Source organism: Petromyzon marinus, chromosome 10, assembly GCF_048934315.1.
Source record: "Petromyzon marinus isolate PM22_M1 ecotype Great Lakes invasive population chromosome 10, UKy_Petmar_22M1.pri1.0, whole genome shotgun sequence".
Lineage (NCBI taxonomy): Eukaryota > Metazoa > Chordata > Hyperoartia > Petromyzontiformes > Petromyzontidae > Petromyzon > Petromyzon marinus.
Genome location: NC_133676.1, coordinates 7,444,006 through 7,687,798, shown reverse-complemented (window position 1 = coordinate 7,687,798; position 243,793 = coordinate 7,444,006). Strand labels below are relative to the sequence as shown.

The 243,793-nt window shown below is 44.3% G+C and overlaps 10 protein-coding genes and 2 long non-coding RNA genes across 44 annotated transcripts; 6 read left to right on the top strand and 6 right to left on the bottom strand.

Annotated features, from left to right (window-relative positions):
* Window positions 1-1,889: 1,889 nt before the first annotated feature.
* Window positions 1,890-9,817, top strand: PDSS1 (decaprenyl diphosphate synthase subunit 1). Of its 2 annotated transcripts, none has more exons than XM_032951528.2 (11): window positions 1,890-2,099; window positions 3,282-3,337; window positions 3,907-4,027; window positions 4,432-4,562; window positions 5,522-5,663; window positions 6,097-6,208; window positions 6,345-6,454; window positions 6,560-6,640; window positions 7,918-8,031; window positions 8,179-8,259; window positions 8,363-9,817. In XM_032951528.2, the coding sequence occupies exons 1-11, from the start codon at window positions 1,911-1,913 to the stop codon at window positions 8,501-8,503; spliced, it is 1,278 nt and encodes a 425-aa protein (XP_032807419.1). In that variant the 5' UTR covers window positions 1,890-1,910; the 3' UTR covers window positions 8,504-9,817. The 2 variants fall into 2 exon arrangements, with proteins under 2 accessions (XP_032807419.1, XP_032807418.1); XM_032951527.2 differs by having other exon boundaries at window positions 3,904-4,027.
* On the bottom strand, window positions 9,051-26,859 carry ABI1 (abl interactor 1). 13 transcript variants are annotated; one of them, XM_032951513.2, is made up of 14 exons: window positions 26,684-26,859; window positions 24,363-24,530; window positions 20,299-20,475; window positions 19,055-19,072; window positions 18,122-18,225; window positions 16,968-16,985; window positions 15,579-15,740; window positions 14,739-14,851; window positions 14,215-14,283; window positions 13,320-13,370; window positions 12,399-12,551; window positions 12,159-12,245; window positions 11,229-11,423; window positions 9,051-10,900 (listed from the first exon to the last, which is right to left on the bottom strand). In XM_032951513.2, the coding sequence occupies exons 1-14, from the start codon at window positions 26,798-26,800 to the stop codon at window positions 10,725-10,727; spliced, it is 1,608 nt and encodes a 535-aa protein (XP_032807404.1). In that variant the 5' UTR covers window positions 26,801-26,859; the 3' UTR covers window positions 9,051-10,724. The 13 variants fall into 13 exon arrangements, with proteins under 13 accessions (XP_032807404.1, XP_032807403.1, XP_032807413.1 ...); XM_032951512.2 differs by having other exon boundaries at window positions 18,122-18,228; window positions 26,684-26,840; XM_032951522.2 differs by lacking the exon at window positions 26,684-26,859 and adding an exon at window positions 26,353-26,658 and having other exon boundaries at window positions 18,122-18,228.
* Window positions 26,860-30,197: 3,338 nt separating this feature from the next.
* Window positions 30,198-45,934, top strand: LOC116940999 (acyl-CoA-binding domain-containing protein 5-like). Of its 8 annotated transcripts, none has more exons than XM_076066104.1 (11): window positions 30,198-31,824; window positions 33,511-33,642; window positions 38,953-39,073; window positions 39,988-40,060; window positions 40,503-40,656; window positions 41,976-42,110; window positions 42,254-43,039; window positions 43,957-44,159; window positions 44,712-44,765; window positions 44,847-44,953; window positions 45,122-45,934. In XM_076066104.1, exons 2-11 carry the CDS (start codon window positions 33,567-33,569, stop codon window positions 45,132-45,134), a joined length of 1,722 nt encoding a protein of 573 aa, XP_075922219.1. In that variant the 5' UTR covers window positions 30,198-31,824; window positions 33,511-33,566; the 3' UTR covers window positions 45,135-45,934. The 8 variants fall into 8 exon arrangements, with proteins under 8 accessions (XP_075922219.1, XP_075922218.1, XP_075922222.1 ...); XM_076066103.1 differs by lacking the exon at window positions 30,198-31,824 and adding an exon at window positions 31,844-32,061; XM_076066107.1 differs by lacking the exon at window positions 30,198-31,824 and adding an exon at window positions 31,844-32,143.
* Window positions 45,935-51,537: 5,603 nt separating this feature from the next.
* YME1L1 (YME1 like 1 ATPase) lies at window positions 51,538-64,942 on the top strand. Its single transcript, XM_032951531.2, has 19 exons — window positions 51,538-51,775; window positions 54,500-54,643; window positions 56,075-56,246; window positions 57,059-57,160; window positions 57,502-57,611; window positions 57,763-57,910; window positions 58,233-58,316; window positions 58,646-58,734; window positions 58,845-58,935; window positions 59,924-60,076; window positions 60,343-60,475; window positions 60,662-60,724; window positions 60,959-61,071; window positions 61,195-61,350; window positions 61,837-61,988; window positions 62,361-62,487; window positions 62,714-62,787; window positions 62,936-63,022; window positions 63,426-64,942. The coding sequence occupies exons 1-19, from the start codon at window positions 51,746-51,748 to the stop codon at window positions 63,603-63,605; spliced, it is 2,208 nt and encodes a 735-aa protein (XP_032807422.1). The 5' UTR covers window positions 51,538-51,745; the 3' UTR covers window positions 63,606-64,942.
* On the bottom strand, window positions 64,788-78,055 carry TUT1 (terminal uridylyl transferase 1, U6 snRNA-specific). The gene is made up of 10 exons (XM_032951530.2): window positions 77,844-78,055; window positions 74,558-74,748; window positions 72,220-72,429; window positions 71,838-71,952; window positions 71,420-71,544; window positions 70,705-70,994; window positions 70,487-70,596; window positions 69,674-69,796; window positions 69,484-69,576; window positions 64,788-66,986 (listed from the first exon to the last, which is right to left on the bottom strand). Exons 1-10 carry the CDS (start codon window positions 77,917-77,919, stop codon window positions 65,842-65,844), a joined length of 2,478 nt encoding a protein of 825 aa, XP_032807421.2. The 5' UTR covers window positions 77,920-78,055; the 3' UTR covers window positions 64,788-65,841.
* A 9,517-nt stretch (window positions 78,056-87,572) lies between these two features.
* LOC116941002 (uncharacterized) lies at window positions 87,573-105,283 on the bottom strand. Of its 2 annotated transcripts, XM_032951532.2 has the most exons (11): window positions 104,971-105,283; window positions 103,924-104,067; window positions 102,537-102,652; window positions 100,929-101,154; window positions 100,153-100,305; window positions 98,850-98,960; window positions 98,227-98,394; window positions 97,292-97,361; window positions 94,324-94,520; window positions 92,814-93,040; window positions 87,573-92,252 (listed from the first exon to the last, which is right to left on the bottom strand). In XM_032951532.2, the coding sequence occupies exons 2-11, from the start codon at window positions 103,988-103,990 to the stop codon at window positions 88,098-88,100; spliced, it is 5,490 nt and encodes a 1,829-aa protein (XP_032807423.2). In that variant the 5' UTR covers window positions 103,991-104,067; window positions 104,971-105,283; the 3' UTR covers window positions 87,573-88,097. The 2 variants fall into 2 exon arrangements, with proteins under 2 accessions (XP_032807423.2, XP_075922212.1); XM_076066097.1 differs by lacking the exon at window positions 104,971-105,283 and having other exon boundaries at window positions 103,924-104,957.
* Window positions 105,284-109,436: 4,153 nt separating this feature from the next.
* Window positions 109,437-125,473, top strand: LOC116941005 (uncharacterized). 3 transcript variants are annotated; one of them, XR_004402627.2, is made up of 6 exons: window positions 109,437-110,844; window positions 111,129-111,150; window positions 112,341-112,374; window positions 118,760-118,826; window positions 120,008-120,146; window positions 124,194-125,473. It is a non-coding gene; the product is annotated as an uncharacterized LOC116941005 (long non-coding RNA). The 3 variants fall into 3 exon arrangements; XR_012941399.1 differs by having other exon boundaries at window positions 118,750-118,826; XR_004402628.2 differs by lacking the exon at window positions 120,008-120,146.
* Window positions 113,504-127,943, bottom strand: LOC116941003 (transmembrane protein 237A). Of its 2 annotated transcripts, XM_032951533.2 has the most exons (13): window positions 127,858-127,943; window positions 127,667-127,689; window positions 127,423-127,442; window positions 126,970-127,035; window positions 126,215-126,328; window positions 125,473-125,530; window positions 124,309-124,547; window positions 121,962-122,082; window positions 121,460-121,642; window positions 120,709-120,782; window positions 120,217-120,337; window positions 118,730-118,851; window positions 113,504-116,731 (listed from the first exon to the last, which is right to left on the bottom strand). In XM_032951533.2, exons 1-13 carry the CDS (start codon window positions 127,873-127,875, stop codon window positions 116,670-116,672), a joined length of 1,221 nt encoding a protein of 406 aa, XP_032807424.2. In that variant the 5' UTR covers window positions 127,876-127,943; the 3' UTR covers window positions 113,504-116,669. The 2 variants fall into 2 exon arrangements, with proteins under 2 accessions (XP_032807424.2, XP_032807426.2); XM_032951535.2 differs by lacking the exon at window positions 127,423-127,442 and having other exon boundaries at window positions 127,858-127,912.
* Window positions 127,944-130,749: 2,806 nt separating this feature from the next.
* On the top strand, window positions 130,750-153,867 carry LOC116941006 (N-acetylneuraminate (7)9-O-acetyltransferase-like). 3 transcript variants are annotated; one of them, XM_076066099.1, is made up of 18 exons: window positions 130,750-131,111; window positions 132,284-132,380; window positions 133,102-133,219; window positions 133,655-133,699; window positions 136,924-136,968; window positions 137,465-137,600; window positions 138,927-139,123; window positions 139,879-140,124; window positions 141,098-141,307; window positions 141,796-141,885; window positions 142,474-142,593; window positions 143,253-143,409; window positions 145,042-145,121; window positions 145,480-145,581; window positions 145,825-145,965; window positions 146,970-147,047; window positions 149,219-149,311; window positions 149,986-153,867. In XM_076066099.1, the coding sequence occupies exons 1-18, from the start codon at window positions 130,820-130,822 to the stop codon at window positions 150,253-150,255; spliced, it is 2,517 nt and encodes an 838-aa protein (XP_075922214.1). In that variant the 5' UTR covers window positions 130,750-130,819; the 3' UTR covers window positions 150,256-153,867. The 3 variants fall into 3 exon arrangements, with proteins under 3 accessions (XP_075922214.1, XP_075922215.1, XP_075922216.1); XM_076066100.1 differs by lacking the exon at window positions 130,750-131,111 and adding an exon at window positions 131,120-131,227; XM_076066101.1 differs by lacking the exons at window positions 130,750-131,111; window positions 132,284-132,380; window positions 133,102-133,219; window positions 133,655-133,699 and adding an exon at window positions 133,707-134,224.
* LOC116941007 (epsilon-sarcoglycan-like) lies at window positions 152,372-170,348 on the bottom strand. 2 transcript variants are annotated; one of them, XM_032951540.2, is made up of 11 exons: window positions 169,395-170,323; window positions 167,807-167,944; window positions 167,081-167,223; window positions 164,591-164,663; window positions 162,250-162,454; window positions 159,426-159,588; window positions 157,730-157,995; window positions 156,372-156,398; window positions 154,627-154,857; window positions 153,984-154,058; window positions 152,372-153,867 (listed from the first exon to the last, which is right to left on the bottom strand). In XM_032951540.2, the coding sequence occupies exons 1-11, from the start codon at window positions 169,417-169,419 to the stop codon at window positions 153,744-153,746; spliced, it is 1,470 nt and encodes a 489-aa protein (XP_032807431.2). In that variant the 5' UTR covers window positions 169,420-170,323; the 3' UTR covers window positions 152,372-153,743. The 2 variants fall into 2 exon arrangements, with proteins under 2 accessions (XP_032807431.2, XP_075922225.1); XM_076066110.1 differs by lacking the exon at window positions 167,081-167,223 and having other exon boundaries at window positions 169,395-170,348.
* A 3,213-nt stretch (window positions 170,349-173,561) lies between these two features.
* On the top strand, window positions 173,562-215,060 carry LOC116941008 (neurabin-2). Of its 3 annotated transcripts, none has more exons than XM_032951541.2 (12): window positions 173,562-173,759; window positions 176,465-178,308; window positions 198,102-198,234; window positions 200,519-200,639; window positions 201,138-201,242; window positions 204,969-205,122; window positions 207,221-207,301; window positions 208,169-208,312; window positions 209,237-209,290; window positions 209,868-210,097; window positions 210,575-210,671; window positions 211,448-215,060. In XM_032951541.2, the coding sequence occupies exons 2-12, from the start codon at window positions 176,473-176,475 to the stop codon at window positions 211,613-211,615; spliced, it is 3,123 nt and encodes a 1,040-aa protein (XP_032807432.2). In that variant the 5' UTR covers window positions 173,562-173,759; window positions 176,465-176,472; the 3' UTR covers window positions 211,616-215,060. The 3 variants fall into 3 exon arrangements, with proteins under 3 accessions (XP_032807432.2, XP_032807434.2, XP_032807433.2); XM_032951542.2 differs by lacking the exon at window positions 173,562-173,759 and adding an exon at window positions 174,303-174,975; XM_032951543.2 differs by lacking the exon at window positions 207,221-207,301 and having other exon boundaries at window positions 173,564-173,759.
* Window positions 215,061-233,107: 18,047 nt separating this feature from the next.
* On the bottom strand, window positions 233,108-239,201 carry LOC116941009 (uncharacterized). 4 transcript variants are annotated; one of them, XR_012941398.1, is made up of 5 exons: window positions 237,011-239,201; window positions 236,548-236,610; window positions 235,886-236,089; window positions 235,742-235,777; window positions 233,108-235,341 (listed from the first exon to the last, which is right to left on the bottom strand). It is a non-coding gene; the product is annotated as an uncharacterized LOC116941009 (long non-coding RNA). The 4 variants fall into 4 exon arrangements; XR_012941396.1 differs by having other exon boundaries at window positions 233,108-234,684; window positions 234,803-236,089; XR_012941397.1 differs by having other exon boundaries at window positions 235,742-236,089.
* Between the last annotated feature and the right edge of the window lie 4,592 nt (window positions 239,202-243,793).

The window sequence follows — 243,793 nt, the reverse complement described above, 5'->3', positions numbered from 1 at the left end:
TACATATTGTACGCGCCCCCCTACACACATGATTTAGAGAACACACACAGATCAAATACTTCATAGACGCAGTCACACACAGGAGATCGAGTTTTATTCCCCACTTCGGTATCTGCATCTTCCGTGGTTTGTGTGGATCCGGATAAGCGCTGCCCATTGTTTTAGTGCATGGTAGCCGGGCAGTGTGGTAGTGGTGGTGGGCTCACTGATGAGCTGCGTGTTGTGGAAGCCGAGAAGTGTGGTAGTGGTGGTGGTGGGCGGTTCACTGATGAGCTGCGTGTGTTGTGGAAGCCGGGCAGTGTGGTAGTGGTGGTGGTGGGCTCACTGATGAGCTGCGTGTGTTGTGGAAGCCGAGAAGTGTGGTAGTGGTGGTGGGCTCACTGATGAGCTGCGTGTGTTGTGGAAGCCGGGCAGTGTGGTAGTGGTGGTAGTGGGCTCGCCGATGAGCTGCGTCTTGTGGAAGCCGAGAAGTGTGGTAGTGGTGGTAGTGGGCTCACTGATGAGCTGCGTGTTGTGGAAGCCGAGAAGTGTGGTAGTGGTGGTAGTGGGCTCGCTGATGAGCTGCGTGTTGTGGAAGCCGAGAAGTGTGGTAGTGATGGTAGTGGGCTCACTGATGAGCTGCGTGTTGTGGAAGCCGGGCAGTGTGAGTGGTTACGGGCTCCGCTGAACAAGGTGTTTGTTGGGCAAGTTGCTTGAATCCCACGAATCAGTCCGCGCCGTTCCGATGCTAAAATTCACCTTGTGCAAAAAGTGTTCTCAAAACGGCTTTCTGACGGCCGAACGTCGTCCGCGGTGGGTTGATCATAAAAGTTCGGTAAAAAAAACCCTCTATATTTTAAGAGGCGCAATGCTGCAACGTGATTACGAGACGCTGGTCCATAATAAATAACGTTCTAGACTTAAAGCTTTCGTGACTGCAAGGATCCATACTCTTTGGTTCTATTGGGTAAAGTCACGTAGGTAAAAAATAAAAAAACAAAAATCACGACGTTTCGGCCACAACACAAGCCGCCTTCATCAGGTCTCGTCCCTTCACCTGATGAAGGCCGCTTGTGTTGTGGCCGAAACGTCGTGATTTTTGTTATTTTATTTTTTACCTACGTGACTTTACCCAATAGAACCAAAGAGCAATAAATAACGTCACGAAGCAGTCCTTAAAGAGCCGCACGTTGCTGACCCCTGATCATGTCTGACGGTGACCTCCCAACTCAGCAAAGACAAAGATCCCCTGTGTAGCCTGTAACAGGCTGTAGGGGCAAGTGCTGTTAGCGAGCACCTATGAAGGCCCACACGGCACACGAGGGTATAAGTGGCCAGCACCACGCCCGGCCGCCTTTGTCTCCCCAGTGGCGATGTTTACAAAAGGCACCAGGTTCTCATTTGAGGCTGAGTCGATCTAGGGGATTCCCGGGACCGGTTTAAGATAATCGTGGCTGGTGTTGGTGTTGGCCGTGAGCGGGAATCCAACTCGGGGCCGTCAAGGTTCGCAGCGCAACGCGCTAACCGCTGCACCGCCGCTCCCACATTCAAATGTATAGCTTTATTTTGGTGATTTCGAAAACAGAGTTAGACTGATAACTTTAATATGAATTGTCTTACGGTTGCTATTGTTTGACTTGCATCCCACTGGGATTTTTGCACACGTCATTGATGTTCGGTGCTTTTTCTGGAAGGCTTTGCTGTTTTTTTCCTGCATTTTTCTGTTTGCGCGTAGTCACTTTAAGATGTTTTGGTGTCACAGGGCGACACCAAATAAATGAAACTGAATGAAACTGAAAAATACTCACATTGGCCTCCCCCCCCCCCTGTAGTGATGGGCCACTTGGTTTATCCCCCACACCCGCGGTTTAACTCCCTGGTCTCCCCCCCCCCCTCCCGGTCGCGCCACTTGGTCTCTCCCGCCTCCCGGCATGCTGCCCACCATCAACATGGCGGCCCCCTTGCGGCGCGGGTTGCGTGCGGGACGCGTTCTGCGTGCGGGACTCCGAACTCACCTCGTCGCTCCCGCTGACGGTCCCCTCGCTGCCCCTGCAGGCGTTTCACCTCTTCCCCGAGCGGGACCCGCGGCACTTGCGGCCGTGCGCGCCCGGAGGTGCACGGTAAGCAAGAGAGGGGCCTGTGTGTGGCCGGGCAGCGCGACCTTGTGGGTGGCAGGGCGGAAGGGGATTCGTGACTTTAGACGCTGTTGCTCAAACTTAGCAGAGTGCACTGTAGGTCAGACGGGTTCAGCGACGGTGGTGCTAAGCTTCTTGATTACAGAGTGGTGGACATTCTGCGTTACTGTGGCGAGGTTGAGTGCGTTCCAAGATTGGGCAAGCATTGGCGCTCGTGTTATCGACAAGCGACGGATGGAACGACGGGTTATTGTGTTCAGCACTTCTCTGGACTTTGCGCTGTGTTGTTAATTCACTCGGACAAACCAAAACGGGATTGGTACAGAACGCAAACTGAAACAAACATGACACCTTCTTTGGTTCTTTCGGTAAAGTCACGTAGAATGACACCGCCCCACCTTCACCAACCAGTACACACGTATTATACAAGGGCAACTAACAGAAGTACGCTTTGCCCTCCACAGATACTGCACTCAAAGTCACGAGGAATAGTAAAGTACTGAGCTGTGGTGGTGGTAGTGACTGTGGGTATCTACTAGCCCACTCAGGTCTCCCATGGAAAGAGGTCGTGAATCTATGAACTTGATTGAAGGGTGGTGAAATGCCGTTAAGTTACTATTAAACGAAAGCTAGAGTACAATAGAGGTATTTTCCAGGCTCACGTGTTAGCGGAGAGGAAGCTATTTTAAATTAGAGAAGTAACAGCTTCCTCTGCCCAACTACAGTAATGCATTTTCATTGTAAAACTCTATCTCCTTTAAGTAGGTGAGTGGTCAATCCGTTTATTCTAAAAAAAGGAAGACGTGATATATTGTCTCTTGCAAACGTTCAAGTTGTCTGCAGTTTCATTTTACGGCCGAAGTCCAATGTAAGGCGAGCTGTTGGCGAGAGCGTTTTAGTTTTCCTTATATCACACTTTGTAATGTGTCTTTTAAACAGTTAAGGTTGTATGCTTCATTATTTTACATTGAGTACTTTTATTATGTAATGTTTTACTTGTATACAAAAACATATACCAAACAGCAAAAAATACTAAATATAGATTTTTTTGTTGTTGCTTTGTGCCAATGCAAAACTTTGAACAGGGTAGCCTCAGTTGTAATGTACACGAGACTTGTGTGTGTGTATATATACACAGTACTGTACTGTACTTTTTTCTCCACACAGCCCTGCTTAAGGCCGCTGTCCTTCACAAGGGAGACCAACTGTACTTTAATCTCAAGGTGAAATGCTCAAACTGAACATATTAAAGCAATTGTGTTATTGTGGAGCATTATGGGTAATTAAAAGATCACAATATTGTCTCCACATGAATATCATGTTATTGTTCATCACCCAATGAGCTGTTCGGACCAAAATGATCAAGCAGCATTTGTTTAAACAAGCAAACTAGACAATTTTCTACCTTCAGTCTTATCAGCAGTTAGGCTTGTTAAACATACGGCTAATATAACAAATTGTTATATACTTGATCACACTAATTTACAAAACCGCAACACTGATTTAACATGTACAGTATTCCAAACACCAAATAAAGCACCTTTTTTGCTGTCGGCTTTTGTAACTTACAATGAATTCGAGATTCATATTTTGCTAATTGTTATAGTTGACTACCATTTGACAAATTATTGTGTGTAATGCGTGATCAATTACAGACTTAAAAGGTGACAATAATAAGCACAAGCCCTTGGTCTTTTTCTCATTCTTTGTGTTTTTATACATAACGAATATACAACGTTTACGTGACAAACAATGCTGTCTGTTTTTAAATTTTATTTATCAACTACAGCAGGTTTTTGCACACTACGTGCAGTGCCTATCGCTGCACGCAAGCACCCATGAAAGAGCGGCACCAGAACCCATACAAACTGGTGCAGGATGACATGAGCAACCTTTGCGATGACATTAAAAAGGTATGGTGTACTTGTAGCGCTTATTTATTATACCTTACTATTGAGTAATGAGCACTTAACTGATGTTCAGTGTTTATGGACATAACTGTCAATGAATGGCTACTCCTAACACTCTTTTAAGCTACGAGGCTTGCTTGCAAGTTACATATTATTTGTAATACTGCAATGGAACATAATGGTAAGCAAATGCTGTAAGAGAGGATGCAAACAATGTTAGATGCAGTGCAAGTCTTGTTGGATGCTGTGCAAGTTGCCATCATTGACATTCCATGGAAGATGGGGAATGTTACTAGGCATAAGGGTAGCTTCTGATAGCTGCCTTTTGTACATGTGGTTTTAATGTGATTATGAAGAAAAACATTGGTCGACACCTAAAATAACACGTTCCATATATGAAACCTCAGGAGCTGGTGACAGGAATCGCAGACCTCAGGGATATGACTCATTACTACTTTGATGGGAAGGGAAAGTCATTCCGGCCGATGGTGGTGTTGCTGATGGCACGGGCATGTAATTTCCACCAGCACAATACCAGGTATGTTGAACTTGTTTCATACCGTACATAGCCAACCGTGCTAATCGGAGGTGCAGGTCTAAGCTGCTCATAGAAAACGTCTCAATAACTTAGGACAACTTATTTGGTTCTTTCGGTAAAGTCACGTAGAATGAGAATAAAATAATAAATTGATAAAATAAAATAACACAATAATATTCTCACGACGTTTCGGCCACAACACAAGCAGCCTTCATCAGTTGAAGGGACGAGACTGTCTGGAGGACAGCGCTGGAGTGAAAAAAGCCAAGCTAATCACTCAGCCATTTCAATGCTAAATTCTATGCTAATTCCTTTGTCAAGGCGCTTTGTTTCTTCTCACACAGCTTAAAGGTCGCGATCTGAGCGTGGCTTTTTTCACTCCAGCGCTTTCCTCCAGACAGTCTCGTCCCTTCACCTGATGAAGGCCGCTTGTGTTGTGGCCGAAACGTCGTGAGAATATTGTGTTATTTTATCAATTTATTATTTTATTCTCATTCTACGTGACTTTACCGAAAGAACCAAAGAAGATGAATCCTTGCCGTCACGAAAGCTTTAAATCGAAACTTAGGACAGGTAGCTTAAACAGTACAATAGTCCCTCAGTTAACAGTAACATCAGTTAACGGTTTTTCGGTTAACGTTTTGCCTCCCATAGGACCCCATCGTTTCGACGAACGTTAAAATTTTGATTAACAATGTGTACGTTATGCAAGCGAGCACTAATTATGGCCAATCCAAGTTCTCGTAGGTGGGTTGAGCGTGTCTCAATCGGCAACGCCCATTTATGAGCGTTTAGACCTCGACTGGCTTTGTTTGCATTATGTTTTCTGTTTTGGCAGAAATGTAATTCCTAATTCGATTAACATTTATTTAGGTTATAAGTTTTCGTCGAATGGATTAAAAACATTAACCGAGGGACGACTGTACTCTACTTGACAATTGGTGAATTGATATTTCCAGTGAGGTGAGCGACAGCCAACGACGGATAGCCATGGTCGCTGAAATGATCCACACAGCCAGCCTCGTGCACGACGATGTAATTGACAAAGCCAACACACGGCGTGGGAAACCTGCGGTGAATTTCAAATGGGGTGAGAAGAAGGTAAGGCATTGATGGCTGTAACTGCGTGTTGGCCCCTGTTGAAGCAAATTAATCTCAAGTCACAGCACCAGTTGATTGTCTAAAACCACATTAATTTATTGCAACACATTAACAACTCATAAAATATAAAAAAGAAAGCCGTCCCTTGGTGTGGACCAATCAGTTTCAAGGACAATGCATATATTATCATAGTATGTTTTTTGTTTGCATTTTGACTGCAGGTATTGTGGTTTTGTTGCCAGAAAAAAAGGGGAAAAACCCTATTACATTTTGGTACTGGCAAAGGAGATCTAATTATGTAGAAACTCATACAAACCCTTACACATGGTGATGAAAATCTACCAGATTTTTGAAATGTCATCAACAGTTTTGTTTATGGGAACGTGCAGCATGCTGGGGTTTTTTAGTGGCGTGTGTGGACGATGTATTGCAGGCGATCCTAGCAGGGGATTTCATTCTCTCTGCAGCCTCAGTAGCCCTAGCCCGTCTCGGGAATGGAGATGTTGTGTCACTCCTGTCGCAGGTCATTGATGACCTCGTCAATGGTGAGTCTCAAGCCCGTCATCTAATGTCTGTGTGGTTCATTCTATTGCATTATTTTCAAACCATTACAATGCATATACCAAGTGTGAAGTAAATCATTACGTTTCTGTATGCTCCATTTGTTTTGCCTGTGTTCAGGGGAGTTTATGCAATTAGGCTCGAAAGAGAATGAGAATGAAAGGTTTGCGCACTATCTGAAAAAAAACTTCAAGAAAACTGCGAGCCTTATTGCACACAGCGCTAAAGCGGTAAGTAAGTTGACACGTTTGTCATGGTCAAAGCTAAATTGAACCATTTTTTTTTATTTACGGTCTCATTTAAACTGTTTATCATGTTCTTCTGGGTCTTTTTAGGTTGCTGTTCTTGGTGAAGTAGATACCGATGTCCAGGAAATCGCCTTCATGTATGGCAAACACTTGGGGATTGCATTTCAGGTATTATCACTTACAGATATTACATTAAGAGGTTTCCAGTATCCCAGTGTGACTGTATATGCATTTTATATTGCTTCGTCTTATTCTCTCTAGTCTAGACACTCTGTACTCTTCTTAGCCAGCTTATTGCTAGTTATTGTTTTCATTTAATTTTCTCATTCTGCAGTATTCTCCTTACATCAGTATTGGCACAACTATAGCATGGTACACCTTGTGGTTATTTTTTGTAAATACAGTAAAACCTTGGATTGCGAGCATAATTCGTTCTGGAAACGTGTTTGTAATCCAAAGCACTCGTATATAAGTTGTGATCACGTGACTATTGGCAGACAAAGCGTATACCTACTACTCGTATTGCAAGACCTCGCTCGTTTATCAAATTAATATTTATTTAAAATTTTTGCTCGTCTTGCAAAACACTCGCAGACCAAGTTACTCGCAATCCAAGGTTTTACTGTATGTCCAGTTTAAATTGCGAGGTTAAAATTATAACCTTAAGTAATGTCACTTTCCAGTAAAAATCATAGGAAACTAAAACGTTTCTCATAGAACTACGTGAATAAAACACGTGTGCTTTTAAGTTCGCTTAGAAATAACTAAAGATATTTAATGTTACAGAAAAAAATGGTTTAGTACTATTTTATCAAAAGCTAATCATTGTTGAGACTTCAGTATTTCAAAGAATAACCATGAAAGAAAAGCCAGGTTGAAATGAGTACAAGTATAATTAACTCCTGTTTGCTTTAGGGAAAACATAATCTTTTTTCTGTCAATGTTTTGCAAGAGGTGTCCTCGATGAAACATACAAATATGGTCCAGCCAATATTACAGACATTAAGCACCCAATGCTTTTCCATATAAAGAAGGGTGTTCACCTATGTGTTCTGAACAAAAGCCCACAACAGCTGAAAACAAATCTGGACTCTGGACTAACAATATCTAATAACAAGCATATCCGATAACAAAAAATTATAAACTTTTAAGCCACAATGAAACATTTTTTACGGCACACCTTTACCAGCTCTCACTGACCAGCATGGTGAAGTATGGTCATATAACCCCCACGACTTGCAATCTGGAGAGGCTTTAATAAATGGATTGACAAAGGACTGGACATGTACTCATCTACTCGACAGCTTGCAGAAATGATCAGTAACATGTTTGATTTCTAAATGTATGACTCAACTAGGATTTAAGCTTGGGTTATTTTTTTACTCTTGGTATAGTCACATTTATTAATCTACTTTACCCCCCCCTCCCCATTTCTTTGTGGTCAGCTGATTGATGACGTTTTGGATTTCACTGCATGTGGAAATCAGTTGGGCAAGCCAGCTGCAGCTGATCTCAAGCTAGGGCTGGCCACGGCACCTGTGCTATTTGCTTGTGACAAGGTGAGGCCTAAGTCTGTAGTGTCACAAATTATTCCATAGCTCATAATGGATGTGTATTTCGTACAATACTCAAGCTGAATTTTTTTACATGCTCCTTAAGTTAATAATTTGTTTCATTGCTTGCATTTGTTCTGTTTGGACTGTCAGCACCCGGAACTGCACAGTATGATAATGAGACGTTTTAGCCTCACTGGAGATGTTGAGAAAGCTTGGGAGCATGTCTTGGAGGTGAGGATCTTTCTGCATGTTTTTTTATTTCTATACATGAACATCACTGCTTCTAATTTGGCAGTCCGTTTAAAACCAAATGTGTTTTTTTTCCTCTCTCAAGAGTGATGGCGTACAGCAGACACGAGACCTAGCACAGCGCTATTGCAGCGAAGCTGTCAAGCTCATCAGCACCCTGCGGCCATCACCTGAACGTGATGCACTCATAGGGATAACGGAGATGGTGCTTACACGAGATAAATGACCTAGCGTTAACACCTCAAGCCGCTATTAAATGCCAGTGCTGTTAATGCTTCCTGATGTAAAGGTCCGCATTGGCCTGAATTTATTGTTTGGTGGTGGGAATGACATGGACTGAGTAGATTAGTGGAAGGAATAACTGTGCCCAGATTCAGTATGCGCTGTGCACAAATTATGATTTGTACAAGATAAATGCGAAACATTTTCGCAGAGTGCGACATTTAAGGGTGCTGATGAAAACTTCTAAAGGCGTTCAGAGTATTGCTACGTTTGAACGGTTATCACTTGAATAGTTTTTTTTTATTTTATACACTTGTGTATAATTTCGCATGAAGTTGCAAAATGTCTTGTCACCAAAAAGTGTTTGTAATCAAGCTTTTTTAAAACGCAAACATGTTTACATAGTTTTCAAATTGAGGCCAGTAACATTCATTGCCATAATGGCTTTTTTACATCTGACTGGCAGCTGTATATTTTAAGGCCTTATTGCAACTCGGGATGTCTGAAGACATGAGTTTTATCTTGTATAAAAAAAAAACTTTCAATCACAATTGCGTAGGTTTTTATTTTATTTTTTTGAAAATGTTTGTACATAATATATACACAATGTCAGAAATATGCAAACAGCATGCAGACCTTAAAGTAGCAACAAGCAAGGAATTATTGAAGGTTGAGCTTGGTTACCTCCTACATATATATTATAAAGCTGCATTAAGATGCATTGTTTCACATACAGCTTATCCAACTGTTAAGTAGTACATGTGTGGCCAACCGCAGTCTTGAAAAACCAACTGAGGATTAGATGCTGCTGTAGCAATTGGCCCCACCTGGTCACATTTCAAAATCAAGCAGTGACTTAACATTAAACAATTACAAAAGTCAGAACAATCACTATTACATATAAGTTTACAAAGATGTACAAAAACCACTCTGCCACAGTTTTTTTTTGAGCCTTAGATTACCAATACACTCTGGAAGCTCAAATACAAAATGCAACAGGTACATAGCTATAGTAATTATGTTTTTTCACAACCTCGGCTGCTCTTAGTCATTGACCTATAATAAAGTGAGTCCTTCCAGTCGTTGGAGAAATTCGGAATATAAACATTTGTTCACAAAAGCATTCCACACCTAGGATAAATGCAGACATCCCATAGCAAGGTGTGCACACAGTTGGGGTAGCTGCTTCTAACACCTTTTAAACATGCCATGCTTAAAGTAGCTCAAGGTAAACTAAATTTTGTAAGCATGCATTATGCAAGTTACTTTGGCTATGTGGCTTGTGGAAAGTCTGGGGTAAATTTGTACACATGGTGTTCTTAAAAATGTATCGCATGCAAATAAGCCAATGAGAAGTTTGGATATTGCTTCTCTAAGGCAATGGTTTTCAATTGTTGTGGAAACAGACCATTAAATGTACTGAAATTTAGAATCTCCACATGCCTTGGCAACAATTGATTCCTTCCAACTTCACCAAGCTACACCAATCTGCACAAGTGAGGAAAGCTTAAAATGACACCATAATACTGCACTGCACAACTTGATGAAATTAAAATGGCCCGTACATTGTGGACTGACAAATACTTGCCACAATAGAATGTTATTTACAGACCAATTTTAAGGATAGCTTATACAAACTATTTTGTAGATACTCAAACATGTGAAAATGATCCAATCCAGTAACCATAAATTAAAGCTTTTGCAAGATGTTATTAAAGTGTAGCTCTTATTTTAACAATTACTAGAGCTTTCCATAAATCTCTGCTAAGCAGTAGTTGCATTTTTTCTCACCACACAACCCACATCACAGCTGTGGCACTCAAAAAATAACCAGATTACACTAAGTCCATCAAGCAAAACATTCAGCATTAAAACACCATTGTTTCGTTTTGTAACATGAAAATTAACTTAATTTTAAATTACACTTCTACAACCACAATAACCAGTATATTAAAAAAAAAATCTTGATTTTTGACAAGCTTAAGAGATGTATCCAAGTATCTCATACACAAGTACTGCTGCAAAAAGTTTGTGGCAAGATTTATCTGCACAGGACAAGATATCTATACAGTACTGTTCATCCACCAACAGAGTAGTTGTTGAAATGCTGCAGCAGTTAAAAGTCCAAAGCTGCAAGGACTGCAAGAAGTCTGTCCCATGGATTGGTATTTGGCAAGAGTGACGCATCGGAGGGGCACGGAACGCTGAGACCAGAGAGCGTAAATCTAGCTGGCGTAGTGTAGGATGGGTTCAACATAGTTTCCAGGGAAAAGCCCCGTTTGGCCGTTCATGGTGCCCTCGTACCAGCCGTCATCATTCTTCTTTATGACATAGATTATTGAGCCCTCCTGGAAGCTCAACTCGTCCTCTTTGTCCTTGTTGTAGTCATACACGGCTACCACTGTGGGGACAGAATGGACAACACCACAGCAGAATATTGTGTAGGTAACAAGTGTGTTGTTTCTGTGCGCACAGACACTTGCAGTGACACTGGTTAAGGTACCCAATGTGTTCTAAGCTCCCTAGTATAACGAGTAAAAGGTAAGGTGCAGCCCAGCAATTGCATAGTCACATTACTGCTGGTGGATCTCCACTAGCGGAAGCTTTAGAGAGCCCTTCTACAAAGTATTTAGGCTGCTCTTCCAGGAATAAAGCAAATACTTAAAATGTTTTAGTTATTTCTTGTCTGAGGTTCTGCATGCGTGTGCAATGCAGAACCTTACCATTACCTTTTTCCAGGTAGCTTTTGGGTGCCCATGGAGGGTCAGCCTCAGCATAGGGATCACAGTACTGCACAACAGCAGCTTCCTCTTCCTCGTAGTCACCGGGTGGAGGTGGTGGCATCAGCGGCTCCACAGGCCCTGCTCCAAACCCAGCCAGCTCTTCAGGCGGCGGTGGCAATGGCTGTGACGGGCCCTCCGTGACTTGGAGCAGAATGGAACATCATGAGCCATGATAAATCAACTGCTGGATGATGGGCTCTACAAGCCACCAATTCTCTCATGGTTCTGAGATGTAACAATCTACCTTGCACACGACCTTATTTCAATGAGTATCACAAAAGACTGACAGAATTGGTACCTAGGTACCATATAGTTTTAAAAGACAATACATGTAACAAAGTCTGCAGCTCATTTTTGCTGACATGGAAAAAATAATTAATGTCTTGCTGTACAACATATGTACAGCCCTTTGTCAATCCACTGCTGGATACAGGCCTCCCCACGCAGTGCAGGTCATGGTGGATCTTTAACTATACACTGGTCATTGCGAGTTGGTGAAGATGGAGAAGGTAGATGTAGTGGTCACATAAAAGCATAGAAAAACAATTTTGCTGCACTGCCCTCTGCTGCCCACCATACAGCTGTGGAGTATCTCCATATAAATCTAGTACCTTTACAGTGCTCTTTAGTCAAGGTAAAACAAGTTTCCAAGTTGAGCAGATCAAATCCGTTATCAGGCGCAAATCAGTAGTAGTCATTCCAGATTCCTATGGTAAGGGGAATTTTCTATACAGAATTACCACCAGTGACTTTATGACAATAGGAACAGGGTAAAGGCCAAGTTGACCAACAACAGAAATTTGCACTCCTAACCTTGTGAAATGGGCACTTACCACAGAGGCCATAATGAAAAATGTAGAAATTACAGGTACTCACTGTTCTCCTGCATGCGTGCCACGAGGCCTGTGAGAGGGATCTGTGGGGTGAGCTGAGGCATCGGTGGAGGTGGTGGTGCTTGCATCACTAGAGCACGCACACAGCAGCTCCAGTTCAATCAAGCGGAAAAATTATCATGGGAAAAAAATAGTACGATGCAGTCACCAGTGATGAAAATATTCGGAGAGACAAACTGCCCCTGTGTTGTTAGACCAAGTGCACATGCATCCTTGCACGCACTCGGGTTGTGACTGTAGAAGGGACCTCCGTTGAGCTGCGAGCACTGTGAAGCAACCGAGGGTGGGCGGCGGGGAACCCCTGAGCTGATGGATGTGGCCGAGTTGTGTCGTGACATCTGCCTGGGCATTGAGTTGTATTGGGGTGCAGGACCAGCTATACGGGACATACCATTCACAATACACAACACACCAGCCATTAATCACCACCACTCGCCAAGATTTGTTGCCAAATTATGTTCATTGACCTCAGTCTAGTTAAAGTACGATATTAAACCAATACCATAAAGTTTATATTGTGTACCTTAAATTTGTTCCAATATGGAACTCAATTGGGATGATTCAACATGAACATGCTTTTCTCATGTATAAGACAGCCTTACTTAAAAACTGTATTCATACTCACGGAAATAAATGTATACTTAACCTTAAGCTGTAAACATTGCACCACATACACAAATAGCTCAAAACATAAATTATCCACATGAATAACACCAATTAGTTCAAGCAAATCTATCGCAGATCCATCTCCATAACTTTTTTGCCCGACAAAAATAATTTGCCTCCAATCAAAAATAAACAATGCCATGTCCAATGACAAATAAAGAATGCTGCCCAAGCCTCATCAGAATTGTATTAGGGAATTAATTCAGCAAATGCTACCATTAGGTGAGCCATGCAACAATTAAGACAGGAGCATTGCCAAGAATATTACGCTTATTTCCCCAAGGGGAGTCTTCAGGGGCTCGTGTTATATGAAAGGGGCCACTTCTTGTTGGCTCGACTGCTACTCGAGAATTCAGATGTGCAAAAGCTCCCCAGCGTTACTGTCACAGCAAGGACTTGGATCCTTCTTATGACAGCCTGGCGACACCCCCGCAAAACAGACTAAGCTACTGTGTACACAGCAGACATTTTGTCTTACCACCGAACACAGGAGGGGGGGGAGGAGGAGGTGGCACACCCATCATGGGTGCTGGTATCCAGGGAAAACACATACAGCAATTACATATTCAACTATTATTTGTCTACTAAAGTGATGGTTAATGTCATCGTGATTCTGTGTTGGTGGCATGTGTTGGTGGCATGTGTTGCAACATGAGCCAAGGTGAAAAAATTACAGCAAGATAAGAGCACAACTTATTTAATTAATTAACACATCATATACAGGCTAAGAGCCAATTTAACTTGGCCCAGACTGCAAGTCAAATAATGAAAATCTAATTATATTTCTAATTACATTTTTGCAAAGTAGCATACAAGAAAATGACAGATATTTAGCACTGCCTAATTGACATGCGTGACATCACACAGCATGTTAAGCAACGCCCTTGAGTACACAGATGATGACATTGATTTGGCAGAGACATTCAGCTAAGCCGAAGGTTTTCACCTGACTTGAGGTCATGTATCGATCAAGCACATTGAACCAATGTACATAATACATTTTAAAATATTAAAATGGTAATAATAAAACTAAACGGGCAATCCTGCAGATATATCAGATTGTAAAATGGCTAACCGCACAAACATTTTCACGATTTCTTGTGTAAATTAAATGGCCATGCATCACTGTAAAAAAAATATGATAACACAACTTTAAAAATTCAATAAAAACCATTATCTCATAATCAATTAGACAGCAAAAAAAGTTATTTTACCAATGATATCAATTATGGATGATAAACAAGTGTCTAGTTAAATATATAAGTATGGCTGATATGGACAGAGACAGGTGGATAAACTATGAGATGGGCCATGGCCAACAGTGTGGGCCAGAACGGTGGCGCAACAAACTCTGAGCCATAGTGGGGACTGACCTGCGATTGGTGCAGGAGGCAGGGGCAGTGGAGAAGTGAGGCCATCAGGTGGCAAAGGGGACGGGGCAGCTGGGTAATTTGAGTGCAGGTGAAAAAGCCAAGGCACACAGGTTAACACATGCAATTACACGTGCAGGAAGGTCACTGAGACTTGTAAATGCAAGGTTATACGTGCACATTTAAAGCATAAGTAACTCACTTCCACATAATCGTGCCAGATAAAACACGGTCAGATATTTGTAAACACATTGCATACTGCTTTTGGAAGCAATTTGCACAGTAGCCAACTTTTAAATAAGCTTTTTTAAGACTTCCACAGTATGTATGAGAAAATTATGTTTTTTTATTATTATTATTATTGTAAGAGAAGGAATCTATGGTCGGAACTGGTATAAAGGTTCACACAAGTGGTTAATTTATAAAGGTTGTTTATTTATACAGGAGTACTGCACTCCATGCATTACAGTTGTATATTTCGAGGCATGGGTTGGTGATTTGGCTACAAGGATGCATGTGATACTGACCTGGCCCATAAGCATTAGGAATGAATGGAGTGGGGACCGGTATCGGAACGCCCACACTGCCACTGCCGCTGTTCTCCCGGCTGCCACCACTACGGCTGCCACCACTGCTGCCACTGCAACCACAAACAAAAAGTCAGGGATCAGATGGATGTAATAAAATTAACCAAAATGCATAAAAGCTATATTATACGCTACATTAAACACATAACTTATTTGCGATCAACAAATACGTTCCAACCACCACTGCTGCCACTGTAACCACAAACAAAGAGTCAGGGATCAGATGGATGTAATAAAATTAACCAAAATGCATAAAAGCTATATTATACGCTACATTAAACACTTATTTGCGGTCAACAAATACGTTCCAAGCTTGAAATCAAATGATTTCAGTTTGTCAAAGAATTAATCAATTTGCCCTCCAACCATTTGTTCTGCATTAAACTTACAGCAGAAATAAAACATCCAGTATTCTCAGTTTTTGGTTCTTTGATAATATTGTATATAGCTGTTAATCTAGTTCTGGAATATTGTTGAGCAATATATGCACTGTTAAAGCATTATTGTGTAAACAAACATTTATAGATTAAGCAAGTGCATAAGACTGCCAGACCTTACAAAATGGTGGCCTGTAGGTGATTATTGGGATAGTTCCACCAATAATGCAACCTCAGTCAACTTTTGAGTATCATAATACATGGCATCATGATGAAGGCGTATGCCAAAGTAAAAATTCACTTCATGATTATACTGATTACCGACATGACTCAAGTGTCTGACAAGCACATCTAAAATCGTGTAATTGCTTGCTGTCATAAACCACGAGGCAATTAATGGCACCTGTATGTGCGTGCCCTCTGGTTGAGTGAGGCGGTACGTGAAGGACTCTGTGCCTCCTGCTGAGGCGGGTACGTAGGAGTGGCACGGCCGGGGCTTGATGAGTAGTCGTTGGGCAAAGCAGGCGGCCTCACAGGTTCCAGGGTGCGGTAGGGAGAGCTCCTCCTGCCAGCCCCGGCAGGACAGCACAGACACACACGTACATGTACGCGCACGCATGGCGGCAGAGTACATTACAAGGGGACATGGTGCACAACAACAGAGGCCTAACGATGAACAGTTAATGCGGCAGACAAGGGTAATAATTCTGATAAGAGTGTTGTTACAACATGCAAAGCTTGTGTGCTATTTGGGAACCCAACTTGGCCCATCTATATATAAAAAAGTAAAAAATTGTGTGTGTTTGTGGCGGGGTTTGTGTGTGTTCGCGCACTTGGCTCTCCAACGGTGGGGTTTACGCAAAATAAAAATAGCCAGGTACCACGCCGTAAGCCCCGCCGTGAGCAAGCGCTATTCCTTTTCACATCCGTCAACTTTTAATCAGTTTAATTAGCGATTGTGATATGTTTTCGCGCTTCCATTTTATTTATTTATTTATGACGCGTGCGCGGCCATACCAACTCACGCGCCTTTGGTGGGGGGGGGGCGGCCTATGCCAAGTCGCACGCCTTCGGTGGGAGTGAGGAGGACATTTTCTTTCGCGTTAAGAATCCTATAAAAATACACTAAACGCTCAGGTAAATTCTTCACTGTGTGATTTCCCCCCCACCCCGATGCGTGTAGTTATTACTACTATACAGTCGCTACATGCTACCACTAGAGGCCATAGATATTGCTGCAGAGCGGCCGGGGAGATCGTGGCTGGGGGGGGGGGGCGGCCAGGGGTAGCAGCCCAGCCCGCCAAGGTGCCATCTCGGCCGTCTGGACAATCTAGGCGAGACCGGAGGCTCTGCACGGGACTAGGCCTCACCATGCCACTCTGTCAGGTGAGTACTTTGTGCTATACAGTCGATAAATACTGCTATAGAGTCAGCATGTACTACTGTCGTGATAGCAGGTACCACCAAAGTCAGTATGCACTGCTGTTACATTTTTAAGAGTAGGTTTGAAATATTTTTTTGACCCGGGCAACACCGGGTACTTCCCACTAGTTGAAAATAAAAGCCGCATCAAACTTCAATCCTCTGCCACAAAAGATGCAACCCAAGTATTACCTCACTGGGAAACCGGCTTTGCCAATTCAATACTGCTGCATCAGATTAAAAAAGCTATAAAACAATGCAAATGTAAAAACTGCCACAGCATTATTTTTTTTTCCAAAGCCAAACAGGCCCTGTGTAAAAAGACTACAAATAGGCTGAAGGAGGAGAGCTGAAAGCAAAGAAGACGTACCCCTTTCTTCCCAGTGTGCTGCGGGATCGGACGGCGATCGCGTCACCGGAGTTGTGGCAAGCAGGCGAGTAAAGAAGGGAGCTGTGGTTAACTTGGCTTTGTGAACAGTGTTCAAAGAATAGGAGTAAACCTTCTATGGTTCACGCATGCCAAGGCACAGCATTGAAAGCTCATATTTTGTCCCTTGGGAAAAGCCACAGCAATGTGCAGCCCAGGAAGGACTTTGCACTGAAATTACACCCTGAACATTTTTTTCAAGGCATTAAAGATCTATCAGCAGCTTGCTGGGAAAAAATTAGTATGCCACAAAATTGATTTAAAGAGACCGCCGAGTTAATTTTAATTCAAGTGGCAAGTCTCTACTGAACCAGGGTAAACAGCAACTTTACAAGCAGCAGCCGACTTCCACAGAAAGCACTACAGTGTTTATGCTTGGTCATTTTAAGTTGTCATATTCTAAGTGCAGTGCATATATTTAATAAGCCCAACGGCTCCTTAAATTGTATTTCATTTATACTTTAGCCTATCAGATCAAAACGATTTAGTCACACCAAGACGAACTTTAATGATCATCTATAGTATGAAGCATGAAGACCTTTTAATTTTTTTTAAACTGTACCCTGCACACTACAGCGCAGTAAGAAGCCGGAAAACCTGAAACAAATGAATGACACTGAGCTCCGTAGCCTTTCAGGTAGCTGGGGAGACTGAACTTGTGCAAGGCTTGCATTGAAACCAAAACTGATTGAGTCCTAGGAAGTGTATTATTCTCCCTTGTCTGTTGAGCTAGAAAACCCTTATGAATGGGGAAAATGCACGCAAGGACGATGCCACATTATTGCCTTTGCACCAAGGTACTTAAAACCCTTTGCACGCCCTAGTCTAGGCATATGAAATTTCACAGCACAAGTTTTATTACATCAGCCTTCCCCGAGCTGTGCGAGAACTTGTAGTTCACTCAACCCTAGGGAAGATGGAAATACAGCTACACTTACATAATGATTATCAGAAGAGTGCAGCGTTGTGCGGAGAGGACTTTTATTGGAAAACATGCAAAAACTTCGGTTGTACGAAAAGGAATGCAAAGTATGTTTGCAATGTGAGGGACCGCAATGCAAGCAGAGTTAAAGAAGACAGACACGTGAGGGGCATACCCCATGGTGCCACGGCCACCCGCTGGTGGGCTGGGGGGCCTCTGAGTGGGCGGTGTGCTTCGTGGAACGCTCACGCTACTTGTTCTCCCATTGGGGTTTCCTCCCTGCTGCAATGAATGCAACAAACCAACAGCATGCAATCTTTAACACTATATTATTATAAAGCACTTGGCGCTCTGATGTTAATGCAACATACATAATACTAATAACATGACTAAATACATAATCCTAAATAATCAGGATTCATTGGCTCAAGTAAACATCGTGATAAACTCCCACTAGGGAATGTAATGGCATCTATCACTATACACATGGCCATCATTGCACATTTCTGTCATGTACATACATATTGGTATTTAAAAAGTAGATATTTATTTTTACAAAAATGTATAATCACTTTGAATATTTTAATTCAGCCATGCCCAAATTATGTACTGAACCAGATTAATGAAATCCCGAGTGTGCAGTCATTCACTGCAACACATTAAACATGATTTAAAGCTTTCGTGACTGCAGGGATTCATATTCTTAGTTCTCTCGGTAAAGTCATGTAGAAGGGAAACAATAAAATAATAAAAATATAAAACAATAAAATTATCACGACGTTTCGACTACAACACAAGCAATCATCATCAGGTGTGAAAACCACAGCAAATTTTCTTGCTGTGGTTTGCAGTCGAAACGTCGTGAGAATTTTATTGTTTTATATTTTTATTATTTTGTTTCTCTTCTACGTGACTTTACCGAAAGAACCAAGAATATACATTAAACATGCTTCTTTCTTTACATCTACCTATGCAGGGTACATATGTTCCACTTATAAAGCAAATAATGCATAGTAATAAAAAAAAAATTATAATAAGCAATCCATCCTTCAAATACTAAGATATGTTTTACTCTGGGTTTTCAAGAAACCAAGAATACACTTCTTACCTTGACTTTCAAAAGCCACTTTGTGAAATGCAGAGGAGCAACACAAAATATGTCTTGAGTTAAAGACAAACAAATGAAGGCTGTTTTTATTAACTTTTACGCTTTTAATAAAATACAACTTTTTATTACGGCATTAAAAACCCACATATCCAAGTTAAATGGGGCATTGTTGTATATGTGGGTTCAGACATACAACAGCATGCATACATAAAGTGGTGTGTACGTATATACACACACACATACTATGTAACTTTAATTATACATAATTGCACTAAACAGACCAAAAAGTTATGCTATCTACACAAGGCCCTTGGTAGCCACTATCTGCACAAACATCTGCTACTTGTCTCATCCTTGTAACTTTCCCCCCCTACATTCTATTAAATACATCCAAAAGTGTGGAGGTTTTTTTCAATAACCTCGACACATGATTCTTAAAAATAAACATTTTGGTTGCGACAAATGTATACTATTAATAGATCGTACGGTAATCTGTATACACGCAGACATAACATTAAATTGTGTCTACATTTTAAAAAGTTATCTTTTGACCATACAATTTTACTAGAATGTCACATTAATAAGATTAAGAGCTGTTGCACTGTCAATTTAAAAATGTGTACATCATAACGGATGTTTTCATTCATGTAGCATTAAGATTGAAAAACCTTAAGGTTCATAAACATTTGACCATCTGGAAAAAAGGTGCTGTAATCAACCGAAACAACATGCAGGGCAATACGACTTCCTGTGTGGCCAATGTGTATACACGAAGGAACTCCCTGGAGAGGCAGGCTTGGCTGTAAGGGTAAAAGGCTAACTTTTTTTTACTTTAATAAACATTTTGCACATTGTCAACTGCATTGTAACCAAATACATATACTTTACAATATAGGTCAAATTCACAATTCTAAGGTGAAAAGCAGACTTATTTAGTTTGAACAGTAGTCATGAGGCTTATTAATTATTACGAAACTGCGTAAGTGTCAAAGCACATTTATGACGGTATCGTCGGAAAAGTATTTTCAAGGAACATTCTGAACATTTTATACATGATGTACATATATTTTTAGGAATGAAAAATCACCACCTAGTGGAATATCTTTTTGGTTTTTAATAGCAAACATTGAAAAAATATCATATACAGCAATTAGATGCACAAGCTTGAAATCCAATTTAAGGTGTAACAGGCCTTGACAGAGAACAAAAACTTGTAAATTGGCCATGTGTAGTGTGGCGCCTACCTTCACACCATGCCCCACGTCGTCCAGTGCACTATAGTCCACCGGCTTGCGCACGTAGCGCACAGGCCTCTCAGGGTTGACTGGCGCCAGGATCTTGTGAGTGCGAGATGTGTTTTTGTTGGTGGTCAGGATTCCAATCTCACGCCGTGCCACCTTCTCCTTGTGGATGTCCACTGTCTGAAATAAGATCAGCCATCATAATCCATGATTAATCCACTGCTGTATGAAGGCCTCACCAAGCCCTCACGGTGCAGAAATTTAACAATCCATCTAGTACCAGTACCCAGGATGATTTCATCGCTCCATCTGCACGGTGGCAAGTTACCTCCCTTGGATGACACTCCTGTCATTAGTCTCAATGCCAAACCAGCCCTTCAAGTGACATGCCCTGTTCATGTTTAATTCATGATTCATGTTTAATGTATAGGACACAAAACTGAAACAATTAAATGATTGTACAATGGGCTGAGTGTAGTGTATTATATTTATGCCATAGAACAGCTTTCAATTGGAATTTCTAATACATTATCAGGTAAAAAAAACTATCACTTAATATTACACTTAAGTATATTGTATTTAACAACAAATAAAATAATGCAGCTTCCATCAGGTTAATACAAATTGTGTAGTCCAATCAGAAAAAAGTCTGCAATTTAAGCTGAGAGAAAGCATTTTTCAGATCACATTATTAAATACAGGGACAGATTTTAATTATGTGAATCTAATTAAAACATCTACATAGTATGTCTAAGATTACTATATACATTGCACAATTTGAAATGTCTTGAACACTTCATTTTTTAAAGCCTAAATGTGATAATGAACTACCACTGACTGCAAATCAATGCAACAAGCAAGCATCAGGGATCAATTAATTTGATCTCTCTGCATCAAAACAATTACAACAGCAAAAACTGCCACACTGTAGATCTGCCATTTACTATTTAAAAAACTCCCGTGACATTTCCATGTAAATTGAACTAACACAAGGATGCCAATATGCTTCAGCTTGGCACATGTTATGCACGATAGACATTTTCCGCTTGATATAAGCAGAGCTTGCATAAACATTGTTGGGATTGAAAATTATCGGACCAAATGCTGCACAGGTCAAAACCACCAATCTTCACAGTGCACGTATGATGTTGTCAGTGCTTTCACTTTTACAAAACAGTCAATAGAGTTGCTTTCATTGGTTTAGATTTTTCACTGAAAAACAAAGATTAAAAAGGCTCCGAAAGTAAATTTTTACCACAATTGCACCCTAACCATCTTCTGTACTATGGTCGGTGATTATCAGGTATCAATATGCACTTATGGCATGCAATAAGCCACTGAATAGGTCATTTGTGGGAAATAATTAATTAATTTGCCATTTCTTCCGTAAAAAACAAACCTGGTGATAAATTGAAAATATTAAATATTCAAGCAACCTGTGCATGCCAACATTTAGTATTTATACATAGCACTTTAATTACCACAAAATCACTGCAAATCGAAATCAATGCTTACACTTTAAACAACTCAAACTATCACAAATGGAAAAATACCACTGCACGCATGCATTGACAATGATGTATTATATTCACATATGCTATAATAGCAAAAAAATCATTAAAGCACACACTTCATTCATCAAGCCTCGACAAACATTTCATGCACTGGTTGCAAGCTGACCACACTGCAAATCAGTTTAGAGGGTTGTTTTGACAGCAGACAAAGATCACCTTTTCCAAATGTTTATTAACAGCACTCGACACTGCTTCACACTTAGATCTTTGGCTGCATTCAGTGCAGCCTACTAGCAAAATTAAGGTTGTTTTCATCACGTTAACTTTATTTAGAAATAAACCTAACTTTTCGAATTGATAGTCGAACATAACCAGTGTATTATTAAATCAGCTTGTTCTTAAGATTTTTCTGAAGATAGTTTCTGCAGTTTAACAGTTAATGCATTTTCCAGAGTTTCCAAACAGCTGGTTTGCAGATATTACCTTTCAAGCTGGCTTCCATTTTGCCACAATTTATGAAGGAATGATATTCATAGTCTGAAATAATAAGTTTACAAAATGATATCCTCATTAAATTTAACATGTTTTCATGAAGCACTACATTTTTCTGAGTTACACTTGCCCATACGTTTATCCCCAGTCTATAATATATTGCCGTATTACATGTTTCAAGTTGGACTACTAGCACTATGTACCATAAACCTAGAATTGTCAAGGGAATGTAACATATTATACATATACAGATGGTCCCCGAGTTACGACGGTCCAAGTTATGATATTTCTATCTTACGATGGCGATAGCGATACGGCAAAATTGTAAAATATTTATAGCAGATAGGATTGTTTCCTGAAAAAAACTTTCTATTAAATTGCAGTTCATATAGCTAGTCTAAGATTTTACCTTGTTTTTTTACTTTACTTTACATTTTACTGTGCAATACAGTATTGTAATTAATAAATACATACAGTATATAGTTTATACAGTACGGTACTGTCAATTGCTCTGTTCTGCTAAATTATCACCATTCTTTAAGACTCCTGGGTAGGCTAGGCCATATTCGACTCACGATATTCTTGGTTTACGATGGGGTCGTCGTAACGCATCTCCATCGTAAGTAGAGGACTACCTGTACTGTATAATGATAATGTACAGCCCTTTGTCAACCCAATTCTGGAAGAAGTCCTCTCCATGCTGTGTGACGAATGAGGGTTATTTAACCATACCTGGGCAGATATGACTTAGCAGTTAAATGGCCTCACAATAAAAAGGTTTTAGTGCAAAGATTCACAGCTCAAATCCAGCGGCCATCCTGATTATTACTGCAGGTGTAATAAACATAATAACATGCACAGCCTGCTTCAGTGGTTGTTAAAGATCCCCCGACGTAATTTGCAATAGTAGGCAATTGTGTTTTGGCATCAGAATCCACATTTTCCAACTTAGAATATTATCCAAAAATGATTAAATGAGGAATATACGTAGCAATCATTGCCACCTACTGACAGACTAATGCCCCAAATCACCCTTGCATGCGACAATCCTAATTTCTTGAGTTCTCTCCTGATTTAACAAAAAAAATGAAAAATTATTCCTCAACATACAAGTCAGCAGAGATTGGCGAAGGGAAACCCATGTTAAGGTATAACTCGCCTATGGTTTTAGCTATGGCCAGGAATCGAACTTCTGTTGCTAAACTTATAGCCAAGTGTGAATATCACAGTGCCACTCCTCCACACCACATATCACATGCACCGGTGTGCAGAAGCAGCTCTAGATGATCTCAATTTGCCAAGGAAGCTTCACTCGTCACTTTCAATTATTTCACAAATGTCAACAAGATTTGTATTATTATTTTGCAATCATATAAAACCAAAGCTGCCTGGCAGCTTCAGTAGTTTAAAACTGCTGTAATAAAACAATCCCAGTTATAGTATTCGCTATATTCTCTATATGTAAATAATGCAGTTCATATAACACATTCCTGCCAAAATTACTTTTTGTAAGAAACGTCGGATGGATGTTGGGCAGAAACACTTTCCTCTTTAACTTCAGTTACTTTTAAATAACAGTGCAAATGGTTTTCATTTTGTAAAATAACCATTGAAGCAGCAAATCCAAATGTGTACTTCCTCACAGACATCAAACAGCCACTTAAATAGTTTGTAAATTCGTAACCATTTATTTTAATTAAACGAAAATCCGGCAATATATTTTTTTTACAAATTAGACTAATGTATATGTTCTAGTTTTAATTCGAAATACCAAAAACTATTATAATATAACATTTCTCCTCCGTCGACGTAAAATAATGCTTAACAAAAGCGGTAAGATTTTTCTATTAAATTTAGTCAAATGTTTATTTTATGAAAAGATCAACAATAACCATATGTTAACATGTCACCAACTGTTCATGTGGTTTGTCAGTGGACTGTATACGTAGCACATATGCTAGCCAAAAACCTCATCTTTGACAAGAGTATTGAATACGTCTGACCTCAGCAAAAAATAACTAAACATCCTATGAAAATCGGTCATTGTACGCGCTATTTGACCTGAGATATGTGGTTGATGGAGGACTCCATCTTGCGAAGCTGAGAGGCCTGGATATCCAACATTTGCAGGACATTGTTGGCGAGAGTGTTTATCTGGTAGGCGACGCTTGCCAAGGACTGCGTTGTGTATGCCTTGGTCTCCTCGAGGGCCCGCCACTTGTCCTGTGCCTGTCAGGGTGCACAGCAAACAATCCAGCTGTTTTAACATTGCGCGTGTTGCACTGCAGGCTGCTTATTACTGCAGCAGCATTCCCACAGTAATAGGTGGTGGCTGAAAACAGGGCACACACACACTCATCAGCCCACCAGACAGTACTGTAATACGAATAGCAATCAAATATACAGCCGGCGCCTGCTGCAAAAAAAAACAAATATTTTGCGCTGCACTGCCGCTTTTCCCCACAAATTGCACATTCACGTACGACCCGGAATTTCTATCAACGTGGAGATTGTAGTATTGTTTTAAAATACTGTAAATGTCATTGTTTAAACGCCGGCTCTCTTGCACAAACAAAAGATTCCAATGCAGAGAATGCGTACGTATTGTATGCACTACAGTTTGCCTACACGCTGAATATTAAAGGGGGTGGGGGGGGGACGTTCCATTCCTTGTACAATTTTACATCTGCAATTGAACGATTTTCGTGTGGAGCATGTGACTGCATTTCTGCTTCAGCGGTGGCGTTATACATTATACACGTGTAGAGTAGCACACGCGAGAAAATCCGTGCAATTTTAGAAGTGCCCTTTTTGTATGCGATTTAAAAAGCAAAAGCGTATGGAGGTTGCAGCTTCTGAAGCCACGGGCAACAGCATCACCTCCACCATGCTTCTTCCATTTACTACGACCAAATCAAGTCTCATCACTTCACTGCCCTCGTCATCAGAAACTATAATTCTTCATAACCACCACCTCTTGCATTTATTTCCATCAGTATTTCTTACAACTACCGTTCCATCATCATCTCTCTCTCTCCCATCGCTCACTACCATTACCTCTCATTTACCACTATCCCCATCATGCCTCATCACGTTATAGCCTATATCAAGCTATAATTTTAATAATTACCACTACATATACAGTATATTGGTATCGTCAGCATGTCTTATAACACCGCCATCACATCTCTCATCATCACCAACCACCATCATAATTTCTGTCATTCATCATTCACTGGGACTACCGTCCAATCAGCTCCAGCAACTGGGTGCCACTAATTGTCTTGCCTTAATTAACACCCCAGCCAGTGTGTCATCAGGCAATGTATTAAAGCGTACTGCGTTTGAACAAAACACAATACGGCATGTAACATACAGTATTTTGCCAACATATCTTCCTCCAATCATTCAAAAATCAAAAATATATTCAACAAACACGCCGCTACCCGAGCATCCGGTCATTCGTTGGGAAGCCAAATGATAAAAAAAGTACTTTTGATGATCACAATAAAAAACTAAGGATATGTATCTGTTTTTTCTCATCTTAAGACCGCGACGCGCACCATATTGACGGGCCATCCCTGCCCACGGTGATGATGGAAGTGATGATGTTGATAATGGGCGATGATGAATAATAATTGTGGCGAGGATGGAAGTGCCGACAGTGGTCACGGGTAGCGAGGATTGTGCTATAGTCGTCTCCCTGGTACCGTAATATTCATATCGCTGCTACTGACATCGACTATGGTCATGATGATCAGTGGTGAGGATGTCGATTCTGACCTTACAATCGACGATGATTAGTGGTTAAACAGATATTGCACTTGCTGATGATAGGAGTGTCAATGCTGCCGAGTGATGATATGACGGTACAGTACAGTATTGACGATGAGTGACCACGAGCAAAATACTTTTTGACGTTGCTCCTCGTGCTGACAGCGGCGAGATTGCTCCCCACGATGCCAATGCTATTGTTCTTGTTGCTTATATGACACTGTCGCTGTTACCGATTGAGCATAACGCCTATGGCACGGCAAGTGGTGAACGTTACCATAACGAGTGTCCATGATCACGCCGCCGTTATTATCATTGCCTCTGCTGCCGCTGCTGCCGCTGCTGCGGGCGAACGATTCCGTGGGATCTCCCCGCCGCCGCTGCTATTGTCGTCGTTGTCGCTGCTGCTGATACCGACGAGACCGTCGCTGCCGGCGGGCGACAATGACCGCGGCTCACGATGCCGTTATTGTCATTGCCTCCCCACGACTGCTCATGATGATGCGGACGGGGACGATGACGCCGGGCGAGGATGGCAATGCCGCTAACGCCGACGAGTGTCGACGGCGAGCGAACACACACGACGGTGATGGGATGGGGGGACGTGCCTGTATGTAGTTGTTCTCGCAGTAGTCGGCCACTCGTTCCAGGTTGCGGTGGCTCTCGATGAGCGCGTGTCGCGCCACGGGGATCTCCTCCTCTAGCAGCATCTGCAGCTCCGCCATCTTGTGGCGCGTCTCATGGCGCGCGCCGCGGAACCGGGAGCTGCGGGCGGGTGGGGGGGGGGAAGAGGAGGGGGGGTGGGGGAGGGGCGGGGAGATAGGGGGGGGGGCTATGGTTGGGGGGGGTGAGGGGCGGAGGAGAGGGCGGGGTGAAACGGAGGGGGAGGGGGCTATGGTTGAGGGAGCTGAGGCTGAGGGGGGGTGATACAAAGGGGGGCTAATGGTTGAGTGAGCTGAGGCTGAGGGGGGTGATACAAAGGGGGGCTAATGGTTGAGTGAGCTGAGGCTGAGGGGGGTGATACAAAGGGGGGGGGCTATGGTTAAGTGAGCTGAGGCTAAGGGGGGTGATACAAAGGGGGGGCTATGGTTGAGTGAGCTGAGGGGGGGTGATGGTTGAGTGAGCTGAGGCTGAGGGGGGTGTGATACAAATGGGGGGGCTATGGTTGAGGGAGCTGAGACTGAGTTGGGGGGGCTATGGTTGAGATAGCCGAGGCAGTGATGAGGGGGGGTAGAGAGGGCGGGGCGATCTCTGCGGGGAGAGTTAACGGAACCGCGGCAACGTGAGCCGCGGTGTGTAGGCGAGGGCGGGGCTATACAGGTGGGCGGGGCTATACAGGTGGGCGGGGCTATACAGGTGGGCGGGGCTATACAGGTGGGCGGGGCTATACGGGGGGGGGGGGCGAAGCGTGTGCGGGGAGAGTTAACGGGGATCGCGGGGGTGGTGGATGGGGAGGTTAAGGGGCGGAGAAAGTTAAAGGGGGCGCGGTTTTGGGTGTGGGCGAGGTTAACGGGCCGGGCTCGAGTGAGGGGGGAAACCGTCAGAAAATAGCGCGTGAGGGGAGCGAGAGAAAGCGAGAGGAGGGCGTGCGGGGAGAACAAACGTGAGGGGAAAACAAGATAAGGAAAAAAATGGAGTAAGTGTGACGGCACAGCGAAACGAAAGAGCAAAGGGGAGAGGGGAAGAGCGAGAGGAGAGCGCTAACGCGAGGGGGGAAGCGAGGGGGGAAGCGAGAGGAGAGAGCGGAATGAGCCTGTGCTCACAGCTCCCACGCACGCACAGAGACGACGACGAGCGCGCGACGTTAGATGATTGCGGGGGGAGCGGGGCAGTGTGTGAGTGGGCGGGACTAGAAGGGCGATACCAAGTTGGGTTTGGATTGGGGGGAGAGGGGGTTGTGAGGAGATCGTCCGTTTTGGATGAATCCAACTCAATCGGGTAGAAGGGGGGGGTGTAGCAACGACCCGGGGCAATTCCCAACCTGCGACTTGATTTCACAGTGAGGCCTCACCACTTTGAGATGGCCAGTCAACGATATTTATCCATCACGACTAAGCATCTTAGCCGCACTTTCTACTGCCGCGGCATATTTTATTTAATCTTGGGAACAATACGTTATTTCTCAGTCAATTCTGTCGCTGCCAGGATGTCTTTCAGCGACTGAGGCGTGTATTCACGTGGCTAATACCAAAAATATTAGACAATTCCATTCGACCATCGGAGTAATTGTTCCCTACCCTTCAATAAGTGGTGGCGAAATCTCCTTCGCCTTGTACACAGGACGCCTGCTGTATATTTGGAGTTTGCGGTGTCACTCACGTGGATTTTTTACCGGGTCCTCCGGTTTTTCCCTCCACATTTAGAAACCTCCATTTAGAGTATTTGGCTGCTAGAAATGTCCACGTGATAAGCCACTTCGTTACGCTATCATTTGTGGCCAGGCCTCTTCTGAAAAAGAGCTGTATGGCTCATTGGGCCTTACCTGGTAAAAAAAAAATCGTTTAGTGTATCACTGCCGCCTGTCAGACGGTAATAATTGCTCGCATTTATTTTGATAGTGACCTAAAACAAAGGGACCACAATGTATTAATGTGGCTGCTGATGCATTTACTTGCACGTTTTCGTGTGTTGTTTTGAGACTGATGCTCCTGCTGTTGTGGAGTGACTCATGCAGCCAGCTATGGCTACAGGGTTTGGTGTTACATGTTGTTTATGTCGTTTATTGTGAATATTCGATCACAGTTCCTATGATCACTGTTACATTGCTTTTATGGCTTTATTTTGGTGATTTCGAAAACGTGTTTTTGGTTTGGCCATGTTTGTTGTAGTACGGAGTTTGACTGATGGCATTAATCTAAGTTGTCTTGTTGTTGTTGTTTGACTTGCATCCCACTGGGATTTTTGCACACAGCGTTGGTGTATGGTGCTTTTTCAGGAATATTTTGCTGTTTTTTCCTGTATTTTCTGTTTGCACAGTCACGTCACTTTAAGATGTTTTCTTGTTCATGTTTTTGTTTGTTGCGGTTGCACCCGATTCAAGAGACGAATGGCTCACAGGGCTATACCAAATAAATGAAACTGAAAGCTGAGACTTAGAAACCCCCTCCCTGCACTTTGCGCCGCCCCTTTAACTCGACAAACCGCACGGGTCCTTTATTTCGCACGCGTTCGCCGATTTCCATCCATCTCCCCTTTTTATTGCCTTTCTCTGGAAAATCAGACATTACCCGTCTGCCCGGTACGGCAGCTGAATACAATACAGTGCCGCTTGCATTATATCCCGGCTTACAGGGTAGGGCGACGGCGTTAATAACAAGGGGGTGCATATTCTTGGTTCTTTCGGTAAAGTCACGTAGAAGGGAAACAATAAAATTATAAAAATATAAAACAATAAAATTCTCACGACGTTTCGACTGCAACACAAGCAATCATCATCAGGTGACGATTGCTTGTGTTGCAGTCGAAACGTCGTGAGAATTGTAAAGAACCAAGAATATGAATCCCTGCAGTCACGAAAGCTTTAAATCAACAAGGGGGTGGTTCGTGATTTTGTAGCCAGGATTTGAAATCCATGCGAGCGAGGTCGGCATAGAACAGCCCCGTCATTGAAATTCCACCGAGTTTAAATATTAATCCGTCCAAACAACCAAACGCGTCGCTTCACAGTGTTTTGTGAAGCCAAACAGAAAAAAATCTGCAATCAGTGTTAAAATTATCATCGTAAAACAAAAAAGTAACCGTGGCTTGTGTCTGCTGATGAGACTCAGTGGAAATCGGTAAAATCGTTTCCCGATTTGAACAAATGCTGCGGGTAAACATTGGTCTTAATGCCAATAGTCATTCCAAACATTTATGGATATCTTGTCTAAATTCACTTTGTAGTGGTGAAATAATTACCTAAGTGTATCCATATACTTTGGACGTGACGGTTATTTGCCTCTTCTTTGGTTCTTTCGGTAAAGTCACGTAGAATGAGAATAAAATAATAAAATAAGACAATAAAATTCTCACAAAGTGTCTTATTTTATTTTATTATTTTATTCTCATTCTACGTGACTTTACCGAAAGAACCAAAGAAGATGAATCCTTGCAGTCACGAAAGCTTTAAATCGGTTATTTGCCTTTTAGCGATTTGGTTAATTGAAAATTTTCGGGTTCATGATCTTAATTCGTTTATGCTGCCTTGTTTGGGTTGTCTTCTATGTGCTAACATGCTCGTTTAACTAACATAAAGATTACATTTTCACGGACAATATGTGCTACATATTATTCCATTTGTTTATCCAGGATGGCCTGAGCTTCGTGACTTTTTCAAGAGGGTTCTGCCAAGGTTTCGCAGTAGGGGGCGATGAACATCGCTACGTACAGTATACAATAAATTGTCGATATTTCAAATTTAGTGATACTTGAACCCTTTCGATCGTGTGGTAATTGATATAACTACCATAGAGTAGATTAGTAATTGCAATAGATTGATAATTATATAATCCACGCACACATAAAATGCCCGACAAATGAATGATCTCTTCCCTCTCAATGCCACAATTATTCCACCGAATCTATCATATTTTTGTGAAAGTACTGTATACGTTTTCTTGGCAACGATAACCTACCGCCAAACTCAAGTCCCTATTCCATCCCTTATGGGATCGCCCTGTCACCATCCGAGAATCTCGCATAGTTCCAGAAGAATACTTGCGAACAGAGTGGAACAACGCAGACGTCCAGAATTAACGTCTCATTCAAGAACCAAACATAATCGCAACTCCTGTATTTGACATTCCTCCTGAAAGACACCGGTGGGACCATCAACAGCACCAGAACATTAACAGGCCGATGCACGCATCTCGCCACGGTAGTGAGATGTTAACTATCGCACATGTACTGACCCCGACACCTATATATTTGGAGTTTGCGTGTTCTCCCTGTGGTCGCGTGGATTTTTCTCCGGGTCCTCCGGTTTTCCTCTCCACACTTAGAAACATGTGTGTATAGTATTTGGCTGCTATACATTTCCACGTGATAAGTCACTCAGCAGAGCTATCATTTGTGGCCAGGTCGATTCTGAAAAAAGAGCTATATAGATAGCTCAGTGGGCCTTACCTGGTAAAATGTAGAAAAACTAGTTTAGAATTGAAAGTTAAAGACAAGCCACGGTGAGATTGTCACCATGCAACCCAAACGATGGACCATATAGTAAACCACTGTAGTATGCGGCTCTTTCAAAGGAAGAGGCACTTTCTCGTGGCTAGCAGACCTCCAACACTGGCATTCATCTGCGGCATATATTCCAATACGCAAGAACGCAATAGTCGCTCATCAGTGGCCATACGAAATTCAGTGGTGGAAATGGGCCGGAATGCTCCGGAAGACCGTGGTGGGAATGACAATTTGAACTCGACTGCGTTCAGAAAGGAATCGAGGATTCATTTGTTTTACTTACAGATAAGACTCCTAGATCCACGGACAAGCACATAGACTCGCATGGACACGCGCAGGCGGAGCAAAGCTCCTCCTCAGATCTAGTTGGGATTAGTTGGAATCATTTATGAGTTCCCTCCACCACCCCCCCCAAACAATATGTTCCCACTTAAATCCCGGGACCAAACCATCAGCTCTTTCCACTGCAAAGCCACCAGAACCTCGGCAGCCAACCGGGGTCAGGGGTGGTGGAACAGTGGATGAAGAAGCGCTGTCGTCTTCTCCAACCCCAAACGATGGAGGGCAGCACTGAGCAAGTCTGCCAAAGGTGAAGGCGGGGACTTTAGTGACAGAGAAAGAGAGAGAGAGTCTCTCTGGGTTGGTTACGGGGTTGGGGAGTGTGTGTGTGTGAGACGAGAGGGGAAGACGAGTGTTGTTTGAAGCAGAGCTTGAAGGGCTGTCGGTGACATCTCAACGCCGCAGCAAAGTGCGGGCGCGCAGTGGCAGTCTGCGACTGCTGTGGCGACGGCGACATCAGCATCATCAGCGTCCTCGTCAAGAGCCGGTACTGTACTGGTGCCACAAATAATAGCGAGCGACAAATAATAGCGATCGACAAGCGGGGGGGCCGTGGGCCAGACGCATTGGTGAGAGTGCCAGACGTGCAAGGTGCGATGCCCGTGACAAGGTTACTACTACTGCTGCTGCTGCCGTGCAAGTGAATGGTGTTTGTGGTGTTGTTAAACCTACACGGTTTATACACCCCGTGTTCTTCTTGTACAGGGAAATTGAGTCTTTCAGGTCCGTACGGCGTACAGCCGATTCGATACGGGGCAACAGGATCATGTGTTTTTTAGAGTGTCTGTCTGTCTTTTCGCGTTTTCTCCCTTGTTGATGGGACTTTGCAGGATGAACGATACGGTCTGAATTGTTCCGTAATAATGTAGGCACTGATAAGGGGGTTGACAGGCATGCGGTCTTTATCCACTGCTGAATGAATGCGTCTCCATTATCGATTGTTCATTCACTTCTGGAGCAAGGCTCCCCCCCTGTTGTTATAATAGCCTTAGCCTAATCCATTGCCTGGCCGTCGTGTTTATTGCAAATCCACTTTGATGAATGCTATATCCAGTATCGTGAATCCACAGTTATCAACGAATGGATGAATGCATCCCCATAATCACCTCCGATTAGCACGGTTGGCTAGGTACGGTGCGAACGAAGTTCATCATACAGTAGATAACAAAGGCCTCTTCGTCCTGTTATTGGACGCATTGTCTAAGCACTGTTGTATGAATGCCCTCATCCTCTTTGACATCATCATCATCAGAGCTACTTGTTCCCCTTTAAAGTTACCGATGTTAAGCGTACGGATAACTGCGTTTGAATGCCATCAAATGGATGATGCAGTCAACTTGATCTTTGTGATACCACCGTACAGTATCACAATTGTGTCCAATTCAGATCCTCTACGGTTGTACAACGACTAATGATTATCATGCAATCGGTGATTATGATGATGCTCATCCATATAATGCTCGCTTCCCTCCCTTCACTAACCCCTTCTTTGCCTCTCGATTCGGCCAAAACACGGGAGTTTATTTGCACCTGTACCTAACTTTCTTGGGCTCCTACATTATGTGTCCTCTTCTTTGGTTCTAAACATTGTGTCCTGTTGTTTTTCGATCGGCGTGTGTGCGTGTGCCACTGTTTGACTACAATATGGACACATTGCGCTTACTTGCCACCTGTACCTAACTCTTCTTGGGCGCCTTTTGCTCTCGTCGCGTTTGCTTAGATCGTTAAACACCTCGTTTTGTTCGTTGTGCGATATTTCTTAAGGACCCTGCGTTTGTTCTCTAAAATATTTACGGCTATTTGTTGCTGCGGCTATGCCCGCACTCCACGGGATCTCCCTTGCGGAACAGCCAGGAAACTGGTTAAACGAGACCGTCAGTGTCTCAAATCAATATAAAACCAACTCGTTCCTCTCTCTCTCTCCATCTATGGACAGGTGTGTGCAGGTGTGCCCAAGTCAGGTGTAAATCAGAAGGCGAGGCAGGGTTCCCAATGGCAGACGGCGGATCTCTCCATCAAAAGCAGTTTGAGGCGGCTGTTAAGCTTATTCAGAGCCTGCCCAACAACGGTGAGTTTCCTCTTCTTGTGTCATGGGTCTCGGTGTATCAGCATCGCCAGCATTATGGCTGCGGAATTGCAGAGTTGTGTCACCTGGCCTGCTTTCCTCAGTGTTGGCCTCTTTTGGAGGTACACAAACCGATTGCGTTTTGCATTCAATAGGGGTTTACATGCAGTCCTCGACTTACGAACTGGTTACGTTCTTGAGACCCGTTCGTTGTTTGTATCTCGGAACTCGATCTTTAATTGTACATACGGTATATTGTATATTGAATAAAACATAAAATAAGGTGACGTGAAAATTTTAAAAAAATCAGTTTTTATCGAGTCAAACGGTTCACCGTCGTGCATCACACGGGATGCTGGGACTGATTACATCCCGCGGAGGATCGCTCCACCGAACAAAATTGTTCTGCGGTTCGGTTCGTAAGAACAGTAAGGTCTCAGAGTACGCGGGCTCAGAGTACGCGGACGCACTGATACGCGACCGACCCCGATTCATACTTACACTTGTGACTCGTACTTTCGCTACACAAACGGGTGGAAGACCTGTGGTCAATTTACTGCAGGGGTAGGGAATCTTATCTTTACTATAAGGGCCAAAAGGAAATGTTGGCAGGTAACCACACATTAATGCACACCTGAGGGTTATTCAATAATAGAGCAAACATATTTGGGCTCACCTTTACAGGTGATTAAACATGATAAAATTAGAAACATGGTGGTGTCAGGTTGGACATATACCCCTCTAGTACCCGTTTTTAATGTGGCCAACATCCTTGCAGCACATAAGGAATTGGGATACGTGTCTTATTTGGCCTGTGGGCTGTAGGTTCCTACTTTACCGTTTTGTGCAAGGTGTCGAAATGTCATTAACTCTAATATTGGTCAGCAGTATAAACTACTCTCACAAGGTTAAGTTGACTTGTGCAGTTGTCCAAGGTGACCTTGGGCATGTCCGTATCTAAGGTTACTTATCGAAAGTGCTAATGCAACCTAATCCTACTGGCACGAAATGAACCTGTGTAAATGTACTTATACACATGCCGATGATTTGTATAGAAAAGATTTACTGAGCATTAAGCATCTGTTTTTGGAGGGACCTGCATTGGGTTTGGTTAGCACTATTATTGAGTGTTTTGGCATGTAGGAGGAAATCAGAGAACTTGGATGAAACCCACATGTCCTAGGGGTTAATATGTACTGTCCTATGGCCGCATCACAATCCCATGACTGCAATACTTTGTAATCTTTGTTGCTCAACCATAAAAGTGCAAACCAGGCCCAAGTCTGCTTAGCTTCCAATATTTAACAAAATCAGGTGCATTTAAAGTGATTATCTTTGGCACCAAGCTGCTGTCACAGCTTCTACAATGTTTGTTAACACTGCCCCTAGGGGCTCTTGTTACAGAATATCCTTATGCTACACTACTCCATGCATTTCTGTCCATCAATCTTATATTCTAGGCTGAGAACCACAAGGCTAAGGTTGAGATCGAGGCCAGGAGTTTTTAGGTCGAGACTAATGTCAAGGCCAGTCAAAGCTGGATCCTCTATGCTGAGGCCAGTGTCAAGGTGGGGTGCCTCTATGCCATGTTTTCAGACTGAGGCCATACCGCCGAGGCCAAGGTGAAGAACTTGAGACTTGAGAAAATTTCCTCAAAACTGGCATCAATATCAAGGATTGGTCTCGGAGACCCACGACTGCTGTGTATACACAGGTTGGCAGTAGAGTAAACTGTCGCAATGCACGAGATCAGAATTCGCGAATTTCGCATATTTGCGAGCTACTAGCTGGAGACTAATTTCCTATTTGTGACCCGTTGGACTCCAGTATTCGTGAATGTACGTGCCAGACCACCGACACCAGAGAAGTGCGCGCAGAATATTGCATTTGAAACTGTCTGTGAAGATTGGGCACACCCCCTCGGCTGCAACACTTAGTCCTCAGTCTCGCAGCAATCCCCTTCTGAACTCTCTATTGTGCGTAAAAACATATTGTTCTTTACAATATGACATTCATATATTATAGTCATTGTTATTAAACATTTACCTTTTCCCCCCTATGTTCACTCGTACCAGGAACGTAACCCCATTTTTACCATTGAAACAATGATTCTGCATTTGCTAATTCTGTATTCGCAAGCATTTTCAAGAAAGTAAGCCTTGCGGATAGAGAGGGTTTCCTGTACTTGCAATGATTTTTGCTGTGGCGGATATAGCTCTTGACTTTAAGGCACCAATCAGGTGCCCACTTTACAACCATAATTTGTGGATTCTATTTTAGTAACCTAGCAATACAATGCAAGCACCTCCGTGGCCACCACCACTTGCCATGCTGGTACAAGGGATAGGCATATTTCGGTTACATTTTCCATCCATATCCATGACCTTTCCCCGCAGAATAAACTGTACATGATTATTTTGTAATAGCATGCATTCATGCAGCCTTGTTTATGAAAGACATAAAAAGCATGGAATCGAATGCTTGTATCTCATCCAGTTGACTGCAAGTGAATTTATTAAAGAGCCAGCTCGTAAACAGTCTGCTCATCATCACAAGAAGTAGTTCATAAAAGTGACTGGTCATCATCACCAGAATAAGTTGTATGCACATTCAGTTTAATATTGGATGGCAGTCTGTTTCTCGAGCTGCCATTTTTAAAAAAACTTTGCAGAGCCCGTATCAATCAAAAAAACTTATATTTGTTAATCATGTTCATTCATGTCACCTAAAATTTCTGTCTACAGCAGTTTGCCCTTGAAGCAAGGATTTACTTTAGACCCCAATTTTGATGGTATGAAGCATTTAAATACCACGCATCTGATCTGTCGAATAACGTGACTTATATACATCTATGCTTCCTGCTTTCAACCAACCCACACTGACAAGTGTGGTGAAGTATGGCGAATTTACCCCAGAGCCCACATGGCATGAGGAGGCCATTATCCTTCAGTATACAGTATTGTCAAAGGGTCTATACTTGTACTTTTGACGGACACCTTGCAGGTACCTCTGTTAGTCACATGCAGTGTAGTGAATTCCAGTGTGTAATAATAGATCACTGTGCTTGTAAATGAGTGTCAGCCATGCCTGGCACATTACTATGATAATAGCAACGTGAAGCTCACTTAAATCTTTACCAGCATTTTTGGCAATCGTGTTTATGAAGAATTAACGGGAAGCCTAATAAAAAGGAAGGTGGCATATACAGAACATACCCTCGGTTGGTTAACTGCAGAAATGACATAGATGATTCTGCAGGGGAAAATGGTAGGGAAGAGGAAGGAAGAATGTGAATACTTGGACAGAATCCTCTACGAGAGATGCTGAAGATAGTGAAATATTGAAAGCATCTGTCTTGGACATCAACCCTCCATTATGAAGATGACACGAGATGGATAAATGACAAAGAGCTGTTTCTAATGGTGTGGAAAAACTTTTTGTAACCTATTCACTTCCAATGCCTGCCTAGGTGACACACTTAAGCTTTTCCCCTATACAGTCATGTGTCTTGCAGAATGGTGCTTTAGTACAACCTATGTGTGGTCTTCTCAACGAAGCGTCATTCTATGTGGAATAGAGAACCATTGGGAAAATAACGAAAAACCTATGCACAGGTGGCATTTGTGTGTAACATGTGCATGACAAATCCCCAGGGACATATTTAATAACCAAACCAGCACTCTTCAATTGGCACATATGGTCCGAATTAATATGGATCATCACGGGACTTCCATAATTGGTTGTCAATTACATTAGCAGGTGTTTTGTACATGCAAAATTGTCTAAATGTCTGACATTTCACTCTACAGTAGAACCTCGGAGATCGAACGCACCAGAACTCGAACAAATCGGTGTTCGAACGATATTTCCGAACATTTTTTGCCCCGGAAACCGAACGAAATTCGGAGGTCGAACGGCAATCGCGACTTGAAATAACCTGTACGGCTGAGACGCGTATGGCCAGCGTGCATGACGTTTGCCCAGACAAAGGTTTTATCATATGACAGAGAAGTTTTTAGTCAGAAATTGACTCACAGTGGCAGAAGACAGGCACAAAAGAGAAAGAACCCCAGAAGGGCAGTTACCCGACGTTATTATGGAAGGGGACGCCCCTTCCAAACAATAACATCACCACCTCGCCACCTTCCACTCAAGCCATCAACTCTCCTTACTACAGCTAAAGTGAAGTTCAATGTTCATTTATTTCATTTATTCCATATATTTATTCATTTTATTTATTTCTTGTGTTTCTTGTTTTTTTGTATTATTTTATGCATGTAATTACTGTAAACTTCGTGTAAAAATGCTTTATAACGAGATATTTCTTGTGTCTGGAACCAATTAATGTCATTTACATTAATTCTTATGGGGAAAATTAATTCGGTGTTCGAACAAATCGGTGTTTGAATGGCCTTCTGGAACGAATTAAGTTCGATCTCCGGGGTACCACTGTATTTGGCATTCAATTTCTGGAAACTTAGAATGACAGCCAATGTCTGAGAATAGGTTTTCCCCTTTTTTCTGGCAACAAAACAGGTGTTAAGATGTTTAAACACCAAACTGAAACTTTTTACAAGGAATCATGTCTGCATTAACCACAATACTTGTGGTCAGAATGCAAACAAAAACATACTCTGATAATGTGCGCATTGTCTTTGAAACTGATTGGCCCTCACCAGAGACAGATTTCTTTCGAGCCTCTGGTCTTTCGTCCTCTGGTCTAACACCATTTGAGACTAGGCTTCAAAGGCTTCAAAGACAATGCATATATTATCAGTGTTTTTTGTTTGCATTTTGACCACAAGTATTGTGGTTAATGCAGACATGATTCCTTGTAAAAGGTTTCAGTTTGGTGTTTTAACATCTTAACACCTACTCTTTGGTTTTTTGTTGCCAGAAAAAAGGGGAAAACCTATTCTCATATTTTGGTACTGGCAAAGGAGGTCCCATGATGTCAGCCAATGTCATGAACTAAAAACAAATACAAGTGCTTTTCTGATTGATTATTCAGGCTTCTTTAAAAATAGCGGAATCCCCCGCAGCCTGCCTCCCACAGCCAGTGTGCGGCAGTTGATAAAGCCAATGAAATCGTTAAGTCCCGCCACCGCCTCACGTTCAGCGGCGGCAAACATGGAGAGGTGAGACTTTCTTTTGTGAAATATTTTCGTGTTCCCCGATTAGGTTGTGTAGGTGAACCCGAAAAGCGATAAAATGGTTACTTAAATAATTGGATTAGCCCAGCTCAAAGATAACACCGTCACGAACTTCAGCATGGAAATAAAAATTTCCTTTTTTTTTCACGTGCTGTTTTAGGCTCAGTCCAGCCGTCCAATGAGGTCATGCTGAGACTGTACGGATTCTTTAAGCAAGCCACACGGGGGCCATGCAACATCTCACGGCCTTCTTTCTGGGACCAACTTGGACGCCAGAAGTGGTAGAGGATGCAAATGAACGCATGATGTTGACACAGATATTTTCACGCGTTACAAATCAATATGATTTTGGCTTCAAAAGACGTGTTTGCTTCCATATTGTATAATTTTATTGTGTACTGTAAACTCGGTTAAATCGAGTATATGGCCAAATTGACTGGAATGTTCCTGATCCTGTCTTGGAAGCCGAGAAGGGATGACCCTGGATAGTGCTTGGATGGGTGACCAGCATGCACAAACAGGTTGTCATTATGTGGGGCTACGTGGTGGGCAGCAGATGGCAGTTCAGCTAAATCCATTGTTTTTATATGCCCTCACCTCTACGCTCCTTTCACCAATCCACACTGGTCAGTCAGCAATATGAAGTATCATGAAATAACCTCTGTGAGCTATACTGTGTGGGGAGGCCCTCATCCAGCATTCGATTTATAAAACAGTCTTATGTCTACTCTAAATTGAAATGTGGAATGAAATTAACATGCATTCCAAAGTGGCTTAAAATGAATTTTTTTTTACCAACATTCTTAGCATTGACATGCAAACATACTTGCGTTATTTTACATGTCACTTTAGTTTCCTTTTTTATAGTGGAGGTTATTTTGGAGAGTTGCATCTATTTTTTTGAAATATAAAATATTGCCTCATAAATGAGATATCAAAATGAGCACTTGTTTTTTCCAGTAACTGTATAATGTCTAGCTGTTGCTTTGTGTTAACCTACATTAAGCAACCTGCTAATATAGTTTTTTTTATATTAACTAACCTAATTTGGCCTGATATTCATTTTTCCCTTTGGCCCTTTTGAAGTGCAACTTCCATTGCACCAGTCTATAATAAAATGCTTTGTTAATTTGTCGATAATGATGTTGAACATATATAGCTGAGTACAGTGGGTTTTTTTGCATGAATCTTCCAGGGATGCCTGGAATGCACTGAGTCAGATGTCAAAGGAAGAGGCCATGGTTGAGTACGTGAATGAAATAAAGCAGGTATGTATGTCTACGTAAGCAGAAAGGTACCGGTCTTGTAGTTTTGCACAGAAAGAAGTCAACACAAGCTATAATATGGTAATGAATGTAATAAGGGATAAGTATTAATTTACAGACCTTATTCATTACACTGTTGGATGAAGGCTTCCTGATGCCATGTTGGTTATGGGTGTTGTTTGACTATACTTCACCAAGCTGATCAGTGAGACCGGGTGAAGGTGAGTAGGTCAGGACCGGTTCAGCTATCACTCGCCACTGATGTGAGTCATGACCGGGAATCAAATTCAGGTCGCCAGGTTCATAGCGCAGTGCGAAAACCAATGCACCGCTGCCCCCCCCCCCACCTCCTCAAAATGTAATATTCTTATAAATTGCAGAAAACATGAAAGCATAATAAGTGAATGTTTTATATTAACAATGGTTATTTACTTTATCATTACAGATATTGGAAATGTTGCCCATTACAGACAGAGTGGAAGAATTTCTTCTTGCGCTTGGTCCTTTTTACGAGATTGTAGACAATAGCCTGAACATATCTACAAAACAAAACTTGAACCTACCAAACATATCGGACTACCCCAAATACCTGAGCTTGGGTAAGCATTTTTAAGTATGCATTTCAAACTTGATTTGACGCTTTCGTGACTGCAGGAATTATTCTATGGTTCTTTCGGTAAAGTCACGTAGAAATAGAAAATAATAAATTACATAATATCATACGACGTTTCGATTGCAAAGCAAGCAATCATCATCGGGTACTAATGAAAGAGAAACAAACCTAGTGAACTTAGAAATATAATGCAACACAGCGCAGAAAGTCGGCTGACACAGCAGTCAACACCCCACCTGGTTGATTACGTCCAAGAGACACAGAACCGGAGACACATACACAGACACACAAGCGGAAAGAGTTAACACAGAGAGAGAGACACACACGCATGGGCACACAGAGAAGCAACGTCTCTGTGTCGAGGCCTTAAATAGCTATGATATTATGTAATTTATTATTTTCTATTTCTACGTGACTTTACCGAAAGAACCAAAGAATAATTCCTGAAGTCACGAAAGCGTCAAATCAAGTTTGAATTCACCTCTACGGGGAGGTTTTAAGTTTGTTTTTTCCTCTCTCTCTGTGTCTCGTTGTCTCTCTCTGCTTGTGTGTCTGTCTTTGTGTCTCCATGTCTGTGCCTTGTCTCTCTCCCAAATTTCACACTTAACTTCTAATTGAGCAATCTTTGGAGTGGCGTAATCGACCAGGCCATGTGTTGATTGTGTGTTGACCGAATCTGTGTCGCATTACATTACATTTCCAAATTTTACTAAGTTAGTTTGATTTAGTGTTGCCTCCGTCTCTGTCTCCCCTCAGCGTTGGCGGTGGAGCTCTCATTGTGGGATCTCCCATTGACATGCTAATTCTTCTACCCCCCCCCTCTCTGTATCCCCTCTCTAGCTATTTAAGGCCTCGACACAGAGACGTTGTTTCTCTGTGTGCCCATGCGTGTGTCTCTCTCTCTGTCTCTGTGTTAACTCTTTCCGCTTGTGTGTCTGTGTATGTGTCTCCGGTTCTGTGTCTCTTGGACGTAATCAACCAGGTAGGGTGTTGACTGCTGTGTCAGCCGACTCTCTGCGCTGTGTTGCATTATATTTCTAAGTTCATTAGGTTTGTTTCTCTTTCATTTGTACCTGATGATGATTGCTTGCTTTGCAATCGAAACGTATGATATTATGTAATTTATTATTTTCTATTTCTACGTGACTTTACCGAAAGAACCAAAGAAGAATGTATCCATTTGTCTAACCTGCACATATAATAAATGTCCATTTGAAATACGGACCGAATTACATGAGACCTGTATGAAACCTCAAAACAGGGTGAGTTGTGGAAAATATCGGTGTGCGTGTGCCTGTATTGCAGAACCAAATGACTGGCATAAGTCTTCTCCCATGCAGAATGGCAAAGACCCACAGCAGAGCCTTGATTCAAAATGTCATGACATAAATTTAAATGGAAAATATGACACTGAAGATTATCTTGATGATGAAAGAAACAGTAAACATTTGTTGACTGCAATAAATGGCACTCTTTCATTGCGACGTTTTCACATTTGCATATGCTTTAACTGGTATTTTAAACGTACAATACAAGTCTTAAAAGTATTATGACATTGTTTTTTACGTGTTTATTTTTCTCAGAAAAAAAGCGAATGAACGAACATGCAGCTGACGAGCCTGTTTCAGGTGAACATAATGGATTCCCCTTAACTGCTACGACGGGCACTGCTTTAAAATCCCTCCAAAAAGATGAAACCAATAAACCAAAGATCAACTGTTTGCACCAGGATGAACATTTACAGCATGAGAAGTCCTTTTCCCCTGAGAGGAGTTTGCTCAATCTTCCAACCTCTGGATGCACCCAACTCCAAGGTGTCAACTTTGTGGCAGATACAGCAGCCAAAGGCAGCAACCCAGATGAAAGCAAGATAAACTCCTTTACAGTGGAACGGGAGCCTTTGCTTATGCTGAGACACGTTGAAGGCGAAGAAGGCAGTGCATCGGATGAAATCACAATCTCTCTGAGTGGCAGACTAAAACGGTCTGCAATAAATGGAGGTGTAATTTTGCCACATTTAACAGGCGATTCGGACAGCGACCATTACTGTGACTCCATGGAACACCTCAATGTTGAAGAAGCCACAAAGGGGATGGAACATAGCAGGGCCCAACTTAACTGCCCTATCACTGACGAAACTAAATTCAAGACAATTCGTGGCCAGCAGATGCTTCTCAATGGCTCGTTTAGGCCACCTCATTTTGAAATAAAAAATAAAATGATCCATAGTGGAGAAGGAATGTCACAAGAAAAGAATGGTATCCATTACAGTGAAGGGACAATTTGTGCCTCACAATGTACTATTCAACTTCATGGTAAGGAAAGCCTAAATGAAGACACTGAAAAATTCGAGAATCAAGCAGAAAAAGGTGATTTAACATGATTTGTTTGCATGTTTTGCTACAAGTAAGTGTGGTTAATGCAGACTTGATTCCTTGCAAAAGGTATATATTTTGTGTTTTAAAAAATTAACGCCTATTTTGCCAGAAAGGGTAAAACCTATTCTTATTTTTCATAGTTTGATACTAGCAAAAAGGTCCAATAGAAATATTGATTTAAGCAACAATATGAGTTATGAAACTATTGTAAATATTAAATATTTGCATAAAAAATGAGGTTCTATGTTGTAAATATAAAAGTGTCGTTAACCCATCGCCACCCGACAGCCAATTAGTAAGGGATTTATCACGTGAACAAAACGTGCCAATTAGTTACTACTTTAGCACAGACTAAACCCACAACATTTACAATTTGAGGACGTTTTGCTGGTTATTACAAACAGCTTCAGGAAATTTTCCAGAATTGTGAAAATGTCTTCCTGTTTCGATCTTAAATGGAGTCAAGGTAATGTCATCACTGTAAGCCTGTCAGGTGTGAAGACCAGAAGGGAGTTAATGTAATAAAAAAATACAATGGATTATGTTAATCTGAGAATATGCAGTACCTATTATCGGTTGGGTTATAAATCCCAAATATGACATATTTGGCATTGATAATGACATGTTGGAGCAATATGCTTTGCTTTGTTAGAGTTTGAATGTCTGCATACATTTCCACTGAATCAAATGCCTTTGCAAAGGACAAAAAAGCTAGACAATTATGTTTGGTATTCATATGCCTTTTCCAGAATCTATGATATGTTATTACTGATATATTATTGCATGTGGTGTGGCGCATAGTAGAAAAACACATGAATCCTACTCATTAAGGTAGTCGGCTGTATGTGGCATTATAAAAAAGCGAGCAGAGTTATAATGCTTCACCACCAATCCAAATCCATCACCAGGCCAAGGACTCGCCATGCTGGTCGATGGAAGCATGGAGGAGCCCAGAGCTGGCACTAGCGGCAGCAACAATGTATTTGACCAGTCGAGACGACGGACGTTCAATACTAGCAAACAAATCACTATCACCCTCCAGCGGCTGCAGGAGGACATGGAGAGGGTTCTGCACCAGCTTGGAAGTTTGGAGGCACTTGTCTCCTCTCAGGTCAGCATGACAAATTTGGCTAGGGTGACATAAACCTGTTTTTTGAGAACTGAATGCTACCAAAATGTTAATTTTAACCCGAACATTTTCAGCAGCCCACAAGAATCAAATCTGCATTTGTTGACCTAAGTTCCGCTAATCTTTGCTTAATGTCAACTTTGTTTAAATCTATGGCTTGATTTTACACCAATGCTTTATCCAAATGATGAATTTTATCTTTGGAAAGTATGTTAGAGGTTGTTGTGCACTGACCACGCTTGTTTACAATCCACTGATGGATGACGGCCTCCTTGCACTGCAGGTTATTTAACCGTACTTCACCATACTTGTCAGTGCAGTTTGGTGAAAGTGGGGAGAGGCTGCTGCACCACCCTGACATAGCCCTGCAGCAGCCTACAACACCTGTTTTGTGCATGGTGGTCACCCATCTAAGGCAAACCCTGCTTAGTATCTGTGATCTGACGAGATCAGTAGCAATTCACGTGATTTTGTCACAGGCATCGTGTATTGTGTATTTAACTGTAAAAGTTGAAAATTTGATTTTTTTTCCAGGCTATGTCGGCTCTATCTCCAACGAGGGTTGAAGGACATGTGCCGTTAAGATTGGTGAGTGTAAACAAAGTCGCTTACAGCAGATTTCGAGGGTCGGTCCTTGTTGCAAATAGTGATCACATGTTGTTCTGACAGCGTGCTGCAGGAAAACGCACCGGTCTGTCACGCCTAATGCTGCTATTTCTTCTGGCGTGGCCATTCTTCGCCCAGTGGATTGTCCGTATCATTCTCAAAAGGCGTAGGTAAGTAATTGCCATACAAGCATGTGATTGCTTGATTAATGAAGACGTTTAAGACACTGCATAAAAAAAAACATTCGACGGCTTAAGGACACGCGTTTGTTTCTTATTTAGAAAATGGCGATAATGTTTATGTTGACTCAAATTTGTTTGTTTTTTTCCACTTTTCAGAAAAACTGCTTAGCAAAGGTTGCTTAATATTTTCACAATCAATGATTCGTCCAGGAATGATGAAATTGTAGTTTTGGAAAACTGATGAATGTAAAAACTACTTATACAATCAAAATAAGTAATCCCGTTTAGCATGCCGATTGTATGACTTATATGCAAGCTGTTAAACATGCCTTATGCTCTTTTGGGATTGCCAGCTCCGTTCTACCTTTCTTTGTATCGCATTAAACAGTTTAATTGCATGGTTGCACTAGCACCAATACAGGAACCTTTCGAGATAAGTACCATTGTATTAGGTTCCACACCTTAGTTTTAATGAAGTTGTCGATCAGTGGCTTTAAGAATGTATCATTCATAGATATGTCCACCGTTGGTATCAGGAAATATTGGCTCCTCGCTGAAAATAATTCATGTTTACAGATATAAGCCCCGTAATTCTTGAAAATCGTTAGAGTATAAATTATGTTCATGCAGTAGATGACAGATACATATTAAAGGTAAATAACTACTGCTTGAGTTTTATTTTAGAATGTGATGGTTAATGTAAAAAGTATGACGTACTGATTGCAGTAAATACTAAATGGTACGATAGATGTTCAACTTTGCACTAATTTTTAAATATCATCGTGATGCTAATGCATGACTTAAATCAGTTAAAGTATTAAGCAACAGACAAATGTTGTGACAACACATGAATGTGGAGATGAATAATTTATATTTTTAGTCATGAGCACTTTCAGTTAAAATTTTGTAAAACAATGTAATGTATATCAAAATCTCAATTTTGTTGAATAAAATATTGAATGCGCATGACATATTCAATGTGTTGTCATTTATTGCGGCAGACACTGTACCCACGTGTCTTTTACTTGTATATTCCTTTACCTTGCAAACTGCTTTTACGGTATTTCACTCCATTTAGTCGATTGGCAGGTTGTGTGTGGTGGGGTAGAGTGTGGGTATTCCCACCTATTCCAATACCTTTATTTCCCGCACCTTCGATTAGCACGATTTCTTAAATATGATGCAAAATAAGTTCATACATACTGTACATATATCCCAATGTGGTAGATTAGGACAACATTATAGTGGGAGGCCCGTCTGCCAGCAGTGGCAGAAGTGAGTAGGGTAATTGCAGTACTACACATTAACTCACCTAGACCTAGTTTGAAAATGAGAAAATGACTTCCATTAGAAATTGTCCATTTAGACCATTTTACGAACGAAAAAATATCATTCAATATATAGGACCTGTAAATACATTTCAAGGTCTTTAGTAATGTTTAGTTTGTAAAAGTTTAGTGTTTTAATGCCCATTAATTTGTAGTGACATAAATGGGGTCACTATAGTGTTTAGCGCCAGCTTCTGTCACAAGAGTGGAGCTGTGTGTCTTGGATCTCTCTCTGGCACCAGAGTGGGTATGCCATGGAAGTGGGCCCTAGGGGGCATAATCCTGGTAACAGTGAGAGAGAAGTCGAGTGAGGACATGACAGTCTGGGTGACCCCGAGAGGGCACGTGACTGGACGAGGTGGCAAGGGGGGCCCAAAAGGGGGAGAGAGGGACACGTGATGTAGGGGCCAGAGCCTTCGGGAAGGATCTGGAAGGGGGTGTGGCCAAGGGCGGAGCCCGGCCACGCTGTGGCCGTTAAAGGCCGAGTCCCGAGCCCCGATCGCGGCTGTTCTGGAATCAACCCTCGGTGCTACGTCTCTCCGATCTTTAGTCTTCGCTCGGCATCGTGGGTCAGTCAGAATGTTAGTGACTGACTCGGTTATGTAGTTGCCCCGTTGTGGCTTAGTTAATACTCAAAGTGACTATCACCTATGTCGTTATCCCGTACGTTTATGTAGTTACCCTATTGGGGTGTTGAAATAAACGTGTTGCCTCCAAGTCAAGTATGTGCCTCCGTGTAGAACACTACACATTGTAAATCTCGTGAATGATGCTGTGGTTTAAAGGCACAAATGTGCATCACGTGAATGAGAATCATTCATTGTATAAGTAGATCTTCTTTGGTTCTTTCGGTAAAGTCACGTAGAATGAGAATAAAATAATAAAATAAAATAAGACTAAAATTCTCACGACGTTTCGGCCACCACACAAGTAGCCTTCTTCAGGTGAAGGAACAAAAATGTCGGGACGACAGAGCTTCAATGGACGCTGCTAAGATTCGTAGCGTCTTTTAAGCTGGTTGAGAGAAGTGAGGCACCTTGACAAAGGGGTTTACATATCAAACAGGAGAATTTAGCATTGGATTAGCTTGTGACTGGTCACAGAAATAGATGTTAAAGTCAAAGCCTACACATCCACAGAGGCACCTAGTACATGGACGCCAAAGGGGCTGCAACAACTCAACTATCATACAGTAAACCTATGTGAAAAAACTTAAGTCTAAATTGCATCAATATAATGAATGTACTCAATATATTATTCAATAAGCTGCGCTATTAACATCAACTGGGTATACACTACACTATGTAATGAATACCATATAGTAAACAAATAAAACTAAAATATAAACTACCTCAATGTTATCAATAAACTCTATATGTTCTCCAATCAGCTGAGATACCAACAATAAGTCGTTATATATCACAATGCTATCTGGCGAAAAAATGGGTGGATTCTTACCCTCAACGTCAGCACCACGAGTAGAGTCATTTCTGTTATAATTGGAAACTGAAAATAACTGCTTTGATTGGCTGTATTTATCAAATGATTGCAGAGTAAAGGGTTTATGAACTATAGCACACATTAATATACAAAATAATTTTACTTAAGACACTTGAACTAATAACATATATAAGTGCATTTAGGATGCAGTGAAGGATAAATATTCATATAAGTGGAGTAATTGCCATTCATCCATTAAAATTAGCATTTTTGCAAATTCATATCCATCTGGAGTAATTACTATGTAACAATTCATCCATTAAAATCAGTTCTTACACTCACAAGGGTACAGACTTATGCATGCAGAAAGTAAGAGCATTTATACATTTAGAAGCAAAAGGGTATTGAATACATTTGCAATATTTCTTGACAATTGTTTGCGATGCTGCGTTGGCAGTGGTGCGTATGTCCAAATAAATTAAAAACGTCCGTCAAAAGAAAACTAAAAAAGGCCAAATTTCGGGCAACGGCCCTTCATAGCACGTAGAGCCACTTGCAATCTTAAGTCATCGATTCGTGACAGGGGTAAATGATTACTTGCCTTTGGAGTATGTAATATCTCGAACTTCTAACTGGAAACACAATGTCAAACTCGAGTAAAAAAAAAACATGCACATCAAGTGAATAAATGTATGTTATCCATTTCAGTTATTTTATTAAACACAACCATTTATCAATCATATTAAATATATAATTGCCATAACTATATATGTTGAATTGGTCGTGCTAAACAAATAATTTTATTTAATTTTGTTGTGCATATGAAGCAAAAGTCGACGTTATTTTCTGCACTAATGAGCATCTGAGATGGCGCTCATACGTTTACAGCCCTAAGTGTTGTAATTGCCCAAAACCTATGGGCAGGGGAGAGTTTATCCATAGGAAGACCATTGTTGATTTCTCCACAAAGTGGTACAAATTTTATCAGCCCTGGATGGATGAATAATTATTGATGATGGGCTGAGTGAAAACCGCTACCTACAGCTGAGCCATCTGCCTGTTGCACATCAGTACTGCAAACTAATTGCATTTATCGGAAGGAGACATGTTTTTTTTATCTTAGGGGCCGTCCATAAATGACGTCACGATTTTTGACGATTTTTGACCCCCCCCCCCCCTCGTTACACGGCGTCACAAAAAAACAGACCACCCTCAAATATGACGTCAGAAAGCTCTGCCCCCCCCCCCCCCCAAAAAAAAAACATGCTTCAAATCGATTCTAGATTTGAAGCTTTCGTGACTGCAATGATCCATACTCTTCGGTTCTATTCGGTAAAGTCACGTAGGTAAAAAAATAAAACAAAAATCACGACGTTTCGGCCACAACACAAGCGGCCTTCATCAGGTGAAGGGACCAGCCTGTCTCGAAGACTGCGCTGGAGTGAAACACAGCTTAAAGGTGCACTGCCGCGTGCTACACCTTTCATCATGCTAAGTCCGCCAATCAAATGCTAATTTTTCTATGCTAATTCCTTTGTCGAGGCACCTTAATCCCTCTCACACAGCTTAAAGGTCGTAGTCTGAGCTTGGCTGTGTTTCACTCCAGCGCAGTCTTCGAGACAGGCTGGTCCCTTCACCTGATGAAGGCCGCTTGTGTTGTGGCTGAAACGTCGTGATTTTTGTTGTTTTATTTTTTTACCTACGTGACTTTACCGAATACAACCAAAGAGTATGCTTCAAATCGCTTTAACTATTGTCATTGCAGTGCGTATTTAATGTGGCACTGCACTCTGATGTTGTAGTAGAGAACATTTATTAAAAAGTCTATTTAATTAAGTAGAATGTGTTGTCTATATTTATTTAAAGTTGCGTATTTTGATGTGACGTCACATTTCTCAAACCCCCCCCCCCCACTCGTCACACATCGTCACAAATGTCTGACCCCCCCCCTCCCTAGGTCCGTGACGTCATTTATGGGAAGAAAATCAATCGTTTTTTCAAATGTATGTTTTGCACACTATCTCTGTCCGTTTGTGAAAGGGCGGTGAAAACTCTCGTAAAATTGATCCGAAATTATATAAACGTTTCTATAAATGCGTTTTTGTTATTGGGGAAGAACCCTACAAAAAAAACAGAAAAAAAACGGATCGCAGGTTTGTGCAAAACCTTCCAAAAAAAACACAAGCATCCACTGCTAAATAAGAAAATCTTTTTCGGCCAAAGTGATGACATCGCACGCCATGCGCGTGCCTCGAGATGCTGCCCCGGGTATGCGTGACGGCATGGAGCCGTGGGGTGATTTCATCTCAAGCTGCTCGGAAGATTGCGGTAAGCATCATCGGCCAATAGTCAAACTACTGCTTTGATGAAGGCCTTCCACAAGCCGTCTTGCGATGGAACAATTCGCCCAAGCAGCACCGTGCACGGGAACTTTATACGAACTAAAAACGAAAATTTGTATTTTTATTTTCCCAGTTAAGGTCTACTGACATGTGTAGCTCTATTATTGGTCCTTTCGGTAAAGTCACCTAGAAGGGAAATAATAAAATAATACAAATAAAATTCTCACGACGTTTCGATTGCAATACAAGCAATCATCATCATCAGGTGTGAAAACCACAGCAATATATATTTTTTAAAGTCTCATGGAGCTGTGGTGTGACTTCATCTAAAAAATGTTTTTTATTGCTGTGGGTTTCACACCTGATGATGATTGCTTGTGTTGCGATCGAAACGTCGTGAGAATTTTATTGTTTTATATTTTTATTATTTTATTGTTTCCTTTCTACGTGACTTTACCGAAAGAACCAAGAATATGAATCCCTGCGGTCACGAAAGCTTTAAAACGAAAAAAATGTAGCTCTTTTTCAGAAGCGACCTGACTGCCTCAAATCATAGCCGCAACGAAGTGGCTTATCGTGTGGAAATGTATAGCAGCCAAATATATGTGGAGGGGAATACCCCGAGACAATTCCATGCGACTACGGAGAGACACCGCAAATTCCAAGTATACAGCAGGGGTCAGGGTTGGGGTCAAACCAATGGGGCAAGTTCCTTCAGCCCACGTCTCTGCCTCTTGGGCAAGTATACACGAGTATTGTACACGAGTATTGTACACGAGTATTGTACACGAGTATTGTACACGAGTATTGTACACGAGTATTGTACACGAGTATTGTACACGAGTATTGTACACGAGTATTGTACACGAGTATTATACCCACCACAGTACAGCAAGTCTAGGCACGTCAAGAGTTGACACAATGCCCCAAATTGCTCTTTGTAATAGGCCCTTCCGATAATAATATAATATACGTAAACGATCATAGTAGCGTCAACAATTACAGAGCACGCTACTAAAGTGCTCGAAATGCACGTGTCGTTACGTGTTTTTACTACGAATGTGCCACTCGATCACGTAGAGAACCGTTCGAAACGTGATGCGTCCATCTCAAGCGGGAATTTCCGTTTGGGGAAAAAAAGAAAAAAAAACCCACATTTGACTTAACAGGTATAATGATTTATAATAACAAAAACCCCCCAAAATTGTACGGTGTTTCAAAAAAATGTTAACACTTAGGAGAATTTGCAACAAAACCGCCCGGAGAAGATTCCAGCCATGCATGTGTCGACAACGGTGGCGAACAAGTGGAGACTGACTTTTGGAAGCTATTAACATACATTTATTATCACGTTACGGTGTATTATCCCTTCTTTGTAATTAAAAACATTGTTTTTTAAGCGCCCTGTAAAACGAATCGCGTTCGTCCTCCGTGCCTCTGCGCGACCCGTACGGAATGCGGTGACGTCACGCGTGTGACGCGCTGGATGCCCAGTGGCGAGAACGAAGCGACTGTTAAGGGCACGACAGAAGCCGCGTCGGTTACCACTAAGACGGAAGATTAATAATAATAACAACAGCGACGACAACAACAGTAAACAACAACGCTACAGGAGAGTGGTCTCAACGTCGACAAGCAGCCGCTTGCAAGAGAGCAGTCCGCAGCAAACCATGTTCTCGCTCGCCACGCTACCGTCGCAGGTAAAAAGTCCCTCCGGGTCGCCGCGGCCTGGGGTTAGCAACTTCACTCGGCACCACCACCCCCCCAAATCTCCCCGAGGTTACCACCGTCGATCTCGCTACGGTTGATTCAATAGTTTTTGTTTGTCGGCCGTCGCTGCACGTCTCGGTCGACGCTTCGCTGTCTCCTAGTCCACGTGAGCGCGGCCCTCCCCGTTGTGAGTGACGCATTGTGGAGTCGATTTGCGGCGAGAACGTCGGGCGCAGCCAGGGAGATGCCTTCCCACGGCCCCCTCAAACTCGGCATAACCCTGTCAACACGCACGGGGTTAGCCCGTAATTATTATTGTACGGGGAAATTGAGTTTTCAGGTCCGTATGGTCGTAAAAAATGCGTCTTTGTTTGTCTCTCTTTCCTTGTGATGGGACTTTGTAGGATGGACGTTGAGGTTTGTAAGGCGCATGGGGTGACTAATAAGGCCTGAATTGGTCTAATAATGTAGACACTGATAAGGGCTTGACAGTTATGCTATACACTGCTATACATTACACTACTATACACCACTGCTATACACCCCACTAAACTTTTTACTGCTTAACACTACATACTATACACTACAATACTATACCATACCTGTCAACACATACGGTTTACCCCGTATTCTTGTACAGGGAAATAGAGTTTTCAGGGTCATACGACGTAGAGCCGTTTCAATGCGGGCAACAACAACAACAAAAAAATGTGTTTCTCCCTTGTGATGGAACTTTGTAGGATGGACGTTGAGATTCATAAGGGGCACGGGGTGACCAATACAGTCTGAATTGGTCTGTGATAAGGTAGGCACTGATAAGGGGTTGATCACGGGAGATCGGAATATTCTCGGGAGTGGGCTCGGTCAAGCGATTGCGTCCCCCTTCAAAGAAGAGGTGGCTTAGGGAGATCGTACCCATTCAAGAAACGTTACATGCAATCTGTGCCCTCTGGGCTAAGGCACCCATTTTAGAGTTGGCTCAAGAGGGTTAATGCAATTCCATTTTACAGTACTGTGCAGTGTTGGTTATATAGGGTTCAGATGCCACCGCATCTCAAGACGCCGTACAGAACGTTGGAACATGGGCACCCCAGGGATAAAGGAGTCATTATTTCATACGCAGAAGCAGAGGGTGGCGCAGGAGTGGTAGGAGGGAGGTATTGTGCCCGGACCTGTGCAGAGTCGACAGCACAGATGGTTGGGGGAAAGGAGTTTCAGGTCGTGTTAGGGAGGCCGACAGATCAGGGGGGCCAACCCGCATGGGCTTCACCTTCAGGTGTGCGGGATCATACCCACTTAATTATTGACCATGTGGCTCGGAGATAATTCCATTTCAGAGTCATTGAGTCGGCACTCCCAAAATCCAGGTTGCGTTTCGCATTTTTAGTCGCCCATGATGAAACTGGATCCTTAAGTGTACGAATTGATCGTGTGAAGGTGGTGTACTGCTTTTCCCCAGCATTATAAATGGAAATGTCATGATTGACAATGCTAATGGCGCAATTGTAATATAAGTGGAAGATAAACAGGACCACTCGTGAGTTCTGCTTTTATCTACAGCTTAGTCGAATGTAAGTTTTACATGTTAGTAGGCATGTGGGCTGGTGTGACGCTAGTTTATTTTAGCAGAGTTCCCTATTTTTTTGCAGCTGTTCCTGAAATTTTCTTTAATGTCCACATTGTACCAGACACGCTTTGGTAATATATTGTTGGATTTAGTCAAACGTATTTGGAACTCAAACCCCACTCCGTACTTCCTGGTGATGCAGCTGTTATGAAACCAGTTGCATGTGTTCTAAATGCTTCCTCTGGGGACTGTTTTATTATTAAGGGGTGAAGGATGATTGGGTGGATGCTATGGGGGGGGGTCACCTTCACCCTTAGCTTCCAACAAAAAAACAATCTAAGTGTTCTCTTTATTAATTTAAGCATGTGTGTTGTGGTATTCCATGGTATTTTTAAGGGGTTGTTTGCTTTTAAACTTTGAGCAAACACACCTGTGACTTAACATTCACCATGAGGAAATATATTATTTAAATGACACTTGGTTGTGTAATGACATGAGAAGGCTGTTAGTACCCATGTTGCATGTACGTTGCATCACTGCTTAAAAGTCAACACTTGGCCGATAGCATCGTTCTATACTGCCTATAGATACGAATGGTGGCCAGAAATCTTTTAAATTATCTCACCAGGTTCATATTGCAGTATGCTAACCACTGCAATATCGCTCATCCCCATTTTACTGATTTAAAAAAATTAAGTACGTGTACTTCAACACGTGTTCCACCTATCGTATGTTAACGTAATTGGGCCAAATAAAGAAATACATGTGTTCGACACTGAGTTACGGAACAGACCAGATTCGCACCTATAAAAATTGGTAATTGAGAGAATCTGCAAATTTTTGTCAACCATTAGGTACAATGCACATTTTCCAGGACATGGATTGGCTCTGTGTTTGAGATTAGAGCTTACACATAGACTTGACACGATTTTCTGTGTTTAGTCAACAGTACCAATTGTACTGGAATGGTTGACCAAAACTTGGGCACAGCTATGTGAGCTTGGTACAGAACCCACCACAACTCAAGCACAACTCGATGCATATGGTTTGTGACCCACCTCAACTCCTGAATAACTATAGAGCAAGGTACACAATTGAGAGCATGGCACCCAACTGGCATGTGAAACTGCTGCTGTGTGTCGAGCAGGTGACAGTTCCACTGTCTCAACTTCTGAGTGCCTTGCACGCACTCAAGAGCGCCGCTAGCTCCGTGGGATCGGCGTCCGTGCAACGGCGGCATCAGGAGGCAACGGCCGACTTGGAACGCATTTCATCTGGATCTGATGACACGGTGCGTTCAACTGCATTGCTCCACATGCCAAAATTAGTGGCATTTCCAACTCCATGCCACGAGCAGACATGGCCGCTGCAAAGACAGGGTTTTGAGACAGAACAGCATTGCTGTGCCAAGTGCCAACCTTATTGGCTAGTAAGCCTTCGTTACCAGCGAGTCATCGATCTCAGGGATAACATCTGTCAATGAGCCTATAGTTGTCTTGTGTTTGTATGTGATTTCGTTTAGATATGTTAACGTATATTTACACAGCAGTGACATGCTATTTACTGTACAAGGTCATCATCAGTCATTATCTAGCCACATGTTAAAGGCCTTCCCACACTGACACTATCCATCATGGTTTTGCAATCCCATAATCCATGTGGCCCCTGCACATGAACACATTATCGCTCAATCTCTGAGGCATATTCTCTCCTTTGCCTGCCATTCTCTTAGTTGTCTGATCCCTGTTAGCAAAGTGTCCTGCCTAAGTTCACCAAATTCTCAAATTTGCGTTTGTTCTGTGATCCACATGTTTAATCTTTTGTTTTTAATTCCCAACATGCATCTCTGCATGTTTCGGTATTTTCTTTTCAGATTTTGTTACATTTTGAGTGTAATATGCTCCAATTGAAACTCTCTTTTTTAAGCACATTGGAAGGTTGATTTTCATTATAAAATCTAAGTTTACCAAACCTGATCCCAGTCTGCCTTAAATAAAGAAACAACAACTATTCCTAGTTTTTTTTACAAGAAATCACTGAAGAACTGCAAAATTTAATATTTGTATGAGAAAAACACAATTCCTATACAAGTTTTCTAAACAAAACATAATTATTGAGATACTAATGGTAAACACACTGGAAATGCATAACTATGGAATTAAAGACTGCATCTATGTGTATATTTGTTACACTTGGGAGAGGCAAACCAATCAAATCTGATCATTATTTCATTAGGATATTTTAAAAATCTGTTAAGACAACACGTAAACTTTGTCTGATTCGCAAGGGTGATGTGGATTATATCATACTCGCTTTACTACCCGGCTTCGCCCGATACTTGGATTTTTGTCTTGGATTAATACACGGCCTACGCGGAGGGTGGGGGGGGATGCGTGACGTCAGCAGGCACACGGTGTGACGCTGCCGCATGCGGGTGACATCACAGATGTCACGTCACCACTCACTTGCCGCGCAAAATAAATCCATTATTGCGCCCCCCCCCCCCCCCCCCCAAAATACAAAAGTATATTGTAATACTTTTGCATTGTGCACAGTCTGGAAGCTACCCACATGCCAAATTTCAAGTTTGTTGCATGTTGGGAAGTATGCTAAACATTTCGAACAGACACATTCACAAATGTCCCTTTTATGTATATAGAAGAAGAAAGATAAGTAGTACAAGGTGGTCTTGAGGAGGGTGTCGTGTTGTGGTATGGTGCAGGCGGCGCTGGTCTTCAGAGAGCTGGGGCTGCCGGAGCTGACTGTCGGCCATGCAGAGGAACTCCTCGGTCGGCTTCTGCCTCCTCCACAGCCTCCGTACGCGCTCCCCTCGCTCAGCGCGCACTGGAAATCTTCCCACACCTCCTCGCAGACCTTCTTCCAAAACAAGCATGGTTAGTGAGACCTGTGTCCGTGAATTAATCTTGGCACAAAGTGTACTTCAAAGCATGCACTTTTTAGTTTTTTGGCTTTTATTCTATTTTAGTTGTCAGTGTCCATGTTTCTGATTGATAAAAATAAAAACATGAAATAGTGAAAATACGAAAGTTAAAGATCACTTACTGTCTGTTAAGAAAAGTAAGCGGGCCTGGGCAGAACACGTCCTTAAAAGAGATGATGGCTGGTGGTTGAGATATAATACGAGTGGCAGCCAGAGTATCGTGTGGATGAAAACAAACTTTGACAATGTCATCATGACATGTAAATGAGTAACAAATGTGTACTATGAACAACTGACCACTCTGGGGTAGCTATCTCTGTGTGTCAACATCTGTGCTCTCACAAAAATTTAAGCAAAGTTGAACGATATTCTGGAATTTACAATAATGTTTAAATGATGCATTTGGAGTGTTGATGCAGTGGCGAGCACATTGTGCTTTGAACCCAGTGACCTGAGTATCCCAGCCTCAACTATTATCAGTGGCGAGTGATATTTGAATTGGTCCAAAGTGCACCCCCTTCACAATCTCACTAACCAACGTGGTATATATAGTATGGTCAACAACTCATGTAACTGAAGGTCGTGGGTAGGCCTCAATCTGGCAGTGGGGGTACGTACATTTTTAAAAATTGTCTTTTTGCAATTACCCATAAACGTTGCAGCCTTAAACAAAACTGTATTGCTCGGAGTGTTTGTCTTAAGATGAAGCTAATTACACTGATGTGTGTCTGAATGTCTTTTATTATGCATCGCATACGTGTGAAGGATTTCCTGCCAATCTACTGAGACGCAACTCGTCCTACATGTCCTCCTACCTGCAGCCCTGCTCTGTGCCCACCGTTAGCTACACCCTGCAGTTGCTGCATGGTAAGCACTGAAAACGCTTCTATTCTGCCATAATGTAAAACTCCACATTCCTGTGTTCCTGCGGATTACACAGTGGGTGGAGTGGTGGGGCAGTGGTTAGTGCACTGCTGTAAGCACAGCGACACAAGTTAATCTTTTGACTATGGTTAACATCACTGCCGAGTGTTATTTGAACATGACCTTAAGCTGCATTAACCAGTGTGTCGAAGTATGATGAAACTTCCCCCACAAACGACATGGTGGAGGGATGCCTTCATCCAGCAGTATATTTAATAAGGGACTCAAATACTTAACAGGTGCATAGCGTATTGTGAAGGCTGAATGTCACCGTGATGCTGCAGGGATGGATCAGCGGCGTGGGTTCAAGACCCTGCGCTTGCACGGGATCCGTCGCAACACACTCCAGGATCGCGAAGAGAGAGGAGAGAACAGTGGACAAAATTTCGTCAAGGTATTTCTGATTTTCCATCACAGGCTTGAAAGCCCCTTCACGACCTGAAAAGTATACAGCTGTAATTTGTGGTTGCTTTTAAAGCAGTGTGTATGTGTGAGAGGCTGTCGGTATTTACGAAACAAGTCAAAATATAACTCTGGATTTTTAGGGACTGCTAAGGGACAAGGTCGGAGAGGGAGAAGACCTGGATAAGATACTTAAACGGAAGCATATCCCTGAGGGTCACAAGGACGCCTTCAAGACTGGCTTTGCCGAGGGCTTCATGGCAGTGCAGACGTTCACACAGCGGGCCCAAGGCAAGTGTTTCCTGCGCGACACTTTTTCTCCCGGTTGGTTTACCACCTGTCCTGTTTTTTTTTCACAATTGTCCTCTATTTGAGGTAGCAGTTCTGGAAAACCTGTTAGTCTTCTTGGAACACATTTTTTTTTGTAAATTACGAGTAGTTATCCCTTCTACTTCCCATCATGTGTCTCGGTTTTTTGCACCTCAGGTGGAAACTATAGCTACAGCTCATTGTGTGTGTATATGTACTTGTACAAGTTATTTATGGCACTAATCATCTCTTGCCAACGGTCATGTGAGTTTGCATTGCAATGTTGTGTTTGGCTGCCGTACAGAATACCAGCGGAAAAGCAGGTTGTATCTGCTGGCGTTGATACTGATCGGCATCTACCTCCTATACAAAAACCCATTCCTCTCTGGTAAATATGCATGCTTTTTTATGTTACAACATTGTATTTTTTTCAGTTTTTAGAATCATCTAGACATCCTGCACTCATATTCTTCATCATGTATTGACAAACTTATTGACTGAAATGTAATTAGCTAGGTTATTTTGCGTCTTAATGCGTGTGCATGGAGCATGTATGTATCTTTAAAGGTGTTTTTTTATAGTGATTTTGCCTGATTCTGCATTTCGATTTAAAGCTTTTGTGACTGCAAAGAAGATGATTCTGCATTATTAGATTTGTTTTCATCGGTGATCATGCTGTGTCTATAAATACCGTCTTGTTGTTTTGTCCTTTAACAGCGGCAGTGCGATTCCGCACATCGACAGGATTTGATGCCTCGGTGGACCCCATCACGATGAAGAACGTGACATTTGAGCAAGTCAAGGGGGTATTTCTGATCTTCCTCTTTGAAAAGCATGCACCGCTGGTGGCAGCCTTTGTTAATTTGCTCGCCTGTGTTGCCCTGGCAACCCTAACTTTGCGCTGTTGCCCGTTCAGGCTGACGAAGCGAAGGAAGAGCTGCAGGACGTGGTCCAGTTTCTGAAGAACCCACAGAAGTTCACTGTGCTTGGTGGCAAGCTGCCAAAAGGTAAGCGCCTTGTCATATTAATCATTCTAATTCTGCCGAATGTTCCACATTCTGCATGACAACACAATATTGTAGCCAGGTCACCTATTTAATGATAGGGCACAGATTTGTAAGAAATGTGTGTACTCAAATACCAAAGCTAAAGGACACACAACTCTTGTAGATATGCACTTAGGTAAGAAATTGCAGCATGAGTTGAAGCTTCGTACATGACAAAAAAATAGACTTTAAAGTTATTAACATCATGATGGTACTGTGTAGTGGCTGTCACGGTAACAACGTCATCTTAGTAATATGGAATATGTCAACGCAGTGACATCACTTCAGTGCTATAACGTGTGTGTCGACTCGTGTAGGAAATTGTGTATGAATGTACTTACAAGATAAGATCTGTTTTTCTATATATAATGGAAATTTGTGAATGTGTGTCTGTTCGAAATGTTTAGCATACTTTCCACATGCAAGAAACTTGAAATTTGGCATGTGGGTAGCTTCTAGACTGTACACAATGCAAAAAGTATAAAAATAGACTTTTGTATTTTGGGGGGGACGCAATAATGGATATATTTTGCACGGCAAGTGAGCGGTGACGTCACATCTGTGATGTCACCCGCATGCGGCAGCGTCACACATTGTGCCTGCTGACGTCACGTATCCCCCCCCAACCTCCGCGTAGGCCGTGTATTAATCCAAGACAAGAATCCAAGTTTCGGGCGAAGCCGGGTAGTAAAGCTAGTCTTTACTACCCGGAGTGACCATTTAAATTAGTGTGGTCTGCTGGATTCTCAGAATACCCCAGAGTGCATACCAAGTTCAATGCACATATACCCGGGAAACTTTTCTTAGTCTGTGACAACGAGCAAATGTAAACAAATCCTGGAAAGATGAAAGAGCACTGCCACAAAACGGGCCTTTGCTGTGGCTGCTCTGTGCCTTGTCGGCAAATTTGATGTTACGTTTCTCTCTTGTTATTGCTGTGTGTGTCCAGGCATCTTGTTGGTGGGCCCGCCTGGCACAGGCAAGACCCTGATGGCACGTGCCGTGGCTGGGGAAGCTGATGTGCCCTTCTATTACGCCTCGGGCTCTGAGTTTGACGAGATGTTCGTGGGCGTGGGGGCCAGCCGCATTCGAAACCTATTTCGTAAGTGACCGTGATAAACAATTGATACTGGCCACTTTGACAGCAAGGTGTACATTGGGATACACTACAACCTAAAACTGTGGGCTCTGCTTGAGGCATTAATCTGTTGCACTGTATGTAATGTTGTCGAATTCAAGTTTGTGGATGTCAAAGTATAAATGACAATTTCTTCGTCATTTATTTGGCCTGTGCCAAGGTCGGTTAACGATCTTCTCATTCGTTTGTGATGTGAGGAGTTTAATTGTAAATGGCTGTTTGTGATGCAGGTGAAGCAAAGGCAAACGCTCCGTGTGTCATCTTCATTGATGAACTGGACTCTGTTGGTGGCAAGAGAATTGAGTCTCCCATGCATCCGTACTCGCGACAGACCATCAACCAGCTTTTGGCAGAGATGGATGGGTGAGTCATACTGTTTGCAAGCACCAAAACACTGTAGCTATTACCAGACTACAGCTGATTTAATCTTACTTCTGTCTAATTAAGTATTCCGTTTAATAAGTAATGCTTGCACAGTGCCTGTTCAATTACATTTGCATTTGGACACTATATGCTGTGCATGCTTTAATTGATATATATTTTTTTTAGGTTCAAGCCCAATGAAGGAGTGATTGTGATTGGAGCAACTAATTTCCCTGAAGCTTTGGATAAGTATGCTAACTTTGAGGTTTTTCAAGTATAAGAGTGGCAATAGTTTTTTTAAGCTGTCCAGTGTATATTTTTTATCATTACTGACATACAATCATAATAACTATTTAAAAATCTAATTCAAGTGAATGACAGTGTGTTGATACATTGTTGTGAAATGCTGTCATTGTCAGTCAGTACTTGTGGTCATGACTGCAATGTGCAACTTGTAGACTAGACGTGTGCGTGTGTGTGCAGTGCCTTAGTGCGGCCGGGCCGCTTTGACATGCAGGTGACGGTTCCGCGTCCCGACGTCAAGGGACGCACAGAGATCCTCAAGCTCTACCTCAGCAAGGTCAAGATGGAAAGTGGTAATTCGCACCTCTGCCTTTCACCAGCACACAATCTCCACCTCACACGACACAAACCGCTTGCCACAGCTTCACGAATTGTTTGGCAATGGTGGTAAAGTCGTTGTGCGGGCACCCTCGCAGGTGTGGATCCGATGACAATCGCGCGCGGCACAGTGGGCTTTACGGGCGCCGAGCTGGAGAATCTGGTGAATCAGGCGGCGCTCAAAGCGGCCATGGATGGCAAGGAGGTCGTGAGCATGGTGGAGCTGGAGTATGCCAAGGACAAGATCCTCATGGGTGGGTGTGGATGGAGGACATCATATATTATTTATATAGCGTCTCACACATGCACGGCAGGTCTGGAAACACTGAAATAGCATTGACGATGAGTAACAGAAAAATCCCAAAACATATGATCACAACAAGCATAAATTACATGGAATACGTAACCTAAAGACATTTTATTCAAGGCAATGGTGCACCATAGGTTTAGCGATGGAAGTTTAACTTGTAGGCTTTCAAATTGTTTTTTAATTTACACCTTTAATTGGGCACTGAATTCCATAGTTTAGCAAACATCTGAAAATCTCTAATTGTGATTCTTCAATGAGGTAAGCCGTCTTTGTTGATCAAAGTATCTGTCCTGCCTTATGTATCAGCAACCTGCAGAGTGCAGTCATTAATGCAGCAAACGGTTACAGCTGGTACTGTATTGAGATGTGTGTGACAATGCAGCCCGGCAGAGTTACAATACAAGTCTCACACTGCTTCTGGCTGCTCCAGGTACGGAGCGTCGCAGCGCGGAGATTGACTTAAAGAACAAGACCATCACGGCGTACCACGAAGGCGGCCATGCGCTCGTGGCCTTCTACACCAAAGATGCCATGCCCATCAACAAGGCCACCATCATGCCCCGCGGGCCCACACTGGGACACGTGAGTACCGCCCTGCTGAATGGAATTACTTTCTCAAGGGAATGGTGTATAGTCAAGTAAGGGACATGGAAACATTAGTCTGCTTGTGGCATGTGCAGCTATTAAGTTTGTTTGATTTCTATATCTAGTCATACTGGGAAGTACCATTGAAATGGATGTGGCTTATTTGTGCTCTTTATGGAAAAAATACTCGTGTTATTGATGCTTTACGGTTATTTTTGCATTTTTAAGTCTGACTTTTTTATATTAGCTCGGTAACAGAGCAGCACACCTTCATCGACATCCCTGCACAAGTTTTTTCTGGTGGCATTGTGGGAGCGTGATGGCAGAAGACTTGCAAACGTTTACCTTTGCCCGTCTACTCGGGTGCAGGTCTCCTTGCTGCCAGAGGATGACCGGTGGAGCGAAACCAAGGCCCAGCTGCTGGCCCAGATGGACGTGAGCATGGGTGGCCGTGTGGCGGAGGAGATCATCTTTGGGCTCGACAACATTACCACGGGTAAAACATGCATTGCCTGCCATTGCAGCACATGATTGACATGGATGTAGGTTATTAACAGTAATATTGTCAACCAGCTCTGTGAAGATTTCAGATTATGTATCATTGTAATTGTGTATCACAATTGCTCATAGGTTATTGCTGTGGTTTAATATTTATGTGAGGGGTTGATACATTTGTGTGGTTGTGGAATGTCAGATTAATAAATTACTTGTTTTTTTTTCAGGTGCATCAAGTGATTTTGAAACTGCCACCAAAATAGCAAGTCTGATGGTGACCAGATTTGGCATGAGTGAAAAGGTAAATGAAGGTTCCATAAAATGTATGAAAAGTGTGCTTTAACAGCATAGCTAAGCTTATGATTGCCATGCACATTATTGTGAACTATACGTTTAACTTCAAGGACTAAGTTGCTGTTTTTTGTGCTGTACTTTGTTGTGTGATGCAGCTTGGAGTGATGATTTACAAAGATCAGGAGAAGCTCAGCCCAGAAACCCAGTCTGCTATTGAGACTGAAGTCCGGGCCCTGCTCCGGGTAAATACTCCAGCTAAAATTGATGCCAATTTCCTTGTGTGTATGGCTGTATGAATGAATAGTTTAACATTTGGTGATATTAATATTTAAAAAATTAGACTATGCGGAATTTAATGGTGGTTTGCTTTCAATAATATATCAAGTCATTATCTTAAGGCCACCTATTGGCGACCTAGTGAATTTTGGAATTTCACGTTTTGTCTGACTTAATCAATGTATGGGAATACCTAATTTAACAAATTAAATGTAGTTTTTCCATTGTAGCAATTTTGCAAATCTTTTGCACACCTTTGGGCCTCTTCCATTTCGGGACATGTGAGTTGATACTCCCACCCTTCCTGGCATTGATCAGTTGTGCGGCCGGTGTTCCTCCTACAATCGCACCGTTTGCGCATGACCACAGGACTCGTACGAGCGTGCACGGAACATCCTGAAGGCGCACTCACGGGAGCACAAGCTGCTAGCCGAGGCGCTGCTCAAGTACGAGACACTGGACGCACGGGAGATCCGCTCGGTGTTGGAGGGCAAATGCCTGGAGGAGAGACAAGTAGCTCTGGCAAAGCCCATCAGCCAGGCGCTGTAACGCCAGTGTGACATTGAACGTGCACTGTTTTCGTACACTTTGCTGTGAACTTGAATGGAGAAAATATTGGGTTGTTTGGGAACGTGGTGAGAATCTGTCCTGTCTTTCAGTCGCCTGAAAGACCCAGCTACTGAAAATAACTTGTCAATACAGGCCCATGTTATCCATGTTTCAAGTACAGCTGATGAGAAAGTGTAATGAGCAACAGCTAAATTTTAGTGACTTAAAGTAAACTTTTTGCTGATCAGAAGCCTGATTATTTTGGCATTTGGAAATGTTAAACTTTTTTTTATTGTAAAGGAGCCAGTATGAACCCAAGTACAATGAGTGCGAGAGACCTTAGTCAAACCCGCCAGACCATGTAGCATGTGATGGCAGTGTAGTCTGATTGTGCTATGGGTAAAGGTCCTGTTATTTGTTTCAATCACAATATATGCTGCTGAACATTGTTTTAAATATAGTTAAATGGGTCAGCTCTCTTGTTATGCTATACTTGGAGTGCATAATCAGATGCATCCCTACTAGGCTTTTATGTTTCACTCCTACCTTTAGCCCGTTGCTTCGAGTCTTGATTGCAGGTTACAATAACTTGCAGTTTCTTGACCAGGATGAACCATGTCTTTTAGGGAGGCACGATAATTGGAGCCATTTCGGTCAAAGCCAGTAACAGCAATAAATGAGCAGCAAGTGGTATGATAAACAGGTCCCTGCAGGGTGGGCTGGTAGGACAAGTCTCTGCGCTGTCTAATGCTTATTTTACACCCAACAGCACGAGATTTCACTAAGTTAAAGTATTGAAAGGGGACGGACGGACAATCTATTGCAGGCTGGTACACTCAGTTTACAACTTCGTTCCTACCAGTACCAGTCGTCCATAGGAGAGTACAGGGCCCTGAGCAATTCATACTGTGTTGCCCCCCCCCCCAACCATTTACTTCAAACTAAACTGAGTATTACATCTGACACCAAACCACTGGGCTCTCCAAAAAACGGGGCCCGGGGTGGTCGCCCAGATTTGCTGTACCTTAGGGACATCTCTGATAACTTGCATTCAGCATTTAAACAATGCACATTTTCTTTAAAAAGGTAAGTTTAGTCCCTCAGTTTAGGACATAAAATTCAGATTGTTTAAACATGTTTCAATTTGTATGTGTGTGCTGAAATGCAGTCGAGACAACCAAAGCCCACGTCTTTATTTATTGAAATTGTTTCCCCGAAATACAGTGTCCAATATACTGTACAACAAACATTGCTTGCAAAATAACGGCGCTTCGGACCATTATCTGCTTCTTGTACTTATAAAACTGTAAATAGTAAAATAAAAGATTCAACAAAAATGTCACGAGCCGATAAACTTTCAGGAATCCTTGTGCGGTTAATACCATTTGCGCAGCTTAAATGGTATTTTGAGACTGGCGAAATGTAGTCGCATGCCACTTTCACCACAACTGACATCACCTCAGGTATAGTCTTCAATGGCCTTGAAAAGTCAATGTGTAAACCACACTCGCGTAACATGTAAACCGCATGGGTGCCACATTTGCACAATATTTTGTAATCTTGCTCACAAACGTCCCACTTCAGTAGATGAAAATTTGACGTTGGCAAATTAAATAAGGGATTACAAAAAGTAGTCGCTTAAAAAATGTAATCATTGGTTTACACCATTTACAGGTTTTGCTCACTATGCAATTTCACGTACATTTGGCTAACCTATTTCTACTTTGCTATATGCCGTTTGAATTCACTCGTGCGGCTGTGGTTGGGCGTGGGACAACATTATTTCCTTTATGTACTAGACAGCTATTTCCTGTGATTTCACTTAATGCACCCTTTTTTTGGAATGCCTCTACCGCATAAAGCAAGGGAAATCTGTAATTCGAACATAAATATTCCAAGACTTACAAACGTCTGGAAACTACAACTAGAACCTGTGCGGTCATAGATACTAAGACTATAACACGTTGCTTTTGTTAATGACATAACCAAGATATGTTTAAACAGTACCCTGTTAGTCCAAGAAGTACACTGAGCTAAAGTCAAACTTGCCAGTATTACTTTAGCAGCACCTTTTAAACATTGCAATAGTAATATCAAATACTGTCCTTTCGTATTAGGCCATTAGGTTGGTAGAAGGCTGCAGGTATTTGGTAAAGGAAAAAAATGCCAATTAAATAAATGACAAATGCATTGAATATAAAGCTTGCTTTTAATGAACTGTGCAGCAAAAAACACTTCAGCTGTCATGTTCCAGGCACTTTTCCACCTGCTTGGGCAGGAAGTAATCGAGAAAGTGAAAGCAGTCTTGGAAGGAGTTCTTTTCATCCTTGATGGGAGTGACTGTGAGCAAAGCCTTCGTGTCCTGAGTGCCGCCAGCCAGCGCGGCCGACAGCGTAAAGCTCAGAAGGGGACCTTTATTTTCATCACCTGCACCGGTGCCCGAGCTTTGCTTTAGGATCGCCTCTGTAATCCTGGCCTCTTCTTGCACAATGGTTGGCAGGGTGGACTCCACGCATGGCTCCTTTAAACTAGCAGGCTCCTTTGCAGATTTCTGCATTTCAAGCTTAACCTGCCGCTTGACTTTCCGTCGTCCCACCCAAATGACGGCGGATATGCTGCAAGACCACCTGACAGACCCTGTGACACAACTCTCTATTTTGGCCTTCTTACTGCTGCTGCAATGGCCACCGTCATCATCTGGGTGTGTTCTCTTGGAGCAGGCAGACAAAGTTTGTTGGACATCAATTTCTTGAGGCATTTTCTCAAGGTGTCCCACTTTTGTTGCTTCAGATTCCTTCGGTTCGCTCGCCAAAACATCATGTCTGCGAACATCAAACTTGAGCACCTCCATCAGGATGCGTTGAGTTAACTGGCAAACTTTGTTAAACCAAACGCCCCTAAAATTGGTCGCCTCTTTCATTTTGTTCTTCAGCGTTTCTGACATGGACGGCACTTTGAATGCAATTTCTATCGTGGTCTTCGTGGCTGCTGCATTGGATGAGGTTGGGTCAGGAGACCCCATAGGCGAGATATCCTCCCCTCCTGTCAGGTGGAAGAGCTTAACCAGTCCCCATACCTTCCCCTTGGTGGATTTGTGCTGGTACTGTAGGCTGCGACAATACTTACTCGCTACATCGCACTCCTTTTTAAAGCGCCGCGCCATCCGTTCCGACACATTCCCAGCCACATTGTGGTTCAGCTCAAAAGGATCCTGCACATTGATCGGCCCCAGCTTTAATTTCGGCTTGGCATTCGCTTCCTCGGTCTGGGAAACTCCAAAAAATTCCGCCACGGGAAAAACTACACCTTCTCGTAATGATATTACTGAGCCAGAGAAGTCAAATGAAGCATAAAATTTGAAGAATTCTGGCAGCAGTGAATCTGTAAGGGAACCAACACTGTTATTACAGTAAGAAACTTGGCATTATGCAACAACAAAAACCATTCACAAATTTTCAAACAAGATGGCTGTTAAATTTTGATTTAAAGCTTTCGTGACTGCAGTAATTCATATTCTTAGTTTTTTTCGGTAAAGTCACGTTGAAGAGAAACAACAAAATAAAATATATATAAAACAATAAAAAATTCTCACGACGTTTCGACCATAACTCAAACGGTCATCATCAGGTGTGTCGGTTTGCATAAATTTATTTTGAAAACGGCATATTTATTTATATATATAAATAACGTTTGCGTCACGCGCAACGATTGGCTGTTTGCCAGGACTAGTCCATCTATTTTTTGAAAAGAGGAGGGGGGAGACGAAATTTGTTTTTATGTATGCTGTTTGAAAGCCACTGTAAGCGTGAACAATCAATCAAGAACTGAAATTATTTATCAAATCTTTCCAATGATTGCTAAGATAGAATCCATCTTCTCGGTTGAAATTGTCTCTGTGTTTGTATATGTGGATAGCCTCATGAACGAATCTCTCATGGAAGCCAGATGGCTTACAAAGAACCTCCGTCTTGGAAAAGTCAATGGCATGTGAGCCTACTGAATTAGAACAATGATCTGCTACGGCCGAGGTGTTGGTCCTACCGTGTTTAAGGTCTGCTTTATGTTCACGAATGCGGTCCGAGATATGGCGTTTGGTTTCTCCAATGTAACTACTACCACAGAGGCAACTTAGTTTGTAGACACCAGGGTATTGTATGTCCGGAATCACATCTTTTACAGACGGAACCAGATCACGGATTTTATGTAATGTGTTGAAACGGACCTGGATCTTGTGTTTATTCAAGATTTTGGAGATCTTTTTTGTGATCCCAGCAATGTAGGGTAAAGTGATGGTTTTGAAAGGCTCCTCAAGAGGGTTCTTCTTCATGGTTTGAGTGATAGCTTTGCGGATTGTATAGTCGGAGTAACCATTAGCCCTAAGAGCTTGGTGTACGTGCTTGAGTTCACTGCTTATGTGTTCCTGGTCGGATATGCATTGGGCTCTATGATACAGAGTCTTGATGAGAGAATTCTTCTGTGATGGATGGTGGTGGGAATCCGGTTTCAGATAAGCATCCGTATGGGTAGCTTTCCTGTAGACAGAGTGGCTCATTGAACCATCAGGTCTCTTTTTAATTAGGACATCCAAAAAAGGTATCTTGCCATCTATTTCGACTTCCATGGTACGTGGATGACACTTTTGTCATCTGGCCACATGGCCGGCCTGCTCTAGACCAATTCTTCGACCACATCAATTCCATACACCCAGCCATCAGATTTACCATGGAAGTCGAAATAGATGGCAAGATACCTTTTTTGGATGTCCTAATTAAAAAGAGACCTGATGGTTCAATGAGCCACTCTGTCTACAGGAAAGCTACCCATACGGATGCTTATCTGAAACCGGATTCCCACCACCATCCATCACAGAAGAATTCTCTCATCAAGACTCTGTATCATAGAGCCCAATGCATATCCGACCAGGAACACATAAGCAGTGAACTCAAGCACGTACACCAAGCTCTTAGGGCTAATGGTTACTCCGACTATACAATCCGCAAAGCTATCACTCAAACCATGAAGAAGAACCCTCTTGAGGAGCCTTTCAAAACCATCACTTTACCCTACATTGCTGGGATCACAAAAAAGATCTCCAAAATCTTGAATAAACACAAGATCCAGGTCCGTTTCAACACATTACATAAAATCCGTGATCTGGTTCCGTCTGTAAAAGATGTGATTCCGGACATACAATACCCTGGTGTCTACAAACTAAGTTGCCTCTGTGGTAGTAGTTACATTGGAGAAACCAAACGCCATATCTCGGACCGCATTCGTGAACATAAAGCAGATCTTAAACACGGTAGGACCAACACCTCGGCCGTAGCAGATCATTGTTCTAATTCAGTAGGCTCACATGCCATTGACTTTTCCAAGACGGAGGTTCTTTGTAAGCCATCTGGCTTCCATGAGAGATTCGTTCATGAGGCTATCCACATATACAAACACAGAGACAATTTCAACCGAGAAGATGGATTCTATCTTAGCAATCATTGGAAAGATTTGATAAATCATTTCAGTTCTTGATTGATTGTTCACGCTTACAGTGGCTTTCAGACAGCATACATAAAAACAAATTTCGTCTCCCCCCTCCTCTTTTCAAAAAATAGATGGACTAGTCCTGGCAAACAGCCAATCGTTGCACGTGACGCAAACGTTATTTATATATATAAATAAATAAATATGCCGTTTTCAAAATAAATTTATGCAAACCGACACACCTGATGATGACCGTTTGAGTTATGGTCGAAACGTCGTGAGAATTTTTTATTGTTTTATATATATTTTGTTATTTTGTTGTTTCTCTTCAACGTGACTTTACCGAAAAAACTAAGAATATAATATAAGATGGCTGTTAATTTGAGGAGCTGAAACTTACTCGGGGTGTCCGTGTTATCGGTATCACATTCGTCGGTCCATTCGCTCAGAAAGGAGCAATCCCAGCCATCCACCACATGGGTCTCCACCTCACCTGGTGGATTATTGACAATCGTTGAGCAATTCCAAACACAACTTAGCACGGACTACTTAATTGGACGTGAATGTACACTCCCCAGTGCCACACTCACCTGCGAGCTCCTTGAGTCGACTGACGGTGGGCAGGATGGGCGGCTGACGTGTCTGCAGGAAGTAAACCACCAGCAGGGTGAGGGCATAGTTGTTCAGGTGTGGGCCTCCTCCAGACGTGTTGCCTGAAACGTGTCCATGCAGCAACATTGTAAATTAACAACCTTTGCCATATCGTGAAATTCGTATTTTTCAATTAGCAAGCAGTGTGAAACATCACAGAAAGCACAAAGGTAAAATGTTTTACTTGTGAACACAAGTTTACAATAACATTGATTCGCGTAGCATCTAAATGTGACCGCACTGCAAGAAGCAGTAAAGAAACTGTATATTTGTGGATAGATGCCTTCACATGCAAAGGAAAATATTTAAAAATACTTTTTAAAAAACACGCTTTAATGAAATGTACCGTACTCGTAATGGCAGAACTCCACGACTCCTGGAAGTGGCCGCAAAGCTTGCCACAACGTAAGGGGCCGTGGTGATTTACAGCCAACGTTAGTTGAGCGTGGACAATTAGACCCAAGTCGAAACATAACATAAAAAAGAATGTTTAAAAATAAAAAAATTGATAGAATATAGTATTGTCATCAGCATGACATACACATATCAAGTTTGCAGTCGATACCACATTGGGAAGTGGGTTAAAATTGAGTTACAAGATTTGAGGATACGACAACAACAGACAGTGAGTTAAATAAAAGCGTGTAAAAATACAGATCTTGTACTTGAATTTGAAGAGGGGCAGGGAGTCAAGAGCACAGATTGCTGAGGAAGGTAGATTGGGGTGAGCAGAGGAGACTTAGTATATTTACCGGCCAGCTGCTTCTGTTTGGCCCAATAACGGACGGTGTAAACCAAAGGCTTCACACGACTGTCTGCCGCCGCATACAACTGCAACAGCTTCGTGTTTTGAACAGGTAGCCTGTAATAAGTCGAAGCATTTACATGGCAGATTACAATTATTATTCAATGGTCCTATTTCCAAACTTAAAACAACATTGTTGAGACACTGATTGCCAGAAAGATCTACCTGTTGTTGATCGTGATGTCACACTGGAGACCTGACTCGCGGTGTATGAACTTGACGACTGGCAGGCGGGCTGTCGGGACGGCCTGCACCTTGTGCACGCCCGGCACGCACTTGCGCAGCACCAAGGCCACCATTTCCAGCACCTCGGCCGGCAAAGCGCCCTCCAGGTCCACCTCGGAATGCATGGATTCCTCAGAATGCACAGATTCATCCGACGACTCATCTCCCCACGAAGTGTGCCCTTTATCTTCCTCCATGGGTTCGGTGGTTTTCTTTGCTTCCTCTTCCTTCTGCAATTAAATGATCTTCAATTAGAGGTGTAAAGATGCGTCGGCTCATCAATTAAAATAGATTTTGAAATCTAATATGCATTGAATGGCATGCACGAAAACCAATATTTTTTTCCAATCGTATACATTGTAATGTGTTCACGACTTCACGTAACTCAAGCAAGCCGTGAGCGGCTACTACATTCCCTATGATGTAAAAAAATAATTCTTGCAACTCTGTAGGGTGATAATTCATGGAATCGCAAAATTAATACTAATTACATATATTTTAGAGGTTATCACAATTACTCTAACCATGCTAGTGATGTTTATTCACGAATGTTACTTAAACCATTACGGTGAATGCTGTTTATCCACTAATTTTAGTATAATAGTCGTAACTAGTATGAAAAAACACACGTGATTTATTACGGTAACATACAAACCTCGGTTAATTTTTGGGATTTGGCTTGGAAGGTTTTTGCATTTTCCAAGTCGAGGAAAAGGTCCATGTCAGAACCGCGCAAGCCAAAGCCATTCACGGTGGAGCCAAATGGGTGAATAATGCACCCTGAGGAAACAAAAACACAGGCGCAACAATGAAACAAGAAAAGTTATTGTTACAATGTAACCCCGCAAGAAAAAAATCTATCCGTGGTTTCGGGTTGTATCGTATTGTTCGTCACGAGGTCCAACATTTCACTCCACGCTCTGGGAGCTTCCTCACGAATTGAATGTTCAGTTCCAGCACGTGGACGGAGCGTTGGACATCATGCCAAACATCACAAAAACACAACGGAGAGCTGTGTGGCACAACCGTGAAAACCTAAGGTGGTGTGATAAATGCGAGGTTAAATTCTAAACCTGGAAAAAACTCGGTGAAGACCTCCTGCAGGAGGTTGACAAGCAGGTTTCGAAGCCGCACTGCACTCTCCGACAGCTGAAATACTCGCACCAGCTGAAGCATCTGCTCGTCCACCTGCACACCAGTCACAATGCTCGAGTGAACTGACAATCATTCCAACACCCAGCTTTGTGTAAAAAAAAAAAATCCCTAGCCCTCACTGATGGGATGCACTCTATAATTTGCATATTTAAAATATGAAGTTATACATTTTTGAAAAAAAAAACACGTGATTTTTTTTTTTATGGGCCCTTTTGAAGTTTTAGGCCCTGGACAAATGTCCCGCTTGGTTTTTGATGACAGCGTTACTCAAAACCTGGCCCTGGGTATAAAATGTTTTACGGTCTCCTGTTGGCAGAGCAAAGTGGAGAGCTGCTCCAGGCCCATGAGCTGGCCCTTGCCGCCAGCCCCCTTCTTGCGCACGACGACGTGGAATCCCTTCTTCTCGCGGGGCTTCACGCGAAGGCACTGCCCATTCATGACGTGGTTGTTCTGGGAAAGTATCACCTCCACCGCGTCCGCGCTTTCAAACTCCACAATGGCGTACAAACCCTACAAACACACGTGTATATTAACAGACGTAAAGATAAACAAGTGAACACAACTGCAAACGTACTTTAAGACCACAAATGGCTAATGGGCGGTGATACATCATGAATGATTGGCTTTATATATATGTAAATCACCTATGTAACAAGTTCACAGATTCTTTAAATAAGTGTAATCTGCTTTACGTATGAACTGTAATATTTCTGATGTACTTCATTGAGTATGTCTTTTGAAAAGCAACAGACTGAGTTTATTACTGTATGAGTTTGGAATGCCAAGATGTATTCCATTTGTATCTCCTGCAAAAAAATGTGTTGAGCAACAATCAGTTATGAGCGATGAATCATACTTCACCAGTCACATTTAAGCATAGCTGCACCTCCCATACGAGATGCACCGTCATCGCGTACACCCCGTGGGCTGGTGTAGTACCAGCCCACGGGGTGCTTGGTGAGCCCTGGGATAGCGCGAGCACCACGCATAGCGTGCGGTGCGGGCCCCCACAGGGAGAGTGAGAGAGTGTCAGCCCAGGGGCAGGGTTGCCCCGGGCCATGGCACTCTGGTTGACCCCGCAGACACGTGATCTGGAGTGTCCACAGAGAGGCCCCCAGGTGGGGGGACCAGGGGGTGATCACGTGTCTGGGGAGATCTCTCGAGAGAGAGATCGAGAGGGAGCTGGAAGGCTCCAGAAGGGGGCGGGGCCAAGGGCAGAGCAGCCCCGACCCGTGGGGGGATATAAGGCGGGTCCCTGAGAGGGATCGGGGTCGCTGCATTCTACAAGCTGGAAGCTCTACGTCTCAAGCTGGAAGCTCTACGTCCTACGAGGCAAACACGTGGTAGTGGACACGAGTGAGAGGGTCCGACCCTTCGTAGCTGTAACTCTGTATAGTGTAGTTAGCTGGGTGGTCACCACCCTAGGCTGTATCTGGTAAAGGGGCAGTTACCCCTTTGTGTTACGTGTTACGAATAAATGTGTTGCCTCTAAAAGGAACAACGTCTGCGACTCAGTTGGACCGACTACACTTCTGTGCCCAATGTCCAAATGAGTAAAGAAGATGAGTTAATATTCACAAATGTGGTCAGCTATCCGTTTTGTCAAATTAAGTAGCTGAACAAAGATGGTTAATTGATTTGTGCCAGCGTGAGGGTCTGCACCAACCATAGCTCTCACTACGTTTGGTTTCTAATTGGGGTAAATAAGCTGATTAACACATTCCTGCGGAGGGAGCTGGTAGGAACGTTGGGTTGCTCGGTCAATGGCCAGGGTCAACGGCGGCGTGCTGTATTCCGGAAATATGCCCGACTGTGAGGGCGGGCACAAGCCGGAGTGAGTAGGTTAAACGTTGAGTTTTATAAGGGCACCACGGGGTGACCAGCCCCTCCCCACCCAGCCCCACCCCTTCCACCCCCCATCCAGCCCCACCCCTCCCATTTTTGGATGCACGACGGACAGACACAATAATCCCCTGTGGGCTGGTGTAACCAGGAGGCTCCTACCAGTATTATTCCTCATATTTACTACGTTTCTACGATCACTGGGAACTAGACTCTGCTGGCCAAGGAACAACCCACGAATGGCACAAGGCCCTGAGCCATTGCTCTCCAGGCCCCATGAGACATGAGGCTTTGTGGGCTCCCCTCCATTCCGTTTCCCTGCCCTCGTGTTTTCTCTTATCCTCCATCAAACAAAGGTTAGTGTTTAAGAGAGTTTCATGTAGTTCATGGTTAAATTTAACTAACTTGAAAACATATTCTTAGTTCTTTCGGTAAAGTCTAAGAATATGAATTACTGCAGTCACGAAAGTTTTAAATCAAAATTTAACTTGAAAACATTTATATTTTTAACTGGACATTTTTAACACAAAAACGAGTCATGCCATGGCCTGCACACCTCACTTCTATTTTGACCCAGTAACATCTGGATGGTTTAGGGGTCAGCCTGACTTTAAGCATGCAGCATGGGTCAAGAAGTAAGTCCCAGGAGCCAAGAACTGCAGGGCTGCAATGGGAAGACGACTCTTTGGTTCCAAAAGTGACCCTGTATGGTTCACGATGGCCAAGCAAACACGGAATCAAATTTCTGCCTCATTCCCTGACCGCTCGCTCCAACAACCGCAGCCAAACAAACCACCTTGTCTTTGTCCATGATGATGCTGGAGACGCTGCCGAACGCCATGCAGTAGTCTGTGATCTCCAGCTGCGAAGTTCCCTTTGCAAAGCCACTCACGAACACGCTACGCTCCTCCTGTGCCTTCCGTAACGCCCGGAGACCCACGAGTCGTCGGTGCTTCTTTCCACCGAGGTGGGCGTCCAAGCTGGGCTCTGCGAACAGCGTGCGGAGTGGACGCACCCAACAAGCACTTTCATCAAGAGGATACACTCACTATCCCTTACCCCATATGGCACAGTATAACACGCCCTGCTAATGACCACCACCACCAGCACCAGAAACTGGCTGGTTCCACAAATTGTGGTAACCTTGCAGTCAAAATTTAAAACTCCAACATACATATGGGGTGTCATTTTCCAGGTTTTAGAAATATGGATAATTTACTACACAAGTCAACAGTTTCACACGCAGCTAAAACGGAATGCACCATTAGAATTCCAGCATAAACGCAAAAGTCATATTGTGATGTCTCATTAACAATTATTCCTCATCAAAACAGGCGGACAAATTATTTCCACCTGATTTGCAGTCCTAATTGCCTGACACGCTTTGCCCAAAAAAAACCCCTGCTTCTTGATTATGTTATTCACAGGTTGAAAATGTCTCAATCATTTAAATCAACTTATGTTGCCTTTTCACATTCTGCCAACCTGCTTGCCTTGGTCATGTTCAGGAGGAATAAACTATAGTTAGGCAGTTCTATTTGCAGCAGTTGGAAAATGATTGTGACACCAGTGGTACACACAAGAGATTACCATTCCACATATCCAGGTCCTTTAACATCCACTTGACAGCAACGTGTGTACAATACTGTATTTATAGAATAAAATGCGAGGTGACCATGTGAGGGCGGTATTGTCACCCATTGCATTTTATCCCGCTAGCCACTTATTAATGCCCATGGCCACATAATCCAAATGCAGAGCCTACTCGCCAAAGGGTCTTCGGGTTCGATAATGCTTCATTGGATACCTGAATTATATAGGTTAGATAATGCAATTAATCAACTACGCTCCTCACAAAAAAATGAAATTCATTCATGAGTATCTACAGAGAGGCCCACATTGTAAGATTTCTTGTAAAATGGTCCAATGCGCAGTCGGAGCGAGCAACGATTTTGAAGGTCTAATTGATCTTGGAGCTTTGAACCCCATGTCAAAACCCCAAAGGGGGGTCCCCCCCCCCCCCCCCATTGAAGGCTGTGGATGAGAAAGGCAACACACACAAACCTTAGCCTCCGTCCAAAGGTTATGGGGAAACTGCCGCCCCTCCTATCTTACAGCCTAATATACACGGTTCTGTACTGTATACCTGCAAATAGAAGTCTCTCGTCACAGGCGCATGTATAATACCTACACGCAAAGTGTGTTGTAGACACGTGCATGGATACTTATGTACTGTGTATGTATGTGTGTGGCGTGTGTGGCATGCGTGGGTTGGTAAGTGTATATCCGTGGTACATGTATGTCTATGCATAGATAAGTGGTACACGTGTTTCTCCATATGAAAATGATACATGCATCTCTATGTGTACGTGTTAAGCGGTACACGTGTTAAGTGGTACGTGTGTGTACGTGTTAAGTGGTACACGTATCCGTACGTGTTAAGTGGTACACGTGTCTGTACGTGTTAAGTGGTACACGTGTCCGTACGTCTTAAGTGGTACACGTGTCCGTACGTCTTAAGTGGTACACGTGCCCGTAGGTGTTAAGTGGTACACGTGTCTGTACGTGTTAAGTGGTACACGTGTCTGTACGTGTACGTGTTAAGTGGTACACGTGTCTGTACGTGTTAAGTGGTACACGTGTTTGTACGTGTACGTGTTAAGTGGTACACGTGTGTGTACGTGTACGTGTTAAGTGGTACACGTGTGTGTACGTGTTAAGTGGTACAGGTGTTTGTACGTGTACGTCTTAAGTGTTAAGTGGTACACGTGTGTGTACGTGTTAAGTGGTACACGTGTCTGTACGTGTTAAGTGGTACACGTGTGTGTACGTGTACGTCTTAAGTGTTAAGTGGTACACGTGTGTGTACGTGTTAAGTGGTACACGTGTACGTGTTAAGTGGTACACGTGTCTGTACGTGTACGTGTTAAGTGGTACACGTGTGTGTACGTGTTAAGTGGTACACGTGTGTGTACGTGTTAAGTGGTACACGTGTTTGTACGTGTACGTCTTAAGTGGTACACGTGTGTGTACGTGTTAAGTGATACACGTGTGTACGTGTTAAGTGATACACGTGTGTACGTGTTAAGTGGTACACGTGTGTGAACGTGTTAAGTGGTACACGTGTGTGTACGTGTTAAGTGGTACACGTGTGTGTACGTGTACGTCTTAAGTGTTAAGTGGTACACGTGTGTGTACGTGTTAAGTGGTACACGTGTGTGTACGTGTTAAGTGGTACACGTGTGTGTACGTGTTAAGTGGTACACGTGTGTGTACGTCTTAAGTGTTAAGTGGTACACGTGTGTGTACGTGTTAAGTGGTACACGTGTGTGTGTACGTGTTAAGTGGTACACGTGTGTACGTGTTAAGTGGTACACGTGTGTACATCTTAAGTGTTAAGTGGTACACGTGTGTGTACGTGTACGTCTTAAGTGTTAAGTGGTACACGTGTGTGTACGTGTTAAGTGGTACACGTGTGTGTGTACGTGTTAAGTGGTACACGTGTGTACGTGTTAAGTGGTACACGTGTGTACGTGTTAAGTGGTACACGTGTGTACGTGTTAAGTGGTACACGTGTGTACGTCTTAAGTGGTACACGTGTGTGTACGTGTACGTCTTAAGTGTTAAGTGGTACACGTGTGTGTACGTGTTAAGTGGTACACGTGTGTGTACGTGTTAAGTGGTACACGTGTGTGTGTACGTGTTAAGTGGTACACGTGTGTGTGTACGTGTTAAGTGGTACACGTGTGTACGTCTTAAGAGTTAAGTGGTACACGTGTGTGTACGTGTACGTCTTAAGTGTTAAGTGGTACACGTGTGTGTACGTGTTAAGTGGTACACGTGTGTGTACGTGTTAAGTGGTACACGTGTTAAGTGGTACACGTGTGTACGTGTTAAGTGGTACACGTGTTAAGTGATACACGTGTGTACGTGTTAAGTGGTACACGTGTGTGTACGTGTTAAGTGGTACACGTGTGTGTGTGTACGTGTTAAGTGGTACACGTGTTAAGTGGTACACGTGCGCGTGGAGGGTGGGGGGTGTCTGTGGAATAGCACTCGGCCCGCATCCCGCGCGCTCTCACGGTTGGGAATCTTCACGTCGCACAGCACGCAGAAAAACCCGCCCGCCGGCAGCGTCTGCACGTCTGAATCCTCCATACTTCACCGCTAATTGTGCTTTAATCGATCGACGGACGCGGATTGTAGATCATCGATTAGCAATCAGCGACAGCACCGAACGCACTCCACCATGCGGCATTTGAAACCAGGCGCGAATATGCAGCCCGGCAGATTCGTCGCCCGTCGAAGCCGCGCACTTGCGTCAACATTATTTTCTTTTTACACGCGCGGCGCGTGAACGCAAACACGCCGTATATGATGAACTGTTCACAAGTTATTCGTGCTCAGTGTATTTTTATTTTTGGAGCCGGGGGGGGGTGGAGCGCGGTTGTCGATAGAAAGCTGACGAATCGGCGGCACCGAACAACGCGATCGGTCCGTGCTCTGACGGGGGAGAGAGGGGGACATGGTTATCGATCACAGATCAATTCGCGACGCGGTCACGTAAACTATCAGTTACAAATCTAGATCTGAAGTTTCCGTGACTGCAGGGATCCATACTCTTTGGTTCTTTCGGTAAAGTCACGTAGAGTATAAAATAAAACTAATTAAATCACGACGTTTCGGAAAGCAACACAATCGTCCCCGTCGACAGGTGGGACAACCACAGCAGGACACAAATTGCTGTAGTGGGCAAAAGAGCTGCTTGAGACAAGAGGTTATACAAGGCCAGAGAGGGGGGGGGGGGGCAGGGAGATAGAGAGGGTGGGGGTGTGGGGTAGGGGGGGCTGGGGCTCTGAAACTTGTGCCGCACATTCTCCTGCGGAGGGAGCTGGTAGGAACGTCGGGTTGCTCGGTCAATGGCCAGGGTCAACAACGGCGGCACCACGTGGTGTATTACGCAAATATGCCCGACTGTGAGGGCGGGCACAAGCCGGCGTGAGTAGGTTAAACGTTGAGTTTTATAAGGGTACCACGGGGTGATCAGCCACTCCCCACCCAGCCCCTCCCCTCCCCACCCAGCCCCACCCCTCCCATTCTGGATGCGCGACGGACGGACAGACACAATAATCCCCTGTGGGCTGGTGGTGTAGTAACCAGGAGGTTCCCACCAGTAAAAAGTTAAAGCTGAGACAGTCTTCTCATTCTTCTTCTTTATTTCGCGTGGCTCACATAGATGCAGAGCAACAAATGCAATGTCACATTCAAGCCAGACAAATGCCCGCGCGAGGAGCCGGCGAGAGTGTGTACATCGCTGTGATGTGTCCGTGTGTCTTGTGGTATTTACATGGGGCCCTGGTTATTTCGATGTTACGGTCTCTGTTCTGGATGGCCCACAGTCGCACAACTGCTTACACACCGGAGAAGTTTTAATTCTCCATTTGTGCATCAGGTCTATTGCCACGGTTCGTGCAGTGGATGCGATTAATGGTGGGACCGTGAGCTTCGTGAAAGATCAAACCCAGGGGTCTTCTTCGTTGGGTCTTTCACGGAAGATCCCGACAAATAAAACATCAATCTTGATTTGAAGTGTAAAATTTAAACATCCCAGCCATTCTCTGTCCGCTGCTGAACGGAGGCCTCCGCAAGCCACGTCGGTCGTGGTGGGTTGTTTGGCCATACTTCACCACGCTGGTCAATGCGAGTTGCTGGTGAAGGGTGGGAGGCTCCGATGTCAATCGCCACTGATGAAAGCAATCACGCGTGTATGAACGCAGTTTATTGTTCACCCATTGGTGTCTTTCTGAACTATAAACTTAATTTGTTTTGTTTGTCTTGTCTATCTGGTGGACGCACACTTGCGAAGGATTTGGCTCGCAAACCGCGGGGTTTATGTTTAAATAAATAAATAGATAAATAGCCAGATACCACGCCATAAAGCCCCGTGGTGATCCAGCGCTATTCACTGTTCCCATCCGTCAACTCTAAAGTAGTTAGATTAACAAGTTTGTGCTATTTGTTTGTATTCTTTATGTATTGCCTTACGCCGCTCAGCGCGCGACGCAGCACGCATGTGCGCATGCGCGAAGCGCTGGCCGGGGGTTGCCCCTAGCAACGCACACGATCGGGGGAAGAAAAAAATATCAATCTAATTCGCGTTCAAAATGCAATAAAAATACACAAAACGCGGAGGTAAATTCTTCACAGTGTGATGCCCCCCCCTCCACCCCAATGTGTGCAGTTACAACTATAGAGTCGGTAGATGTTACAACTATTACTGCAGAGCGGGCGGGGTGATGGTGGGTGAGGGGGGGGAGCAGCCCCAGCCTGCCAAGGTGCCACTTCGGCAGATGTGAGTCGATGTGTGCACGTAAGTCCAGATTGTGTGTAAGTCGATGTGTGCACGTAAGTCCAGATTGTGTGTGAGTCGATGTGTGCACGTAAGTCCAGATGTGTGTAAGTCGATGTGTGCACGTAAGTCCAGGTGTGTGTGAGTCGATGTGTGCACGTAAGTCCAGATTGTGTGTAAGTCGATGTGTGCATGTAAGTCCAGATTGTGTGTAAGTCGATGTGTGCATGTAAGTCCAGATTGTGTGTAAGTCGATGTGTGCACGTAAGTCCAGATTGTGTGTAAGTCGATGTGTGCACGTAAGTCCAGATTGTGTGTAAGTCGATGTGTGCACGTAAGTCCAGATGTGTGTAAGTCGATGTGTGCACGTAAGTCCAGATTGTGTGTAAGTCGATGTGTGCACGTAAGTCCAGATTGTGTGTAAGTCGATGTGTGCACGTAAGTCCAGGTGTGTGTAAGTCGATGTGTGCACGTAAGTCCAGATTGTGTGTGAGTCGATGTGTGCACGTAAGTCCAGATTGTGTGTGAGTCGATGTGTGCACGTAAGTCCAGATTGTGTGTGAGTCGATGTGTGCACGTAAGTCCAGATTGTGTGTAAGTCAATGTGTGCACGTAAGTCCAGATGTGTGTAAGTCGATGTGTGCACGTAAGTCCAGATGTGTGTAAGTCGATGAGTGCACGTAAGTCCAGATTGTGTGTAAGTCGATGTGTGCACGTAAGTCCAGATGTGTGTAAGTCGATGAGTGCACGTAAGTCCAGATGTGTGTAAGTCGATATGTGCACGTAAGTCCAGATGTGTGTAAGTCGATGTGTGCACGTAAGTCCAGATATGTGTAAGTCGATGTGTGCACGTAAGTCCAGATGTGTGTAAGTCGATGAGTGCACGTAAGTCCAGATGTGTGTGAGTCGATGTGTGCACGTAAGTCCAGATGTGTGTAAGTCGATGTGTGCACGTAAGTCCAGGTGTGTGTAAGTCGATGTGTGCACGTAAGTCCAGATGTGTGTAAGTCGATGAGTGCACGTAAGTCCAGATTGTGTGTAAGTCGATGTGTGCACGTAAGTCCAGATTGTGTGTGAGTCGATGTGTGCACGTAAGTCCAGATGTGTGTAAGTCGATGTGTCAGTGTGTGTGAGAGCGGTAGTGTAGCGGTTAGCGCGCTGCGCTATGAACTTGGCGACCCGGGTTCGATTCCCGCTCACGGCCAGCACCAGTGACGATTTTCTGAACCGGTCCCGGGCCTCCCCTAGGTCGACTCAGCCTCAAATGAGTACCTGGTGCGGTGGATAAAAAGCATTGCCACTGGGGAGACAAAGGCGGTCGGGCGTGGTGCTGGCCACCCACCCCCTCGTGTGTCGTTACCGGCCTTCATAGGTGCTCGCTAACAGCACTTGCCCCAACAGTCTGTTAAGGTTACACGGGGGAACTTTATCTGTGTATATGTGTGAGTCGATAGTCGATAAGTCAATGTATCTATGTGTGTGTGCGTAAGTCGATGTGTGTATGCATCGATATATGAATCGATTGGCGGTGATTCATAACTCCGAAACCAGAAAGCCTTTGAAGACGGGAGATGTCACTGAGCCCGATTTGTGCGTGGCAACGGCTGTTTATTGCTTCTTTTGAAAGTACATCAGGATGCTGCTGGTCTGGCCATTCCCCAGCACGTTCTGCTTCTTACGGGGGCGGCCACCCTCCTTATCTTTGGGAGCGAGACCACTTGGAGGCAATGGGGCACCAGGCGCTCTCTCCCGGCGGTCACGGTCGTGCTGGCGGGATCGACATCGTGGTGGTCGTCGTCCTCATCATCGTCGCTCCCAGCGTCGCCCTCCGGCAGGACAGGCTGGTAGTACCAGCGATGCTCCCAGAAAAAAAAAAACATTAAACAAGTTCTCCAGCGACATTTGATTTTTACTCATTGTGGCTACTAGGGGTTAGAGCTTGTGGGCTTGCCAACACTGTGACTGAGACAAGTGCGCAGTGCGCGAAAAAGGCGCGGACGGAAGTGGTGAATAATAAAGTAATGTGTGCGGGCCACGTGAGGACTCACCGCTCTCACCTCCTGCTTTGTGGCCTGGTTCCTAACAGGCCACGGGCCGGTGCCGGTCCGTGGCCCCGGGGGTTGGGGACCCCTGATCTGCAGGGCCCAAGGTTTTGAAATGGGCCGCTACCCTTATTCATCACCCCTAGCATCTTGGCCGCACTGATCAGGCACTAGAGGGGGGGGGGTATAAGCATGAGGTTTACACTTCTTTTTTTTACAATAAAACATCCAGGCACGATTCATCCACTAGGGGCGTTGGGGGCACCGCCCCACCAAGTCGCTGGAGATGAGAATTTTATTTTTCTAATAAAAAAATAATTTTCTATAAATTGTTTCGTTGTGTTTTAATGCTTTAAAAAATATAATAATTCTTTCAAAGCGAATTGCCTCATGAAGATCACATTGTAAGTTCGTATTAGAAACGGCTGCGACACCGCATCCTGATTTGTGCCTCGGGGCGACTGAAGGCGTCCCGAGTGAGAGATGTCCCCTTCATTCGTCGCGATTAGCTTCGAGCATTGTAGCCACGCCGCTTGGGACACATTCAGGGCAGGTGAATAATGCGATGTCACAACACTAGGTTGTACTGTGCAAATATAGCAGGTCACAGCCGACACGCAGTAGGAGGAAAAAACAGCAAAGTTGCTTCTCAGAAGGATCGACGGGCCAAATTATTGGACAAATAGGTCAATGGAGAGGAAAGGGAGCCTGTTATTGTGAGTAGCCTATTTTGGGGATGTGATATACAGTAAGCTATGTTAATTATTTAATGGAAATGTAATGTGTTGATTGAAATATGTTTAAAGATGTACCCTAATAGCACTCATGTGGCCTTAAAATCAGAAATAGTTATTACATTGCGCTTAATCGTGGCTTAAACCCAAAATCAAATGTGTAGACGAATGTCAGTTTTAGGCCTAGCTTTCAATTCGACAATGTAGTGAGTGTAAAGTGATGTTACAGCTGCCACAGATGACAGTGAGACAAACTGACCACAATGAGACACGCTCATGAAAAGTGAAGTCAATAGTAGGCCTGTGTACATTGCATTAATGTCGCCAGTGAATACAGATCAAAGCTTTTGTGTAGGTGGGTGTACGATGATATGTGGCTGTTATTGTACAGTATACGGTGTCTTTGTTGCCTTATTTAATTTGTTGAGTCGTGTCAGCTGATCTTTATTTGTTCTATTGGCAGTATCAAAGGGGTTGTGTGGCGTCGACTTGAGGGTCATGGGGACAGCATTTGAGTTTTGTTTAGTATTTACTACTATAATGAGCCAAGAATGTCTGTGTGTCCCGCACGTGACATCACCCCACGTCGACCAGCCCCCCTCATTAATAATCATGAGCAGGTGACGTCACTCCACATCGACCAGCCCTCCTCATTAATAATCATGAGCAGGTTGTCACTCCACATGGACCCCCCCCCATTAATAATAATTAGCGGGTGACGTCACTCCACATGGGGGGGCGAGGCGCCTCCCCCCCTCCTCGGCGTCAACTGACAACCCTCACTACAAAGGCAGAACCCGCACGTCACGTGATCTCCGTAACGCTGCTGAGACATCAAAGTAAAAAGGACGTCGTGATGAACAAGGGATTATAACCTTTAAATTAAATAAGTCTGTGTCATCGCGGCCTTACAAATGGCACGCGCATTGATGCAATGAATATCACGTCGCGGTCTGCTTTTCGCTTGCAAGTTTCAGATTTACTGAAATACACTCGTCCTTGGACGGGCAAAAGGCTAGTTTTGTATAAATGCCTACCGTTGGTAGATAAGACAGTTACATCACTTCCGCGGTAAGGCCAATAACATGACGAGATTTTTCTGAATTAGAACACAATATTTTCAGATGTCACTCACAACAGCCCCATCTAGTGGAAATGTTACAAGCCGCCACTGAAAACAGCAGGTGTTAAGATGTGCAAACACCAAACAGAAACCTTTTGCAAGGAATCATGTCTGCATTAACCACACGTGGTACTTGCGGTGAACATGCAACAAAAACATGCTCTGACAGTATGTGCATTGTCTTTGAAACTGATTGGTCCACACCAGAGACATCTTTCTTTAGAGCCTCGTCTCAAACGGTGTTAGACCAGAGGACGCCAAAAGGCGAACAGCACAAAGACAATGCCACTATCAGGACATTGAGAGCTCAGGGTGAGCAGCTACATCATGGGAGACCTCCCTTGCCAGTATCAAAATATAAGACTAGGTTTTACCCTTTATGGCAATAAAACAGTTTGTGTTAAGATGTTAAAACAACAAACAGAAACCTTTTGCAAGGAATCATGTCTGCATTAACCACACACAGGACTTGCGGTGAACATGCAAACAAAAACATGCTCTGACAGTATGTGCATTGTCTTTGAAACTGATTGGTCCACACCAGAGACAGCCTTCTTTAAGGGCCTAGTCTCAACCAGTGTTAGCAAACAAATACATGTATTTTTTAAATAGTGTACTTAATTCCCGCAGGATATTACAAAACCTCCAGTGAGGCGCATGAAACGCATACTCAGTAGGGCTCAATGTTGCCAAAAAAGTATTTGGAAGTTTTGTTCGAGCCCTTGGTAAGAAAAATTGTTCCCTACTCCAGGTGCACAGTAATGGCCACACGGTTGTGGCGAGTAATATACGATATGATGCATGCAACTCTATGAAATGTGTGCGCCTGATAGAATTGTAAAAGTTGTGTTTCTTATGTGGAGATAAACATGCATTGAGATTATTTTGCTGCGATGAATTTCCACATAAGGGCCACTTTGTTTGGCTATCATTTGTGGCCAGGTCGCTTCTGAAAAATAAGTTAATACCTCAGTTGGCTCTGCCTCGTTAGATTTAAAAAAAATATATATTGTTTAGTTTTGCTTGTATATTTGTAAGTAATGTTTTTACCTTTCCTATGCTGTACAATCCGATCATGTTTTAGTATTGTTTTAACGTTCTGACCCGCTCCTACTCGACCCTCAACGGATTCCTCCAGGATAAATACATATTTTGATAGAAAATAATAAATATCCTGAGTGACTAGAGCCAAGTCAAAGTGCAGTAAAAATACAATTACTGCACACTGCTATGACTAAAAGACCGGATTTATTTGGCAAAATTGTGAAATTTGCACATCTCTTCAATTCCTGAGCCACTATTATGTATGCTGTGCATCAGATCTACACACACCAGCATCACATACATTGAATATGTGTTTATAGAGTGAGAAGCAACGATTGTTGCTTTTAGATCCTGTTGCAATGAACTTAGCTACTTTTACATTACATCTTTAGAGAAACGAAGTTTATATAGCCTGCTCTTTTTTTGTATATTTTTCACAGGTTTTTTCCTTTGTAATGTAGCCAGATTTAATAATCTGGTGAATCATAACAGCATCCGTCTGGGAATCAAAGCAAACCCCCCCCCCCCATGACATATAGGTTATTCGGGTTCGTACTTTAACCACACTGGCTCCTGCGAGTTGGTGACGGCAGGAAGTCACTAACAGATATGACTCGTCACTGATGTTAGCTGTGGCCCGCCGGTTCATTGTGCAACGCACTAACCGTAGCACCACTGCGCCTAATCACGTATATACTTTTAATGTTTTCAAGACTTGCCATTTTACATAACTTGCCAGATACCATGTTAGGTATATCTTTTCGAGGCTTCTCCCTTTTTAACTTGGCTGCATTTATGCATTTTTTTTAAATGTACATTTCTCAGGCTGGTGTTGCTATTAAGTTATTGAGCCCAAATCGGAATTCGCCTAATGCAGTCATATCTTGTAATCCAAGCAGAGGTGAGCCTGGATAGTGCTTTGAGGGTTTGACCACCATGCACAGACACAGTATGTTGTAATTGGGCTGTCGAGGCTACCTGGTAGGCAGGAGGGGGCAGTGCAGAAAACAATACTTATACCGTACACCTTTGCTTCCACATCTATGTATGCTCCCTGCCTTCAACCTGCACTTGCAGGCATGGTGACGGATAATCACAATAACTTACGATCCACACAGGCATGGGAAGGCCTTGTTTCAGCAGTGGATTATCAAAAGGGCTATATGTGTACACAGTATTACCAGTGTAGTGTCGTAGGTCTCTTCTTCTACTCGAGGCTTGTGTGTGTGTGCGGGTGGCGTGCGTTGCGCACACACTAAGTCGGAGACGAGGTAGTCGCAGGAGGCACCGTCCTTCACTTTTATCGAGTTCACGCCACCAACTCGGGCCCTCTCTCTCACGACCACGCTGCCGTACGACCCGGCCCAGACACGACCCTGCCCGCGTTGCACCGACGCCGTCGACCGAGAAAGCCAACCACTGCCTGGCCGCGCAATGAATCAGGCGAAATCGACAGCCACGACGAGACGAGTCCACTCTCAGACACTGCAGCCCAGAGCTCTCGCTCTCCGCTGCAAATATTCGGCGCCCTAGCCGCGCCTCCCTTCTCGAACCCACCAGAGTGTTCCAGGGGCCTCCCCACGAGGTCTACCGTGACCCTTGCCCCAGTTCCTCTGCCCTGCCGGCACACACACACCGTGTGTATGCCCCACGGCGTGTACGCTAAGTGTTCACCTGCTGTTGTAGCTGCTGTACAACAGCGCTGTGTCACTACACCGGTACCATTGTGAAACATATTTTACAGGCCGTGGAATGAATGCGGCTTGAACACGATGTGGAAGATGGCGTGCTTGATGTGAGAAATACGTTATAAGGTGCCATGAGCCTAAACTTTGAGTGCATTGCAAACAGTACATGTGTGCCCTACACAGGCCATCAGTTTGGTATCTGAACCCTTTGCTAAATGTTGTCTTGTTTTCAGCAGTTCGCTTGTGTGTGTGTGTGATGTTTCATAGCATTGGTGTGTGTGCATATGTGATTTACACTGAGATAAAGAACATGAGTTCCAGAAAATATGCAAATTAGTCATACGGTATTAACTGTTTAAAAAAAGTCTAAGGGGAGTAGCGGGCAAAGAAGGAAGCATGCCCATGAAGCAACGATTGCGATGAAATCAGTGAATGTGTGAAAGCGCGATGGATTGTTACATTGTGAGACCTTGAGAAATGGTAACGGCTTGGGAAGGCATTTATGAAGCAGTGGATAGATCATGGCTGATGATAGGAGAATGTGATTATTCTTCTGGGTTCTTTCGGTAAAGTCACGTAGAATGGAGATAAAATTATAAAAATAATAACAATAAAATTCTGTCTTCCGGACAGTCCTGTTTCTTCACCTGCGGAAGGCTACTTGTGTTGTGGCCGAAACGTCGTGAGAATTTTATTCTATTTTTATTATTTTATCTCCATTCTACGTGAATTTACCGAAAGAACCCAGAAGATGAATCCCTGCAGTCACGAAAGCTTTAAATCGAAATGTGATTATCGTGTGTGACAGAAGTAACAGCAAAACGTACAAAGGGGGTTTACTGCAAAACTTTATTTACCATTCTTTAAAAAAAACACGCAATTTACCTTCAAAAATATTACATGTAACTAACTGTACTTATAAAATAGTAAATCTAAATCATGCGATTAATATGATACAATATGGTACAAATAGGAAGAAAAACATTAAGTCCTCTCAACCAAAGGTTGTTGAGAATATACAGTTCTGTACATGATTCCAACAGCAGCTGCAAGAATAAATTATAACATCGCTTTCAAAACATTACCTTGTGGATGTGTGAAAACCACCCATAAAATAAGTAACCTAAAATGGCAAGAACAAATGCGTACTTTTAAGTTATAAAAATACTATAAGATGTATTTATGTAACACCATTTAAAATAACAGCGGCATCAAAACATACACCACATGCTTACATTTTTTTTACATACAGTATTTGGAGAGAGAAAAAAACTTCCATTTTAAAATAGCACAATCACCTAAAGGGCATCTCACTAATGATTACGAAGTGGTTAATATGCCAGCATATCCCACTTATTACAGTTTGTCATTCTCAAGCAGCATTTTAGTGTGCGGCTTGAGTAGAGTTCTGTGGATATTGGCTGGGTCATCTGCCGAAAGGTCGACAAATACACATTCTCGGAGCAGTCGTGAGGATTCAGGGGAGGTACTTCCCAACTGTCCGATTTGTTGCCTAGTCGAGTCCCTCGCCCTCTGAACTTGTACGGGAGATGTGCCCCGATCCGCGGGAGATGTGCCCCGATGCACAGACGTTGCCTTGCGCTCGCCGTTCGCCCTCTCTCTGGGCGGGCCCTTTTTTGATTTGCGCTTGCAGCAGAAAATCCACAAAACCACAAGCGTGTTGAGCAGCAATCCCAGTACCAGCGTCAGAACGGCGTACGACCACCAGTGGGTGGAGGTGACCCTGGCCGTGCCCGCAGTCTGAGCGATGTTGAACGTGCCCTCGGCTCTGCAGGACAGCTGCCGTGCTTCGCACACGCCGACAGATGCTCCGGAGTGGCTCCCGCACACGTTCACCCCGACGCAGTTCAGCAGCTGCTTCGAAACGGCAGGATGATCTCGCAAGTGGCTGTGAGCGCTTCGTCTGAAGCTCATTACAACGTCAACGGGCCCATGTGGCTGATCGATGCAGTCTTTGATCTTGATCTGCAACACCTTCTTGTTGAGCCATTGGCCGATGTAGTCCTTCCCGATGACGGTGCTGAAATTGACCACTTTATCGAGCTCCTTTCGAGTTGACACGAGTGGTGTATCAGTATCCCTGTCAAACTCGATCGTTATGATGTCGCCTCGACTGAAAAAGTCTTTAACTGGAATTGGAGCATCATTCACGTCAATTTTTGTTACCTTTGGAGTTGCATCAATAAAATGTGCAAAATAGAGTTCAAGTGGATTGTTGGCGTGCAGCTCGTTATATTTAGCAAACTCTGTTACACGAACGCTTGAGTCTTTTGAAACTAGGTTGATTAAAAAGTCGTTGCGGATAATGCGTTTAAATAACTTATAGGACTGTGAATATTCTACATTATATCCGTTGGATGAGTCAATGAACAACGTTAAGTCCGTTGACACTGGCATGGATGTCACGTTGCTTTGATAGTTCTCAAAATAATCTGATATCTCTTTAAATGCCTTCAAACCACCCGAGGCCTTTGTGCTTTTCAGCACAGAATTCGAATCCATGTGTATATTTGAGGACCCCACAGTCACATCTTCGTGTCTATTCAAGCATTGCAGTTTTCTGACAACAAAGCCAGCTTGAAGGATCGCATCTTTGTCGACAATGTCACCCAGGTTTGCACTGCAGAACTCCAGTAACTGCGACTCGGAGAGGGGCGGTTGCAATGCGATTGTGATCATGGAGAACTTCCCTAAGTAACTTCGACCTCCAGACACGATCAACGAGAGCGGCACGTGGTCATTTTGCACAATAACACCTGTGACTTTGGGGATGGTTAAACCCCAGGAGCCCTGTAAAGGTGGGGACCGGGAAACGGTGTGAGCAGAGGACATAGACGTTGTTGTCAGACAATATGGAGACCACCCAGATGCTGGCAAAGGATCATCATTCACAAATCCCCCACATTGCCCCACGTCCCCTCTGACTGTAACTAAGCACTGGTCTATCCGATTGCTATTGAACTCTGAAACAGTTACATTGAGCACAACGATCACAAACTGCTTTGGTGACAACCATGTGCCAACATAGTCTGACAAAGCAGGGTTCCAGCAGGTTGACAGATTAAACATTTTATCTATGTCTTGTTTGGAAACAAGTTTTCCTATTTTTTGCAGAGGCGGTAAGTTGGTTTCCATGTCAAATTCTACAACCATCATGTCTCCGCTTGAGATCTTTGAATCGGAGTGCAGAGCGGCGTTTTCGCTAGATTTGGTTAGTGCGGGAATCGCTGTGAAACTCACAATACTGGGGCCTGGGTTGGTGACCTGAATGGAGACACTGCCCTTGGTACAGGCGCGCTTTTTTCCGGCCGACGTCCTATCGCAGACTCTGAAAGTGAACCAGTCGTATCCTGCACTACCTGCGGATGCTGTGTACTTCAAAAGGGGACGCTCCTCCTCATCTTCCAACTTGACAACTCCCAAGTGCGGAGTCTCTGTGAGCATCAGGGAGGTGACGTCAAGGTCCGTCATGCTGCTTAAGCCATAATCGCTCGGGTTCAGGCCGAGACCTAAGAGAAATTGAGCCTGGGCATCATCGGGGTCATACAGCACCATTCCTGGTGTGGAGAGGTGGCCCTCAGACTGGTTGTAAAAGAGCCAGCTGAACAGCTGAAAGGTGATGTTCTGATGTGTGAGCACAATTGCCGACAGGGGCCGAATTACTGGAGGGTTGTTGACGTTCAACACCAGTATTGTGAGTGTGCCCATCCCACACCCCGGTCTGGTGCCACTGGCCTGAAGGCCAGACATGCGATGAACTCTGACTTGGTTTGCCTCTCGTTCACACGGTGCTGGGAGCTCCGACTTAATGTACAAAGCCTGATCGGCACAAGGATCACAGACCATGAACTGAATTAGCTCTGGGCCCACGTAGCCCTTGGCGGGGCTGAACACCAGTGACGCTCCCCCATTGCTCGAAACGTGACTTCCGGAAGGCAATGTGAGGTTTTTCTGTTGAACTATCCCACCGCTGATAATCAGACTAAACGTGAGCTCATCTGCCGCGTGATCCCTGTCACTGAAGTACTTCTGCATGTCTATGACTTGCAGGCTGTTTTCTAATACTTCGTAAGTGGCACTTTCACACACTGGTGAGTGGTTCACCTGCAGAACAATGATGACTAATAGTCCGTATATGTATCCTCCATTGCCATCCCTGTCCACCGCATAGTGCATTTTCTCCACCCCATGCTGACCTGATACCCCTTGGATGGAGATTATTCCAGAATAGATGTCGTACTTTACACTTGTTACATTGAGTCCATCTGGAAGGATCTGAATGTGCTGAGGCTGCAGGTTTGGCATCTGTGTGGCGAGCTCGTGTACAATAGCAAACGACACTTCAGAGCCTTCCAATAGAGTAACGTTCATGACTGGCATGACTGACACCTTTTTGTTTAATATGAGGTCATTCAGAAGCAACATCTGGGTTGGGAGCCATTTTATCTGGAGACCTATTTCTAGCGTGTCACTCCAGTCTTCCCCATCCCATGCCTGCAAACTGATGTACCTTTGGGCAAGGCTTGGCCGTGGTGATGTGTTGTTGTACTGTAGGTTCGTGAGCATTTGTGTGTACTCGGAGGCACTGGCTTTCCTGCGATTGGCCTCCACCCTGGCCACTATCTCTATGCTGTATGGGCACAAAGAAAGAACATTGACAGAGAAGGCAGGAGGGATGGTCTTCTTTACACTCAGTGTTTCATGGCTGTGCTGGTCGTCTGATCGACAGTCCCACTCAGCTGGGCTTGTTGCCGGTGCGTATCTTACCTTTGCCCTGACAGACATCATATATTTGCTGTCCAAATCATAAAGTAAAAGATCATTGAAAAACACTGGAGAAGGGCCGTGAGCTACATAAAAGTTGATAGACTTGATTGTCTTGGAAGATTTAATCACGGGCCGATCGTTGACAGATTTCACCGTTGCGTATGCCGAAACAACGAGCTTTCCGAACTCCGTGTTGTTGCTCTCGTTGAAGTAGGAGATGTTGACGCCGCTCTGGCCACTCATGCCTGCGCTGCGGCCCGTGTTATCCCATGCCAGGACGCCCAGTGAGGGCCTGTCGGCGTGCGGCCTCCGATCCCCGCTCAGATCCAGCTCTGTGTTGAAGAGAGGCTTCGGCACAAAACGCACAGCGCAGGACACGAGCAGGAGGACGGCGTTCTCCACAGACGTGCCACCGATCTCCGTCCACCGCCGTGGCTCATCGCGATCACCGGCGTCGCAGGAGAACTGCCAGCGACCGTGAGAGTTGTCGACGGAAACGACCGCCACTCCGCGGTCATCCTTAGGGTCCGGGTCGGACCAGTGACCCCAGATGGAATCGCGGATGCGCGTGCCTTCCCCTCCTGTAGATCCTTCTTCCGTGTGGCCCAGGGACAGTGCCGCGGTGTCCAGGCTCGGTGAGTGGTTCACTGGGGTCACTTGAACGAGCACCGTGCCCTCCCACTGGCTGTAGGCTCCAAATGGGGTGTACAGCTTCACGTTTACCTGCGTCACGCATGGGGTTTGTGGAGAGGATTGCAGCTTAACTGTTGAAATGTGCAAATGTTGCTTTGTATTCGGTGATGCTCACCTCACTCGTATTAAAAAGTCATAGATATATTATGATAGTATAACTGTAGATTGTTTCAAAGTAAACTGGAATCCAGCCAACTGGATTCTAGTTTAGGATTACTATTAGAATACTTTTATTGTTACATTATTATATGCCCTGGGGGGGTAGACCAGTGGTGGATAGATTAGTGCACTGCACGAAGAACCCAGGTGACTTGAATAAAATGTTTTGGCCATGGCAAACACCAGTGCCGAGTGGTCAAAACTGGTCCTGGTCAACCCCCCCCCACCCCCCTTCACAAACTTGCACTGACCAGCATGGTGACATTTGGTGAAAGAGCCGCCCCCCCCCCCCACCCCGTAGACAACACGGCATGTGGAGGCCTTCATCCAGAAGTTGATTGACAAAGTGGTTGTAAATTCCGATTCATATTATTGTTATGGTATACGGTAGAGTATTATGAATGAAGCGAGTGAAACTAGAGACGTTCTTACCCCACGGGTGCCAGCCTTGCGGCCATCTGTGAAGTCCCAGGCCTTGAACCTGAGCGAGGCCCTGCCGGTGTAGTGCAGGCGCGGCACGAAGCGCAGGCGATAGAGTTCATTGGACCATTCCTCGCCCAGAAGCATCGCGTCCATGAGCGCCAGCGATGACTCCAGCGCTAGCCACGTCCCCCCACCATCCGCACTGTACTCCCATTGGCCGTTGGTGTTCTCCACATCTGTAGGACACAGTTTGTGTTCAGTAGGATTGGAGTATGCTCGTCAAAGAATCGATCAGGGTGATGATAATGATCATAAGATCATTATGTGCTATTTTTTGGGTGGAATACTTGGAGACTTTGTACACGGATGGAATCCCAGTTTTGTAGGCTTGGGTTGCAGTGTGGTTAAGAGGTAGCAGTAGAGCTATGATGTTTTTCATTTGTACCTCCTCGTATGCGTGAATTTTTTCTGGGTGCCATGGTTTCCTTCCAGTTGCCAATTATGAATGCAGTTTGCCAAACATCTCAAAGCAGGACCCTCCTGAAAAGAGTCTTGAGATTTAGTGAAGCTTTTCTGTATAAATCAATGTTTATTATTGTTATGTATACATACACAAATCTAACATAAACCATCATCGGCCATGATATATTGCAGGTTGAAGGCTTCTTCAAGCTCTCACCATCGATTGTGGTCATGCAATGCAACAATACATCTAGCTCCTGCACATGATCTGATTTCTTCACAGCACCTCCGCAGTGGATGTCATCTTGGGCGTGTTATATTATTTGACCACCACTCCATCATTAGTCTCGACCACTAGTCATCATCTGTTCGAGTAAACATGTTCTGCCAAAACTCATTTACTTTTCTTAACAGTCAATATGATATATATAACCTAGTTAAGCTCTCTAAAGCATGGTTCCTCTTTCTGTCTCTCAGAGTATTTCAAAGCATGCAGCTCTCCATGTTTCTTAGCATACTTTTCCCATATCTCACATATCTCATATGACACTCTTTGTTTAAGTTGCTTGGACACTGTTTTGTTAATGCTTGCATATAGGTGCAAGGTGCATTCCTTTTTGCAGATTAATCTTGTGGACTCTTAGTCACCCATGGTTATTTCTGAATCTAAAGGGGCGGGATTTATCCTTGCCCTGGGTTTATCATCACAGCGAGCAGTTGGGGTGGCCTAAATCCATGTCACCGCTTATTCGCTCTAGATTGGGTTGCAATATTTGAGGTACAGATTACATACCAGGAAATATCGTAGGAGGAACAATATCTTGCAATACCGGAATAGAGGTTAAGTGCATGTAAATGCATTGTCTTGAGTGGAGTATGTTTATGCAATTGACATAAACTGGGACTTTTAATGCAGATTTCCCAGGTCAGCTACCTCAAAAAGTGGACATTCTGGGACATTCTAGCGCTGGACCCTGTGTCATGGTACAGACACAATTGACGAGCCGTCTAGGCCACACACATGGCCAGGAGGTTCAGGACTTGTGCGTTCATTTACCTGTGACAGCGATGCCGAGAGCCTGCGCAGGGTCAGTGACATCGGGGTCTCGGCAAATGTCGAGTAACAGTGTGATGGGGTCCCCTGGGGGTGCCAGGGAGTCCTCCGCCACTGTGCTCAACCACAGCGGCTCTGGGGACACCCATGGGGCGTCGTTGACCGAGAGTACCACCATGGTGATGGTGAGCATCTCGCGGCTGTTGGACGACATACACGGGACAGACGAATGGACACACAGATGGACAGGTCAGATTGGACTTGTGATTTCAGTGTATACACCAAGGCAGCCAGCGCTCAAGGGTTTGTGATAAGGATGCTGTCCCCCCATCCCCCCTCCCCATTTCAAGGAGTCACGGTTGGCTTCACTTTCGCAATGTAGGGACTCTCCCACATACAGGATAGCAGACCTGTTCACATACCATGGCAGAGTTCGTGTGGGACAAGCCCTATCTGGTTCTGTATCTATGCAGTACTGGCTGCAGCTGTGTGTATGGGATCCTGCCTGCCTCCACTGCTTTTTGCTAGTGCTCAATTCACAACGGCTAACGCAAGCTGGAACGCATTTCGGTTTCTGCCAGCTGGTTGTTTTTGTTTTAAAGGTGAAATCAGATCGGCTGAAAATATTGCCTTGTTTTTTTATTTCTCACCACACACTGATTTTTCCTTTTTGCTACATGATATATAAACACATGTTGAGTATTTGAATATGTATTGTATAACTGTAGAATGGAAAACTACTGCTTGATTTTTTATTAAGTATTGTTTACAACAATAGTAAACAATTGAAATGATTTTTATTTCATAATCAGCCAAAGTCTATATTACTACTGGATGAAGGTTTCCGCAATTCGCCGACGCTCACAGTCTCGTGATATCACAATCTACCTCGCTTCTGCGGATGAGCTGATCCCATCGCTCCATCTCCACAGTGGTGGTCCTTTGAGCGTATACCTTTCCTTTGGCTAAGACTCCGTTATCAGTCTCGACCACCGGCGATCATTCCTCCTAGAGATGTGTGCTACCCAAGTCCACTTTTTGTTTAGTTTGTTGTCCTTTTCCCGCACCTCCGATTAGCACGGTTGGCGATGTATCATGCGAAAGAAGTTCAACATACATACATGAGAGACAGCGATCCAATGTCTCTCGTGTGCGTTTGTTATCTGATCCATGTGTTACTCATTCTGTCTCTCAGTGTAATTCTTAATGTGTACCTCCAGATGCTTCTTTGTTCCATTTTCAGCATCTGTTCCATTTTATTTTTCAGTGTCTACGTTTCCAATGTATATGTTATAGGAGGTGATATGCACTGCCATATTAATGCCTCGGTTTTTTTTATGATCAAGGTCAGCGTTCCAAAAGTGCTGCCGAGCAGTGGCGTCACGAGGGGGGTGCGGACCGCACCGGGTGACACCGCACCGGGTGACACCATCAGAGAGGGTGACACCAAAATGACTGTCTATACAATTTTTGTGCGGTGTTTCAGCAGCATTTTTTTAAATAAAAAAATATCCCCGTAGTTAGTTATAACAAAAACATTTTTCGTAAGCCCAGCTTACATGTACCGTATAAATATACCTACAAGGCTAAAACTCCATGATAATTTACTTTTTTAACCTAATGCGCTCCGGTCAGAGCTGTCATTGTTACCCAATTACAAAGACGCTGCGAATCACGTGGTTTCGCCTGCACGCGCTACAAGCACGTGCTGTTGTTTTCGTCGCTGCTCGTGTTTTTATAGTCGCTGATTTTGTCAAGTTTTCTGGTCTTTTATCTACAATATTGTGGTAATTAGTATTTGTGAATCTATAGCAATAACTTTTTTGAGAATTAAGTAGTAGCTACATCATGGGACCTCCTTTGCCAGTACCAAAATAATTTTGTTGCCAGAAAAAAGGGGAAAAACCTATTCCCAAATGAAGTAGTAATTAAAGGAAATATTGTAATTTAAAGGTGTAATTTTAATTCTGCTAGTTGTTTATGTCACTACTATTTCCATGGCATTCAGTGATATGCAGGAATTACGATTTACGAGTAACATTAGTACAACAAATATTATTAAGGATTCTATATGGTCTGGTACAGGTGGAGGTCCATTGGGGGTTACACCATGAGTTACCCACTGGGTGACACCAACCCTAGTTATGCCACTGCTCCCGAGTGCTCTTGTTCACCCTCTTGAATGTAATAAATTTGATCCCCGCCCGCCTTCAGTAAGTGCCCTACTTCGATGTGTTTTTCAATATTGCGTTCCTCCCACAGATATCTTCATTTGATAAAGCCCGCTTTGGGCCACCACAGAAGCAGAAAATGCCAGCCTCAGACCAGCTCTTCCCAACTGGTTTCAGCAGGGAACATTGCAGCAAGCTGTGTCTCAACCTGACGGTAACAAGGTGTTACTGCTGAGTCTGGTTGGTGAAAGCGAGTCTGCGGCCGGCACTTTCTGCTTTTGTGGAGCTTTGAAGCACATATTATTATGTATACAAACTAGCATTCGTCATCAAGTGAAAAAAATATTCTCAGCAGCTCTCCCGCTATATTTTTCACCTGATGATTGCTTGTGTTTGCAATCGAAACGTCGTGTTATTGTTATTGTTTTTGTTATTTGTTCTGTCTACGTGGCTTTACCGAAAGACCCAAATAATATGAATATACAACTACTGTCTCAATATGTTTTTTTAAATATATAATTTTTTCTTGAATGAACTCGTTTTAAATGATGTTTGTTTTACTTATATGGGCCAATCTTTGCATCCTTGTTTATTATCTTATTACATCGTTTCCTCAAACTCATTTCCATTGTTATTGTCATGACTATGATTTACAGCACACATATGAATATAAAATATCAATAATGTATTTTACACTATTTACACAACTCTGCTGTGGCTTAAAGCAATCAGATATAATCGAAATGCTACAGTAAACATTGCACGTGTGAGTGGTAAGAGTGCTAGTTTATGGTTGGCACCTGAATGGGCAAGAGTCATCCACAAATGTGGCGTTCACCATCCCTCCATCTGGGACTGAGGCAGTGTGTCCTGCAATAAACAAGCCGTTAATGTACAGTTGTGTTACATATGTTAAACTTATTCTTTCGCACCGTACGTAGCCAACTGTGCCAATTGGAGGTACGGGGGAAGGACAACAAACTAAACACAAAAAGCAGTTCTAAATAAATTAGATTTCAATTTGAATACCGCATTTGGGTGAAGTGGTCGTTACCACACTGCATTGCAAACCCAGTAACCCAAGTTAATTTCCTGGAAACTGATAACATCAGTGGAGAGTGATGTCTAAATTAATTTCTGGGCCTCCTCCCACTTCACAAACTAGCACTTACCAGCGTGGTGAACTATGGTCAAGTAACTCCATGACCGACACAGCGTGAGGAAGGTTTCACCCAGAAGTGCATTGACGAAGCACTTTATACGTAATCATTTATTACCGGAATATAGTAATCTCAGTTTATTAACTGTGCATAGTATTGTTCAGAAGCAGTGGACTTCAGGACCATAATTTTAAAGGTATCATTAACGTGTCGTAAGGGGAAAATAATAAATAAACAATTATCGTTTTAGCTTGGATGGGTGTCATTCAAACAAGCTGCACCAAAAGAACAAGGGACATTTCATTGCTCTATATGTTCGTGCTAATTACGTTTCTAAATAAGTGTATTGGTATGAGGAATCACTCTATTGAAAATAAAGCCTTAAATAAAGTTTTTGCATAAAATTTAAATCTCCCATTGTATCTAAAAAAAAATTCTGCCTGTCCATTGTAAGCCAATCACAAATGAATTAGAACAACATAGCAATCTGACCGACCTGTGGGCTATGCACAGTGGAGAATATAAAACGTGTCATTCTGTTTTGTGAATTTGGTCCGGTAAGCGAGCATGCGTACCGGTGCTGTCCCACGCGACGACGCTGACTGTGGAATTGCCATTGAAGTGTGGCGCGGGCAGGAAACGCAGGAAGTTCCCCCAGGTGGCTCTGAGCGCCACAGAGCGGCGGAGCAGCGTGGAACTCCGGTGGAGTCGCCTATCCGGACCGGAGCTCCCCTCCGACATGGCTGTGGGGACCCGTGGTCAGGTCAGTGGATGCACAGCATTCATGCAATACAATTATAAAGGGACTACACATGGAGGGTTGGCGAATCGCACAAATGTGCAGTAAACTTCCCGTCCCATGGCCGTCCCAAGTGCCATACCCTGGCTCACCAGGAGAAGACAGTACAGCAAGGGGACTAATCGCCGTCTGTTTCCATTTGTACGGGAATAGAGTGTTGCCTCTTCGCACGCGAGGGTTTTTTCAGGGCGCTCCGGTTTCCTCCCACTTGTACCACTTGTATAATCTCATTATTTGGCTGAAAACATCTTCAAATAGAAACCCAATGCAAAACCTTCCTTAAAAAGCTTCCCATGACTCGCCGTGGGCTTTCCTGGATAAATAAATTAGTGTTACATAAACACACAAAATAATAATTTTCCTGTAATAATAACCTCGAAGCTGGGCTGCTTTGCGTACCTTTCCAGGAACCGGGCCATGTGAGGTACTCCCATTGTCCGTGGCTGTTGTCGGCCCCCACAATGGCGATGCCCAGCTGGTCCCCGGTGTCCGTGTCGTTAATTAAGCTACCTGCAAACACATTGGAAGGTTTGTTAATAAAAGCCATGCAATTGATGTCACACATCCGACTGTCACATGTCCACCCTGACCAATTAACCGCCCACACCCGGTGCGTTATTTGTGCGTAATGGTGTAACTTGTACATTTTATATCGATTCTCACAAATCCAGCCTTTTCACATATAGTATGGTGTTCGTAATCTCCCGTAGCATCGTTTACTAACTTCTATAGTACAGTGAAAAGTTTCCCCATATTTAAAGCGTTTTATTTTATTCCAATACTATTTTTTTTGCATTATGGTGTAACTGTAAAATTGTATAGATATTTACATATTTGATCTTTTCACATCTCAGCCTATGCCTCAGAGTTGGATATGCGATGTTGGGCTGTATACAGTACATATATGCACACTGCCGTTCGTCAAAAGAGCATTTTTTGGCAGGTAAACATTGGTATCAAATATCATTTATTTCAGTGTTTTTTTAAAATCAGAATTATAAAAAAGAATAATTATGGGGAGCATCTATCATGGGCCCTACCCTCACCTACCCTCAGGCATGAAGGTGACATGAGACAGAGAAAATGATTACATCACAATATGTCTTACATTTAACATTGTTTACTTGGGAGTTATTAAACAATAAAGCAATGCGTTCTGTTAGCACCTTCCTATGCTGCAAATGAAGGGTATACATAATCTGGTGTAACTATCTCCCTTTTTACGTAAGATGATTGAAATAATTTTGACCAAAACATGTACATTGAATAAAATACTTCCTTAACTACCTTAAACTTACATTTCAGACTTAAAGATGTAAGTATTCATAGTATAATAACCATGAAGTCGCTTTTTACCCGTGCATATTGTTTACCAATATGGACTGTGATTCAAATAAAAAATAATTGTCCACCTTTCTTCATAAGGGAAAAATGCTCTTTCATACGAAGCAATGATATCGGATGTACTCAGACACTAACTTTTCCGTCCACACCAGATCGGGGACTGCATTCGCTTTAATATGTCATACCAGTGATTTAATCCACAAACAAGTCATCCTTTCTCAAACGATAGATTAAAACACCTTGAAAGTGAATGACACCTCACATGTATTATTTAAATTATTTTGAAATGTTGACTGTGAGGCTGCCTAATTTCCCCAACTACCCACCCACATGCGGGCTAAACTAACATTGCGTTTACCAAAGAGTCCAAGAACGGTGTGCGGGACTTGGCTCCACTTGTTGGCGTTCTCCACTGTGTAGAGCGTGTGCAGCGGTCCGTGGTTGAAGAACGGCGAGCGGTTCGTGAGCCGGATGAGAACCGTGGTGTTGAGGGCAGCGCTAACGCGACCGCCTGCATCCGGAGGGAACGTGCTGAGGTGAGTTTCGCGTGTTGTGGCAATATTGTACTTCGAAGGGTAAACACTCCAAGGGGCCGAATGAAGGTGATCATTCACAGATTGATTTAATCCAATTTTCCATCTATCCAGCATGTGTGCTGGGTTTTTTTTTCATGGGTCGCGAATTACGCTGGGGTTGCACGCTGCTTTGACTGTTTTTATCCCAATTATATTCCTGTTGTACAGTCGGCATCACGTCATGCTATAAAGACATTTCTGTTTGGAACTTGCCTAGCAAAGAGTGCACCAGCCTGTATGGAAGAACGGTTTCAAAAGATTATGAAGTTACAGACCTATCTGTGCAGTCTCTTCAACAGGGCTCAAATTCACATTTTTATTTTTCAGAGATTAAATATGCCCAAGTAAGTGAAAAGTGAAATTCAGTATGATGTTATAGCTCACGTAGTCATTGGAGACCAGGCTTAGGCCATCATTCGCTACACTTGGGAATCCAATTTAATCGCAAGTGGGCGAAACCTGGATGCGAACTCTGGTCTCAGTAGTGCAGTACCAGCCCGCTGACACGGCACGGGCCCCCTACGCCTTCCAGCCGTTTGCACCCGCGCCGTCTCCTGACCTGTCCGCACGGCGATGACGTGGACGTGGCGTGGCCGAGGATCCGGGTTGTGCTTGAGGTTAGCGTATGTCAGCGCAGCCAGGGCGCTCTGGTAAGCGTGGGCTCCGTTCAGCTCCAGCAGGGTCAGCGTGCCATCGGACGACTGCACCCAGGGGATGCCGGGGCCGCCGTCCTGGCCCGTGGAGAGGACTTCTGCCTGCCCGTCCACTGCATTCAATATGGAGGCCTGACCGAGAAAGAGAGATGGGTTGGGCCTGGTTTTCACGTCTCTGCGTCTCTTTGTGTTGCAGTCTCACTGGAAATTTCGCTGCTCAAGAAATGTGCATGCGCGGATGTGGCGTTATGCAGTGCTTAATTTCAGCTGGAAGTCCAGCATATTAATCCGCAGATTATTTTGACACATGCCACATCCATATTGCCAATATCATATTATTATGTACTTTGGTGGGAGTGCCTTATGTTGATGATCACTACTTCTGTGGTAGTAACATTCCGGAAAATGTTGAGTGAGAAATTAAGCCCTGACCATGTGGCTAATAGGGACCTTCAGTCACTAATACTAACGATTTTTTTGTTACTTGGGCATGGTTACTCAGGCTGATGAGGTTTGCTAAATTTGCAATATATTTGGTGGTCGGAATAGCTTAATTAAGACTGGGGGGGGGAGCCTTTGTTTCAATTGTATATCTGAATACTCTTAATGCATAGGATGTGCCTATATGTAAGCCTATGACTTTCGCCATTGGGTGTTTGCAGAAAGCTACGAATAGAATAAATATCTCTCATGTTAAAGAGAGGCCACAGTATTGCCATTAATGTAATATATATGTATTAAGTTCAACTAGAAGCCTGGCATTCTCTTGGAAAACAGCCCAGTAGTAACTTGATTCAGCAGTATCCAATGGCACCATATTACGCAGTCTGAAATAATTCCCAACAAGGCTGAGTTAATAGTAAACCCAAGAGCCCAAATTAAAGCCAAGTTGCCAGACGGCTCGGGTAAACAAATGCCGCACAATATTGTCTCATCTTACTCAGTCTCATAGCAGACGCCCTTCATCTGTTATGAACTCGTTTAATTGTCGCTCTCGGGGGAGTCATGATACAAAAGCCTCACAGCTTTCCCCCTTAGAAGAATTCATTGCTGTTGCTACTGATGAACCAGATCCCGTTTGTTTTTAACGTTACATTTTCATACTTTCATTTCCCATTTTTTAGCCATTGTTTTGCTGCCCTCACATTATGTTGAATGTAGATTTTCCGATGGTTTTGCTTGTTATTTTCGTAATCTCAAATGTATTTTTTTTCCGAGTTGACAAGGCACATAATGGTATTTTTAAAATTCCATGACCTCGTAAAGCCAAAAATGTACTGTCCTCCATTGTGCAGTTCCTGACCATGTGATCCGTCAAGCAATGACCCGTCATTGTGTGTCCCGTCACTGCGCGACCCTGCAGTTGCTTGACTCATTATTTTATTGCCGATTGGAAACGTAGCCAGTTTTATTTCCGCTTGTGTATCGCCCCCCCCCCCCCCCATGAAGCCGTTTGCGTGACACAAGCAATGTGTTGCGTGGCACAAGCAATGTGTTGTGCAGCTCGCACTCGCCTGTATGTATGCCATTGTCCCTCGCTGGTCAAGAACTGTGACCTCTCCTTTGAACACGCGCACCGGCGACAAGCCCTCCACGAACGTAGCACTCGTTGCACCTCTGTGACTCAACACTGGCAAAAAGAACCATGGCATTGTCAGTGGTAATACTCAAGACCTGACCTCAACATAATACTGGAAAAAGATGGATTCGAGCTTTTTAATGCAAAGCTTTAATTTTGTTGATATACATTTCAGGAAACAATCGGTGAATGTTTTAAAAAAAATGCAAGACAACAAAATTGAAATAAACGGTGTTGACCTTTTAAGTATAACATCTGAGACACCCAATTATAATTTATTTAAATATAATACGTAGGTTTTCGCGACCATTATTATTCATGATAACGGTTTTTTTGTAAGATCATGTAAATGTGTCGTAAACCCATCTCCACCCGACACAGCCAATTATTAAGCCCACCGTTGTGTTGTAAATGCTCACAAACACACACCGGTGTGCTGAAGTAGTCACAAATTGGCACGTTTTTGTCACGTGGCAAAACCTTAGTACTGTAATTGGCTGTATCGGTGGAGGTGGGTTACGACACATTTATGCGATCTAACCCAAAAAAATTGTTATCGTGAATTCTTTATTTCGTTAAAGCCTGCCGATTAGATTTACAAACACGGGCAGTTGAGAAGAAGATACTTCACACGCAGAGGAATCTAATTTATTTATATACTCTACTTTGTTGTATTATTTTGCTGTCATTGTGAAAAAACATTTTTCGTTTGCGATAATCATAACAGTGCATACATTTTAAGAGGCAATGCGGCCATTGGATTTGTGTTAAAAAATAAACACTGTAAAAACAACAACAACACTGCCTTGACCGTGAACCCTGTTCCCTGCCACTTGTTTCAAAGAGGAAACATCAAACGTTGCTTATGTCAAACATTACCTTATGTCAAATGCACTAAACGAGGAATTAAGCTATCTGTGAACCTGCCATATGAGTCTAACCAGTAATGCAGAATTGTTCCATATGCACGTATTGTACAAAAATATCTCAAGACGCATCATGGTGGAATGTTTGCACTCTAAATAACCGGACCCGTACAAGTTGAATTTCTCCCTTACAAGTTAAATGCAAATTAAAAACGTCTATAACGTACATTACAATACAAACAAATTTAAATCTGCAAATATATACAATACAGCCCTTACATTTAAAATCATATACTAACTTAAAAGATTACAAAGTCGGTAAGCACGTTGTCTCTTACTTGTAGAATGACCGAATGGTTCGGCACAAAACACAAACAATACATTTTCCGACTCGTGAATTTCAAGGTTAATATAAACATCCACACAAAACAAATGAGGGTGCGAAGGCTTGCTTACCTATTCCCCCATATATGCCGTCACACATGAGCAGCATCACACATAGGATTCCTGACGGTCGCTTCATGGTCGAGTGGTGCCGTATAAATGGAAAAAGTATATTTTTTTCTTCAAACACTTCTTTGTTGAAGCGTGAAGAAGTCTCTGTCCCACAGGGAGTTATGGGGAAAACGCCAGAGAGAGAGGTAACGTCAGTAACACTCCAGTGTTCCTTAGTTTGCGTGTAATGCAGTCGATTCTAAGTAACCCATGATAAATAATGAAGAGCTTGGCGGAAGAATGGTGGTGGTGGTACAGTGGTTCTCACACTGCGCTATGAACCCACAAACCGGTTTGAATCCAGGCCATGGATAATATAAGTGGAGAGTGATATCTTTGCCGGTGCTGGGCACTCCTACCCTTTGCCAGCCTGCACTGACCAGCGGGATGAGGTTTGGTCAAACAAACCTCTGCGATCAATCCTGCGAGGGAACCTTTATCGAGCAGTGGATTAACAGAGGCGTGCACCTTTATAACAAACTTTTTTACATGGTCAGTGCAGATTGTTTAAGTCGGCATTATTGCAAAAAACGATTCGGTTCCTTGATTTTAATTATCGTATTAATTTCTACTCAGAGACAGATAAACAGTTGTTTTAGTTTAATTCTATCATGACACATTTGTCAAGAGATGAAAAACTGATTTATACCATAAATGAATAATTTGCTGACAAAATGAAAATCACCAATGAGCTATTTCACGCCTCTTGTAATAAGAAGGAACTCTTAGCCGTGTGAAAATTAAAGCAATGGTGAGTGTAATTATCCATGTATTACCAACTGTGATGATAAATTATGATAATTGTGCACCTTTTACATATATGTTTTTAGACAACAAATATCTACAATGGCTATTTTACTTTACAGGAATGTTTAGCTTTTAAAGAGGCCATTTTATTTCAAGTCCATCTTCATAAGTCTTCAAAGTGTTTATTTAACTCTTGAACTATGCCGCAATTGCGTATATAAAAATTACAAATACACGATGCTAGTAATACTTTAAACTTACGACGATAATTTTCTCTTGACAGATCTTCACAGCCGCTCGTCTTGCCGGATCAGCTGGTGGCAGTAAAAGCCCAGCGTTGAACTCGGCACTGTGACACACAGGGAAGGCATCCCTGTGCCTCCGGGCTGCTTGCACGCCTTCCCTTCGGCACCCCGTGTCACCAAACAGGAGCGTTCCCACCGTCTCTTTGGCTTCCACTGGGAGTTATTCCGTAAACCGCACGCCGCCACCGCCACTCGCCCCGGCAAGTGACAGCAAGCGGTCCGCCTCAGACTTTAAACTCGTCCCCGGCAGCCAAGTGTGTTTGCACAATAGTCCAATCAGTTCATCTCCTCCGCCGAACCCCCCACACACACACCCGCCTACCTCCCGAATCGCGAGTCCCACCTGCCATATGGTGCGCTGCTGTTGGCGGGGTGGATGGAGGTGGGGGCAAGGCGGTGGCCGATTTGGGATGGCGAGAGACAGGGACCTCTCTGCTTCTTGTTAATATAGCAATCTTTGAGGAATTGTGCTGGTATTGAGTGATTGCGTTTTGAAATCTGAGGTTGTAACAACAGGACGGAGGGGGAAGAAAAGTACTGTATACGCTAAACATGCAAATGTCAACGTAATAATGTGGTTGTTTCATTTGATATCCTTGGATCGTATGACACTGATGTAGAATTCTCCAAAAGCAGACATCAACTTCGGTACTTTATGGTATCAGGGTTTACAATGTGTGCGGGGTTACTATCATTTGCATTCTTCAAACATTTTTCAAACAGTAGGACATCCTGTAATGCAGGTCAGCGCTGAGCTACTTCCATTTTTAAAAACAATGATATATGTGTATGTGTTCAGATGAAAAATAACTCAACATCCGCACGCAGACCTGAATTTATGTTTTGAAGTTTTTTTTTTCCCGCAGAAATGCGAGCACATTAAAACAAATATAGAACTGTAGCTTTTTATGTTTGGCTTCGTGTGTTTACAATATTTAATTATCTTCTGCAAATATTTTTTTTAAATCAATCAATTTTATTGGATTGCAGCTTTGAGAATTTCCGACAATTGTTTTAGTAGCCACAGGACGGTGCCGTCTGCATTTTTAGACTCTCCAGCAATTCGTCTTACTTTGTGTGAGTTACGCGGTTCTCCATGTGCACGAGTCCATCTTAACTCGCCCATCCTCGCTATTAAACACAGTTGTAGGCAACTGCTCCGATTGACCTCCAGGGATCAAGAAAAACATGTATTCCTTATGCCAACTTTAATCTGTGTTAACACACACAGAATACACCCATGCGGACGCCGGGTTTAAGTTTCACTCCGCTCCCACCCTCCACCTCGTGTCTTAAAACCGCGAGCACCTGCCGTTCAGGTGTACGCTCAAACACCTAGAGACGGGCCACCCTCAAGACAAATTTCCCCGAAAATGCAAGCACCTGCCACTAGCTCCCCCACCCCTCCACCCCCTCGTGCTTTTCCTCTGCCTCCATTGTAACCAATGTGTCAAATAATGTAATTCTCCCTGGCACCGATCGGTTTACGCATTTTGCACCGCAAACAATCACGGCTTACGCTGGTTGTGTTAGTTTCGTAGCAGCTGACAACGTTATACTCCCTGTTGAATGGGGTTTTTTTTGTAGCAGAATAAAGAAACAGGCGAAATGGGAGGGGCACAGTGAACAACACAAAAGAGACAGAAGAGGGTGGAAGAGGTGACTTTACACAGCTGCCTTTGTGCAAAGTGAAAGCAAGGTGGGAGCGCTGGGCTGCCGAGGATTGAGTTTGTACGGGCACTGGGTAGAGCAGAAGGGGAGGGGGGTGGGTGGTGCAGAGACAAGGGTTGTACAGAAGTCACGTTTCACGTTGACATGAGGCAGCATGTGTCATTTAGACCGAAGCAGGTAATGAATTCTTGATGACTTTCGCAGACGCTGGAGAGTGTTCGTGCGGGCGGCCAGGGCTTTTGCTCGTCTGGCGCGCATCTGATCTCGGCACACGTCGAGTGATTAGCGATCACCTCCGCACACGTGTCAACTATGCTGGCTGGTCGCCTGGCACAGGTGCCATAAATCATTTGCAAAAATCTTGACTCAGGGCGCGTACGCAACAAGGGTGCGCAAACCGCATTTCCCTGGACTTTCTTGACGCACTTGGACAAAACTTTGGTAAGGACGTAATAAGGAAAGCAAAAATGTGCTCACCGTCGACGTAGCGCTAACACGTTGAAGAGCTAACGGCGCGTCGCCCGCATGAGCTCGCGTGCCAATGATGAGCATTACGTGCACTTCGATGAGAAATCCTTCACGGGATATTATTTTGACACCGGATTGTTTTCACAATTAATTTGTGCAGGAAGGAGGTGCGCGGTGCAGTGGACAGCCGATGCGTTCTGCACGTGTGCAGGGGGACGTGCAGGTTCGACGGACGTGGAGAGATGAAAGGTGGCGCGGGCGGAACCGGGCCCCGTTCCGTCACGCCACGGGAGCCGCCCCGCGCGGCCCAATCGATTTCACCCTCGCGCCGCTCATTCTGCGCTTCCAACCCGAGATGCAGAACCACTGCAAAAACGATCGTGGCTACCCTCCAGGATGACGACACTGCTCGCATCTTTGATGGGTCATTGCGTGTTTCATTACCTGTACACACTGTGCGTAATCGGAGTAGCCCGTGGTGCGATGGTGAGCAAACTGGGCGTTCTCCCCGCATGACCATTGAGGCCATAGGCAAGACGATTAAATCCACCCCGCTATGTCAACCCAGCAGCGTAAATGGGTGCACCACAGATGGTTGATCGGCAGGTTGCGTGTAGTGGCCTAAAGTGTGGTTATTCCCAATTCTTCCAAGACGTCTTACCAGCGTGGCCAGCAATGGCATCAGCAAGCATTTACTTTATACAGGTGGAGTGCCACCTCAGTAGTTAGTGGACTATGCTATGAACCCGGTGACCTGAGTTTGATTCTCTACCACGGCTATCATCATAGGCGAAATATCTGAATGCGTCATGGGTTTCTCCCCTTCACAACCTGAACGGATCAGCATGGTGAAATATGGTAAATACAACCCGCAAGAGCAATAAAGCAAAGGGATGCACTCATCCGGCAGTGGATTGACCAATTGGCTGTAATTTCTAGATTTGAAGTTTTCGTGACTGCAAAGACCGGTAACATAGCGCGGTTGGCATACCTCCTGGTGCAAGGAGTGAAATGGATACTCTTTGGTTCTTTCGGTAAAGTCACGTAGATGAAAAATAAAAAATAAAATGATGAAAATAATAAAATGTAAATGACTAAATTAAATCACGACGTTTCGGGCGCAACACAAGCGTCCGTCATCAGGTGGTAAAGCGGTCATTTACTAACTTACCATGTATAAGCGCTATTCTGCTTCTTTATCCACATTTCATAGTGACCCTTCCGGCATGTGTTGTATACGCAACGCATCCTGGTGCAGTAAAGTGATTGGTGTTGGTATTTTAATTCAGCACTCAAGTCATGATTCTGCTCTTTCAAACGCTCCGTCTCCATTCATGCGGAGCCAGTATCGGAAGTTCCATCATTTTGTGGGGATACCCATTCTGTCACTGTGCCGACTACTGCTGCCTCACCAGGTGGTGCTCATTTTAGCAACACCAGAAAGATGATGATGGTGGGCTGAGTCGACTGACAGATTCTTGAACTCACGACCGTAGGGGTCATAAGCTCAGTGCTCCACTGACTCAGTTATCCTGACTGTTATGAATTTTTAATTGGGCCAGAGTTAAAGAGAGATACCTATGCCAATAAACACACCAGGATAGTCGACACATTGGATATTGTTTCTTCGTTCGCAATATATTTGGAAAGTGCATGCAACATAATAATGATTATGACACCCATATTAAACAACATACGATCGGACTATTGTCATGGCAGTGTGCTGATGTGTCTGTAGGTATCAGCTTTGTACAGTGCATAGGTAAATAATGGAAGTATATTTTAACATTCTTTTTTTCACAGCAGTGTCTTCTTTCAAATGAAAGGCCCACTGATAGCTTTGCTTTCATGCTACACTTTGTTCTTTGGCTCAGCGTAAGCGGTTTAAACGGGAACGTATCTGGTTGTCTTTGCGAGGCACCATGTGGGTCTATAATGTTCATCAGTCGACCGGTCTAACGGTGTCTTTTTCACACATTTTTATGCGTATCATATAGCTGCTCAGTTCAGACAGGAATTATATTTTATTATAGCTTGGTTTATCGATTGTTTTATGATGATTTAGAGTTTACACTAAGATATTCTTTTATTTCAATTTTTAGTAAAAAAGTTTTTAACTTAAATGCTTACAGTTTTTTTTTATTTAAAGCTTTCGTGACTGCAGGGATTCATATTCTTGGTTCTTTCGGTAAAGTCACGTAGAAGGAAAACAATAAACAAATATAAAACAATAAAATTTTATCGTTTTATATATTTTTATTGTTTCCCCCACATGGTGATTAAGAACAAATATAAAACAATTAAATTTTATCGTTTTATATTATTTTATTGTTTCCCTTCTACGTGACTTTACCGAAAGAACCAAGAATATGCTTACAGTATCTTAAGACACCCTTTTCGGATTTTGAACGAACAATACTAGAATTGACAACGTCCCCCCCCCCCCCAGATTTATTGTAATTCCCAAATTGAGGTGATGTATAAAGCAGACAAGGCAGTGGTACCGTGGTTTACTGAGTTCGGTGACCTGAGTTTGATTCCCGGCCATAGGTAACATAAGTGATATCTGAATAGACCCTACTGACCTGCATAGTTAAGTATGGTTGAACAGCCCCCAACGATTGACATGACATGGAGAGTACTTCACTAAGCAGTATATTGAGAATGAGTAGGGGTGCAATACACAAGTGTACACATTCCAATATAATAGCCCTGGCCAGGTGCACATGGCCAAGTGTCCTGTCTAAAGGGTACTGTACTAATCAAGCTTTGGACAATACCTCAGTATCAATCTTGCTGAATCTCCACTCTTAAAGTGATCAGAGGTAATTATCTACTTTTGTTTTTGGATGGCAACATTTTCATTCAGGTACCTTTAATTATATGTTTTGTGCTCTGATTAAGAACATTTCAGTTACATTCGAGTATGTCATGAATACATCTTTATTGTATACACAACCAAGATGCCTGTCGATACCAACAACACGATCGAAAATGGTTGAACACAAGCGGAAAGTTCAATCAAAGCCAAACGTTGTTAAGTTTCACAGCACTGCCCCTGTTTACCCAAAAACAAATGAAGAACAAAGCAGCTGATTACAAATGACGATCACAATCAATCCCTATGCCTTGGAGTGACGCCTGCAATTAGAGGGGCGATGCATGTTGTGTGGCCAACTGTTAAAAACCATCAATTACGCATTCCCTTTGTTAATCACTTCAGCCCTGCTCCCCTCCCCCCCACCTCCTTAAAATGCCCTCCCAAAACAACACGAACCTTTAACGCGCCAAAACATGTGCGCCACTTGTACGAACACGAGCAACATGCAAGGAAGTGCTTGCTCCACAATGTGCCCCCGCACAACTCGCTGAGCGGAGGGCGCTCTGTTGTCGGGCACACGCCTAACTCAGCGGGAGACTCCCGGCCGGACCTGTTAAACCCATCTAAATCACGCGGCACGTGTTGCCCGGGCGCCCCCCCCTGTGATGTGACACACTCCACCCCCGCAGGTGGCCCCTGAACCTTTGGGGGCTCCGTCTGCTAACACAATTACCCTCGGGCGCCCCAGCCCCACTTAACTCATCCGAGGGGCCACGGAGTTGCAGCCAAAGGCAACACGGCCCGGTGGCCCCAAGAGGGAAGATTCCGCCTTAAAGACGACCGACGGCACACTCCAGAGCGGACGCAGCGGTGAGACGGGGGTGAGAGACCAGGGCAGAGGTCAGCCGAGTGAGGTCACTTAAGGCATACCTACCTCTGGCTGTATAGTTGTGGTTAATTAATGGCTCTGTTAATTGGATAATTTCTGCGGTGGTTTGGTCGATTTCGGCACAAATCCAGCGCAATCGACTCGTGTCCATTGCATACTCAATCAGATCATCATTACATATTTTGGCAATAGCATTGTTTTAAATACACTTTCATGATGTTTTATATATATACATTTTATTTAGACTAGTATATATTTTTTGCAGGATCAAGTGATGAAATAAAGAGGTGAGTGATTACAGGTCGGAATACTTTAAGAACATTTTATTTGATAATGAAAAGTGGGACTGGCGTGGCGTGGCGCTGGTTAGTGCACTGCACTATGAACCTGGTAACTTTAGTTTGATTTCCCAGCCACAGCTTACATTGGTGGGGAGTGATATCCGAATCTGTCCTGGTGGTGAGCAATATCTGAACTCTGTCCTCCTATCAGCAGCCTGCACTGACTAGCATCGTGAAGTATGGTCAAACAGCCACCACGACCATCCAGCAGTTGATTGACAAAGGAACGTTATATTTATGCACGTCATCACGACTAATCTCTATGGAACTTTACACTTAAGAGTTTGACCTCATCCTGTGTTTATTGCATCAATGCGTGTTTGAGCATAATTAGCCTCCTGTGCAATCCCATTAAATCCATTATCTCTAAAGTGTCTTGACATGAGTCTGGCAGCGACACACTCCCGTTGTTTGGAGTGAAAATAGACAGAGCGGCAAGCACAGCAGCTGAAGAGACAAGCACACGTGCAGGCCACATGTACGGTTGTTTTGGCAGCAGTGTGCAAATGCGTGGAGGTGGCGGTGGAACAACAATGCAGGGCCACATTCGGGGGAGGGTTTTTATTAATTAATTCTGCAACAGGCCTCATTTTTGGGATATTTCCACTGCTTATTGTATTTTAATAAGAAGTGAAACTCGGAGACAGGATGAGCAGTTCATATCACATATCCTGTTTACAGTGGCCTCTTGGATAAAGCACATGATTCACGGGGTCATTTAGGATGGGATGTAAGCGGCACACTGAAAATACATTACAGCACTTACATTATTATCGTAACCTTATAAGTTAACACACTGTGAAGGAAAATGGCACAAATAATGCAGGAAATGTTGGATATTGTACAGTGTATTTTTTTAATACGAGAGCTTGATATATATTTTATTACAACTGTTACATATTAGGACATATTCAAACTATATGCGGCATAACCTGATTTTACAAAAAACCGGAAAAGGTAGTTACGGTGCCAAGGAAAGCAACGTCGTTCACTTCTGTGAAGTTCACTGATCTGACAGCAATAACAGCAAAGGAAACAACAAGTTTGGAAAGAGAAGTGCTGAAAGCTGTTTCATGCCCATTACAACATTGCATACAAATACGTCGCGATGTTCTCTTCCATCTTACATTTACCAGCTCCCATCGTGACACAGAACAGAAGCTTGCGCTGGTGAGTATTATGTAGGTTTTTTTACATTTATTATCACAGTACTTACGTTTTCATAAGGAAAAGCAAACTCAACTAAGAGCTTCAGAGCGACATGCAGGAAAAAAACCAGGTAGTTGCAGGAAATGTTCACGAACGGCGTTATCCAGCAAGCTGCTCTCCATCACACCTGCAGCCGTATTACATACTATGTATACAACTTTGATTAATTCTATATATCACTTCAGTATTGTCACTGTTGGTGGAGTATGGTCAAGCAACCACCGCAGCCAAATTCGCATTTTTTTCAGTGGCATGACAGAGGGCTGTAAATAATGATCGATATTAAAGGTAGAGTGGTAATCGAGTGGTTAGTGCACTGTACTATGAACCCAGTGACCTGAGTTTGATTCCTGGCTTTCATCAGTGTTGAGTGATATCTGAACCTGTCCATAACCACGAGGGTTTTTGCAAAGTATTTGAGGAATTTTACATTTCTCAATTTACGTCAGCTACTGTCATCCTCTTCAGCTCGCTGTTACCTGCGAATCCAATGTTCAGGTTGTGAAGGGAGCATAGTCATACATTTTTACCAGTATAGTATTATTATAAGCAAAGCAAAAGTCTCGCTGAACAAAAGTACAACTATTTTGATTGATACAAACGGGAAAACACACCAAAGTATTTATGCCAAGGAAAATTATTGAAGGTGGACGAAGATCAACATGATGGGGTGAGCGAAAGCATGTTGAAGTACTTTTGGAAAATGTTATTCGATGGTGAAAAGCAACGTACCAATGTGGCTGAAGGATGTAGATGTCAATCATTGCATGACAATCAGTACATATGTGGAATGTAAACAAGAACATGAGCAAAGAATACGAAAGGAAGATGACAAGTATGCAAAAAAATAACTGAGAGATGCATTCTGGGAATTACAATGATATAGAAATGCACGTTTCGGAACAAAATAAATTGAGAGGTGTAATTTCGACTGTTCATAAAAGTGGGCTTGGGCAGGACTCATCGCTAAGACGGATAATAGCAGATGGATGAGACTGGTGATGGAATGGCTGTCGAAAGAACACAGTCAAGATGACAAACACTGCAGCGCTTGAGCGATCGGATAAGCTCATGTGCAGGGGCAGGATGAATTACGGCATCATCAAACTGGGAGTGGCAACGCCATGGGGAGGCCTCCATCCAGCGGTGCGTTGAAAATGGCTATTGAAGATTATGTTGATAACCATAGATCTCGATGGCGTGTGCCATATCTGGTGGTATGTGGCAGTTGGAAAGGTGTGTTTTCCAAATTTTTTTTTTATCTTTCGACTCACATGGCATTTTAATCGGTGGGTTGTCGCGTTTTTAATTACTGGCCTGTCACTGCGGCACACCGCCAGTGTTTGCTCGTGCGTCCTGTCAAAACATGCCAGCGGGATATAGCAGAGCTCTTGGGCAAACAACAACAAGCGGATGAAGAAAACATTGCCAAGGAGCAGCGGCTGTGCCTAATGAGTACGACTCACGCCTCTCAAAGAATGCGCAGAACGTTAAGCCAGGCAGCACATGGCGTGCCACGATAACACCAAGTACAAGTCTTTACCTCCGCCCATGACTCACTGCCTCTCTCTACAAAATTAATATGCCCACTGTTTCTGTACAGCTTCTTAACATTGTTGTATTTAGCGGACACGATATTTTCAAATGTGCTGCATTGTTCACATCCTGTTCTGATTTTCAACATTCTCAGATCTTGTTGCACCCATGTGAGGTCTCTCTTCCTGGTCCTCATTCTTCTCTCATTTCTTGCCTGGACCATCATCTCCACATCCATGCCACAGTCTTTCATCTTCGCGTTCACCATTTGGAACTGCCTCTTTCTGATTCTCAGTATTCATTCAGAACATTTGTATTGTAAAATGGATTATTAGTTTTATCCAGGGTGCTTTTCAATAGGTTAAATATATAGTTCCAAACACAGATCAAAGAACGTTTGCAGGTCAAAGACCATTTTGATTCTTCAGAAAATGTAGTGGACTCTGGCAAGATATGTGGCTCGAAGGGATGATAGCCGGGAGTCGAGACTGATAATGGAGTCCCAGCCAAAGGAAAGGTACAAGCCGAGAGGACTACCACTGTCGAGATGGAGCGATGGGATCAGCTCATCTGTAGGAACGTGCTGGATTGTGATATTACGAGACTGCGGACGTCGGTGACTTACGGAAGCCTTAATTCACATTGCTTATGACAACAACAATAAAACAATCAGTGGCAGTTAAGGGAGCGATTATGATTGAGATAACACACACTGTGGAGATGGAGCGATGAAATCAGATCATATGCAGGTGCCGGGTGTGTTGCATCATAGGATCGTGAGCAACATTGACTGCTTGGGGAGGCCTTCATCCAGTCGTGCATTAATCTCGGTCGATGATGATGCTAAGTTACCAATGTTTTCTGCTGTGTTTAAGATTCACGTGTTTTCTGCTTCCCCATGTTGTCTGTTAAAGCACCACCTGCCGCCGTAATAGTAGTGGCAGGTGTGTCGACAAAGTTGTCTTGGGGCTGGAATTTGGCTGAAAAACGCAGACTAATTCAGCAGGTACCTGAGCGGCAGCTGCAGCCTGCCAATCAAGCAAAAAAAGTTCACAAACCAGCTGCCTTGATGCTTATCGCCGCTTATCACTCCCATCGTTGCACTTGTTGCGTCTGCACTGTAAACGGTGCCAAAACACGAATGACAATAGCCCACGCCGATCTCTGTGTATGTCGGTGCAAGCGAATTATTGATGCAAACTTTTCAATGAGACTGAGGCAGTAAGAGATAATGTCTATCATCTGCTTTCGTGAGACATTTAATTCCGGTCACCAAATAAAGCTTCAATGGCCACTTGGTGGCCACACTTGAAGCAGAGTCCATCGCAACGCGCACAATACCACTCACTAGGTTGAGTCAGTTCGACAGCGACGCATCTCCATATGAAGTGCATTCGTCCGTGCACGTTCAAGCACCAACTCAAGTTGCTGCTGCTCCATATCAAATAGATTCCTGGCTATTTAAATAATTGACTAAGCCACACACCGGCCATCTGCCCTTGCTCTCCTTTTTCAGTCCTGGCACAGGTAAACAGTGCAATGACTTAAGCCCCCTTAAACACCCAATTGTAGTAACCTTTTACAATGGCCTCTTAATACCGTCATGTCACTCTTCGCCTCACTGCCTCAGATTTGAGCGTAGCGCTTGCTACGCGTGTCCAGTTTTGTGATTAACTTAATGCGTTGAGATTTGTTTTGTTACATAAGTGCTCTCTTTTGGAAATTAGTTTTATAACGTTCAGACAGTTCAATATAGCGTGATGAATATTGAATAATGTGCCATCGATGAACAAAGAAAAAACATACGTGGCTTCATATGTTGTGTAACTACTGTGGATAGGAAGTGGGTGAACATTATGTTTTAGTTTTTTCAATATTTTATTCTCGTGTTATTTGCAAAATGTCATGAAGTGACGTATCCATTTGAAAGCTTTGCTCAGCAGTTTAACCACGTATATGTGCGAGAAGCTTTTGAAAGAAAATATAGAATTGCACCTAAAATATTTTCAAGTAATCCTTTCTTTATCCACACATTAGTATCATATTTACCCACCAGCCCTGGAGCCTAGACAACATATTAAACCGAAGAACGCATTTAATGAAGACCAAATATAATGTTTGTTGCATGACAGTCAAACTGATATTTTAATCCTCAGAGCTGGAATTTACCCAAATTCAGTGCAAAATGAAATTCAATGCCATGTGTTTCGTAGTCATTGGTGACCTGGCTGAGACCATCACCTAGCTTAATTGGAGAAGTCGTTTTAAAAACAGATAATTGTAACTTTGAGTCAAACCCAGGATCTCTGAGCCGTGCCGGCTCAGTGCTCTGGCCCTGAGCCAATAATCCCACCACCTCCACCAAGCAAAGTTTAATACTAAAATACCTATGTCTTAAATGAATGATGTTCAAACAAGAACTGATGACCGAAAGCATTCATGAATGAGACTGTAATTCAACAAACAAAAAACTTTTAACAAAGAACAATGCCATCAAGAGCTATTACCCTTTTTTACGTGAAATAATCCGTACCTATATATTTTTTATACAGCTACCAATGCAACGACTACAACAACAAAAAATGCAGTTACGAATGGCGAAGCTGCGGCAAGGGCATTAAGATGGAGGAGCGAAGCTGAAATGTTTGTGCTGTGGCTTTCTTGATGTCGGCTGCGCTCGGCTGCGTGGTGCTGCTGGAGCCGGCCACGCGCTTTGCCCTTCACACCGCCCCCCTGCCCTGTTCGGTCTCCTCCACGGTTATCTCCGAGCCAAACAGCATCTCTACCAAAGCCACACACAACCAGCAGAAGCAGCAGCAGGAGATCACACGCACGCTAACTTAATCGTGCGTGGAACAGCTACAGAATACCCAAACAAACAACAGAGAATGGTTTGATAAGGTCATGCAGTTGCTGGCAGAGATGGAACAAAAATATATATACGTTCAAATACAAATTCCTGAAATAAAGTCACGTAGATACAAACGACCAATTAAGCAATTATTGTGAGACTTGAAAACATATTACCGATTACTTTGAGGTGTATAGTTTAGATATCAATTACTAATTACTAATGTGATGAAATTACATGTTTTAATTGTATACACTACCCATCTCTGGAAATCACTTGCTGCACATGTTCAGGCAAAGCCATTGTAAAACGTATCAATATTTGGCAGACATAACCTCTCACATCGATTTATTATTATTAAACTTGTTCGCCAGGAAAACTTGAGTCTACATATTCTTTTTCAGGATGGAACTTCCACATTTTTTGCAGTAGCGGCCAGAATTGCTACGTTTTCGAATTAAGGAATTTGCGGTAGAATTTTTCAAATTTGGATCATGACGCTGGCATGCAAAATACTATTTTGTCTTCGAATGACATCACAGGATCTTAAATTCCCACTGTGAAGCAAATGGAGACTATTTTATGGTGAATACTCTCACAGTATTAACCAGAGGGGCCTCCGGGATTTGAACCCCCGAATGCCCTGCCGCCGGGCCACGTTCACCGCCCCAATGTGAAGTTTATAAAATATTCATGAACATCATCGTCATCGCAAGCCGTGATCAATGAGCATCATCGTCATCGCAAGCCGTGATCAATGAACATCATCGTCATCGCAAGCGTGTGATCAATGAACATCATCGTCATCGCAAACACGTGATCAATGAACATCATCGTCATCGCAAGCACGTGATCAATGAACATCATCGTCATCGCAAGCACGTGATCAATCCCTGCTGGATGAAGACCTCCGCCGGCCGTCGCCATCTCAGATCTTAATCAGAATATTTATTCATCCTGGAGAAACCCGATGAGCTACTAAGCTATTTTTCACAAATGTAGAGTAGGGCTCGGTAAGAATGTTACAGCACCAATACAAACATGATAGTAATGCAAGTACAAGCAAGGTAAACAAATCATCCAAAAACATACATATAAAACGAAATCATCCCCATTCCACCAGGGGAAAGCCCACTAAGGTATTAACTTATTTTTCAGAAGCAACCTGGCCTCAAATTATAGCTCAACAAAGTCGCTCATCATATATACATTTATAGCAGCAAAATTATCTAAATGTGTCTCACAGTCCTGCGAGGTAACAAGCATCAATATAGTTGGGGAACAAATGAAGACATCCGTCTTGGTGCACATTCCACCTCTTTAAGTCTGCATCTCTTTGGATTTCATGTCTTGTGAAACAAGATTGCAGCGGTTTGTGATAATGAGCTCGTGTCACGTTTCCTTTACAAGGAACGCTTTACAATTGGCGGTTCCAGGCGAAAGTGCCCTGCAGCTAATCACAATTGACACTCCGCTGTCTTAACAAAGCTTGCATTGTGTCATGTGCAGGTGGAAGCATTTGTTAATGAAACCACCGCTATGCGGCTGACACTGATTAATTTATAACTGCTGCGGCGAACCGCTTTCACAAGATGCTACGTGTACACGTTCAGACATTTTTTGTATGGACGTGGGGGTTATTTTGTGAAGGCGGGGAGCATAGACACGGGAGAAAATAAGTTCATAACAACAATATTTTTTTCTGCACTGCTTCCTGCTGACCACGTAGCACCACCTCGCAGCTGCCTATGACAACCTGGGGTGTATGATGGTCACCACAGCTGACATCAATCGCAGTCCTTCGCCAACCCACACTGACCAGCATTGTGAAAGAGTGGGTAAAACCCCTCCGCTACATCCCACCTTGTCCAAAATTCACAGGCATTGGATAGACAAAGGGCTTCAAGTAATGAAATAATTATATTTAACCTTCCGTCGTTTCCGTGGAGGGGCTGACAGAGATGGTGAACCACGCTAGCAGCACGAGAATGGCCGTCACCAGGATGAGTGTCCGCCACGACTCCAGGTGAGTTCTTTCACTGTCCTCGTCCCTGGGCGAGCGTCGATGCAGGAGGGATGGGGAGGCATTCCAGAATTGGTGGAATTATGGCAACAAGCTGAAACGCGGCGATACAATGCCATACCCAACCATACTCGCCATACAAGACGATTCGGAATCAGAATATGCATGTATACTGGAGCATTCCGATGAGCTATAAAGCGTTTTTTTACAGATGTCCAGTAGTCTAGTAGACGTTTGGCTAACACAGCGAGTGTCAAGCCCATCGTCTTAAATTCGGCATTCAACTGGATATGCAATCCAGCAGACATTGTGTGTAACATTTAATTACTTTATAATTTTTGGTTTTCATGATAAAAAAAACAATTACAAGCAGGGGTCTGTGGAGGCCATAGGGTGACCAGAGTTTTGTGGGATGGTATGTGCTGGTAGGTATACCGATAAGAACAGACGGTATGACGTTCCGACAAGAGAAAACAAATATCACGTGGTTGCACACTACGTAACAGCACATTCCAAACTGATGTGTGTTTGCCATGATATCAACGATGTGAGCACGATGTTTAATATATGTCTTGTAATGTAATGTTATATTGCGTCGTTCATTGCAAATTGCATCTCACAATGCTGTCAAATGTCCAAAGCGCCAAAGGTTTTGCACGAAGGCGCAGGGAATCGCAGACAAGCGGAAAGGTAGCCAGAACTAGCACCAAAAATTGCCCAAGCTCTGTAGTCCTGTATTGGGACGATTGACCAACTCCATGAATGAGAGTTCGTAAGTGTGGGAAGAAACCAGAGTGCCCGGAGAAAAAAGGCACGCGTGCAAGAAGGGTGACACTCAATCCCCCATGCAGATGGAAATTAATCCACTTGTTGTACTGCAATCATACCCTGGCAAGCCAAGGCGATGGTGACCTCGGCAGCCTTGGGTAGGGGGTTTCAATAATTAGTGTGATCCACCAACCCTTGCCTACACAGTGCCGAATTACAGGCATACACCACCAGTACCTGGCATTATAATACCATTGTGGTGTAAAATGTACCGTATTTTAAATGCACTAGAATACATTAAGTAGTATATAATGTATTTAATATGGAATGATGCTGTGGTGTAATGATTAGAATACTGGACAGTTGAAACAATGGTCACGTTTCTTAAATCCCCTCCACCGCTGTCCACCCAGCAGGATATAAATGGGCACACCACAATTGAACGGCAGGTCACGTGCTGGTGGAGGAGAGCATGGACACTGCGACTTCTTCAAGAGGGGCTATCCCGAGAGCTCCCTCTAGTGTAGAGCCACCTGCCTGCGGCAGCGTGAGCAAGTAAGTGCAGTAGCATATTTTGCAGCGTATTTTTTGTGCCACCAATATCAGGCCACTTTGAACGACGCACCAGAGAAACAGCGGCAAGTGTTCCGTGGTGCCGAGTGCCGTGTCTGCCGGAGGCTGGTACATACAGATGCGGTCATTTGTCATCGCCTGGCTCAGCATCATCAGCAGGGACAGGCAGTAAACTGAAAACACAGGTCCACAGCGCACGGCACAGTTCACACGGTGGGCTAGGAAAGCCTACACAGAATGACCAGCGATCATCGTCACTGGAATTAAATTAAATACAATGTTGGTCATGGGGGTATTTTTATTTTTACCTATTTCAAATATCACTTGCCGGGAATCAAACTCGGGTCACTGGATTCATAGCGAGGTGTGCTACAACTGCACCACCACTCCACCATTATTATGTAACGAAATGAAACAATTAATGTACAGCCTCTTGGAGCTGTCTGTGCTAGATGGCCACGCACCAGTGTTTGGTGTCTGCGTACATTGGCTGCTACGTTGTACATGAATGTGCACTAAAAATTGCTCTTTACAAGGACGTTACCTATACAGAGCCACGCCGAGGTGTCCATCGTGAACATTCCACGGAAGAACTTCTGTGGCCGGGCAAACTCCGCTCTGCCGTCACACACAATGTCCACCAACAATGATTTTCTACTCAATTTCAGAGTTAATCCGCAGATTGAAAACGTCTGTAATGAAATTGGATCTCACCGCAGTGCTCTCTCGCCTGCGCTTAACTGTACTGGTTGATAGGGCATACGGGTTTAGGTATGAGCCTACAGTGAAAATAAAGAGATGCAAACGCCTGCTTCCAAATGCGATACCCAATCCCATCCTCTACAAGTAAACATAGTTCTCAAGCAATGTTGGCATTACTAAGACGACCAAATAACGGTAGGATGATATTACTGTAAAAATACATTCCAAAGATCCTCCTTGCAGCCTGAACAGACTTTGGGGCAAGTGCTGTTAGCGAGCAGCACCTATGAAGGCCGGCACGGCCAAGGAGGGGGTGGGTGGCCAGCACCACGCCCAGCCGCCTTTTTCTCCCGAGTGGCTCTGTTTACATACAGCAGCAGGTACTCATTTGAGGCTGAGTTGACCTAGTGGAGGCCCACGACCAATTCAGATGATCATCACTGGTGTTGGCTGTGAGCGAGAACTCGAACTCGAGTGGCCAGGTTCGTAGCTCACCGCGCTAACCGCAGCAATGTATGCTTCTTGTGACGAGCGCTTTTGACGATGCCTGGCTTCGTTGCTATTTAAATCATGCTGTCGCCGTGCTGATTTACCTGTCCAGGGCGGACACCATGCAGATGGCAAGCAGCATGTAGTAGAGGGCCTGCGCTGGGTATGCCAGCGGCTGGTAGAAGCGCAGGATGAACGGGAAGGGCTCCCATGAGAGCGTGCTCACCAGCACCGTGTTCCAGAGGGCGAAACCCGCCAGGAAGCCGTGCGAAAACGTCGCCAGACCCCTGCAAACGCACGCACCATGGAGACGGTGCACGGAAATTTAGCACGGCAGTTTGTGCTCCCGTTGTCGAAAGTAAAAACAACGTTACGTGGGTTCGGGCAGGACACGGAGGATTGACACAGTGTTCGAGACCGATGGCAAAGTGGCAGCCAAAAAGGTGAATGCGGCCGAGAGGATGTGCATTGTGTCGTTTGAGCGATGCAATTCTGTGCAGGTAGTCAATCAATTGCTATGTTGTAGGATAGTGAGAGATGGTGACCGCTTGAGGAGGCCTTCATCCAACGGTGGATAGATCATGTCCGGTGATGATTAGAGTGTACCTGAAGCCTCTGTCTGCTCCGAAGGCTACAGAGGCGGTGTCGCTGTAAAATCGGATGTCGGGCATTTCGTCCATCGACAGGCCGTTCACCTGCGTTGACTTGTCTGTGGGTCCACTCTCCTCTGTGCCACAGAGAGGGACACAGGGGTTCACCACAAATGAAAGCCAGGTTGGCGATGCTCGTCGTGTGAGATGAATGAAGCTAACAAAAACAACATCAATTTAAAACGTGTATCTCAAGACACTTTTAGAAAAAATGAAAGCAACGAAATTCGGGTTGAAGGTGGCTTTGGGGAGGGCAGGGAGTTGTGGGAGAGAAGAGAAGAGGGCACCACTGGCGGCACAGCCCGGAATGAAGCAACCGGACCCAGCACCCACAATAGGACTTACGGGCAGCTGCGGCAGCAAGGGCAGCGCTGAGTGCCAGAGCATCCACAGGGGGCCGGAGGCATTCACCAGCTACATTAAATTTGCATGGAAAATGCAGGTGATGGAAGAATAAAATGTGCATAACATTGCATTTCATTCGTAGAAGGGTCAGCATGAAAAATACTGCTCCTCCAAGGGAGAGGAACACACTGATGTAAATAATAATAATAATTGTTAGCGCTCTCTCAATCCACTGCTGGATGAATGCCACCCCACGCCATTGCCGGTCATGGGGATCATTCACCATACGTCACTACACTGGTTAGTGCAAGGTGATGAGATTGGGGAAAGGGGGAGTACAGTCAGGACCCAATTCAGATATTATTCGCCGCTGATCATAGCCATGGCCGGGAATCGAACTCAAGTCACCCAGTTCACAGTGCAGTCTGCTAACCACTGTGCCACTGCTCCACACTGAATATATCAGCATATATATTCAGTTCAATAGTGGATGGGGTGCCACGGTGGCGAGATGTTAACTACCTAGCCTGATATAAAGTATGTGGTGGGTTCGATCCCCAACCCTGAACCCCGTATATTTGGATTTTTGCATGTCGCATGAATTTTTCTCAGGGTTCTCCAGTTTTTCTCTCCACATTTAGAAACATTAATTTAAGAGTACTTGGCTGCTAGAAATGTCCACGTGATAAGCCACTTGATTGAGCTATTATTTGTGGTAAATTTGCTTTAAAAAAATAGCTACATAGTTCAGTGGGCCTTACCTGGTAAAAAAAGCACATTTTATGTCTTTATTTGGTGGATAATTTAATACTCTTTAATCAAGTATGTTATCACTCGCGTTCCTGCATGAGGAACTGAGCAAATATATCACGCTCAACAAACATGTCACGGTGAGACATTTATATTTTTTAAGAAATTGCTTTCTTTTTGTCTTCGGTGATTTTCTGTAGTGAACTATTCACCTACTCGTGCGCACAACGGCGATATCGTTGTTATTTCAGATTACATGGGGGGGGGGGGGGGGGTAACGGTCACTTTTATCACCAAATAGAGGGGCAGGAAAATCTCCACACATCATACGACACTGCAGGAAAAGCTGACGTCCTGGGCAGAGGTAAAATGTGTACTCCTCGGCCACTGTCCACTTTAAAAACGTAACGAGTTGCCGTAAGTTTGGCTACTCTACACAACCCACCACTGTGTGGTAATGGCTCTGTCGCCTTAGTAATCACCCAGAAACATCACTGGCATTTATCGGCACATAATCCAGGATGACATTAAGGCACATGGAGGGACCATGTCTCAGGAACATTATTAAATTACACTTCAAATTAATGGACTTGTCTACTCTTTTAACTGGACACTTTATAGAGTGTTATTAAAAATTATTGCTTTGTGTTTCACTGATTACAATTTTAAATACAAGTGGTAATGTATAACGTAGCACATAATAAAAAAAATCATTACATTGTGAAATGTAGAGTATATCATTAAGTCCTTTGAATTCATAATCTTTAGTGTGTATTTTTGTTTTCATTGGCTCGTGTCTTCTCATCTTCACTCGTAATTAAGTTGCAGCATTTAAAGATACATTTGTATGTTGATGCTGTTTGATATGCGTGTATGTATGTGTGCAAAGACATATCCCCAATATGGCCGAAATACACTGGTGGGGCAAATGCTGTTAGCGAGCACCTATGAAGGCTGGCGTAACCACATGAGGGGGTGGGTGGCCAGCACCATGCCTGGTCAGCACACCACATCCAGTATACCTCTCTCTGGCTGCGACTGTCAATCACGTGCCAATTCCCGGCCTATTCCAGTTTACCACGTGTTTCCACAGCTTGTTGAACAACCGAAAACGACCTGAACGGAAGCTCCCCGAGCACGTGGGGCGAAACGCCGGACACCGTGCTGAGCACGTCGGAGGGTGGCGGCGGGAGGAGTGTCGCGCACACCGTTGGCGCTCGTGAGGATCGGCACCGTGCCACGCCGCCCGCGCGCCCCTTTCCTCTCTCTCCTCTCGTCCTTGCCGCGGCGCTCCGTGGCGTGCAACGCCGTGGGCAGCACGCTGACCTTGCTGCCCGCCGGCGGCTGCGGGGAGTGGCACTCGGCCAAACCCCCGTCCTCGTCGTCCTCCTCGGCCTCATCCTCACCCACCACCGTGGTGGGGCTTGTCTTGCTCTGAGACGCTTTCCTGTGCCACCCGCACGCACGCACGCGCGCAACCCGAATTCGTTACGCGTTTGCACACTCGGGAGAGGGCGATGCCGTGGAGGGTTGCGAAAGGATGTCACATGCCGTAAAGGGCACATTGCCTTGATTTCCAACAAAAAAACAAACGTTTATCTCTTTGCGTGAGAAAATATTGCTGAGTTTGTCTGTTGGAGTCCTGGTTATTTTCAGCCTGTACGCTGATGTGGGAATCGTATTGTATGCTTTGATGGTGAACTGATACTAACTCAATCTTGATTTGAAGCTTTCGTGACTGCAGGAATCCGTACTCTTTGGTTCTTTCGGTAAAGTCACGTAGGTAGAAAATAAAATAAATCACGACGTTTCGATCGCAACACAAGCGGTCGTCCTCGGGCGGAAAAAATATAATCCAGCAGTGAAACTGCTGAACGGTTCAGCAGTTCCACTGCTGGATTATATATTTTATATTTTTTCCGCCAGTGGAACTGCTGGATTAAATGTTTTCCGCCTGAAGACGACCGCTTGTGTTGCGATCGAAACGTCGTGATTTTTTTATTTTATACCTAAGTGACTTTACCGAAAGAACCAAAGAGTATTGATACTAACTCTCTGTGTACAATGCATTAATCAGCAGCAGCTGTGACAAATCCACTGCTGGATGAAGGCATCTCCAAAACCGTCGAGATACAGTCCTGCAATTATCCATCGAGTCCCTGCACACAAACTGATTGCATGACTTCATTTCCATGGTCGACGTCCCCTCAGCGATGATTAATCTTTGGCTGCCACTTGCCCATAAACTCTCGGCCACTGTGGCCATTCACCATTCCTTCTCGTTATGCACAAGGCGTTATATATGAATAACCTTTTGCAAATGATAACGTAACTATGGTAATGTTGTCTGAGTAAAGCCTGACGCGACCTACATGGTTCTCTTCTTCTGCTTCTTGCGTGTGGTCTCCGACGCAGGCACGGGCTGGGAACCTGCAATGTGAAGTCACCCGTGAGCTCAACCGGTGCACATGTGCACAGGTTTACAACGGCCACTTGATATATTAAATTGGACTGGCAAGTTGGCCGGGAATAACTCAAAATTAACAACAATTTAAATGATCTGGGCGTGAGGAATAGTCGACAGAGAAATCAGTAACAGGATGCAGAAACATTTACAATTGTTTAAGGGGCTGGAGTGTAATAGGTGGCAATGAAGTGCAAAAGGCAGAGAAATTAGAAAAAAGGAGAGACGCAGCACATTGCCCAATCATGCAGCAGTAGGATACACAGTACCCATCATAACGAGCTAAACACATTCCTCATCGTAGCTAGAGTATAAGAACATGTTATACGGTATTTCAGTTCCCTGATTAAACAGAAATACCCCGGGGATGCGTTTCTCAAAGGTGCGGCGACGACTATCGAAGGGACGTAAATCAAAGCAATGTACAGGGTTGATGGAGGCGAAGGCTGAGAGGTGAGGGACACGAGCAAGGACGGACGGATGCTGTCAGCGACGTAAGTGTGGGGTTGAGGCGACGCAAATCAGGCCGTGGTTATTAATAACGTGACGAGGTATTTTGCGAGCATGGGGTGGGGGGGGTGGAGATGTGTAAGCCGGGGTATTACTACGTGAATACATCCAAGATTCACATTCATTTTGGCACAGCGTACCTCCATTTTGGGTGCGAGCTCGCTTGGCTTTTTTGGCTTTTCCCAGCCCTGGCACCTCAGCCCCCGCTCGCTCTGCGCTCTCCGCTTGGCTCCACTCGGGTGCCACCGACAACCCTCATCCAGGGGAAACCAACAACAAACTCACGCAGCGTCCCGGCTACACGCGCTCACTGGGGATGCCAGCTGTCCTGGTTGTCCCAGAATTGCCTCCCCCCCCCCCCCCCACCATTTTTTGTATCTAGCTCTCTTGGGAAATTTGTTAATCTTTCCCAAGACATTAAAAGTAGTGGGTTTTTTTGTCGTTGTGTAATTACAATAATATGCCACTCAGGACAATGCAGTTATATGTGCTGCTGTCTTGCAGTATTGTGAAATATTCTTACCCATGATGTGTCCCGGTATTTTGTACCTCAGAGGTCAATGTCAACCGTAACACCAGCACAATGTAAAACAAATAAGTCGTGCCTACAGGTACGGGAATACATTGGTACTTAATGTGGGCTTACAAAATCCTCAAAACCACGCCTTTAGATGATCATTTTCCTTCGATGTATACCTATGATTTACAAACAAATCCAGTTGTTTTCTAAATCACGCGGTGGCTTCGTTCAACACGTGCGGTAGTTTTTGAGCCTGTTACTTTTTATTTATTTTTCTAACGGCTCCAAGTCTGTGCCTGTTGGATTCTTGCTTCAACAGACTCTGGCCTATAATGCTCACCCATCTGCAAACACACTGTGTGGTTATAGTCTCACCAGAGCCATTGACAAGTTTCCTCTTTTTATGCTTTGGCTTGGCCTGTGAGCCCTGGTCCATATCACCTTGGAGAAGGGTAAAGAGATGAATGCAACGGCAGTCAGCGTGATTACAGAAGTGGCTCGTCAATTAGACGGCGATTATATTTCGACGTCGAAAAGATTAGCAGAACAATGTTTTTACTGGTAGGAACGAAGTTGTAAACTAAGTGTACCAGCCTGCAATAGATTAATGTGTCCGTCCGTCCGTCCCCTTTCTATACTTTAACGAAGTGAAATCTCGTGCTGTTGGGTGTAAAATCAGCAATAGACAGCGCAGAGACTTGAAAAATTCCAATGTTCCTACCAGCCCACCCTGCAGGGACCTGTTAAAAATGTTTCTGTAGTAATTTGATATACTGTCGTTAAATACGAGTTGTATTCTCCTAAAATGTAAACGTTAGGTGTATGTACCATTGGTGTTGTCTGCTTGGCTGGAAAAATAGAGACAATGCATTAGCATTAATATGTTATTTATACTGTTAATCTCTGATAAATACAGACTTTGGTATAGATGTGTAATTTCCCAAATAGCCTCATATGTAGTGCAATTATTCTAAGGCAAGCACATGCTGATTAGATGTAGTATACATTGTAAACATTAAACACGAAGGTATGTTTGTTATACCATATTAGTTAAACGATGTTCATGACTTACCAAGGAACCTGTTCAGATATTTGTTGTAAATCACAAAATGGCCACACGTCATTCACGTAAATAAACAGCACGCTATGCAATACATTAGAAACGGGTATGAATATCACACCACATTTTTACTCATCAGTTATATGACTGATTTGAGAGGCGATGTCAAATTTCAGAAGTAATCTATCCAAGATGAATCGCACCTCGGTCTGGCTGGTCATTCTTCAAGCAGTGACTTGACAGCATAATGAAGCGATGAACGCAGCTCTGCCTGACTTGAAGTTATCCCTGATCCTCCCTTGCTAAACCTCCACATAATCCCACTCAATCCTGGGTCAGCACTGCACAGTTGTATGTCATTATTAGATTGACCAATCACCATTGTTCAGATATGAACATATTATACATGTGAACATTGTATAGCCTCGTAGCGTCAAAGGGCGTTGGAGGGTACCGAGACCCCCGGCTGAAGGTTCAAACCCCTTTTCAGCGTTTAATGTTTGATATGCTCCCCCTTTATCCCCTTTGACAAAGTCCCACTACAGTGCGGGGTGTAATTACAACACGGTATTCAGCATTGAACATTTTATTAAATAAAACACCCCAAAATTGCGTGGCATTTTTCAAAAGTAACATCCCATCATCATCATGAACAACGGTCAATCCACCGCTGGATGAAGGCCTCCCCAAGCTACTGCCATCTCTCACTCTCCTGCAATGCTTTATATATTAACCATGAAACCCATGATGCACTATTTTAAATTGTAACAATGCAAGTCTGGCTTTTACATGTGTTAGATTGACAAATATATTTTCTCTCTCCATTTATTTGCATTTTAAAACGGGTGTAGAGTGGTGACTGGACAGCTGTAAGATAACAACACGTGTTGTTACATCCCTGATGCTCGTGGTAATGTCATTTCATTGTCCAGGTATGCCTCTCTGTGTCACACGGTCCTGCTGCACTGGCGATGTTGTGCCATTCTCTTTTTAACGGATATTTGTATGCAGCAAGAAATATAATTACACAAAGAAATGAGGATAACACACAAAAGGTCCACGCAGATGGGTTCACAAATCCACTTGTGGTATATTGCCATCACGTTACATTTCTAGTGCATGCAGAGGCTAATATGGCAGGTATTTGGATTATCATTGCATTCTCATTGGAAGTGTACGATTGTGTTTCTCGCGCTTGTGAGACTGGTGTGTTTGTAATTTTATTTATTTATTGTGTGGAGAAACAGATGTATGAAGGAGACGTATTATCATCTTATATATTGTGTATGCATAAACAATTGACGTGACATTTCCAAAAGCTGAAACCAGCAGACAGACTACTCAAGCTGGGTTTTAATGACTGTACTGTATTGCCAAAGCAGTTGCCAGAGACAAAACATTATGTAATAGCGCCCTCTGTTGAGCTAACATTCGTTTCAAACGACACAATCCAAAGTGTGTGCACTATGTAACACATTCTCCTGCGGAGGGAGCTGGTAGGAACGTCGGGTTGCTCGGTCAATGGCCAGGGTCAACAACGGCGGCACTACCACGTGGTGTATTCCGCAAATATGCCCGACTGTGAGGGCGGGCACAAGCCGGCGTGAGTAGGTTAAACGTTGAGTTCTATAAGGGCACCACGGGGTGACCAGCCACTCCCCACCCAGCCCCACCCCTCCCACCCCCCACCCAGCCCCTCCCCACCCAGCCCCACCCCTCCCACCCCCCACCCAGCCCCTCCCCACCCTCCCCTCCTCACCCAGCCCCACCCCTCCCATTTTTGGATGCACGACGGACGGACAGACACAATAATCCCCTGTGGGCTGGTGGTGTAACCAGGAGGTTCCTACCAGTAAAAAGTATTCAATATTCTTGAAGACGTGTATTGTGGTGCTTTTGCCTTAGGTCACAATGAAATGCATTTGAGCAAACTGACAGATAGTGATTCAAAAATGGACAACAGTACTGTAGATCGGTTTCGTTTTTATTAAGACTTATCAGTGCAGTAAAATCATCGTGAGTGTAGTATAGTTTGATACTAATTAGATGTTTAACAATTCAATCCTTTCACTATTAATTGATTTCCACGATTCTCTTTTGTAAATCATGATTAAATTCACAAATATATTGCTACTGCTGTAAACGTATCATCGATAGTGGCTGCAAGGGTTTCACGAACCGATGAAAAATTAATGAAATTCAAATCTCAAAGCAGTTTGAGCGAAACGTCTTCATATGTTGGTGTTAAATTCAGTGATAGTTTTTTTTATAAAGGCCGCTTGTGTTGTGGCCGAAACGTCGTGATTTTTGTTGTTTTATTGTTTACCTACGTGACTTTACCGAATAGAACCAAAGAGTATAGTTTTTTTTTTTGGTAAAGCCACTGGTGAACTTTATGGGTCCATCAATGAACTCCTCCGGCAGGCCACCGCATGTCCAAGCAGCTTCTGTTTGACCGGAGAGGGGGTGCTTAACGGGCACGACACGGGCTGAAGAAGACATGGAGCTGATGCGGTACGGGAGGATGTGGAACTGAGTGGCCTTGCTGATGACCGATAACAGCGGTGTCAAAATCGACCTCTGCCGAGGAAATTCGTGAAGGACGCTGCTGGGCAGCTGGAGGCAGTCGCCCTCCAACAACAACGGAGGAGCGACGCTCACAACAACGAGCGGAGCGCCGGGCGGGAGCACTGGCGGCGCATTTACCAGTAATTTCAGTAAGTCTGTACCCGTGTTTTCCTGCCAGCGAGCCTTCGACACTTCACGTAACCTCAAAGTGCACATAGCCTGGCACAAGCGCCACCTAGTGGCGAATGGCGGCGGCTGTTGTTGGGGGGTGGGGTGGGTCTACGCGAGAGTGGGCGGGGCCCTACGCGTTAGTGGGCGGAGGCCTACGCGAGAGTGGGCGGAGCCCTACACGAGAGCGGGCGGAGTCCTACGCGGGAGTGAGCCGGGGGCCGATGCGAGAGTTGACGGGGTCTGTGCAGGGATGGGCGGGGCGTGTTTGAGAGTGGGCGTGGGGGGGGCGTGTTTGAGAGTGGGCGGGGGGGGGCGTGTTTGAGAGTGGGCGTGGTCGCCGGGCTGGTGGGCGCGGCTTAGTTATTGGCGCGGTGGTAAACGAGGGCCACGTGTTCGCTTCGCCGGGCGCGGCAAAGTCTCAAGCGCATGGAATGTAGCACACGGCGGAGCTTCCGCGTTCGCAAATCAACGCCCCACGCCACCTCCTCCTGGCGTCACCCACGCCCGGCTGTCGCAACAGTCGCTTTACATGCCACCACCTCCATCATCATCATCAGCCGCGGCCACGTTGACAGCGGCGGGAAGCGGCGAGGGCAGGCCATGGCAGCCACCTGGGCAGCCGGTGCCCTGTTGGGTATGGACCCAGCGAAGAAGGCAGCCGCCCTAGTCGTGGTGCTGCTGGTGTGCCTGCACGGGGCTCGGCGCGTGTCTCGCGGAGGTGGGTGAGCGAGAACCCTGTCTCCCGGGCGCACGGTGACTGAAGTTGTCATCCTGGGGTCGATAGACTTCAGCCCATCCCGCAAAAGCAAGACGTCTTGCAGCTCTGGCTTAGTTGTGAGCTCTCATCTATTGCCTTCATTTCTGCATATTTATTCAAATTTGGAATTCACAGTTCGTAACTTGCACGTTTGTATGAACACAAATATCGCGTGCTCATTTATTCCAGGTGTCCTCTTGTTAGAGATTTGTCTTAAGTGGGCTGTCATTAGTTTGTACAAATTCAGTTCTGTTCACGTATACTGTACCCTAACACTTCGATCCAGTAACCACACACAGTGGCATGTAAGCACACGTGAAGTATGGTTAAGGAACTTCCCTGGATCAAGGGAGAGCCCTTCACCCAGTAGTAGATCGATCAAGTTTCGTAAAAATTTATAACATTTAATATTAACATTAATTTGAGGTACACGTTCGAGACGGTCCCACCTAGTGCACATGCCGACATTGCTCCAAAATAATCTGACATGCAGATTATAAAATAATCTGACATGCAGATTATTTTCTGTTTCCCAAGGACAATGTATTAATTCGTGAGTACGGTACTGTAATAAAACATAAATATTCCGAGCGTCTCTCACCTTTGCTGCCTTTGTAGGCACAAAGCCGTATTGACGCAAATACTAAATCACAGGTTAACATTTGACCAAAAAAACCCCATGTCAGCGTCTATTCATCATACCTGTAATACCTGTTCCCTTCCTGGTCGAGTCCTCTGGCATGCTGCTTTGTTCTCTTCCACTCCAGGGCATGCAGGGGGAGAAGGCGGTAAAGTCACTCCGAGTCGTGGCAAGCTTTCTACGCACGGGCATTTTACAGGAGAAATTCCCCTCTTGTCTGCGGGTGTTGTGCTGAGCGAATTTCGCCGATCCCATTATCCGCAAAACCATTCCACGTATCCGCTGGTAAAACAAAACAAACAAAAAAGTTTGCGGATAATAGGAAGGAACAGGAGTTTTGATGATGGGCGTTTGCTGCGGGACCATACAGCATCCACGGATAATAAAGTCGCGGGGGAAATAGGGTCGCGGATAAAGAGATGCTCCGGTGTGTTTGCCGAATTAATTTCTCAACTTTTCTTCTTGCTGCTGCTGCTGCTTTACAAATGCCCAGGGAGCAGCAGCTGTGAGAGTCTGTTCAGCAGCGGGCGTCACCTGAGCAACGGGATGTGGCAACCCGAGGGGTGCATGGTGCATCACTACACGCAGAGGTACACGGAGCAGCGTGTCACGTCGAGAAGCTGAGCCCAGGCGGATCTACGTCAGTGTCAGTTCGGTGCCATTTCCAAAAGTGTTTTGTGCATTTCGTAAATAACTGCAACGTACGGTCCCTTTGTCGATGCACGGCTGGAAGAAGGCATTCCCACTTCATGTCGGTCATAGCGGGTTGTCTGACCGTACTTCACCATGCTGGTCAGTTGGTGGTGTCAGCCATAGCCAGGGATCAAACTCGGGTCTCCACCTTCGTAGCGCAACGCACTCAGCATTTGTCTTCTGATGTAATCAGTCGGCACACTAAATGGGTGTATTTGCAAAAAAAAATGCTAGGCTGCATAAACAAAAACAAATTCCCAAAATTTGGCTGAAACGTTCACTGTTTAAATCCCTGAGACCGATAGATGTGTGTATGTATGCATGCCTGTGTCCACATTTGTGGGGAGCGGTAGTGAAGAAGTTAGCGCACTTCGCTGTGAAACCGGTGACCCTAATTATATACCTGCTCATGGCCAACACCAGTGACGATTATATGAACCGGTAATAGGCCTCCCCTGTGCTGACTTTGCTTCATACGAGTACCTGGTGTGTCGAAGGCGACTTGAGCGTGGTGCTGGCCACCCACCTGCTCGTGTGCCTCCCCGCTGTTTGTGTGTGCTCGCTGACGGCGCTTGCTGATCCGTCTTTGTTTTGCACACATCTGTACGTATGTGGCAGGGAGGTCAAGGAGTGTCTCGAGGAGAAGTATGTCGTTTTTATGGGCGACTCGCGAATCCGCATGCTGTATCAAAGCTACCTCCAATTCCTGACGCCCACACCTCCAAACGGGGCCAAGGTACAGAGATAACTTGTGACCTTGACGCCACCCACTTGGCTTCCCGTACTGTTTAACGGTTTTATTATTTTAGTTTGTATATGATTCACAGACTGCCGTTGTCAATGGCTATACGTATATATATTTTTTTATAGTTCAGTGATCAATATAATGATTGTCATCTGTAAGCTATCTGCAGTGATACGTTTGTATGATGTGCATGAAATAAAACATGGAGTTGAATGAATCACCGGTATGGTCATAAATATCTCGGGAAATTTACAGTAGTTCTTACGTTGGTTTAAGCAACTTTTTGTGAAAATGTTTGTTGTATTCCTGTTTTTTCGAAATTAGTACAGTGCGTAAACAATATGAATATATAGCATGGTAATCGATTGTAAGTTGAAATTAATGTTTAGTTTAGTTCTAAAAAAATGCTTTTTTTGTTTATTGCAGTGGCAAGATATTCAATACCGTGAAAGTAACCCATTTATTAAAGTGGTGAGTTGAAAATTGTTCTATGTAAGCCTTTTCCTTGCAGTACAATGGTTTTTACGCATTTTTGAAGAATGTTATGTACACGTGTTAATTTTTACATGTTCACACACTGTGTGTAAAATATGACTTTGGTTTTCCGGAATATTTTTTTCTGACTCCTCCAGGATTTTTTTTGGGCTCCAGATGTCGGTGAATCCATGACAAAGCACTTTGGTTCTTGGAAGATGGCAAGTGGCACTTAACAACACATAACAACATCTTGTGAAAAAAATCATTTACTCCAGCTATTAATGAATGGGGAGCACTTGTAGCTAAGATCCCTGTGCCAACATAAACCATCGTGTTTGTAGCGCTGCTGCAGAAACACACTTACTATAATTTCAAACGTATTGGTTTGTAATAAATTAAATCATATTAATTTTACAGACCTTTGTCAATCCACTGATGGAAGGCCTCTACATCTCCTTTTTGGCCACGAGGGTTGTTTGACCTACTTGAACACGCTGGTTAATGCAGTCGGTGAAACAGGTGGGTGGTGGGGGAGCATCTCCCAACATCAGTTCATATATCACTTGCCACTCATCCTCAATCTACTGCTTAGTGAAGTACTCCCCATGCCATGGCAATAGTTGGGGGCATACTTAACTATGCATGTCAGTTCAGGTTGTCGGGTGCCAAGGGTCTATTTAGATACCACTAATGTTTGCCGTGGCCAGGAATCGGACTCAGGTCACCGGCTTCAAAACACGGTGGACTAACCACTGCCCCACCTCTGATTAGCACTATTCACTACGTACAGTGCGAAATAAGTTCATCATGCAGCATCATAGTTTGACTTTTTTTTCCACCTTAGCAAAATTACGTAGCTAACATTAACAGTGGCAGACAACAGTTTATTTGACAGCAACAGGTTGGGATTGCTTTTCAGATAAGAGTAACTGCTTTAGGGGATGAATAATTCACGGCTGCCAATTCGTACTAACGTCACCATTATAACCTGAAAATATAGCATAATGGATAAATAAATTACATTTCGGCAGAGACTGCATGGACGGAAATAATGTTTGTAAGCTGCGTTGTTAATTTTGAGTTTGTGTTTCGGTTTCAAGGGTTGGGCGTTTTAAACGTGGTTTTTTCCGTGTCGAGAAACCGTTGTGCTAATCAAACACTGGGATTTCTGCTCCGTTTACTCTGCAACTGAAGTCTTGCTCTTGTGAAGTTCATCTTGCTCGTCCTTGTGGCCTGATTTTTTTAGCTTCATCGCTGTAAGGGAGTAACGATGCATCAGTTGATCGATTAAAATAAACTTTTTAGTGTGCGAGATGTGCAGCGATTGACGTGTGTGAGAAGCAATATTTTTAGATTTGTGTGTTATTTTTGGAAAATTTTAAATCTCGGGAGGAAATGATAAACATTATGGTTGGAACAATGAGGCAGAGGGTGAGCGCCCTGCTCAACACTGAGCTGCTAGGCTCTATTTCATGGGCATCTTGTGATGGTGGTTTATGAACCCAGAGGCTTACGTTTGAATCCAGGTTATGGCTAACATCAGTGGCGAGTCATATCTGGACCTGGGTACCCCCGTCACCAACTCACACTGACCAGAACTTCGACTAAAACATCCGGCGTGACCGAGAGGCGAGGAGAGACCTTCATCCAGCAGTGGATTGATAAATGGCTTTATACTATATTGCATTCTTGGCATTTAATACGTTTCCGTGATCCTCTCAAACAACTATAGGCTGATACACTTACCACGAGTGTAAATGTAATATTCATACTTCGCACAAGAAGGGCTCACAGGTGACGTCTTCACAACTATCCCTCTATTTAAGGACCGAAACAGGAGGATTTCTCCACAAATCTGGCCGTTGCCTGATGAAGCTAGATGTAATTACTGGGCAAACGTTGTACTCAGATTGTAAATGTTGTGGATTTGCTCTTCAACACACCAGTGTGCTGTACTAGTAACGAATTGGAATTTTCTGTTTGTGACAAATCTTACTAATTGGCTGTGTCGGGTGGTGGCGGGTTTAACGACACATTCATATTTACGCGATCTAACCCAAATAACCTATATTATGGATGATATTGGTCGTGAATGCCTACGTGTTAAACTGATCAAATCCCGACTGTCGATTGGATCACAAGTGGCGGTGGTGAATCGTGACGCCCCTGGTCACCATGAGAAACGATGAGACATATTCAACGTTACAAATAGTGCATGACGGTCAGTGCAGCCGATATGAACACAGACCCACCCATTGTGCCTAAATTAGACCAGAAACGATTGCAAATATGATCCTCTTACAGTTACATGGCTGTTGCAGCATGACGTAGTTTCGTGGCCTACCAGACAAATGATGTACGGATAAGCATGCAGTACAAACAGTAACAACATGTCTGGGTGTGTGCCGTATTAAAAATAAAAAATTACACGCTCTTTAGCGAATAAAATTGTAACATGTTCGTTCATCAATGACACTGCTCTAAATCTAAAAAAATATATAATAGGCAACGCTTCAGGCAATGATCTTGCTTCATAGTAGAATGCGATTGCAAATGTCACCTATTATGGGTTTTTTTTGCTCGAGCATTGTTATTGCCGAATGTGAATTTTTGTTATTCGTGTTTATGGACTTAAAAGTCATTGGAGTGTGTAAAAAAAAGTTGTATTTTTCATTAATACTTGGCGTACTAGCATTGCAGCTTCCATGCGAAATGATCTGCACAAAACATTCTGGTATTTCAGGTTCAGCTTAGCCCTTACGTGGATGACTTAAATACATAAACGTTGTTTAAGTACCTTAGGGGCATTGGCTTTTTTAACTCTAACCATATGTGGGATGGTTGTGGTGAACCTAGAAAAATAATCTCATTCTGCTGGTCGTATTAATCTTCGTACTCAGAAATGTTCTGTCCACTGTCTACCTGGTTCCGTGTGGTTGTTATCTCTCACCTGTACACGAGCTGACTACATTGCTCCATCTGCGGTTTCCTCCTTTGGCTGCCGCTCGGTTTCATTATTTATAGCCATGTGCAGTGGTTACTCCCTGGAATGTAATTTATTATGATGCATTTTCGGAAGGGTATAATAGTGAGTGTTGTACTTTCACTGCTAGGATGTGCCATGCTTATGAAGACAGTTATGAACAATAAACTACAGTTTGTAATTTTATTTTTCTCGCAAATTATCTACGTTTTCCTACCCCTTTTTGTGCTCACAGCCGAATGAGATTACGCCCGATGTCATCGTTATGGGTGCTGCCACGGTAAGCGTTAATATCTTCCACGAATTTAAATGTGTGATGTACTGGAAAAAAGTCTTGGATCTAAATAGACACAGGGGATTTAACATTGCAGCATATATAAGGGTTAATTGCAAGATTTTTTTGGTACCAAAATTGTCTGGGCATTGCATTGGATGAAACTAAACCATTTTTAACCCAGAAGTCATGTAGTTATCAAGCGTGCAGGCGGTGAGACTGCAACAGATCCACAGGCCAAGAGAGTTCCCAGGTGCCACACTAGGAAATGGGTTGGGGGAGACATTGGCCAAGGGCGGTGGCCCCATTTGATTCCTTGCACCAGAGCCCATACCAACTACGCTCGGCCACTGCAAGCCGTCCAATTGATAACTGAATTTTGAGCATCGCTGAGTTACATTGTATGGAGCACCGCAATGAAGTCAAACTGTGGATACACAAGATGGATCTTCAAAACAAGTGTTGTATTTTCACTTGTGTTTTTTTTGTGCCTCCGCAACAGTGGGCCATTAAGCTGACGGGGGATAAGGAGGAGGGCTTGGTGCTGTATCAACGGGAGCTGAGGCAGCTGAAATCGCACATGATCAACGTCACCCGAGTGTCACACAAGCACAGGGATGTCATCTGGGTCCTGCAGGGTTGGTACAGACTGGGTTTTATGGGTGTGTGTGCTTTCTGAGTTATTTTATCATAAAGGAATGCATTCAACAAGGTACACCATAGGATTTTGTTTGACTATAGTTCACCGCACTGGTAAGGGCATGCGGTTTCTTGAAGGCAGAGAGGCCCAGGACCAGTTCTGATAACACTCACCACGCATGACACTTTATGGGCAACCCTTTGTTCACCAGTGGATTCACAATGGGCTGTAAGGTAGGTCGTAAATCCAGGACACCACAGAGGTTCCTAGAGGCCCAGAGCTGGAGGCCTGGGGCAAAATTCCACATGGGGTCCCGTTTTTCATGTGCGACAAAAGATAGGCGTGACATGGGGCCCTTGTGTGTGAGGCCTGGGGAAAATTGGCCAATTTACTCCCCCCCCACCTCTGCGCATCCCGAGATTAACCTTAAGTGTGATACAAACAATTGGGTCAGAGGAGAGGATAAACATTAAATTTTGATTTAAAGCTTTCGTCACTGCAGTAATTCATATTCTTAGCTCTTTCGGTAAAGTCACGTTGAAGGGAAACAATAAAATAATAAAATATATATAAAACAATAAAAATTATCACGACGTTTCGACCATAACACAAACGGTCATCACGTTGAAGGGAAACAATAAAATAACAATAAAATAATAAAACGTGATAATTTTTATTGTTTTATATATTTTATTATTTTATTGTTTCCCTTCAACGTGACTTTACCGAAAGATCTAAGAATAGGATAAACATTGTTATTTGTGGAATTTTTTTCTTTATTTCACTCTTTGACATCTACTTTGCAGCAGATGGTGCATTTTGGTAATTAGACACAATTTCGGGGCAGCGTTCAGAATAAAATAGCTGACTCAGGGAAACGCCAGTCAAGGGTCTAACTCGGGTGGGCAAATTTTTTGACTCGCGGGCCACAATGGGTTCTAAAATTTGACAGAGGGGCCGGGCCAGGAACAGATGTATGGAGCGTTTGTGTGAACTAATATAAATGACATGTAAAAATCATTACATGAAAGGATTTGGCCTTTAACAGGTAGCAAAGCATTTATTTGCAAGGCAATTTAACAAATTGCACGAACATGAACAATACAAAAACATGTCCTAACTCCCGGTCAAAGTGCGCCATCTAATGGGGAAATGGGGGCATTACAGGAGAAAGGTAAAAATGTATTTAATAATAATAATAATTGGACAAGTTCAGCGGGCCGAATTAAAAAGCCCAATGGGCCGTCTACGGCCCGGGGGCTGTACTTTGCCCATGTCTGGTCTAACTGCTGCTCCCTCTGTCCTGCTTTTCTTGTCTGCAAAGACCCGGTCGATGAGGCCAAGCTGCACTCGAGTAGGAAGCTCATCACCAATCGTGCCGTGGATAAATACAACGATGTGACCATGAGTGTGCTTGAGGGCAGCCCCGTGCGGATCATGAAGGCCTCCAGGCAGGTGGCGCAGCACTACTTGCACCTCTCGGAAGATGGGCTGCACGTTCCTGACGCTGCACGCGGCATCGTGAGTAACCACCCTTCGATGCGTCATTGTCATATTAAGTGTATTATCATTATTATAATGCATATTTGGCCTACTCTTCCATCTTGGAAAAGGTGGAAGTACCGAAACTTTACCCTATCACACATGACATGCAACAGACAATATCTTTCTTTTCAAAGTTAGTAAAATTCAGTAAAATTGCATAGGATGAGTGATCTGAAAGCCTTGCTAGGCTTTGCCCCTCCACCACTCGATCAATTTTAGTTCAGGTGTAGTACGCCACTGTGTCAGCCAGGCAGCACTACTGCTCATTGCGATTCATCATCATCGTCAGCCATGATCATAGTACTGCTGGATGAAGGCCTTCTCAAACCATCGCCATCCCTTACAATCCTGCAATGTAACAATCCACCAGGCACCTGCTTACGAGCTCATTTCACCGCTCTGTCCCTCCAGTGCACGTCATCCCAGTTGTATTCCCTCCTTTGGCTGCTACTCTATTTTTCGTCTTCACTACCAGCCGTCATCTTTTCTAGTGTGCATGCCCCTTCCAAGCACACTTACACTTATTGCTGTTATTGTGAAAATCAATGGTCAGGGTTTTTTTTTTTAATATTTATATACCTAGGCCAGTGTCCATAGGTTGTAGACAGCTCGTCATTCATAGCAAATCACAACCTTGGTTCCTTCTGGTCAAAACGAGCCTTTGACTCTGTAAAAAAAAACAAAAAGGACTCGCACGGGCCAACCTTGCTGCCGTTGTTGACCGCCGAAAGGTGTCGTCGCTCATCCTCAACTCGCACTGCAACCGCGACGTGCGCCCGCTCGACGGCTCGTGCTGCTCCGTTCCGCGCGACCCCACGCTGATCCAGGCCATCACTGCCCTCTGCTTCCTGGGCTTCGCGGTCGCCTGGGCGGCCACGTGCGTGCGCCGAGCCTCTACGCCTCCACCGCCTCCACCGCCTCCGCAGGAAGATGTGGAGACTGCTTTGGTCGCCGATACTCCGCCCGTCATAGAGAAGGTACCCGGCCCTGGACGCGTTTGTTTGATGGATGTGTTTCGGTGATGCTAATGTGGGTCACGTGAAAGATTTCAAAGTGGGTTCCCACCTTTGGGGCCACATGCGGTAGGACGGCCAGTGTAGTAATGCTGAAAAAAAAAAAACTTTTTGACGCTCACCTCTAAAGTTACCAAATGTTCTCATTTGGGCGGGATAGTCTTGGTTTCAAGAAGATTTCACCTGTGTACCGAAACATTTGCGACAATCTGACAGTTTTGTTTACGATTAAACTTTGTTTGGCATATTGCCCAGCTCGTGATATAAGCAAAGGGCAGAACTGCTTGAGAAGTCGGCAAGGTTGACGGGAGGAGTAGGTGGGGTCTCACAGCAGGAGGCAGGGTAAATGTCAGGAAAAGAATAGCTGTTTACTGTGTGGGTGGGCGTGAGTGGGGCTGGTCGAACGAGGGGCCGCCATCTCATTGTGAATCTTGAGGCTCCCATTATAAACTTTTGCTACAGACAGTATCTTTTTCTAAATCTCCAACAGCTTATGACACATAAAGGTCATTCTTAATTTTATGAATTAGTTAGCTGTGCATGGTTTATGCATGCCGGCAATCCAGCGCTTTTGAGGCAAGGGTTAGTTGATCATGCAGATTTATACAACTCCCAAACCTGCTGGGTTTCGAGATCGTCAGGAGAGGGCAGTTAAACGAATGAATTTGAACTCTTTTTTTGCAAACTCTAGCTTCCTCACACATGTAAGTGTCCTTTCAATGGAATTGGATAAAAATGTTAATAGAGAAATAGAGCCTTGAAACTCGGTAAAGATTTATCGCATTAAATATATTGTGAGCTGTAATTACATCATGGCAGTTGATTTGGATGTATTTAGTCAAGACATATATCTTTGCCATTATAACTGCTTTGGTACACACATCTCTAATTGTAAAATTTATTTGTCCCCCACCTCAATGTCATCTTGCTGTCACAGCTGGAAGCCAGCCATACTGTTACAAGAGGGACGGCCGAGGAAGTACTGGCCTCACTCACTAAGCTGGGCTTCATCATGGCCTACTTCTACCTGTGTGACCGCGCAAACTGGTTCTACAAAGAGCACAAGGACTACCATCACTCGCTCTTCTTTGTGCCGCTTGCTGTGATCCTGGTCCTTGGCTGGTACTTCAGCAAGGAAACTAAAGATGTAAATAACGTCCTTCTTGCAATGCAATATCATATACTTACAATGCAATATGGAATTACTTAGCTTGTCAATGCAACTGCATCAAAATCATTGGGCGAATTTATTTCATATAGCGGGACAGGCATTCATAGGCAGTGGAAAAAGGGGGGAAGATCTTTATCCTGGACTTAAACAGGGGAAGAGAGTTCAAGACAATGGGAGCAGCAGCAGATAATGAGAGACCTCTACTGGGCCTTGTTTGCTGGACTGGAGTGTGCGTGGAGGGCAGTAAGAGTGGAATGACAGGGGAGAGATAGGTATAGGTGAGTCCATGGGAGATCGTGAAGACGGTGAGTATGACCTTGAAATTGATCTGAGATTGGATTGCGGAGCCAGCAGAGTGATTGGAGGACTGGGGTGTGATGTCTTGTTATTGACGTACATACTTGTTTTCAATTCGACGCTTATTGCGTAATGCCGTGTGCCCTTGCTTTGCTTGCACCCTGCAGACAGTGATGTTAAACCGCGACCAGACAGAGGAGTGGAAGGGCTGGATGCAGCTCATCATCCTCATTTACCACTTTTCGGGCGCCAGCTCGGTGAGAGGGCTGAGCCACGCTGACGCGCTGGGTGAAGGGCAGCGTACACTACAGCTCAATGCCGCTCGCCACCGCCGACTTATTGCGGTCGAATGTGTAGACAAAACAGACATTTTAATCTGTGAGAATAGTAAAACAGCTAATTGTGGGAAAAGCCCGACATTTAAACAGTGAATCGCGCGTAATAATGTTTGTAATGTTTCACATAGAAAACATTAATATAACAGACACTAGATGCAACTGATGTGTCTTTGCGTTTGTATGCTTATGTGTTTGTTGTGGAAAACATTTGAAGATCATCGAGGAACGTCTAACTTAAGAGAGTAAAGGAAATCTGCTAACGTAACTTAAGACTGCATTGCTCTATAAAACGGACTCGTACTGCTGTGAAGGGGTCATGCTGTATGGCTCTCAGATGTGTTCTTGGGTCCTCCTGCCTGTTGTTGAGCACGGTGTCCGACGTTTCCCCTCCACGTGCTGGGTGCCTGAACAATTCGCTTCCTCAACTGGAGTCATGTTTTCTGGACATTTTAATGAACAAAGTTTGTCGCGACTGCGTGGTTCAATGAGCACCCTATGTCGCTCTAGTTCCTGCCAGTATACCTGCACGTGCGGCTTCTCGTCGCTGCCTACCTCTTCCAGACGGGCTACGGACACTTCTCTTTCTTTTGGACCAAGGGAGACTTTGGCCTCTTCCGCGTCTGTCAGGTATGGTTTCAGGCCTCAAGCCACAATGCCTTCACTCGTCATTAGAGAGCCCAGCACAATGTTGCATATCCAGCGGTCACATGTCGGCCCAAACCAAATGACCCACCCCACAGCCAGTGCAATATTTGTGCTTGGTGTAACTTTCATTGTCCATATATATTGGCAAATTTGACCATTGCATATACAATAACATGTTCTGAATATCGCGTGCATTGGCTCACCTCTAAAGCACAGTAAAGTATTTGCTCACGTTCAAAGCAGCATCCGCTTTATCTTTGTCGATAATCTGTGATGCCATCCTTCCAAAAGTCGCTCCTTAGCATGTGGTGATGCACTGCTTTCCACAATGGTTTTAAACGGGAGAATACAATTCTCATCTCTTGACATGACTCCATTAGCACAGCTAGAATATAATTGGGGAAACATATAATTGGGAATTGCACGAAGAGAAGCACACACATCTTTACATAAATAGTTTGTAGCTGGAGGAAGTATGATTTGGAAATCTGTTCTATCTTAAACTATTTGTTGTTGTAACCTTCTGACCTGCTTCATAGCTCATTGGACTCCTCCAGTCTAAATACAGATTCTGATCTTCTTAATTAAGATTCTGATATTCTGAAGATTATGATCTTCTGAGTTTGCTGCTGCTGCTGCAGGTGATGTTCCGGATGAACTTTCTGACGGTGCTGCTGTGCCTGGTCATGGACCATCACTATCAGTTCTACTACTTCGTTCCACTCGTCTCGTTCTGGTTCCTGCTGCTGTATGGAACACTCGCTGTGCCTCCCAGGATTACCGCCAAGGATGGTGAAAGTAAGACCCGCTCACTGGGGTGTGTACATGTGGTAACATGCATTTGTGCAGGAAGATGAGACCATAATGAAACTAAACTTAAACTAACTGTTTAACACGTAGGCTTTCGAAACCAATATCCATAATAGAGATTTTTTGGGTTAGATCACGTAAATATAAATGTGTCGTTAAATCTGCCACCACAGCCAGTTTGTAAAGTTTGTCATGCAAGCAAAAAATGCCAATTAGTTACTAGTTCAGCATACCGGTGTGTTGGAGAGTAAACCACAACATTTACAGTTCTATTTGTATTCACCAGGTAAGGCCCGCTGAGCTATATAGCTCTTTTTAACAAGTGACCTGGGCACAACTGATAGGTCAACAAAGCAGCTTATCATGTGGAAATTGATAGCAGCCAAATACTCTAAACACGTTTCTAAATGTGGGGGGAAAAACCAGAGTACTAAGAGAAAAATCCACACGTCCACGGGGAGAACATGCAAACTCCAAATATACAGGCGGAATCAAACCCACGACATCCTGCATACCAGGTGGGCTAGTTAACTTCTCGTCACTGTAGCGAGATGTTACCTACCTCGCCTAGTATGCAAGAAGATACTTCATCTTCACCATGATGCTAATGGTGAAGATGAAATCCTCTTGGCTCGCTATTTTTTTGCAGAAGGCTTATTAGCTGTCCGATTTGTTTTCGGCTTGTTGTACATGTTGTTTGGTGTGCCGTTTGACGTTTTGCTCCACGTAACTGGGAGCTTATTCAGGAACTGAAGAAGGAACCGAGTTCTGAGTTTTTATAAAGATGCTCCAAGTCCGTGAAGCCAAACGTCAGATATTGTGCTGTACAACGCGAATTACAACTCAAATCCACACCGGAGAGCAATACAGGCATACCTCTTATAGTGCTCAGGATGCGTTCTTGGTAAACAGCGCTATACGAAACAGCGCTATAGGAGGTCATTATAACATGGTTCGAATGGAGATGCGTTACCAAAAGCAGTATTTTTTACCTATGCGCAATATATCTGAGGGCTTCATTGGGGTATCGGTAATAACCTTAATAATTATACTTTACACATGATAAATGTATCAAATGATTTAATGAGAATAATAACTTTTAATGAGAATGACATAAAAAATACAATATGTTTTGTACTCGCCAGTGCATTTGGTCGGAGCTTGTGCAAGATTAACCACCGTCTGCCTTAAACACACATTCTGCAGAAAGCTGTACTAGCCAGTGGGATTACTTTATCCGTAGATCGCCAATGAATCAACGCAGTGATCAGCCCTCGATGAATCGATACTCTAACTTGGCCATCGGATCGACTGAGCAGAATCAATTCAATAGACACCTCGATTTAGGTTCCACAAGACCATATATGGGCAACATCATCCCCCCATGGGCAACGTCACTCCTACTTTATTCCATATATGGACTGATCCGTGCAGGAATTATCCTGTAGTGCGAAGAGCATTACAATGAAAGAGCATTATCAGATACAGCGCTGTAAGAGGTATGCCTATACAGCACGGCCGTGAAATCCTACGCAGTACAGGGGCTTGATGTTGGATTTTTCTGAGATTGAGTGCTTTCTTGATTTGGTATTCCACTGTCCACCGTCCGTGTGCCTGCAGGTAGCGTGTACTGGAAATTGCTGATGGTGCTCAAGTTGCTGATGCTGTGTACCTGCATAGTGTTGCTTGCCCTTTCCCAGGTACGGTGGTAGCACAATAGCTGGTTTGAACCAAGCTCTATATAAAATGTTGTGACCGGTGCGTCATCATCTCGTGTTCTGCACAGTCTCTCTTTTAACTCTGCATATACTGCTCTCAGCGCGTTGTTCGCCATGATGTCCTAACATGACGCTCCATGTGCTGGAAGTTTTGGTAGGAACTAAATTCCCGGCACGTGGGGAGAAACGTCAGATATCGTGCCGAACAACTCACGGTCCGACCCAATAGCACATCAGAGAGCTATCCAGCGCAACCTGCTAAAATCTATGCATAGTCATGAAATTAAGTTTGCCCTATGATGTTGCTCGTTTTGTGTGACTTCCCCCCTTCATCACGCAGGAGGTGTTTGAGGGCCTGTTTGTGGTGTGGCCGGTGTCGGAGCTGTTCATGCTGCAGGGCAGTCTGCACGAGTGGTGGTTCCGCTGCCAGCTTGACCGATTCGTAAGCGTCGCGCCGTGGACGGCCGCCGCGGTTTCCGTTTCGTTGGCATCTCCGCACCGCAGGGGCGACACTGTTGTGTCATCCCCATCAGCTTTAATGTCTCGATGTCCGTGATTGACGACGCGCCCGATGCTTCCGATGAAGCGCGTCGTTAGGTTGAGAGTGTCGCTGGGGCACGCAGGAAGGTGGCGGGGGGGGCGGGGGGGAAGCCAGCCCCCGTGTAACCCGCTCCGCGGTTCCCAGGCGGTGCTCTTCGGCATGCTGTTTGCGTTCGCGTACCTGATGCTGAAGCGACGCGACTGGATCAACGAGGCCAAGATGGAGTCGCTCTTCCCCCGGTGGCTGTCGACCGTGCTGCTCTTCTTCTGTATCTCCACCATCGTGGTAAATAGCGTGGCGCTGCTGCACTCATTCGCCAGACCCTTGCGGTGAGAGTACAGTAAAATTGTGGCGAGCGAGAAAATTTGAGTTAAATTAGATGTCCGAAGATGAGCAGTGCACAGTAATTCGTGTGATGGGATGTGATCCTCATTATTTCTCCTGATGTGTTTTATTGGGTTTCACCACGCGTTGTTCGGCATTAATGTCCAGCGTTTCGCCCCACGTGTTGAGAGCTTCTTCAGGACTTCAGAGGTTCTCACCCACGTAGAGTACGACCCGGACATGCTGGAGAGATATCAAGCACTACCGTTATTTGATTATGCTCTTTTGGCAGTGGTGTTCAAGCACAACGAACAAAAACTCGATACATTCCTCAACTTAATAAAAAAAATTGCCATGAAGAAGAGCATCTGCCCGATAATGTCGTCCGTTATATATATTTTATGGCAATGCTATTGACGAATGTGCTGTTTATACGGTACTCAACCAGTTGAAATTACTAAAATCCTCTTAAAAACTTTTTTTTTACCTACGTGACTTTACCGAATAAAACCAAAGAGTATAGATCCTTGCAGTCACGGAAGCTTCAAATCTAGAATTAAAAACTTTTGTCATTGTAAACTTTTACCCAATTTTTGATCGCTATCTTACTGCCAACTGCCACTAACTCTTGCATTGGCCATGAATGCAGTCACGTGCAAACGCATTCTTTCGTACTAGACATGCCTCGTACTTTTTAGGAGATTACTCAGCTCTGGCCTGTACCTGCTCCAAGAGATTTTAATTAGAGAAATGTATTCTTTACCCACTGTATTTTCTTCCCCTCTGTTGATTGCCCGGTGTGTGTTTGTATCGTGGTTCGTGTGCATTTTCTTAAAGCTTCAAATACATTTTTTGTTCGACGATGGTAGATTTATTCTCGTTCATTATGCGTCTCCGTTATTACAGCCTCAAACCCCTGACAATTCTTGGCGATTGACATTTTATTCCACGTTGTGGCCACACAGGGCTACACGGTCTGGTCTTCGCGATGCAGCAGCAAGGCGGAGTGCAACCAGATTCATCCCTACACTTCTCTGGTGCACGTAGGTCACCAGCATTGCACTCACCCCAACACCTACCACTCCCCCACATGCCTGCACACCAGCCACCGATACGATCCGCGATCCGCCACTGGATTAACAACTTACCCACGAAACATGTGGAGCCTGAGTAAAAAGACAGTGGAGTAGTGGCTTGCCAGCATGGCTTGTGCGGAAAGATTTCGTATCCTGCAGCAGATGGCAGTGTAGTGACAGCTGCGATGTTACTCTTAATGCATGTGCACACAACTTTGTATCAGTCTTGGTCAAATAAAATGTCTGTTCTCAATGTGCAGCCACCGTGGCATATTCACCTGCAACCACTGGGTCCTGCTTACACTGCTAAAAAAATGTGTCTAAGGATGTATGACCAATGAAATAATATGCCGCATGTATAATGGGGTAGGCAGCGGTGCGTTGAATCATGCATTGCGTCGGCAATGTTTTTACAGCAATGAATAACTTGCTGAATGATAATAGTTGTGTAATCTCTTGCTTTGTAATTTGATTAGTTGAGCCAGTCACATCCAGAAAATTACACCTCATTATCCTTTGTTCGAACCATCAGTGAGGCAATTTCCCAAAAGTGCATGCATATTTTATGTGAGCAATTTACATCCACAGTCGATGTCTGTTGTGATTAATGTTGTTGGTCATTCGATCATCATATTTGGAATTATGTATCGCCACCATGAATGTTGAAGTCGATTCCAGTAAATGTTCTAAATGTTTAGTAACTATTCAAGTGATATGCGCAAACGTTTAAACCACATTATGGTAGCCTTCATAAGGCCCCAGCGTGGTATATATTCGAACAAAGACGCACACGGGGCTGGAGTTATATTTCATTGTTTGCAATTTCAATGTGGGGCAAACTGATAATTATAATCATCAGTGTTTTTACGTTTTTCCATGTGATTATCAATAATGCAAAAATAATATTAATTAAACACCCTCGTATTGCGATTACCGTATTTTCCCGCATATAACCCGCGGGGTATACCACTTTTTACAAACAAAACAAGACCCTGCGGGGTATATGGAGGTGCCGGCTATCCCAAAAATATTTTACACGTGTGACATGTCATGACTCATTTTATTTTTTTCATGGTAGGACTATCCACTATGCAGCACTTACCTTTGACTAAAGCACTGCTGAATAAACCACTCACACTAAAATTGTACATGTTATCACGTTTTAAATGAATTGTTTGTACAATTAAACGACTGTTTGAAGTGCGCGCACTGTTTACCGACGACGGGAGAGCTGTGGAGAGAGAGGGGTGGGGGGTTGGGGGGTGGGGCAGCTGGGGGGAGAGAGAGCTGGGGAGAGAGAGCTGGGGAGAGAGGTGGGGGGAGAGAGGTGGGGAGAGAGAGGTGGGGGGAGAGAGGTGGGGGGAGAGAGGTGGGGGGAGAGAGGTGGGGGGAGAGAGAAGTGGGGAGAGAGAGGTGGGGAGAGAGAGGTGGGGGGAGAGAGGTGGGGGGAGAGAGGTGGGGGGAGAGAGAAGTGGGGAGAGAGAAGTGGGGAGAGAGAGGTGGGGGGAGAGAGGTGGGGGGAGAGAGGTGGGGGGAGAGAGGTGGGGGGAGAGAGGTGGGGGGAGAGAGGTGGGGGGAGAGAGGTGGGGGAGAGAGGTGGGGGGTTGGGGGTGGGGCAGAGCAAGGTCTGTGGTGGTGACGGGAGAGCTGGGGGGGAGAGAGTGGTGGGGGCGAGGCAACGGCGTACCGTAATGCCGCTACTATCTGCGCAGTGCGCAATCTACCAGTACTAAAACTAGTTATTTACCAGTTATGTGTTACTTATTTATTGGATACTTACTTTTGTTACTTATTTACTATTTTAAGTTAACTCGTTTCCGGTTAGTTTGTTTTCTTTGTGCACCTTACGATTTTAATGTTCACAATTGATAGAGGAATGTATTACGAATATAAATAAATCTATGAAATTTGTTTTACACAAAACGCTTTTTTTGCGGGTTATATGCGTATGCGGGAAAATCCGGTAGTTCATGTTCAGGTGGCTAAGTGAATTTTTATTACATCGCAGAATCGTGAGAGGCAGTGGCGGCAACTTGGTGTGGCCTTCATCCAGCAGTGGATTGACCACGGCCGACGATGCTGAATTGTGATGCATATTTCCGTTGTCGTCCCCCCGCCCCCTCCCCGCCGCCATGCAGATCCTCGCATTCGTGCTCGTGCGGAACATCCCTGGCTACGCCCGCTCCATGTACAGCACCTTCTTCGCGTGGTTCGGGAAATTTTCTTTAGAGGTGGGAAGGACGCACCTCCACAATACACCTTCATTGGCACGGCTGCTCCGGAAAAAGAACACAACACTGATTCGTTGTCTTCACTGCACAGTTCATTGAACAAACCTTAACAGCAGCATTCAGTTTGAAATGCCTGTGCTGTACTTCCTTTACAAGGTGAGCCCATAAGAGCTCACGGTACAGCCAGGGGCGGAGCCAGGATTTTCTTCCCGGGGTGACATTCAACAAATTTTAATTTCAAGAATGATTGAATAAGAAATCGGCTATACCCCACGCCATCGGTTGGCAACACACTCTGACAATGCAGTTGCACGGAGTCCGCCAGACTGAGTGTCGTACACAGAATGTTTCACATTTTCGATTTTTTATATTTTTTCGGGGGTGACAATTGTCTACCCTGTCACCCCCCTGGCTCCACCCCTGGGTACAGCTGTGCAGATGTATTTTTTTTCATGTTCCTTAATTGGCAGCAGTTTGGTTTAATATTTTGCTACTCTTTGCCTAAACCCATTGCTTACAAAATTATATGATCCAATTTATCCGTCGATGTAAGTCCCCAAATGCTCATGTGTTTATGATTCCTTCTTCCCTCTGTCCCACAAATCCCCCCCCCCCCCGCTCTATTGTCTCACCTCAATCTGTACGTCACCACCCCCCTGCAATGCTACGCTCAGCTCTTCATCTGCCAGTACCACGTGTGGCTGGCGGCTGACACGCGCGGCATCCTCGTGCTGGTGCCAGGCGGCTGGGTCCTTCCCAATGCCGTCATCACCACGTTCATCTTCGTGTGCGTAGCGCACGAGGTGTCGGCCATCACAGGCGTGCTGGCCCAGCACCTGGTGCCCAAGGAGTGGCCGGCGCTCCGCCTGCACATGCTGCTGCTGGCCATCTCCCTAGGACTCCTGCTGTTGCTCCAGTGGTTGCAGAACCGAGTGTGGACGTGAGGACCTTTTCCAACCAACCAACGCTCGCTCCCAAACCCCTCGACTCTTAAACCCTCACCCTGGGCCTCACCACCTCGAACGCTTTGCTTCCGCCACACCTTAAACTTTTAATTTGTTCCAGGCCCAGTCGCCTGTCGGCTCATTGGCTGAAAGCAAGCGTTCACCCACGCTGCTGCGTGTGTCAGCTCTGGGGGGGGTGGGGGCGTGACGTTGACAGGGAGTGCTGCGTGCCCCAAATACGATATCACTCCATGTGGACTGCAGCCTATCTCAGTGGGCCATGCGATTCCTTAAACTTAAAACGTTCAGCTGGAATGTGCCACATTGATACTTTTTTTTTTCGGAGCAGAGACACGGCACACTGTTGTGACCTCATACGTTTAAACTTCAAACGTGAACTCCTGCAGCACATGAGAGTTCATTGCTGCTCGGTCTCATGAACAGGTGCATAGGGAGGCACTCTCGTCAGGTGTGCTTTATGTCTTTTAAATTCTGTTCTAGGCGGGGCTTGACCTAAAAATATGCCCATTGTGGTATAGTTTACTCCTTTAAAAGATCTCCAAACTGTGTTTTTCATGGACTGCTAAAGTTAGGAGTAAAATCCCTATCGGAGCACTTTTGTGCTATTCGACGCACTTTTGTCAATGGCCACGACACTGAAATGTGCGACACCAATTGCCTGGTCTCAGAAATGATCAGCAACTTTGTTCACCGATGCAACTTTTGCATTTCGGGCAATCGTGAGGAAAAAATCCCACTGCCAACGCAAGGGTATCTCACCAGAGGCTTTCAGGATATTATTCTCCTTTGATCTGTTTTGGGTGGTGTCGTGGTTTTCAAACAAGACACTCAATGGTGTCAAAAGCACGCAGCTGTTGTGCATATGCAACAACAAAAAACCGTCAGCATCTCCCGAAAAAGTGCATTGTTGGTCTCTTTGTCTTAGATCACCACCAAATTACACTTGAGCGAATTTGACCGAATTACAGGAGGATTGATGCAGTGACAACTGTGGACCAGTTTCACCACAATTAGGACTCATCAGCAAATTACATTTGCCAAATTGTATCCTGTTTGAAATGTATGGTTTTCCAGCGTGCACTATTATTCTGTTATGGATGGGTTTTCTCGCCACTTACAGATTTTATGTAATTGGTGTGGAATGTTGATACAAACAGGTCGGCATTACGGTTTTTTTGTTTTAATTATCTATTTGCTTTACAGGGATGTCCACTGAATGTTTTTTATTGAAGATTGTAAAAGCACTGAACAGTGAATAACATCTTATATTGTCACTTTGCTGATGCCAAATGGAACTGTGATCCCAAGCTGCTGCACAGCTCTAACATTATGACAGCAGTTATCAGCCTCTGAGATGCGGAATTCATCCCCCTAAGCTTTTCCTGCCGATAGATTCTCCAGAGCAACATGACATGAAAAGACGTTCTCTGACAATTATTGTCCATCCTGAATATGACACTGGTCATTCAAATAATAGGAACTGTATTAAAATAATATTAATTTATGAGGAGTTAAACCAATTAAGAGAAAGGTTCATCATTGAGTCACAGGTGCAGGGTACTGTTTTAATCTTCTTGCAATAGTAAAAATAATTTTACGTATAGAGATGCATTGATACTGTGGGAGAAAACTCCCAAACAGAACCAGTCTCATAGAGAGGACTTGTTACATTGCTGGTGAATGGTGAAATGATGGGATGATTGGGTGTTTGGTGTGTGTTGGGTAATCAAGAGTGGTTTGTGCAATCTGAGGAAGTAATGTAATGGGTGCCAGGTCTGGTGATGCGAGAACAGACCTGGCTCTGGGTGAACGTGGGGAAAACGGGAACCGTTTATCCTTGGTGGATTTTTAAAGTTTACTATACATTACATGTTTGTCACTACTGTAATAGACTTGGGATTTTGGTGTGAAATGCAATTTTGTAAATGTCAATTTTGTTTAAAAAATGGATGTATTAATGCATTACAAGACTACATAAATATAAATTATTTGGATGGTTATTAGGCACATGCATTGCTTACTTTCTGCTGCACTGTCGATATGATTTGGCAGTGGTCACAACATTTACACAAAACTGCATAGTAACACTGCAATGTAATAATTGTTTGCCTTTTTTTATTTACACAAAACGATGCCATTGGCATCAAGTTTCAGACGTCTATGAAACAGCCACACTGCACTTTATGGAACAGCTTGCATGTGAACTTACAATCTTTCACTGGCCATACTGTTTTACCACAAGCTCACGATTGCATTTAGCCAAGCAGATGAGTGAATGTTTTGCTCTGACTCGTGTGATCTATCCAGGGATACTACCCTTAAAAGAAAACTGACAGCTAATTTATTCATTGAACTGTGAACCTGCTAAATATGTCCACAGAGCACAGGAAAGCGTTAAAGACGGTCAATTCACGTATCCACTTTAATGGGAAGGAAAAAAGCATTATTCCAAACATGTAAATTTGGATATAATATCATTGATATTCTATTCCGAGTGGGGTTGAAAAATATGTTTTATTGTTTCTTATAGTAATTGGTTTACTTACCGACGTGAGAATTGCATCACCGTCACTCGGTGAGAAATCCGAGGTAAAACATTTTTTTTGCAAGCACGGTTAATCTGCAACTCTAGATTTCACTGTTCAGTGATAGTAGAGTTTAAGACCCTGGCCCTTGAATCATGTGTAGGAGCCCAGGAATTGAACATATAAACTTTTAGGTGCTTACTCTTTGCTGTGACATGGGATTTAAACCTCAAACACCCACCTATTGCTCCTCTTAGCAATTATTTCATGATTATAAAATACTGAGAAATAAACACTTCAAAATACATACGATTATTTTGACAAATTGTTAGAATGGCATTTGGCACAATGAATGGTCCTCAATTGTGATCTCAACACAAGTTCATTGGGAGATGAGCATCGTTTTTCGATTCTGTGAAATTGTATCAATGATTCACTTGTTTGCCAGCAAGATGTTTAATGGAAAAACAACATTACATTACTCCATATGTCCAAGAATCTCGATGGCATCAAAAAACTTATCCTAGCCTGAGCCACATGACAGTACTACAATACTTTTGGCACTCCATAGTAAGAGAACACTTGCACAAGACAAATGATGTGACACCTTACATATTAGCCTAAATATTAATGTGCAAATGTGTTTAAAACAATCCCGGATTCTACACATAGCTGTAGCGATTTAAGTGTCTCTGTGTGTTTTGCCAGGTGATTAAAAAACGGCTTATGTTCCACATTAGAACTGTGGTAACAAATCGCATTCATTTTAGAGGAAAACTTTGTTAAAATTACTTCCGTGTTTTGCGCCATTTCAGAAGTCACCAGAAGGTTTTCTTAGTCAACCATTTTTAAACCAACACACCTGGCTGACTGTCGAGACTCTGGCTCTGGCCAAGGTGGGCCTGCAGACCACTGCACGGCACTGCACGGGCACTGCCGTTTCTAGTCACAGCAGTTGTTGAGAGACTTGGAGAAGGAGTTTTGGCCACCAGGCTGAGGAGGTAGTGGGGGTGGTTGCTGCAGTGGTCTTGCCCTGTCCAAGCTCGAGTGTTGAGCAACCTGAGTTCTGTGATCACACGCAAGACATGATTTGCACGGGTTACATTGCTTCTAAGCACGTGTCTGTGTGTCAAGCATCGGAGAGAATTGTGAACAGATTTACACCATCGTGTGCGCACGTACATAAAACTAGTCTCCTTCCGCCTGGAAGAGTTTGGTTGAAGGTTGTGGGTTGAGAGCACGGCGTTGTTCGGATCCCTGTAAAGGCAGCAGTTGTCAGCGTCTGAAAATCATTGCCTTCAAAGGATTGAATGACGAGAAGAACACAACTCCAATACTTGAGCATTGTACCCTGGCCTTCAATGTATATGATCACATTGAAGGAAAGAGAAATGAAACGACAGCACACTGAACAATGGAGACATCACGCCAAGCACGGTCTTCGCAGGCTGACGTTTCTCTTCCTGCAATGAGATCATTGGTAATTGTAATCATTGGTGGTACCAGCTCACTTGAACAAAATATTTGGTTTGGTGCATCACGTCACTACACATGCTGGACAAGCTACATAATTTAATTATATTACAGCTGCGTGAAAGAAGGGAATAAACTAATCACGATAAAAGCTCTTTTAAAAGTGTCATTAGACATGAGTTTTGCCTAATATTTTGCACAACGTTGGGGCCCTAAACTTTGTGGCCGAGTTTGCCCAACGAACCGTTTCTCGATTAACAAATATGCCGTCACTGGTCGACGGACAAGTGACATTCTCCCAATTCGCAACGCCGTTCGTCACGAAGGAAGTTCCAGCGGTCGACTCCCTCACCGGCCGTGGGCGTGCACGAACGCGGCGCTGTAGCTATCGTAGTCGAGGTTCGGGGGGGGGGGCGCCCCCCCTCCCGCAGCGCCGGTGCCCGGACCGCCCCGGTCCCTGTGGCGGCCGCCGCCGCCGAGCGCCGTGAGAGAGGCCATGGGGTGGGCCCCGTCGCGCTGCTTGGACCTGACGTGTGGCTCCTCGCCGGCATGCCGGCTCCGGCACTGCTGCACCAGCTGCTCCCTGGAGAAGGGGGGGGGGGCCGTGCCGGCGACAGTGGATTGCCGATGTTGATCCAGGCAGCGATGTGAAATTCACGCAGCGCGTCTTTTTGTTGAACGCATGAACCTTTGGTCCGATGGCTGGAGTTCCAACATTTACTGGAAGCCATTCTTTTTGTTATTTTTTTTATTTCTCTGATCCACAGATTGCTTACAAAACTGCGTTTTGTGTTTAGAAACGGAAAACAACCCATTTAACTCATTGCAAGCAAAGCAACTTGTCAATTACGATATAACCCCACTCGCTGTTGGTCTATTTTCGGAGAGTTTTATTTGGTCACAAGACAGCTTTGAGAAAGCTATGCCTCCAGGCTGGGTCAGCGTTTGGGGTCAGTGACCTCCAGCAATCTGCTGAGGATTTCCTGCACAGCCTCAGAATTGGAGGTGAGCACCTCTGTGCTGCTAATTTGTTGACATTTTAGGCAGCTCGTTCACTGCAAATGCCTAGGATATAAAGTGCCTACTCTCCGATGCGGTTTGGGATTGTTTTTTAGGATTGTAAAACGTGTTCGGTGTGATGTCCGACGTTTCGCTCCCAGCAGTGAGCTGCTCAATTCAGTTCCTGAAAATTCTCCCAGCAAGTGGAGAAAAACGTCGGACGTCATATCAAACAATACGTGATGCGACCTGAAAGCATGCAGGAACACTGGGAATCCATGTTAGGCACACGAACATTTTCTATGAACCTTATTAAAACAGGCAGTTCTTTTCCAAAAATATTAATTTGCAATGCGACTTCCCGACATATATTATGCTATTTAGTGATACGGTGTGCAAGAAGTGTTTTCAACATGTTTGATGGACACATAAAATGTTTTATGGTCAATAAAGCAAAACATCTGGTTCGTGGCCTGCATGGAATTCTTTTGGAGCCTGGATTGTACATTCAGCAGCCCTATTTAATTGTGTTGTTAAACTCCTTTAGTACATTTTTTTCTTTAATCTTCTGTGTAAAATCCTCCCGTAATGGTCCCTGAAGAATCAACGCAACAAAGAAATCCCTGAACTCAAGGAAAACTGAATAAACACATTATCCAGCGCCAGAGGGAGTGGTAGCGGGGTGTGGTAACGTCACAAGGCGGCACGCACTTGCGTGTGAAGCATAATGCAACGATTGATCGTGTGAAAATAAACGGCACTCTCAATTTTTGAGTGCGGGATCCAGCGAGTGTGATTTGTTTTATTTATTCGTTATATTGAATATGGGTGGAGGCGGTGGCCCAGTGGTTAGCGCACTGCACTCCGAAACCGGCGGCCTGAGTTCAATTCCTGGCCACAGCTAACATTATAGGACAGTGATATCTGAAGTATTAATAAATAACCTCTCCCGTGACCTAAAAGGTGTGGAGATGACCGTCCACCTATCAGTGGACTGTCAAAAGGCTTTAAATTACTATTTTAACGTTAAATATTAAAACCGGACACATACAAACTGCGTGGGATTCACACAAGAAAGAAGAAAGGAAATCCACTTACTCAGTCGTCTGCACTTCCTGCTTTTGCCTTGGGGGGGGTGGGGGGGGGGTAAACGCCCAGATGTAAGTTGTAATAACCCAGCACTTTTCAATCACCATCTACGTTTACCGACAGCCCCTGAGACGCAAAGCCCACTCTCCACAGGAGGCCATCACAACGGAGACACGTTTGGGGAAGTTTTCTCGTGGGGGGGGGGGGAACAGTGAGAGGAAAACGATGTGGTGGTACTGTAGTGGCAGTAGCAGTGCACAGGCACAAATAACACAAAACACAACGCTCTTGTTAACAACGCTGCGCTGAGAAAGGAAATGTTATTTAAAAGATGTTTTGGGCAATTTCCCGTCTTCTGCCCTCGGCTCTGACGAATGGCCGTTTCCCAAAATGTTGCCAATTGTACGTGTTCTCTTCATGGCAGTGGTCATTGACGACCGTGTTGAGTATCGGTGCAAATAGACGTCACGCATTGCAGACCACAAAAAAATGATGCATGTTAGCAGCTATTAAGATGAAATGTTGTACCTAACTCCAATAAAGTTGTTTAAAATGCCTTTTGTTTTTTTTTCTTTGTGGGAATTCTCTGTATGGGTCCTCAGGGGTGAACGCAACGCATTCCTCAACTCGAGAAAAACGTAAAACAAATACCTACATTTTTGTCACGTGTTTGCAGATTTAGTGCAAACATTCTTCCAACAAATTTTTCTTCATATATGCGGTCCTGTACAGTATATCAGCTGCAAATAATTTCATTATACAGAATTGTACTTTTACACACGCTCGACTGAATAGTCTCAGCGAACAGCACAATTATCATCACATTAAAACGTGATGGAAAATAAACCTATCTCATTTTAAATCAGTGCCTGCAGGAAGGAATACGCGACGCTAATTTTAAAGGGCAAAAGTAATCAGAACTTCGTTCCGTGTCTCCACGTGTAAATGCAAATATTCTTGAATCCATCGGCTAAATGAACTTCCAGTCCAATATCATCTAACAGCATTCGGCAGGATAATGTTGGACCAGTATCAACCTTGTGGGTCTCATCAGCAGTCAGGCTTGTTAAACAAATGCCACTAGGATCATCATTTGCCATTGCGAATCCACTGCTGGATGAAGGTTTCCAAAAGCCACCACCACCTCTCATTATTCTGTGATTATAACAATGCACACATGAACTGCAGCTGGATTAATTACCAGATGGTATTGGCAAAATTATGTCCATCTAAACGATGTGGCCTTGACCAACAATGTCTAAAGGACTGGCTCGCAACACAAGCGGGGATGGGGTCTTGAACAGTGATACTTTTTTGGGGGTAATTTTCTCGATGATTCCGCTCACGAAAGAGACACCCCGACTCACAGTCCTTGGCGGCGGCAGCACATGAGGTAGCTGAGAGCCACAGCGAGAAGGCTGGCAACCACGGCCGGCACGGCGGTCGTGAGCACAAACTCGGAGTGCAGGTCCCGGCGCTCAAGGGAGAGGCCCGGCGGAGCAAACTCCACGTCCACAGCGGGCTGGGCTGGGGCGTCCCCGTCTCCCGTCGGTGCCTGGGGGCCCCGGCTCGTGCTGCTCACCCAGGCCTGGCTGTCCTTGGCCACGCTGGTCTGGTCCAGTGAGTGGTCCATCTGTGTGTGTGTGCGTGTGTGCAGGGGTTGAAGGTCGCTGCGATTGTTTTGGAATGAAGCACGTTGGATGGAATCGCCCGGACACAGCTCTCTACCATCTTTCGCGAGGAAGGTTGTTTAGATGTTACACTCTACGTGACTTTACCGAAAGAACCAAAGAGTATGGATCCCTGCGGTCACGCAAACTTCAAATCTAGAATGAAGGTTGTTTAGAGTGTGTTTCTTCTTTAAACATTAATCGTCATGGATACATTTCATTTCAAACCAGACTAGTCTGGTTCAGACACTTAAACTTGTACCTTCCCTCCTGCCCACCCACCATTAGCTCTATAATATCGGTCGCCTTCATTACTCATGCCAACTCTTGATGACAAGATGATAAACAAATACAGCCAGTTCTTCAATTGAGTTCACATGCTGTAAATTTCAAGTGACCGAACCGGGAATGCGCACGATCCCCTAAGATCTCTGAAGCGAAACAGAGTTGAACCTAGATATAGTGTTTGGATGGGTGGCCAACATACTTAAAACAGGTGTTGTAGGCTACTGCAGGAATACGTTGTCAGCACAGGGTAGTGCAGCAAAATACATTGTTCTACTTTACTATACTCCAAAATGTATGCTCTCCACCTTCACAAAACCGCACAGACCGGCGTGATGAAGTATGTTCAGATAACCTGCACAGTACAATGACGCCTTCATACAGCTGTGCTGACGATGCTGCTGATGACACTGATGATGATGGATTCTCTAGTAGTTCAAGAAGAGTGCTTATAATTTACAGCTGCACATGTAAATCATAAGCACTCTTGTGGCACTACCACATCATTCATCAGCATCATCATCGTTGTCATCATCGTCATCTTTGCGATGGACCAATTAGTAAACCACACTACGTGAACTCTCTCCTGAAGCCCTCTTATGGTGACTGGCGAGCCTCGACATTGGCATTTAGCTTCTGAACATATTGCTGCTACCAAGCACAAGAATAGAACAGAGCAGCGGTTCTCAAAGTGCGGTCCCCGCACCGCGAGTGGTCTGCGACGGTCCTCCAGCTGATCCGCGGGCTGTGATGCAAATGCAGGTTTGATCCGGAAATAATGACAGTAACCTTTTGCTTCTGACATTCATTAAGATGATATTTAATTTTAAAAGAAGTTGATTAAACTACCCTAAAATATAAATGCTGTCCCCCACCCTAAAAAGTATAGCTGCTTTAAAAAAAAAATCTATGTTTTTATGTTCCGTTAAAATGAATCATTTTGTATTCGTGGTATTTTTTTTTGTCACCAGCTGGGTGGTCCGCGGAAAATGTTTGAATCGGCTGAGTGATCCGCGGGCCAAAAACAGTTTTGAGAAACCACCGATATAGAATCCGTGCGGTGTTGCCAAGTCGCCCAGCGCGGAGGACGCTCGCTGCTCACGGTCACCAGTATGAACTTGCACCAGTCGACGCGGAACTGCGAGCCGAACTTGCGGTCGAAGCTCACGGTCAGCTGGCTCTCCTGGCTGCAGCGCAGGCGGTTCTCGGGGGACAGGGGCTCGGCCAGGTGCGTGGAGTAGCGCGTGTCCGAACCCACCAGCACGTACACCCTGGCACAGAAGGGGGCCGTCGCGACTCAGGAATGAAAAGTTTTCAAAATCACTGCGTTAGGTATTCGCGGATGTGCCCTACAGCCGGGCGGTGGTGGCTATGCATCCGACCTGTAATCCAGCCCTGTGGAAGTGAGCGTTTGGGGGGATCACCGCGTAAATGTTGTGGGTGTCGAGGAGGAGCCAGCCATACCCTGGCTAGACAGGAGAATGCAGGACGGCAAATGTGAACTCCACCTGTTCCGTCTGAATGGTGTTTCCCCCTCGCACGCGTGGGTTTTATTCAGGTGCACCGGTTTCCTTCCACGTGTAAACACTCGTTAATTTGGCGTCAACACCTTAATATATTGAGGACAGCAGAGCGTGGGTAATTGTTGGCGCCGGCTCACGGCATGGCTACCTTCCTGCATGTTTGTCTGTGGCTCCTCACGCCTCTCTTTCCAAAAGTGAGCGAATACTGTGCGGCGCATTATAACTTCAATTTATTGCAATTATTATGTATTAGCCCTCCATCTACAATGCGGACCTTCAATAGAAAGCTGCACACGTGTACACCCCTTTGTCACTCCATTGCAGGGTTATTTAGGGGTTACCCCTACCATGGGAGTTCTGCGGGATAGTGACCATACTTCTCCCTGCCGTGCAGCACGGGTTGGTGAAGGCGGGGAGCATAAGCGTGAGAAAAATAGAAGCACAAAGCAAAAATGGAGTTTGCTGCACCCGTCCACTGCTGCCCACCACGTGTAGCCCTGCAGCCTCGAACCGCATTTTATATACATGGTGGTTGCCCACTCGAGAGCACCATCCAGGCCTAACCCTGCCTTGGTGAAATTCCACATTCGCTGCGGCAGAATCCCAAAAATGTGGTCCTCAGCTACCTCAAACATTGGTCATTGTTTGCATATATATGTATGTTGAACTTCTTTCGCACCGTACGTTGCCAACCGTGCTAATCAGAGGCGCGTTAAACAACGTTAAAGAATACTGTTACGTCCATGCACACTCTCGTGTGCGATCCTGCTTATCTCTGTATTTCTGGCATGAGTATTATTATGGGAAACCAACATTGAAACCCACTATTGTTGATGTTGACATTTGCGGGTTGTGAACAGCAAAAAGCCATTTGCTATCATTTGCATCGTGCGTTATTCTGCCAATTTAGGTCCACAGCTCACGCACTCTCATTCTTGTTATGTCTGTCAGGTCCTGCCCTCTTGGGTAACACGCTTACTTTGCTTGTTTTCGACTGTGATTTGGCAGAGACACCAATGCACTTGGATGACTGTCCAAGGACTGCTTGCTGAATGCTATTAAATTAGTTTTAAAAAAAAGTTACACCATAAAACACTTTGCAATACAGTAGGTCACATTTCGTGTCGTTATTTGGGAACGAGCATTGTTTTCTTCTCAAGAACTCACTCTGCGGTGCTTCAAATAATTTTAATACGATCCTCAAAAATGCCTCCTAATTGCATTATTAAACTCTCTCATTACCATCATCATCATCAGTACAGATCAGTCCACTACTTGACAAAGATCACCCCAAGCCGTCACCATCCCCCATGCTCCTACGATGCAACAATCCATCTAGCACTTGCACACACGCTGATTTCATCTCTCCACCTCTGCGTTGGGCATTCTATCGTGCGCATGTGCCCTGCTTTAGCTCCGTAGTTAGCTTCATCCATCGGCCAATTCATGCCTTCTAGTGATGTGTCCTGCCAAAACCTACTTACAGGACTTTTCTTAACAGAAAGATAAGAGCTCTCGAACCTTCCGTACATTCTCTAATCATGGTGTTCGTCTGTCTCTCAGCATAATTCCAAGAGTGCTTCTTCGTGCATTTTTCAGCTTTTGTCCCATTTTCTTTGCCAATTTCCACATTTACCACAACATGACAATGACTGGTAGCCTTTATAACTACTCGGGAGAGTCAATCAGGCACTGTGTTTCAGGACATTGTTTTTATGCATGTACACAGTGCAAGCAATCCTGCGCTGTATTTAGATTTCCCACAGCTTCAAGGGCGGAATCTCCTCGATGCGGGTGATCTCTAGAAGGTGATGCGGGTGGGGAGGGGTCGTGTGGGGGCGGGTTGAGGAGGTCGAGGAGGGAGTGGACGGGCAGCAGGGGCGGTGCTCGACACAATCGAACCGAGGAGGGTTTCCACGCATTTCAAGAGGCCCCGAATCAATGACAAAAAAAACAGGGGTGGCATCAAATATCAGCCGAAACTCAAATATGAAAAAACATAAGCTAATTCATAATAATGATGACGACAAAAATGGCAATTCGATGTTCTCGTCTCTATCTTGCCTGCATCTATATTCTATTGGATCACAACACGTCCATGTATGTCTACATTTCACCATAGGCGAAGTTTGAATTATATATTGGGGGGGGGGGGGGGCAGGGGTTCGCTTTGTTCGTCACATTAGGAATCGCGGGTGCATATAATGAATTAATTTGTAATCTGTATTGTAAACTCCAGAAAATAAATTGAGGTGTCCACCCGTGCCTCCCCCCCAAACTCCATCCCATGCGTTTCGCTTGTGTCTTTACACCTAAGAGTGAGGCGCAGGGGAGAGCGTAGGGGAGATGGGGAGATGGGTAGGTGAAGGGGTAGGAGAGAGGGTAGGGGGGAGGGGAGGTGAGGCCCACCCTTCCTTCTGGCCACTCAGAGGCAGGGGAACGCGGCCACCTCTGTCCAACGCCGAGCTGACATTGAGGGCGTGCAGACGCAGGTTGTGTCCTGGCTGCCAGATGGCCTTCACCGCGCCTAGGAAGTCACCAAGGACGTTGCTCGGAAGCAGCTCCTCCACGTTCATGTTGCGGATGAAGAACTCTGCTTGGAAGGGAAGACTGACTGCACGCGCAAGGCAACATAACCGCTTGTATCCATGCAAAGTTTTGTACAATTTCCAAATCAACATTATCATCATCAGCCATGATTCACATACTGCTAGATGAAGGTTTCCCCAAGCCTTGGCCATCTCTTACCGTCCCTGCGATGCAACAATCCCATCTACCGCATGTACATTAGCTGATAGTATGTGGGGGATCTCCTCTAGGGCTTATTTATTCCTCCTTTGGTTGTCACTGCCGTTACTCTCAACCACCGGCCATCACCTCTTTGAGCTAGTACGTGTTCTGCACAAGCCCATTACATTTTTATCAACAGTCAGTATGATTTTTCTAACGTGTGTTCTCTGATACATGAGAATCAGAAAGAGGGACACGGATTAATCAGTATATTTCAACTGGGACAATTAGTCGATTTGGATGAAGCAACGAATTATTATCGGCTACAATTTTGTTGTTGATTGCAAATGCCTCTTTAATTATATTGGTGGTTGCCCCTAAAAGCTATACCCAGCGTGAAGCAGCTGATGATGCCAATGACATCATTAAGCTGTGACCTTTACCTGCCATCCAGCGGCACACAGGACAGCAGATGTGAGACGTATTTTCTCCAAAAGCTTGTGTTTCCGATTAGTCGAGTAATCAAAACGATTTTCGCTAAAGTAATCGATTACTTAAATAATGATATAGCCCAGCTAAAAAAAACACGAACATTAGACTTGTCCTGGTCCAGTTTGAGTTTCTCTGGCACAAACAACTCCCTGTAGTCCTCATGAGTGATGTGAGTATCCTCTGGTGAGTATAAACATTAATCCTAACACCTGAGTCCATCTGCTGTTTTGTAATTCCCCACACGCAAATTTACCAATAAAACTGCTTCATTTTAATTCACTGGGTGCAAGCATCAATGTTCCCTGAAAACCATCGCAATGTGTGCTATTAATAAAGTATTCAAGCTTTCGTGACTGCATAAAACTACTCATTGTTTTTTTCGGTAAAGTCACGTATGTAGAAATACTATAAAATTATATTTAAACAAAAAAACAATCACGACGTTTCGATCACAACGCAAGCGATCTTCATCAGATCTTCATCAGATCGCTTGCGTTGTGATCGAAACGTCGTGATTGTTTTTTTGTTTTAATATAATTTTATTGTATTTCTACATACGTGACTTTACCGAAAAAATCAATGAGTAATGTGTGCTATTGTTTCAGAAAATAAAATTGTTTTTTTTTCCGAATTTTTCACACCAGCACTGAGCGTCAGTGGCAAGCTCAGAGAATTACATTCTGGATAGGGCAGGAAAAGGGGCAAGTTTAATTTTGAGGAGGGCACAACCTCTCGCTGAAGAAAGGTAAACACCGCGCCCGGTCTTTGTAATGGAAGGCAGTGAAGCTTCTCTCTCTCTCTCTGACCTGCCGCAAACATCTCTCCCGCTGAACATGTGGGTTCCTGTTAACGGTGCATGTACACGATGTCCTGTGTGCTCTGCTGCACACGCAGTCTGCATGTGCAGGGTTATTATTTACCCAGGAAAGCCTGCCAGGTTTTCGCAGTAGCGGGCGATAATTGCAATGCATATCCCACTTAAGAAACTTGCAGCTAATTTTTTATTCGGCAAATTCGGTCCGTGACGCCGGCACGCAATGGCCTGTTCTTGTGACGGGCGTCAAGGATCGATAATGTCCACTGTGAAGCAGAATGCGTGCGATCATTGCGTGAAGTCAGCTGCAGTACTACATCTGCAGCAAGCCGCAACAGCACGAAGCGCTAGGCCACGTCACCACCCCTTAAAAGGTCTTCTTCTCTCGTATGGATTAATATCAGCAGATTCAAGATGTCATTTTTTATTTGTTGAATTGCCTGTTCAGACGCAGCAAAATTTTGCTTGCATAGACGAACCGAGGGCACGATGGAACGGCTCGTCTGGCCCTGAGGAGGACCTTTGTTGCCAGACTTCTTCTTTCTGCTGTCACCCAGAGGTTGACTGCCGACATACGGTTTCCTTAGCGATGTAATTCGTTATGAACTTTGCTGTAGACTTCACGTAACAGCGTGGGGCATGAGAAGGCTGACATAACCCCCCCCCCCCACCCTGTCCTTAAGAGGTGAAGAGATCGTAAGCGTGGAGCCTCACTATTTGACGGCAGGATGTTGAAAACCACTGTGTGCTGGATGGTGTCGTACGTCCATCGGTTGTAAGCAATCACCTGCAACGATAGGACACGTTCTGCAATTACATATTGACTTCCAGCTAACACTCAATATGTACATGTACATATACAGCCCTCTTGGTAATCCATTGCTGGATCAGAGCCTCTCCACGCTGTGCAGGTTATAGGGGTTATTTGACCATATGTCATCATGCTGGTGCGTGCTGGATGGTGAACACGGGCGAGCATAGACGTGGGAGCATAGAATCACACTACAACGGAGGATTATGCACTGCCTTTGTTGACCACCATGTAGCCTCTCAAGCCTCATGACAACTTGTTGGTGGATGGTGGTCATCCATCCATGAACTGGTCAATGACAACCCCATAACCAAATACCATAAATTTCCGTCCCTCAATATACCTCCAAATATGTATGCACTTATTTACCAGCATTACGTTAATATTTATAATATGAAAATAATTAAGGTGGTGATAAGATATTAAGGTGGTGATAAAAGCTTAAGAGTCTTAAGCTCTGTTGTAACCCAATTTAAAGACTCTTAAAGTGCATTAGGAATACAGTAAATGAAAACGACTTACGGTTAACAGTGCTGCTTATTTTCGAATGACCATCTAAGTACAAGCTGATATCACATTTAAAAAAGGAAAACATGCATTCAATATTGACCTTGCAAATCCACGAAGCCATTACGTGTAAAAGCAAATAAATTCATCAAAATAAAGGTTTTTGGGTTATATCGCGTAAGTATAAATGTGTCGAAACCCTCCACCACCCGACATTTGTCACGTGACTAAAACGACAAATAGTTACGACTTCAGTCCACCGGCGTGTTGAAGAGTGACTCCGCAACATTCACAATTTGAGTACGACGTTTCGCTGGTTATTACATCCAGCATCCTCGGGCGATTTGCCAGTATTCCGGTGGTGGAGGGTTTCGACACACTTATACGTACGCGATCTAACCCAAAAACCGTTATTATGAATAATATTTGGTCGCGAAAAGCCTACGTGTTAAACTAAGTCATCAAAGTTGGGCTCATAAATATGTCAATATTACAGGGCAACCGATTAGGTCACGTAGCAAATTTGAGTAACTACGTAACACAGTTATTTCCCCCCCCCCCCCCCACTGATATTTCAAGACTGCCTTCACATGCTAATGAATGATTGCACAATTACAGAATTTGGACGGGTGCACGGTTATGAAGCCAATAAGATGTGACAGTCTCTCGGAAGACGTGGGAATGCATCGACTCGAGGGTTGGTTTCGCCCCACGCACAGCAGCGGAGTGTGGATGCGGTCGAAATGTTTTCTGAACGCAGGTCGCTGATGCCCTGACTACTAAGCAGGGACGGGGGGGGAAGGGGGAGGGACGCATTTCCTCCAACCAACCCCCCCCCCCACCCCCCCACGTCTCTTTCCTTCCCAACAGTGGCGGCTACACGGCATTATCGCCATGGTGAATCAAATGCTTTTTTGAAGATTACTCAAGGGACAACATTGGACCGCCATTGTTTTGAAAAGAGGAAACTGAGTGGAATGAATGAGATATGCCTGTGGCAGCAATTCGATTATACATTTTTTAAATTTGTAATTAACAAAAATCTCGGTGGTGTGCGCCGTGTGTTTGAATTTGAATGCAGGAGTCATTAAGCGGTAGCTGTCATACGTGACGCATGCTCGGTGCATGTGAATTTGTTGTGCGCGTGCCCACGCATAGGCATTTGTTCGCTTTCTGAATGACGGCCATCACCCGACTAGCAGGAGGAAGCACACACGTGTGACCGTGGCCGTTCGTGTGGTGCCGCGGTTGTGACTAGCATAGTAATAGACTCTGATAAACCCCAAAAGGGGACGTTGGTGCCAAGCCACACAACAAGGGAGCGTGCTCGAGTAAAAGCTGTTGCCGAGTGAATGTATTTCAATAAGGGATGCAGAAGAATCGGTGCCAGGGGCACTGGGTGAGTGACGGGAGGATGGCATTGTGTTTTTGGCGTGGGGAGGGACAGTCCATCTTGGTTATGCTTGGTTTTAATGAGAGTTCTTCTAAATGGTGGCGATGAGACAAACAAGGGGTAGATAGTTGTCAAGTTGGTTTGAATAAGGCGCTGGTCTGCGCATACAAAAATGTATAGCTTAACAGTATTTTATTGCAATTAATATTACACGATATGTACCACACAAGGGTATAATAGTAGATATAATATACATCGTATACCACATAATGGTATTCTAATACATTTAATATACACTACGCAACATATTGTAGTGCATTTATTGTATGGTACATCATACATTTTGGCATTCTATTGCATTAAATGTACATTCTATCTTTTGTCCTTTGCCGGTATGTCAGATAGTCTATTTTTTTCCCTACCGGTATGCATTGCCCATGCATGCCGGCTTTTTTAACCGCTGGTAGAGTAGAACGGTGAATTGCACTGGCACCTCGATGACTGTCTTGCCAACATGCTGAATGGTTGGCGTCCCGTACAGCATTCCGTCCTCGTGCGGGGAGCGCTGCAGATAGCGCAACCACCCAGGCCGATCGGGGAATCCCTGGAGGTTGGTGTGGAAGGTGATCGGGTCATCTACGATCGACAAAGCCAGAGAGGGCAAGACACCTTTACTCCATTGATTATACTGATTTAGATTACCACGATGTGGAGCGACACGTTTAATTAAACGAAATAGGAAGCTTTATTTGTCTGCTGTGTTTCATCTAAAGCATCCCATCACAAGTGGAGTTTAGGCCCTGTAGAAAACACTCCGTTTTGATATAAAATGGTTGTGCTGAATGAATGCAGTGTTTCACACGCAGCATTACATTTCATGACAGGGGCCAAGACCTGTCATCTGGAGGTCAATAAATTACCGTTAGCGTTTGACCATTGATTATAAAAGAACAGACCTTGCTAGAGCTGGTAGTCTGAAATGAAATCATCCACTGTAATGGCTATTGCATTATATCCTTAGTTCTTTCGGTAAAGTCACGTTGAAGGGAAACAACAAAATAATAAAATATATATAAAACAATAAAAAATTCTCACGACGTTTCGACCATAACACAAACGATCATAGTACTGGAGCTCAGGGGTACAGATAAATGAAGGGGAAGGAGGCGCTATGTGAATCGATGTGTGAAATTTCCGAGCTGCTAGCAGCGTTGAGTACCTCGGTGTTCCTGCGGCGATGGGAAGAAACGCTTGTAGTAGGTGCGGTCCAGCACATGCACGAACGTGACCCCGGGGGAGAGATAAAAGTCCTGATCGCTACCCGTGAAGCTCAGCCAGCATAGAATAAGGAGCAGCACTGCACACCATGCACGTCACCCACCATACAGATCATGCACTTTATATGTAACTCACCATTCACTTTACTCACCATAGACCAGTGCCATAGCGAACGAGTGTGGGGGCGGTGCAATTGCAGTGGACACCACGGGTTGGTGGGGCTAGGCACCGAGCTATCAGGGGAAAAATTGGACAGGGCGTCCCATTTCATTCCTTGCACCAGGGCCAATATCAACCATGCTACGCCACTGCCATAAAGGTCACCCAACAAACACATCAGTGACATCACCCACCACAATGTAGCTAAATTGACCTCGTGTAATTGGTTAGGTCCAAGGTCAGGGTCAGGGCAATGGCGAGGGGTGGCTGAAACTTGTTTTGCCTTGTGTTGTAATAATAATAATACATTTACCATAAAACCATAAAAAAAACAATTGGCAAATAACGATAACACGGTGAATAATGCTCACAAGGGCTGTTGTCATATGCAGTGTGGAGCTAAAAAATATCACGATGTTTGATAAATGATAATTTGGGCAATATTCTTTGGGTCTTTCGGTAAAGTCACGTTGATAGGTTCAAAGAAAATAACAAAAAAATTACAAAAAACTACGACGTTTCGATCGTAACGCAAGCGGTCGTCATCATCCTCCTCTTTTTTAAATTTTCTTTGAACCTATCGACGCGACTTTACCAAAAGACCCAAAGAATATTAATTCCTGCAGTCACGAAAGCCTCAAGTCAATTTGAGCAATATTTTACACTGTAATTATATGCCTCCGTATTTGTGTAAGCCTAACAGCATGAACACATCTAAACATCTTTGTTCTCAACATTGCCTTCAAGATAAAAAGTGTATAATAGCTGACGTTTTGGGCAATGGCCCTTCTTCACAGCACATGGGCTAGAGAGGTAGAGGGAGGCCAACGAGACAGATAGAGTCAATGAATATCAAGTTTGGTACATGCAGGGTACGAACCAATATGTGTGCACGTCAGCGTTTTAGCATTGCAGGGCAATAAAGATGTAAATTTGTTGAATCTACACGACTCAGCATGTGACACTTTCTAGAGCTACTGGGCACGTTTCTTTCCACGCTCCTATTAAGGCCCACGCAAGCCAGCCGTCAATTGCGTGCAATTTCAACTGATTCGCGCAGAGTGCTGAATTTGCCTACATTACTGTGTGAATTAATAACACAAACGCTGTACAGCAGAGGCACAATAGGCGCACTAATGTAAAATGCGCGTAATGCACATTTTGTGATGCATTAAAACCATCGTAACTAAACGTGAACTAATTTTCGCTGACAGTACATACTCCCCGTGCAAACAGCGTACACCACTAACATGGGTCTATTCTAAACAGCAAATACAAACACACATTCGTTCAGTGGGGGGTTGCCCTTTTCAGCACCCACAGCCAGAATGGACAGCGCCCCGGACATATGGACGCGTGCTCGCCCTCACCTGCGCGCGCGCACCGCGGCCCCATAGTCCTCGCGTCTCTCCCTCTCTCTCACAGCAGCAACAGCAGCAGCAGCCGGCTCTGATCCTCCTCCTCCATCTCCCGTGTCAGCCGGACGGGATGGCAGGCGTACACGATTCAGCCGAGAGAGAGAGAGCGAGGGAGAGATATTCTCCAGACACGCAGGACACACGCGCACAATGGCTCCGCGCGCATGCGCCCCGCTCTGCCCATTGTGCTGGGTGATAGCGTGCATGGCTGATGAATAGAGTGAAGACCAGGACGAGGTGGTTTTTTTATTGGGGAGCGGAAGGCGTGCGCTTGTTTTTACACTTTTGTTTTATTCATATAAAGCACACACTATACGTGGCAGCGAGAACGAGGTGTCACCTATCAGTGGCATAGCATCGTTGGCATAGGCGGTCCCTGGTGCAAGGAATCGAATGTGGACCTTGTAACCCCCCCCCATCTTCGTAGCCAGCCGCCAGTGACTGGAATATCCACACGTGGGCCCTAGTGCAGTTGCACCGCCTGCACCACTCGAGAATAGCTACGCTACTGTTACGTAACACGAGTTTGCACCATAATCAGTAAATACTATGATACATGTAAGTCGTACAGAAATAGTTTTCTCCCAAGGAACAGAATGTTATTCTTGAAGGTCAGGAAACAGACATTATTTTCATGCTGTTACGTTTCCACGACCATTATAAATCAGACATGAGCCGTGCCAGACCGTTCCTGGAATATTTCGTTTACATTTTAGCAATCCAGATGTAGGCCTATACAGTACACGCATGTGTATTGTGCAGCACGATAGTAGCCGTTCTGTCTGTACTCAACAAAAGAAATCTCAATTATACATGCGATTTAAAAACATTTCTTATAATAAGCACAATTACCTTCCATGCAGATGTTACAATACAGCGTACTGTATTTAAAATATTAATGTGAAATTGCATCCAGCTCTTTGTCAATCCAAAGAGCTGGATGGGGGGTAATATGACCATACTTCACCACGCTGGTCAGTTCGGGTGGAAGGCGGGGAGCACTGGCGTGGGGGAACCACATGTAAAGTGCAATGGTTTTAGATGTACAGTACTGCCCTTGGCTTCCCACAACGTATCCCACGTTAACATTAACCTTCATCAAACTATTTAACGACTTCCTGTACATTTCTTAAGGATGTTTTTTTTTAATTGCAGGATGGAGATGTCCTTTTCACGACTCATATTTTAAATGCGTTCTTCAATTTAAAGGTACAAATGGTAAACAGTGTTAAAGCTTTCATGATTATACGCCTTTCTATCGGCGTGCGAATATTGTCGTGTTGCAGCGGAGACAAAACTCTAAGCTGCACATATGTGCAGGATTATTTTCTCTTCAGTGTATTTGTGCGCGTGTGTTTTTGTATGATATTGCCTCTGCACAGATCGGCTCGCAGCTCAGTCTGGCGAAACCACGGACCGTGAGGAAGTTGGCGATGTCTATACGAGCAAGAACAGCACGCACACCCCCCCCACACACATTACAGAGCTGCATGTGTAGCAGCCTGACGATTTCTTGCTCGAGCCACTTGCTGGTAGAAGGGCCCTCCACTCGATGGAAAGCCCTCAAACGATTGTTTAGAGAGGGCATTTTTGGCCTTCTCTTCCACGCTGGCAAGACGTTTTGAAAGACGCGGGGAGTAACCACATTTTTACTTAAACCACACGGGCGATCTGCCAATTGAATAAGATGCAACAAACGTTATTTCCTCTGGGTTAAAATTGATCCAGTGTGCTAACCATTACACTGTGGCAGCATTATACGAGATGCGTATGGGAATTCGCCACACCGGCAGACACTGAACCAACCGGTTGGAAACCGGTTAAAATAAAACAAAAACTGCTATCAAGGAGTGGAAGGCAATCTTGAGCATCCGATTGTACACATGTAAATTCCTTAAAACGAACTGGAGCTGCTGCTGCTACATCTTTTAGAAACACCCAGAGGACCGACACCCACGCATCTGGGCTATTTAGCACCCCCCCCCACCGCCCACCTGAATATGATTGACGCTGGCGAACAAGAGTCGAACAACGCAGACGGCCAAAATAAACACCTCATTCGACACCCAACAATCATTGCACCTCCTGGCTCTTTAGATTTCCTCCTCGAAGACACCGGTATTAAGCATGGGCAGCAATCAGAACATCAACGAGCCGATGCGCACATCTTCATGAATGTGAATGTACAATGGAAGGCAAGCCGCGGTGCGATGGTGGCCATGCAACCCAAACAATGGGCCACGTTACTTCGTTACTTCAACGGAGGAGGAACAGCAAAATTAAACCAACTCTCTCCTGAAAGCGCCTCGCCTCGTGGCTGGCCTGATCTCAACACTGGCATCTCCTTTAACATATTGATGCCAAACGCAAGACTGTAACATGATTTACGTACAACAGTACCGGCGGTAATGGGCCGTCCATAAATGACGTCACGCGATTTTGGCCGATTTTTTTTACCCCTCCCCCTCCTTCGTCACACGACGTCACAAAAAGTCAGACCCCCACCCCTCAAATATGACGTCACAAAGCTCTGCCCCCCCCCCCTAAAAAATATAAAACATGCTTCAAATCGCTTTAAACTATTGTCATTGTAGTCCGTATTTAATGTGGCGCTGCACTCTGATGTTGTAGGAGAAAACATTTGTTAAAAAGTATATTTAATTAAGTAGAACGTGTTGTCTATATTTATTTAAAGTTGCGCATTTCCATGTGACGTCAAATTTCTCAAACACCCCCCCCCCCTCGTCACACATCGTCACAAATGTCTGACCCCCCCCCCCCCCCAGGTGTGTGACGTCATTTATGGACGGCCCCTAACATGCTACATTAAGTGATGCCGTAGTTGTAAAGACTTTAAAACCAGGCGTTTGCAAGTTTCGATCTCCTGGCGCAAACCTGCACTGACCACAGCGGCGAAGCATAGTCAAGTGACCCCTATTCCAGCAGAGGGTCAACAAAGGGCTGTACATTGTTTACAAATTACGGATGCATTTTATTTATTTATTTTTAACGTGAGTTTACGTTCTGGATTTAAAGCTTTCGTGACTACAAGGATCCATACTCTTTGGTTCTATTCGGTAAAGTCACGTAAAAAAACAACAAAAATAAAAAAAATTCACGACGTTCGGCCACAACACAAGTGGCCTTCATCAGGTGAAGGGACCGTGCTGTCATGAGGACAGCGTTGGAGTGAAAATTTCTCAAACACCCCCCCCTCAACACTCCAACGCTGTCCTCATGCCAGCACGGTCCCTTCACCTGATGAAGGCCACTTGTGTTGTGGCCGAAACGTCGTGAATTTTTTTATTTTTTGTTGTTTTTTACGTGACTTTACCGAATAGAACCAGAGTATGAGTTTACGTTATACATCGATAGCCGATAGAGGGCGCTGTTACACACAATGTTTTAATACAAACATCGATTCTTGAATCGCCTACGGGGGACTCGGAAACTTGGGAGCGCATCGAATCGAGAGGGCAGGGGCACCAATCTTGGGACTCCCCCAACGCCCACTGCTGAACACAGCCAAGGAGTGGGACGCGACCCGGAGATGGAGCGATGAAAAGCGTGGCTCCAGTGCACGGGCTGGATGGGATGGTTTTATTGTTACATCGCCGGCTCGCGGGAGATGTCGGCAGTGGATTGACCATGGCTGATGATGATGGTGACAGCCCCGGCGTGCGTGCGTAAAATTGAAAAATCCCCTTGCTGTTGCGGACTCCGCCAAACCAGCACCACCACCCTTTCCCCGCCTCCTTCATCCTCCTCCTCCCTCCATCCTCCATCCTCGTCCCTCCCTCCATCCTCCTCCCTCCATCCTCTCGGCAGCCGAGAGCCCCTCCCTCCATCCTCCTCCCTCCCTCCCATCCTCCTCCTCTCCATTCTCCTCCCTCCATCCTCCTCCATCCATCCTCCCTCCCTCCATCCTCTCGGCAGCCGAGAGCCCCTCCCTCCATCCTCCTCCTCTCCATCCTCCTCCCTCCATTCTCCTCCCTCCATCCTCCTCCATCCATCCTCCCTCCCTCCATCCTCTCGGCAGCCGAGAGCCCCTCCCTTTGCGAGTGACGCAAAAGCTTTGCGAGTCGGCCGGTGGGAGGGACCTGGGGGAGGGCGAGACGAGTGGGGGTGGTGGTGGTGGTGGGAAGAGTCGGGTGTTAGTGGAGGGTTCGGCCGCCGATCGTAGTGGTGCTCGCTGCTGCTGCTCATGATGATGATGACGGTGGTGGAGTCAGCGGTGATGGGCTGACGGCTGCCGGTTTGGTCTTAGTGGCGAGCCGCTCGGACGACCGGGAACTGAACGCAGGGATTCTCCTTGGGGTGAGTGGCGGTGCTCGTGGTGCAAGAGAGAGAGAATGTGAGTGTGTGTGTAACGTGTTTCAGATGGATGGTACGGTCCAAAAGAGAAAGCGAGGAGGGGAGAAAGAGAGCGAGAGAGGGAGAGGTGGGGTTTTGGGGGCAGGCAGGCTCCTTTGTCGCCCAGCCGGGCGCCCGTGTGCATGTTACACTCAGCCTGCCCCCCTATTTATGTGTGCATGTTACACTCAGCCTGCCTGCCTGCCCCCCTATTTATGTAAACCGCGCGTACGTGCGCGCGTGCGCTCGTGAGCGCACGCACGCGCGCACGCACGCGCATTGAGCGCCGCGGGATGAGAGTGCGAGGAGCGGGGCTGGCGCTGGGTCGGTAACGCGGACGAGGAGAGAGGAGGAGTTTAAAAAAAAGAGAGAGCGAGAGAGAGAGACATGGAGTAAGAAGAGAGGGGGTAGAGAGAGACGGGAGGGGGCAGAGAGGGGGGTAGAGAGAGAGACAGAGGGAGGGGGTAATGAGAGCAGTGCGAGAAATATTTTGTTAAATCTTTCATTTAAAAAGGGGGAGGGGGGTAGGTTACATAAAGCAAAGCATTAAAAAAAACGAAATGATGAACGAAGCAAAGTGCCGACTACACCGAGCATCTTGTTTCCTCTGATCGTAAAAAAAAGAGAGGAAGGAGGAGGCACGGAGGGGGGGAGCTTCAACAACGCGGCATATGCGGGAGGATGCACGGTGGTGCATCCGTGGGGTAGAGAGGAAAGCGGTCATATGATGTAGGGCTTCTCACGGATCAACACCCAGAGCTTGCTGCTGCTGTTGTTGTGTGATCAGGAAGGAAAACGAAGGCTGCTGCGGTCAGAAGGTGTTAATAAGACGAAGCGACAGTACGAATAATTAGCCAGGAGCTATTGTACATTTTGATACGATGCGTAAGCTGAACAATGTAGCCCGGTGTATATGTTGCGTAAGCTCGGGTGGCATTGTGTGGCTGTAGTCGTGTAGTCTGGGTTTTAGGGGTTTTGTTGTTGTAAAGGACGCACGGGCTGTGTGCTAGGCGTTTACGTCCTGCAGGTCAGTCGGCCGAAACGTCGATATCTAATTTTTTTTTTATCAGTGACCGTAACACACACAGAACAATCCAACCGTGTTATTATTGTATAATTCACATCGGATTACAGTCCAAGCAAGGTACTGGGGCGACTGACCTTCAACAACAAGCCTGAGGTTTGGATTTCATTGTGTACACGTACATTGATATGTGTTCCTGTTGCAATATCTGTAATGCGCTATCTATTGTTACTGAGAAGCTTGCACCTGCCTCTACGAGATGCATGTAATTCGCCGTTTGCATCAATTGGGAATGGACGCTAAGAGCAGAGAATGCCGCAGTCTTTATGCCCGGTTTACGACTGTTGCTGTTTTCATTCTGCGAATAAAACAAGCCTTTAAATACATTTGATATCCGCAGACCATGGTGGTGGAAGAGGGGAGAGGGGGACACACGGCTTTGACAAACGCCAGTCCCGTTTGACAGCATCTGTAAAATGTACATAAATGAAACGTAAATGTAGGGGATGACTCGTTTCTTTCCCAATCTCGCCTCGGTGTGGAGGAGCGGGATGCCCTCTTTCATTGCGAAATATGGCGCCCAGATTTCAATGCAGCCTCCCATTGAAAGTCACAGCGCCCGAAAGAAGACGACTACAATGAGCGTCATCTACCGGCGTTTGACACAAAAGATTAGCCCTGTATAAATACATAGGCAAACGCGGGGTGATGGCAATGCAAAAAAAAATGCGTTTACACCGTGGCGAATATTTTCGCACGAATGTTGCCAATTTCCTTTCATGGAAACGGGTGGTGTTACACGTAAGATGTGTTACATTGTGCAAGGGTGAAGGAAGGAGGCTGCTTGCAAATAATTATTTTATTTTTCACCTACATTTGAGTTTGTTTCTCTTTGGGAGGAGGATGCAATGGTGGACGTGGGATGATGATGATGAACGTGACAACCATGTGGTCTGCGTTCACGATATATACATGTGGTTTTACAGGCAGTATTTATATTCACTTTAGTTATTGTGTTGGCCGCTTAAGTACATTGCGCTATAAACCCAGCGACCTGACCCAAGTTCAATTCCTGGCCATGACTAACGTCAGTGGATAATTATATCAAAACCGGCCCTGGGCCTCCACCAAGTTGCACAAACCAGTGTGGTGAAGTATCGTCAAACTACGCTCAATAAACACCATGCCGTGGAAAGGCCTTTATTTATGGATCGACATACATTACAGTATTTAATAATGGAAGGAACAGTGAGTGACCTTTGCGGGCACCTACTTTACACTGCTATGCTAACGATTGGACCCTGCAAATTGTTGACCTGTTTGTCCATAGACATTGCAGAATAGCTGTGCCAAATCTTTATTACCGATTCCATTGGGATTTTATGCCAAACGTAATGAATAGCAGCAACAGGCCATGAACATCTTCTGGTCCTAACCCTGAGTGTGGCATTGCCGGGTGAGCTTATTAACGCTCTCCATTGCGTTTTCGTATTGTACCGCATTTTGTTCCACATGATATTGGACAACTTTGTATGTCATGCCGAACAACTCGCAGTACAACCCGAAAGCACATCGGTAGAGCTTTACAGGACAGTGCCTGAAGCCGACGCAAGTGCTCATTATAAACACGTATTTGCACCCACAGCCTGGACCATGATGAAGACTGTGGAGGCTGGTGGCAGCCGGGAGAGGACTCCACTGAGGAGCGCTTCCCCTCACCGCAACGCCTACCAGACCGAGTTCCAGGCCATCAAGCGCACCTTTGACCGCACGACCAGCCGTGATGGCAATGGCGGCGATGAGGCCGCGGGCCACCATGGGCCGGGCCAGCAGCATCGGGGCCGAAAATACGGGGCCCACGTCAGCCGCATCAAGAGCATGTTCCTGGCCATGCAGAGTGTGGACGGAGGCAGCCTGGATGGGGAGGGACCCCCTCCGCCAGGGTCAAGCGCCACGGCCCGCGGTGGCGATAGCGTCCCCGTCTCGGTGAAAGCCAAGGCCAGGGCCTTTATCGCACCGCCACCCTCCCCGACGAGGGCCTATGCGAGGGCGAGCGCGAGGGGCGGCGGTGAAGGTGGAGAGCGCGGAGGAGGCACGGAACGAGGAGTGCGAGGAGGCGGGGAACGAGGAGAGCGAGGAGGCGGAGAACGAGGAGAACGAGGAGAGCGAGGAGGCGGAGAACGAGGAGAGCGTGGAGGAGAACGAGGAGAGCGTGGAGGAGGAGGAGGAGAACGAGGAGAGCGTGGAGGAGGAGGCGTCGGAGAGCATGGAGGAGGTGGAGGAGGAGGTGAGGAGCGTGGGGACTCTCCGGGCAGGAGGGAGGGCCGTGTCAGGGAAAGGGTGAGTCGCATGAGTGGGAAGCCGGTGTCGCGCGAGGGCGGCGCGGCCAGCATCTCGGAGCGCATTACCGAGGCTCGCAAGATCTTCGACCGGACCCTGCAGCGGCAAGACACGGGGGCCACGGCAAGGTCGGCCCTCACCACCGCCGCCTTCCCATCCCCTCTCAAGGAGCGCAAGGGCTCCAAGGATAGCATCCTGTCGGACCTTCGGGGTGGCGGTGGCAGCTGTAAAGGCAGCACCGAATCGCTGGACAGCCTTCTCACCAGCCCCTGTGCCGATGCGGTGTCGCCCACCGTCAGCCAGCTGGCCGCCGTCTTCGAGCCAGGCAGCGTGGCGTTGGCCAAGCGGGAAGAGGAGGCTTCCAAACTCGTTGATGACAAGTCTGCTGCATCTGTCTTGGACGGCCTGCCGGAAAAGTTGCAGAACAGCGATGCTGGAGGTGGGCTCGCCAGTGACGAGATGGCTCCGAACGGGGTGCAGGTGCAGCTCGCATCGGAGCTTGTAAATAAAGTCGGGTCACCGTCAAAAAACGTGCAGATCAAGGTGGACTCTCCCAAACGTGCTCGGGTACTTGAGTCCATCAATGACAGCGGCTCTCATTCAGAAGAGGCGGAGAATTCAGTTCAGTGTGGCGTTCTGGCGCAGCCCATAATCGCAAACTGCACTGAGGCCGTGTGTGTGAACTCGGTGGACGAAGACGCTAAGGGAGACGCTGGTGATATGAAAACAGTGATTTTATTGGGGGGCGACCTGACGAGCGAGAGCAACATCGACGACGACGACGACGACGTCGTTCCGCCAGATTCTAAATTCTCGCCAGATGGCAAGGAGCCCCGCAACGCTGAGCCCGATGGTTCGCTACCGGCGGCGGCGGCCGCCACCGCCAAACGCGAGTCGGAGCCCAAAGTCATCGAGAACGAGACGTTCGTGGAGGACGGCGAGGAGGCTTTCCCCACCGGAGTCGATCGCGACGACGCCAATGACGACGACTTCACCATCGACGCGGACGACGATGATGACGACGACGACTTGCAGGACGCCGGCTATGAGGTGGACGCCTACTATTACATGGAGATGCCTGGCCTGTCCGACGAGGAGGAGGCGCCACTTGCAAGCAGGAAGATTCGCTTCAGCACCTCCCCCATTAAGGTATTTCATACACATTGAGCTGCAGGGGTCAAGGGGTGACGTCCCCGTTCATGGCGACTGCTAATTTTATCCAGCTGGTGGCAAACCCACGAAATGACTAAAGCCAGTGTGCCCCTTTTATGATATGAATTACATGTAATTGCGAGATGTCCTTTGTTTTAATTCAAAGCAGAGTGGTTGGATAATGCTGGACAATTACACATAAAAGCAGCTACACTGTATCCATGGGGTATTCAGTACTATCTGTGACTGCTTAAACCTTTAAATATGCTTATTTGGTTACGATAAGTCGGATATATCAATAAATATCTATATATTTATTTTACAGATACAATAAACTGCCAGTAATTAACGTTGAGCTTTTCCACATGTGTCTAAACCAACACTGGACCAGGAGAGAGGCGAGTAGCTGTCCTACAAGATTGGCTCAATGAGAGCATTAACATGATTTCCAACTTGCCTTAACTTGCCAAGAACAAAAACAAAAACAGGTTTTCACAAATCATTCTTTCACTTCCCACACTGGTGCTTTGTGCGGGAGCATGAGTAATAGTTTCCCATGTTCCTTTATTACACTTTTATTATTAGTAATGCTTACTTAGGGAACAAAACCATAGCAACAAATAACGAAAACTCTCCATGCAGAACTTGATTGCGTTCTTCATCCGATGGATCGGGTTTTAAGCCATGCAAGATTTGAACCTTAATCGGTGCAAGTGCAGAACTATGGGTGAGGTATCAGCGTTCGTTAGCTGTGCCTGGTGAGGATAAGAGTTAATCCTGCATCTGGTTTAAAAAAAATGTTGCATCCTTTCCCTTTGTGTTCCCCAAATACTGAACACCTTTTGCTGTCACACAACACATCCGTGTTTACCCCATCAGTGAACCATTACGGCATTATTAGACTCGCTCCTGTGAAAGACACTGCGTTCTTAATACGCCCTAAATTTAACTCGTTGGCATTTGTGCCTTTTAATTAGCATTTACTGTCTCGAAATCATCGCTCTTTCCGAGGTCACATGCTTCCCATGCCACGTGGTTGCTGTGTACCAGTTTTAAACTATTTCAACTATAAACTATTTTTTATTTTACCAGGTAAGGCCCACTGAGCTATATAGCTCTTTTTCAGCAGGGACCTGGCCACAAGTGAGAGCTCAACAAAGTGGCTTATCACGTGGAAATTTATAGCAGACAAAATACTCTAAACGCATGTTTATAAATGTGGGGAGCAGGCGTCAGGGTCTGAATCTAACCCACAACCTCCTGTACACCAGGCGAGGCAGTTAACATCTTGCCACCGTGGCATCTTGGGGAGGGAATCTCCACGCCTTGTAGTGAGCGTCTCTTTGCATTGGTGCAAGACAACTGAGTCATCAGTCGTGTGATTCGCTGTGCATGTGTACATGCACAGCCCTTTTGTCAATCTACTGTTGGACGAGGGCCTCTCCAGGGCCGTGCGGTTTGTGTGGGTTGTATGACCATATTTGATTCTCCACGCTGCTGGGTGTGGGTTGGTAAAGGCGGGGTGCTTAAATATGGAAGCATAGCAGCACGGTACAACAATTCATTTTGCTACAATGATAATAATAATAAAGCACCTTTCACCCGGAGATCACAAGGCACTGTAATGCCCTCTGCTGACAAAGCAGCCCACAGAAGCCTTCAACCACTTTTTTTCCATGCAAAGTGGTCACCCATCAAAGCACTATAAAACTATAAACAGTTTTACATTTTACTAGGTAAAGCCCACTGAGCTTTTTCAGAAGCGACCTGGCCACAAATGATAGCCCAATGAAGTGGCTCATCACGTGCTATATTTTATAGCAGCCACATACTCTCAACACATGTTGATCCTAAATATGGAGGGAAAAACCAGAGGACCTTGAGACAGAGAACAAACTCCAAATATATAGGCATCCGGGTCGAGATCGAACCCACGACCTCCTGTATACTAGGCGAGGTAGTTAACATCTCGCCACCATGGCATCAGGGCACTGTCCAGGCACAAGCCTGCTTCGCTTAAGAGATCTGGCAGCTCGGGTGCATTCCGAGTGATTTAGTCATAGGTAATTCACGGTACCTGCATATAAATCCTTGGGAGTGCGGACTAATGCATCTGGGTAGGCAGTTCCGGTGGTGACTTTCCAAGTTAAGTGGAGACTGCTGTCTGTGTATGATCATGGCAACCTGTGTTTCATTGGCTCGATCGAGATGTTCCAGCACAGGCGTTTGATGTGACCTCACATTTGTATTCGAGGCTTGAATGCACTTTTGCTATTTACCGCTCTTGTGTGTGGTATGCTATGCAAGTGCATTTGTCTAGGCTATGCACTGTATTTGTGTCCAGCTTTAGGGAACTCCGCAACCCGATTTCGATTATCAGTCACGGCTAACAGCGGTGACGAGTGATATATGAACCTGTCCTGGGCTACGCCACGCCCTCCCATAACCTCTACTCCCACCCACAATGATCAGATTAGAGAAATATGGGGACAAAACCTCAATGTCGAAAGGTTTTGGGGAAGCTTTCATCCAGTAGAGGATTGACAAATGGCTGTAAATCTCTTTTAAGGCAACCAACATTTTTGCCTGCATCCTTTACGCAGTGGCATTTCATCGTAGTATATCCAAGGTCATTGTATGCTGAACTTATTTCATCTTAATACATTTTGCAATGTGTCATACTTAGCCGTGGCTGCGTTCCCTGGATGCCAAGCGCTATACAAATATGTTCACGTTCTCTAAAGGGCGCGTAATGTGAAATATTTTGGCGGATCGCACGTGGTGGTCCGTGTTGGCTTCTCGACAAGTGAGCGGTCTTTCGTGTTGACACGCCACCCCCTCTCTCACGCTTCGTCGTCCTTCAGAGGTGTGTTTCAGCCACTGCCGTCGTGGTCTGCTTAGCACCACGGAATTTTCTCAGTTGTCGTAAGTTGCGAATACGGCACAACATCCCTTATCTGACCTGACGAAATAACTGCCTACAGACAACTGCAGTGTTTGTTCATTGTGTAACTATTAAGTTCTATAGGTGTTCACTTATCTGACTCTTTCACATATCCGCGTAGGCCTCAGTCCCCGGCGAGTCGGATATGCGGAATTTTGCCGTGCCGATGCGTTTTTTCCCCTCCATCTCTTTCGCACAGTTGTGCTCCCTATGGAGAGAGAGAGGGCGCTTATGATATTCCGCTTGTGTAAATTTAAGCTTGGGTGGTTCGTTTTTATGGATATTTTACCGTGCCACATCTGGAAGCCAAAGGGGAACGTTGCCATGTGCCCCAGGGAGCTTGCAAAGAGAACCACTATAAATAATTAAAACCTAAAACCGGCCTCGACCGAGTCTTACAGGCCATTCTCATGGTAGTGTCTTTAATTTTACTCGTGTGTTTTTAAGTGAGGCAGTGCTTATTGCAGGGAGAGGATGTAAAAAGATTACATCCAATGTAATTCGTATTCTGTAATCTCTTTTTATAGTGCATCTGTTGTTTTCATATATTTGCTGTGTGGTCTGCACTGCTCATTTAAGTATTACCACACAGATGACGTATGCAGTTAATTTACAGTACAATGGACCCTTGGTTCAAGGTGAATAGTCTTAAATTTTGTTTGGTCTTGTGATGCTGGCTTTGCCACCTCTGCCCATGTAGCTTAGGTGACTCCATCTCTCCTTTGGACATCTCCTTCTAACTATTCCCCATCCCGTCATGGATGGGTGTTCTGGGATAAACTCGATAAACCACGTATATATTAAAACAAATTACCCATGCTCGCTTCATTGGAAAACTTTACAATCATCTCTACACATGCACTTTATCTGCCAGCTTACAACAATATAATACTTTATGGACTGTAGGATTGCATTGGTTATCACGTTTTTCCAGAGGCACCCAACAATTATGAATAGCTTGGTTTCAAAAGGATACACATTTTATTAACATCCCATTGCCTGCACGCCCGATGCGGCTAAATTTGAACATTGGCCTAATCGTATCTAAATTAGTATTGATAGCCCAAGTCGCACGGTATCTCACACCAAATGGATTTCCTGACTATGAGGTCTAAGGTCCGTGTCAGAATGTGGTCGCATATCGTCACTTGGCAACGGTTTACAGACATTATAAATGCGTAGTGCGCTGTGCATCAAAACGACTATTTCCCAATGCAAGGTAGGCGTTGTTGATGCAAATGGAAACAGTCTATGATCCCAGACTAGATATTTCACTTGTCGGTACCACCTGAAGTGGGCATAACTTTAAGCAGCTCTAATTTTCCCGAACCTTCGATTAGCACAGTTGGCTATGTACGGTGCGAAAGAAGTTCAACATGCATACCATTTCTGAATGTGCTCAATAACAATAACTCGTGTCATGAACATTTGAAGTGGGTGGGTTGTCAAAAAATGCACTCGTTAGTTTAACACGTAGGCTTTTGCGACCAATATCATCCATAATACAGGTTTTTTTTTGGGTGAGATCGCATAAATATATAAACCACCAACCGACGCAGCCAATTAGTAAGGGTTGTCACGTAAACAGAACATGCCACAATGCGTTACTAGTACAGCACACCGGTGTGTTGGAGAGCAATGCCACACACCATCTTCTGTCAGGCTGTCACCAGGCTGTCTCCTGATGCAGCTAGTTGTAATTACTGGCGAAACGTTGGACTAAAAAATGCACTCGTATTGGCCGTATATAAAATAAAATCTGTGCTACAAAAGTTTTGCCAACTGGGGTGGCACTATTGTCTCTCTGGGCTGTGTGCACTCTTGTTATAGGGCATGAGCGCACGGTCTGAACGCAGAGCCCACTTGCCTTGTAGCAGCTCGCAGTGCACGATGTGTACTCTACGCATGGCCCATGCACACGTGGCCGTGCGTGCACACACGTGCTCATGCGGGTCTACACAACGCGAGTGCGTGTGCCGGTGGTCAGTGTGCGGTTTGTGTTACAATCGTTGCCTCATTTAGGTCGAGACCCCCTTGGGGGATGCAAAAAAAAAACAAGCATTTGTTTTACACTCGAGTTACATTTATTTACGCATTTGTGTACGCTTCATTGACGGGGCAGATTCCAGATAGGAGCAATTTCAAAGACAATTTGCTTGTGCTTAGAGCACTTTTAGCGGGCCTTCGTGACCGTCATTCACGAGCAATGACACTCCACTTAGCCGAGAACGTCTACGTGTAAATGCATGAAATTGTTTCCCAAACAGAACTCCGGCATTTAAAATTGAAAACACGTACACAATTGCTGTGCTTATAAATGACTTCAGTAAATTTTAATTGCAGCATGGGTATTTTATTTATTTCATGAAACAAGTTTTGAGTCAACATTGCATGTGCTGCGGCGAGCAAGTGACTGCTGGACAAGTGAATGTTATCTTTGTGTCAATTTGGGTATCATGTAGTATCCAGTTGGTGGATAAAAACAGCCTTCCCATGCTGTCACTACTACCACCTGTGGTGATGTCCATCTTTATTCTATTTCATCCCATGTGGAATTTTCTTTATTTTCCCCGAATGTCTTTACTTGGCTCCTCTTGTTTTGCAGGTGTTTTATTTGTCCATCAGGTGCGGTCCCCTCTATCATAGTTTCCTGCCTACATCCTCTTACTGTTTTTTTTTTTACACTGTGCTGTTGTATAAGTACAGGGTTGGTGTTCACAGTGTGAACTCCTGGCTTTGCCTGCAATTCTAAGCACATATATCCTTCCACCTTGGTGCGGTTCCGAGCTCGTTCTACGCCATCGGTCATGTTTTCTGATCCATGCATCATGGCTGGTACCACACATTGCTTAGTGACTTTTCTCATCAGACACATTAATAACACAAACTCAGGGCTCTTTGTCAAACCAGTGCTGGATGAATGTCTCCAAATGCCATTTTGTTTATCGGGATTTGACCATACTTCATGCTAGTCAGTGCAGGTTGGTAAGGGGGGCGGAGGGAATGATTCAGAACCGTTGTGGTATAATTTGCCACTGATGTTAGCTGTGGCTGGCGATTGAACGAATGTTGATGGGTTCATAAGGAAGATCACTAACCACTGCGCCACTGCTCCAGATACGTTGACATTTTGACAGTGGACTATTATAATTTGTAACAAGGTGGAATTTCTCCTTGCTGGTTATAGTAACACTTGTACTGCATTTTCACCCCCCCCCCCCCCCCCATTACTCTTCACGGCACACTTTGGCAAATTCCCAAAGTGTGCCGATAAGAGTAATGGGTTAGATCTGGTGTATGTACATGGTGAGACAGTACTGGCCTCCTTTACTGAACCAAGAGAACAAAATGTCGAAAAGCAACGTGGCTTTTGTAAGGCGGTCATTATTAATGCCATAGCTTGAGTGGGATCGGGGGCCCCAGTGCAAGGATGAAATTTGGGCCTCTGTCCACCTCCTCCCCTCTTCATAGTCCAGCGCCTGGGGCCGTACTGACCTGTGCGGCCCCTGGTGCAGTTGGACTTCCTCAAAACTCGACAGCCAATATATGCCACCGGTTGTTACGCCTTGATGCCGGTTTCCTGTGAGTGGCTCCTACGTATTTGGCTGTGCGCAGGTGAACAAAGGAATGCAGGGCATTGCTTTGGTATTGTTCAGTGTAAGAGGAAGGACTCGATGTTAAGTCAACAGGGACTGCTGAGACTGAACACTACGGTGTTGTTATTTTCAATCCACGCCCAGTACTGTATAACATAAAACAAAGTAAATACTGCAATGACCATTTATAGCATTTTGTCAATCAGCTTCTGGTTTGAAAGCCACCCTCCGCATGCTGTGTCAGTCACGGGAGTTATTTGACCCCCATACTTAACGTTGATAGGTGTGGGTAGCTGAAGGAGGTGGGGAGGGAGCCCAGCACTGGTTCAGATATCACTTCACCATTGATGTTAGCCATGGCCAGAAATTGAGCTCACGTCGCCAGTTTGATAGTGCAGGGTGCTAACCCACTCCACCACTGTGTTCGTATGGCTTATATGTACTCGTGTGTGCACAGTGCATGTACATTTGGTACAGTGTATGTTGTGTACATTATATGCATACAATAAAGTGCAGTAAACATTTCCTGTATTAATTGCCAAATAAAAATTCGGTACAGTCACAGTGGATACCCCGTCAATGAAGGAAATGATGTAAAACAGGGTTCTCATTGTGTTTATATATAAAGTTGTTGTTCCAGTTGCTCAATTCTTTACAGCCATGTTCATAAAATATGGGTCTTTTGCTGGTGCCCGCGTAAATATACAACAATTTTGATTTATATCACGCCTTAATTACAACAACACTTCATCATGCTATAAAATATATTCTAATCATCAGCCACAGTCAATCAACTGCTGGATGAATGCCTCCCGAGGCCACCACCATCTCTCCTGGTCCTGCGACGTAACAATCCGTCTAGCGTCTGTATACGAGGAGCCGATTTCGTCACTCCATCTCGGCAGTGGATGTCCTCACGGGGAGTCTTACCCTACTTTGGCTGCCCAGGAATCAATTCTACGTAAAATGCAAATGGTGTGCGGTATAATTCACGTGTTAAGTATGCAATGTGAAATGATATTTCCTTATCTGCTATTGACCTAACTTTGCAGATTTGTCTTAAAGTATGAAAGTAGATAAATCGCCAGTGGGTGAAGGTCTTCCCACGCCGTATCATACTTGACCATACTTCACCACGCTGGCCAGTGTGAGTTGCTGAAAGTGGTTGGGTCACCATGTTCGCTGACCACAGCAATCAACGCTCCACCCCAGCTTGACCTTATCGATAACGTTTTCATTTTCCAGCCATATGCATCGTCGTTATCATCATCTACTGTATTTCCAGCCTCTGGAGGCGGCTGGCTCTATGGCTTTTTGGCTGTGCATTATGAATTTTTGTCATATATATGCTGCTGCCTTGCTGCCCGTAACACTACTCTTCTTAAATCTTGACTTAAAGCTATCGTGACTGCAGGAATTAATGTAGGCAGGTGCTACGACGTTTCGATCACAACACAAGCGATCGTCATCAACCTGCAGTCACGAAAGCTTTAAGTCAAGATTTAACCGCCTCTACGGGGAGGGTTTCCACTTAACTATAAGATCTTTCCTGATGACGATCGCTAGTGTTGTAATCGAAACGTCGTAGTATCTGTCTACGTGACTTTACCGAAAGACCCAAAGAATATTAATTCCTCTTCTTTCCAATGCCACTCTCACATGTGCCTTTGGTCCATTTTTCTGTAGGCCTTCCCCACCCTCCACTTCCCTCTTATCATAGTGGCCAATGCCAATTGTCCATTCGTTGTTCACGTCTGCCTGCATCATTTGAGTGTTAATTTTTTCCTTCACATTTTCTAAAATGTCCTTTTCAATTATCAAGTAGGCTGCTCATTTGACTGAGGGCAGTGAAAATTGGAGGGGAAGTGGGGGGGGGGAGCTGGTTGTTGTCTTTGGGGTTGGGATTTGGAATCTGTGACGATCCTGCAGAATGGTTTGGTTGATGAGTCCGGCAGTGGGCACAGCTGGGCCCCAGAAACTGTGTTGTGTGTTTGAGCAGCTGTGATTGTCCCCCTTTTAACCCTTGTGTCCAGGCAGTCCCAATTAACTATATTGCCCGGCAGGGCTTGCAAATTTACTCGGTAAATACATTATGTATTAGCTCTCCACCTCTGTTGTAGCCGGGACACAATAAAAACTAATTTGAGATATAGCGTAATGAGTATAAAAAAGTACGTCGTGTAAAAAAAAAATACAAAGTCACCTGATGGAAATGAAGCAATATGCATGGCTGACAGACTTGAGAGTTAGACACCGCATCAATTACTGTAAATGATGAGAGGCTCATCAGACAAAGATGTACAGGAATGAGACATAACAGTGGAAAATACCGTACATGTAAACGCTGATTTATAGACAGAAAAAGATGCAATTGTGACCACAGGATCAGCTCTGCCATACAGAGCATGATTGGAAGGCTGATCCTTTTGTGCTTTCCGCTGTGTAGAAATCACCTTTTGTGTATGTTAGCCTCCTTTTCTTTCGTGTGTTTTTTTTTAGGGATCTAGGAATGGACTTTTTCCAGATAAATATTTTTCCTTGAAATTGTCAACATGTTTTAGATATGAGAAAAAGTATTACCCCCTTAATGTAATTTTCGCATTGGTGTGTGTGTGTTTTTTTAATGAGGCGCGATGTTCGTTATGCATTTCATCCGATGCCTGTAATGTGACGTGAGTTGAATTGACGGCCGGAGACACAATGGGGTCTGTGGGATAAATATTTCGTGCTCAGATGGCATTAGTTTTTTTTTTTTAAACAAGGGATGGGGCAACTTTTATGAACGGTGATTTGAATTCACATTCTTTTTTAATGTAATCGTTTTAACCTTGTACACCGTTTTTCGTGTTTATTATTTTCTCATGCAACTTTCACGACTGACTGTAATTTGTTGGGCTTTTTTACGGGCACACCGTGCGCTGGATTTCTCGTAGAGACCAATAATGACCCCCGTGACATCATTCCTAAAAGTAGGCCATGCACGTCAGAGAAATAACCCTTGAGTTTCTTACAAGATTTCAAACGACCTTTGGCGTGTAATTTGCACGAAGAAAAAAAATAACAACCGTGCTCGCTACAGTCAAGCTACGGTTATACAGTCCTTTATCTGGTGTTCGTGGGAAGTGATATGAAAGATGAGCAAGACCACACGTGCTTCACCACCCCCCCCCCCCGAGAAAAGCGGATCACAAGTCCATCAATAGCGCTGCCCTGTGAAAGCAGCAGAAGGATCTTTTCATCAATCTCTCTTGTCGTCTACACCACCCTCATTGTTTGTGCACTATATACATTATTAAAGTTGTTTCCTATTTATATACCGCGCCTGCGTCAACTCCCGTACGATTGCAGGGTCGCGTAATTTAAAAGCGGACCTTTTCCAATCCTGCAGCGTTTGCACACCGAGCGGGGTGGAAGCGATGGGGGTTGGTCGCCCAGCTGTTTGAATTCTGCTTTACCGCATTAATAAATGACGGCCCTAGGATAATCTGGGCAGTGCGGATGGCATGGGGCAATGCCATCTGTATAAAAGAGATACAATGAACAAGCAGTGCCTGACAGCCACTGCCAATGGACAACTCAAATCGTTTAATCGATAGCTTTACTTAGAAGCAAGCTGTAAATTGCAAGGCACATTGAGCGTATTGCTTTTCGTCCTTATACAAAGTAGACTAGCATACAGCGAGGGAAAAAAGTATTTGATCCCCTGCTGATTTTGTACGTTTGCCCACTGACAAAGAAATGATCGGTCTATAATTTTAATGGTAGGTTTATTTGAACAGTTAGAGACAATAACAACAAAAAAATCCTGAAAAACGCATATCAAAAATATTATAAGTTGATTTGCATTTTAATGAGGGAAATAAGTATTTGACCCCTCTGCAAAACATGACTTAGTACTTGGTGGCAAAACCCTTGTTGGCAATCACAGAGGTCAGACGTTTCTTGCAGTTGGCCACCAGGTTTGCATACATCTCTTGTAATAATAGGGAAAACCTCGACAAATGTAAAAATTAACTAAATATATGAAATGAATATTCCATATCGAATCACAAACGTCTTTGTAATGTACTACGTTGTTTTAATATTCCTTATAATAGAAGTAAACGACAACATTCGCTGATCAGAGTCAGTGCCTGCCTTAACAAAGTCCAATCACCAAATGCATACGCTCTACAATTCTAAAGAAGGTGCAGACTTCCACAGATATCCCGTTGACCACAATGCTACCCACTGGTTTGTCCTTGTTAAAGGGGATTTCGTTAACTTGACACACAGTTGCCTAGACACAATTATTTGTAGAGCAGTAACTAGATGAATAATGGGATGCACTTAGACATGCTCTTATATTATGATGGGCCATTCTTCTCAAAATGGTTAGCTATCTCATATTATTCCATTTGAACATAGCGCATATGTAACTGCAGTGACATGATGGTGGCGCTTACCACTGACTATGAACGTGCAGTTGTTTCCCTTAATTTGACACCACCTTTGGGAATAGGTTGCCCAGTGCCGAGCGACTTGATTCGCAGCTCTTTCCGGATGTACCCTTAACGTTGAATGCTCTGTTGCGTTATTTAAAAAAAAAATATATCAGTACTGTATCTCTACAGTGAATGTGCCGATGACCCTGTCACTCGGGATCCTCCCGATGTCGTGAAAAACATTTGGAAGCTCAAGAAGGTTTGTAGGCGGCTCCAAGGAAGGCAGAGCACTGTTGTACTGTGGGTACGCTGCAACATATATGCTCCCCATCTTCGTTAACCCACGCTGACCGGCATGTTGAAGTATTATCTAATAACTCCCACGAGCCACATGGTATGGGGAGACCCTCAACCGGCAGTGGCTTGACAAAAGGCTGTAGATATACGTGTACATTAGTAGATGTAAACGCAAGCACACGTGTGTTTATATAACTTGTGGCGTCGTGTTCATCGTGTGCGTACTTTATCACGTTTCATATAGTGAATGGGTGTTTTTAAAGAAAATATTAACACACAGTGGATGGGGAGTACGCCCACTTATCCTTTCTGCACAATAACACCGAGCAAATGCGTTCGGTCTATAAAGCGTCATCATGCACCGATACATCGACGGTGAAACGTGACTGGTGCATCAAAGTGGCTCTGTAACAAAGGGAGGCACTGTCACTGAATAATAACAGAGCGAACTCGGGGCTTGTTTGAGGTTGCACCATCTTGTCCCGTGGCCTGTCAAATCAGCACGCCGGGAAGTGAAATAAAAAAACAACACACAAACGCCTCGCACATGTGCACAGACGATGAAAAGCTGGGAAGGTGGGCAGAGGTTAGCAAACCAAAACTAGGGAATTAAATTGTTTAATCTGCAACTTTTAGAATTCAGCTCGAGTTCCATGGTTTTGGTGGTCATGGGTTGACAGGGGGGTGGGGTGGGGGGGGCTTCTTGTGCCTGTCCATCAGCTCTGCGTAGGAGGCATGTTTGTACATGGCCTGCGTGGGAAGGTCTGCCTTGAGCGAGCGATGAAAGAGTTTGGCAAATGCTGCCCCCCTCGCAGGGTGTGGTATTGGTGCCAGACACATAACGCAAAACCCCATCACGAAGAAGACGGAGAAGCCACTTACTTTGCCCGGGTGTGGATTCCAAAGAGGGGGCGGGGGGGGGGGGCATTTCCATGTGTTTGCACAGCAGGCAGTGGCTTGCTCGTGACTTGTAGTTTAACTTGGCACACTTACATGTAGATGTACAGGCGTTTGTCAATCCACCGCTGGATCAAGGCTTTCCCTGTGCCATGCAGTCAGTGAGGGTTGTGTTTGACCATACTTCAACACTGGTGAGCGTGGGCTTGGTGAAAGTGGAGGGGTGGGTACAAGAAGAACCTCTGCTGTGCACTACACCAGTTTTTTTGGCGCTTGGCAATCACCAATCCAGGCCAGCACCGTCCAGGCACAACTACATCATTATTCGGTGAAATTAATCTTATTTGATGCCACATTCATCCGTGATTCCTGTTATTTGCATACCCTTAAGTGATGCATGCAACTGCCTATTGTCCGTACGCTACAGTTCACCTTCTTACTGGAACATTTGCACCGACGAGTCTCCTAAAAATAAAAAAGGGACCAAGTTCTTCTTGTCCTATACTTCACATAGACTGAAGGAAGTGACCTGGAAGTAGAGGCAACTTCATCTCATTACCGAAAGAACCAAAGAAGATTAACCAAGACCTGACGCAAAAAAGACCCAGAGGTTGTGGAAAAGGCATCCTTTTATTACTCGCTTTACCACGTGGATAAAATAGCAATGTGCACGGATAAACATTGATCAGAGGATCCACCCATTGCGCAGTCCAGATCAAGTAGATTAAGAGGCACTTTATTGTATTGCGATGTGTTTTTTTTTTTTACAAAGGTAGTCCTTTTTTAAATTTAGAATCGTGTTGGATTGTGAAACCCATGAGGTTGATTCTGAGAAAAGCAATGAAATTGTTTTGTAATGAGACATGTTTAGACAGGTAATCCTGAAACTTGTACAGTGTTTATTGTTGCACGTGAATCGGCTGCGTTGGTTACGGAATGTTCTTTTTGAGTGCGTAACAATGACTGACGTTTTGGAGCGGTGGTCCATTAGTTAACACGCTGCGCTGTGAACTCGGCGAACGGAGTTCAATTCCCAGAGGTGGCTAACATCAGCTGGGAGGGCGGGTATAGATTTGTCCTATACTGTCTGAGGTGGTCCTGCCCTCTCCCCACTGACCAGCATTGTAAAATACGGTCAGAAAATGTCCCCATGCCTGACACGGCATGGAGAGGCCTTCATCCATTGGTGGGGTGGAGAATAGCTGGATTACGTTACTTCATTAACAGTTAGCCACCAAACGTGAGCCCGCCCAAGAATACCGTCCACAAATCTATACCCGTGCTCCCACCCCCTCTCTCGCTCACGCCCACACCCCCCTGCAAACGTTTCACAAGTTCAAACACACATCGGAAGCTTCATTAAAGCTAGGGCACAGGTGTGGTGCGCATTAAACGTGCCCCATTGTGAAGATGGCCATTGTACGTCACAATGCTGGGCTGCGGTTTCTCTCTTTTTTTCTTGAATGAGTGGATGGTGATAGAAGCTTGCTTACTTCCTCTGCCAATTTATATTCGGGTTGTTGTTTGTACACGAGTAGTGTTTGTGTAATGTTTCGCAGCTAGTTTATTTTATTTTTAGGTCTTCCGCCGCCACTATATTCGAAATGTGTTGTTGGCATCACGTCATGAGGCTAGTAATCCATAAGGGCAAATCACCACTATATAGTATAATTCTCCTTTCAAATGTGTATTTAACACTATATGTATGCAGGACTATGGAACGTTATACCTATTGTTGCCATTCCAGTTACATAATTAGTCATTTCACCCTATGGCCAGGCCGCACGTACCAACGAGAGCACTTTCTCTCGGTTGGGAGTGACATTTAATACAAATGACTGTGAGCAGGGGTGTTTAAAGATTAATTACGCTCGGCGACATGATGACATGGCATTTAACAAAAATCATGTGAATGCAAAAGTGTCCCTGAATGTTTAACTATACCCTTTCCCTGATGAAGCCCCTCAACGCATTTAAATGTATAAAGCAATTTTTTAAACATATTTATACAGCCAATTTTTATCTCGATTACTCACGGGGGAATCATGCCATGAGACAATCCACTCCGATCTCTTGCGGGGGGAGGATAACTTGTCTTCAAGCACGCAAGCAGCTATCACGGAGCTAACTCCGAGGTCTCATCCAGTGACCGCTGGTCCACACAGTAGAGGGCAGCACTTCCCCACCTGCTCTGCATAAGAGAATAATGTTTGTCGCATTGCAGTCAAATTTTAGTTTTTTCATTCCCAGAGCTGGGATTTAGCCAAATTAATTGGAAAAAAAACATAAGCAATTGTTGTTTAGAACCCGTCATGTGAGCGGGCTGACACCATGAACGTATTTCACTTGACAACTCGATTTCCTTACAGGCGGTCACCTGGATGTGAACCAAGGTTCTCAGTGGTGCCAGTTCAGAGCTCTGTTCCTTTGAGTCACCCAGCCACATCCATAATAGCATTTTTTTGCACCATGCTCATATATGGAATGTACACAGCACACAATGGTGTTGCTGTTCCCCACATCTCAGAAATGAATGGACATTTTGCCATTCCATGTGAGTGTTCCACGCCATACAATACATTGCATATTTCTGGTTCTGGCGATACAGTGTTTAGTACATTATAGGGCAATAGATAGAAATATTTTTACTTGCAAATTTTATTATTAATTATTAACAAGGGCTGACATCGTCACTCATTGCTTGCATAAGCAGTGACAATATGCTCCGCCGCACTAACCTCTCTATCCTAAAATGTTTCTCCACTATGGAGTGTGCTTGCATTTAATTTTCCAAAAAGCCAAGTCGTCTCTCCCTTGGGGGAATGCCTCAATTCGTGGCCATTTTGCTGACATTTAAACAACACACACAGTGATCGTATCTGGAGAGTAGCGTCACGGGATATTTCACACTGGCAAGGTAGTGGACACCGTGTCTTGAAGGATTATGTGTTCTTTTTGTATTATTCCCAGTGATACAATGCAAGGTTAACCGAAGCTTTAGACTGAAGAAAGTGAAGTAATTTCCTGTTAGATACCCATGCGGTTTTCTCAGGTTGGTCAGAATGCCACTTTATTTATTGCTTGAGTATGTGAATTCTTACATTTTTCTTCCGTACTACAAGCTACACATTTTGTTATGCAGACACAAGGGTTTGGGATTTAATAAGGATTTAATAGTATCTGCAAGACTTCCTAACATTTGAGTCTGTGTGCGACATCACAGTGAAAGCATTTGCAGGCCCCAATCCATTATTGTAAGAGTGAACGAGCCATTTGAGTTTTCATTGATTCCTACTGAGATCACGGATTATGATGATTGGTTCGGCTTAATTTGACTTGACAGAATGTAAATAGAAGAATGCCGGTGGAGTGCCCAAGTGATGGAGTAACAGCAGCTTCTAGTGCGGCACCGTGGTGGCGAGATGTTAACTACCTCGCCTGGTATACAGGAGCTCGTGGGTACAATCCCAACCCTGACGCCTGTATATTTAGAGTTTGCATGTCTCCCCGTGATCGTGTAGATTTTTCTCCAGGTCCTTTGGGTTTTCCCTCCACATTTAGAAACATGCTTTTATGGTATTTGGCTGCTATACATTTCCACATGATAAGCCACTTAGTTGGGCTTTAATTTGTGGCCAAGTCGCTTCTGAAAAATAGCCATCAAGCTCAGTGGGGTCTTACCTGGTTAAATAACAAATATTTTAAATAGTTCAGTTTTTAGAGTGAAATTGAAATGACTTGGCAGTTTCTGCGAAGATGAGTTCACAAATTAGGCAAAAACTCGCAGCCACAATTTCTAAATCATTGTAATAATAAATATGGGGGTGTTATTTTGAAAGTCATTCTACAGATGTTCACAAAATATTGCTTACTTATGGGAAAAAAGTCAATAGGTCTGATCTGTATATGAAACCGTGAATGCACCATCACTGTCCTAATGTGGATGGAAAAGTCAGTTTGTCCGAGTATGTTTGACACCATGGTATTTTATGAGCATTTTTCCCTTGTCAAAAAAGCTAGACCGAGTTTTTTAGTAACTGAATTACAGTCCTAATCGGTTGACATACCGTTCCCAAGTAATATTCCACTTTTTAATTATGTACCAACGTCCATTCATTTTATAACGTTTGAATAACGCGTCGTGTCTTAACTGGCCGTTTGTTATTGTACGCGCTAAACACGCATCGTTATGGTGCAAGTTTTGACCAACTGTAACCGCATGGCACAAGGAAGTGGCGTGATAATGCCATTCGGCTGTTATATATATTTGGTGGAAGAAAAAAAATCCTCATCCGTCCTTTTTTTTTCAGCCGATTCCACTTCGTGGCCTTTATTATTCGGGAAGCAGTTGCCGGCTGGGGTGCAGATTATATGAGTCGCTGAGTGCGGCGGACGTGCGGCTGTGGCCCTGGCTGAAAGCGGAAATCAGGCGCTGCATCGATGGTGCTACTGCGTCGCGCTGTGACCTGCGCTGCTGCTGCTGCATGGGGATGCCGCCCTCGCCACGGCTATTCATTAGTCCTTGCACGTCCCACCAAGCGCAGCAAATCCGACAGTGTTCCTTTCTGCCAGTGGCCACCCCCCCCCCCCTCTTCACTCCCCCCCCTCCTCTCTTGGGCTCTTGGCATTTGTGGTGTCGTGTAAATTTAGCATCGGTGTCTGCGGGGAGCAGAGGAAGAGTTGACGCCTCTGTTTCTTGGCCTATTTAGTCTCAACATCAGATGTGAATATTATGCAAATTATCATTCCCGGTGGAATTTTGGTTTTACGGATTTACCTTGCAAAAGAGACAGTAATGTGAGCCATTGGGCTCTTACCTTTACCTGCAAAAAAGCTAATGACAATTAAAGTAAATCCTAAGTGCAACATCCAAATGTTTTGTTAATTTTCAGTAGCTAATATGCCGGGTGAGCATAGTGGCACAGTGGTTAGCAGACCCTGTGACTGTAGTTACATTTCCCGGCCACGATTAATGTCACTGACGAGTGATATCTCCTGTGGCCCTGGCGCCTGTCTTCACCATAATGACCAGCATGATGCAGTCCAGTCGGACAAACCCCACGTCTGTGAATGGTTAATATTAATGTTGTTATTAACAATATGACACTGTACTTAGATGTAACTGTATGCTTACCGCTCCGAACGCACACACGAATAAACATCCTGTGTTCACACTCTATATATACATAGGCACTGCAACACTTTATAAGGTACGCATAATGGGCAGAATTGATTGCCCTGGTTTATTTGAGCGCAAGGAATTAGAATCAATGTTGTCTGGTAACACAATCTATTCTATTTTTTTTTATATATATACAAAGTGTGTTCCAGAACGTTTCTGGCCCTTTAATGCAATCATGTTGATTTGAGTTGACGTTCATTGGTGTAAACGATCCTGCATCACGATTACACGTGGGGTATGTTTTTTAGCCCTTGCCATTGGCATTTTGGAAGGCCTCCTTTCTACTTGTGCCATGCATCTGGGGCTTATTTTGTCTAAGGAATAAAGCCGCTCTTCACAGTAATATTCCAAAGATCCAGGCCTTCATGCACTTACAGATGTGAATGGCATTCTTACAGCACTGCATCACAATGCCAGCCTTTATTACCAGCAGGCACCCGTCTCCGTTTGGGGGGGGAAGAGGGGTGGCACGGGAGGGGGGGATACTCTTATGACAGATTGTCAGTGCCCATTTGTAGAGAAGCACTGTACCCCGCGTGGGATGCTCGCAATGCGGCTGCTAATTTTGGGGAGTTCTGCTGAAACCCTCCTGGGAAAGAAAGCAGAATCCTTCGTCGCCGCCGATGGCCCAGTAACCGCGTGAATATAGACCTCCGCCGTCGACGCTTCTTTTCCAGTGTGCCCGTTTCATTTTGGTTCCCTTTCTGGGTGCCGTTGCATGGCAAATCCTAGTTGGCCGATTGGTCAACGGCAAGTCAAAGGTGATTGGTCGGTGGTGAAAAAAATACCGCTGCATCTGTGTGTGTTTGTAAATAATTGCCCCCTGTGATGCTTCTCACTATGGGGCTCCTGAAAACATCCTTGACCCCATATTGCTAGTCAAGGTATACCCCATTCGTACGTTGTTTGTATGTTGAATTTTTTTCGCACCGTACATAGCCAACCGTGCTGATTGGAGGTGCGGCGGAAGGACAACAAACACAAACAAAAGGAGAATCCTTCTTACGTTGACTGCACATGACACTGCTAAGCATGCCCAGGGCTTAATTTCAGCTGGGTCTGTTCATGTTGGCAACTTGGAAAAAATATTTTTGCACCTCTGATTAGAATGGTTGGCTACATACGGTGCAAAAGAAGTGTAACATACATGCAACATCCCGTATGGCTCTTGCGCTGGCTCCGAGTTCGGCGCCTTCTCCAGTGTATCAGCAACTCAGGAAATATCCTGAGATATTAAGCCCTGCCTGAGCATGTCTACCCGTTAGGACAGCGTGAAAACCCCGTACTAGATCAGCAGGGTGAACGCGGTCTTGAGATGGGAAGTCTGGTTGTGAGCTCTTTGCAGGGCTCATAGTAGGTGTGGCGCCTTCACATCATATGTTCCACGAGCACTAAGCCGAGGAGAAGGCGTGCTTCACGTGTGTGAGACTGGGCCCAGACAGGGCTTGTTAAACGTCAACGTAAACACGCACGTGTGCCGTTTTTTTTTTAAGCCGTTTCACATATGGACAGAATGACATTTCAATGTGGTAATGATTCTAAATTTGTTATCAGCATGCCAGGTATTTCCTTGGAGCAGTTGAGTCTCGGGAGAGAACTTTATAGTCGGGTGCAACAAGGCTTCAGACTCTGCAAGCATTCATTAAAAAAAACTGTCGGTATTTCTTTGTAATTCTGTGCATTTGGCCTGGACTTCGGCACACAATATCCTACACTTTTCACAAGATTAAAAAAATATTACGTTTATATAAAAAAATATAAGTGTTAATTACATGACTTAGTTCTTAGAGTTCACTATCAAGGAGATGAGGTTCAGTTGTTTGAAAATGTGTCTATTTTACAAAGAGGAGAAACAATTGCTGTGAGTAATCCTACCGCGTAAGTTTTCACGATTGTGTTGCATAGCTCTCCGATGTGTTTTCAGGTTGTGCACCGTGCATTGTTTGGCATGGAGTTGCAACTTAGAAGCTCCCAGCAAATCGAGCAAAACGTCAGGCATCATGCCAAACAAACACTTGCTACAACCCAAAAACACACCGGAGTATGTGCAGTTTATTCAAAGCCGTGCGCGGACATGTATAGGTGCTCGTTAAAAGCACTTGCCCCAACAGTCTGTTTTGGCTATACGGGGGATCGTTGTCTGTTATATGCATGCTGACCTTCTTTCGCATCGTATGTAGCCAACCGTGCTAATTGGAGTTGCGGGGGAAAGGACAACAAACTGAACGCAAAAAAGCAGTTCTTAAGAAATCAAATATTATAACATGAATAACAAATCTATAATTCAGGAGTGTCATCGATACCTTGATGGATAAGTACGCTTTTGTTTCACTCGCCGTGGGTTTCTGTCGTGTTTCCAAAAAAAAATATATATATAAACCCCCGAGGCGTCACGTTTAGTTTCGATCTCTGATGCTGAAACTTGGCGCTGCCTCCCCGTGCCCCCCCAGGTGTTCAGCACCTTCTCCAACGAGGAGTACGACCGGCGCAACGAGGACGTCGACCCCGTGGCGGCGTCGGCCGAGTACGAGCTGGAGAAGCGCGTGGAGCGCATGGACCTCTTCGAGGTGGAAATGGAGAAAGGTGCCTCGTCGCACCTCGTCTTGAAAGAACAGCGTCGTCATTCGTCATCGTCGTCGTCATCGTCATCATCATCCTTCCGTCGCTGGCATTATCGTCGCCATGGGTCACCATTGTCGCTGTCATTTCTACCAAAACGTCGACATCATGAACATCAGCATCCTCGTACTCTTTGGTTCTTTCGGTAAAGTCACGTAGGTAGAAATAGAATAAAAATGAAGTTTTATCAATTGCCTTCGTTATTGCTATTGTCACCATCATCTTCACCAATGTCAACATAATCACGATCACCATCATCTCGCATCGTTGCCATCATCAATCATCATTATTAAATTCAACACTAAAAAAATCGAAATTGTAAGTGATGCTCTCAGTGATTCTAAATGCCCATATTCATGCATGAATGGCAACAGTTTACTGTGATTCTTAATTTAACAATTAACCCTGGTATATACTGTACAATTAAAAGTTCACCATCTATCACGACCTTTCAACTTGGGCATTCATGTGGAGAATTGTAATGTGAGCTGCCAGTCATTCGTATTGTTAAAATATATTGTGTCATTCCATTCTAATTATGGGTCATTACATTATGAACGATGTCTTCTCAATTAAATAAAAATTATGTTTTGCACAGAATTCTCAAGCTCCCGTCCATAACCACTGCATTCAGCTTCAGTATCCGTGTGCCCTTTCTCATACTTTATGGTTAGCTATTTCTGAAAACACATCACAATTCTTGCCCACAATTCTTGCACAGAATTGTCAGCCTGAATACTGGGGGATGAGCAACGGGGCCAGTGAAAGGAGGGGGGAGAGGAGAGGTGGTTAGCGATCAAGAGGCACAGCTTGGTGTGAGGTTTGAGAGGCACTGAACACATTGTGGCTGCATCTCCCACTGTCTGCTGCAGACTTGTCGTTGCTTTTATCATTTGTACTCTCGCACGGCATGCTTGGCCTTACATTGAGAGAAAGAGGAGCACGTGCATTCGAGAGTGTACGCAGGTAAATTGCTGAAACTGTGCAGAAAGCCAAATGGGCTTGGGCAGACCACGTTCAAGAAGGGAATGATGGCAGATGGTCAAGAATAGCGACGTTTCATTCCTTGGCAACCAAGGAATGAAACGTGGAGATGGAGCAATGAAATCAGCTCATGTGTAAGTGCTAAGTGGATTATTTCATCGCAGGATCGTGGCTGCTTGAGACGGCCCTAAAACTACCTTTGGCCGAGCAGTCAAGGGAATGAGCATGAACCGTATCAGAGTTGAAGAAATGCTTCCACTTGCCCGACCGGTGGAACCGGCCTTCCTTTTGTTGGGTGTCCGTGTTGTGTAGGTTTTGCAAGATGCATGCAAGCTGATGAATCATTAATCGGAGCCTAGAGGCCACGCCTAACAATTATCGCCTGTGAATCCTAGCATGGCTGCTAAGTCATTAACAGTGGAACACTTTTTGACGGCAAACTTCAAAATTAAAACCCGCTTTCACTCCCCAATGTCATTGATCAGGAAGAATGAGGCCCTGTGACTTGTTGATTGTAACACCCTTGATTGGAGGGATACTATTAGAACTAAGGTAAACCAATTACCGGTAGTTAAGTATTCGATTACTCTACTGATTGTTGTTTGGATTACTCAAATGGTCGAATAGCACGAAATTAGTTTTAAAAAGTCTCATCGCTGTTCCCACGTGTGCCTGTAGACTGGAGGTGATTGGATGGGCTTGGTGACATCATCGGCATCATCAGCCACTACCCTTAAAAGGGAGCCCTAGTAATCAACCGGAAAAAAGTAGCCATTTACAATGTTTCGTCAATTAATTGATTAATAGTCTCCGCTCTAGACAAAATAACTTAAGGTATTCTATACAAATGACCCGTTGTCACAGCTGTGACATTGCTCACGGCGCAAGCAACTCGTCGCTTGGCAGTGATAGACTGACGCGCCGGTTCTCATTGAGTGCCTCCGGAGACCTTCGCCCTGAGCATCGTGCATCAGTGAGGGGGAAAGAGCATCACGGAGAGAAAGCACCGCAGCCAAATGATTCGCGTAACCTCCGCGACATGAGTGATCCAGCACACTTGAACACAATCCCTCGAGCGATGTGTTTGTCACGAAAGCAAACGCTTTTCCACCGCTGCGTTAACATTAGTCCTGATAGATGTGCTTCCAGTGTTACTTTTTTTTTTGTATGCATGTTGAACTTCTCAAGCACCATACGTCGCCGACCCCTGGTAATAGGGAGGTGTGCGGGGGAGACAACAAGCTAAACACTCTTGTTTATTTAGGCGACGATGGCTTGGGGCTGAGCATCATCGGCATGGGGGTGGGAGCAGACGCCGGCCTCGAGAAACTGGGCATCTTCGTGAAGACAATCATGGAGGGCGGAGCAGCGCAGCGCGACGGCAGGTAATGACCGTCTCTCTGGCAGTGCATCACACTGTGGTCATGGATAGTATTCAATCACTTTGGTTTTGTCATTTCCCCCAAGTTTATTCCAGTTCTGCTTTTGATCACCTCACTAGATGAAGTGTCCATTTAGAGCTCTTGCAGAGCAGTGCATCATGCTGTGTTTGAGAATGGTCTGTGGAAGGTAACATCACAGAACTACTCCTGAGATTGCTTCAAGTGACCTATTATCCACATTCAAACCACTGTGATTTTGCACGTGCCTAGCTGTAGCAAAATGAAAATTACACATTATCCTTGTTTCTTATTCGTAGGTCATTGTGGATAATCCACACTGCTTAAGCTTTTTTTTTTACAGGCACACTGGTATGTTGCTTTTTTCATAACCAAAGCTCCATTTTTGAAAAAGCAACCCCATCCTGCTTTGGCACGAGACATTGTTCTAGTACGTTGCAAAAACCTTTCGCCCCCCCCCCCCCCTCCCATATGTTTCCGCAGGATCATGGTGAATGACCAAATTGTGGAGGTGGATGGTGTCAGCCTTGTCGGGGTCACTCAGAATTTCGCCGCCACCGTCCTGAAAAACACACGTGGAAATGTGCGGTACGCTTGCCCCAACTGAATTATTCCCTGCGCGTTTACTTCCCCTCCCCCTCATCGCAGGGTAGCGTGTGACAGACGAGTTAAACCTCGCAGGGTGTCGAGGCACGGCCTTGTGCCGAGTCAGTTCCCTTTTTACGGTTTCCTGTCAAGCGGTGGTAGTTTTGAGCACCACGGATGTCCAAGGGACATTGTCCTAATTTCCTGATGTGCCTCCTGGGTCGTGGTGTATAGCGGCGGCGCCTCTTTGGCATGCGGTGGCCGCCCTGCATCCTGTCGCGTTTGATTCGTGGAATGCTTGCCTGATCCCCAGTTTAGCCATGGAGGTAAATAAACTTTTCACATGCAGTTTAATGTCTGAGCTGCTCTCCTCTCTTGGCATGCTGCCCCTGTTATCAGATGCTGTCACTGAGCTTTTAATGTAGGCCTGTTTAATCTATCTATACTACGAAGTTGTCATTAATTATTGTTGCTCATAATACAGGTTTTTTTGGGGGTACGATCACGTAACTATAAATGTGTCGTTAAACCTGACAACACCCGACACTGACAATTAGTAAAGTTTGTCATGTAAACAGAACATTCCAATTCGTTACTAGTACAGCACACCGGTGTGTTGGAGAGCAAATCCACAACATTTACAATCTGAGTACGACGTTTGGTCATTAATTATAACTGGCATCAGGTTGATGATAGTAACGAATTGGCATGTTCTGTTTACGTAACAAACCTTACTAATTGGCTGTGTCGGGTGGTGGCGGGTTTAACGACACATTTATATTTACGCGATCTAACCCAAAAAAAACTGTATTATGGATGGTATTGGTCGCAAAAGCCTACGTGTTAAATTATTGTTGTTGCTGCTGCATTAGATTAAGCGCACACGTGTTTGGACTTGGCATTAACCGGCTGAGAAATGCAGTCGTTTGCTTTGCACGCTCTGCACCTGTACAGCCTCCTGTTTTCACATCTCTGGGCTGGTAACAAGCACTGGTTGACAGCCTTGCGATGTTCGCTGTTATTAAGCCAATGCAGTTGAGTCAGAGGATGGGTAGGGTTAGCAGAGTTGTGTTACTTCCCTCGATAGATGTCATGACTTTTGATGACCCAGCTAAATAAACAAGTCGCCGCCTTCACATGCCCTGTCCAGTGCCCCTTTGCTGATACCAGGACCCATCTGTCCATTCACGTCTCTTGGTTTGCCGAACCAACTGACCCACCCGCACGCAAACCTCCCGTTATCCAAGGCTCTGGGGATTATGCAAATACATGCGTTTATTTGTTTATTTACTTATATTAATGTGTGCAGTTTGCCAATGAGAGCTTTTTGTGTAGCTTAGTTTCCTGGCCAAATAAGGAGAGAAAAAAAAACCTGCTACTGTGCCGGCGGTCTACGCTTTGTACGACACCAGCTTGCGCACACAAAATAAGCGGAGCTGACGCTGACTCGCACGAGCACTGTGTATTGCCTTTTCCAATCATCCTCTCTTGTCCGTCTGACCTGCATTGGCATCCCGTAATCTGAGATTAGTATAACAAAACTACTAGAAAATGTCCAGAAATCTTTTTTTTTTGTGGCGAGACATACGATTTAGAGCAAAAACCTGCCCCCCTCCCCCCCCCTCCCTCCACACTTGGCACAGGTTGGCTCTTGATTTGGATATTGTGCCTTCCTTGGGCTGCCCTGGTTCTCCTTTGTATTTTAATTTCAACTGGATCCGAGTGAAATGCAGAACCACCGCACGGTCTGGGCCTTTACTGCTCGAGTATAAAATGCGTTATGGAAACTTGCCCTGTTCAGTGCTGGCTTGAGCGTTACTGTGCCCCCTGAGCTTGGAGAGAAAATTTGCGTTTTTGCGGTATTTTATATTAATAAACATTACACGCAAAGCGTAGCGAAGCAATTCTGCAAACATAATTTGGGAATTTCATCTTGCCATGCTTAAACGTAGCCTGCTGACATTGTAATACTTTAATATGATTTACAAATTATATTTATTCAGATAAGAGTATCTTGACAATTTTCTGAAAACACAATTACATATCACATTTGCACTGCAAGATGTTACACTCCCGTCACGTTTACGATAATACGCGTACTCTGAGGCATATATGATTATTTGTGCGGAAAGTTTTCAAATATAAAACTGAGCATTTGGGGTTTCCCTTGCAACACGAGACGGCTGCTCATTTCCTGAAACTGAACTCCGCTCGGTCAAACCCTCGTTTTGGCCACAACGGTGGCAAGGTGAAGCTGATGTGCCTTTAGCAACCTTTCATTCGGAACATCATTTCCACTGTACCTGGCCTTGCTTTGGCACAGCCAGTGTTTTGTCGGTAAATTAATAAGAACCAACAGTCGGTAAGAGTGCATGAACATATAAAACAGAGTATGCTCATGACAACAACCCCTTGTCTTTGAGTAGCTACCTCGCGTAAATATTTAAATAGGTTGTTTTTAATGGAGTCTTGTTGTAAACAAGGGCAGTGATACCGCTTAAAACATGGTTGTCCACCTCAAGCAAGAGTTTAAAATAAATAAACCACGAGTCGCTCATGAGCTCGGCTAGATTGTTCAGTTGGACAGTTCTGCTGCGAGACATGGTCCGTAATTTTAAGCAGCAGTAGCAGATGTTGTTGGTCAACATGTAATGGAATAGATAGCCTCCATGCCCGATATCTTCCTTTCACAAAGCATAGTCCTTGCACAATGGTGTACGTTGGCATGAGAGTTGCTGCTGACGATACCGCGATACATCGTACGACATGAGATCCACGATAATCGTATCGTCTGTTTTGCTAAATATTGTTAGGTTGCAATTATTGCCGCTCCATTGTTTATTTAATTTCCTGACAATATATATAAAAATAGCAAACTTCAGTAATGAAAGATGTAAATATCTCTTATCGATTGAAATGAGTACTTTTTAAAATACTCTGTTTTTTTCGGTAAAGTCACGTAGGTAAAATAAAGTAAGCAGCAATTGATACAGCAATTTTGCTGTGACGGTTTCTACCTGAAGACAGGCGCTTGTGTTGCCTCTGAAACGTCGTGATTTAATTTAGTTGTTTTCATTTATTTTATTTTTATTTTATCTACGTGACTTTACCGAAAAAACCAAAGAGTATGAATCCTTGCAGTCACGAAAGCTTCAAATCTAGAAATACTTTGAAAAAATGTTTTGGGAGTAATTGACATCATGCAAAGCAATGTGATTAATTAGTAATTATGTATGTGAACTATATATGATGAATTTGTAACAATTAGAAAGACTTGCGGCAGGATTATTTGGTGAACTGCAATTCAGTAACCTCTTTTCCGTACTCAAAGTTCAGCAAAGCTCAAAAACTTTTGTTTGCAGAGTTATGGGGAACTGATAGTGGTAATCGTCATCGTGAAATTTGGCATCATATCATGTAAGATTATATCGCGGAAACGCTAGTTAGCACATGTTGACACGGACTGCTGAGTCCTGGCGTGCATTAATACATATCAGTACATATCTGTTTATTGTTTGTCATGTAATTGTAATGAGTATAGAAATATGATCAGTCTAAAAATTATCTGCCTGAGTCGACTTGTACTTTGGGGCTTTGTTTTTAGTCTGAGTCCCATTTGCTTGCACATTGGACTATCCCGGTCTGTTTGAGCGCTCACCTGGTTAAACAAAATAACCTTGACTTGATATTGGTGCGTACCATGACGGTGGTGGGGGGGGGGGGGTGCAGATTTCGCATTGGACGTGAGCGCCCGGGCCAGGAGAGCGAGGTTGCACGGCTCATCAGCCAGACGCTGGAGCAGGAGCGGCGACAGAGGGAGCTTCTGGAGCAGCAGTACGCCCGCTACCACGACAACGAGGACGATGATGACGAAGAGGAGGAGGTGAGTTGGGATGGAGCTCGCATGGGGCAGGAAACACCACACAACGTATCGATTGGCAACAGTCTCGTTTAAAGCCGCCTTTTTTTACGCGGTGGCCACTTTTGCGTATCGACCATCGATTCCTGGGGAAGTGAATTTCCCTTCCTTCTGTAGACCTAACACTTAGCTCCTCATTACTGTGCAGGGGTTGCTCCACGCATTAACCTCCCATAACTGTTTCCTCCCCCGTACAGGCCGCTTCGTTTTCTCTCAACGTGGATGTACGTTTCAGTCTCATTTTTCTCCTCTTGAGACACGCACATACACTCCACTAAACGCCTATCTTTGCTGCCGTCTCTCATATTAACCCCTAACCGTGAGCGAGGGGAAATATTGTCGTGCCTCACTCTCAGTTCTGTGTTGGAATGGTCCTCCAGTCACTGTGGGTTCATAGGCAGCTGCCCTGTTCTATGATCACGGTTGATCCAGCTATTAATATTCAGATGTCATCATTGGCTCTTCCATGGGCTCATCATTTTCATTATTGCACTAATTTTCAGGAGGGTCCTGCCGAGTTTTCAAAGTAAGTGGTGACAATTTCCACGTATATTCCTATTGAGTAAATTGGGGGTAATTTTCCAATGTAGAAAATTTGGAGCATGATGTCGGCACACAATGGCCCCCATTCTTGTGATTGATGTCAAAGGATCTCTAACATCCACTATGAAGCAGACGGCCGCGAATGTTTCTGGTTAAGCCACTGGATTCGAACTGTGAACCTCTGCAGCGAGCGATAAACACACAACCTGTTAAGCACATGCTGCTTGGGCTACTGGGATATTTTTGCCATGCCCTTATACACATCCCCTTTTTTTTACAGCCAATGCAGACCATGTCACCATAAGTGAAGTTAATAAAACCATTCCTTTTTTCCACATGGGCTCCCTTTTAAAATATACTTTTAATCTCAGTGGCATCTTAATCGGTAGTAAAGAAATCATTCAGAAAAAGTATACTTCAGTTTTGCTTGTTGGTGAACAATATTTAATTTGGAACTCTTGCCAACAGCAGTTCATCACCACATGACAGTCCAGCTCCAGGAATGTAATATCACAAAACTACCCCCGAGAGCCCTGAAATTGCCTGTTATCCACACCAGGGGTTCTTATACTTTCTCACATACCCTGTGGCGCTCGCGATGTTCATCACTTGGTAACCAAACAAATGTTTTTTGAACCCTCAGAACTGGAAAATATATTAAGGAAATTGGCACCCTATCACCCAAATGAAATGCCAGTCCGCCACTTTGTACTCCTGTATAACAAATAACTCCCAAGTGCCTTTGTGCTGGCTCGACATTACTCAGGACCTGTTAGTCCTGTTGTGCATCGACTGCCGGCTGTCATCTCGGACAGTGTGGGGCTTTTTAACGCTAAGCCATGGTTGGAAGGATTGTAAACAATGATGGTCACAAAGAGGGTTTTATGCTTTGAGAAGTGCATTTTGAATCTGCACCATCTTGTGTTTTTTCTTCCACTTTTGTATCCAATGTCATTTCCACAATGCCATAAGATGCTGTTCTTTTTAATTCCCTGCATCATTGTATGCTGATCCTTCATGCCTTTATCTTATATATTGGTTTTTTTTTAAATACATGTTTAATAATCCCTCAAGTTCACATGTTTCAGTGGGGAAGGAGCAGCGGTGCAGTGGTTCGCTCATTGATCTACGACTCCAGCAATCTGAGTTAAATTCTTGGCCACGGCTAACATCAGTGGCGAGTGATATCCACACTGGTCCTTGGTCACCTCCTTCACCATGCTGCACTGACCATCTTGATGACGTAGAGTCAAACAATCCACATGACTGAAAGGCAACGGGAGACCTCTATCCAGCAGTGGATTAATAAAGGGCTGTATATTATGTACCATTCATTATCTGATTCAATTTTTTACCAAAACTTGTTTGCATTTAATTTGATTCTGTAATTCCTTTTTTTAATTATTGATGTAAGAATGCGGTAATAATCGCATTCCATATAAACCCTCCAGTTCCTTCTTTCCCAATAAGTCGATGACTGCATGTGCTCCTCGTCCCTCTCCATCCCACCCGCTTGTAGTGGCAGCAACTAGCCTATGGCTGCTACGACCGAGACAACGGCAACAACAATAACAACAACAATAATCGCAGGGGGATTCAGGTTTGTGTCCTTCCACATAGCGCTCGCCCGATATCTATGTCTGTGCGATGTCTTTGCTTCTGCCCTTTCTGAATCTAGGAAATGCTGGGAGCTTTCTATGGCGATTTAACCCTGCTAATCTAAATTCATTTTCAGTGCTTATTGTGCTCATGGCCATGCCTCGCAAATGTCCTGCTGTGCGAGTATTCGCTGATTGTTACAGCCTCATGGAAATTCTATGAAATGGAGGAAAACCTTCCCATGTTTGCGTGAGTGCGTATCATTGGTGGTTACTAACAAATTGTATTACGATGGAAGTTATGCAAGAATCTGTTTTTCGAAGGCAGGGGTGGGAGAACCTATGGTGTGCGGACTGGACACGGCCTACAGCCACACAAAACTTACCAATCCGAAAAGGCCCACAAACGATATTTGTTCATCACTGCAAGCATCATGGTTGCACTAATTTCAATGCTTAATGTTTGTTTGACCACAAAAGGTATTTGAAAGTCCGGAATAAAACGTTTCTCCACCCCTGGTCTTGGACATGCTGGATGGAATTACTGGGCTGACTCTTTTGCTTGACATCGCCATTGTTTTAACCTTTCGGGAAATGCGCAGAACGCTGCTGCCTCGGTCCAGAAAACGCTGCCTCCTGTTTGTCGTCGATAATTAACGGCGCTTCTCGCTGCGGTCCCCTGTAAGCTTCTCTGTGGGGGCATTGAGAACGCGACGCACACTGCGGTGACCACCACAGGCGTGTGCACGTGCACACACTTGCCCGCAGCCACGATGCCGCGTTTAACGAGTTTGAATTCGTTGACTGTACGCGCCAAATTGATTGGTGGTGACGGGCGACGTATAATAACGCTGCCGTGCCGTGGGCAGACGGGCGAGTACGCGACGGACGAGGACGAAGAGGGTGCGGACGCCGGGAGGTTGGCCATCGAGGTGTTTGACCTCCCCGAGGGGGACGGCATGCTGTCGCCCAGCGAGATGGACACGAGCACGCTCGCCCGCAAGTTCCAGGAGGTGAGGACTCATGTGCTTAATCAGCAGCCCATGCCGCTAATTTCTAAATTGAAAACTCATTTCCTTAGAACAGCTTTTTGTGTTTAGTTTGTTGTCCTTCTCCCCCCCCCCACACCTCCGATTAGCACGGTTGGTTATGTACGGTGTGAAATAAGTTCAATATACATTCATATATGCTAAAACCATATTACTTGGAATGCGCCCTGTCTTAAAAACTAAGTATGGGTGGAGCCTGAATATATAGCCCTTGGTTGGATGACCATTATGCACAAGCAGGCTGTCATAGGGCTTGCAGGATTCTGTTCTGGGTAGTAGTGGGTAGTGCAGCAATTTTTATTGCTCTTCTGTACTTGTAAGCTCGTACACTTATGCTCTCTGCCCGCATTGATCAGCGTAGTAAAATATGATAAATTAATCTTTACAACCTGCACAGATGTGGGGAGGCCGTCATCCAGCAGTGGATTGACAAAGGGTTGTGTTGGTTTAATGTTCTGCAGCATGACTGTTACTATTGTTCTATAATTGCTACATGTATGATGGGAGATTGGGAATTTTAAATGTACAATGTTTGTGCTTACAGGCATCCAAGTTGGAATCAAACTGTGATGCTGCCTTATATTGTGATGCTGCGTTGACAGTGGTGCAAAAGCATAATTGACAAAAAACTCAACACATTAGTCAATAACACTGCCTAAATGAAGGACCATTTCCCAAAATGTTGCCTATTATATGCATTTCGTTTTAAGGCCACAGAGTTATTGACCAATGTGTTGAATTTCAGGTTTGAAATAGAAGCCCCTTTTGTTCTGAAGAAAATAACTTTCAACCTTAATTTTATCATTCTGTAATTTTGTCAATGTCCCTGTTTATAGAAATTAAAAGCAGAGTTTAATATTATTTTTATTTGCGACATTCTATTTCCAGCTGAGGATCAAACATGCTGTCACGGAGGCTGAAATTTCCAAGTTAAAGAAGAAGGTTGGACATTATTTTTTACTCGTTTCATTGATGATTTCGTTGACCTTTGTGTGATAATTTTGAGGATTGTATTTATTATTACAAATCCCAACATGCAAGTGCCTTAATAGAGCTTTGCTTTACTGAATAAAATGAAGCTACTGGTAACTCTCAATTGTCTGGGGCAGGTAGGGATTGCCTGGATAAAACACTGTTTAATGCAAACATACGTAAATTAGGCTATATAAACTATTTTATCGTTTACTGATGTAGAATGGGGATAAAGGCGTGGAATGTGTCATCTATGTGTTTTATTGTTTCTTAACAGCAATCGTTTTACTTTTCTAAAATGTATGTAGTTACATGAGCCCATTGAGTCGTTAAGCCTCTATCAGTGAAGAGCCGGTTAATAATTAAGACAGTGCTAGTAAAGGGCAAGGATGAGCCGAGTTGATCAACATCGCGGATAATCTGCACATGGATAATGGGGCGTTCACTGTAATATAATGAAGGAATTCATCGTCAGTCAATCTGTATTTTTTACTTTTTGCTTCCCCATTCGCTTGCATGGTGCTAATCCTCCTGCTTCTCCAACCAGCTGGCGTACACCGAGGATGAGAAGGAACGTTGGGAGACCGAGCGACTGCAGTTGCAGCAGAACATGGAGGAAAACGCCGAGCGCATGAGCAAGCTCGAGGGCTACTGGCTCGAGGCACAGACGTTGTGCCAGAGCGTGAACGAGCACCTCAAGGAGAGCCAGGCCCAGTACCAGGTGCTGGAGAAGAAGTACAACAAGGCAAAGAAGCTCATCAAGGAGTACCAGCAAAAGTGAGCCTGCGCATTCCACACAACCCTTTTTTTCTAAATTACTTTCGCCAGCCGATGAATAAACGCACGCGCCTGTCTCGACTAGTCTCGGGCGCGGTGTCCTGCCTGCGTGGGTGTAGCCTGATTGTCCAAAGCCCGAGGTACATTAGAGACTCCTGGTGGACCTTAAACAACTGCCATTTGAGAGGGAATTAGTGCGATGCAACTCTAGGGCCACACACCATTTGTGTTACGACTTCCATTGTTTTGTGTGGCCAATTTTATGTGAACGATTTGCTTCGAAATGGAATTTCTCCTGCCTTGAATTCAAATGACATGGCGATGCAAGAGAGTGGCAATAACCAATTGGATTTGTAATACAGGCATATATATATATAATTAATGTATTAAAACATAAGCATTAATTTGATAAAATATGTGTTGTTATGTAAGTGTATTTATTGAAAGTGTATTTACTGTGATCTGCTTTTTTCTCAGGGAAACTGATTTTGCAAAGCGCGACGAAACGCAGAATAAAAAGCTTTCGGAAATGGAAGAGGAGTTTGGGAAAAAAATACAAACTCTGCAGAGCCGGGTAAGGGCAAGCACTACCAACGTTTGAACATGAAACATTGACTACGTTCTACAGTTTGTCATTTATGTACAGCTTCCCATCTTGAGTAGCATACCATCCTTGTCTCATATCTCAAGTAGCGAATTTGCTGTGACAATGGATAGTTTTGTTTGTTAGACAGATACTGACAGTATATGTTAAAAAGTATGTTTAAATATTTCATGGGGTGCTTTCTAAAAAGTTTACAATCACACCTAGTATATGAAACATATACTGTACATATGCACGTGTACATGTCAATCCATTGCTGGATGAGTGCCTTCCCATGTCTGCGGGTTGTGGCTGGTCGTGGCTGGTCACTTTGGGTTGATGGTCAGGAGCATACATGTCGAAGCATACGAGTGCGGCAAAACAATGGATTTTGAGACACTACCCTCTGTTGCCCACCACGTAGCCCAGTGAGCTCTGGCAACCTCTGTGTGTGCATGGTGGTCACCCATCCAGCAATTTCGAGGCTCAATCCTACTTCGCTTCTGAGATCTCGCATTTTCCAGATAATTTGATCATAGACGATTATGTTAATAATTGTGCATTGCTGTTTGGGGTAATTAGAGTGAGTTTTTTTTAGCACGAGCATTTATTGCTCTCATAGGCACAGGCACGTGTTATTAAAATATAAAGTTAGAACCCTGCAATTACTTAATTGCGCCACTGCTGGCAGAATAACCTCCTGTATCGGGAGTTCTAGAGTAAGTAACGTACATTTGTAAATGTGTGCCCCTCTGCCACGTACACAGATAGTGGATTTGGAACGAGAGCTGGGGAGGCCCCCAGGTGGAAATCCCCAGCAGGACCCCGGCAGCAAGGCCGACGTGACGCTCCCACCCTCCCCGTCGCACGAGCCGGAGTCCGCCACGGTCGGTGGCACCAACGGGGAACCAGCAGCGGTGGTGGGGACAGAGTGACGCCCCCCCTCTCCCACCGCCCTCTGGGGGCCGTTGCCTGCCGTGACCTCCGCACACATCACCCCAAATCAATGACGGTGCCCGCCGCGTCCCCGTGACAGCGCTGCGCAGGCATGAGTGCCGCTAGTTGTGCGACAGCCTTTCCGACACCGCTATCATCATCGTGTCTCCTTGCGCGAGCCACGCGCGCGAACCACGTGTGCGCTCACGACTGGCGGAACTTCGCATGAGGTCGAAAAAATTGAGCACTGGACTGCATTTTTTTTTTTACGTGCGAAAGATGCTCGACACAAAAGAAAAAAAAATGTAACACTTTTTGCATTAAAAAGGAATGTTTGCTTGACTTAAGTGGACAATTTCAGGATTTTTTCACCAACAATAAAGCAGTATTGGGTGTCTTCAAGTGCAGTATGAAGCACATTTTCATATTAACGTAACCAAGGCAGTGTTTCTTGGTTTTGGTGGATACAAATTTAGGGACCATATTAAGAAAGCTTTCTAGCTGTGTATTTAATGGAAAATAATGCTTTTTTTTGCCCCAGCAATAGTGTTGTTGGGTGATTAAATGTTCTCGCTTTGAAATTAAACGTTGACGGTGCTGTTTTTGTTTCAGGCACTTATTTTCTGCTTGTAGTGTTCTTCATGCCGATGATGTGGAGGCATCCTGTTACTATAAAACTGGTACATAATGCTCCTAACAGATTCGGATTTTTAAATGTTCTTATTTAAAGTGTATTCAGATGAAAAGAATCAAAACTTTAAAAAGTTCTGCAACTTCAGTTTGAACACTTGAAGATCAATAACAGGCTTTCCAAGGTACATTATAGTTTAAGCCATGTGTCGTCTGTATGCCTCGTTGGGTGTCGTCTTAAGTTGTGACATTTTCTGTAATATATCTAATATATTGTTTTGTTTCTCCTGGTTGCAGCTAAGGTGTACATTGCGTATACGAGATATAAGCTGCGCGCAAACCACTTATGTTTGATTCAAATTGGAAATCAGATGCTTGATGCATCTGAAAAGAGAAGCATAACTAACGTGACTTTACCGAAAAAACTAAGAATATAATTTGGGGGCACTTAAACATCACGAACATTGACCATAGACGACAGCAGTGAGCAACCAATCGCTGTTATTTAGACCACACAAATAGTATGCACGTTGTTGTACTATAGTCAGATTACAATCAGAACAAATAAGGATAGTTGTGTGTAAATAAGTTTGTGGAAACAATTGTGCTCTGTGCTAGTTAAACCATGTTTATTGTCTTGTTATTTTTTACTTTATTTTCCTGCTCTTGACATATGCCATAATGCTGCCATTTTTGCATGGGCTATACTGTAGCGTTGAGCACACAATTTGTGGCTGGTAGAATACAGGCTTTTAGAGATTGATTGGTTGCTTTGGGAAGAAAAACTGTTATGTATACATTCCTCAAGCCATTAACAAGGATATTCTTAACTTCTCAAAGCTCTTTGAAATTGTTGTTTTGCGCCAGCATTGCTTTAGTGCGTGGTAGTTGCACTGCTGTTATTAGATTATGGTAGCTTCAGTATTGACTCTTAATCACTAAATTAACCAGCTAGATGTCAACAGTATTAAAATGCTGTAAAAACTGCATAACATTTTTATATAAATTGTGATGTCTCTTGTACGTTTCTGCTTATTGAAATTATTTTATGTGTGCAACTGACATCTCAGACCTATCTTTTAAAATAAGTTCTTGAAATACAAGCTTTGAGGATTACAGTTAATCGGGCAGTGACAGCAAAATTTCTGTATATTATGAATTTTTCGTACGTAAAGAAAAAAAGTTTGTACATGTGAAGCTGCCTTGTAAAACCTCTGAAGCAGAATTGTGATTTCAGCAAAGCGGTGGTATTTGCAGCTCTTGTTCATTGCAGCTCTTGTTCATTGCAGCTCTTGTTCATTGCAGCAGTCACTAAAATGTTTAACCTGAGCAGATGTCATGGAAGTGGTGTTTATAAATGGCTCATTTAATTGCGTCGTTGGTTGTGTCTGCGAGTTTCTATTGTGACTCGTGAGGCATTTGCACACTCAGTGCTGTGATCATTCTGCTCTCATTTGGAGGGGTACCTTTGCGTGATGATGGCCGTCTTGTGGGTCCTGAATAAGTCGATTAAATGCAGGGTTACAACCAGGCCAGATTAGAAATCTGCTTCACGACCAATTTCCCTTAAAGTGATATTAACAAAAGCAAAAAAAATACATTTTTTTAAGTGTATGCTTTTTGCCAGTTAATCCAAAGATTAACCAAATTTATGTTCAATGGAGTTGGTGCGTCATCAGATTTCTATTGGCCACGGTTAAAACTATAAGCTTTAGCTGAAAGATAATAACGGACTTGTAAAACAAAATAAGATTATAAACTAGTTGTATTACAATATTTACTGTTGGTTTCCTGTTTCATTCCAGTTATTGCCATTACTGTTTGTTCATCTGTCAATGTAGAAGATACCTGAAAAGTTAACGTTAAGATATTTACAAGACCATTTTAAATATTGGTCATTCTGGTACAGTAGCAATGTGAGGTTTTTTATCAACTCCATTAAATTATTATTTCTATCATTTTTAATATCCCCGTTTTCAGTGTAATGGTAAACTGTAAATATCTTAGCTTGTGTGGTGAAAAAGTGTTTGGTAATTGATTGCACCGAGTGTGAAACACGTATGGATGTGAAAGGAAAATAATGTACCAGTGGTGGAGGTTTAATTTTGGGATACATCTTCCCATGCTCAAACATAAACTCAAGCCAAGATCAGGAGAGGTGAGTACTGTACTGGGCATGGTGCCTTCCGTGCAAGCCCCTACCGAATCTATTAAGTGTGGCATTGTAAAGTTTAAAATTACATGCTCAGAAATAGCAGGTAAATGTGAAAGCAATTCCCAATTTCTTTCCATTTTTATTTACAAAGACATCGGTTTTCAAAGGATGTTGGCATCATCGAGTAAGGAAGAGGGTTTGGTTTAAGATTTCTGACTTTGGGGTGACTAAGGTTCCGGAAGAGGGTTGTGGTTAGAATGAGCACTATGGTAAGGGTTAGAATTAAAGTTTGAGTGAGATTTGTGGTTAGTTGCGATCATTTAAGTGATTTGTTAGGTTGAAGACTAGGGTTAGATATGGCTCATGCATGATTTTCAATACAAGCTTTGAGTCAGTGTCGCTCTTTCTCCATCTCCTCTTTTATGAGCATTAGAGCAACACCTCCCACGCTGGCGGGGCGTGTGTTTGGCTTGGCTTTGGTCTTGTGAATCCTCACTTTCCCACCACTGGTTGGTGATGGGTTTTGCTGTGTTTCATCCCATTAGGTTTTAGCCGGCATGAGACAACGCACTTCCGCCGTGCCCATGTGTTCCTTGTACTTTAATGTGGATTTGTATTCAACATGAACAAAACCTCAATAAAAAAAACCCCGAAAATAACCAGATTGTAACTTAATCATTCGTCGTTTGTAAGCGATCTTTGCAATTGCAGCAGTACACACATTGCTTTGGGAAATGTGTAGAGTGTATTTGATGCCCAACATGAGCAACAAATCTAAAACTAAGTAACTATTATAGGTACAGTACTTTTCATCGCATTGATGCAGATTTGTCTCGTTTAAAACAAAAAAAAACCGTATGAAGCTAATTAGTCATTTTTTAAAGTACACAACCCATGTTTGTTTTCAACTCCTAGATGTGTTGTAAAGGTTTGCTCAGTGGCTAGTCTTTAAAGTTAAAAGTCAGTGATGGTAACTTAAAAAATACTGTATCACAGTAAGACAATATAAAGCAATAGGTTAATAACATTAATTTCAAATTTTCTCCCTGCTAAAAAAAATACGTATCTTAATTGTAAATTTATCCAGTTGTGGAAATTTTACATTACTGTACCTGGCCGGGTCAGTGTCTGCAAATGAACTCAATACATTTTCACGAGTAGAATTTACTATAACTATTGTACGATATTCATGCATGCTCCGATTGCAATAGCGGTTGCTATGATTGGATTGTAATAAATTGCCACATATAAAACAAATGTATCTTTTTGGGATTGAACCTAGATCACAATCTCCCAGTTCGAGGTTCTACTGGAGCTTTATGTATCGCTTTAAGCTTGTCTTTACCAAGGAAGTTACTAATTTCATTGGCAGAGGTTTAACCTACATTATTGTGTAAATCCATTATAATATATAAGGGAAATTTGTAAATGTGTGTCTGTTCAAAATTTTTAGCGTACTTCCCGACATGCAACAAACTTTAAATTTCCCATGTGGGTACTTTCCAGACTGTACACCATGCAAAAATTATAAAAATAGACTTTTGTATATTTTTTTGGAGGGGCGCAATAATGCATATATTTTGCACGGCAAGTGAGTTGTGACGTCACCTCTGTCATGTCACCCGCATGCGGAAGTGTAACGGCGCGTGCCTGCTCATGTCACGCATCACCCCCCCCAACCCTCCACGAGTAAAGTGCCATACAAATGTGTTGCAGGTCTAAGGCGTTCTTCGCGCAGCATTGCTTTATTATTTCAGTCGTTTACTGCCGTACGTACCCTGACAGTTGTGTGTCTGCAGCAAGCGCTTGTATGTGTACTTATGGACGTGTGTGTGTGGGGGAGCGGTAGTGTAGTGGTTAGCGCGCTGTGTGTGTGTGTGGGGAGCGGTAGTGTAGTGGTTAGCGCGCTGTCTGTGTGTGTGTGTGGGGGGAGCGGTAGTGTAGTGGTTAGCGCGCTGTCTGTGTGTCTGTGTGGGGGGAGCGGTAGTGTAGTGGTTAGCGCGCTGTCTGTGTGTTTGTGTCTGTGTGGGGGGAGCGGTAGTGTAGTGGTTAGCGCGCTGTTTGTGTGTCTGTGTGTGTGTGTGGGGGGAGCGGTAGTGTAGTGGTTAGCGAGCTGTGTGTTTGTGCCTGTGTGGGGGGAGCGGTAGTGTAGTGGTTAGCGCGCTGTCTGTGTGTCTGTGTGTGTGTGGGGAGTGGTAGTGTAGTGGTTAGCGCGCTGTCTGTGTGTTTGTGTCTGTGTGGGGGGAGTGGTAGTGTAGTGGTTAGCGCGCTGTGTCTGTGTGGTGGGAGTGGTAGTGTAGTGGTTAGCGCGCTGTCTGTGTGGGGGAGTGGTAGTGTAGTGGTTAGCGCGCTGTCTGTGTGTCTGTGTGTGGGGGGAGCGGTAGTGTAGTGGTTAGCGCGCTGTGTGTCTGTGTGTGTGTGTGGGGAGCGGTAGTGTAGTGGTTAGCGCGCTGCGCTACGAACCCGGCTACCCGAGTTCGATTCCTGCTCACGGCCAACACCGGTGACGATTATTTGAACCGGTCCTGGGCCTCCCCTAGGTCAACTCAGCCTCAAACGAGTAACTGGTGTGGTGTGTGAACATCACCACTTGGGGGACAAAGGCAGCCGGGCGTGGTGAATCCAAGTCCCGGGCGAAGCCAGGTAGTAAAGCTAGATTGTAATACTGTACAGTATATTGCAATACAAACCCCAATAACCGACATGGCCTTCAAGCAAGTTAACTGACAAAGGGCTGTAAATTATCATTACACAATCTTGATTTGAATCTTTCGTGACTGCAGGAAAGCATTTCCCATCTGATGGACGCGTGATTTATTGTATTTAATACCTACGTGAGTACCATTACAGTATTTAAAAGCGTCCAACGGCATGGACAAAGGCTCACCAATCGAGAAGCTGCGAGTAGTTTGGCTAGGGACGTTTAAAAAAATATATTAACTCTGATCGATTTCTTTATACGCCAAAAGGCAGATCTTTGACCCTGATGTCTGATGTTGAGCTTTCGCCTTCACCAGCTGGCACCCCTTCCTTCGAATCATCAAACAGAATTTACTGTTTGTTTCTTGACCTCTCTATTCCAAGGTCTTTCGGAAAAGTCATCACCCTTTCCACCTTTTGAGAATTTGGCCACCATCGTTTTGCCTTTTAAGGCGTTGCTTTATTCCAAGAAATACAACACGCTGGCGTTTCAGGCAGTGGCTCTTCATAATGTTTTAAAAGTAAAGTTACAAAACCGTCCAGAGTTGACCGGTAGTACCTGTGGAAAATGAGGACCTTATTCCCGGTTTAAAATATTTTCGAAAAGCGCATTTTTTGTTCAAAGCGGTACTTTTCAGGAACGCATTTACAGCGTTAAACGAGGTCTTACTATAAGGGCAGGTCTTCACTTTTACGAGGCAATACTAATGTGAGTGTGCACCACTGCCATCGCAATCCATTTCCATGTAATTCCACATGCTTATACAGTATGACAAAACGTATTCGCCAGATTGGGCTACACCTCTAAAAAAAATACCAAAGCGAACGGGCTAATCAGTCGTACACACAACAATGCTCTCCGGACGCGTGTTTTTGTTTGTTTGTTGTTCTACGAATACAAAACGCACATCAGCGGAGTTCGGCAGCTAACTGAGCGAGTTTAGCAAGAGATCGACGCTGGAAGAAGCTGAAAGAAGCTGGAAGAAGCGAGCCGCGGGGCCGCGCTGCACCAAAAGCAGCGCGCGAAACCGACCTCGCCTCCCGCACGCCGCTCCGCCGTGGGCGCCGCCATCTTGAGCAAGTGTTGTGATCACGTGACTCGCTCGGCGGCACGGAGCCATTTGCGTGGATCCTGAGGCTGCAGATTCGTACTCGGCCGCTCCCCCCCTCCACCCCCGGCTAAACCACTGCTGGTTTCGTAACGTTATCCCGTTTGCTCACATGCAGGCGCGAACTTACCGCGTTGCTCTATTTCTTTTTTTAAGTGGAGTAGCCACAACGCTGACGCTTCATATTTCACGAGATAAACACAAAACAGACCGCGGACGCGCGGTGTACGGTGGTTTTTTTTTCAGGAATATTTTGCTGTTTTTTTTCATAGATTTTCTGTTTGCACAGTCACTTAAAGATGTTTTCTTGTTCGTGTTTTTGTTTTTTGTTTGTTTGTTGTGGTTGCACCCGATTAAAATAGCGGAATGGCTCACAGGGCTATACCAAAATAAATAAACTGAAAAAAAATTGTTATCCACCGCTTATTAATTTAAGCGTCTCCGTGAGAGTCACGGCGAGGATCTATTTCCTCGTTCTGCGTCTGCAGATTCCGGGTGCAAACACGTGTTCTTACACACCTCTGGCTGCCGCCTGATGATGCTGGTTGTAATATATATTGGGGGACACACATCCCCCCCCCAATATTCAAATATGCTCAAAATACCACCCCACCAATATATTGCTATAAAATAGATTTCTGTTTATATGATTGTGGTTATGGTTGTACTTTATTAATCCCTAATCTCTGCCATTACATACAACGAAACGAGAAAAGGTAAAAAAAATAAAAAAAACAGAAATGTAATACAATATACTATTAGACATTATTGTAAAAAAATACGTAAAAAGTCCATCCTATGTGCTAGTGATTTTTTTATATTTTTAGGCAGGAAATTCGTTTTATAAAAAAAAATTCTGGGGGGGGGGGACCCCCAGACCTGGAAGATTTGGTACCGCCCAATGTTGACTCCATAGCTACGGCCTTGTAATCATTGGCGAAACGTCGTTACAAACTTTACTAATTGGCTGTGTCAGCTGGTGGCGGCTTTATCGACGCATTTATATATTTACGCGATCTAACCCTCAAAAAAACCTGTTATGGATGATGTTGGTCGCGAAAGCCTTCGTGTTAAAACTGACGTCCGCTTATTTTACCGCAGAAGAGATTTAGCCGCGGACTTCGTTCCACGCTTTCTCCAACCGCAGATTAATGAGCGACGCAGATATATTTAATCTTAAAAAAAAACACTCACTGTGCTGTCATTCCTGTAAAGTATTTCTGGGGAAAGGCGTATTTTAAACAGATTTAAGTGTGTCTCGTTGAAAAGTACAAAAAAGTTATGTTTAGTTGCCTATTATGAAAATATAAGGATCATGAAAAAATAAGAATAGGTTTTTACCCTTTCTGACAATAAAAAAGGTGTTAAGATGTTCAAACACCAAGTAGAAACATTTTGCAAGCTATAGTAGTGCATTGTCTTTGTACTGTTCGGCTTTTGGCGTTGTACTCTGGTCTAACAATGGTGAGACTAGACCCGAAAGAAGGCGACTCTCTCTGGTGTCAGCCAATCAGTTTCAAAGACCATGCATATATTATGAGAACATGTTTGATGGCATGTTCATCACATGTACGTGTTGTTAATGCAGTACTTGATGCCTTGAAAAAGGTTTCTATTTGGTGTTTGAACATCTTAACACCTGTTGTTTTTTATATTCTTGGTTCTTTCGGTAAACTCACGTTGAATGGAAACAATAAAATATATATAAAACAATAAAATTCCCACGACGTTTCGACTGCAACGCAAGCAGTCATCATCAGGTGTGAAAATGTTCTTGCCGTTGTTTTTTACACCTGATGATGACTGCTTGTGTCGCAGTCGAAACGTCGTGAGAATTTGATCGTTTTATATATTTTATTATTTTATTGTTTCCCTTCAACGTGACTTTACCGAAAGAACCAAGAATATGAATCACTGCAGTCACGAAAGCTTTAAATCAAAAACTGTTGTTTTATTGCTATAAAGGGTAAAAAACTATTCTTATATTTTTATACTTTGATCCTTTGGGGGGGGGGAAATTTCATTTATGTAGCCTATTGGCGTTTCCAGATCTCTTCACCGTAGCATTACGCATGGTAACCACGGCTCCTCGTTCTGTATCCTGCCACGTGGGTCTACCGCTGCGATCCGATGAGGCCAACACGCAGAGCCCCCTGCTCATGATGTGCGTTGGGAATAATGACACGATGAACGGTCCGTGCGTTGTGTTGGATGCATACCTGTCAACCCGTACGTTTTACTCGCTTTTTCAGGAATATTTTGCTGTTTTTTTCCCTGGATTTTCTGTTTGCACAGTCACATAGTCACTTCAAGATGTTTTCTTGTTCATGTTTTTTGTTTGTTGCGGTTGCACCCGATTCAAGAGCCGAATGGCTCACAGGGCTATACCAAATAAATTAAATGAAAAACTGAAAAAAACTGTATTCTTCAGGGAAAGTGAGTTTTCGATACAGACACTTTTTTATTTCTCTATTTGTGTTTCTCTCTTGTGATGGGACTTTATAGGATGAACGTTGATATTTGTAAGGGGGCACGGGGTGACCAATACGGTCTGAATTTGTCTGTAATGAGGTAGGGACTGAATATGGGGTTGACAGGTATGTGGACGTAACATTCATTCGACGTGGGAGATTAACACAGTCACAGCGATGTAGATGGACGTGTGGAATGCCGTTGTTTGCTGCACGTATAGGCGGCCTGTGTCGTGGAGGGCTATCGCGCATCTTAACCACTGTGTCCCATTATATCCTCAATCGCAATGATGAAAAGTGAATGTATTGTATTAGCCACGGAAAGCACATAGTACATTGAACCCGAATCATTGTCATTATTGAATTCACCGTCAACACGAGAGTCATCACACGGCATGCGTTTTAAACCTGGATGAAATTGGGGTCAAAGTGCAATACGATTTGTCAGGTTTGCACATGAATTCAATAAAACGAAACTTTTATCCATTCGTTAATAGCATTATGTGTGGCCTTAATTCTAAACTATTAATAGGCGACGTTTCATCTTATCTTAGAGGAATTCATATAGCGCCTTGATGAAGGCGCTTTGCACAGAATTAACAATTGTACATATGTATGTAATGGTGGAGATGAGGTGAATGAAATAGATGGGATGAAGCAACGGCAAATCTATGATGCGTGAATTCGGTGAAAGTAAAATTGATGGCAGTAAATTATGATGAATGGATTGAATTAATGGGGAATGAGTGATAGCCATGTAATGAGAATATGAAGAGGGGGAAAGTAACGGTGGCGGTTATGAGGCGGAGATTAAGGGGTCGTGGGGTGAACTAGGGAAAATAATTTAGTTTTGAGTGTGGAGCGGAAACTAATGAGCGAATGTGACTGCTTCATGTGGAGGGGAAGTTTGTTCCAGTGAAGGGGGCGAGAAGAGAAAAAGAGCGAAAGCGTGGATTGAGCACAAGGAAAAGAAGGCCCTTCATAGCACATAAATAGGCCATAGAGAGTTGATAACTTAACACCATGGGGCCTGATGAGAATTATATTTTAGAAATGTTTTATGATCAGTTTTTTTTATTGTCATATCAAGCTATTTAGGAATAGACACACCCTTCAGTAATCAAATACATGTTTTCTTTTATGCAGTATTATTGTGTTGAGTTTTTTTTATTGTGCTTGTACACCATTGCTAACGCAGCATCACCAAATCATTTGTTTAATCAAGAAGTTAATTGATCAGATCGCAGTGTCGGTGGGGACATGTCACAAATGTGGAGATGAAAATTGGCGAGCATGAGTATCAGCACTTCACTGTTTCCACCAGGGGGCGAAATTGTATCTTTAATCTTTAAGTGTCTGGCCACTTGGTGCCCTCGTAACTTTATATTGTGTACGGCCCATAATTGTGGCTACCTCTAATTTGTCCACAGAATCCCACTTATTTTGCTTCAGCCAATTAAAAACGTTCCCACCTATGTCCAGAATGATAGGAATTGATGTAGCAATCCGAAGGCTGACATTTCGATACCAATAACATGGATTCACCATAATTACATTGATGATCTGTAGTTCCACACTGATAGAGTGGACTAGGACCGGCTTGCGTATGGTTAATTGCCCATCCAAGTGTTAACTTGAATCACCTTGACTGTAAATTTCATGTGTCGCCTGTAATAAGAAACAATAACTCCTAAAACGAATAGATAACCCTTCACCGTGTGAGTAAACAAGGAATACCAAACGCCTCAGGAGTTGTCCAGCACAATTGTGCGGCCGCTTCTTTTGTCTTTCCATTCTGTTTCCAGGTTGTACCAGCACGTGGAGTTAAACGTCGGACATCATGCTCAACAACAAGTGGTAAAACCCAAAAAAAACATTGGAGAACTATATAAAGCGCAACCATAAACACCTACACAGCTGTACTTACTATTCCTGACCGCCAACACGGGGCTGCTGCGTGCTGATGGTGCGGGCTATCTTGCGACAGGTAATATCGAGCTTTAGAGTACGGAGAGTGCTGCCCAGGACCGTGCTCTCATTCTGACCAGACACCAGCCGGAGCAATCCATCCTGGCTAAGTCCTTCTCCAACAGCCACGGCGAAGATCAACAACATCCCGGTTTTCAACATCTCAGCCGCCTGTTCGGGCAATCGCTTATTGCCGTCCTCCCCGCTCTCCGTGCGGCCGTTGGTGAACAAGAGGGCCTTCTGCCGCGTCTCGTCTCGGCACCTGGCACAGGGAAAACCCACGCTACGCATCAGTAAAGGAGCAAGTGTCAACAACTGCATCAGTGCACTTTAAAACAGAAACTGTGCAGTTAATACCGGGGGGGGGGGGGGGGGGAAGCGAATTCTAGGTAGCGTTTATTTACACCATAAAATAAATGACAGTGATTTCTCAAATAGTTTTTTAAATTCCTTTTAAAACAATACATCCTTATTAAAATAGCCATCACACTTATTTATTTAAAAGAAAATAAATATGTAATCGGTGACATTTTGACCATTCATAACACATGGAAAGAGCCATTGCCGAAAACGAGTGTTATTGATGAATGTGTTGAGTTTTTGTTATTGGTGCGTATGCACCCCTGACAATGCTGTATCACCAACTAGTTTTTGTTTTAATGTTTAAAGCAGATAAAAAATATATATATTTGATGTCATTTAATATATATGAATGTCGTTTATTTACTCAGGAAAGCCTCACATAGTCTCAACTCTTCAGGAGGTTCATGCATTTGTATAATTGTACGAATAAAAAAATCATGGAAAAATCCCACACACGTGAGGCGTAACACTCAGTTCTGCACAAATTCAACAATCCATTGAAGTTCTCTCATCCGTCAGCCACCTTGAAACCCAAGCTTACAACTATTCCCAGGTAGCTTTCCATCCGACCCTGCTATGATCAACCCTGCTAAGCTTTTGAGATAGGAAAAGATCGGGTGCGTTCAGTTTGTTTTGGTCACAGACATTTACTTTTTCCACTATATTAGTACAACATCCTCAGATGCAATTTCATTCAGATGCTATATATAATCAAATTGTACTGTATCGTATGGTATGGACTACGAGAAAGATCCATAGACTCACATGGAGCCCCACAGTCTCACATGGAGCCCTATAACTCATTTCATAGACTAAATATGCTTGCAATCAGATGCTGCTTAAAAACCAAATTGCATTTTATTGCAGTAATAAATAACGTGGCAAGGGCAAAAAAAAACAAGTGTGCTTTTTTAGGCGATGGTCACCGTCTCTTTGAGATATTTCTGAGCGAAGCTCATGGTGGCAGCCAGGTCGACGGGGGCCGGGTCCCCTGAGTACTGATCTCACGGAGGCCATTCTCCACCACCTCCTGCTCCCTAACTGAATGCGACGTGCACCTGTTCGGGCCCCGAGCCACTGTGCTGAGCCACCGAAATTGGCGTCACATTGCCATTCCTGTGGGTGGATGGGGCAAAAAAGATAACGGAGCAACGGTTGCTCTTTCAAAAAGCTATAACGCTGCCTCATTGAATTTACACAATGCTCATAATGTAAACAAGCAGGCCACCATTATGTATGTGAAGACACTGAGCAGAGGTCTGTTTACATATGTTATTATTCATGATGTTCCACAATAATGCATATTGGGTAATAGCATGGCTTTCTTCTTGTACAAAATGTAACTTGTATTAACAATGCAGGTGATATTGTGTCATCACACCTATCACAATGTTCGGTACTGGTTATACGTGTCATTTTATACCTTTAATCTTTTACTACCTTTGCATATTTTATGCTCTTTGAATTTGACTCGTCTGCTTAATAAAAAAATATATACATGGCATCAATGAGCTGATACATGCCTTAAAACAAATATTTACATTGTATTCAGCTGAGATGACCATCATTAAAATGTGGAAGAAAAAGGACATAAGCACTTAAATGTGTTACTTAAAATGATTAAGATCCGCGTGCTCGCGGTGGTATTTTCATTCAGTCAGGTCACAGCGTTGTTATAGTAATGAAGATAATTATGAAATTGCAGTAATGGTATCCTTCCATTAAAAAAATGTAAGAGAGGAAAGCTTTTAAAACATCTTGACGCGTGACATTTTGTCAATGTTGGGCTTTTCTCAAGCTCCACCTGAGAATATGTTCGAGAATATGTTTCACTGTGATGTATGGTCAGGCGCTGGATATTAAATATAACCTTTAGTCCTGGTTTAATACTTGACTCTCACTTTTACCAGATCGAAAAAGGACCTCTACTAGAGAGAGAGCTATATATATGTGGGAGCACTGTACTCTGCCTCACCACGCACATCCTGCCAATCAACTAATTGTGGTGTACCCAGTTATTCTAAACTAATCAACTACGTTTTTTATTTTCATTTTACTGTATCAGGTAAGGCCAAATAAGCTAGAAAGCTATTTTTCAGAAGCAACCTGGCCACAAATGATAATAGCTCAACAAAGTGGCTGATCATGTGGAATGTATAGCTGCCAAATACTTTTAAACGGAACTCATCTCTCTTATTTCTGCCACTGGATCCCTTCCCTTCAAGGCTGTTAGGGACCATTCTGTTATCCTCAATCTTCTCAACAGGTCCCTCAAAACCGGCACAGTTCCTGACATTTTAAAGATGGCTTGCAGTCAACCCACTTTTTAAAAGCCAGGTCTTGATCCCGAGCTTCCAGAAATATTTCGCCCAATATCCAACCTTCCGTGTTTGTCTAAAATTCTGGAACGAGCTGTGGTCACTTGTTTACATCAGCACCTAGCCTCAAATGATCTATTTCACTACTTTCAATCGGGGTTCAAATCTGCGCATAGCACCGAGATTGCTCTAGTAAGGGTGGTCAATGATTTACTTTTGTCAGCAGATAGATGCTTTGTCAGCCTGCTCATTCTACTAGATTTAAGCGTGGCATTTAACTCCATTGATTACTGGGTTCTCCTTGAGCGACTGGAAGTTTCAATGGGGATCTCTGGCATAGCTTTGTATGTGGTTTCACTGTTACTTAAAGAAACATAGGTACTTCGTCACAAAGGATGGCTTGACGTCACTAATTAGACCGGTTCTCTGTGGTGTTCCACAGGGCCCATCACTTTTTAGCATCGACATTGCACCATTGTGTATTTTGCTCCGACATCTTGGCTTATCCAACCATTGCTATGCAGATGATTCTCAAATTTATATCCGGTTAGGACCAGACTAGGCAACAGCATCTTCTGTGCTATCTGCATCACAAACAGCAGTGATTTCATGGTTGTGCCAAAACAATTTGCTATTAAATGCTGACAAGACAAAATCCATATTGATCGGCTCCCTTCTGCATCTTTCTAAAATTGGTTCGCTCGTTTGTTTATTGATGGTCACGATGTCCGTCCCACACGGGAGGTCATAAACCTTGGTGTTCAGTTTGACCGGTCATTATCCTTTGAGGCACATATATTAAGGTAGTTAAATGTCCTTTTTCTACCTGAGAAATATTGCCAGAATGCATCGCTTCCTGTCACCTGCTTGGAGAGACTGCTCCATGCTTTTGTGTTATCTCGACTCGACTACTGCAACACCTCACTGGTTAGGATACCGAGCCAAGCACTGGGCAGACACCAGCTTGTTCAGAATGCAGCTGCTGGAGTACTTACACGTACACCATTCCGTGGGCACATTACACCAGTCCTCTTATCTCTTCATTTGCTATCAGTCAAATTACAAGTGGATGTTAAGAAAATGCTATTAACCTATAATGCTTTAAAACGACTCACCTCACATTACTTGCAGGAGCTAATGCATTTATATATTCCATCAAGGTCCTTAAGATCTTCTCATCTCCAACTGTTCAGCACTCCCAGATCTAGGTTGTGCTCTTTTGGTGATCAGGCTTTTGTTAGCATGGCACCCAAGCTCTGGAACACCTTGCCACTTGAAAGCAGGCAATCGGAGTCAGTAGATATATTTAAGTCTGCTTTGAAACCCAATTTCTTTAAACTGGTCTTCCCTCTTTAGTTTGGTCGGTTGTCCTGATTTTGTTTTTGTTTCCTGCTGTTCATGCATTGCGCATCTGGATCCTAGGATGGAATGTGCATTATACATTTGAATTATTATTATTAAATGCATTTTCTAAATGTCGAGGGGAAAACCGGAGGACCCAGAAAAAAATTGACGCGACCACGGAGAGAGAGAGAGACTCAAAATATACAGGCATCAGGGTTGGAATCGAACCCATGGCCTCCTGCATACCAGGCGTGGCACCCACAGTGGTGAGTTGTTACCCCTTCCCCCCCGCCGCCTCTGGGTGGACAGAAGCGGCGGGGGTTAATAAACTTGTCCATTTCAACTGCAGTGCTGGAAGATCGAATTGAACTGGCGACCTCTGGATTGCAAATGCAGTGTGCTCACCATCACACCACAGAGCATCTTTGCTTTTTTCATCGTCTCACCCCTCTATCAATGACTCAGATGACCTAAATATATCCAGGTTATTTGTTTATTGTTGTGAATGAAAGTTTCAATGCAAATTGCAGTCATCACAGATTCGCAGTGGTGCTTCATCACGCGCTATATTTGGCAAGCTGACGTTGAAACTGTGACGGGAGAATACACGGCACAGTGACTCAAAGCACTCAGCACATAGCACTGACAGGGTCGCTCTGGGAATCTGGTGAAGAATGTTTAATTTGACGCAAAGTCGCATTATCCTATAAGCATTGGCAGTCCACCACACATCGTCTGTGTGCAAATGATGACCTACATACAGGCTCCCTACAGGCTGTGCTACATTTTAAGTCTAATTTATCATTTGATTTTCACCTTGAAGTGGAACTCTTGCCCGTACCTTTTCAATTCCGGAATGTTTACTTTAGATTCCATTCCTGTGCTCTTTTGCGAAGAGGGCTGAGTTTCATTGGTGTCCAGTGCTGTCTTGTAGGGCCGTTAGGTCTTGAGGGGGATAACCACCCCTCACCCCGTCCACCACCCCCTTCTGCTGAAAACTCAGCCCCTATTCTAAATTCTTATCGTAAAGTCAAAACCCTTGGTACAAAAAAATGAGTGCAATTAAGGTGTTGCAGCCTTCCATCCTCATATCTATACCTCCAAATTAGCACGGGTGGCTACATACGGTGCAAAATACGTTCAACATACATACATACAGGGATGAGAGAGCAGAATAATGACAAGACAAAAGCAGTCTCGTTACACTTCTGCTTAACATTTCTTGAAAGCGTGTTCAACATTGACTGCATCATGACCCCCCGCTGCGTTTATATACCCCCCCCCGCCTCTTTTAAACAAGCTCACGCTTACAGGGTTGACCCCCAGAGAAACCACGGGGAGCCACTGACCGTGACGACAGCAAGAGGTCAGCGATGTGCTTGGCAGCGACCTTTGTGCTCTGGAAGTTATTGGGTCCTACGCGTGATGATCTGTCCAGCAGCATCAGCAGGTTCGGTTGGCTCCTTGAAACCTTCAACTTGAACACAGCCACATTGTTTGTGTGCGGTAGAAACTACTGAACACATTAATGAGGAGAGTGATTAAAGGCTCCCCCCCCCGCTGTTGCTCCTCCAGCTAGCTCTAGGAACTTGATAATCCGCTACTTAGGCTTGTGTTAACATTTTCTGAGCATGCACAGATTCGTAATGTAATATATGCAGCAACAGACCACGTCTGTGTAATGTATCAGTAAGTGCACATGGCGAAGTCACTTGTATATATATTTTTTATGATTATTATACTCATACACTTTAGCCAGCAAAGTCTCACCGAGTCTCATTACTTTAGTATTTGGTGATGCTGATTTACTAATCGTGATCAGTGGCCCATGAAGTACAGGGTGTTTAAAAAAGATGGAACCGATTTGAAATGGCTTTATCTCTGCAACCACGAACCGCCCATGAATGAAACTCTTCACATTTGAAAGGGCGGGGCATTGAGTTTCAAATGATGACCGCTAGATGCTTCTTCCAGCGCACAAACAGCCCCTAGCTTCAGTCATTCGCAAGACGGTGACCCCGCAACGCAAGGGGCGTTTTGCGTTCTGCAGTTCAGCAAAACTGAATCCGTAATTGTGGTGCAGCGTGCGTTTCAACGGCGTTTTGGCATTAATCCGCCAATGTCAAAGAGCATTCATCGTTGGTACCGACAATTTGAGGAAACAGGCTGCTGTTTATGTAAGGGGAAGAGCACAGGGCGATCACGCACCTCAGAGGAAAACGTGAGAAGAGAGGCGTTTGGGAGGAATTCAACTATCGTCTCGATGTTGTCCGTACAGCAGGAGGAGGGCACATAGGGCATTTATAAAATGGTTAGTAAAACTTAATAACTCATTAAACCGTTTTTAACTTTTTGTGTAATTGTAACATGTTGCCATCGTGAAATATACTGCTGTGAAATTGGGTCCATCTCTTTTAAACACCCTGTATATGGTCAATAAAAAAATGTACTATTTATAAAATACAATGCCCATGCATATGCAGGATGCTGCCATGACATGATAGTACAATGGACTTGTAATTTAAAGGTTGCTCATTCGATCTTCTGGCATGGCAGTTGAAACGATTGTGCAAGTTTCTTAATTTCCCCCTTCCAGAAGTATAAATGGGTACACCACAGTTAATTAGCAGAGCATTTAGTGTTGGGGTAAAGTGTGGAATACTGCAATCTCTTCCCAGATGTCTAGCCAACATGGAAGAGTAGACCAGAATAACCTCAAGAGGGGCTCCCTTGTGCTCTCGTGGAGGCCCTCTATGTACAACCCATGCCATGTAACGTGCATCATGAATGCCACTTACTAGAACACTTGAAGCCCGGACATTTCTTATCCGCGAAAGCAAAAGCAAAACAGAGGACGTAAAAACAAAACTCAAAATCACGCGGTCGGGCTTTGTCAACCACGCAGATGAAACGGCGCGCGCGGGGTCCTCGGCGAGGTGCGCACCGTGGCAGGCGAAGTCGACCACGCGGGCGAGCAGATCGTCGCCCACGAGGCCCGCGTGCTCGCTCGTGGTGAGCACGACGCCAGGAGCACCGCCAGCGTCGCACGACAGCTCCTTCAGCCCCTCCTCGTTCCACGCGTTGCTTGACGAAGCTGCCGATTGCCCACGGCCGACACCTGCACGCCCACAACGCGACCACGGGTCGGTGTTGCGTAAAGAGCCGCGAGGTTCGCCCGGGTCACTCGCTCTGAACTGCCGTGCAGTTTTAGTTGTTCCCCGACTACTATTACGTTTATAGAGTGACCATGTCAGAGTTCTGTTGGCAGAGCACCAAAATGCTATCGTGAGACTGCGCATTAACATTCTGGCAGGGATAGTTCCATCATTTTAATTTTTGCTGCAATGCTTTTATTACAATCACAATATATTCAGTGTATGACGAAATCACCCATAATATCCCTGATCTCGTCATATCTCCAAAACTAAGCAGCTTTCAGTCTGGATAGTGCTCGGATGAATGACCACCATGCCTAGCAGGTTGTCATAGGCCGATTACTGGGCAGTACAGCGAAATCCATTGTTGTACTGTACTCCGCTCTCGCATCTATGCTGCCCGTCTTCACCAGCCTCCGCTGACCAGCATGCTGAAGTATGGTCTGAAACGCCCCAACAATAACCGCCATTCGCCACTAAGTGGCGGTGACGTTACCACGGTGCTTGTGCCAGGCTATGTGCACGTTGAGGCCACGTGAAGTGTCGAACGCCCGCTGGCTGGCAGGAGGTCACGGGACAGACCCAGGTGCCACGGGTCGACTGACTGAGATGACTGGCTGATGCACCACCTGTGCCCCCTACTGTGCCAACCTGCTGTGCTTTAGCCACCCGGCGCTCCGCTCGTTGTTGTGAGCATCGCTCCTCCGCCCTCCGTTGGTGTTGGAGGGCGACTACCTCCAACTGCCCAGTAGCGTCCTTCACGAGCCTCCTCCACAGAGGCCGATCTTGAACACCGCTGGTACCAGTCATCGGCAAGTCCACTCAGCTCCACGTCCTCCTGTACCACATCACTCCATCTCTTCTCTAGCCCGTGCCGCGCCCGTTTAGCCCCCCACTCCCCACCTCTACCCGGCCGAACGGAACCTCCCCCAACCACCCCGCACAAAGCACCCCCCACACAGCGTGGCTTGAACCAAAAAAAGAAGGGGGAGCGCTTTTGGCTGTGCCCGCCGCTCGTGTTCACGATTTGACGTGCGCGCCGCGCGTGCTGATGGCACGGTGCGTGGTGTTCGCACGCGCGTGCCTATGGGCAGCTGACACAGTGAGTTGGGGGGGCGTTGGGTCGCGCAGCGTGTCCGAGTTTGCCGTCCGTGAGCACGACTGCCGCTCGGCTCGCAAGCGTCGAGTCGCTCCGACGCCTCCGGGTGAATTCCAGCGCCTCGGCCGTGAACGTGCCGCCAGCCATCCAGCGCAGGCTCTTGATCTCCCTGTGGCGACGTGAAGGGGTTGGTTTTGGGCCACGTTGTTGTTGTTGTTGTTGCTGTTGTTACGCCCAGAGGGGATTCGTTTCTCGCTCGGTAATTTTCCGGGGTCGCTGGTACCAAGGGCCCCGGGCGACTTCGTAGGCACAGACCGTTTGTTAATCCATTGCTGGATGAGGGTCTCCCTCGTGCCATGCCGGTCGTTGAGAGCTATTTCACCATACTTAACGTATGTATGTTGAACTTCTTTCGCACCGTCCGTAGCCAACCGTGCTAATCGGAGGTGCGGGGGTTGGTGATGGTGGAGGAAAGCAGAGAGTAACTATATTTTCCTGCAATGTCCTCTGCTGCCCACAATGTTTACATGGTGGTCGCCCATCCAAGAACTATCCAGGCTTAACCTCTGCTTAGCTTCCCAGGTCTGAGAGGGTCGGGCAGATTCCGGGTGATTTGCCTGACATCGGATAATGATCGAATGGGTGACCATCATGCACGACAGGTATTATAGGTTGATGCCCAATGCAATAGGCTAGCAGCGGAGAGTGCAGCAAACTACATTGTTGTATCGTACTTCTATGCTCCTCACCTTCATCACTCTGCACTAACCAGCACGGTACAAAACGATCAACTGAACTCCCACGACTCGCACGGTGTGGAGAGGCCCTCATCCAGCAGTGGATTTACAAAAAGGGCTATTAATAGATACCATAAGCACCGATGTGGAAAACCAAACCATTTGTCACCATGAGCGTCATCAGCAGCTAATATAAATTTATGGATGCGAAAACTTCCTAATGAGGGATGATGATGGCAAGACCTTTGTAGATTGGCTCTGTCTCCATCAAGTATAAGCTCCTTAGTCAATTTCCATTCGAATAATGTGCAGAATTGTAAAATAGTAATTATAACTGGATCCGCTTAACTTGCCTACATTTGTATTCCGTGCAATGATCATATGATATTCAGCCTCGGTCAGGTCACTGTTGATTGCATGCCTGAATGAAGGCCTCAATTAAAACAATCATAATAATTCTGTGAGTGCAGACCATCAAGGGAGCCTGGACAAGACATTGTTCTATGGTGATTAAAATTATTCTGATCCAGCACAGTGCGGACGAGCTCCTCGCACCTTCGATTAGCACGTTCGGCTATGTACGGTGTGAAATAAGTTCAATGTACATACAACGCAAGGACACTAATAAATAATGTCTTTAACCTTAATGCTACTTTCGTGTTTCAATCGAAACTGGGGAGACGAATGCACTGCTGATCTCTCTATTGTCTCGTCTTGATTACGTGGAAGTTTACATTGACAGGACAACATCTGGTAAGTTGAATAACTTGAGTTGTGCTGCGCATCCAGATCAGATTACCGCTTGAGCTCGTTGAAGGACTGGATGGAAGACTTGTTGGAGCTCACCAGCTCCTGCATCTTTCCATGGCTGTACTGCACCACAGTGATGTGCGAGCCCTCATTTTCTGGCTAAAAAGGCAAATGTCATTTATTCAGTCAGCCATTCATTCATTTATTCATTCATTATTCAACGACCCTCCAAAATGTACCTAAATTTCATTTCGTATCCATGTGAATTTTCAAAGTACATCGGTCAGGGTTTAATAGAGCAAGGTGTAAACTAGTGATAGTTCATATTTTGGGCCAAATAGTGTCTTTACAATTATGAGAATTATGAATATCTTTTTAATGAACGTTACCTCTCTATCTTATCATTAGACCTTCTTTGCCAGTACCAAAATGTAATAATAGGGTTTTTCCCTTTTTTCTGGCAACAAAACTGAAACCTTTTTACAATGATTCATGTCTGCATCAACCACAATACCTGCAGTCAAATACAAACAAAAACATACTGTGATAATATATGCATTGTACTTGAAACTGCTTGGTCCACACCAAGCCGTCCCTTGCTGTGGACCAATCAGCATTCAAGGACAATGCATATATTATCATAGTATGTTTTTTTTTCATTTTGACTGCAGGTATTGTGGTTAATGCAGACATGAATCATTGTAAACAAGGTTTCAGTTTTGTTGCCAGAAAAAAGGGGAAAACCCCTATTGTTACCTCTCTAGTTTACACATTTTATAATCAAGACTGCTTGATGTCACACAGCTCATTCAGAAGAACAGTGTTTCTCATGAATATCCACAATATTTAATTTAAGGTGGAGCAGTGGCAGAGTGGTAACCACACTGTGCTATGAACCCGTCGACCTGAATTTGATTCCTGTTTATGGCTAACACCAGTGGTGAGTGACATGCAAACTGGTCTTGGACTCCCTCCTTCACCAACTCGCACTGATCAGCGTGGTGAAGTATGGTTTGCAAACTCCCACTAGGTCTGACACGGTGTGTGGAGGATTTTAGCAGTAGATTAACAGAGGCGTGGAAACAAAAAAAGTTGAAGTCATACATTTTTCCAATTTTGGTTTTCTAACTGCAGCAACACGACATTCTTTCCGAGCTGTTATTTCACCTTGGAGAACAACAAAAAAGGCAGGAGGACAGAAAATCCCCTCGGTTGTCCGTGTGAGATGTGCCACCTTGACATTTCCGTTCGCAACGACGCGGTTCAGGGTGTGGATAATGAATTCCTTGGAGAGAGAGAAGCTCTCCAGTCCGATACTTTCAGAGCTGTCCAGAACAAACACCAGCTCCACTGGGCCACACTTGCATTCTTCAATGGGCGTACGCACACAAGACATACACCCCCTTTTTAGCCAGATAGACTGTTGGGGAATATGTTGTTAATGAGCATGTATCAAGGTGGGCAAAGGACACAAGTGGCGGAGGTAGAGTTGCCACCTGTAAGGTATAAAAAATCAGGGAAGAAGGATATCTCACAATATCAGAAAATGGGAGAACTACACTTGAATACATCGTCTTGAGTGGTGTATTATTATTGTTACTATGCAACTGACAAAACTGGCACTTTAAATGTGCTGGGAAGACTTTACAGAGCTTCCAGGACAGCTACCCTCAACAAAAAGACAATCTTGAGAAAACCAGGGCAGGTGGCAACCCTATGAGGAGATCAAGCCAGCAAGACAAACGGCTTCCTTTGTCTCTCTAGTGCCGATGACAGCACCCTGCACGAGGTCGTGATTTGTGTATACCTTCGCCTTATTGTTAATATGTAATTACACTTAGGGTTATTATGGAATGATAAAAAAATGCAATAGTAAGGTACTTACCACAACAAGTTGGACAAGATAAAAAAATATATTTTCAAATTAGTCATAAACAAGATACAGAACATTTAAACACTAATTTACGGCATTTAATTAAACACACCATACATTATTGTATTTGAAAAGTTTACCAGTCAAGTATTTTAAAATTATGTTTGGAAAACTTACAGCACATCTCTTTGATGATGTTCAACATGTCACATTCCTGTACATCAAAATAAGGCTTCATTATGAATATATATCATGGGTTTAGGTGTTTTTTACTGGTCTTTTTGAATGAAGAATTCAGCAGACAGACATTATTGTGTGTAACAAAATAAATAAATTCGGATAGAGGAACGAAAAACTCAGGTCCAACTTTGGTGGTGCTGGTAGTCCTCTATCACCCTGAGAAATGTAAATATGAACGTATATACATTTTTAAATCATTTAACTTAATTTTTTAGTCATATTTACGATTTCTGAAAGTGTGTTTACTGTGCCACATGGACCAGAAGTGACTCACCAAGGGACCTTCAGGCCTCGGGTAGCCCATGGGCCCCATCATTCCCTGTTGTCCTGATTCCTCACCCTGAATACAAACATTAATTACCCACAGTAACATTAATAATACATATGCAGTCCGTTGTCCGTTCACTGATGGATGAAGACCTCCAGGCACTATATCGATCATGGATTTTTTTTGCCCATACTTCACCATGATGATCAGTGCAGGTTGGTGCAGGTAGGAGGCCCATGACCCCCGCTGAAGTAACCAGGAATCAAACTCTGGTTGCCAGGTTCAAAGTGAGTTGTGCGAACCACTGCACGACCACTCCAATAACATGGTAACAATCAACGCAAAAAAAAACGCATACACGATTTGCACTGTTACTTATTTTTTACTGTACATAACCAAGTGTCGCTCTTGTTTTATAAATGTACACACACAGCTTAAAAGGTATGTTTGAAAAATGATTTATAAGTCGTGTTTGTGTTCATTGTTTAATCATAGTAGACGACGGATAGAGCTGAGTTTCAGCTGTGTCTGTCCGGGTCGGTGACCTGGAAAATATATACGCACTTAACACACCACATCCAGTATACCTCTCGCTATTGGTGGCTACGAGTCACGTGCCTACTCTAGGCGACCAGTGACCCAGAAAATACTGAGTGATAAATTAAGCCCTGGCGAGGGAGGGTTGTGTGAATCACTGAGGGAGATGTGCAGTTGTTTTCACCGGGTTCCCCTCATCTCTAGAGTCACCTACGTCCCCCTGATGCCCAAGGAAGCCTTTGGGACCCTGTCAAGAGGAAGACCCAACAAAGTGGGGGAAGACCCTGCAGCTTGATTCACTTACACTCAATCACACGTGTTACCTTTGTCAGGGGAGTAATAGCTATTCCCGTTTACACAGTTGTGGAAAAATGTGTAAATAAAATAATGTCATTTGCACTTTCTCACCTTTTCGCAAATTTCTCCCAATTCTCCCGTTGATCCCTGAAAAAATTAAAATGTATTCTTGTTAGAGTAATTTTACAAAAAAACATTGAACTGATAATGATAAATCTGCTGTTCGAATAATTAAATGGAAGAGACTCAACTCACAGCAAAGCCAGCAGGCCCCATCAACCCCACAGCAGCAGTCCTATTTTCACCATTCCAATCTGTCCACCATCCGAGTTAAAGTTATTTCACAATCATATGATTCAACAGCAGCATAACAATCAGACCATGGGTTAACCTTACTATGTCTCCTGGTGGGCCTTTTGGTCCAAAGTCTCCCACAGGGCCTTGCAATCCCTTGGGTCCCTGCAGAAATGGAGGATATCTGAACACTGAAAAAGGCTTTGCTAATATGGTGCTCATGTTGTTCTTAAACGATTTCGTTATTACTTGAAATATTGGTTCATTTATAATCTTTAACATCCTTAGCCCTCATCTTGAATTATATGTATTCATCAATGTCATCATATTGAATTAACAATAATAATGGCAGATTAGGTGATCAGATCATGGCTACTATAAATGCCACCATTTCTTATAATCATTGTGAATATTTGGTGGTAATGTTCTTGCAAAGGGCACTGGACAGAAATCATGATGAGGGCACAATATTTGCATAGTTCCACAACCCATGTTTCTTTTGTTATTGCAAAACCCATGAAGATATATATTTTTAAGTTGCGAGTGCAATTGTCCATATATACAGTAACTGTGACTTTTGAGTTGTTTATATAAATTTTTGGAAATGTAAATGTAATAATGACCTCATCTCCTTGCGGTCCATCCTCTCACTTGAAGCCCTTCACTCCCTCTATGCCTGATAGACCCTTGGGAGAAGAAAATATAAAATACAGAGTGTATAATTATGAGTTTCAGACAATTTTTTAAAATCCAGCAATATATATTCATGGTGCAGATAGATGACAAATGTACATGTTTTGTTGGTCTACTGCTGGATGAAGGTCTCCCAATGCCATACGGGTCGTTGGGATTATTCGACCACACTCCACCATGCTGGTCAGCGTGGGTTTGCGAAGGCTGGGAGCATAGATGTCGGTGCATAGTACTGTATAGGTCAAATCATGTGCCGCAATGCCCTCTGCTGCCCACAATGTACGTTTCAGTATATTACTGAATGAGGAATTACTCAATTATTCATGCAGATAAATAACAAAACACTGCCAGTAAGGTACGGCATTGTATGCGTATGCCAGGCACTCAACGCACCAGCTGGCCAATGGATCCTGGAAGACCACAATGCCCATTTGGGCCCAGAGGCCCCTCTTCCCCCTGTAAAGGACACACAGCATCGAGAGTTGGCTTCAAACTGTGCAGGGGCACATCAGCCATATACTTTAATTAAGGATTCAGAAATGGCATTGGGAACACACAGACTATATGTATGCATAATGCTTCTTCACATGAAAATTTACGAATGAGGATTCGAGTACCAACCATCATAAAGTGATAGCAGCACTGAAAAAAACATTTACATGTACAGGCCTTTGTCAATCCACTGCTTGATAAGGGTCTCCCAACGCAGCGCAGGTAGCTGGGGTTATTTGCTGTCTGCTGCCCAGCACATAGCCCCGCAGCTCTGTGACAACCCGTTTGTGGATGGTGGTCACCCACCCTAGCCGTATCCAAGGTTAAATAAACCCTCACCGGTACTACTGCTCAACATCAAATGTTAGCAGCACTGCCAACATGCGTCTGTTAATTAAAAATATCTCAACAACTGGATTATGATGGAACTGCTGCGTTTCCAAAAATATAACGCGTGCGACGAGGTGGAACAAGGAGAGCCACAAGGCACCGATTTATTACGTAATTAAAAATAACAAAAAACTCAACACATTTGTCAACACCGTCTCAAAAGGAAAATGTGTGACGTTTCGGGCAATGGCACTTCTTCATGAAATAAAACTTTAATTTGAATTTTGAACATCTTTGACATAGCCCACTGGGTAAGATCTCAAGCTTTGGATATGTATGTATGTTGAACTTCTTTCACACTGTACTCGGAGGTGCGATTAGCACGGTTCACAACCTTCTATGAATGTCATGCCTTTATTTATTTTACACTCCTTGTATTTCTAGAAAATGATAATAATAGGTGGGAAATGAACCGCATAATGGAGCAATTTATTTTGATCTGACCAATTTATGGCCCGATCTTTCTGGATAAATAAAGTACACCACTGTATAGAGTTAAATGAATTTAGTTTATTTATTTATTATGCCGTCTCTTTTGCATCGCATGGGAGCCAACATTACACAAATGTAATCCAGGAAGCTGTTTGGGTATAAGCATGATTCCAAGCCTGAACACACCTTGCTAATTATTGCAAAATTAGTAACACATGTGTACGAATAATTAACATATCATGCCTTGTGACCCGCGAATGAAGGTTTCGGCATGCTTAAGGAATTGGAGGTCTCGTGTGATTTGGTTAAGCCAGAGCCAGGTATCATATAAGGCAGCCGAAGGTGTTCAACCTACTTCGCTAGCAGTGCCTATGAAGTGTGGAGAGGAGCCAGCTATTGTTTGCAGAAGACAGTCCTCTCTCTATGCCATTGCCTTGAGCACTATTGTGACCAGCGCACTGTGGCAATAAAATGAGGACATTTTGTACTCTCTCCAACACACCAAACGCATTTGTTGCAGATGTTTATTGAGATAACTTTGGCACGTAGGATTTTGCATTTGCATGCGTGGATGTGGAACAACAGCTGCAGCACAGGAGCAGGTATAATCCTCTCGGTGCCCAGGCATCGTCCACACTGCTTTGCCGAGGCTGCTGCGTGGGTGATGTGGCATCAATGATCGAGTGGCCGGCAACATTGAAGCGGAGGCCCCCGTGAAGGTAACGCGCACTTACAGGACTCGTCGATGAGCTGCAATGAAGATTCAAGAAATCACCGAGAAACGGCAGCCGCGTAGGACAGGACTCGACCAAGAGGCTCTGGGAAGTTAATGGGCTGTGAAAAAGGCTAGGGTTTCCTAAACGGGGGGAGGCTCAATATTTGGCTCTGTGTGCGTTGGCATGTGGGTACGATGGGGAGCACTTGTACTGCATCTGCCAGTCATCTCAGTTAACCCTTAACACCTGAGTCTGTCCGGTGACCACCTGCCAGCGAGCCTGGGAAATGTCACATTCCCTCAATGCATCTAGCCTGATACAAGCTCCGTATTTGTATTACTGTAATTTAGTATTAAATGGCGGCTGTTGTGTTGGTTTTGTAGCGGTATAGACACGAACATTTTTACCCTGGGTTGTGTTGGCCTTCGTGGCATGTAGTGCTGTGGGCTGTTGTGACATACCATCATTACCGATGGGAATATGATAGCGTGACAGCTCATTTGACATGACCACAACTCTGTGCTATGGTTTCAATCTATGACGAGACGGACGCAGATTTGTTGGTTAGCGTTTTAATTTTAAACCTTAGACTTAGCTTTTTTATATATATTAATGTAACCGTGTTGTTTATTATTATTTTGTTTTTATTGGGGGGGGGGGGGGGACCAAATCTTCCAGGGGGTCTGGGGGTCCCTCCCACAGAAAAAAATCACTAACACAGGATGGACTTTTTATTTATTTTTTACAACAATGTCTAATAGTGTATTGTATTGCATTGCTCTGTTTTTTCTTTTTTACCTTTTCTTGTTTCATTGTATGTAATGGCAGAGAATAAGGATTCATAAAGTACAACCATAACCACAATCGTATATACAGAAATATGTTTTAGAGCAATATATTGGGGGGGGGGGGACATTCTGAGCATATTTGAATATTGGGGGGGGGGGGATGTGTCCCCCCCCCCCCAATATATATTATAATTACGGTCTTGCGTCAAACATCCATGTTGACGCTCCGCTGCTCATGAACGCGTGGACATCGCAGCGGTGACGTCGTTCGGAATGAGTTACCTTGTCGCCTGACACCCCTTGAATCCATGGGACTCCCCGTCCCCCCTGCTCCCCCTTTGTGCCCTGAAAGCAGAGATCAAAAACCGTATGATGACGCGCACGAACACCAATATACCGGCACCACTCGGAGCTTTTGTGTAGAATAAGTTCCCTTCGGCTTTGATGTTGAACGTAAAAAAATGGAAAGTACGTGGTACATTTTGATTTAAAGCTTTCGTGACTGCAGTAATTCATATTTTTAGCTCTTTCGGTAATGTCACGTTGAAGGGAAACAAGAAAATAATAAAATATATTTATATATATTTATATATTTTATATATATATTTAATATATATAAATTATGGCTGCAGAGAAACGTATATTTTATTATTTTATTGTTTCCCTTCAACGTGACTTTACCAAGAGAGCTAAGAATATAATAGTATATGGTACGTTCAATATTCAGTCTGAAAATTACATTAACGTACTTCCACAAATAAAATATATTTTTTTACATTTGGTCCTGCATCGCCAGGAAGTCCAATATCTCCCTGAAAGATAAAAGAGAGAAAGACAAATTAATACTATTTCATGACAATGTTTGAGGATAAAGCAAATGACTGCAATTGAATTCTGTGTCAGGTTTTTAGATACAAATGTATCTGTTTCTAAAAAAACATTTTAAATGATTTTTACACACTTCTTCTCCCTCATCTCCTTTGGTACCATTATGACCTTGCAGTCCTTCATTGCCCTACAATAGGAACAATAAAGGGGGGCGGGGGAGGTGGGGGAAGAAAGAAGAAAAAACAACTTACAAAGTTGAAATTAAATTGCCAAACATGCCTGTGGTGTGTTCCTACAAAAAAACAATAAACCCCAGGTGAAATGGGGCTATAATATCAGCAAGCGGTGCAGCTGCACATATCATCACTTGCCACACAGCCGGTTAGGCGATGTTGTTAATGGTCACAAGCTGCTTGCCTTCATTCCTGGTGGTCCAGGGCTTCCAATGGGACCTCTCATTCCTTCAACGCCTGGTTCCCCCTAAGATGAAAACATGGAGGGTTTTTTACCTTCAGCGTTTCACAAGAGCAACATGCTACCGTTTGTTAAACGCTGCCACGTAATTATGGCTGCAGAGAAACGTGTATGTTTTATTAAAGTAATCATGAAAGTGGGTATACTATACTCGCCATCCAGAATTCACCGGTTCGATTAAATTTCCCGGCGCAGCAGTTGAAACAATGGGGCAAGTTTCTTAAGTATCCGCATCACCGAACCCCCCTGCTTCTGTCCACTCAGCAGGATAATTGGGTACCACCACAGTAAGTCGATAGGCAGGTCGCGTCTGGTGGGGTAAAGTGTGCTTACTCGCGCATCTTCCAAAACTTATATGTCCAGCGTGGAAGAGTAGGCCAACTCCGCTCTCCAGAAAAGGACTCTATTGAGCTCCTTCTCGTCGAGGTTCTTCTGCTGGTAGTGACGTGACCAAGTAATTGCAGGGCTGTACCTTTGCCTTCTACCAATATATATAGCTTGAATAGATACCTTGTTTCCTTTTTCTCCAGGAGGCCCAGGGTCTCCATTTACCCCTGGTTTGCCTGTACCTCCCTACAAGCAAAATAGTAAAGGAACAACCCCCCCCCCCCAACAAATTCAAAACTTTAACAAACAAAGAAATGAACATAACATACATTTTACAAAGTAAACACATTTGAATGTGTTAAGACATTCCTATGTGTGAGTTGTATCTCACAGGGACGCCGTGGACGCCGTTGCTTCCAGGTAACCCAGGATATCCAGCATCTCCCTGTAACAGCGAGAGTCATTGTCACTATCACGAGCGACCCCTCTCCACAACAGTACAGACGCCAATAGGTGCCAGGCAGGGCTTACATTTCTCATGGAATATATTCTGGGGCTGAAAGTCCCCTGGACCCTGCCCATCCCACCCCTCCCTCCCACATTGGTCAGCGCAGGTTGGTGAAGGTGGGGAGCATAGTGGCAGCATAGAGGTACAGAACAATAATGGATTTTTTTTCTGCACTGCCCACTGCTGCCCAACACGTAGCCCAACAAGCCTCATACGTGACTATAGATTATATTGGAGCATAAAAAAAATAGTGCTCATCCAACAAAAGCAGGAAAATGATAAATGACCGCCTGACATTCACCTTCATTCCATCCAGCCCGTCGGTCCCAGCGTCTCCTTTTCTCCCCTAATGGGCAACAAAACAGATCGATATTAATAAATGAAGAATCAAAATGACCACGTTCTATCCCGTTTTTCATTCTGCTGTGTGGACACATCGTTGCAATTCTCATTTACATTTTCAATAGTGTCAGTTTAATCATTATTTATATTTAATGACGCATTGCCAAAGCTGATGAATTGGCAAGGATTTGAGGTGAAAATCATTTTGGGATAAAAAGGCTACCTGATATGTTTTAATGTTGTTTTTTTAATCCAATTCTATTCAGCAGTAGAAATCACATTGCTCCATTGTGCAGCTGCCCAATTGGTTATGTGTTATTCATGCTGTGTCATGATACGGGTGCATTGTTGAAACTGGACGAGAATGACGCACTGACCTTTATACCAGGGCGCCGTCCCCCCCCCCCCCCCTGTAATAGCACAACTCACATTACCATCATCGCACAGTACTTGCTCCAAGTGCTCGTCAAACAGTCGTGCCAATACAAGGCCGCTTCGTCGTTTTAATTGAACCACCAATAACCAATATTATATGTACACTGCATAAAGTAACATTGTCTGCAAAGAGTAATCTACTTTGGGCAGACCATAAAAACATTGCCCTTCAGAAGATAAGTTCCCCTTCATCACAGGTCATGAATATCGTTTTTTTACTTAACATTTTTCACGGACAAAAATGAAAGAGTGGAATCTGATCAGTTAATCGTGAAACGATGAAGGCATCGCAATACATAGTACTAAATACCACATACAGCACAGCTTTGTGCAACTGTACATTCTTATCTGTCATATCAAAAATATATATTAAACCTCAGAGCATTGGAACAAAATGTACTTGTACCAACCCAATACATGCAATTCATTTTTGTTTAATAAGGTGAACAAAGTACTTTTTATACGCTTGCAATATTGATAAATTAGTAATCCTGCTCATGCAATACTTGGCCAGAAGTACCTTATGACCTCGAATTCCACGTTCTCCCTGGGAAATAAACAAAACAAATTATGATTGCTTCATTTACAGGGTTATTTAATCTACCAAATTAAATGTGTGTCAATTTATTTACATATTCCATATTTTATTTAATGGAGAACTGCCCGCAAAAGGATCGACCATGGGAATTCTCCTGATATCCCTTCAGGTGACCTTGATTATAACTTAAAAAACACAGGCGCGCAGTGCTCAGTATTTACACTGCCTTAAAATAAAATAAATACAACAGGCGTCTCTAAAAATGGCCCTTCTTCATCACACCACTAAAGGCGAATTTGTTGGGTTTCTTTGTTAACTGTTTGTGCACCAATGCCAATGTAGCATCGCCCAGAATGTTATTTTATCACTAGAGGGCACTGCACCGTGGCACATGCTTTGCGACATAGAAATGTTTGACACGTGTCAGTAGGAATATATTTTAGAATGCACGGCATAATTTAGCCAAATTAAATGAAAACCTCAATATATTGTGATGGGTTTGTTGTGTGTGTGCACCACACCCACACCTCAGATTAGCAAAGTTGGCTAAGTACGCTGTGAAAGAAGTTCAACATACATACATATACGGCAGTGTCTTGCGATGTTTGAATCCAGCATCTTAGCAGTGCCGGCTCAATCATGTTATGCCTGAGTCACTCAGCCCCCTTGTGTTAATTTTAGTCACTAACAGTTCATCATGAACCATGATCAATCCACAACTGAGTGAAGCCCTTCCTAAGCTGTCACCATATATTCATATTCTTAGCTATTTCGGTAAAGCTAAGGATATTAATTACTACAGTCACGAAAGCTTTAAATCAAAATCTGTCACCATATGTTATGGGCATGTTTTTTTTTAATAATGTGCATAGCCCATAATAGAGGTTTTTTTATGGGTTAGATCAC

Coding starts and splice junctions, on each gene's coding strand:
- PDSS1 (XM_032951527.2), top strand. CDS start 1,911: ATGCTGCCCACCATCAACATGGCGGCCCCCTTGCGGCGCGGGTTGCGT. Junction 4,563..5,521: donor TTCCACCAGCACAATACCAG/GTATGTTGAACT, acceptor TGATATTTCCAG/TGAGGTGAGCGACAGCCAAC. Junction 8,032..8,178: donor TGCTATTTGCTTGTGACAAG/GTGAGGCCTAAG, acceptor TTGGACTGTCAG/CACCCGGAACTGCACAGTAT.
- ABI1 (XM_032951512.2), bottom strand. CDS start 26,800: ATGGCGGAGCTGCAGATGCTGCTAGAGGAGGAGATCCCCGTGGCGCGA. Junction 20,476..24,362: donor CCATCAACCACATATCTCAG/GTCAAATAGCGC, acceptor ATCTTATTTCAG/ACAGTGGACATCCACAAGGA. Junction 12,246..12,398: donor CTTCTACAGTCACAACCCGA/GTGCGTGCAAGG, acceptor TGCGTGCTCTAG/TGATGCAAGCACCACCACCT.
- LOC116940999 (XM_076066102.1), top strand. CDS start 32,219: ATGGTGTTTGTGGTGTTGTTAAACCTACACGGTTTATACACCCCGTGT. Junction 44,160..44,711: donor AGGCACTTGTCTCCTCTCAG/GTCAGCATGACA, acceptor TTTTTTTTCCAG/GCTATGTCGGCTCTATCTCC. Junction 44,766..44,846: donor GACATGTGCCGTTAAGATTG/GTGAGTGTAAAC, acceptor TTGTTCTGACAG/CGTGCTGCAGGAAAACGCAC.
- YME1L1 (XM_032951531.2), top strand. CDS start 51,746: ATGTTCTCGCTCGCCACGCTACCGTCGCAG. Junction 51,776..54,499: donor TCGCCACGCTACCGTCGCAG/GTAAAAAGTCCC, acceptor TGTGTCGAGCAG/GTGACAGTTCCACTGTCTCA. Junction 57,911..58,232: donor GTTCACACAGCGGGCCCAAG/GCAAGTGTTTCC, acceptor GCTGCCGTACAG/AATACCAGCGGAAAAGCAGG.
- TUT1 (XM_032951530.2), bottom strand. CDS start 77,919: ATGGAGGATTCAGACGTGCAGACGCTGCCGGCGGGCGGGTTTTTCTGC. Junction 70,995..71,419: donor AATCCCAAAAATTAACCGAG/GTTTGTATGTTA, acceptor ATTTAATTGCAG/AAGGAAGAGGAAGCAAAGAA. Junction 70,597..70,704: donor GACATCACGATCAACAACAG/GTAGATCTTTCT, acceptor GACTTATTACAG/GCTACCTGTTCAAAACACGA.
- LOC116941002 (XM_032951532.2), bottom strand. CDS start 103,990: ATGAAGCGACCGTCAGGAATCCTATGTGTGATGCTGCTCATGTGTGAC. Junction 101,155..102,536: donor GGACAATGGCATACATACAG/GCGAGTGCGAGC, acceptor TTTCTCGGTCAG/GCCTCCATATTGAATGCAGT. Junction 98,395..98,849: donor ATGGCCCGGTTCCTGGAAAG/GTACGCAAAGCA, acceptor GGGTCCCCACAG/CCATGTCGGAGGGGAGCTCC.
- LOC116941003 (XM_032951533.2), bottom strand. Junction 125,531..126,214: donor AGCTCGCACCCAAAATGGAG/GTACGCTGTGCC, acceptor TTCACATTGCAG/GTTCCCAGCCCGTGCCTGCG. Junction 118,852..120,216: donor CACTTGCCGCTGTTTCTCTG/GTGCGTCGTTCA, acceptor ACGCTCGCCCAG/GGACGAGGACAGTGAAAGAA.
- LOC116941006 (XM_076066099.1), top strand. CDS start 130,820: ATGGAATGTAGCACACGGCGGAGCTTCCGCGTTCGCAAATCAACGCCC. Junction 137,601..138,926: donor TGTCATCTGGGTCCTGCAGG/GTTGGTACAGAC, acceptor TTGTCTGCAAAG/ACCCGGTCGATGAGGCCAAG. Junction 145,122..145,479: donor TGTTGCTTGCCCTTTCCCAG/GTACGGTGGTAG, acceptor TTCATCACGCAG/GAGGTGTTTGAGGGCCTGTT.
- LOC116941007 (XM_032951540.2), bottom strand. CDS start 169,419: ATGGGGCCGCGGTGCGCGCGCGCAG. Junction 162,455..164,590: donor CAACATCCTGCCGTCAAATA/GTGAGGCTCCAC, acceptor TTGCGCGTGCAG/TCAGTCTTCCCTTCCAAGCA. Junction 154,059..154,626: donor TTCGTGCACGCCCACGGCCG/GTGAGGGAGTCG, acceptor CTGCCTTTACAG/GGATCCGAACAACGCCGTGC.
- LOC116941008 (XM_032951541.2), top strand. CDS start 176,473: ATGATGAAGACTGTGGAGGCTGGTGGCAGCCGGGAGAGGACTCCACTG. Junction 208,313..209,236: donor TCGCCCGCAAGTTCCAGGAG/GTGAGGACTCAT, acceptor TTCTATTTCCAG/CTGAGGATCAAACATGCTGT. Junction 210,098..210,574: donor ATCAAGGAGTACCAGCAAAA/GTGAGCCTGCGC, acceptor CTTTTTTCTCAG/GGAAACTGATTTTGCAAAGC.